Source organism: Uloborus diversus, chromosome 10 (genome assembly GCF_026930045.1).
Source record: "Uloborus diversus isolate 005 chromosome 10, Udiv.v.3.1, whole genome shotgun sequence".
Lineage (NCBI taxonomy): Eukaryota > Metazoa > Arthropoda > Arachnida > Araneae > Uloboridae > Uloborus > Uloborus diversus.
The window spans coordinates 88,873,337-89,095,368 of NC_072740.1; the positions used below are offsets into that span (position 1 = coordinate 88,873,337).

At 32.9% G+C, this 222,032-nt stretch overlaps 4 protein-coding genes across 4 annotated transcripts; 2 read left to right on the forward strand and 2 right to left on the reverse strand.

The window, feature by feature from the left end:
• Positions 1-6,151: 6,151 nt before the first annotated feature.
• LOC129231767 (nuclear pore membrane glycoprotein 210-like) lies at positions 6,152-30,802 on the reverse strand. Its single transcript, XM_054866131.1, has 4 exons — positions 30,604-30,802; positions 19,615-19,754; positions 16,556-16,687; positions 6,152-6,481 (listed from the first exon to the last, which is right to left on the reverse strand). Exons 1-4 carry the CDS (start codon positions 30,789-30,791, stop codon positions 6,360-6,362), a joined length of 582 nt encoding a protein of 193 aa, XP_054722106.1. The 5' UTR covers positions 30,792-30,802; the 3' UTR covers positions 6,152-6,359.
• Positions 30,803-34,400: 3,598 nt separating this feature from the next.
• LOC129231229 (uncharacterized) lies at positions 34,401-35,457 on the forward strand. The gene has a single exon (XM_054865493.1). It carries the CDS (start codon positions 34,531-34,533, stop codon positions 35,455-35,457), a length of 927 nt encoding a protein of 308 aa, XP_054721468.1. The 5' UTR covers positions 34,401-34,530.
• A 35,702-nt stretch (positions 35,458-71,159) lies between these two features.
• Positions 71,160-159,796, forward strand: LOC129231251 (CTTNBP2 N-terminal-like protein). Its single transcript, XM_054865529.1, has 7 exons — positions 71,160-71,255; positions 95,242-95,384; positions 98,114-98,215; positions 102,855-103,091; positions 107,679-107,963; positions 113,453-114,490; positions 158,284-159,796. Exons 2-7 carry the CDS (start codon positions 95,298-95,300, stop codon positions 158,299-158,301), a joined length of 1,767 nt encoding a protein of 588 aa, XP_054721504.1. The 5' UTR covers positions 71,160-71,255; positions 95,242-95,297; the 3' UTR covers positions 158,302-159,796.
• An 8,382-nt stretch (positions 159,797-168,178) lies between these two features.
• Positions 168,179-209,577, reverse strand: LOC129231085 (RNA-binding protein with serine-rich domain 1-B-like). Its single transcript, XM_054865332.1, has 7 exons — positions 209,525-209,577; positions 208,663-208,764; positions 200,292-200,330; positions 191,083-191,253; positions 181,604-181,851; positions 172,190-172,349; positions 168,179-168,813 (listed from the first exon to the last, which is right to left on the reverse strand). Exons 1-7 carry the CDS (start codon positions 209,575-209,577, stop codon positions 168,615-168,617), a joined length of 972 nt encoding a protein of 323 aa, XP_054721307.1. The 3' UTR covers positions 168,179-168,614.
• Positions 209,578-222,032: the final 12,455 nt, after the last annotated feature.

The window sequence follows — 222,032 nt, forward strand, 5'->3', positions numbered from 1 at the left end:
ATAATATATTTTCTTTTAGCACTTTTTACAGAAAACTAAGCCCAAAAAATCTCAAAAACCACTATTGATCGCTTAAGTAAGAAAATTTCGTGAGTGTACGGCGAAGACCAAGGGTATCACTAACTAAACCAGGGGTTCCCAACCTTTCAGGCTATGCAGCCTCCCCCCCCCCCCTCTGAACATTGATGAGCATTCACGCCCCCTCCCCCCACCCCACGTACACTGTCAAAATCAGAATTAGAAACTAAAGCTGATTATTATACATTATTATACGAACATGTGGATAAGTTTATGAACAGAATTTAATATTACAACAGCAAAATGCAGTGATCATAAGCTTTCACACTAAAACAGCGAAATAGAATCGTCGGATACTTCATGACGAAGGCGGAACAAAATGTCTCCAGGAAACAAAATGTTTTCCAGGAAAACAAACACTATTCTATTCGCCTTTTATTCCCCGTCTTTTCTACTTCTCCGAAAAATATTCTCTGTACAAATGAGCCTTTACAGCCAGATCATGAGTACAACTTACCCCCTCCAAGCGTACTTTTTACCCTCTATGCCAAGGATCTCCAACATTTTAAACTCAAGGACCACATTGTAACGTTTTGGAGGCGAGGAGGGCCAACAATCCAACAATATTTCAGCTAAGATGGTCTAAAGATGGGACAATCCTAACCTGACAGCATTGTAAAAGCTACGCACATTCTAATCACAACATTACGACCCCCAGGTTTTGTTCGCTCTAACTATAGTTCAGCAGTTATCAACGTGGAGGCGTAGTAGAATTTGAAGGGATGCGTAAATATTTAAAAAAGTAAAATTTTGCTCAGATTTGTGATTACCTGAAAATATTTTTGACACCATCAACTGTTTGAGATTTTTAGAACAGTTTTATTACACGCTAGGGGGCTCTACCCCTGCTCGTTTCGCTCGCCAGCTCCCGTTTGACACCTGTGGTGGTTCAATGACTCCTTTGGAGGGTGACATTTGATAATTTTAATACTTACAGTGTGTCAGGATATCCTGAGGATTATATATCCAGATTCTTAAGTTTTAGTGGGTTGAGACAGAGGGAAACCGTTTCCCCTCGATGTTCTGTATGGAACAGTACTGATATTGACCTGTCACACATTGCCAGTCCGGAGGAGATAGGGTTGCAAACACACACACTGACAGTTGCGCACAGGTTTATTACTATAGCATCCTTATGAATCTACATTTTCAGTGCTATCATACATTTAGTCAAAATATAGCGCAAGGCATTGAAAGTTACTCAGGTGTTACAATCTAATGCTCAAAAACTTTCCCAGGACAAGCAGTGGCAGCCCTCCCATTAATATTATGAAAGTCACTGTAATTATAAGCCAACCTCACCGGATCCTATATTACTTCAAATTAATTAGTTAAGTTTTTTTATTCTTTAATTGCTGCTGTAAGAGTAATATGCACAAAATATATGTTGTATTAAATTATGTGCACAAACTTAACCACGTGTTCGTTTAATAATCAGCGTTAGTTTCTAATCCCGATTATGGTAATGTACGTTGGGGGGGGGGGGGAATTCACATCATTGTTCACAGGGGGGAGCATAGCCTGAAAGGTTGGGAACCCCTGGTGAAGTTAGTGGTACCCCCTGCTCCTCGTCTTACATCCACGAAATTTTCTTATTTAAGCGATCAATAGTGATGGTTTTGAGATTTTTTTGGGCTCAGTTTTGTCTAAAAAATGCAAAAAGAAAATATATTATCAGCTAACGGCCGGTCATCGGGTTTGTAAGCTTCCCGCTGGTCGGACCAAATCCATTCACGGGACGAATGTGGCCCGCGGGCAGTAGGTTGGAGACCACTATTGTATGATATGCTAGCACGTGTTCTTCAATCTTTAGAAATAACGAAATTAGTTTAACATGTGTCACTTCCTCTCAGACGAAAATTTGTAAGCTAATTGTTAATATACTTCTATACTTCTCTTACTAATAAAAAAAACATCTGTTGGCAGTAAGTCGAGGGAAAACTCATCAACTGATGCATTCTAATAATCTTAGATGCTCCCGCTTAACTCCTGCGTCATAACTTTTAATGTATGAGCTGACGATCTGGGGTAAAAATAGCCGACTTATGTATTTATTCACAGTTGCATATAAGCTGTCATAAGGTTAATTTTTGGCTGAGAAGAAATCATTAAATTTTTATTTATTTTTAACGTGTTCGACCTACCAGCTGATGCATAATCCACCATGTTACGTCAACTGGTTTTTTTTTCCTTCGAGTTATTATGTTAACTATAATTTGACAAATTTTCAGTTGGGACGAAATAACTGAATTTTTATTTATTTATTTTTTTTTCCCTGCATTCGAGGGAGGAGGTGGAGGGAGCTGTTTTAATAATTTCAAATAAGTGGTTTTCTTTTTTTTTTTTTTTTAATCTTTCTACAAAATATACAGAGTTGCTCCGCAAAATTTCAGAACGCTCCTCAAAATCACCACAGATGCTCCTCAAATTGTTTCTCCAAGGTTGGCAGCCTTGCCCTTATGTAACCGGAAACGACCTCTTCTCAAACGATAAATATCGCCGCGAAACATTTCATTTAAATGTTTGGCATTGACATCACTCATCAACGCTTTAGGACAAAACCACGAGCAATAAATAAAAATTCATAAGGCCACTGTCTGATAGCATCTATTCTTAAAGAAACCTTTGTCAGACCCTATGAAAAGGAAAAGACAAAATAAAAAATCTTCGTCTGACTCATCAGAATATCAGCGGTTCATCCGAGAATTTTTTGCTTTGTCATCATGGTTTCCACACTCCTACATTCTCGCTTCTCAAACCACCGCCACAAGTGGAACTGAATCTTAGCCTCAATCACAAAGCAAAAAGTTTCATTTCGGAAGTCATTTTTCAACTTGACTGCTCAATCCGAAATTTTACAACTGAACTATATATTAAAAAGGATTTTTTTTTCTCAACAGAATCATTAGGCGAATGATTCGATGACATAAAAAGCCGATTTAATAAAAAAGGTGAAACATCGAAAAATTGCTTGAGTTAAATCCTCTTTATTGCAAAATAAATGAATGAGTCCCCTCAAGTTCATTTTCTGGACTACATATTTAAAAGAATTTCTTATACAGATTCCACTGATCCGTGGTGCCCCCCCCCCCCTTTTTTTCATCCGACAAACTTCGATGGACGAGACACAAATATTCTTTTTTTTTTCTAAATAAGGAGATAAAAGGAAAGAAATTTGCAAACCAAAAAATTTGCTGTCATTACTACATGCTTGCATAGGCATAGCCAGGATTCCTGTTCGGAAGCGGCAAGCAATAGCGCAACAAGACAGTGGTTTCCCCTCTCCCAGTCTCTAATAGGCGCGCTAAAATTTGAAACTGCCTACATTAAGTTTATTTATTTTTTCTTTTTTTTAAGGGTGAATTCATATGGCGTAAAACAAGTTCAATACAGAGAAATTCTGTTTTTGTCTTGAAGGAAAGATAGACACCAAAACAGTTTTAAGCTCATTGGTAACATTATAGGAAGGAGGGAGGTGGGGGGAGGGATGCGAACGTCCTTCCACCTTCCCAGAAAATTTAACCAAACTTAAAAATTTTACAAATTAAACAAAAACAGTTTTAGTCGACCTATGGTGATAGAGATGGCCGGGAAAGGGTTAAAGGGTCCATTCTTTTTAAAATTCAACTCAAAATATTTGAAGTTTTTTTGAAAATCATTAACTTTGAGACCGTGTCACTACTAAAGCCAAGAGTTACCCATGGTATTTATGTTTTTCTGTTCTTTTCTATAGTGAACAGTTAATCCTATACTTATTTCTGAGGGTTACTTTCGGCCTTAGCAGATATCCGATCACAAACAATGCAAAAAAAAATAAGGAAAGAAAATAGCATTTTCAATTGAATTTTTCCCTCAAAGTCATGAGTGACCGCCAAATTATTTTTGCTAGCATGTACCAAAAATCATGAGGCATTCACATTTTAAAAAATGGCAAAGGATCACTCATTGCTTTTGATGCAAAACGATAATTTACTTAGCACCATACATTCACGATCTTAAACTTTAACCTTCTCTCGGGGATAAACAGACTTTTGAAAGAAAGTAACTTTACTTTTTCTTATCATACTGCATCTAACACTTCCTGAAATGTTTACGAAAATGGAAGGCATCAACTACCACAAGTCGTCCAACTAAAAAAAAATTACTCTTAAGACCTGTTTATAATTCAATGCGTATCTTCTCTTGAAACGGCTGTTTCAACTATAAATTTAAAAGGGTTGAATCTTTTAATATGAATTAAAGTTTTCATCAGTCATTCTAAGTTCCTAATAACACGAAATCTCTCACTAATACTTGACTCATTGTCTTGCAAATATAATTGCCACTTCGAAAGGAAAGGAATGTGCTTTGAACTGACGATATTTAATATTAAAATTTAAAAATGGATATCAATAATTTGTGTGCGCATACTCTGCTTCTCTTTACTATATCAAGACTGCTTAGTAATAAATGAAAATAGATAGGTATTCAATGAGTTAAAACGTATTTTCCAAAAGCACATCTTTTATATAAATAAAACACGAACTCCAAATTTCTATGTTCGGTGTAAACTCGGAAACTACCGGACAAATTTCGTTGATTTTTTTCAGTTTGTCTAAGTTAGTGCTGGGAAGGATTATAGACCGTTTCGAAAAAATATCCATGAATAGTCCTCTGTTCAAAATTGAATATTTTGTCCCAAAAATAAATCTTTCTACTCGAAATAATTATTGTATCTCCCCTATTTTAGTTTCATTCGAAAGAGCGGAAAAATACATTTTTAGAACATTTTCTACCTTCGGAGAGAAAGAACGGATGCTCTTAATTAACGAGGAAAAAAGTTATAAGCATTTTAAGTAAGGGAAAATCAATTTTTAATCAGACATTTGAATCGTTGCCATTTTTGCTCAAATGTCGACAAATAAATTTCTTCAACTGTTCTTAGGTTTCTCCGATACTCATAGACTTACAATTTTCCCCTTTTGATTATTTTTTCATTATTTAACGTATATTTATTTATTTATGCAAACTAGAAACGTTTGCATTTTTTTCTTTTTTAATTTATAATTGAAATAAATTGACCAGGGAAAAAGTTATAAGCATGTTTAGTTTCAGTCGGCTGCTCCAGATATTCGTTTTTATTTTTCTATGAAGTGAATTTAACTGAATAAACGCCACGTTGTTGCTATTTTTGCTCAAGTGGGGACAAATGAAGCTCTTAACCTGTTTCTAGGCTTGTCCGATAATGAGGGATTTAAAAATATCCTTCTATACATATTTTCGTTACTTAAAGTCTCTTTTTTTTTTTAGTTCGTGCAGCCTAGAGACGATTGCCAAAAATATTATTTTAAATTTATATTTGAAATTTTCATTATTGTTGTATAGAATCCAATCGAAACCTAAAATTTTCTGTTTTAACGTTATTAAAGAACATTCTAAGCCTCTTAACTCATGTGGGTTTTGAGGAATATTGTCCTTTTTTAAATAAAGGATTTTTTTTTTTTTTTTTTTTTTTTTTGCTGTTTGCTCAACTCTAATATATTTTTCTCTTTTTTTTTAAGGCACACCGTTGAAATGCTATTTCGATTCTTCATTTTGCTCCATTTGTACAAAGCATTTCAAATGAATTCTTTATTCTTAGGGTAGGGAGATTTTCGCTTATCTCTTTTTTTTTTTTTTTTTTTTTTTTTTTTTTTTTTGCATGCTTAAAATAGTTTTTACGTTTATTGATTTTTTTTTTATTCATTGATATTTTTAGACGATAAATCTATTCTTAGTCATACTTGTTATTTCTTCGCTTTTTTTTTTATTTACAGTTTCTTTCGGATTGGGTAGCTGCAAGTTATTATCTTATAATTTAACTCTTAACGCTTAGATTCGGAGATTTTGAAGGATTTTAAAAAGTACTTAAATTAGATACTTTTTTCTTTGAAAGAGGGAGTTATGACAGGCAGTTTACGTCATTATAGTAGGATTTTTTTATTACTTCATGGAAAACGCTTGAAGCTTAGGTAAAATTATGTATGCACTTGCACAATTTACTAAGCGATACAGGATTCTTTTGTTTTTTTTTTCTATTTTGGAGTGGGAAGGGAACTTTATATGCGCTTAAAAAGCATTTTTTTATCCATGTAGCACGAGCACAGCAGTACGGGTACAGCTATTTTTACATAAAGAGAAAAAATAAATACTGACGAATAAGTAATTTCAGCTAAAACGTACCACAATAAAAATCATTACATATTGCTGTGTGAATTTACAACTTGCAAATGTCATTGCACAGTTGAGAAATTCGGATTTTCTTAGCTTAAAATGAAATCATAAAGAGAAAATAAATACTTGATAATTCCACTTTCATAAGTTTCTTCTGAGTTGGTAACTCGCCATGTAATTCGAAGTCCATTTATGCTAGTAAACACATTTCCTGGAAAGAGATGTAATAATTTCTCTAAATCAATTAAGATGGAAACTGCATTTAAAATTGAATGCATTAAATTCACAGTAACGTAAAGAGCGTGTATAGAATCAGCAATTTAGAGCCTATGTCACGAATTGACAACCCTTTTGGAGTCAATAGCCATTTTTTTTAGCAAAAATTAGATTTTACGAGCTAAACATCATAACAACAGTCCTCGATACTATCAAAAAATTAAATATAACTGTTTTGAAACATGTATTTACTGTGACACCAGATCATTTTATTTTTAGCAGAACATGCAGTTTGACCTATTAAAACAAAATTAATAAACTTTTAACAAATAATTAAAATAAACATAGTACAACCTTTTGCAAGTTAATTGAAACAAACTCGAAAAATTAGAAAACTAAGAAGAAATGGTATTTTATTTAAATTTATATAATATCAAAAGTTTTTACTACATAATATGATCACCATGACTCTTTATTAACAGTTGGACACAATTCAGCATGGAATCCACAAATTTTTTACAATCATTTGTGATATTTGTTTTCTTGAACCTGACATGAATTAGCCCAGCGATCAGCTTCTTCATAGTTGAACAGTCCTTTTGCAATAGGTAATTCTCGCGTTTAACCCAAGGATAATTGATTGGGTTAATATGAGGGCAGTTCCCAGGCCATTCCAATAATGTCCAATTTGGTTCTTAGAGACTAATTTCTTGACCGTTTTGAACGTATAGCAAGGGACTAAATCCTGCTGGAAAATCTCCGTTCCATCTTGGTGTCATCTTTTCAACTCTGGTAAAACCTTTTTTTCTTAGAATTAGTAATATAATTCTTATAACGCATCATACCCTCAACAGGCTACAAAGAATTAATTCCAACATCTTCAGAAGGGTGTTTTACAAATTGGTTAATGTGGCAATCACGATTTTTTTTTCGCCTGGAGACCTCCGCATCTGTTCAGTTTGTTGGTCATGGACAAAGAAATGACTTTCGTCGCTAAATACTAATTTCGTCTAATTTTCAACAGTCCAATTCTTATATTTCAACGGCTAAGAAGCGTTTTTTCTTCATTCGTTGGGTCGGTGCTATCTTGATTGGCTGCAACAAGACACCTTCGAACAGTAGATGAGCTCATATTTATTCCATGATCTTTAAAATATCTATTAAGTGTTGCAGTAGTCTTTCGAGGGTCTTTTTTACTTTGCATAAGTAGAAAAGAGTCATCTCTTAGTATTATTTTCAATTTTCGGCTACATTTTTCTCTCCGATTTGGAGTTATGGATGTTGTTTCTCTATTTTGTTTTATAATACGGCTCACAGTTGCAATACTAAAGCCTACTATCTTCGTTAACTCTTTATAAGTCTTTGACGTACATGTTCGGAAAGAGTAACAATCTTTGTGACGCTTTCGCGGTGTCACATCCATCGCTGACGACAGTGAACTCTCAACTCCGGGGGAGCCTCGAAACCCCTCTTTCGTTAGCATCATCCACGGTCGTTTAAAATTGCGTTTTTAAAAGTTTAGTATCGAGAGGCTGCCGAAAAAGTCCCAGAAGTCTTCTCTTACTTTACTAAAAAATTGCTCATAATCGCGTGATTGCTCATAATCACTTTGATGTCGAAAAATTTACGAGTAACTGTCAGGAACCGTTCCTCCTTCTAACATCACGGAAAAACGGTTCCAATTACTTTTTTGAAACTTCGATTTCGAAAATTCTAAAGTGGATTTTTGAACCTTCCTCTCACAGACTATAGTCATCAAAGGTGGACTACAATTGCGTTTTTAAGAGCAAAATATTTGTAATATTTCAGGAGCCCTAGAAACCCTTCTTTTATCATTATCAGAGATCTCCTAAAATTGCGTTTTCGAAATTCAATGGGCCCTTGAACTTTCCTTCTTCACATCGCCAAAGCAAGTCTAAAATTGCATTTTTAGAACTACAATTTTGGAATTTTCAGGGGGAAACCCCCTGACCACCCTTTTTCTGTACAAATGTTGAATTTACAATTAATTTCATGCTGTTAACTTTTTTCTCCTCATAATATGTAAGCAGACCCGTCATTTAGTGTGATCAGTGGGGTCATTTGTAACCCCTAGCTTTGAAAAGTAACAATGTTTTTACAGCTTTTGCAGAAACAGTGTGATGCTGTGACGTACGTCGATTCTTGAGAAAGTCTGCAGAATCTTTCGTAGATAGGGCAAAAAAAAAAAAGAAGTTTTTTTAATTAAAAGTAATCTAAAATTTCAGCCAGCGAAGATTTGTACGTTTTTTCTGGAATATAATGCACTGTTAGCATGTTCTAGTGGCTCTTGATTTTAACTTCTTATTTTTAAACAGTGTTCGGTGCTGAATTGAATTTTACAATAAATTGATCTAATGTCAGTTCATTTTGCAGACTATTTTTGGGTTTTTTAATCTACGTCGCAGATTTCTGAAAGAAGTTCTGCTGCCGGTTTTATTAATTCATTTCGGGGTAGCGATCTCCCCCACCTCTCCTTCTTTTAATCCGTGATTGCCCCCCATAGCTATTTTAGGAATTCCAAGACGACGCGACGCCAAGGAAACACGTCATCAACCTAGATTTTAGATTATAATTTTTTTTTTAATTCTTCTGTTATATCTCAAAAACTATTAACTTCCAAGCAAAATCAAAGAGTAAAAAATTGCTTTTTTGCTGCAGCTTCAATTTTTGCACAGGTGTTTACATTCAAAGTTGATGAGCTTCTGAATAACAATTTCCCTTCACCTCCTTTTATTTTTCGGATTCCTGGAAAAGTCATCGACACTTCTTTTTGGTAAAGAATAAAACAACGCCATTAGAATGATTTGATTTCTTGGAACTAGAGAACATTATAACGTAGGCGGAGAGTAACCAGAATAACCAGTAACGCTCTATTGTCATTGTTCTGCCGAAATTTCCCGAGAACAGAGTACTATCCCCCCCCCCTTTTTTTTTTCCTTTTGATCCGGGAACAGTAAAGATTTGAAATAAATTTCGTCGTCCAGAGACCGGTGAGTGGAACCCTGTAATTATGAGACGCCAAACGGTGGGTTTTATTTTTATCGTGTCTATCTACATGCGTATTTCATGTCCCCGCCGCTCCAGTGGAAATCAGAAAAATTTTAATCAATCGTAATTTCTTCTTTGTATTAACAACAAATATTCAGCATCGAGGGATATGTAAAACAAAAGAAGCTCTACCAAGCAATTTCACGTCTTGAAAAAGAAAGAAAATATAATACAAAAACTAGATCTACTCTTATCTTTACCTGCAGTTTTTGATAAAACTTTTGAATATTGCATTCAAGGCAAATGCCTTTTTTTTCTGCACATGAGCCCGTGTATTTTTCAAGTTTAGCAACTTATTTTTAAACATTGCTCAGTGCTCGTTTAGATTCAACGATTAAATTAATAGCCGTTTATCTTGAATATTTTAAATTTGCGTCGCTTTTAGCATTTTGGTTGACAAAAGTTTATTTTAGCTATTCCTTCAAGACTGTTTCGTAGAGAGGGTAAAATGTTCGAAATGCACACATTCATGGTTCTGCGGTCGGTATAAGGAGTAGTAATGCGTTTTTTACCACATTTGCTTACGCTTTTTGCTCTCAGTGACTTGTTTTGGTCAATTGAATTGTTTGATACGTGCAACTACTGCGTTAGAATTTTGTTAAATTTGCAATAGCTTTCTATAAATGTAAGGAAGGGAGTAGTAATTCTTTTATTTCCCTGCGTTGTCTATGGGACGCGTCTGAAGTCTTGCCCATTCTTGAAAAACGTTTTGACAACATAGAGCAAAAAAAAAAAAAATCAAATATTTAAATTTAATCGCAAACTGTAGCAAAATTGCTTCTCTAATGAGTGTCACTTAAGTATTAATTATAGCAGACACCAAAAATTTCGTAAAAATATTTCTAGAATGCTTAATATAACCCTACGATCACATATTTGTAAAATGACGCAGACTGGTAGTGTTGCCACTTCTAAAAAAAACAATGATAATGATACAGGCAGCAAAGCAGAATAAAAATAAAATTGTTGTTCATGATTTATTTTTTTCAAAAAGTGGGCCTAAACTAGAAAATACGAAAATTTGAAAAGTGTCCTTAATAATTTGGCCACCCACTGTAAATTTCGGTCGTCCTCAGGAAAATGCTTCCTTTCGGCAATCGACTTCGGCCATCGGCATTCTTTGAACCATCGGCATCGGCCCATCGGCCAAAAATTGCCATCGGTCGAACCCTAATGATGATGAAGTATGAAAATTTAACATCGGTAAAAATGCGTTTCAGGCATTTTATTTCAAACGATAAATATTTAAAAAAAATAATATGTATAACAAATCAGCAGCTATCTGAAAAAATTGTATTACGTAATTCAGAATTCATTTCTAAAAGTCAAATATTACCCATGTTCCAAAGAGAAAGTTGAGAGCAAACTAGAAATAGCAACACAATTCCATGCTTACTTTTCTTTCAAAACTTTCTTTCTGTTCCTTAATACTGATCACATGACCCAAACTCACAAAATCTTCTGTTGGGGTTTCAAATATGGGTAAGTACATCTTAAAGTCATCTAGCCTCGCTTTTTGAAGAAAAAATACACATTTTGACAACAAATCTTGGATCAAAAATTTTATTTCTCAGTTGGTTCATTTTCAATTGAAATATTCAAACCTGCATCGCTGCAACTTAATACGTTTTAGAACATCTCCGGGCCTATTCAGAGTTACGCATTATACGAAGAGTCAAACTCAAGCATAGGAAAGATAAATCTAAAATCAGAAGTAGCACACAAAATTTTATTTTACGGCCCGCTGGACAAAAACGTGATCTTCAAGCAATTCGTGTCATAGATGTTCTTCAAGTTGTTGCTTGGCAACCAATATTTTTGAAGTATGTTTCTCCCTGCTTTTCACGATACATTCTCTGGTATAGACGTGGTTATTACAACACGTAAGGCTTCAAATTTCTGTTTCATACTCTATGGATTCCACGAAATGGCTTGCACTGGTAAACGAAGAAATATACGCTTCATTGCAACATTAGGGGGGAAAACTTCATTATTGAAATATTTCCTCTAAAAATAATAATGTTGGAGCTTTTATAGCCTTTACAAAGTGACAAACATTATTTTCAATTAATGTGAAAGGGAGATAATAAGAGCCAAATTACGTAAAATGTAAATAACATAAAATCTCTATTTTCTGACTTAAATAGTGTGCATTAAATATTTTAAAAGGCCGGCAGATTTCTCCATTTGTTGTAATCATAGTGTTAACGTCCAACTACTAACCATGTGGAGTTCACAACTTTTTTCTATGAGGAATCTGGTTTTTTAAAGTGACCTTTAAGTTATTCTTCTAAAAAAAGTCAATCCATATAAAACAAATTTTGAAGCCAAACTTTTTTTTTCTTGAAGTTATGTAGATCATATCTGTACTACAAAAATATTTTTTTATTTCTTGAAAACAATTTGTTCCCGAGATGTAATCATTTGTTTGCTCCAAATGAGTGAAGCTTGTCATTTTTGGCCCCTTTTCTAAAAGCTTTATTCGTTTAATTTCTAGGAAAATCAAATGCAACTTATTCTAAAGCTAAAAAAATGAACTTTTATTTGTTTATAATAAGAAACGATTTAAGTTAAGTCTAACTAGAGATCAGGGGCCAAATCTTGGTTAAAAACCTGCTATTTTGATCAGTTTATGTACGGAAAAAGTCTTAAGAGAAACGTCTCTAGTGGCAATCTATTTTTTCCCTAATAAACTTATGTGTACAAACTAGAAGAACAAAAAAGAAAATCTGCTTTTAGTCCTTTATCAGGAAAAATATCTCTTCAACGGTATAAAAAATTAAATGTGCGCTTTCCCTACCCTCCGCCAAAAAAAAAAAAAAAAAACCTGTCGGACAAGTGTTAAAAATGTAAAAATGATAAAGTAAAAATTTATTCTAATGTCCATAAAAAAAAAAAAAAAGGCCTGTGAAAACTGAACATACGGGTAATATCTTTTTGCACAAGTTGGAGCAATATTAGTTACGAGCCTTAAATGAAGTTTTCTTTATGTTTTTCTCCCTCACTTTTGCTTTAATTTTGACTTTCAGCTGTTTATGAACAATAACTAGCTATCAAATTACCAACATTCGATTGGTTCAAACTTCCTATTTATTAAAGTATGCGTTATTTACGTGTCATATAACGCATGCATGATGTCTCCAAATTTATAAATCTCAACTAAAACTCGAAAAAATAGCTCATAGTTTCGTAATATGAAGTTGAATTACTCTAAGAACAAAAACAAGCCAAACAAATGTCAATATTACATTGACGTCCTTCAAAATTTTATAAAAATTCCAGAATTGATCGAGGATAAAGGAAGCAAAAATTTTCTCAGTGATGGAAATAAATTCCTTTCACTCAATTCTCAGAGGCCTGCGATATGGCGCTAGATATAGCAAAAAAATTTAACTCGGTGAGAAATTCCGCACTGGAGCAAATTCTCTCATAAATATTTATAAAACTATTAACTGCTGGATAAGTTTGGAAGTACAGAAGAAGATGTGAGAAAAAGAAGAATGCGTCTGCATCATAAATTGCAATTACTTCGATCTTATAGTGGATCTACGTTTTTGCTGCGGATTGCAAAAGATTTATTTTAGTGGACAAAAAATCATTCTCATTGATTAGCTCTTAAAAGCTTTTTTAAGAAAATAGGAATGAAAATGGAAGTGAAACACGAACAAGTGTATTGAGTAAGCGTTTTTGCGAATTCATCGATTTTTCCTTTCGTAAGATTTTCGGATGAATTTTCTTCCGTTTTGTAAACTATCGGAAAAAACTAGAGAAAAAACGGGACAAAAATAAGCTATGCAAAAAACAATCTTATTCTGATGAAATAAGTTTCTGTTTTCACGGATATCATATACAGGGTGTTCCGCTTTAACCTGCAAAAACTTCTATTTTCGCAACCGGTAGTCTTAGATGCATACTTCCTATTGCAAAAATGTTCAAAATTTAGATGCAGAGTTTAGGTATTGAAAGTTTAAAGCAAAAATAAAAATGGGTAAAAAAATACAAAATTTAACTTTTTATACGGGCCCTAGGTCCCTTAACTTATATTTAGGGAAAAAAAATCCATTGAAAAATTTTACTAACACAAAATACTCAAAATTTGTCTGACCAAAACTCAAGGAGATATTAGAGTTCGAAGTTTTGAGGGGCCATATAGAAGATGAGATTGGAACTTATCGTCCTTTCAGAAGAATGATAGGTTGTCGAAAAAAAAAGGATTTATATTTTTCATTGTTGTTCAAAAAAAAAAAAAATGCAAATGTTATCCCATGATACGCAAAAACACACTACAAAACCTCGAAAAATTTGAAAAATCACACTACATGCACACATATAGTTTCAAACCCTTGTTAACTGCTATATTTTCCCCCAAAAGGTGTTATTGATGGCGAGTGTAAAGTGGTGTAAGTCTCAAAACGCTGCGTTTCATAGCTCGGTGAATATTGGTCGCACTAATGTCAAATTTTCTTCTGTTGGAATAATTTTTCAATGGGGATTATTTCTCTAAATATAAGTTAACCTAATGCCTGTATAAAAAGTTAAATTTTGTATTTTTTGACTCATTTTTATTTTTGCTTCAAACTTTCAATATTTTAACTCTGCATCTGATTTTGAACATTTTTGCAATTGAAAGTATGCATCTAGGACAAACGGTTGCGAAAATAGAGGTTTTGCAGGTTAAACCGGAACACCCTGTATAGTTAGCAATGATAACTCAAACATCGCAGTTGTAACTTACAAGTAAACCTTCCCAAGTGTCATACGCTGATCGGAATAAAACTTCGCATATCGATAGAACATTGAAAATATTGAGTGCGTATTTTTTTAATCGAGATTTTTTTTTTTAAACACTTTCAACAGAGTAAAATTTACTCCTAAATATTGGATAATTGGGATGTTAGAGGATACAATATTTTCTTTTATTTTAAATTTCAATAACAAAAATTTAAATACTGATAGAAAATTCGAAAAAGCTAAACAAACTAAAGTTGATGTGTCCCAGGATTTTTCTCAAAATACTATTAATAGGGGTAAACCATTCTTCGCTATCCTACCCCGTCAAAGTGAATGACTAACAAACTTAAGTTTATTTCAGTTCTTCTATTATAAGAAGAAAAATTACAGTCATTTGTAAGAACACACTTTTACTTTTTTTCGCATATTTTGATTTTTTTTTACAGGTATAATTTTTGCAAATTTTTCAAAATAGAATTCTAAAAATTGGCATAATTAATTATCTTGTCATAAGCGTACTTCATGCCAAACTTTATTGAAATCAGAAATGGCGAGTTTTTTTTTTTTTTTTTTTTTTAAATTTCCAATCTTTTTTTTTTTTTTTTGAAATTTTCAATAATTACTTGACTTTTTGTAATTAAAATTTTAAATAAAAGAATATATTGTACCGACTAGTATCTCAATTATCCATTATTAAGGGGTAAAATTTACCCCGTTAAAATTTTTGATTTCCGATGAGAGAAAAGCACGTGTTCAATACTTTTAAGTGTTCACGTGCAAAGTTTTATTCCAAATCGGCGTGTGACACTTGGGTAGTTTTACTTGCTAGTTCATATTTTTTCTCTTTCCTGCCAGCGAATATTTAATCCAAGAAGTGCAACTAGACTAATTGTAAATGCAGAAGCAGTCATAATATAATTTTTACATAGACATAAATATACATAAAATTGGTTAGACGACGAAAAGCATCGTCCAAACAGAAGAGAAAAGAAAAACCTTTAAACTGAAGTTTAAACCGAAGAGAGAACTAATGAACAGTTTCATTACAGGAATTAATTTTATAGGCACTTATATTTTGTTGGAACTAATTTTGAGCTTCAAGCTAGTAGTTTGGACCTGAACACCATCCCTCTCTGAGGCTACTGATAAAATGAAATAAAAATGTCTTTTAATCCTACCAAATAATCTCAAAGACTTGCAATGATTGACTTTAATTATGTTAATATATCAACATTTAAACACTAAAAAAGCAAAAATAAAGAAATATGAAAAATATCCTAAACGGTACTAGTATTCATTATTATATATTAATAAATTGGGGTGGCATCTGGTTGGGTGGACGCACAGTCCTCTATGTCTTTCCGAGGGGAAGAACGCAAGACCACACAAGGCAAGTAGCATCGTAGATGATAATATTCAATAAGCAACAATTCTGCGCATGGAGTGGCCAGCTCGATCCACACACAATCGAGCGCGTTTGGGATAATTTAGGAAGGTGTCTAGCTCAATGAGAAGAGATAAAATGGAGGGAGTGAAGATTTTATTCGTGAAGCTATGACCCCAAGTCACGTGATAGATTTTAAAGCAAAGCATTGTGGAAGAATTCAGGTTTCTTCCGCTAGTTTCACGCTCAGGTGTCAACGATTCGTCGTTGCTGAGTCACGTGACTTGGAGTCTTTGGGTCACCTTTTGCTAAGCCAATGATTTGGATTTGCTCTCTCCATGAACTAATTCCTACTCTATGGTCTAGCTGCTCTGAATCTGCCCCTTCACACCCTTGCCACGCTTGTAACTGCTTTGCAAGAGCTATGGCTCTCGCTTCCTATGGAACTGATAGACCGCATAATTGACAGCATCGCAAATCGTTGTATGTGCTTTATTGCTTCTAGAGGGAATCATATTCCATATTGAAGGTACTTTTCCTGTAGCAAACTGACACCTTCAATTTGTTCATTTTATGCATGTGCTATTTTCTGTACTGCTATTATTATCTGGTAATTTATTTTTTATTTTATTTTGTACCTATGTACTGTATATTGTAGGTAAGTGTAATAAAACTATGCATGTAACTTTCTGAGCAATCGTCATTTTCGCGATTTTTCCTTAATTTAAAATAACCAGTTTATATACGGTTTTTTTTTTTTTTTTTTTTTTTTGTTGACCACTTTGTATTTTTGCTTTTGCAGACCTAATTCAGTCGCAGGATGCAACTGAAGGAGTTAAACTCAAAACAAATTTTTAATTATTTGATGCTACTATTCACACTCACCATCTTTGTTTCTTGCAGATATTTTCAACATAAGTGGAGGTCCGCCGACTGATAATTCATTACTAGTTGAATCAATTGAAATAGTTGATATGACATCTGTAATTACTTCACAAACAAGCTCATCCAAGTTTTCTGAAAAATAAATGAAGTTATTATAGAAAAATTGATATTTTACAGCTATCTAAATTGATACTACAGCTGAATTAATAAGCAGTTTCCTTTCCTTTGTCATATTGCACCAATAAAATGCCACAGCTGCTACTGTGTTTTTACTTGTGAATTTTGAATTTTACACTGCACGACTGAAATGTTGACAATGCAAAGAAGAATTTGTTAAAACTAAGTATTTATGAAACATAAATCAAGTTATCCACCATAGAAAATCTTGATTTACAGCTATCTAAATTGATACTACAACTGAGTTAATAAGCAGTTTCCTTTTATTTGTCATATTGCACCAATAAAATGCCCTATATTCTACTTTGTTTTTACTTGTGAATTTTACACTGCACGACTGAAATGTAGACCAATTTGTCAAATTTTTAAAAACGATCAAAACTCTTTGGGCGCAAATTTGTACCCAAGGAAACAAAATATATTATACAAAGAAGGATTTATTAAAACTAAGTACGGTCAATTGGGGAAATTATAAACATAGGGTAGATGGAAACAAACTATGTACTACCACAATAGTTGAGATGACTTTTGAACCTGAACTATTGGCGAGTTAAGACTGGGCCGACGAGAGGAAATGGGCCCTAGTCGGAAACTATGGGTCCGGCGCTCCCAGTACGAAATCAGAAATACGTTTTAGAAGTTTTATGGTTGATTTTTACAAACGGTCGAAACTCTTCGAACTCAAATTTGTAACTATAGCCACAGAACGTAACATACCATGAAGGATTTGTTATAACTAAGTATGGTCAATTGGGGTAAATGGAATCATGGGGTAGATGGAAAAAAAATCTCTTACCATCACACTTCCTTCTGTAATTTAGTTATTATTAGAAATATTAAATTTTCAAGTGAGTTTTATTTTTGAGTGTATATTACATAAAATTTAGCTCATTGTTTAATTTTGGAGTATTTTTTTTACATAATCATATTTTACATTTAGAAGATCCAGTGGGTGACCAGTGATTTATGGGCAGCATATTGAGTACTGTTGGTGTAGAACTTCTTAAGCTTCTAACAAGCCCGGCTCCCGGGATTAGGCGACCTCGGTGGCCGCCTAGGGCGGCAGATTTCAGGGGCGGCAAATTTCGAAATTAAAACATTTTTTTTCCTTAAGTATGAATATCTGTTTCAGCGCCATAAGAATCACTGCTTCAATGCTAAAAAAAAGAAAAAAATAAGAGTGTACCAGTGCTTGGACATGCAAAACCCATTTTGGAATTTAACTAGAAACCCACTTCAGTTTTAAGCACTTTACTATTTACTATTACTACTTTGTATTTTAAAAATATATTATCATTTTATATTATTATTAATATTATTCAATGGGGTCGGGGGCGGCACTTGTCAATATTGCCTAGGGCGGCAGAACTACTAGAGTCGGCCCTGGCTCCTAAACTGATTGTGTATACCTTCGTTTAGCTCGGAGACCAAATTGACATGGGACCCACTTAGGCTCTTGGCAGCCTTGGACTACACAACATAAAGACATTTTGAGGAGCTGTACCAGAATCAGACTTTTTATTTCGGCCACCAGATTCGGCCTCTTGTTCTAATACGCATGACTAAGATGTTGTTAACGTATCCTCAGTTCGAACAACCGGCCTACGTTTCTTAACATGTCGTCAGGGGCGTGCACAAAGGGGGAGAAGGGACACCTGTTGGCCCGCCATATTGTTGGACCTTGGCTTGCCTTTCTTTAACGTGAATGCTGGCGCCCCTACTACTGAGCGCTTATTCAAAGAAAAAAAAAGTTGTGGGTGTAGGGGGGAGGGGCACTGACAAAACCATTTGAACCAAATTGCTGGATTATTGGCGCGCCTCGCCTTCAAAAATTTACAATGCGGCCCTTGAGTAAAAAAGGTTGGAGACCCCTGAACTTGAGTATGCCACTGAGAATCTAAGTCAAACTCCAAGCTTGTAGCAACACTTCTCGCCAAACTCAAAATTTTAATTAAAATTGAGCATCGTGAAAAAAAAATAATTTAAAAATAATGTTTTGCTATTTTTTTTAAATACAAAAGGCCAAATGCTCCAAGTGGTAAAAATTAAACTGGAACGTCTTTCTTCTCTTCGTACCATCTTCCATTTTAATCTTGGTAAGCTAATTTTTTTATGGGATTGATCAATAATAAAGTCTTCACTAGTTTTGAATTTTTCGCTCCTCTAAAAGGAATTTCACGCCTCTAAATATGCCAAGGAGTATTTTAGCGCCATGGAAAACGTTTTAGCAATATCTCTGAGGGCGCAATTAGTATTGTTAAATTTTGCCTTAGGAAAAACATTTGCAACTCACATGCCCAATATTTTAAGCTTGAGTCTTACATTCGTGTTTTCCTTCTTTTGGCACTTCTACGGAAAACTGGAGATTTTGTCTCGCACGTAACAACTAATATATTGCATTAAAAATATTAATTTAAAATAGTGATGAACAAAATTTTGCTGCTTGAGAAATCACATGCCTATGTGTAATTTCTGAAGAAAAAATTATGTTCATTGCCTTTACATATTTTTAATGTTTAATCAAATATATTAGCTGTCATATACAAGACAAACTGGCATTTTTTCCGTGGATTGGACACTTATTGCTTCGGTACTATTTACTTATGGCCGCAAAAATTAGTGTGCATCAAATACCATTTTGAAACTTCCCTGTATATTTTCTAATATATTTTCTTCTTAATGATGTTTAACTTTTTAATTAGCTTTTAAAAAGCTGTAAAAATGCTCTCTATTCATTGTCAAAATTAGATTTCTCGTAATAAAAGTATTATTCTTAAAATAAATATAAGCATCGTCTAGCGCTACTTAAACCACGTACTGTTGTGAACTAATGCGTTTCTTTGATTAAATTTTGCAAGAAAAAATTCATTAAACGAACTTACTCTTATGAAAAGCAGAGACTCTTGTAACCTTCCTCCCGCCGGCTTCAAATATCGAGGAAATAATTGCTTTTTGGGAGCAATTTCCATCTGGACCATCGTAGAGAGGGCTGACTTTAATAAAGCTTTCATCTTCTGAGCGCCTGAAATAGAAAAATTTTCTAATAATATTTGAGATAAATCGATACATTATTTGAGTTCAAATATAAATGTTTTGCTCGAAGAAATTTATTTCTTCTTTTCCCTCCTTTTTATTCGTGCACAATTAGGCTATTCAGGCACATTTTTTGTTGTTTTTGTACCATTTTATAAGCTCTCTCGCCAATATTGATAAGCCGTTTTCAAAAATAGTTTTTTTTTCTTTGCCTTGTTATGTAAAGCACATGCTTTCTAATTTTCTTTATGTTTTCTTTGAACATATTTTTTTAACTAATTTTAATTAAACTAACTTCCAGATATCCCTATAAGTCGCTCCGCTAATGTTATTTTTCCTTTGATGCGTAGTTTACAAGAACAACGTAATTAACCATCTAAGGACCATACTGCAGTGAACAAGTTAAGGGCAGTAACTGCAACTTTTTCATTTTTATTTATTTATTTATTTTTGCATTTTTGTCATCTATTGTACATTAGCTTTATTGTACAAGCTTGCTTATTTGCTTTTCGCTGAAAAAAAAAGCACGAAAAAATGTCTAATTCCAACATTTTCCCATCTTTAGCATTGTATCTAAACAGCGTTCCTTCGAATATCTCGAGAACTCATTTCTGTAGATACTGCCGTTTACCTGCGCACGGCAGCTTATACTTTCCGATATGGGGTACGGAGTTTTTTGTGTTGGCACTACTCTATCGTGGGCAGGTAAATGACAGTATGTGCAGAAATGAGTTTTTGGGGATATTTAAAGAAACGCGTTTTAGATCCGATGCTAATAATAGGAAATGATGGAATTAGACATTTTTTCAGCGGAAACTAAATAAGCATGCTTGAAAAGTAAAGCCAACGTACAATAGATGACAAAAATGCAAAAAAAAAAAAAAAAAAGTTTGCAGTTACTGCTCTTTACCTGTCCCACGTAGTATTAAATGGCAACGTAAATAGTGTGTGAAGTTTTGTATAAATTGGTTTAATATATGTAGCGTATTTTATGTAAATTGATGTGATATAAGTATTTATTACACTCTATAATAGAAAGATCGACAGGTCGCCCCCCCCCCCCTCCCACCGGGAAAACCGCCAATTAGCATATGAATATTTTTACGCACCAAACAGAGAGCATTTAAGAAAATTGAATTTCTTCAATACAAAGGGAGAAAATAACTACACTATGGTTTAAATTAAAAAATAAGTTTTTAATGACTTAAAAGAAAATCACATTAAGTCCTTATGAATATGATTTTACTCTTAGCGAATGGTGGTTCTCCAATTTAAAGGAATGTTATGACTTACGACGAGAAACAAACAACAATTGTAAGTCATAGGCGACAGGTGCCTAAAAAAATTAAGCATCAGACAAATTATTTCTTCGAATTTATCGAAAAATTCAGTGTAACATGATACCTGAAAGACTTATTTTGAAAGAACTAGTCGACAAGGCGTTATTTTTAGTCGTCCTGGATTTGTCGGATCCAGCTGAAAGCAGGGTTCGACCAAGCCCGGACGCCAGATTACCCGGAGGACTAAAAAATACTTTGGTGACTATTTTTTTTTTAAAGAAAAATAATCGATCTAAGCCATGTTGATAATGTTAAGAAATCAATTTCAGAACGAAGCAAGCGCGTAGATTCAAACGGAGATAAACTCTTGTACCATGGTAAAACGGCACATTGAGCATTGTTTCGTACCATTTCCCATTTCTCATGCGCTGAAGAAATGGTGAAATGTTTGATGATCCTAGAAAGAGAGGAAAAGTTGAAAGAAAAAAAAACACAAATAAATGAATGGTTGTTCAAATTAAAATCTAAGGAGCTGTGTAAGATCACTGACCGTAAAAATAAACATAAATTAATATGCTTCATTAAACTGATTACGTTCATAAGAAAACGTTAAATTTTCGGGACATGTAGGTAAATTTGACTACAAGGAAGAAACTACAATGAAAACATTATGCTGAAATTCCAATTCATTAGTAAACAAAAAACTTTTTTTATCGCTGTATTTTCACAAAAATGTTCAGTATTCTTTAAGATAACTAAAACAAAAAAAAAAAAAAAGAAAGAAAGAAAGAAATAGGGGGAAAGAGCACATGTGAACAAAAGACATGTGTTTCTGCAGACACGTTTTTCGGGGTTTCAAGGAACCCCTTTTTCAATGCAAAATAATAATGTCTTTACATCCAAAAGCTCACTGACCGTAAACAAACAACCTGGATGTTAGCGATTTTCTATTCCTTGAAAATCTGCCGACTGGAACTCGGGACTTTGTGTTTATTACAGGTGCATCTCCCCCCCCCCCCCACCCCCCGCAAAAGAAAGCCAATATTAGCGCCCGAGTACAATAGTTATAATTTAATTACACATTTATTTTTAATTCGCACAGGTGAATGAGCAAATGTACTCCTTTAAATAAAATTTTATTTATAGGGCCATTTAACAGAATTTCGAGCAAATGTGAGTCCATAACATGACACTTTTTTGCCATAACTATTTAATTTACTATTTGATTAGCAAATTATTTTAATTTGAGTTAGTGTGTTGGTAGGACATACTCAAAATAAAATAATGTGCTAATCAAACTGTAAACTAAAAAGTTATGGCAAAAGAAGTCATGTTACGGACTCTTCCTTTGTCTGAAATACTGTGAAATGACCCTATAGTAATTTAAACACGTATATAGTAAAAGCCGTTGTTTAAAAAAGCATATAGTCGCAATAACAGACGCTTGAAAAGACGTTAGTAAACCTTGTGATTTATATCTCTGTTAGTAATGTACAACTATAATTTTGTTTGAAGAAACTATTCGCCTGTAAATACCTTTCATATACAGTAACTTACTATTAACTGATGGCTAGAGACGGATCAGTCAGCTTTAGTTCAAAACAACTCAGTTTTATGATTCTGAAAGTTGTTATTAACTCTCCCTCCCCTGAATTAAAACAAAATAAAATAATAGTGAATGTGGTGGGGAAAAAAAGAGCAAAAGCAAAAAGAGCACTGGTTTTTTACACATGGGGTTTTTATTTTACTGGGGAGCCATGAGAAACTAGCCCGCGTTGCGCAATCTGCAACAAAATTCTTGTCAACAGACCATTACTTCTTCACAAACTCTGAAACAAAACATCCGGCGCTCGCCAAGTTTTTTTAACGAAAAGTAGCAAATAATAAAAGGCAGGAGTGCGCACTGATGCGGAACACCCGAGCGCCGTTCTGGAATTGCTTTTCTTGTAAAATAAATTTCCCTTTAACATTATAGGTTTGATTAAATTTTTGCCTCATGTTTTTCATTTTGTCAAAGCGATTCCTAACCTGTTGGGCTAGAATTGCTTCTGTGTGGATTATCTTCATCACAGGTTGCTATAGATCTAAAAGCAGACACGATAAATCTCGAGAGGGAACGCACGAATCTGTGAAATCAAGCTCTTTGAACTAAAACATTACTATTTTCGAGAAAACTACGAAAAGTCCATAATTAATTTTGAGAAACGAAATTTAAGGGGCTGACCGTAAATGATGTCACACTTTATTCAACATTTTGACCCCCGCCCCCCCCCCCCCCCCGTTATAAAGTGTCACACTTACCCCCTTCTCATTTTCCCTCCATTTCACACGCCACGATATTTTTCAAACATATTCTTCCGAAAATTGCGTGATGTTCCACTTGCTTGTTATCCCCTCCCTCCCTCTTGTCACAAATTGTCAAAATTTAGCGAACCAACCTCCTTCCTCAAAACGTAACATCATTTGTGGACAGCCCCTAAATAATTTTCATGCAGATTTTTTTGTTAGGGTCACAGTGTAGCTTTACCGTGAAAATGCTCATGTTGTTATTTAATGAGAGGGGCGAGATGAAGATTAAGAGAAAAATTGGATCGCAAATGCTAAATGGTTGCGAAACGCTGTATTTAACATTCAGCAATTACTTAAATTTCTCAACTACACCCCCCCCCCCGCCACCCCCGTGAAAAGTATGGTTCAACCTCGATAACTCGAAGCTTAAGGGACCAGGTGAAATATTCGAGTCATGGGAAGTTCCTACAATCTTCTTAAGAATTTGGGACCGAATGAAAACTTCGAGGTAAAGGAATGTTCGAATTATAGCTTAGGGAAAAATTCCGATCAATGTCCATAAAAATGGACCATGTTTAAATAAGAATGGTTCTAAAAACGTCAGGTATCGTTTGATTTTGTAACTTTTAATGAAAATATTTGATCTAAAATGAACGATGGAAAAAAAAAGTTTCTCTGTACAAAACCAAGATAATGTGGGGCAAAGTGAAATGGTTAATACTGCTGAGCTTTTTCAAAATGAACAAATTGGAAATTCATTTTGAAAATTATGGTACATAAAGAAAGAACATTCTATTTTATGAAAAAACTTACATTAAAACAGTATTTTTAATTTTTGGCAGTAAATTTGCGCCTTCAAAAAAAAAAAAAAGTAGAAAATTTTCACTTTTTTTTCCCATGGGGCAAAGTGAAAAATGAAATGTTTTTCTAATGAAATATTTTCTATTCAATTGTATAAAATATTTTTGATCAAATGAAAGGCTTAATGAGTAATTGAAAACATATTGAAACAATAAACTAAAAATTAAATTAGTTAATTAATTAATGTATGAAGAAAAATAAATGAACAAGTAAAAGAGTGAATGAATAAGAAAATTAGTGAATGAATGAATAAATCAGTGAATTACTAAATGGAGGAATGTAAATGAATGAATTACTAAATGAATACGTAAGTGATTTAGTAAATGAATGAGCAAGTAAACAAAATAAACTATTTCACTTTGCCCCGCATGTACTTGACTTATTGTGGAAAATATTTGAAATAGAAACAAGCTTAATACAAACTAAATAAATATTTTACAGAGTATTAGAAAGTCTCAATTAATATTTAAAATGTTAAAACCAAGAACTTTATCATTTTATAGTAACAAAAATAATTTTTGACTTGCAACAAAATATTACAAAATGACTATCAATTTTTGAAAATTGCCTGTATTATCATATGCTTTAATCTTTGGTGGTATTTTTTGTACTGACTGGAATAAATTACAAAAAACATTATCAGATAAGTGGTGCTAAAATCAGAGTAAATATTTCACCATTTCACTTTGCCCCCATATTCCCCTACTATTTTTTGCCCCAAAGCAGAAGAGAGGTTCTCCTATCATTTGCACTGGTTATATCAAAATTTTTAATTTCGTCACTTACATCTCTTTGCTTCTCACTACCTCATATGTCTCTGCAATATGATTGGAAGCGTGTTTCTTAGCAAGATTTTTTTTTTTTTTTTTTTTTTTTTTCAAATAAAGAAACACAAAGTCGCCACTTTTGGCGACTGGGAATTTATTCTTCTTGGTAGCCATTTTCATTGAAATGGTCGCCTGTTGGTGATTGACGATTTGTTTTAATGAATGCATCCTAAAAGTTTCAGAGTAGGACTTTGAAGGGATCAGCAGTTGCAGCAAATAATATAGAACACATTTTACAAATGCTACTAAAAGTGTTTTTTAACTCCGGAACTTTTTAAAATCCTATTTGAGACATTTTTTTTTATAATGTAATCGAAGAAAATTATCATAAAAACTTGAGTGAACCCATAATAAAATTAGCAGCTGTCGCAAATAGTTGTATATAAATGTTGCAAAATTCAAAGAGATTCAACCAGTATAGTTTACTTAACCCGGATTAAAGAACATAAAAAGAATTTTATGATTCTAAAAAAAAATAACATAAAAATAGGTGGTTTTCGATATACTTTCTTTTTTTCAATTTTTATCATTATTTTTTTAATGCCCTTTATTTTTTCTGCTTTTTAAATGGATTATAGCAGTGCATATAAATATTTTTTCAGCACTTGCTTCAGCTTTTTCTCATCTTTGAACTTATTTTGAATAACTTAGTATAAAAGATCAGTTTAAATTGCAATATTAACTATTAATAAAATTTTTAAATTTTGCGAATAAACTATAAAAATTGATTACATTCCATTTGAATACAGAGAAAGATTTGCAAAACACACGGAAAATAATAATTGAAACATTTTTCGTATAAAAATTTTCGAAAAACCCACAATTTTAATACTCTGTGGTCACTTACGCTGGTTTTGCTATCTGAAAAGCTATACGAAAAATGAACAGAGCAGTGTTTAAAACTTGAGGTAGTAAACAATTATGTTTTGTTGTGATGTTGGAATATGTGAGGGAACTTGCTTATGAATGTTTATTCGTACTAACTTTTATTTTTATTAAGTTTTTAGTACATTTAATTGCTTATTTTAAAACTATTTTAACTCAAATATGAATTTTTCAGGCAAATGAGATTTTTTACCAAATTTTACAACTTGCAAAAATTAATACAGATAAAATGAAAAATTCCATCAATTTATATGCTAGTAGTTTGAAAATATTATTTTCTTTTCTTTTTTTTTTAATTGTTGATCCTATCATAACTTAGTTTTTCATTTATGCTATCTTAATTAAAACACATTAAAAGCATAAGTTATGTACAACAACTTCGGTTTTTTTTTTTTTTTTTTTTTGTTAAATTTCTTTGATTTCTTTAACAAAAATTGTAAAATACGTTCCTCTTTACATTATTTACTGATTTCACCAAGGTTCCACTTGAAAATTTTTCGAAATACATTTTAAAAAGTAAATTTTTTGCAAAATTTTCAAAAAATAATGTTGAAAAACTTTTTGAACTTTTAAATTTCAATTTTGTAAAACAATTTTTCTGCGTTATATAAAGTTACATATCATATTAAAGTACATGCTATTCTCTTTAAAATGAGCTGTTACGCAACTCTGTAACTTCCATAGAGTTTTAATTATAGCATTTTAAAATAACAGCCGGCAAGTTAAAAAAACAAAAAGTGTTTTTAAGGAAATTCCAAACTTAATTACTCATTTACTATAAACGATTTTTTTTTAACTATGCATTCTTAGTTAAAGAGTAAGATTTTTAAAAGTTTCATAAAAATTTGAGAAGTTCAAGTTAAGATTTTTTTTTCTGCTTGCTTTGTGTGTGAGAAACTTTAGAGACTCTAAAATGTGCACGACTCGTATTTTTCCCCCCAAAAGATGATACGCAGTTAAAAAATTATGTCATAGTGGTTTTTGAAAGTTTTTAAAACAAATATAATTTTTGATGCGAAATGAAAAATGTTTATGTGCTGGTAGTTTGACAGAGTAATTTTCTTTTCTAAAATTGCTGCTTCTATCATAACTTCGCACTTTATTTATGCTGCATTAATTAAAGCACATTAAACGATGAGTTATCTACAACAATTTCGATCTCTTTAAACATATTGTTTATTTTTCATTTCTAAATTTTTTTAGCGAAAATTGCAAAATGTGTTTCTGTTAAAATTAATCGCTGTGTAACTACTGATTTCATCATGGTCACGCTCCAAAACTTTTTGAATGCATTCTTCAAAATAAATTTTTAAAAAGTAAATTTGGTTGCAACATTTTCAAAAACAATGTTAAAAAACTTTTTGAATTTCATAGTTTTACAATTTTGTGAAGAAAATCATTTTGCGGAACGTATTCAAGCTACATATTACGTGAAAGTACATGCTTTTCTCTTTGAAATGAACTGTTACAAAACTCTAGTTTCCGCAGAATTTCAGTTACAGCATTTCAAAAGCACAGCCGGCAAATACAAAAAAGTGTTTTTAACGAAATTCAAAACTTAGTTACTCATCAATTATGAACAAAAGATTTCTTTAATCTGTGGATTCATTAAGGATGTCATAGAGGAATATTTCTGAAAGTTTCATTAAAATTTGAGAGAGTCAAGTTGAGATTTTTTTTTTTTTTTTTTTTTTTTTTTTTTTTGGTCGATGTGACATGGAAGGACGTTGAAAATCCCGTATACCTAGATTTCTTTTCTTTTTTTTTTTCAAAGTTTCGTGTTCAAGATTTTTGAGATATTGCTTTTTGAAAGATTTGAAAAAAAATCTTGTTTTTAAAATGTTTTTATGAATACATCCCTAAAATTTCCACTGTAAGAAAAAAGAACTTAAGGGGGTCAGCAGTTAGAGCAAATAATGTAGGACACTTTTTTTTTCAGTTTTTGATAATTTTTTCTTTAATTCTCGGACATTTTAAAATTATAATTGAGACATTTTTTTTGCAGGTAAATTATGTTCTTTAATGTGATCTAACAAATGCATTACGAAAATTTCAGTGAAGCCAAGAAAGAATTAGCAGTTATCGCAACTAGTGATATATAGGCAAAGCAGTTCAAAATTAGATGATATATTGATTAGAAGTCCGGTTGCTTCAACACGGAATGAAATTCACATAATTAATCAAACTGTAAATACAATCCTCAGAAATTTAGTTTAAAAATCTTTTCCATCATATATTATTTTCAGAGTTTTTGTCATCTGCGGTCGATTAACTCAGCTACAAATATTTTTTCTCGAATAGTAATTGAACTTGTACCTTCAAAAAAATGAAAAATTGGCTTTTTATTTATTTATTTATTTATTTATTTCATTTTATATATATATATATTTTTTTTTGTATGGGGTAAAGTGTAAAAAAAAATATTTTTCTAATAAGATACTTTTCATTGAATTGTTAAACATTTTTTTTAATACTTAAAATGTTGAAAACAAAAATTTCATAATTTCATAATAACAAACATTTTTTTTTTTTATAAACCACAAAATATGTGTATCAAATTTTGAAAATGACTTATATTATTTTTCTTAGAGTTCAGAATTATTTAATTTTCGACTGGAATGAACTATCGATACATGAAATAAGTTAAAATAGGTGGTGAGGCAAACTGAAAATATTTTACCATTTTACCATTTCATTCTTCCCCGCTTTTTCACTTATCCCCACATTCCCCTATATCATTTTGAATCTTCTAACCAGAAATTTCAAATGAGATGTCAAATAATATTCGACCTTTTTTATTGTAGATTTTAAATGAAAATTTGAGGAGTGGGTCACAGTAAAGTTTGATAAAATGAAAAACAATGCAAATTACACATTTTTGAAAATTGAATTTTTCGTATTCTACTTCATTACAGACTATGAAACATATACCAAACTATGACATATACAGAAAACGAAATATACTACGACCATACACCAAACTATGAAATATACAAAAATGAAATATACTACGATCACACACCAAACTATGAAATATACGAAATATACTACGAAAGTACACCAAGTTTATTACAAACTGAAATATCAATGACCCGGTTCATTTGATTTTGAATAAACCGCATAATATCTGTCTCTAACAGTAAGTTTTGTCAACCGCCTATCCCGATGCTTGTTGGTCACTTATTTTACTTTTACTCTGAAAACTAATTGTATATGCATTTTTAATTAAAATATCATAACCAAGATATCACTTTAGTTCAAAACATGTTTTTATTCGACATATTTTTAACTAAATATTTGATTTAAAACTGCGTTAAATTTTTATAAGCTATTTCACTTCCTATGTATAAGAAAAAATTGTATTACAATTTAAATTTATAGTACTCCTTTACGGATTTGCAACAACCTTATTTGTGAATTAATAATAATAGTTTGCATTAGTTTAAAAAAGTTATCGAATTTATTTATTTATTTATTTATTAGGAGCAATTCCACTTCTTAAAAAATAATAAAAATTGCACTAGACTCAAAATTTCCAGTATTTCGTTATACATTTTTGAGAAACAATTTTCTATACTAAGTAATAAAAAATAGCTCCACAATTTAAATTTATCGTACATCTTTAGTGAGAAAGATCTCATTTTCTGACCAATTGTCAAAGGTTACATTATGGCATAAAATGTGTAGTATTTTACTGGATTTAAAAACTTTAAATTAAATCTTGCTTATTCACTTAAAATAATTCGCTTTTTAATTGGTATCAAGATATATATATATATATATATATATATATATATATATATATATATATATATATATATATATTGCTCATGGCTATAATTGAACCTGACAACATTATTTTTTTTCAGAAAAATGAGATGTTATTATAAAACTGTAATAAATTCTTCAAAAGCGATTTTAACTTTTGTGACTTTTAGATAATTATTCAAGCCAAACAATATTATGAATACTAAATTAAGTAGCAGCTTTGAATTTCACAAAACAAATTCTTCATTTGAAATCATTTTTGAAAGCATTCGCCTGAATTCACGGGGGCTAATGCTTTTAAGGTCCTTTACCGACTAAAGAACAAATTATTTGAAAGAGAAATATAAAACACATAAATTAATAGTCTTACATTAAATTTGGATTACATGTAAAACTAAACTTAACGCTTTGGAAAATTGTTATGCCCACCTTTTCGCATGAAAAAATCTTCTCCAAAAAAGGGAGAAGGAGAGGATTAGCTCTAATTAACAATCGGAAATTCCAATACAGTGGCCGCCGCTTACATGAATCACATTTGTTCTAAACTGTTTGATTCCGTAAAGCGGCTGATTCAATAAAGCGGCTAATTCAATAAAGCTGGACTTTGTTCTGTTTTTGACCATTTGATTCATAAAAGCGGTTGATTCAATTAACCGGCTTCCACTGTTTAATCATACTGTCAAAATTTCAGTCTTTTATTCTAAAATTCTTTCCAATGCTATTGAAGCATCAAAAGTATTTTTAAATATACTTATTAATGAATTTTCATTTTACGTATATTATAAAACATATGTAAAAAAGTGCATTAAAGTATACTTATTAATGAATTAGCATGCTACGCATATCATAATGTTTTTTTTAAGTGCATCAAAATATATTTATCAATAAATTAGCATTTTAAACGTATTACATAAATTATGAGACTTACCAGTCAAAACAGTCTCCAGAATCCGCACCAGTAACTTTAATCGTAAAATTTGATGGCAGATCTCTGTTGTAGTCCAGCAGAATACTAGGAACATTAAGTTTGTAGCTCACAGAAACAGAAAACAAAACTAAAACTACACAAAGCTCCAATAAGTGTCCGGAAGCACGTGGACTCCTCCGTAATAACATGACTTAACGTCTATCAGACTTTATTCATTCCAATGACGTTGACTTTCCGAATAAAACTGAACCATCCCAAGTTTTCTAACTGTTTACGGTTTAGTTTCGGTGTGATCTGCGCAGACGCTGTCTTCGAAACCAGTTTTAAACGCGTTTACCTGCCCGACGCAAGGTCAAGGCCCGATATTTTATGCAGTTTGCTGGTCGGGAGAAGAATGATGATATTTTATCGTGACGTCATGTTCTGATTTCTGCTTTAAGTGATGTAATACCTGGAAGAGGGAATTGTACTGCACAAGGAAACGGTGCTTTTATTTGGCTCAGAGGCAGGCGTGGCTCCTGGGGTAGGCAACCTGGGCCAGGACCCGATTAAGATATCCGGAGGCCCTAGGCCAAACACTTTTTCAGGATCCCCCTTGCAGTTACTTACAATTTTCGCAATAGGCTCAAACAATTTTAGCCATTTCGGGGGGGGGGGACTAGGCTATGACCTAGTTGGTCTATTTCGTAATAAAGCCCTTGTCGCCGCCTAGGGCGGCCGATTTTAGGGGCGGCAAATTTCATCATGTCAAAATGAAAAAAAAAGTATTATCTAGTGCAGTGACATGCAATAATGGATTAACCGGGAGTCCAGGCGAGGACTCTGTACTTCGGGTGGCAAATTCAAAAGCAGATCTAAGAGAGTCATGATGGAACTCTTGGTGAGAACAAAGGGACCCTTAAATTGCGGTTTTCAGGACCAAACAGTCTAAAATGACCGTTTTTTGGACTTAAAATAAACTCCGGTGCAAAATCGCCCTCCTTCTCCGTAGCCCAAAGTTGCCAAAGGTAGGATTATAATGTAGGAGGGTACAACTTACAACCTGAATCTCACATCCTTTTCGGTAACATCAGCTTAAAATTGCGATTTTATAGCCTCAATTTCGATTGGAAGGGGTTTTGAACGCTCTCTCTTACCCTACCACATAGCCTAGCATTTCGTTTTTAAAACTTCAACATAGAATCAAATTCTAGGAACAAAGCCACCTCACCCTGTCCGTAATCCTAACGTCATCAGTGTTAGCCTAAAATGTGTTCATAGTTGTTTTTTATCGAAACATTTCCGGTGGTAGGTCCCAATACCTTCACCTAAAATTACTGCAGAAAATAGCCTAAAGTCCCGTCTTTACGATGTTGATTTCGAAACAAATCTGAAGAAAATACATATAATTTCCCCTCTTTTATCCTAACATACTCTTAAATTACGCTTTTAAAGCTGCAACTTCGAAAAAAAATTCTTGTGAGCAGACCATACCCCCATTTACCAAACGTCGCCGAATATGGTTTTAAGTCTCGTATTTAGAAACTTACGGCAGAATAGCCCAAGAACTCTTCCTTTCATTCTCATTTCTTAAAAATCATGTAAGTCAGATACAATCCAGTTATTTTTTCTCAGATCTTTTAACTTTTATTTGAGCGTAAAAAAAACTCATTTTTGAATTTTTAGTATACATTTGCTAAAAAATTTTGCTAGATAATTGCAGTTTTTGAAGAGAAATCATACGCTATTCTAAATATTGTACTACGAATAATAAAAAACGAATCTATTAGTAGTTAGTGATTTTATTTCAGTTATTTAATATGTACAAAACATTGTGATAGCAGAAAATTGAATATACGAAAAGGTTTTGACAGCATCTTCACTATTAGTTAAGGTGTTGTCATAATTCCAGTACTAATTCAGTCAAGAAAAAAATTTTCAAACAAATTACGTTTTTTTTTTTTTTTTGCCAAAATCTCGTCTACATGACCTGCATAATATTGTATTAGCAGTTTCATTCGAATCTGTCCAGTAGAGGTGGAGCTAAAAGTTTCTGAGTACTATCAGTTTAATTTTAACCATCCTCTAATAATAAATAAAAATATTTAAAAAAAAGTCAGACTTTAAGTAGAAATATTGAAGCAGTTAAAATCAAACAGAAATCAAATTTAAAAAAATTCGTTATACGCGGTGGAAGTCTAGTTTGCGGTTAGGGACCCTATTGTTTTTTTTTTTTTTTTTTTTTTTTTTTTTTTTTGCAGGGAGGCCTAAAATTTATAGATCCGGACCGTGGAGAAAGGAACTAAAACTAAGTTAATTATCTTACTTCGTTCCTTCTATTTTTTTTCCAGTATACGCCTGTGCTAATGTAAAAATAAGGGGCGCAAACAATAAACATTAATGCACAATGAAATTCAGCATATACATATACATTCCACTTATTATAAGTTTTACTTTGAGAAATTAGTAAAAAGAAATTTTCTGCATTGATAAAACTACATGCGACCTGCGGCCGCCTACTGCTTTGGCCGCTCGCGTGCGGTGCACACCTGCTAGCAGGGGTGCCTCGATGGGAAGTCACTGTGACATTCCAAAAATGTCCTTATTTGGCAAATTTTGTCGGATGATTTGGCAAAATTATCATCATTCGGTGAAATTTAGAGTTCCATTCTGCAAATTGAAGATTTTTGTCCTCCCGAAAATTTAAATTTGGGGCGTCTCTGCCTGCTAGAATCGGCACTGGCTACTATTACAGAAGAAGCTGAGCAGCTTTACTTGCAATAGAGAACTGCGATCAAAGCGCCTTCTCTCCGGACAAATACACAGGGTAGAGTTATAGGGGCCTTTACACAAGGAAGAGTAACATGACGAAGAGAAGGTGATACCACCCAGCACATCGGTGGGAATCGAACCTACGACCCCCTTATAAAATTTAATGCCACTCTAAAACTAAAACATCAACTTCGCATAACAAGACAATTGGGGTGCATTTGGAAACAAGGATCGGTCACCTCGGTGCCATCGCAGGCGTTCGGAAACGCTTGCGGTGGAACCGGTGACGCCACTCAGCCACGTTCGAAAACGCTGCGGTCGTTTTCTGGCGGTCGACTTGGTAGCAACCTGTCGCACCGCAGTCAGGAAGCGGTTAGCAAGATCACAAACGTCATAAAGTGTGTGTTGGCCAATCCGGTCGTGTTTCATGTTTTGATCGTAACGCACGTGACTTTCCAATCTCGTCGTTTGCTGCTGAACTAGAACTACCGCGGTGAAATCACGAGCATTCGGAAACATAACTGTTCTACCAGGCTTCCTAGAGAAATTCCAGATACGTCATAACTACACTGAACTAACCACACGGTGTAACCGGTGGATTATTTCCGAACGCAGCCTTGAAATCCAGTTAAAATTAAACAAAAGGGGAAAATGATGAAACCGTATTCAAACAACTGTAAACACAAAAAAAAAAGATTTCTTTTTGGAAGACTGCAGCTAACTCTAAGATGGACGTTTAACTTGCCTCTCTTGAATTATTTATGATATTTTCTGAAATGAAGTAATTATTGTAGAGTTTTATTTTATGTACAAAAATTAAATTCTAGAAATATTATCGCAAAAAGATTCAAAATTTTGTATTATTATTTATGTTTAATGAATCAAAATGAGCTTTACGAATAGAGAAAATTATGCAAATTAAGCTTGACATCCCATAATGCTCAAACCTGCATCATCAAGAAGTTATTTATTTCTGTCTGCTGCTGCAACTCTTGGTCGTTGGTGGGAGCTCTCGGTGCGCCGTAGGTTGAGGACAGTGTCTTTAAGCCTCTGTTTTTAATTTTGCAGTGCTCCTTGTCCTTCCTAAAACGCCCAGCTTTTTAACGTTTTCAAGTATTTGATTTTAAAGTTGTTCCTAACATTTTTTTTCGAAACCCTCGACCATTTCTGAAATTAATGGCACGTTTCTTGATTCGCAATCTCAGATATGGAGACATTCCTGAACTAATAAACCTACCTCGTTCTGAAGGCCGGGAAATGGGACTAGATCCGGAAATTCGAACATGGTTTGATGTCGACCCAAGAGGAATTTTCGTTGCTGAAAACACAGACGACGGACAAATTGCTGGCTGCTGCTGTGGTATAGCTCTTTCAGAGAATCATGGTTATATCGGAATGTACGTAGTCAAGCAGCAGCACAGAGGAATAGGGTTAGGTAGAATTTTATGGGACTCTGCAATTGCTCGTTTAGGAAACCGGAATATAAGTTTAAGCACTGCTGACAAAATGCTTCCGTTTTACAAAGAAAAAGCAGGGTTTGTACTGAACGCCGAATGGACTGTGGACTTATATTCGACGTTGACGCCAATTATGCCACATGATTCTGCAACATGTTCCGATCCCGCTCCATTAGCAGTTATGATAGATCCTGAAGGTCCATTAGTGCAATATATCATTCGTTATGACTCTTCGATTCATCAGTACGACCGTACCTCTATTGTACAATCAACCATTAAAGAGGAAGGGACTTTAACCTTGATGGCTCTTCGACGCTTCAGCGACGGACGTTTCGAAACAACAGGATACGCATGCATAAAACGAAGCATGCAAGGGCATTGGTTAATAGCCCCTGTGTATGCTGACGATTACGAAACTGCATATTCCTTAGTATATGGCTTAATGAACAGTTTAAGTGAAACCCAACGGCAAGAGGGAATAGTTACAAAGCTCATTAGCTCAAATTCCGAAGCATCCCAACTGTTTTCCAAATTTGGACTGCGGAGGTCTCAGTACCGGCTACATCGGCTCTTTACGAAGGAAGTCTTCAAAATCCCTGAAGGTAAAGTTTTTGCTCTTCAATCGTCAGTTTTCTGCACAGAGTAACTTTCTGAACTTTAAATTTTAAATTATGCACTTAACTTCCTCATTTTATGAATATTATTTTTAAAAGAAAAATGCATTAGAAGGAACTCTCAACTTTTTAAATTCATATGCACATCAGAAGCGTTATTATTGGTGTTATCTGGCCTTAAATGTTTTTATTGTACATGCACAATACCACTGTGTAAACTTCGCGTGATTCGTTAAACGGATGTTGACTTAAGGCCATGTTGACCGTAGATTTGAAGGATATTTTCTGAGGTTTTGAATTGTTTTAAACCATCTGATGTTAAAAGTTTAATTATATTTATAATATTCAATTTGTGCTTTAATATTCACTTTCTGTGTCTGTTATACTTCAATAAAGTTCTTTTAATGCACTTAATATCAGTTTAGTTTTCATATTGTATTTATTTACACTTATGCCACGAAAATAAAATCCTATTCTAAGAAAGTGCGAAAATTTCAAAGTAATCTGAATTGCAGATTGAAAAGAAAACATTATTTCTGAGTATTTCATAGTTTTGTTTAGTTATCTCGTGTTTTCTCCCGGAAATTTTTCTAGCCAGAAGTCGAAATTTTAAATGTTCTACTTAATTTCAATGGGTAAATAAATCATAAATACCAAGTTCTGTAATGTCTTGCCGTTGGCAAGCAATTAATTTGAAATTCCTTTTTACGGAAAGAACACAAATTTAACTTGCTGCTCAAAGTTCTAGATGCGTATAAAAATTAAATTTCTAGCATTGAACTGAAAGAATGTTTAATCGTGATATTTATTTTCCCTTAAGTATAAATTTTCAAGTTTTTCTTGAAATAGAAATATTAAGTGCAGTTTGTATAAAATCATAATTCAAAGAAATTTTTAAGTGGTTTTAAAGACTGATTTATGCTCTTTGGTCGATTTCGTTGAAATGAACCACTTCAAAAGTTTAACAACACTAGAACCGAGAGACTTCTGGTGTACCTAGAACCACGGAGTGGGTCATTTTGACCCCAGATTGTAAATCAATAACATATACATAAGCGCTAATTTTGTTAACTTAAATTTTTTCAAAAAGTAATAATCGAAATACTAGACATTTAAATTTGTATAACGCCAAGAGAAATATACTTAATCTTCAAGAAATTGTTTTAAATGTCAAACCCCTAAGTATAATAGTCTCAGGCAAAATATGGCGTGAATTCTCAAAGTTCAATGGGGAAAAAAATATCTTGTTCTATGTTTAGACTGAACATTTATTTTTTTATTTATTTTTCCAACAGTTGTTTTGCAAATTACGCAACTGAATTTACTGAATGAGTTTAAAACAGTACTAACAGGAAATAATCAACGTTTTAAAGCACAGAAATAGATTACCGAATGCACGTGCTTCGGAATATCCAGGAATCCAATTTTCAATTCGAAATTTTGAGCTTTTGGATGTAAAGACATCTGGTTGGCTTCCCCGGATGTCTTTACATCCAAAAGCTCACAACTTTGAATGAAAAAGGGCTCCCAATAACCCCGAAACATGTGTACACAGAAATCTGTATATTTGTGCTTGAAAATGTTGGTTTTATTTCCCGTTACTTCTCGGCACAAATGTACTTCTTGCACTGTTCTAAGTTTCATACATTTCGCAAATGAGGTATTCATATTTTGACAAATGGTACAGTTTCATTTTCACATCGAACTGTGGAATCAGATTCGTTTGCATTTAATCTGGTGTTTCCCTTTATTTCCCACGCTCTTTTGCCACTTTTGTCTCGTCGAGAGGGAAACCAATTGCGAATTTTCAAATAGTTTTTGAATGAACTGCATCTTACTAATTTTTCAGCAACACTTTTGCCTAAAACCTCGACATTGACAGCAAAGTACAAAGTATTAAAAACGTTAGGGTTGATCCTATTTTCATATTTTGATCATTGCACAACATTGGCGTTATAAATTCATCAAATACCTGTATAAGAGTAATAAAAAATTAAAACGCGAACCATTAATTAAAATGAAAGTAACATTTTTACTTAAATTTGGCAGCTGGGCAATTTCATGGTGTCGGACGTAAAATATGAAAAAAAATTTATCAGTTTTAATTCCATTTACCAAATACAAACTGATCAAAAATGATTAAATTTATTTATAAGATAATTAATTCATCCCAATGAATGAAAAATCATGTTAGTTTTCCAAAATAGTCCTAAAGTATAAATTTAAAAAAATTTAGAATTGGTGTCGGACGTAAGCACACAAATAGTAAAATTGATGGTTCACTTAAATTCTGTGAATTGGCTTACATTTTCATTTTAAAAACAGCTTAACTCTTAAGTATACGAATTATTATAAGATTGAAGCATATTTCAGTTGTCAAATGATATTATAAAGAAAAAAATTATTTAAAAATTATTAGCTTGGTATCGGACGTAAATTGCTAATGTTGGATGTAAACTATTGCTCTTAAATGTAAATGCAGAACAATGATTACAGTTGTAGGTATGTAAATTAAGTTTTTGCTGAAGCAAAATTTACCAAGTAAATTCAAAAGCACGGTCGGTTGGGGGAGGTGGGTCATCCCCCCCCCCCCTAAAACTGAAAAAAGCATTAGGTTTTATGCTTTTTACATTGATCATGTCATGGTTCATCGGTGATTGGTTTTGGAATTTTTTTTTTTTTGGGGGGGGGTCGTGGAATTTTTTTTCTAGGTCAGAATTTAGCCAAACTACGCAAAAAATAGTTTGTTTTTTTAAGCAACATTTTTTCAGTGTTTCCCGGTTAGCTTTTATTTTTTATAATCACGAAACCTTCATGTACAGTAACTAAAAGTGCATACTGCAACCAGAATTTTGAAATACTGTTTCAGTGGAGGGGTCCCACTTACCCCGTGAAATTTCGTTGTAAGAGTTCCATGCACTAAGGGGTAAGTGGTTCCCCCAGAACAGTGTAGATTTGAAAATCAATAGCAACTCTGTTGAAATATTTATTAGTGAAATATAAGAACTATGATTTAGTAGGGATTGATAGTTCAGCTACAAAACTGCTAAAGCTGGTGATTAGTTATTTGAGAAACTTATGTCAAAGAAAACCATTAAGATTTGTGGGACTAACGTGGATAATGATTCCTTTGCCAACTTTACATAGACGCAGTCATTTACTGTTTTCAATTTCTTTTTCAACTAAGTTTTGGCTAATTTGCCAAAATTGATCTTAATCAACTGTATTATATTCATTCAACACACCTTTATATACAAAATTTGTTCTCATAAAGGGTACTACTTACCCCATTCAACCCCATATGTATATACAGTAAGATCACCAAGTTGTTTTTTATGCATGTTTTGCTTTAACTTTGAAATTAAAGGCAAAAATAGGAGAAACAGTTGGAAACATGCTGTTTAAATGAATGTAACAGTATCGGAAGTAAATTTTTACGTCCGACACCTAGATTTTAATAAAAAATATTCACTTGCTATTGCTACAAAATGAAAATAGGTTAAATCAATGAGATTGAAAATCTTGCTTTGTACCCAAAAAAACATGTATGTAGCTTTAAAATTATCTCAGCATAATCAATCGCACATTTTGATGTCGGACGTAAAACACTTGATGTATCCCAGAGGAATTCTTTTACAAATCAAAATGAATTATATTTTGACACATTTTTTCAACATCACCAGCAACACTATCTTTAAATGGCTATTCATCTCAATTCATAATATTGGAATGTATTTTTGGAAAAAATATAACTTTGAGAGTCACCAAATATGGTTTGAAGATACTCAAGATGTTGATCTTAGTTTAACCTTCTGTAACTTATATATAACTGAAATCATCAAATTTCAAACAGGCATTTCAAAATATACAAATCTTTACCTTTAAAATACCTTATTTGTTTAGAAATTTTAATTTTGAAAACTTGGTAATCTGGTTAACATTATCATGGAATTGCCCAGCGACTAGGTTATAAGAGGGTCAAAATATCTTAACAAAATAATCAATATTACGTTGGAAGTAAAAATGGGCTTTCATAATTAGAAACGCAAAGCTTACAGAATTTGCTCAGAAAATATAATCTAATAAGAAAAATGTACTGAAGCGTAAATCTTGTGAAGCGAAAAGTATATAAATTCCCCCTCCCCCTTTTATATATATACAGTCGACGCTCGATATAACGACCATCTCCGCTCCAGAGAAAAAGGTCTTTATAACGAGTGGTCGTTATAAGAGGTATAATTTTAAAATATATACACAGTCATCATGCATGCCCCGTTGTTCCAAAAAAAAGGTACTTTTTCAAACATTCCAGTTAAATGTCCAAATTATTTTTATCATAGGAATTTTTAGAAAAATCTTGTGCAAAATACTATGACAGAATATTAAATTTTCAAGTAGAAAATATAGGGAGGAAAATGTTACACACTTACAAATCTGCTACTACTGCTACCATTACATTTTCTGAAGATATACCCAGAAACAGATCTTTGCCTTTTTAGCAGACGTGATTTTTGCAAAACATTATTTTCCGTTTCAGATATAGGTGATAAATTGCGTTATTCTTGCTTTTCAAAGAAACATTTAAAAGTCCCTTGAGAACCCCCAAATCTTAAAAACCACTAGATTCAAACACCAAACTAGCAACACATCTGTCAACTCTCTTTTCTTAGGAAGCTGGAAATTTCTCGAATTTTCCTCCCATTTTTTCTGTGCTAGCTGTGGTGAATGGTAATTTCCTCCCCCCAACCCCTTCTCAAAGTTGGATTTGACATTGAAAACTTCAGGCAGATGTCCGTAAATAAACAAAGTTAATTCAAGCTACAAATTTGTTTTATTGGAAAGAACACCAGAAATAGCGTCCGCTGCATTCGGTCGTTGTATTGTATTATACGATACAGAACGATCGTCATAACGAAGGCAAATTAACGTCGAGTTCATAGGAACAAAATGGGGAATTTTACCACTGGTCGTTATAATGGGATGATCTTTATAATGTGTGGTCGTTATAATGAGCGTCGACTGTATATATATATATATATATCGTATCAAGTAGTTGACAAAATCTGAAAGCCTTTTTTAGTACGAAAAATGCAGGCCAAATGTTGCAGTTCACTTTTGGCTTGTTCTTACGGGAGTACAGTTTCACCCGACTGCTATTAGTTTAAAAATAGTTACTTTGTTCTTGTTTAAAAAATCTACCGGTGATTGTGCGTTCTGGTTTGTTTCCGTCGATTTTGAACGCAAAGCAAACAGAACAGTTTTCTAATAGCATATTTTATAATTTATATGCAACAAGTAGTCAAATTATAACGCCATGCGTTCAAAAATCCATTCTATTTCAGATAAATAGGTTAAACGAAATTTCAAAGTTTTAACAAACTTCATAACGATGAAAAACGGAAAATTGCCAAAACAATATGCATTTGTCGCAAAGGGCGGAATTATTCCACACACCTTCAATTTTTAACAGGAATTAAGAGCCACCAATTTCTGTTCCACTCATCACAAAAATAGTATACTTTTTATTTTGTTAAAAACATCAATAAACAGAATTTGGTCGAAACTTCAAAGCATTTGTGGTAGATGTCTAAAATGGCCTTTTTATGCGCATTTTGCTCCACCAATGACACCTTTTACGCACTCCCATAATCGAAATTAGTTTTTCAGCCCACCCTTCTGCACAGTATAATTAGCTCAAGAAGGACTTGGTGTTGGTACGCCGCACCGTTCCTGTGCTGCTTTTCTGGATGAATTTCCTTTTCAAACTAAGTTGTTCACAACTCGGGATTCAATTGGCATTCCGATTCTGAATAGTTATCAATTCACCCCTGATATAGCTCTATATACAGTAGTGCAGCTGTTGATAACCCGTCGATCGCGATCGGTCGGTCGATCTCGAGCCTATTTTCAGTCGATCGGGTCAATATTTTTTCCTGGTTTCTATTGGAGTACCATTTTCTGAAACAAAATTAGGTTTAACGTCCGAATTATTTGAAAATTTTCTAAACTTTTTTGTTCAGCGGAACTTTTTACGGTCACTATTTTATCAATTTGAAACAAGCAATATACTTATGGGTGAAAATATTTCTATGCGAGTTAACAGTGTTCACATAACATTATTTTATGAAATTAAGGCAACTATTTAATAAGTAGTAAAGTCTATTTTGATAAGATTTTGCCTATAATTTGAAGTCAACATAATCTCAACCGCGAATGTAACACGGCCGTTTAACACCCCCCCCCCCCCCCCCACTGAAAATCGATCGTCGTATTCACCGAATTCGGAAAGTAGATCTTCAGTCAATTTAAGTAGCCGACCGCTGCGAGTAGTGTATCAAAAAAAAAAAAAAAAAATTGGAAATTCGAAATTTCAAGTTGATAAAAAAATACCACTAGACATATGAGCTCAAAACCCGAAAATATGTTCACGTATTAAAAATTAAAAGGAAAAAAAATCTTGGAAGCACTAACCGTTGAATACGCATCGCAAATCTTCAGTAAAGAAGCCTATGTTCACACACATGGTAATTAAGATTGGAAATGAAATTAAGTGTTAATAATATAGAATGTATGGGATTTTTGGTTTTGTCTTAAGTTTCGTGTTCAGTTCTTGTAATATACTGCTAATAAGGATTTTTTAAGTTAAAGTATTTCCAATAGAAAGTTTTTTTTTTCTTTTCTAAATGTTGATTTAAATTTTTTCTTCCAATGAAATATTTTTAATAAGGTTTACGTTCCTTTATGAATAAGTATTTGACTTCTTTTTTATTATACTGTAAGAAATTAATTTTAACTAGCAGCATATTATTAAAAGAATTGAATATGAAAACTCAACACGAAAACTAAATGTGTTAATGCTAGATTATAAACTCGTTTAATTTCATTTTCATACTTAACTACATCTGTGAATGTAAGTTTCTGTACTGAAAATCAGTTGTGCTATTTGTATGCAACGTGCGACGCTTCAAAGATTTTTCTTTTAGTTTAAGACGTGAGCATATTTTCTGATACGGGTATTAGTAATAGTAATATTCTTGTTTCTCATTGAAAAATAAGTGAAAAATTGAATAAAAATTTGATTTTTTAATATTTTAAATGCTATTCCCCCCCCCCCCCCACACACACCCATTCTTTCCTTTGTCACAAATATTTGTTTTTAAACATCTCTCTGTTGGCACTGAAGGGAAAGGTACGAGATGTGCTACTCCGCGATGAGAAGTAGTTCTAGTAAATTTGGAGGTTTAAACGGGTGTAAATTCATAAATGATGTGACAATAATGGAGAATGTATGTGATTGTGACAGATAGTTGAAGTTGTTGTGTGTTAAATATATTTAATTTGTAAGGATTTGATTATGAAAGGAAAATCAAAGCGCCGTAACTCGACTTCTGTCTTGGCGAAGACTTGAGTTTTCAAGGTTAACTTGGCGGGCTTCCTGTGGGCCGGTAAACCCCCAGAACTCGTTTCTCCCCACTTCGCATCGTCCAAGGAAAAACATCTGATTGTCATTATGACTCTTAAATGTACTCTCCACATTGTGGTCAAAGCATTTCTGTCTGTCTGTTTTCTCATTTATGCTTTCCATCGTTATTTCCAAGCAATTGAATACATTTTTAAAAACAGTTTTCGTGAGTAAGAAATAAAAAATGAAATGAAAATATTAGTTTTCAATTATTTACTTGCTGCAATTACAAATACACCGGGATATTTTTTTTTTTCCTTTGAATTTGAGATTTATTATTTGGTAGTTTTAAATAGCTTTGTTTTTTACATAATGAGCCCAAACTTCAAGAAAATTATTGTGAAAAAATGAAAGAAACCCGAAGTTTGAATGTAGCGAATACTTGTTGTGTGAAAGGGTACAACTTGCTACGGAAAAAGTCTTTTTTTTTTTTTTCTATCGTTTGAAGAGTTTATGGGAAAAAAAAATAATGCTCTCACGTATGTACAGATACACTATTACAAGTTTACAACGATGAACTGCTGGATGAAGAAGTTTTACTTTTTCATTTTCAATTTGAAACATACACATCTCCCTCGAAATACGAAATTAATTCCTCCCCCCCCTCCAGGTTTAGAACCCCTGCCTTAAATTATTTTTTTATAGGAAGTAAATTTACTCACTCCCAAAGTATACCTATAAAGTAGGCTACATTAACTACGCTAAGGTAAGTAAAATAATTTTTAATAAATTGAGATTCGGGGTTAATCATATACTTTCACAGTCACGCAAAATTGAGAGCAATAACTTTTCTATTTGCACAAACCTCAATGCATTTTCGTTTATTATTTTTAAATTTTTTCATAAATAAGTTAGCTTAAAATCGACCTTGTTTTGAAAATTCAAAATTAATGTCTTCTCTAAGCTCCGGAATGCAGTAATAGCTAATTGTTTCCATGAAGTTTCTAAGTTTTTTATTTGAATAGAATATTTTTAAAAGCGCAATCTTTTTTTCCCAAAACTGGAGATTTAATCTTTGATCTTTACCGTTATTACTAGAGTGTATAAAAGGAAAACGCCTATACAGGGTTGAAGTATATTATTTTAGATAATAAAACAACGTTGCGTTACACAAATTTGCCGAGAATTGCAAACACATGTTTCGGGGTTTCAAGGAACACCCAGTTTTAACGCAGAAAAGTGAGCACAATCTTTTTTTTTCCGATGAAAAAGGGGATCCTTGAAACCTCAAAACAGGTGTCTGTAGTTCTCTTTTGAACGATTTAACGCTGTTACATTTTCTTTTTCTTTTCTGCACAAAGGTACTTCTTTGATTTATACACATATGTATAAAAAGACATAATGGCAGCTTTTCCTAATTCCGAAGTAATGGTTGGCATTGGCGCACTTGGATTTTTAAATCAGCGGAATTATGGAAAATAATGTATAAATATTAAGGATTCCTTTTTTGTTGCAAAGATTTAAACGAACTTAGGACGCATTTCTCAACTCCAGAGAGCAAGTCGAGTGCATGTGAAAAATTCAAGAGAAGTTATTCAAAACAGATGTAAAGTATATGGGGGGTAACAAAGGTAGCAGATTATTCAAACATGCAATCAATTTTGTCCCGAAAGCTATTTTTAAATGGCAATTTCAGTTTAATTTAGTCATTTTTTCTGAAAGCAAAAGTTGTAAAGAAGCTATAGATTTATATATGTATAAGATATGGATAAGAGGAAGCACATATGGAATACCATTTCCATGTCAGAGGCAGGGTACAAGATCCACTTCTTAACAAACTAATAAAATTGCAGGCAAGGATTGAAAATTTACATTTATTTTTTCGCTAAAGGCTTGTTGATGAACTTTAATCTGCAGTAGAAAAACGAAGATGCGCTTTGGAGAACGTACCTGATAGTTTTTCATTTGTTATACTTCTGAAAAGAACGCGGTTCTTTTCGATGCCTTTGGCACCCATTATTACCATGGGCAAATGTTCACAGCTGTTGTACTAACGTCATCCTTACCTCTACCAACTTCGGTCGTCTTATCTTTTCCTTTGAAATAGATGATATATAAACTGGATGGTTAGTATTTTGACGAGAGGGCACATGCTTTTTATCAGCGAATGAAGAAATCACCCGAGTCGGAGCATGCGTCTTTCAAAGCATTTTCTCTTCTTTTAATTATTACTTTTTATTTGTTTTCCTGCTATTTTTTAATCATTCAGTATTATTTGTTAATTACTTTGCTGACCGATAGCTCTCCGCCGCTGCAAAATGAAATCCCACTCACAGCCTTGCATTTGTGATAAAAATATATTAGAGACAAATCTAATTTCTTTGAAAAATTCAAGGATAGTTGTTTCATTCTTGATATTTAAAAAAAAAATTTCCCTCGCCAAATTCGGCAAGTCGCGCCGCTGACTGGCACGCGCCTTACGCAGAGTAACCTCGTTCCCTTGACAACGGCTGCAATTCGGCTCGCATAGCTTTCCCTTCAGTGCCAACTTAGATTGAAACGAACTATAGTGTAATGCTCTGTTCCCCTCCAAATCAAAATAATGCCAATCAAATTGCCGAAACTGAAAAACATGAGGGGGGAAGGGGGGCCTTTCCAAAAACTGGTGGATGCTGGGGCAAACGGTAGTCGTATTTTAATTTAGGTCAGTTTTCATAAGAACCAGCAGAAGTATTGTCAAAGCATTTCTTCTTGTCTTCAATGAAATTTGTTCACAATGAAATTTTCACTATGCGGGAGGCCTAAATATTGCGTAAGTTCATTGTCAGTGGTCAACATGAAGCTTTAAAAAAATCCATAATGATTTTCAATTAGAAAAAAATATTGTAGAAAATTATAAATTGTACGCCTTGTCAGTGTGCCTAAATATTTTTTGATTCAATTAGGGTTTTGTGGCATATGTGGGTCTGTAGAGGCAACTTTTTATCCACTGGAAATTTTGAATTTCTAAAAGTTTTTTCGATACTCTAATATAAATACAGAATCGGAAAACATTTTTTTCTTTTTGTTTTATTGAAATGATGCACTTTACTGAAGTAATTTAAGCTTCCTCCGAATTTCTCTAATCTATTTACTCAATTTTTAAACATTGAACATTTTTCCACATTCATTTGTTGCAGCGATATTGCTAGACCTTTTACACTTAACAGTTTTTAAGTACGGAATTCTTTGAAGGATTGAAACATACAAAAACAACACTATAATAGTAATAGATTCTGACCCACGGTGGCCAGTCGGAATTTCTAGATGCAGAAAATCGTCAGTGGCCATGTCTTATGCTTATGCGTCATGTGAAAGATCCCTTGAACCTTCATTTGGCTCTGAATGACCTCGGCAAAATTAAATCTGTGATGTAGTTTTGCATCGAAGAGAGCTCAGGTGTCCTCATCGGGTGCGAAACAAGGCGTCAAAATGATCTGTGCCACTGACAATGGCACATGTAACTAACTTAATGGTAGCTCATGAAAGATTGGATGCCATATGGGGGATCCTACTAGGTCTGAGAATGGTTAGAAGCCAATACGCGCAGCCCCATTACAAAAAAATATTTACTCTAAACGCCATAACATTTGATGAAACAAAATATTTTCTGGAAAAAAATGAAGGAAAAAATTTTCAGGGTGTGAGTATTTTGTACCAGTTCTGGAGGGTTAAAGTCAAGCCACAGTCTAAAACTCAATCTTCCTGTAAAATATTTATTTCAGTCCGCAACCTTTGAAAAGTCAAAAGCGCCTCAGGTCAATGCCTTATCATTGTAAACAAAACAAATTAAATCAATAGAGGATTTCCTTCTATCCGCTAAGATACTGATGGTCTTCTCAAAACCAGTTTAAATCCCAATTTTAAATGCAAACTGGAAAGGAAGCGAGGAAAGTTTTTCTGAAGTTTGGATTTCGACCGAGACAAACGAGACCTGGACTTCTCTGAAAGGACTTTGACTTATTATTTGAATTTTTACTATTACTGTTACATATTTACTTTTTATGTATACTAACTGAGTGAGATATGGCGGGTTTAAAACGGTACATTAAAAATAAAAATTAGTTTCCTCATAATTTACTATATTTTTTAACAATTTTAGTAATCTGTGATTAATTGTACGTTGGTTCAATCCAAGATACAGTCGAGTCTGGACTTACGCGAGGGATGCGATCCACTACCCCTTGCGTAAGATAGTTTCGCACTGTGGAAAAGACTTCTCAAATTGTTTTTAACCATTCCTTAACTATACATTATCATTTCTTTCATATATAACTGAATTTTTACTGCAACTTTTTTTAAAGCTGTTTTACTCAACATGAAATACTGTTACGATGCCCAAAATCAATGAGAGGGAGGGACATACAATTAAACAGTACGGTACTTTTACAGTATGTAATGATAATAAAATTGGTAATTCTCGAACGCTGACGAAACGGTTACGAGTTATGAAAAAGACTTATTTTTGACAATGTATGGCGGATTTACTCTGCCGTGTGCAGGTAAAGGCAGTAACAGCAAATTTTTTTTTTTTGTCATCTTGTACGTGCTTTGTTGTAGAAACTTGCTAATTTGGCTTCTGCTGAAAAAAAAGAGCGAAAAATAAAACGTCAAATTCTAACATTTCCTTATCGTAAGTATTGAATAATGAAAAACAACCCCGTTGTAAAAATTTCCCCGCCAAGTACACCTTTAATATTTTTTCACAAAAAAGGTCCTCACACATCCTAAACCCAAAAACCCTCAGCCTTAAAAAGTTATATCTAGTTTTCCCGCCAAGTATCTGCTAAAATATCATCCTCCCCTCTCTTTCATCACACCTACTTCCATTAGAACCTCCTCCCACCTTCAACTCCTCAGAAATATGGATATATCCTTTAAATTGTTTATCTTGTTTGTCGGGAAGCTTTTTGCTCACCAAGAACCATTTCACTTTGAAAAGCTTCCCGCTAAACAGGATAAACAATTTGAAGGATCTATCCATATTTCTGAGAAGTTCAAGGTGGGAGGAGGTTCTAATTGGAAGTAGGTGTGATGAAAGAGAAGAGGGAGGATGATATTTTGGCAGATACTTGGCGGGCAAACTAGATATAATAACTTTTTAAGGCTGAGGGTTTTTGGGTTTAGAATGTGTGAAGGCCTTCTTTTTTGTGAGGAAAAGTTAAGGGTTTGCTTGGCGGGGAAATTTTTACAACAGGGTTGTTTTTGATGAGATATCACATCTTTTTGTATTGATATTATGTACACGTAACTATTTACAAAATATTACAGTTCGTAACTTTAAGCAGATGGGAAATAAAAGCAAAGGTTTCCTATTATACTGTTTGTATTAAGCACGTTTTGGGGGTGAGGAGGACGTGACCTTATAAATGTGTTAACCACATATGAGGGGGCGTGACCTTATGTCAGTCTTCAAAGGGGGAGGGGGTGCAGAGCCTGAAAGTTTGAGAACTCCTGTTCTACACCGCAAACTAAAATGATATCACATCTGCGAAAGTAGAAGTTTGATAAATGGAAAAGACCAGGGTTTAACCAGATTTTTCTTTCTTTTTTTTTTTTTTTTTTTTTGGAGGGGGGGGGGAGTTTTGAAAACTTTCAAAACATGAGAATTTGAACTCTCCCCCTTTCCCCCTTGGTTCAAAACGGTTTCTGTATCAACTGTTTTTGTTACCATGAACAAAACAGCTAATGAAATTCATGACCGATAAAGATAGCGACTTATTGATCGATATGATTGACACTTGACTGGTCTTATGTTCATTAGAATGAAACTTCAACATACGTACAAGATACGGAGCATAAAATTAAGATTGTAGTTTTGGAAGTAACTTCATCTCAAAACAATGCAAGTAAAAGTCCGTTTACGTAAAAGATTAGCAATCAAAGTCGCATCTAAAACAAAATTTGTCATAAAAAACTATGTACGTCTTTGTGAACGAACTAGAGTTAGATGAATTATGTAAGTTCGTCCGTATTTTCAAAGTTTTTCGGTGGAAGAAGGGCTTAGGATTTGAATTCTATGCATTTTATGTGAAAAAAGCATCAAAATATATAATTGCATTATTTTTTTAGAAAACCTGAGAGATCAATTGCCCCCCCCCCTCCCGTGATTGCCCAAATGACGGGTCTGGATCTAGGTATATTGTAATTGGGAAATGGGGGGGGGTGTCATGAAGATAATATTACAGCTTTCAAAGAGAATATTAGTAAACGATGAATAAACTGAAATGGAATTTGTAGCTACGTAATGCAATTTTGAAAAAAGTAAGTATCATTTTAAACAAGCAATAAGTATTGATTTCCTAGAATAGAAAACCCAAGAAGTTGAATTTTTCGTTATAGAAGCAGTAGAAAGAAGTGGTAGCAACATTTGAAATAATTAACCTTAATAAAATACAGGCTTCTTGAACCTTTGGTGAAGCAAATAGTTTAGCATATTGAGCAACAAAAAGAAAAAACACAGGTTTAACTTATTGAAATAACTTGAGCTAACGGAACTATTGTAGTATCGTATCTTAATACCTTACAATTAGAATGTTTACTGCCGAATGAATACGAATTGAAATCAAATCATTTGTTTTATCAATTTCATCAACGTATGATAGCTTGATAAGAAAAATGAGAAATCGCCATTTGGTAATGACACGTTGAGTATTAGAACTTATTTTTCTGAACGCAACGATAGACGAAATTTACAGCACCTGTTTTCGAGAATTCTAAATTAAAAGCAGCATTAGAAGCAATAAAATGACGAAATGACTATATTTGTCGAAAAAAAAAATAAGGCAGAAAATTTAAACATTTTTTTTAGAAAAAATAACTCATGTTCGAAAAGGAATTTTTACTCAACACTGCTAAGTTGTCGCTGTATTTCGATACTTTATTTGAATTACTATTTGATGAACTTAACTGTTATTGGATAATAATTGGGAGTGAGTAAATGAATGTGTGTGTGGGAATGCATCAAATCTGATTTTGAGTTATACATATACTATTTATAAGTAGTTTTATGTCCTTGTGGCCAACAACCTGAGACTGGCTGACTACTGGAGCACTTACTCTGCTTTAAATTCCCTATTTTAAATGTGTCAGAAGATCTATGCATGGCCACACTTGAGGATTTGACTTGTTTCGCTTACGCTTCAGCGTTAGCGGAAATTAGTGATTTTCAAACTTTATTTACTCCCGTTCATGATGTCCCTGGAGGTTGAAATTTTGTAGATGTCCTCAATGGACCCCCAAGAATATGTATACAAAAAATCATTATCACAGCCCACCGGGGGGCTGTTACAGGGGGGAAGGGGTATGTATGCAACTGCATTCAACGTCAAATCGTAGATATCATAAATTTGCCACATCGCCGGTATCACATATTTGCCACAGCGACTGCGCATGAACGCGAACTTAGCTTATTTCAAAAGTCATTTTTAAATTAATTGCAAAAATTTTGTTAACAAATTACTGCAAAACACGGATGTCCACACACATATTTCATATATTTTCAATTCATAGTGTGTTATGTTTGTAAACTGTTTTTCGCTTTCAATTATAAAGTTAAGATGTATCATATTCATATGCGTACAGTTTCATATAATATGTTACGCAAAATATTCTAATGTTTAACCCCAGTTTCACTGACATTTAAGAATTCTTTCCCTTGAAATATATCAAAACTGAAAAACAGGAAGGAAGGAAATTTCATATCAACGGAACTGAGTATGTAACTGAGTATGTTCCGTTAAACTGAGTATAACGGAACTTGTATTCTAATCTCATTCATTAATTTGTTTCTATGCTTAAATATAAACAAACAATATAGAATCTTAAAACAGAAAGTCCAATGAGCGCGCATGCGCAGTCGCTGTGGCAAATTTGTGATACCCGCGATTTAACGTCCAGTTGCAACTGTTTGGATCTGTTTTATTAGTCTTGATTGGGGGGGGGGGGATTTCATTTCCTAAGACAACTTTTGAATAACTGTTAGATCTTAGATCTGTTCTAACCTTGCAATTGAAGTCAGAGATTAGCAAACCCTATGAGTTGAGAATCAGTACATAAGAATTTAGGGGAAATTAGTGATTTTCAAACTTTAATTACTCCAGCCCATGATGTCCCTGTGGGTTGAATTTTCGTAAATGTACTCAATGACCCCCGAAGAATATGTATACAAAAAGTCATTACCATAGTACCCCGGGGGGCTGTGACATAACACCGGGAAGGTACAATTTGGAGGGTAAAAATGAGGGGAAGGGGAGTTAAATGTCACAAAAGGCACATCAGTAGGGCACAAGGAATGTGTGTGCGAAATTTCAGCTTGATTCGTCTTTTCGTCTGGGCTGTAGCTCTGTCAAAGAAAGCGAAAACTTTTTTGAACAGCGATTTTCAAACTTGAATTTCTCCTCTTCCTGATGGTCCTGGGGATTGTATTTCGGCTTATGCCATCAGGGGACCCTAGAGATTGAGTATACCAAAAATCAACTCCGGAATTCTTCATGGGGCTGAGATACACAGGGGTGAAAAACCCCCAACTTGTTCTGTCGTGTAAACTGTTCCTTAGTCGCGTTTTTTCTTTCGTCTTTCTTGGCGATGGATTTGCTTGTATTGGCTGCTGACGCTTAGTTTTCTTGGGGGCCGGGACGCTCCCGCGTCCCGTGATCCAAAACGCGTTTCTTCAAGTATCTCACTCATTCCTGCAGATACTGCCGTTTAGATTGTCCACGGCATTAGTCTTTGATATTGATATCATGAACTTATAAGCTCTGTTTACATCAAAGTTTCCTGTATTTTTAAGCAACTAACACAAAAGCATGAAACGTTTTCAGAAAGTTTTTTGAGGTGCATTGAACAAAAATACTCTTTTCTTATATCACTTGATTAGATGCCCTGAAGTACAGACAGAAAATACACTGATATTGATGATAAAGGTTGGATTTTTTCGCTTCATTTACTATTGTATTCCTAGCGATACGGGGCATGTTGACATACGTGTTGAATGATATTTCAGCTAAGAATGCAACTAGTGAGACAGATGGACAGATGGAATGGTAAATCAATTATAATACGTTACTATGCACAAACTGGGTTTGAACTCCATTGGGGCTTTCATCCCCCCCCCCCCGTATGTAAAGGCTCCTCCCTTCATAAAGGAGTTTTCCTGATAATATCCGCAGTTTTGGATCAGATCTTTGCCAACTTTGGCACAAAAGTTCTTTGATGCTCAGGAATCGTCTTAGACGGGACAGGGTTTTTCCTCCTTATGGGGTAGGGGGAGCGAAAAACTCTACCAGTAGTTCTTCGTAAACAAATCCAGTTTACGACGATTCATTTGCCAAACTTGGCAGAGAGTTCCTTTGATGTTCAGGAATTCATGTAGGGGTTTTTCATCCAATAAGCGGGGAGGGGTGATCGAACCCCCTTGGGGGGGGGGGGGGCTCTTGCCATATAATCCCTGGAACGGAATGTTGATGACTATTGATAACTAAATTTTTAGAAATTAAAAAAAAAAATCACGAGGTTTAAATTTAAATTTTGAGTAAATGGCTCTTTTCTACAAGTTGATGGGGAATTTTTCCATTATTTTTTTTTTCTTTTATTTAAACCTGATCGTTAAACATGTGTCGCTTGATACAACTTTATTTTCGAGGTGCAACTCGAGCAATGCAGCTCTGTGGCGTAACTACGTACCGCAAAACCCAGCAACGAGGGAGGCCTCGAGTCGGAAGAAGTTCTAAAATTTTGAGCTTTGTTTTTATTCCCTTGCATTTGATTTTTCCATGAACCAGATTTAGCTTGAAATGTTATGTCTGTTTCTTCAGTTCCAAAAGTTTACACTGCGTTTCAACGTAAGGGAGAGAATGTGACCTTAATTCCATGCACGAAAAACAAACTTTGTGTAAAAAGCATAATGCCTCCTCATGCCAAACACCTCATCGTCCTAGAGCCCCTATAGTGGATGTAAGGCCTCCACTATAGGGGCCTTACATCGTCCTACTCGACAAACTCCTTTGCGTTCCTTCTGTTACATTGCCTGGGGAAAAACCTGATAATGTTCAAAAACATTATGAAACTAGGGGGCATTGCTCGCTTCGCTCGCTGACCACCGTTCGCCATCTGCAGTGATTTAATGGCACCGGATGACAATTGATGATTTTAATGCTTTTACCCCTAGATCTCCGGCCCCTAATCTTCGGTACTTAAAGGTTTAGAGGGGTGAGACGGCGGAATAACTTCCGTTGGATGTCCTGTATCCAATGGTACTAGTATTGAGCTGGTACACATTGACAGTCCGGAGGAGCTTGGGTGACAGACGCGCACAGTAATTATAATACTAGTATTAATTTTAGAAAGACTTGGGGGCTCCGCTTTCGATGGGTGACAATTATTGACTTAAATGTTCTTCAGTGTGCCCTGACATCCTCAAGACTGAATGTCCGGCCCCTGAGACAAAGCAAAATCACTTCTTTTTGGTGTCCTGTATCCAACGATACCAGTATTGACCTAGTAGACATAGCCACTTCCAGTCCGGAGGTGGCATAAAGCTGGGTTACAGACATACAAACGCGCAACGGTTTTAATAGTATAGATTAAGGATTCCCAATCGATGGGGTCCGGCGGATCAGTACCGGTCTCTTGACAGGTCCTCAGAAATTTTGACTCATCCACGTTAAAAAAATTGAATTCGTCAAAAAACGAAAACACCGTAATAATATATAATATAGTAATATCTTGTACATCTTTTACGTGAATTTTGTGATTAATTTTAGTACTTTTCTATGATTTTTCAGGCGTGTTTATTACTTAGTATAACTTTTATAATAATTACTTGTCTTTAGCATTTAAATAGTTTTTGTTACAGTTCTTTAGCACCAAGTCAAGTTTCATTTATATATTTACTTATTTATTTATTATTTAATAAAAAAGGGGGGAAACCTTGGCAGTTGGCAAATTTTTTTTCTCGAGTATTTCAAGGTCTTTGTGTCGAAAGATTTTTTTTTAACAAAAAAAAAAGTGAGAAAGAGAGAAAATAAAGGTGGGGGAGGAAAAAAACCTTATCGGTCAGTTAAAAGAAAATGAAGTTTTTATCCATTCCACAAACGCAAGTTTTTTTTTTTTTTTTTTTTTTTTTTTTTTTTTTTTTAAGAAAGAAGCAAAACAGCATCAGTTTTAGCCTGTCGATTGGTCAAAAAAAGTTTGAAAAACGCTGGTATGGATGAAATAAAAAATCATGAAAGTGCCCTATAACGGACAAAACGGCCAAAAATGCAAAAAAAAAAAGGAGGGGAGATTTCATCAACGTCCTAGTTCTGTTCATTAATAACCTCTTATTTCTGGCTTAGATTTCATCTTCACAAAATTGCAAATTAAAAACTTGACTGATTTAATGGTAATTTTTTATTTTCTGTAAAGATTGATTGCAATTCTAAAGTAAAATGCCAATTGTAAGAAAATGAAACACTTAAAAACATAGTATGGCACAATACTGTAGGAGTTGAGTCTATTAAGCCCCCCTTCCCCCGCGCAGTCTCTCTCCCTCCCCACTAATAGGGAAAACAAATCTTGCGTCTTATATGACAAAAAATGGAAACAGTGCAGATGTACAAAAGGGTGTTTCTTTCCCGCGATGATTCTAAAGAGGGCGAAGCTTCTTGTGATTGGTTTCAGGTAATGAGCAACAGGAGGCACAGCATGAATACTGAATTTGTGCAACCGGAGAAAATATGGTTGAAAGGAGTTGTCAAAATGCCAAATCTGATTCTTCAAAAACAAGAGAGCAAATTCAAAGAAATTACGCAGCTCCGCATTTAGGAAGAGTTTTCGTCGTAAAAGCAGGATCTATTGCTTAAGGTAAGGTTTAACATTTTTCGTAGCAGAACAGCGACACATTCCAAGACCGTGTCTTTCGAAACTATTTCTAATAAACCAAAATATTGAAACACTTTTTCTGACGTTAGCATGCGAAGCTCTTTGACGGGCAGACAGGATATGATTATGAGACCTGAGAATAACCACTCATCACTGGACAACTAAGCGTCTTTGGCGACTTAATAAAATACTAAGTAAATAATTATTACCAGAAGTTTTTTTTTAATTTATTTTTTACTTTTTTTTTTTTCGAAACAAATCATTTTTATTTTTCCGCACTTATTCTTTTTACCTCGCAAGTTCTCAAGCAGTATTCCTTACAACCAATGAATCGAAAAGCCATTATTTGTTTCCCTCTTCTACCACTCCCTCAAGAACTAGTCCCTCTTGGATTTGAACATTATTATGGTCTAAGAATTTGAACGCTTGAGGTTGTGAAGGGAGATGAAGAAATGCAAATGAATGAATTGCATCTCGGTCGCAAATCCCAATACTTTCTTTCACTTACTTTTCAGTGAAGTGCCTTTTTGTTTCCGTAAAAAAAGGCATGGATAAAATGGTTAGTAATAATAGTGTTTACTAAGCTAAAATTACCTACCGGCCACTTGCGACTAACAATTTTCGTTTTCTTGCAGGTCACGAGAGGTCACTGATCTTCCAAAAAATTCTTCATTCGGTAAACTTTATCGGAGGATACGGCAAATTTAGAGACCACATTTTAAAAATTACACTTTTAAATGCTTTCGATTACAAAATCTTGCATTTTGATTTAAAAAAAAAATGATGCTTTAATCTCTTTTGTTAGATGTAGGTATCTATGTGTAAAAGTTCATATTTCATCAATCGGAAAAAATTCAAAGTTTTATTTGGCAAATTCTCACTTACAAAAATTGAAGTTCGGAGTGCCCCAGTTTTCAGGCCTAGTCCTAGTGAGAACTAAAATCAAATCGGCAGGGCTTAATTTCTGGCGGAAGAATTCGGATTGTTTTAGACAATTTCCTAGGTGAACAGTCTAAATTTTCGTCTAATGTTCAAAAATTCACATAAGATTGAAGAGAGGTTTAGGACAGTGGCGTAGCTAAGGAAAGGGTTCATGGGGTCGACCCTCCCCGAAAAGAGTAAAAAAAAAATCAAAAATGAAAACGTTCACTTTTCACACAAATTTCCTATTCGGAGGATAAATGAAGGCTCAAATTATAATTATGTACATATTTCCTAATCCTAGTGTAATAGAATTTTACAACATCCCATCCTCTCCCACAGGCCCGTCATTTGGGCAATCAGGGAGGTCAATTGACTCCCCCTGGGTTTTAAAAACATAATGTAATTATGCATTTTTGCTTGTATTTTGATACTTTTCTCCTATAAAAGGCATTGAATTCATACCCTTCTCCCTCCCCCTCCACTAGAAAATTCTCAAATGACGGGACCCCTCCCCTCCCCTTTGTCATTAAAATATTTTTTTTTTTTAAAAAATCACCATATATTATCATTTCACAAAAAATTGCTGTTACGACAAAATACACTTAATATGAAGTCACTCCAAAGCCAAGGCATGGTCTAAGCCCTTTTGTTAAAAGTTGGTTGAAGAAAAAACATTTTAAAAACCAGAACCATTAGTTTGTTAGATGGTTTTGAGAAAAATCAGGTTTGAAGATGTCTGTTATTGGGCTGGGGATTTTCTCTTTCTCTCTCTCTCTCTTTTTTTTTTTTTTTTTTTTTTTTTTTTTTGACTTTATATGTACAATTATATATGTGCAAAACCAATACTAAATATTATCAATTTGTATCATTTTTGTTCCTCTCCGAAGTAAAATCCTGACTACGTCGCGTCGTTGGTGCAGGAACTCGGCTCCCGTCTTCTCAAAAATATTTTCTTATGGCTTTTCAACAACCCGACTTCCAACAAAACTTCTACTGTGCATGACTTCAGTAAAACACAGAAACACAAAACCTATATAAGAGCATTTTTCCATTTTTTTTTTTTTTTTTTTTTTTCTTTTACTCTTTTAAATTCCGGATTCCCAACAAGAAACATGAAATAAAGGTGTCGAAAAAAGATTTTCGACTTGCTTTCTTCGGTTTGAAGCTCAGAGAAAGGATAAACAAATCGAGTCTCGAGAGCCTACTTCTAAATCTTAATTTTAAATTTGGTTTATTATTTTATGTTTCGTTTTGTGTATTTGATATGCTAGAGTGCTAGAGTAAAAAAAGCATATGAAGATACATCTTCGTGATTGTTTTGTTTTTTATATGTATGTATTTGTGTGTGTATGTTCCTTTGAGGAATTCACATAGGATTTTTTCGTCAACCCCCCCCCCCCCCAGGCGGTTTTCACCAAAAAAATCGGTGAAACGGATTGTTAAGACTATTAATAACAATTATTGAATTTTTGGAATTTTAAAAAAATTTAAAAAGGTACAAAATGAACATTTTTAGGCATGAAATTGCTATATTCTACACGTTGACGGGAAATTTTATACTTTTTTTTTCTTTTCTTTTATTTAACTCTGACTGTTGAACATGCGTCACTTGACGCAACTTTTATTTTCGAGGTAGATCGTGCAACGCTGGCAATGCAGCTAGTAATGAATATTTTTTAGGTTTCTTTTGGATGGAAAAAGAGGTGAAATTTATTTATAGAATTTAGATTAATTTATTTTATTGGAGTAATAACTCTAATATAGTAGAACCTCCCTTAAGGGACACCTCTATTTAAAGGAGATTTCTTCTGGTCCCAATCCCTTTGAATAGGGACCTAGGGACCTCCAGGTATTTGCCTATAAATAAGGGACACTCTATTTAAGGGACAGTCATAGAGAAAACAAAATTACAAAAAATTGTGTAAATGCATAAGAAAGAGTGAATTTACTTTAATTCAAGTTTCACTTTTCCTTTAAAAATTAATTAAGGAGAGTTGAACATTAACATATGAGGATGAAGAACAGTGGCGGCGTGAGAGCAAAAATAGACGTCGGCGATGCACAGTTGTGCGTGGCCCTTTTATTCATGAAATATTCTCAGACAAGTAATTGAATTCATGGAATTAAATTTTTGTACTAACTATTGGCACTTGAGTTCCTAATTCACTTAATTGCTAGGAAAAAAATATTTCATGACCAGTAGCGCAATCAAAAAGAAGTTTTTTTTGGTGGTGGGGGAGGCGGGAGGGGGCGGCACATTGAAGGGGGAAAATGACCTGATAGAAAGGGGGGTTCTCCCCCGGAAAAAAATTGAAATTTGTAGTTTAAAAACGCCGTTTTAAGCTTTCTTTGTTAATGTTAGGGGAAAATAGAGGTCTCGGTTTAAAATTCTAGAAATTGAAGCCATAAAAACGCAATTATAGGCTATATTTATTGACTTTAATGTCAGAGACTGTCCCAGATCGATTCTTTTTTTATAAAAAAAATAGGTCAAAGTTTGAAAATTATTGTCTTAAAAACTTATTTTATATTTAGGAGCCATTCCACTCAAACTTTTTGTTAATGTAGTTTAAAAAACCCAATTGCTTATGATATAAAAGAAAGGCGGAATGGGGACCCTTGCCCGAATATTTTCTGAAATTCAAGCCTTCAAAATGCGATTGTAAGGCCATCTTAATGTATAAAAATTTTCTGTGCGAACGTTTGTCACCATAAGGCTATTAAACGGCTGTACCGATTTTGATCAAATTTTTTGTGTGTAATTAAGTTGTGGCAAGCATGGTTTTGAAGCGCGATGGATCGAATCGGAAACGTTTTTGTTAGTCAATTAATTAATTTAAACTTTGGATGGTTATATCTCCCAAATGGTTAATATTTATTTTAACCTATTGTTGAGCGAGAACTGAAATAAATATTTAACCCAATGCCAAAGAACAATAAGAAAGCCAGCTCTGCTTCTTGTAATGAAATTTCGTACTGTGATATGTCAATTGAGAATAGATAAAACGTAGAAAGAGAGCGAGAGTGAAGCCTTCATTTCTTGAAAGCAACGATTTTAGATCCAGTGATATATTTTAAAGTAAAGTACTGGAAGAAATCGGATTTCTTTCACTTGGTTCTCACAAAACGCGTATTTTTAGTAGTAGTTAAACCATGTGACCGGATCGGTGCTTTAGGTTTTCCTAACCAAATGATCAGATAGCACCGTACATAACAACATTTGTTTCTCGTTTCAAATCCATCTGAGTTTTAGCACCAATGGCAAGAATACTTTAAGGATTATCAAATTAATCAGTACATTAATAAAGGAAAAGATGATGGAATTTAAAGACGAAACAAATTTTATTTTCGTCCAGATAAATTACAATAGGGTAGCTCCGTACACAAGATCAGTGCATTGGGAGATTTTTATCTTTGGTGGAAAGAATAAATTAGGAAAATATATGACTTTTTCGTTCAAAAGATGACCGCTAATCGGTCAGAGTTCGCTTCGCTCACTGATCGACTGGAATACAGGAACGTGGTGGCTTGGCGACATTGGTCATAACAATGCAGTTGCGTGATTATTTGTTTACTACTGTTAATGTTCTTTATTGTATTTTTTGTTCATTTGGTGAAATATTTTAAATTGCAAAGAATTGTTTTTGGTTCTTTAAAGAGTGTTTAGTCACTTTAGTTGAAGAACGTGTTTATTTTGCATCAGGAGGGGAGGAGGTGATTTTCGCTTATTCTGGGAACTGTTTTTGCGTTTATCATTTTTTTAAACGATATCCATTCGATTGTTGTATTCTTTTTCATATGGGGGACGTTGCAGCGGAATTTCCCGTTTTTTCTAGATGGGTAGTTATTTTTTATACTTAATATCTGAGATGATTTTTATCTTTTGAGTGTGGCTGAAGGAACAAACCATACAATATATGAAGATCATTCGCGAGAAAAAATAGTTGATAAAACAACTGCTCAGTGGGCACGAGATAAATCAAGCTGTAATAAATGTACGCAATCTGACACCAAGCAGCTTAAAACATTTTCAATTTACTTATTGATTTTTCTTCAACAAAACGGTTCAAACACTTTATAATTTATTGAAATGTTTTAACTTTTCAATTTACTAAGATTGAACAGAACAACGTCTCTCGGGTCCTCTAGTATTTTGTAAAATTAGGCTCGGTAATTTTTGAAATTCAAGCTACAAAAACTCAATTGTAAGCGATTTTCGATCTTGTTGAGTATTTGGGGGCTTTGAGCTGGAAATATCGCGAAATTAAAGACCTGGAAACGAAATTTCAGATGCTCCATAATGCTTTCGGTGTGTGTGTGTGTGTGTATATATTTTCTTATTTTTAAACGAACGTAGGAAACAAGAGAAAAAAGAAAAGAAATAGAACGGGGGGTGGGGGGAATAGAGTTGGCTGATCAATAAGCTGTAGCTATTGAATATTTTTAATTCAGGCCCTTACAGAATTGGGCCCCGCATTTGCTAAGGCTGGCTCTGTGCATTCTCCCCTGCACGCACTATTCTGATTACTTTTGTGACTGTTGTTTTTTATAAGAGCTTCAATTGAAAACATGGAAATTTCTTAAAACTTCTGAGAATTTACGTCTGAGAATTTTGCGAGGCCCTATCTGCGCGAGCCCGTCGGCAGTCGCCGACGTCGCCGTAGCCTAGCGCCGCCACTGATGAAGAAACAAGTATTATACATTGTAAAAATCTTGCTGAAATGTACATGCATGATTTGCCCACTCAGATATTTATTCAAGTAGGCTCAGGTCCAAAGGAGAGGGCACAGAAACTGACTAGGTTTTTATATAAAAATTGAAATGTGAACACTAATTGTAATTCACAATGACCTACATAGCTAAGTGGTCTTAGGGCTATGGTAGCTTGATCGGTAAGGCGTCGGACTCGTAACTGGAAGTTCCCGTGTTTGATGCCAGATGGTCGAAGATCTCCCGTGTTCGTTAATAGTGTCTGGGGCAAGTTAAAGCTTCGTGATCACAAAGTCTTCCAAGGTACCATTCCAAGTCAATCGTCTTCAAATACTGGATCAGGGGATAATCAGCTTCTGGTCTGGATCAAAAAGCAGACTTGTCTTCAGGGCCCCATCACTGTCAAAAATGAAACGCTCAATTTTGACGATTCGGCAATCCTCGAGCAGTATTTCGTTATTTTCGACGATCCTTTCGTCACCGAATCACGTGATATTTGACGAAACCAGAAATCTCAAATTTTTCACGAAATTATTTCGTCTCGATTTCGTCACATTGCAGTGCATTCTGGGAGTTTTCGTTTCAATCTTGTACTTGCTCGTTAAATTATCTTACCTCAATTTATTCTCAAGGATTCATAAAAAAGGTTAGTATTTATTGAAATTTGTATGTGCAATGTGCCTTCTTTTATGTATTGTTACATTTTTGTTTAGTGTTCTGTTTATAGTTGTATTTAAAACACATTAAAATTGAAAACGAACGGTTCGATTAGGTTTAGAATTCTGTGTGTGTTAACTTTGAGTCACCTCCACGTTAGGCTTAGCTAGCATTGTTTTTTTTATTTGTAAAAGAAAATGTTGGTTCTTTGACATTTGTTTCCAAAAGCGTACTTCCTTTATTTCGTTAAAAAAAATTACAAACACGACTAAAGAGTTTGTACGAATTTAAACTTACAAAAAAAAAAAAAACCCTCCACCGTAGTTTGACTAACACAGATGATAAATACAGTGCTTTTATAAAAGGCATAGAACTTTGCAGCTTTTAATTTCAATATGGAATACATTACATGGTTATGTGTTTTCATTCTTCTCCATGAATTTTACAAAAATAATTCTGTTAAACGAAGTGTATATTTAAGTTTAATAGTTCAGATTTGTTTCATTCTGCATTTTTATTTTCTTAAATAAATACTATATACCAATCCCCCAATATGCTTAGCAGCTTACCCCACGTTGTTTATATAATCTCTTTCCCTGCGGCAGATGTTTCTAGCAATAAGTGCTTATGTTCATTATTTGTGCAGCCTTTTTTTTTACTTGCATAAAACATGAATTAATGTAAATATCAATTTGATAAAATCATTTTAAGATAGAGAAAATATTAATTTCCATAAAGAACTCTGTCTTTGTGCTTGATATTTCAGCAGAATATTTTCAATATTTTTTCAATTTTTCCGCAAATTAAAATAAATTATTGAAGTGAAGTTTTAATGTTTAACCTCGATTTAAAAAGAAAAAAAGAAAAGATAGTATAGCATGTTTGAAAATTGTAATAACAATAATAAGCATTTTTAACCGACTTCAAAAAGGAGGCGGTTATCAGTTCATACCGTATGTATGTTTTTTTTTTTTTTCTGTCCACTCACAGCTTCTCACCTAGTGAACCGATTTTGATGATTATTTTTTTAATGGATAGGGGATGGCTCAACTTAGGTCCCATTACTTTGTGTGACCATATTTGTCCTTTAGAAAAAAAGTTATGGGCAAGAAACAATAAATTTCTTGCAATTTCCATATTAGATTAAATATGAAACCCATTGTTATGAAAGTTTGGTGCCATACAACAGTAACATTAATAGTAATTGTAATGATAATTTTGAATGAAGGCTTCTCTGAAGCAAGCATCAAATTTCTTCAAGGGATGTTTCGATAATGGGAAATCTGGCGCTGTCGTCTCATTTTTGGCGTAAATAATTTTATTTTAGTAACCCTGTTGATTTATAGTAACCCTATGGGAATTATCAAAATCTTCCTTTCTTCAGTGCTATTGCTCCATAGTAGGGGTAAACCTAACCTGGAAGCGAGGTGATGCAGTGATTAGGATCTGCTTAGCCTACCAATAGGTTTGCCTCAACTACTCTGTAGTATTTTTATCGTTATCATCTATGCCGATAACAGATGATCGGGGCTAAGTAAGAAAATACAGGATTGCATCATGAGCAACTTAGATGCTGTTAAATGTAAATTAGTTAGGAAAAACGCAATACTTAAATGGTTATAATTAAATTAACTACACATGATTTCCAGAGAGGAACAAAGATAAGTTTTTAGTGCCAATCGCTTAAAGTTTAACGCGTGTCAATAGTTTTTTTTTTTTTTTAGTATGGAGCATTTTTAAGAAAAAAATGTGAAGTTTCGTGATGGTAACTTCTTACTATTTCTGAAATACCTACATTTACACTAAAAAGAATGAAATAAAAAAATTTTGAAAAAAAAAATAGAACCGACTTCAAAATTGCTCTAAAAAGTGAAAAATAATTTTATTCTTTAAACACCATCAATAATGCTTTTAAACATAATTTTTGAAGTTGGCGCAAAAACGATAGATAAAATCATTCACAGTCATAACTAAAATACAACTATAAATTTAACCAGGCCCAGTTTCTTCACTATCACATACATTATGCATTGATGACAGCATATTTGAATAACGATATAAATGTTTCGTTCGTAACTTTGGATGATTTTCTGAAAAAAAAAATATGAACGAAGTATGGTTACATTGGATTTTACGTTTTGTTTTTGCGCCAACTTCAAAAATTATGTTTAAAAGCATTATCGATGGTGTTTAAAGAATAAAATTATTTTTCACTTTTTAGAGCAATTGTGAAGTCGGTTCTAATTTTTTTTTTCAAAAAAAATTTTTTTTTGTTTATTTTCCCACTTCATGCACTAAATTTATAAGTTTTTCTATGTCAATTTGTGTTACATGATTTGTCATAATTATGAATTTTTCCATTATACATAGTTTCTACAGCTAAAATAAATGCAGCATTAATTTTATTGCCATATTTGCCGCCTCAAGATATCGTCAACAAAAAGTGAGAAATCCAGGTCTACATTAAACCAGACTAAGAAGCATTTTATAGATGAACTTCCAATAAATCCAAATCTTTTAGTTGGAGTTGTGATTTTGCTGGATATAAAGTAAAATGTCTGAAAATTTAACCGAACTTCAATTGAAAAATTGAAAGGATAATGAAAATATATGAAAAATTAAAAGGATAATGAAAATATATGATAAGCTTTATATATGTAACAAGCTTTGCTCACCACACTAGTCCCTATTTTCATTATATACCTTTGAAAAAAAAAATCCATTGATATCAGTCAATTAGTTCTCAAGACACAAAAAAACAAGAAAATGCACTTTGTTATTGGGTTTCCCCTATCTTTGGCAGCTCTTCTCCCTTGGCGTTTTTTTATTTACTGCGTGAAAATTGCATATTTTAAAAATCAAATATGCTTAGTTAAAAGATGATACTCCCTTCGTCTCCGTCCCAAACTAGTAAGTAGAACTACGTTTGAATATTTTTGTACTAGTGATTGATTCTGATGATTTTATGATTTTGTTCGAATATTTTTTAAAGATTTCAAGATACTTATCAATCAACAACTTTACTCGGCAAGCATTCCCTCTTAAAATCATTACCAGCTGAGTTAAAAAAAAATCCGAAGTACACACGCCTTTAAGCTACGCCCCATTTTGTAAGTACTCTACCCCCAGTATAGCAGAAAAATCAGTTTTTTTTTTCTACTAAATCCCTATCCATCAACTAGAAGGTAGCTTTATGTAATTACTAGTTAACTTATGAAATGGAGGGTGGCTTCGAGTGTTGGAGCCCTGGGTTTTTGACTCTAATTTGATAGTGGTTTAAGGAGGTAAAGCTCGGTAAGTAAACGTTGTTTATTGATAACATAGCACAATAAAATCTCTGAAAAATGTGCAAATAAAATCATAATCACCAGTTTCAGAACTACTTAATTCATAAGTACTTTATTGGAACTAATTTGGGTAGGGGGGGGAGAGTACTTCAGAAAACATTCGTGAAGAAAACGGAACACGAAAATCTGAAAAAAAAAAAAAAAAAAAAACTGTGTATTTTGGTTATCGGTTAAAATAAAAAATAAATTGAAAAAAAAATCACAGATCAACAGTTTTCGCACTTTTGATTTTTTTATAGCTCAAAAAAGTGAAAATTCACGACTTGATGTGCAAAAGAATTAATTCGTTCAATGGCTAAATAATGCTGATTCTCGATAAATTGAAGAAACTCTAATTCTAGAATATTATTCAGAAATTAATTTCAGAAACTAACTGAGAGTCTAGCTGCCTAAATAAAAATTTTGTTCATCCGCTGTAAAAATAACTCATTCTTGCAATCTGCTTGAAAAAAAGCTGTCAGCATTGAAATAATCATATATTTTGAAAAATACAAAAATTAAATCAGATGCTTTTCAAAGTCACAAACGAATCGTAGCTTTTTAACTTAAGAAAAAAAAACTCAGATTTTGAAAGAAATCCTGAAAACATGTTTTATTTCAGAAATAAACTGCTGAATTTAATCGTAAAACTTTCCTCGAAATAGAAAAAAAATCAATGTGCATGATGGCATACACCCATGGACTTAAACCTTTACTTATTATGTATATATTCTCTTTTTAAAACTTTTTTAGGATGGATCCAACATCACGAAGATAATCGGAACAAGGACAGACGAAGACCTTTTCATAATTATAACAATATTCTTAATGTTCGTATATTATACATTGATTCATGTTACACATGTTTGGAAATAAAAATAAAAACTTAGGGGTAAAAAGCAAAGGTATATTTTTATAATTATTTAACAAACATTACACTAAATTAATTTTACCAAAAGATTTATTTCACATCTGCATTTTTTTAAGATTTATATTTTCAAATACCTTTTACAATTTTGGCAGAGAATTGTTTTCAAAGTATGAAGTATGAAATGCATGCAATAATAAAGTTCCTGTATTAAACATAAATTTGGCCAAATAAACGTTCTACATACATGCAAAATCAATAAAACAAATAATTAATTGGAAAAAGAAAAAGTTAAGCTTTTTCTTAAGATTATCTAATTTTATTTTCTGTATCTAATTTTAGAACAAATATGTATTAACTTAAAGTTGTCCATCTTATTGTACTTTTTCTTTGAAATTTGTGGTATAAGTTGGATAAAAATCTTTTTTTTTTTTTTTTTTCTGGAATTTTTTCATGCGATGCAATGAAGAAGAAACTTCTCAGCAATTTTCTCCCAAGCATATATCGATCTAACTGTGCATAAAAGTGGCACATGATTTATTTTTCCACAACCCAATGTCTGCTGAGGAAGTAGCACTTTTATATCCCCAGTAGGGACAGGGCGATGTAGGAATTTCTATATCGTGATGCATCGCCATCCTTACATCGCGATGAAGCGATGTAGGTCAAACAGTGAAATATTCTTTCCGCTTTAGGGGCACCCCCCTCCCCAATTAGGGGAGTTTTCCTTACAAAAATCCAGGATTTTGTCAGATCTTTTTCTAATTTGGCACATAGGTTCTTTAATCACATGGGGTAGTACCCCATAAGAATACTACCCCATGGGAAACTATCCTATGTGGATTTCCAGCATCAAAGGATATCTGGGCCGAATCTGGAAAAGATCCAACGAAAATTGGATTTTTATAAGGAAAACTCCTATGGGGTTTGCCACACATAGCGGGACGAAAACTACACTATGAGAATTCCGAAACATCAAAAGACAAATGTACCAAATTTGGAACAGATTAGACAAAAACTGGGTTCTTTTAAGACCCCCCCCCCCCCACACACACATACGTGGTTTCCCACTCCATAGCGGGACGAAAACGGGAATTCCCAGGCGTCAAAGGACATCTGTGACAATTTTGGAAAAGACATGATAAAACTGGTTTTTTTGTAAGAAAACCCTTCATTTGGTGGTTGTCCCCCATAGCGGGGCAAAAACTATCCTATGAGAATTCCTGAGCATCAATGAACGAGCCTCTATGCCAAATTTTGGAAAGATTCGACAAAAAATGAATTTTTTTCAAGGAAAACCCCCATTAGGGTTGCCCCCCACACCCATACATTGACAAAAGCTAACCTCCTTGAATTCTTGAGCATCAAAGAACCTCTATGGCAAATTTAGTAAAGATCGGACAAAAACTTTTTTTTATATAAGGAGAACCCCCAATGCGGGGTTGCTCCCCCCCCCCAATCATGGAGGGTTGAAAACTATCATGTGTGAATTCCCGAGCATCAGAGGACCTCTGTTCCAAATTTGGAAAATATATGATAAAAACTGTTTTTTCATAAGAACCCCTCCCGTATGGGGGTTGCCCCCCATAGCGGAAAGAAAACCATCCTATGAGAATTCCTGAGCATCAAATAACGAAACTCTGCCAAATTCGGAAAGATCCAACAAAAATTGGATTTTTTGTAGGAAAATTACCATAGGGGTTGCCCCCCCCCCCCCATAGAAGGCCAAAAAATACCCTGCGTGAATCCCCGTGCATCAAAGAGCCTATGTGTCAAATTTTGGAAAGATCCGACAAAAATTGGATTTTTTCAAGGAACCCCCCCCCCCTCCCCTTATAAAGTGATGAAACTACCCTGCGTGATTCTTGAGCATCTAAGAACCTCTGTGGCAAATTTAAAAAAGGTCGGACAAAAACTTTTTTTTAATACGGAGAACCCCCAATGCGGGGTTGTCTGTCCCCCCCCACCCCCCACATAGAGGGACATAAACGACCTTGTGTGAATTCCCGAGCCTCTAATAACGAACCTCTGTGCCAAATTTGGAAAATATCCGACAAAAATTAGGTTTTTTGAAGGAAAACCCCCATTATGGGGGGTTTAATTAGATACCGTGGAGAGTTTATTCTGCAATGATTTGTTTTACCTTTTTCAAGAAGTTGTTTGTTTTTTACATAAATAAAAATTTGCTTGACATATTTTATGTGCCTCTTTTTTTAACAAGTACTTGTCTTTTTTTGATGGGGGGGGGGGGGCTGCAGGCCCGTTGTTTCAATTTTTTCCCAAATATGACAAAGAGTCTGTACTCAATAAAAATTTTACAGAAAACGAACTAAAACAACGGCCAGTCATGTGTAAAAACATGAATGTTCAAAAATCAAGACGGGAGGGGGGGGGACAATTGACCCCCTGACCTCGTAAATGACGGGCCTGTGAAAGTGACTATACGCAATAAAGTGGGAAACTACGGTGGTAAGATTCTGAAGTTAGAATTTGATCACACGCACACAAATCTTATAAAATACAGTCGAACCTCGTTATAACGAACTTAAAGGGACCATTGAAATCGATTATTATAAAACGTGGTTCGCTTTATCCAAAAAACAATAAACAATAAGGCAAGGACTGCAAAAAAGTTCATTTCAGCAGTTATTTGTTTTAAGCGTGTTCGAATTAACGAGGTTCGACTGTATTCTCAAAAAAAAAAAAAACTAATGTTCTCAAAGAAAAAAAAAAAAATAAATTTTCTTAAAAATTTACGAAATTAACGTCCTCATATATGACGAAATTAATTTGACGAAACTAATGCTCTCAAAACTACGAAAATGATTGTTAATTTGACGAAACTAGAATGAAGAAATATTTCGTTACATTTGATGAAATTCGCATCCTCAAACCACTAACAAAAGCAGTTTCTTCAATTTGACGAAATGTTCGCTCGGAGCATATCCCTGGAAGTGGTTTTGTCAAAAACGAAGAAAATTTCGTCAAATTTGAAAGTCCATTTCTGAGAGTGATCCAAACGGTTGTGTAGCAGTTGGTACGGGAGACCCTGGAGTGTAAACTGTAAATCCAATAGGTCCTACCTGTCTGTGAGTGGCGTAGGAGGTCATGATTCGATTCCCGCCGGTGCCCTTGGTGCGATTTTCTTTCTTTGTGATGAAAAAGCTTTTGTGTTGTCTTGTGCGTTAATAAACTTTGAAAAACTTGTAATTACTACTGCTTTTATACAATTTGAAATTATAGATTTGGTGGAAGGAGGGGAAATATTATAATATAAAATTTCAGGGGGGGAGGCAATATCTTTGCCCAGAGCCTCTTTAAGTTAAAATCTGACACGGTCAAGACTAGACGCTTTAAGTCTTTTAAGTCTGGATGACACTGGTAAACATGGTTTCTGTTCCTCATTAAGTAAGTAGTGACTTTTATATTACAGGGGGTGTTGAAAAAGAATATGACAATAAAAATATTCCATCACCCACAGATTTTTCAAAAATCCAAATTTTAAAAATCTCAGTTTAATGACATTTATTTAACACATGTACAATAATTTTGTCATTTACCGTTTTATAGAAACAATTATAAAGCTGAAAAGTAATATAAAACACAAAAAATGTACAGTTTAAAAAGTCATAGAAGAATGGAAGAGATTTTTTATTAAAAAAAATACTCGTAAAACATTTACTAAATTTCATTCTTTATGTAGCTGTAAATGCCTTAACTGCGGAGTCTATTATTGACACTATCACAAACTTCTCTAATAAGATTCCAACAGTAATCCCGATCATATTAGTAAACCGTCCTTGATATCGCTCTTCAATTGCAAAAGTATTCTGGTGGAAGCGCTTCTCATGCTCGTCGCTCACAGTTCCCATACTTTCAGGGAAAAATTTTTAGTGAGATGCCAAAAAATAAATTTTCAATGACATTGAACGTCCCAACTTTTAAGCATGTTTTTAATAAATTTTTCATAGTTAGGAGATTTCCTAAGCATTGTGTCAAAACATTTTTAAAATCAATCCATGCTGTTTTTCCTAAATCACTTAAGCTAGCTTGTGTTCCTTCATAGGCTTTCTTATTTGTGGATCAATGAAAATTTTTGCATAAGTTATTGATGGTAACTGTTCCTGTAAATATTGAAAAATTCTCCCCTTTTTTATCCATTGCTTCAACGAAATTCTTCATCAATTCCAACTTTATGTGTAAAGGTGGGAGATTTTTTTTTTTTTAATCGATTAAAGGAACGTTTTGAATGTTTGTTTCTTCACTTGCAATATTTGTTTGCGCTCTTGCAATGTCTTTTGATATAATGTTCATGCCTTGCCCTGCTATCCCACTCGCACACATAATAGCAGTATTTTGTATGATCTAGTTGCAGACCAATGAAAATGGCAATCACTTTAAAAACTACCCACATGCTCCAACTCTGAGGTGAATAGTCAATTTCATGAAGCAATATCTGCATATTTTCGTAAGGTTCGCAAGATAATGTTCGGCCGCATACAGCTGTTGCTTAAGATTTCTTACGTCGTTTAGAGACTCGTCCATGGCCAGCTCGCTCCCCCGATTTGTCCCCTATAGAGCATGTATGGGATCAACCGAAACGCCAGATGCCGCCGAGCTACTCTGTGTAAGATTTATAAGTGGCTGTTCAACATTTGTGGGTCCATCTCGCTCGGGACAACATCAGACGTTTAATTGACTCAATGCCGGACCGTATTGCGACTTGTATAGCAGCAAAAAGGGGTCCAACGCGCTATTGAAGTAGCACTGTATTTATCTCATTTCTTAGTCTGTTTTTGTTTAATTGTCAAGATTTTAGGATCAAGTGTATATCTCTCACCTATATTATTCTGAACATTAATTTCACTTCAATTCAATGTTTCCTTCTTAGGACGCTATTTTCAATATTCCTGAGGGTATGTACATCGAACTTCACGGCTAATGAATTTTGGAATGAGTACGTCAAAAAGGCATTATTTATACATGTATTTTTTGTTGAAGAAGTTTAAATATTTTTTTCCTTCCATAAATAAAAAATTTCATGTTCTAAAAAAAAAAAAAACCTTCTGGAACCCCCCCCCCCCCCCATTTTGATGGCACAACTTGCGCCATAATCCCCTAGGCACTCCTGCCGGGAACATTGGGCGCCGAGCATTTTGGGCGCCGGGGACATTGGGCACGGAGCACTTTGGGCGTCGGACATTTTGGGTACCAAGCACGTGGGGCCCAATGTTCCCGGCACCATATATGCTCGGCGCCAATGTTTTCCCAACGCCCCACGTTCTTGGCGCCCAATGTTCCCAGCGAAGTTCCGAGGCGCCCAAAATTGCCCATATGAAATGATTAGGGTTTAACTGCTTAACTCCTTTGCATTATACAATATAACATACCTTCAAAAGAAAAATTTAAGTCTCATGAGTTTGCTTTGGATAAACTTCGTTCTTTGCGGGTCATAATTTGTTTCCGGAGAATAATTTCTTTAGCTTTCTCTGTAGCAAATGTCTTCATTCTTGTATCTGAAAAGCATTCCCATGATCTGAAAAGCTCAACTGCAACAAGAAACTAATGAATAATTTAATTTCAGAACAGAGCATTTTGATCTGTAACACTGGTTATATATATGTATGTAACAAAATCTAATTTTTGTCCAGATGCGTTTTCATAGGGACTCTAACCTACGCAGCCTGAAGCGTTGGAGTTACACCTTTGTTGCTGTAATTAGAGATAGAAAGCTTCATATTACTGAATTAATCAAATAAAATGAAAACGTGAATATTTTTCATTTTGTTTGTAATGAATGATTTTTTTTTTAAATTAAATAATTAAAAAGAAAACTTTTATAGGTAGTACGTCATTTTTATACAGCCTTTTAGGAGCGCCATCTTCGTTTTATCCAATCACTGATTGGACGCATATATTTATGTGAGAGGGGGGGATGCTTGTGTTAAAGAGAGAGAAAGCATCTCGTACTCCCAAGTAAAGATGCTGCTGAAAGAGAAAAGTTAAGCATTGCAATCATCTTGCCGTATTTAATACGAAAAAGTAAGTCTTAGCGTTTATATCTATCATATGTATTGCAAAAAAAAATCAAAATAACGTTTCTTTTCCTTGGAAGCCGCATGATCTGTGTTTTAGCTACACATAGAAATGTTGTTATTGATTGCTTTTATTGTTGTTTATAAACTGTTCTGTTTTTGTGTATAATTTTTTTTTTACTTAGCAGAAATGAAACTTTATTTGCCAATCTGAAAAGTATTCTAAAAAGCACCTTAGTGTGAAATGTTTTAGATTTTAAATTACCTAGGGAGTTCTTTCTCTTTGTTAAAGATTAGGAGCATGATCAAATTCAACCAACTACTTATTTGAAATTTAGTTATGATATTTTACATTGACAACCACGGATGACAAAAAGGTCTGTTATTATTTTTTTTCTTTTGAGAGTTTTGAATTTCTTTTTCTATTTTATCATCGATTATTTCATCGAATACTCCAATAGTGCTTCATACGTTCGCTTTAAAAGGTTCTCTTATTTATCTTTTTCCGCCGATTTCTCTAACTATTCTTTGTGTCTCTGATGTTTTATCTTTTCTAGAAGCACTATTTTGTGCTAGAATTGAAATTTGTCTTAAAATGGACTTCAATTAGTAAGAAATACTTTAAAATGGCATTATTGTTTTGAATGCAAAGCAGCTTCCCTTAAAGCACACATAGCCCTTGAATTTAAGGTTTCATTTTCTCAGGCTATAGCTAATCGGTATAAGTTTACTTCAAATTAAGTTTTTTTTTTTTTTCAATTTTTTTCATTATAACGTTGTCATTAAAAAAAAAACACTGAAATATTTTATCAGTTTTTAAAAGCAATCTTGACAGTATTCAAATCTCAAGATAGTTGTCTGTCACCTTAATGTTTATGATAATTTTTATATATTCTTCTGAAATATTTATTTTATTTAAGAATTATTCCTGCTCTTTTTTCTGTCCTTAGAAAAGTACAGTACATGAGTTTCTTCTTTGCTCTTTTGTGTTCTAGAGCAGTGTGCTGGTGGCAAGGACGTAGCCAAGGGGTGGGTCCATGGGGTCCGGACCCCCCCCCCCCCCCCCCTTCCCGAAAGACTCCTCTCCTTTTTTCTCAGTTGTTGCATCTTGCATCAACAAAAATTTTCCGAAAGACAATAATTTTATAAAAGGCAGCATTCACCCCTTAAATATTCCCAGTAATCGGCAATTTTCTCAGCGCTTGAGTCAATTCAGAACACGAGAACCTCGTGCAACAACTGCAGGTTCCCAATTTTCGTCCGTTTTTTGCTGTATCGCCTACTCCGTCCGAAACGGGGAAATGTCCCTTTCGACTTTCAAACCAGCTGGGTCCTGTGACCTTGAAATTCAGCCCCTCTCCTTGGTCCATCAAATTGCCGTTGGCAAAGTAAAAACAAGCATTTATTGCTACTTCCGCCGTATCCCACATTCTCATTGGCGTGGTTTTCTTTATTTCTTTCTCTTTTCTTTTTGGATTTTCGTGGATTTCGTAGACGCATGTTGTACGAAAGACAGTCAGAGTGAGGTGCGTTCCTGGTGAATCAGTAATTGAATTCCGATTCTTTTCTGTTTTAACACGCAGTTTTTATCTACGTCATACTTATAGGAAACATATCTTGAACAAAAAATTGTATGCAAAAGAAAATTAAGTTTACCCAAACTAGGTAAATCGTAGTGCTCCCTTTTAAAGTTTTCTTGATAATACGAGCAATTTTACGTGTTAATATGTTTTTCCAATTTAAAAACTAATTTTAGATTCTAAGCCAGCAGCGAAAAAAGAAATTCTACACATTTCGTGTGTTTGAGGATGAGAAAAATAATTATTGATTTTTTTTTTCATTTTAACTCTTATATTTTTGGCATGGTTCATTTCAGATTCATTTTATTTTTTGATAAAAATTTTATTTGAACTTTTAGATTACTTTTAACATCTCTCTCCTTTCTGAGTAACAAATTACGTAGATTTTTTACTGATGTTTTCCCCCCAATATTTAAGCATGATCATGGAACATATTAAATGCCCCCCCCCCAAAAAAAAAATCGTGTTTGAAGGTAAAATAAATAAAATAAATGAATAAATAAAACTTGAAGTTGATGTAGCAAACTTTTTACGGTATAAAAATTGTATAGAAAAATTAAATTGAAAATTACTTGAATATTTTACTGTGATCAGTTTATGAAATTACAAGTTCGGCCATATTAAGGCATTTAATAAGTAATTTATTAGAAATTATTACTTTTAAATCTTACTGAATTGTGATTCTATGATCCCAAAAGAAAAAGTTAGTTTTTAATTGACGAAAAAAAATCTTATTCGATGTTGTTCCATAAAACATATTTGTATTTGCATCATTGGAACACATTTTCTGATTGTTATTCACTGGCTTTGTACTAAGGAGTTATTTAATTATTAGCATCTATGCATCCATCTTTAGTAAATTGTGAAGGTAGCATTAAATGTAACAAAAAACAGGCATGTGCATATAACTATAAATTACTAGGTGAAAATTACCGCTATTTACTGTGTTACAAGCAAAGAAACTAAAAAGGTGAATACGAGGTAAATGTTTTTGAGCTTTTCTTTTATATATTGCCTTTTTTTTTAAACACTTATTTTCTTCAAGCTAAAGATATTTACTATTTTTTACAATAGAGTGTTTTGCTAACATTGTATTGAAGAAAAAAAATCATTACCTGCGTCGTAAAATATGATATGTACTGTTGTTAAAATTAACAACATGTTGTTAAAATTAACAACATGTTGTTAAAATAAAATTACACAGATGCTTAATTTAATTCATTAGGTATACATTCCATTAATCGTCATGTAAAAGATCCCTTAGGTCGTTTGACTGTGAATACTCTTGACAAAATTAAATTCCTTTTGCAGTTTCGCATCGAAGAGAGCTCAGGTGTTTCCATCTGGTGGAAACTGGGCATCAAATTTTCCTGTGACATTCACATCCGCGCCTTAAGGGTGGCATATGAATGACTGAATGCCATATCGTTGGTTCGCACTTGTTCCGCAAAAGGCTAAAGCCTCTAACACAGCCCCGTTAGAAAGAAAAAAATAATGATAAAATACGCCTTTTCCGATATTTAAATTTTTTTCGAACAGCTTTCACCCTTTTTAGGAATAGCGACTTCACTTGAGAACACCATTTATTTCTTGCTTCTCTTTTTTTTTCCAGCTAACTGAAATCACTGTGTCAGTTGGCTGAAGAAAGAAAATATATATATATATATATATATATAAAATGGTTGCAACAAAGGAAGCCTCCGTCCCTCAAAGAGTTAATAGTTTGTTCAAGCTTTTAATTGATGATTAGGAATGATAATTAGAAAACGGATAAGATTGGAAATATCATTCTATTTCGTGTTATCAAAAGAATATTATAAATGTAAATAAATAAAAACCAATTCAAGCTTTTTAAATGAAACCTTGTTAATATTTTCGTTGAGAGAGTTGTGGAATTTTGCCTGAAATGTTGTTCAAATCGTAAATAAATAAAAACCAATTCAAGCTTTTTAAATGAAACCTTGTTAATATTTTCGTTGAGAGAGTTGTGGGATTTTGCCTGAAATGTTGTTCAAATCGGACAGGGTTACGTTATGTAACATTCATATAGTTATACATTCGACTCCATAGATATAGATTTATTTATCCTCATACAAATAATGCCGATGATCGAGTAACCCGCGTGTTTCAACAATGAATTTGCACCACGGCATGATATGTAATTCGATAATATGTTTTGATAATGTTTAACATGCAAGGAAAGGCTTTATTGTGACAAGGCTGAACTCGATCCGGTAACTTGAACAGTTTTACTGGTAAGACTGTCATATCAGAGGAATGAAGAAACGAAAACAATGAACGCTATCTACTGGAGTTTAGGGTTAATGCACTGGTGTTAGAGTTAAAATTTCAACTATCAAAATATCACCAAACAGGCAATTACTTCGTTCAAATGAAGAAGAGTTGAAGCAATTTTCACCCGTCATGCCTTGACGGGTGACTTTCTAGTTTTCAAATAAAATGGCATAAGTACATATTTTGTTGAAATATATTACAAAGCTTTAATATTTTATTAAATTATCGCATGCATTTTCCAAGTAATTTCTAGAACAGTTTTCGTTTTCCGTTTTTCTTTTATTGTGCCCTTTTTATTAATAGAAAATATATCACTTATTTTCAGGAGGACAAAGGTTCACCCATATTTGGAAACTTTGTATGTGATAACCTTCAGTTTAATGTTAATTTACAAACTGACAATAATTAATTTACCACTTAACATAAACTTTTTGTTAACTAATTTTAACTAATGACTCTATTAATTTCAATTATTTAATTAATTTTAATTAATTATCATATTTTAATGATTAGTTTTAATTGGATTTATCTTAGTCTTGTGTAATTATCAGCTACTAATTCTGCTTTAGCATGCCTCCTCTTTTGAAGTTCGTGCAACTTTGGACCCCCCCCCCCCTTAACAAAGTTCTAGCTACGTGCCTGCTGGTGGGGTCAAAACCACTCTTTGTTTAACCTGTAACAAGGGATGTGTGGTCCCACAGACCACTAAAAAGTTCATCCCTCCACCCCTATTTCATATTTAGTCTTATTGAATGTTTTTTCCCAATAGCTCTTTGTTTTGTAACCTTGAACAACCCCCTTGCTTATCAGTATCTTTTGGCGAGTGCGTCTGGTTTAAATTTCATTGCAGTCTTTGGGAGCAGCCTGTAAAACCTCACCTCCCCTTCAGTGTTACAATTTTTGGTAGTACAGTTGCCGCCGCTTATATGAATCACGTTCATTCTAAACAGTTTTGATTCCATAAAGCGGCTAATTCAACAAATCTTGATGTCATTCTGTTTTTGACCATTTGATCTATCGAAGGGGTTGATTCAATTAACCGGCGTCCACTGTAGTAAAAAAATGGCTTTTAATGCTAGGACTGAAGAAATGGATGCATTCAGGGGCGGATTTACAGTCTATTCAAGGGGGTGGCGGATAGAAACCGTAAAAGCCATTCCTCTCCCTAAACCCGTCATGTACTGGGGCAGGGAATCAATTGCCTCCCCCCTTATCCTGACTTTTAAATACTAATCGCCCCCTATAGCCCCTCAAACTTATTACCCCCTTGAAGTGTCTAATCCCCCCCCCCTTTGGGGAAACCACTGTTCTAAATCATAGCTGTGTATTATCATGTACCAGTATAGTGTAGTCTATGGAAGAAAAAGGTTGGAAGACACATATAGAGATATAAAAATTATTATTTAAGTTCAGAAGTGGAGGCTAGCTTAGGTTCAAATTTAAAAGTGGGTAACACTGTCCATCCTCTAGTACACTAACTGTCTAAACTTAATTTAAAGCAAATTTGTTGAATGTACTTGATTTTAATTAGTAGTGATTGCTAGTAATTCCTTTATTTTCATATTATTAGTTTTAGAAAATGACTGTCACGGAGGGGGCGGTCGCCCCCACCGCCCCCCTAGTAAATCCCCCACTGGATGCATTTATCTGATCAGTATTATGCGGAAGAGATGTGAAATATTATAGATAAAGTTGATATTTGTTTGAAATGTTCCCAAAAGTTATGCAATGTTTGAATGTTCTAGGAGGCAATGTGGGCTGTGTGAATTATTTCTAGAAATACAAAGTTACTAATAGTAAAGGTGCAATCAACATTTTTCTGTAATGTGATAGATTCAATTTTTTGGTATTAAAATGTTCTGTATACATAACATACATAACAAAAATAAAATCATTAATAAGTAATAGATTTATTTTTATTACGAGAAAAAAATTAATTCCTGCAGCATATGAGATTTCTCGAAAAATTTTAAGGCTCAGAAATATTTCCTCTGCAAATATATATTTCAATTAAAACTTCAAAAAAAAAATTTTCTGTGCTAATAAAAGTTCAAAAAACATCTAATTGAACAATCAGGAATGATCTTAATTCTCTGAGACCTCATGTCCCTTGTTATGTCCTACTTTTTCATCTCCTCTGTTAGGGGTTAAACAAATCGATGCACAATACAGTAAAGGAGGTTTGCAATATTTGTCTGCCGGTAGAGATATTTTGACGTAAGCACACCCCAGTAGCAGAAACAGTGACGCTGTGATGTGGGTCCCAGAGTACTTGAGCGCATCACACTTGATAAAGTATGCTGACTAGGGGGGGGGGGGGGGACCTATAATTTTTAAAGGAAAATAATCCTAAATTTCTTTTGAGGAAGATTTATGCCTACTTTCTGGGGAAGGGTAGCTTGTACTTGTATCAGCTATCAATTATTTCTGGATGTTGATTGAGATTTTACAATTAATCTAATGTCTGTTGATTTTACAGACTGTTTTTTGATCTGTGTCACAGACTGTGGAGAAAAAATCTGCTACTGGGAAGCACATGTTCCCAAATGTTTTAAAATAAATGCGTTTCATTTTAATTTATAATTCTTTTGTTTTAAACCCTTGCTCAAAACCGCTTTTGATTCTAGTTTAGAAATACATGGCAATATTATGTACAAAATCTAATTGTATAAAATGACTTAAAATATAGTTTAAGATTTAAATACCATTAAAAGGAAACATAAAATTAGTTTTTAAAAAATGTTATGCAATGTCATGAGAAATAATTAAGCGCCTTTGAGCTCAAAAGTTAAATCATGTACAACAGCTTTTATAACTTGCAGAATTGCATAAAATTTGCAGACACATGTTTTGGGATTGCATGTTACCCTAGTTAGAAAGTGAATAGTTTTTTGCCAAAGTGTCAAAAATAGTATTTACTTTAACAATAGATGTACAGTCGAGTTCCGACTTACGCGAGGGATGCGTTCCAAGACCCCTTGCGTAAGTCGAAATTTCGCGTCGTACAAATGGATATGCATAAAAACTTTTATGAACTTACATAATTATTTTAGACACTTGTAAACATTCCCTCAACTGTTAAAAACCATTTCTTTTAACTATACATTATTGTTTCTTACATAAAGAACTGAATGTTTACTTATATTTTTTTAAAACACCATTTTATTCAACATAAAATATTGCTACAATGCACAAAATCAATGATCAATGGGAAAGAAAGACACAAAATAAACCAGTATACGGTAGTACAGTATATAGTAAGAAAAACAAATGCAATATAGTACTACACTGCACAGTAGATCCAGTAATGAAATTTGTAACTTAAAAAAAGTGAAGATGATAATGATTTATGCTGCATGATCAAACCGTTATTCTAATATATTTTTTAATGGAGCTGCTTCACTACAAGAGCAGTTTCCATTTTCCTAGATTTTTGCATTTTAAAAAGATATTACTCGGTGAACTTTCACTTATTTCCTATTCTTGACTTTTAATTGTATGTATGGAAGATTCACTCATACCTAATTGTCGTGCTATGTTCAACTCATTTTTTAGTTGAGATTCAGCTTTTAAAGAAGCTTCAGCTTTTCCAGAAGTTTAAGCTTTCCTTTAATTGTCAAATCTTTCTCTTTTTTCTTTCTATCTTCACGCACTTTAGATGAAACAGCAGCCTTATGTGTCATTATATTTCATCTACTTTCTCATTTAGATTGAAAAAAAATAAATGGAAAATAAGGAGTAGTTATTTGTATAAGCGATGTTCAGATTAGTACGATGTGGGAACTTACGCTCTCAGTAATGTGAAAGGTAAAGTAAAACTCACGAAAAAAAAATATACATATATAGTAGCCAATAACAAAGCCAATTTTTACACACCACGATTCCCCTCCAAAATTTCTCGCATTGCGGGCGAGGAATTTGCATTAGGCCTAAAATTCTTTACTGGTGAAAAAATCCCGTTATAGTCATTTCGCATAAGTCGAATCGCGTTGTAGTGGGAGTTGACTGTAGGCTTTTTTTTTCCTTATTCAAATTAATAATAAACGTTAGAAATAGATTGATAACATTTTAATTCCTTTTTTTTTCCTAGTTTGAAATGAGCACAACGTTTAATTTGGTTCAAGAGTCCAATCTTTGGAAAGTTTATATTTTTTTATTATTTTAAAAACAATAAAACAAAATTTACAGTTAGCACTATTTAAGACAGGAAAATAATTAACTTAGGAGGTAAAGGTGATTGTCTTGTTTATTATCGCATTTTTTACAGAGTAATCCATATTTTCATAAAGTTTAACCAGGTAAATCAATGCTAAAACTCTTAAGGTAAAAGAAGTAAAAGTAAAATGAAAAACAAAATAAATATTTCCCAAACTCTTTACCTCTTAAATATCATTGCCGTCTTACAATTTTCATCAAAACCTATATTTTGTTCTTTCTTCGCGATATGATTGGATCATTCTCGGAAAAAGCAGGAATTTTGCTGCTGATTTTTAAAAAAATAAAAGTTTTCCTAATACGATAAATACTTAAGATTAAGTTAGATCTATCCTGAAGTAATAATGCTATTATAATGGTTCAGATCAAGTAAGCAAATGATTACTTTGTTAGTGCCACATCCATGGACAAACTTAAATCCACAGATGTGATGTCTAAGAGGAAGTGATAAAAATCAGGGCTGCGGAGTTGGAAGAAAAATTACCGACTCCTGGATTTTGAAACGTGCGACTCCGACTCGGGCTTTTTTATTATTTATATTATTTTTACAAATCTCCCTTCCTCATGAAAAGGGGGGAAAACCCCTAAACAGAGATTGAAATATTAATTCCTTTTTATGAAATTTTCGCGTTGTATTTTATTGCAAACCTAAGATGTATACAATGTTAGAAATTCAATTTGAAAATCAAATTATCCAATAATTGAGGTTGCTAAAAAGTGAAATTACTTAAAAATCCCATTTTTGCAAAAAATTGAATAAGATTAATTTGCTCCCCTTTAATGTTTAACTAACAGATGTTGATCAAATCCTGTGCTTTCAGTTTTTGAAAGCTGTAACTTGAGGGATTTTTTCTTTTTTTGCTTAGTCAAAAAACTTTTCTTGACAGGAGGCGGTCTTCCCCCCTCCCTGGTGACACCCATCTGGTGGATACCACCTCAACTTAATCTCAGAATTTATAAAAATTGAAATACTTTAATTCTGAAAAATTTCCCCAATAATGTCCCGCTAAATCTTAAATTTCATCTTAAAAATTTTAACAAAAATATTGCACTATGTTGCGGGGCGAGGGCGGTTACATGAACGTCTGGAGTAAATTTTACTTAAAATGCCGCTGTATAAGGCTTTGTACAAATAGCTTTTATTATAGCTACATTTCTTGGCTCAATTTTTAATTTTAGTTTTATTGGCAGCTTTAGAATTAACCTTAATAAGAAGATTTTAGGATTAACTAAAATTACTGAGTGTTGTAACCAAGAAATCATGTACTGATTTTATTTTTAACTTTTTATTGATAACCAAGCTTTCTTAGATAGAGTCTTTAGATTAAAAAAAGAAAAAATTATATTTTATCGGATCTTTTGAATTTGCGCTTTCGGGCCAAGCCAATACTTCTTGGAATTTACCAAGCACCCTGGGAAGTTTCCCGACTTGCTCAAGTGATTCATACATTCCTTTTACTATTTTATAACTGAGATCGAGGTAAAAAACATATATTATTAATTTTATTTGAAAGTGATTACTTAGGAAATGTTAGGCAACAAAACTGTTTGCTGACAGTTGCTATCAATTAAATAAAGTTTAAAAATAAGCAAACTAGGAGACAGCGTAGGTAGCTGTTACAGAAAGCTCGATAAACAATCAAACCAGTTGGTTGCCACAATGACAAGCATTTTCTTATTAGTAGCATATAATCAAATTAATAGGTAGTCAGTTTTAAAAAAAATGCACTGAGAAAATTAAAGAAATGAAAAAACCTGGAGTCAACATGTTTTCGAATGACTCCGACTCCTTTACCCCAAAATCAGTCCGACTCCAACCCCACAGCCCTGATGAAAACAACCATTTTCTACAGTTAAGAACATGTGCTTTTGAAGTTTTGACTTGAATGTTGAGAAACAAATGTTTTACATTTACTATTTTCAATTTATTGAATTATTGTATTACCACACCTGGTTATTTTAAATATGTATGCGCCATAGATGTGATGAGTTGATCTTTACTTTTTATAAATCAAGAACAAAAACTTTAAATAAAGTCACAGAAATCACAAAGCAAGCTTCTGTTTCTGTCCCAAACAAAATGGCTTCTTGAGAGTTGATCCTTCAACCAATACAGTTTGGTGCCCAACCTGGAAGAATTTATTGGCACTTTCTTTTCTGTCCACAGATGTGACTATTTCTCTGGTTACAAGCATTAAACTTGCAAATTAAATAAATATGAAAATTAAGTTTCACTTCATTTTTTTGAGAAGTGTGTACTAAATGTGTACTTGATCCAAAATATAGCTTAAATAGCTAATTTATTGTTTGGTGCATGAATTATATAATAACGAAAAAAAAAAAAGTGGTTACAGTCCACAGATGTGATAAATCACATTATGTGGCCAAAACTTAATAAATATTTTTTTCTCATTTAGCAAGTTCAATATATTCCATTGGTTGTATTAAAGTGTAATTTTTGAAGTTGATTCTTAAAAAAACATATTTTTAAAAATTATGAAAATGAACTATGAGCCTCTTTTAAAATGCAAGAACTAGACGTTGATCAAATCTCCTGTTTTTAATTTTTAAAGGCTGAAACTGGAGAAAAAAAGTTTTTTCAAAGTTCCTTTGATAAAATTTCTATCATCATCTGTAACCGTAACTCAGGTTGTTTGCGGGGGGGGGGGGGGGCACAGACTACGTCAATGAAATTTTTGAGGGTTGTTTGTATTTCAGGTTTTTTGGTCTCACTTGGGTTAAGGTCATAATATTTGAGGAGTTGTGCCATCGTCCTTGTAGAAGGCACCCCGCCATCTATTGCACCCTATTGTCTATTCCCCCCTAACTTGGCAGCACTGGGAAAGGTACCAAATGTGCTACTCCAGGTTGAGAAGTAGCTCTCGTATTTGGAGGTTTAAAAGGGTGAGAATTGACAAATGATGTGAAAAAATGGAGAATGTGTGTGCTCAAGATGTATCGAGGTTATTATGTGTTTAATATATTTTATTTATAAGTAAGGTAGACCAGGGCACGTTTACGCAGTGCCATTTTTTCAAAACAATATAACAGAAGAGCCAACAGTCATAAACAGATTGATGCTACTCTCTAGCACGTATTCTCACAAGTTTTTCAGCATCCGTCGAGCTTCAGTCTAGCATGCAGAAATAATCTATTTTCTACCAAGTTGAGTAAGTTTTGTGTTGAACGTTTTGAAGTTTATTGTGAATAAATTATACTTAGTTAAGAAAGGACAAATATATAAAAATTAGCTGAATTTTATCATTTTTTGAGAACTGTACTTGTATGAACTAAAATGTTATTAATTATTTTTGCACATTGAAAATAAAACTTGGCAACGGGGCAAGTTTAGGTATTGACGTTGGAGCACCTTTACGCACATTCTTACGGTGTCTTACTTCTAAACGTGCCCTGACTCAAACCTTTTTAGTATTTTCAGGTTATTTAGTTTTGAAAATCACCATTTATTTTTTAATTGAGTTACAAATTTGTATCTTATTGGTTACAATCATGTAGTGCTGTCTTCATGCCCATTCAGCCTTAGCTTAATACACTATTCAGTCTGCAATAAATTTGCTTTGTTTTAACGATGGTAAGACATTATGTTCAAAACACTAACAGAACCACGTTAGGTATCAAAATAAATATGCGTAAACATGCAAGTTTACGCAACGGACTTGGGCTTTAAAATAATTTTTTTAACGATTAAAAACACAAACTGAGCAACAACTTAATATACCAATTTTGAATCCATTAACTGCTTCATAAAATCGTTATGTCTAAAATTTCCTAAGTTAAAACATAAAAATTAGAAAATTCATTGAAAAAAATCCGCATAAATGTGCCCCGTTCTACCCTATTTTGTTCAAAAAAATAATAATAAAACTGCCATAACTCAACTTCTGTCTTGGTGAAGACTTGAGTTGTCATGGTTAAGTTTAGCGTTCGCCCTGTCGACTGGCAAACCTCAGAATTCATTTCTTCCCACTTTGTATCGCCCGGGAAATACATCTGATTGTCATTATGACTCTAAAATGAACATCTCCTCATTGTGGTCAAAGCTCAAATCTCATGTTACTTGGAAATTAGGAAAAATTACTACTTTAGCAGGGTTGTGTGTGGGCACTTAGAACAGCTTACTCGAAGAGGCGGTTGTGAAGAAGGTGGCTTATTGCTTTAAGAGTGCCATTGATCTTCATTGAGGTTAATAAACTGACTAGGACCAGCCTAGCTAGGCCCAAAGCTTGTTGCTGGTCTTCACATTTGTATTTGTCATAGGTGTATTATAACTGTATTCACAACTCTGTAACAAAAGCCAATGGCCGCCAATAAATGCGCAAAACTTGAAATGGACAGGCAAAGGCATAGCCTACCCATGCAATGCTGTTTGCATCCCATCAGGCTGCGGCGAAAGTTGTTGCAAGAATGCGCTTTTCAGGCATTTGTCGGTCTATACTAGAAAAGCTTGTTGTCCATGGAAGCAGTTTCTCATTGTGTATCTAGTTAAAACTGCATCTTTGGTCACAGTATTTGCGTTTGATCAGTTGTTCAAACGCACCAGTCACTTTGAATAGTTATTTCTAAGCAGATGAATGCATTTTTAAAAAGTTTCCTGAGTAGAAAATAAAAAAAATAAATGAAAACATTAGTTTTCGCTCTCTGGGAGATGGTCACCCCTCAAGTATCAATAGATATTTACCATTCTACATTGTGTTAAATTATACTAGAAATGTTATACTATAGTATTTAAAATAATTGAAACAAAGAAATTCAGGCAGGGGTTCAGCATTTAACTTTTTGAACCAAGACATTGTTAAAGAGCACAGAATTTTGTTGAAAACCTATAAACTCCGTGATTTTTACAAAAATAAAAAAATACTATTGTATTTGTTCACCTCTTAAAAAAGCGTACTAAGAATTGAAAATTCGAAAAATCAGATTCCCATAGTGGATGCAAAGAGATCGCAATCCTCAAAGTGAAGGCATCAAAACAGGGGTGATTGTGAGTTCATCAAGAAATACCTGAAAGTTTCAAAGCGAGAACGTGGGGGGGGGGGTAATCTTTGGCGCCCCTATTACTTAAGTGCACCTTTGCCATAGTTTTAAATAGTTCTGAGTCAAAATATTGTGTGCACATTCAATTAAATTTTTAATGGATTACAAAGTTACTTTTGAGCTGGTGTTATACAAATTACAGTCGAACCTCCATATATCGAACTTCCATATATCGAAATTTTCTATACATCGAAATCCCAGCAAATTTCTAGGTTCATTACATAGAAAAAATGTTTCTATATATCGAAAAAATCTTTTTTTTTTGAGACATTCGTAGATTTTCTTTCCGCTTTAGATTGTTTTTCTCATGAAAAATGAAGGTTAGGGGAGAAAACTATGTCCACTAAAGGTTGCTACGAAATTCATAACAAATCTTGGTTGAGGGGTGTGTAGATAGGTCTTTGTTTCGTTCTGGAGTTCTTCAGTTCCCTCAAGTTTATTTTAAAGATGTAACAAGTAACACTGTAAAATCAGTTTCAAGCTATCCCTTTTGTCTCTTAATTATCATTCCTAGTCTTTTTAGCTTCAGTAAAAATCATTCAAGTTAAGTAAATTGATTTTTTACTTTTCTCTCGATTATATTGGGGCAATTCCATGAAAAGTGAAACCAGTAGGTCAAAATTTCATATTACAGGTATTTTGCTATATTATACATCATTGTAAAGCTTGAAATGTGTATTTTCAGAATATTGCATTGCTTTTTTAATAAAAATTAAATAATAAATTTTTTTCCTAGTTGGAAGTATGATAGTCGGGTCTTCAAAACAATCGGAAAAAAGTACCCCATTTTCAAACTCTTATTTCTAATAGCAAAATAAAAATAAACGAAATTAATTGCAGTACAGCTTAAACTATTAACATAATACTATAGTAACATGCATTTATTTTAATTTTTTTACAAAATAAAATTAGGCAATTTAAATTTAAAAAAAATGAAGTTCAATGTTACGTCCGTAACAAAAATTTAACAAAAGTTGTCGTTACTTCCTAAAAAATCAAAATTAAAAGAAATCCTTTTTTGTCCTTTTAGCAATCCATCAGAGTAATTGTTTACCATAGTTTAAAACATTAGAATTTCTTTAGTTATAAAAAAAATGGCGTTACAGACGTAACATTTTTTGTTACGGACGTAACAAAAAGCAGTACGTTACGTCCGTAACACCTGTATATTTCCAATTAAAACGAAAAACAGTACAGGATGGGCAATGAAAATATAGGGTATGACATGTAATATGATATAACAAAACTTCTAATACTGTGATTTTCAAAATTTTATTAACATTAGTGGATATTTAATTTCATTTTTTAAAATTATTGAAATACACATAGTCACCTCAGAGCAACATTAAGACATCTAATCCTAGGAATAACATTAAGATATCCCACTGTTGCTCTGAGGTGTTCCTCTCAAGGTAAGATTTTTTTGTCCTCCAAATCATGCAATAAATTCAATTGGTGTTAATAATTCTAGATTAGCAATTAATGCTTAATAACATGCATAAAAATATTCTAAAGGGTTTCTTAATTTCTCAAGCTTTGCTTCATCAATGCACTATGACACAAAAAAAGTAGTGTTCTCCAAGTAGATTTTTGTGAAAATTACTTGATCATTTAACGAGATGAAATCCAAAGCATTTTGTGCGTAATTTTCATTAATAAAGTTTTTTTTTTCAAAAAAATTGATATTACGGATATTAATTGCAGTTTTTCTCTTTAAACTTTTATCATTCTGAAAGCATAGCCAAATTGATATGACTTCTTATTTAAAAACTAACTTAGAGATAATAATTTGTTCTGTTTAATAGTTTAAACCAAAGTTACTGAGTTACTTTTTATTGTTATTTACTCTCAACAACAACAAAAAAAAAGATACGTAGATTACTGTTTCATTGAAACATTGAATATTTTATAGTTTTAAAACTTAAATTAAAAAGCATAGTTAGATTAGAGTTAAAAGTAATAAATATTAAACTAGCTACATCTGATTCTCATATAAAGCACATTTAGTTTTGAAGCAAGATTTAGATTACTTAGGCAAATGTTGGCCAAAATGCATTTTTCTGATGTCAGTTTCGACCGTTTTTTACCACCTTTGGCAAAAACGTGCCAATTCTATCAAAAAGCGATCGAAATCAAAGGCAACTGTTAAACTTTAAAAGAAATTTGGCAGTTAATATGTTTGTTGAGAGATAGAGAAAATCATTGAAAATTCTCAAAATGTAAAAGTACTCCCTTGTAGAAGCCCCCCCCCCCCCCTCCCCTCCATGTTCATGTTAATAATTTGAAAAAATTATTTGTAACTGAATAGTTCCACTTTTGTTTTGCTTAATTTCCCCTTGGATAATATTACTTTTTATGACACACCAATTTATATTTTATATTTATTTACATGGCGGCATATGCACGGGGGCGTGCTCCCTACCTCCCCAAATCTTTAAAAACTATTAAAGTGTAACTTAAAGGGTCAAAATAATGTGTTAATCTAGACCATTGCACTCTCTTAACAAAAATTATTAGTATACATAAGCTTTTATTTGCTTTGTGCTATTGGCATATCAGACATGTTACGTCCGTAACACTTTTTTGTTACGTCCGTAACAAATATATAAATTTCTATCATAAATTTTACAAACAATATCCATGAAAACTTTATGGTTTTAGAAAGCTTGAAATCTCTAGAACAAGTATTTCAAAGAAAATTTTAGAAATCTATGAATAATTCACAGGAATATTGGCAATTGTATGACAATGTATACATTTTGCTGTTTTCTGAGTTACGTCCGTAACAGGTAGTTTTTAATTTTTGTTACTTTTTGTAATAAAGCAATCTGCACCCAAATTTTTGATAGCATTGATAACACCAAGTTATACAACAGAAAAAAAAATTGTAGCTTTTTATGAAACCAAATTGAAATTATGCGTGTTTAAAGTCTGTGATTGTTACGTCCGTAACGGTGGAATTGCCCATTGTCAAAACGAAAATCCCTTAATGTTGCGGATCAAGCAGAATTGCCAAAGAGTGAATGTGATATAAGGCACAAAAATATAATTTCTGTTAATTTTTTAATTATTAACCTTCATTTAATCCGATGCTCATACAAAATAGAAATTGGGTTTCATGCACGAAAATTAGCTGTAATTTTAATGTTTTAGGAGATTTTTATGATAAAATAAGATCGTTTCTATACATCGAAATTTCTATATATCGAATTTTTTTCTTGCAATTTGCTACTTCGATATATGGAGGTCCGACTGTATCTTGACATTTGTCTATCTTAAGGGATAGTTGTCCATCTTAAGGCTCTTGCTGGTATATTTGATGAGTATTATATAATTTAAAATAATTTGCGGAGGTAGGGAGATAAAAGCATAACGGAAAAAGAACATAATTCCGGTATTTTCAGACATGAAATTATCGGAAATATGTCCGAAAATACCGGAATTCGGTAAAATACCGGACCACAATCACCCCTGATCAAAAGCATTAAAAAAAAATTGTAAAATAAATATTTGTTAGGCTTGTAAAATAAATGTTTTTAATAAAATTATTTTAGAATTTCATTTTATTGTTCTATGATAAACATATCATTAATATCTGGACACAGTTGAAGCAAAAAGTAAATAAAATGAAAAATAAACCATTGATTCAGCATTTTAATTTTTGACTCATAAAATGGAATTCCACTTTAAAAACTTGAAATAAGTGTTGTTACAAAAAAAAAAAAAGAGACTTTTCATTTATTTGCATCCCAATAAAGCAAAGTTGGCTTGAAAAAAGAATAAAATATGATTATCATCGGATGTAAAAAGATTGCGTTTTTCAAAATTTAGGCATTTAAAGATAAAAACGGTAAATAAAGGAGTTTATTTGAAATTAATTATCCTTTTTAGCATCAAAAACTCAAACCCATATAATTTTCTTGCAAAATAACTGTTAAACATCGCACCGCCAGACGCTAAGTGAGGATCAGTTTGGAAGTTGGTAACCCTATCTGAAGCGATCACATCGACAATTTTTAATATTCAATTATCTTTGCCCATTGAGCATCAGCAAAAGTAATCTTTCTGATTACAACACGATATTTAGTGCTTCAAATGAAATATATCGTAAATTTTATGGCAAACCTTCAGTGAACCCTGGCAGGGGTGGCTAAACTGTGCCGAAGAAAGTGAAAATGTGTGATGTTTGAGGCATCCTGGTTCCATGCACTGAGGTTCAACCAGTTTTTGTGAGCAATTTGTGTAGTGATATATAAATTATTAAATAAGCTCATTAAATGCATGGTTAATGCTCACTGCTGCGAAAGAATAGCAGTTTTTTCATTAAAATATGATAAAAAGTGGACTTTTTAGGGTCCTGTATCTCAGTGCACTGAGGGTCAGTATAGAACTTACTGCCTACATTTCAAACTAGAGTATATGTATTTTCACAATCAAGTGACAGAACTATAAGCAGATTCTTTTCAAGAACACAATACGTATTTCGAAACAGAAAAATGAACTGTTTAATTTTCAATTCAATCAAAATATCTGAGTTTAAACTTTCCTCCAGGGACTTCCAGATACTATTTAGAATACTAGTATGATCAAAAACTTACCATAAAAGAGTTATAGACTTGAAAATAGACTGATTATGCTTTCTCACATACTTTATAATATGATAATTGGAAGCAATGTGAAAAAAAAGGTTATTATTGCGGCAAAAACGTAAGTTATACTTTTTGAAAGTGATTTATGTACATTTTTAATTATTTTAATTAAGATAGCTTTTTTCGTTTGTACCGTGCATTATAGTTTGTTGACTTTCGTTTAATCTGTACATTATAGTGACAAAAATTATTTTCTCTGCACTAAACTACCATGATAGCAAACAATTACTCAGTCATATTTTATTACTTATGATAAAAGCAATACTATGACATTATAAAATAAGGGTATAGTTGCGTAACTGACTAGTGGAACAATAAAAAAAAAAAAAGACAAAGCATTGTAGCTTGAGTACAACTAACTGGATGCATTGTTAACTCTTATGCAATTTCCTCATCTTGACTTGTATTTTATAAGCCTACAGAACCATTGCCCACACTTATGTCACTTGTTTGTGTAAAGCTATACACTCTAATTTGAAATGTACTCGTCAAGTTCTATACTAACCTTCAGTGCACTGAGATACAGGCCTCTAAAAAGTACATTTTTTATCGTATTTTGATGTTTTTCTTTCACTTTGCTTCCAGTTATCATATTATAAAGTAGGTGAGTAAGCATAATCAGTCTATTTGCAAGTTTATAACTCTTTTATGGTAAGCTTTTGATCATACTAGTTTTTTAAATAGTATCTGGAAGTCCCTGGAGGAAAGTTTAAACTCGGAAATGTTGACTGAATTGAAAACTGAATAGTTCATTTTACTGTTTTCAAATATGTATTGTGTTCTTGAAAAGAATTTGCCCATAGTTCTATCACTTGTTTATGACTGAAATGCAGGCATCCAGTTCTTCACTGACCCTCAGTGCACTGGGATAAACGCTCATGAAAACTGCACTTTTTGGCATTTTTCAATACAAAAAACTGCCATTTTTTGACAGCGCAGAGGGTGAGCCATTCAACTAACGAAAGCATCGAGTAATTTTTATATATTCTTACACAAATTATGTACAATAACCATCATTGAGCCTAAATGCAGGGAACCAAAGGGCCTCAAACATGGCACTTTTTTATTTTTTTCGACAAAGTTTGGCGAACCCTGAAAGGCTGCACTGAAGGTCAGCCAGAAAATTGTCACCACAAGAATTTTTTTGGGTGATGCTTAATACACAAAAATTATCACATTTCAAAAAACGTTGATTTGAAAACACCTCTACTAAACTTTACGAATTTTTACAGGTCTCCAAAAAATTTTTTTAGGAAAAGAAAAAATACATGTCTTCTAAAATCTTTAAAAGAATCCACCATAAAAATTTGAGCAAAATCAAAAATGATGTATATCCGAACACCCTATTTCTGCCCGGTTCTTTTAAAAACTGGCTCTTAATTTTTTTCAAAGAAACCAACAACAAGCGTTATCTTTATTTGGCCATAGTAGTTACAGTGAAGGACCATTTATACGTTTCTCTTTTGTACGTTTTTATCAATTGTACGTTTTCAAATCGGTCCCTGCAGAGTCTAATACTCATTAACCTATACCAATTATAGGATTTTTCATTTGTACGCTTTTTGCATACAGTCCCCTCAAAAACGTATAAACGGTGCTTCACTGTATTTATCGCTTGCAGGAGCATCACAAGAGTGCCGCTTTTTTTTTTTTTTGCAAAATTAGCAGATTTTGTATAAGTTGATCCCTCTAATTTAACTTTAAAAAAGGTTCCAAACATTATCGTTTTTACACACGGAAATGTCCTGCGCTTTTTGATTTGAAATTTGCTCTTTCAATAAACAGTTTGTGTAAATCGCTTTTGTTAATCAGAATTTTGTGAAAGGTCCGTTTTGGTTGATCGAATTTTTGTGAAGGGTTCGTATTGTACTTATGGATTTGTTTGTTGATTGAGCTGTTTAATATTTGCATATAAGTAGGAGTGTTTGCAGGCTCTTCCCCAAAAATTGTTGTTAGGAATGCCTTTTTATACTATTTGGTGTTTAATAAGAGAAAGGGGAGGCTTGGAGGTCCCTCTCTGGAATTTTTTTGAAATTTAAGTATATATTTTCTGAAACACAATTGTTTGCTGTCTGTGGATTCTTGAAGAGAAAGGATGAGACTCGGGGATTCTCTCCGGTGCTTTTTTGATATGAAAGCTTCAAAAACGCAATTTTAAATATTTTTAGTGATGCTAAAAACCAGGGGATTCAGGGGGCTTCCCCCGGGAAAAATTTCGGAATTGAAGTCCTAAAAACGCAATTGTAGGCCACCTCTGATGACGTAGCAGAAGACATGAATTGCAGAACTTTTCCCCAGAAACTTTTTGATGTAGGAGTTCCAAACCTGTTGTTTTAGACGGTCTTTGAATGATGTTGAAAGATGAAGAAAGAAAGACATGGAGGCTCCTCTCTGGAAATTTTTCGAAATTGAAGTTCTGGAAACACAGTTGTAAGCCATCTTTTATGACGTAGGGGAAAGGAACGGGGTTCAGAACTTTCCATCGGAAATTGTTCAAAATTAACAGCCTTGAAATGCGACGGTTGGCCATCTTTGGTAGCGTTAAGGGAAGGGATGGGGTCAGGAGCTATCCCTCAACTTCTGAATATTGAAGCTTCAAACACGTAATGTTAGTGGATTTTCATTGATGATAGGGGAAGGGATCAGGGGATTGCCCTCAGATTGTTTTTGGAATTGAAGTTCTAGAAACGTAATTGAAGGCCCTCATTAACAACATTTTCGAAAAAGTTTTCGATTCCAGCAATTTTTTCTGAGTTAAAGTTCCTAAAATTCAAAATTTGTGACGATCTTCGATGACATTGGAAAGAGGGGGTTGAGGGACTCTCCCCTGGAAAATTTTTGGAATTGAAGTCATAAAAATACCATTGTGGGCGTCTTTATGTGATCTGTGTTGTGTAGGGTGGGGGGAGGGAGAGAAAGTTTGGCGACCTTTTCCCGAAAATTTTTCGAATTTGATAACCTTTTGGGAGGGGGCGATCGCCCCAATCGCCCCCCCCCCTGTGGATCCGCCACTGGGAACTGGTGCTTTGACACCAGTTCCCAGTTTCTCATCTCATTAGAAGTGGTATTTTCTCTCAAAATCAACGGTAAATAGTATGACCAAGAGATGCATACAAAGGATGTTAAACGGAAAATTTTTGCTTTATATAGACTGATTTTCATCTTGTTCTTCCAGCAGGGATGAGTGGTCAGAGATTGCAAAATAAAGGAAATCTAAAATTCACCGCAAAGACATTCAGAAAGGACGATGTCTAAAAATGCACCAAAAAAGCTTCCAAAAGGGAGGATGACCAAAAAAGTGTCTAATTAATCAGCTTTAAAGATGCAATAAAAATTTCCCATGCTAATTCGCTTTAAATATTGAGGAAAAACTGAAGATTGCACCTATAGTAGCCTAATTTTTCAAATTTCGGTTATAAACATGTCAGGCCGTAAAATCTTGCACACGGAGATCAAATAGACTAATTTAACAGGTAACCAAGTAATTTTTCATACGTTTAAGAAAAGAATTCCCATTAAACCCATAACAAAACTTATCACTCTGAAAATATTTAAAATTGTGGGGAGGGGGGGAGGGTTACATCACAGCCTTCAACCAAAAGATGAATTACAGATCACTGAAGTTGCAAGGTTAATTGATCATGAAAACTGAAAAATCCCAAAAACCTTAACAAGTTGTAAAACCTAAACCTAAACCAAATCCGATTGAGATTCCCCGAAAATATATGCTTTCCAAAATGCATAGAAAGAGCAAAGATACAAAATTCTTTAAAAATCCGAACCTGGGTGTCAAACCATGTTATTTTGGTTAATTTTACATGGCATGAACATACAACTCAAATAATGTTAATAAATATACAAAATGATAAATAAAATGAGTCGAGTTACAGCCAATATAGAATAAAACTTTCAAAATAATTGAATCATTTTCAAAATCTCAAACAAGACACGCAATTTTCAGCAACGGATGTTTCCGGAACTGGCGTTTATGGTGGAAGGGAATTTGCAACCTATTAAATATTCCTATTTTGACTATTGGATATTGTTAATTGACCCTCAAAACTCAAAAATTCACCATCGCCGAATTTTAAAACACCATGATTGATTTTTGATGAATTTTTAAAAAACCCACGCGCAAAAGTACACTCTTCTGAAACGTCACGAGCATACGTCACAGGGCTCTAGGGGGCAGTCTTCCGGGGAAGATCCCCTGTTGTCGCTATGGACATTTTGACGGTGCCGATATTTTTATTTTTTAGAAATTTAGTAACCATTTTTCAACACACTATGGAGACTGGATCCGTTAAGCACAGTCTAGTAATCTTCCTCAAGTAACATCAATGATGATGTTCGAATATTTCCGAGAGGATGAGAGATTTAATGTTCCAGAAACTTGATGCCAAGTGCATCTTAAACGAAGCCAACTGCACTTTCCTCGGTTTCTCCTTCTCCGCTGAGCTCATCGGAAGAGCGGAGGATGTCACTTCCTGAGCCATTTGACGCCAAATTCTCTTGAACTTTAAAAATTATTTTTAAAAAAACTACTTATCGTATCGCAAAAATTTTTTCACCGATGATGTTCATGCATGTTATTCTATCATATAAAACTAAAATTGAAAAATCGAAAACTTCCCTATTGCAGTGGCTGAAGAGTCCCCAAAAACGCTTTTCAGGGCATTTCTTACCAGTCATGGCAGAGACCATGGAAGAAGTGTGCAGAAGCCGAAGGACATTACTTTGAAAAATTTTAAGTGTTTGTGCAAATCTGTTCAATAAATTACTTTAAAAAAAATAATTGCATTACGTTTGGAATAGACTCTGTATATATACATAGTGGAAAACATACAGAAAAGTATTTTAGTTGAATATAAATTTTTGAAATGATTACCTGGGTAAATACCCATTTTGGGTAGTTTCCCGGGTATATTGTATTTACCTCTAAAAATAAATACCCAGGTATTTTACATCACTAGCACACACAGAGTTCTAACGCACTATCACTAATTTTAAAACAGTGTAAAGTATTTTATGAAATAAATGCAAATGAGTGATGATATTTCCCTACCTATGGCATCTGCATTACTTCCCAATTGAATTCATTGCTTACTGTTTAAAAAGCAAGATGTTGAAGGCCATTTACAAATAAAGTGAAGCACCATTTATGCATTTCTCTTTTATATGTTTTTATCAATGATATGTTTTTTAATTTGGTCCCTGTAGAGTTTAATACATAATAATGTATCCTGCTATGTGTATTTTTTTTTCATTTGTACGCTTTTTTCATACAGTCCCTTCAGAAACGAAACACTTACAAAAGCTATTTTAAAAAATGAAAATTTTAAGGGGGGAGGGGAATGAATGCAATAAGAGCGAAGCTGCAATATTCGAAGCTTGAAGTGGCGAGGGATGACTGCATTCTGCATCTCAAATGTAAAACACTCTTGCAAATGACATTTTGAAGCAGTTTTTCATCTTTCGATCTTCATTCAAAGTTTTCAAATGAAAAAATGTGTTCACAGTAAAAAAAAAATCAAACTGGATAGCAGTAGTGTTGTTTTAAAATTTTTTCTAAAAATGCAATCTCCTGCAGCTGCAAAATTGCTATGTAAGATTTTTCTCTCTACTCATGATTTAAGCAAAAAATAGAAATAATAGAGTATGAAGGAATTTAATTTAGAACTGCAAAGACCGATCTAGGGATGGGGAGAAAATGCGATTGCTTCAGATAAGGCTAACAGTTTTAAAATTTTTGACATTTAGTGTCTGACTTTAAAATTTTTAGCAACATGTTTCAGCCCCTTCCCCGACTTTTAAACTCATTTTTTGTACCAAATTTCATGACTTATATGGGAGTACATACAGCATTTTATTCAATTACCATATCCATAAGGAAATATTAGAACATTGATTCACACAACGTTGCAAAGAACATGCATTACAAGGTTACATGGAGCCCCTTTTTCAATGCAAATAACATGAGTGTATGGATGAAAAGACATTTGACAAAAGCTTTTATCAAATGTATTTTCATCTCATTTATTTTTTTGTGTGGTACAACATTAAAAATCTTATTTGCCCCTTCAAACTCAATTTTTTTTTCCATTTATTTATTTGTAATGTAACCTGAATGAATAGTGCTCAATATCTACTACACATTTTTTTATATTATCTATTCATTGTGCTTTCATTTTATTTTTAGTTTTGTAACCTGAAATTTTTAATAAATGACAAAGGCAAAGGACCAGTTTTTTCAGTATGGCCGCAAGAAATGTTGGAAAATCTCAGACTGCAACACTCGGTGGAACTTATGAGCAAACTGAAAAAACAAGTAGCACTTTAAAAGTAACTTTTAATGAATTGTTTGACACCATTGCTTTTCCATTTATTATTTTTTTCTTGGACATAAAATGTAATGTTGCATATTTTCAGTATTTTCCGTAAGTTAACTCCCTATAGCCAAGGCTAAGGCAGAAATACATGAAATAGACCGCCAGCTCAGTCATTCCAGCCGAGGACTGCAGTTTCGTGCTTATTAACACTCATCAGCCCGGCATAGGAAGTGACTGAGTTGGAGGTGGAAAACGTCTAAGGAAGCCAAGAGTGCCAAACAAACTGGTAGCTTATATAACTAGAATTAGTATAGAGTTAGTATTGTATAGTAGTAGGGTTGCCAACCTTGGAGAAACAATTTGAGGAGCATTTGTGGTAATTGTGAGGAGTAATTTGAAAATTTGCAGAGCAGTTCGAAATTTGTATAAAAATAATTAAAACCACTTAACTAAAATTGTTTTAGAGCTTTAGTAATCATTTTAAGCACTGGTATAGAAATAATTATTTTCAAATTAATAAATCAGCTTTAAACACTATTTCAAAGCATCTTTAATTTCCGATATTTACAGGTTTGACACGATAATAACAAAATATAAGCTTGAAAGCGTTCGGCTGGGAAATGCGGATTAAAATAACTTCTTTGGGGAGCCTTGGAGTTATGTCATTTTTGAGAAGCAACTCCGCAAAATGCGAAGCAGTTGGCAACCCTTTAGTAGTACCTCCGAATAAGGGACAGTCCTGGAACTGGAAGTTTTGTCCATTGTTGGTGGTGTCTGCTATTTTGGAAGGATTGCTTTGAGAATTTTGCTGTTTAATTTTTTAGCCATTGTTTTTACATAGAACTACAATGTTAATTAAAATCATTTTGATTATCATCATGCTCTAAATGACCTATCATAATTGCATATTATTTACTATATTTGATTTTCAAAATGAAACTAATAATTTTGTCTTGCATTTCATAAAGATAATGTACACATATATATTACCTAAAAAGTAAATTAAATTACAATGAAAATGTTTACTTTTTTACTAATTCATATTGATATACTGATTCTGTTCTGTGTATACATTTGCAGTGTTAATGAGAAACATAGCCAAAAATATTTTGCTATAGAGGGAAATTAAATTATCTTTCAGCTGCTCATATCAAAGTTGAGTGTTTTTATGTGGGATATGAGCATAAAATTTAAAAAAAAAACGTTTGAACAAAAAAGCTTTGCGTACAATAAATTCCTACTATAACATATTTTATAATTTCTACATATAATTTTTTACTAGAAATTTCAAGTTCCTCAATTTTCCGGAATGAAAATTGAGGAACTTGAAATTTCTGTTTTTTCCGCTTGGGGGAAAAAACACAAATAACTTAATGACCATTCCTATCTTAATTAGTACTCGTGGTTTTCCCCGTTAGAGTTTGCCTTGGAATTATAATTGAATCGTTTATTTCAGAAACCTGTCAACTGACATTTTTTTTTCAAAAATGACATTATTATAGATTATGAATAGCCAACTTTAGGCACACTCCCTGATGCAAAAACATATTGAATATCAAGCCTTTTAGGGGGCTTTTATGGGTTTTGTTTTGTCTTGAAATCTTTGTTTATTGCAGAAACCCATCAAATGAAATCTCATGTTGACTTTCTGCAGCAAATTTCGTGTTCGTCTTGTCTCATTTTTATAAAGATGAAACTTCTGGAAATGGAATTAGAAAGGAAAATAGGATTCCTTTTAAAGTATTCACTTGCATCGAGTTTCATTACAACAACACTGACCAACGAAAAGTGGTTACTGAGCAGTTTATTGACGGTTTAACCTCCTCAACATTCACACTGAAAGAATATTCTACAGTTCCGATGCTCCCAACAGTGATCGAACGTTCACCTGGAAAGATGGAGATTAACGCAGAAAAAATATCAATGATTTGAAGAAGTTGGCGAATTATACTCCAGGCTATGAATATATTTTTGATGAAATCCTCCAGTAGCCTACGACCCAAGCCGCCTGCAGCATCGGCATAGTGTATGAAGATGAGTAGATTAAAAACTCAAACATTAGGCTTGGTCTACTATATGCATAGATGATATATTTTATGTTGTCTCGTTTGTCTTTGATTATTTCTTCATTTTTCATTTCTCATTCAACTGATATTTCAACTTTTTCTTTGATGTTTAATAAATTTAAACAAAAGGATAATATGCTTTTTTATTTACAACCTAAAACAGCTTTTCAAAATCAATATTATAGTCAAAAACTTTTTTTCAAGTAAAAAGTTTTATTTTATGCAGAAACCCTTCAAGTACAAAAATTTAAAAAAAGTTTTCCCAAAAAAGTAAAATTCTTTGAGGTTACCCCAATCATTATTTGTTTTTGCAATACAAAAAGAAATGCCTAAAAAGTTTTCTAAGCCAAAACTTCTACTTATTTTAAAATTAGGAAGTTTTTTTTTTTAGTTTTCTGAAAATTTAAAAAAGTGCACTTGAGGGGTTTCTGAAATAAACGATTCAATTATCGTTTAAAAAAAAGACTGAAAATACTGCTGGTTTCTGAAAGAAAATATTTTCTCTGAACTTGTGTTTTTAGTGTGTATAGAAAATGCTATATTTTAACATTTCTTTTAGTATTTCTAAGCATCATGCATATTCTTAAAATGTATTACCTTTTGATTTAAGATTATTTTTCATCTAAAAGTTCAAAAACAATACATGTAATTTGTGGTTTAATCTGCTTTTAAATAGAGGCATCCTAAAATGGAACTTAGTAAGCCAGATCTACTTCAACTTCTTGGAGTGTTGGAAGGAGAACTGCAAGCAAGAGAAATTGTTATTGCAGTTCTTAAGGTAATACTTGTTTTTAAACCTCAGTGACTCGTAAATTTTTACATTTAAAAATATAGGTTAAAAAAATTATGAAAATTGTTATTGGGAAAACTTGATACAGTAGAGTCTTGAAAATCCGAATCTCGAAAGTTCAAGGTTCGGCTTAATTCGATGTGCTCACTTAATATATATTCAGTCACATTTTTTAGTTCTAAAAAAATATTTTGATTAAAATCTGAAACGAGAAATCTTTCAAGACTGTCTAACTCATTTAATTACACGGTAAATAATAAAAAATTATTCATCAACTAACAAATATGGATTAAGAGATGAGTTGGAAATAATAACTAGACATTGATCAACCACAAGGAATGTAACATGTCTTTTAGAATACCTGATTGTACTAAAAATAGAAGATTCACAACTTATTTATATTATACAAATCGTTTACACAATCTTTATGCAATTCTAAAATTTTTACAACTAACTGTTTTTGTGTTATACAACATACAAGCATATGACAAAACTTATCCAAATGGTTTTGGGCACTGTCAGAATGCACGCTTGGGTTGCAGACAAGTTTGCACACTTGAATACGTACACAGACATCAAGAAGAAAAAATTCTTAATTCGTTTAGGAGGTAATTAAAAGCGAAATTTATGCTGAAATTTCAATGATAATATTTTTTGTGAAGACAATACTTCCTCTTCTCTGTACAAGTAGGTAAAAGATGCTCCTCCTTACGCCATCTAAAAGTAAAATTTTACTCTTAAATGTTTTCTGGATAATTCGAGTTTTCAGTAATCAGAGGTGGTGTGAGTCCCAATTACCTCTGATTTTCAAGACTCTACTGTACTTGTTTATATTCTCAGTTAATCAAAAATTGAAGTTGAAAATGCAATGCTATCAATTCTTAATGTTAGCTGAAGTACTATTTATCTATTGTTATTCAGTGAAATTTGTTTTCTGAGTTCTTAACACTAGAATTACAGCGATCTTTGTATACCTAAAAGTACGGCAGGGGTCGCAATGACCCCTGCCGTACTTTCTTTACTTTACTGCCGTTTGGTATCTCGCCAAAAAAACGGGCATAGTTTCCCACATAATGTTTTTTTTAATGAAGTTAGAAGAAACTAATTTATAATAATTGCTCTTTATTTTTGAGGATAGAGAGGTTTTTAATTTGTATATTACAAGGACAGATCAAATATAAATCAAATTTGTCTCTAGCGCTGCTGTTAGTAATTAATCAGAGGTTTTGCTAGCGTGCGGAGAAAAGTATGTTGGTAGGTAGCAATGTCTCAAGAAGAGTTTTTGTGCTCCCACACACATTAGAGATCTGGGCTGAATTAGTATGCCACGTATGAGCAGGAGGTGCATATGTCTGTTGCACAAGATATCCTCATTAAATTTCATGGCACTGAATTCTGTAATTTTCAGACAGCTGTACGCACAACTTGTGAAAGAAACACTTCATGCACTCAAGTGTATGGGTAGACTAAAAAATACAACTCATGCACTCTATAACTGTTGCCTTTTGGATGAAACACAGGCTGCATATCGCAACACATAACGACGACAAGCTATAAGTCACATCATTCTTCTCCACGAAAGTGCAAGGACACATACTGCCGGTTTAAAGCAGGAAAAATTGGAGAAATTCCACAGGACACTTTTAGAAACCTACCTAGGACAACAACAATTTGAGGGTGATGCATGTGTAGAGGAGTTCGTTCACAACTGGCTGTGCTCAAGTCCCTCTTCTTTCCACCACCAAGGCATCAGAAATTTGTCAGTCTGGTAGAGAAAATATGTATCAAATGAAGGAACTTTAGAAAAGGGATTGCTTACGTATATTATTTTTTGGTTGACGCAAAATTTTTTTTTTTTAATTCCCATTTATATTTAACCTTCTCGTATTTTTTTAATGCCGGGGTTCATACGCCCTTGAAAAACCTTGAAAAGTGCTTGAAAAAAAGTTCATTTTCAAGTGCTTGAAAACCTTGAAAAAGTTTCTCAGTGCTTAAATTCTCTCAAAAATTAAGTATCTCGTAAAAGTTTTAAAGTATTTTACCAATTTTCTGAACATGCGTTCAATATGCATTATCTCGAAAAATTGCTTCCGTGTTTGGGATTTCAATCCTTTTGCATCTTGTATTTTGATGTTTTTTACAACTGAAAGATATTTTGACATATGGTACCTTAGATTAGTTTACTTTTTGTTTAATTTCATTAATTAACAAAAAAATTAATTTTTAAACCATGACAACATTGAACTTACTCGTATTTCACGGAAAATTGCTCTTGTGTTTGAAATTTCAATCTTTTTGCATCTTGCAAATATTTAAATATTTTGGCTTATCAAATGTTATTTTCGCATATGCTACCTTAGATTATTATATTTTTTGTTCAATTTTTATAAAAAATAAATAAATTTCTTTAATGGGAAACATGTGAACGTTGAACAAACTCAGACTTCGCGAAAAATTGCTTCTCGTGTTTGAAATTTCAATCTTTTTGCATCTTGCAAATATTTAAATATATTGACTAATCAAATGTTATTTTCATATATGCTATATATGCTACCTTAGATTAGCATATTTTATGTTTTAATTTTAGTAAAATATAAATTTATTTTACGGGAAACATGACATTACTAAACTTAATTCACAAAAATTTGCTTCCTTTGTTTAAGATTTCAATCCTTTTGCATCTTGTAAATATTTTTATATTTTTGGCAACTAGAAGTTATTTGCTACATCAGATTAGCTTATTTTCTGATGGGCAACAGGTGCAAGGAAGGGGATGGCAAGTGAAAAGTCATGCTGATAATCCCTAGGGTCTCTCTATCCCTTGCAGGGCCGTAACCAGAAAATAATTTCGCGAGGGTTTAAAAACTTTCATGCGGAGCTTTGCGCTATGTATGCTAATGTTCAAGTCATCCGGTTATCTATTATGAAAGCGTTTTATGGAATCAATATACATATAAAAGATGTTTGAGTTTTGAACAATATTTTTTGAAAATTTTTAAATATAAATAAATGTTAAGTGTGAAACCGAATTTTGGGGGGGGGGGCATAAGCCCCCCCCCCTGTTTACGGCCCTGATCCATTGGTAAGCACTTTTGGTGTGAACTTAAAGGGCATACAAGAAGAATGACAGTGCACTTCAGCGGAAATTCTTGTCTAAGCTAGTGCTTAAAACATGTCTAATAAACGAGTTGCTTTACTGTTGGAGCTAGGAAGCAACAAATAGAAGTAATTGAGTTTTATAAAAAAGGATATTCAGAAAGGAATTTAGCGGAGTTTTCGTTTGCAGGAAAACTCAAATTAGTAAAATTTTGGAGGATAAAATTAATATTCGTAAAGAATGGGAAACTTTCAAGCATCTACGTGCATAGAGATGTCAGATGGATCATTTTCTAGAACAAGAAGTATTGTCTCAAAAAGCAAAAAAAGGAAATTATCTGAAATTTCTTCATATTTGAAAAAAGTTTAAAAAATGCATACATAGTAGTGGTTATATGATGCAATATTTAATAAATAACAAAGACAATTAATTTCCATTTTTCTCTGTTTTATAAAATTGCAAATTTACAATACTATTTTGGGGAAAATTCTTTTGCCGATTTTAAGTTGACACTTCTTTGAGCTACCATCTCTCTTAATGAATGCTTTTTTTCCAGAACGGAGGGTGGTCGTTCTGGAGAAGTTTCACTGTGCTTTCTTTTGTAACTTCCCTGAACACAATTCAGGCATTTATAGCTGCTCAGTCCAAAATATTGCTGAAGATATGTACGGGCTAGTGGCTTGAGGGGATCTCATGGAGTATTTCCTTGCCGTTTGATCTAGAACGCCTAGTTCTTGCATTAATTTTATAACTTTCCCTTACAGTAGCCTCCTTTTACGAGCCATTAATATGTTTATAAAAAATCACATTAATAGGATAACCTATTTTAGCAAAAATTGCTATGAACAAAAAACAAATCCTCTAGCAAAACCTACAATCGTTTATGAGCAATATCATTTTACTGTTCTCTTTCCTTCAGAAAATACATTATGAATACTACTACAAATCATGTGACAGGCTGGTGGGATTTTATGTTGAGAAGCCCTTTTATGTTTTTGTTTTTTGCTTAGTTGGACACATAAGTATAGTTTACAGAACAAATATGTATTGAAATACATTAGAATTTCTTCTTTCTAAAGGAGTCAAAATAACACCTACTCGTAATTCTAGATATAGCCTTCCAATTTTAGTTTTAAAAAAAATTTTCTCTTCAAATCCATATATTATCACACAGGAGAATGGTTTAGGAAAAGTTGAAAGGATTAAGATATTTATGAAAATATAGAAGAGCAGTTATATAATATAAAAGTTTGCTTGCGGTAAAAAAGTTTGCTTGGCCCCTTCCGTAATTCCAGTGTTAATCTATTTAACGTAAGATTGACTAAGATAAATAAATACCTTTGTGCTGAACAGTAAAGTAAGACAAAACAACGTTAGACGAAGCACAAATTTGCAAATTACAGCAGACACGTGTTTCGGCGTTACAGGGAACGCTTTTTTCAATGCAGAAAATAATGAGCTTATGGATGAAAAGACATCCAACAAAAGTCAATCCAAAGATTGACTAATTCTTTCTTTTATGCTGTTTAGGCAGAACAAGTGAAACAGTTGTTATATCCCAAACGGAAATCTACATCTGCTAATGATCCTTGGGCATCACTTCAACGAGATTGCTTTGGTGCATTTGATGCAACATTTGATGAGGCAACTATTAAAACTTTGTACGGAATGCAGCTATCTAGCCTTGAAAACTTTTTAAAGCAACATAAAGCAGCTCAGACTAAATTAAAACTGCAGTTGCAAGAAGCGGAGCAGCGATGTGAGAAGGTATGATTTTTAATTTTTCAGTGTTTAAGTTCAGCACTAAGTATTGTTTACAATTTTTATTTATTTTAGTAATTGCAATTATTTTGTTTTCTGATACACTAGACCCTCGTTTTACGCGGGGCTATGTTCCACGGATATGATGCATAAGTTAAGACTTAATAGTAGTGTTAAAATAGGGGTTAGATTTGACAGATGAAAGAAAGAAAAAAACCTTATTCTAGTGATAAAAATATATACATAGCAAGTTTAATGTGAACTTATTCCTGTATATACGCACAATGTGCATTAGGAAATCATCAATTAACTTAGTGTTTATAAAACGCAGCTAGTTATGATATTCTTTTGTTAGTCATTAATTATTTTTTCTCTGTAGTTCTTTGTGGGATATTAATACTCCATGATCAGTCACGTCATTTCCATGACTGGATCTTCCTTCACTAACAAATCAGAAAGATCATTTACCATTGTCAGAGAATGGCTCAAAATTTTTAATGTAAAAGCTTTTGGTTATTTGTCATCAATATCGGTATCCTAGTTGGTTTTGTTCTCCTTCGTTACTTCTAAAAGCCCTTCTTCCAGTTAGCTATGAATTGTGTGAATTTGATAACTTTACTTCTGGAAAAAGCTTTGGAGCTAATCACAAAAAATGTCTCCAGTGACCCAAGCTCGCCAAAATGCAGTTTATTATGAGTTAGCTGCACTCGTTGGGGCTTGGATTTTGAAAGAATGGAAGAAACAATTGAGCATGTTCTTCGATTGTGCATTTTAAGGGGGCCCCACATGCTTGTTGTGCTTAAAGTCGTAAAGTTTCTATGCAAGTCCACAGACATGAAATTTTAACCAAACTAACTTTAAATTAAGGAACTTTATGTTATACTTATGTATTTCATCGGTGTATTATACCTTAAAGTGGATGAGGCTATATAGTTATGTTAATTAATACTCTAGTTTGCCTTGATACAATGTTAAACATATATAAACGGTTAATGACAGATATCTCAAAAACAGTGAGTGATAGAGACAAAGGGTTTGCATATTTTTAATCAGCATATCTAGATTGTCTTAAAATAAGTGTTTGATACCAAGATATCCGCCGAAACTTTTTTTTGTTTATCAGTGTAATAATTGAACTCATTCCCAGGATAGGAGAATGACATGAAAGTTGGAGACAAAATTTAAAATGATGTGCCTCAATTATTTAAATAATTAAATTTATTTACCGGATGTCATTTTACATCTTTAAGTATGCCTAATTTAGAACTACAAATTTAATTTCTGGAATGTTGACATAAAATTTTAAAATAATTTAAGTATATTTGAGAAACGAATGGGGCATGTCAAAAGAGTGACTTTCTGGTTATTTGAAATATTTCTGTAGAAAAAATAAGTGAAGTATTCTTTTAATAAAAATAGAATAACATCTGAAAAGTTATTTCCAACTATTAAAAAAAGAATTCTAGGTCAAACAATCCTGGGACATAATCTTGCTAAGATTTTGGAGAATCACCCATCTCTAGTTAGTATTTCACATCTTCATAAATAAATGTGTTAAATCTTTAAATCTGTTCATTTTGTATTGATTGCGAGATTTATATATTGCACGTAGTTAAATTCTTTTCAATATATTTTGTAACAACTGCAATTTTTATTACTTCAAAAAGTGTTTGTGAGGAACAACGTGAAAATCTGTGAGACTTTTGCTTTCATCTTTAAATACTTTTTTAGAGATAATTAGTATAATACCAGCTTAAACGTAACTTAACAACTCACTAATAATTTAAATAAACATATACACAAAATTTCAACTGAGGAAACTGACAATTAGAAATGTGCCTTGTATGTTTATCAAAAACAATTAATGTATATATGTATGAAATTATGAATATTTAAGAAATACAGTCGGCTCTCGATAACTCGAATGTTCTTTTATCTTTAAGTTTTCATTTGGTCCCAAAATTATTTTGTGCTTTCAATACAAATTTCTGTCTATCTCGAATGTACTTCTTTTAAGTTGGAAGTTTTTACAAAAGTTTGGTTTTCATTTTATGCATAAAAATGCTGCCAAAATAAGAAAAAAAAGCAACTTTTTTCACTTTAACACACTGCTTTCCTTATTTGCTTGTATGAGGGGCATTCCAAGGTATTTTTGACATTTATGTAGAGTCTGTAACATGACCTTTTTTGCCGTAACTTTTTAATTTACTGTTTGATTAGCATATTATTTTATTTTGATATTTTCCTACCAACACAGCAGCTCAAATTAAAATAATTTGCAAATCAAACAGTAAATTAAAAAGTTATGGCGAAAAAAGGTCACGTTACGGACTCTACATAATGTCAAAAATACCGTGGAATGCCCTATGAGAGAGATAATTTATTTAAAATAGTGCTCCTTAATGTGTAGTGTTGCAAGGTTGCGTAAAACATAGCTAGCTGATCAGGCTTCTTTTTGCCGTTACAGGGGACTTTAAAATTTCATTACTGGCTAATCTTTGAGAGACTTAAATTGTTGGCAAAAATTGAGAAAAGTAGCCTTTATTTTCTGGATGACTCAAATAATCGTGCTTTTAGGCCAAAAGATATTTAAACAGCAATTCGAACTGAAGTCAAAAAAAAAGAGATTAGGTCTGTAACAGAAACTAGTAAAAACTGCTTTGAGAGCAGTGGGTTCGTAAACAGCAATAATAATGAAGGTAAAGTGACCAACGAATGGGATCATTTTGAAATCTTTGTGGATGTGGACTGGGTGGAAATGAAAGATTACTTGCACAATGCGGAAAATGCAACTACGTGTAAATCCTTGTTCTATAAAGTGATTGTGCAACAGCTGCTTGTACAGCGTCCACTTGTGCAAATTCTGATGAAGATCTTTACAGTCACCTACTAATCAGCAAGTATCAGATTTTGTAAATATTTTACTTCAGTACCTTGGAAATTTGTGAAAACGTGGATAAGTCGAATTGTGTTTACGGATTTAATGACATTTTAAGAAGTGATGAAACGAATGTGAGCACTGAAAAATAACTTCCATTTTCAAAGTATCTTTGTAAAATTTACTCTGTGAAGATACTTTCTATGTGGTACAAATAATAAATTTTATCCCAACTGTAAGTCAGGGTTTCCCAAACTTGGGTCCGCGAGTCCGTGCCAATGGGTCCGCAGTGCTATCCAGCTAAAACGTTAAATATAATTGATATTAAAGGATGAGTAACAATATTCTAATTCAAAAAGAAAGCATGTTTATAAGGAATAAAAATGTTCTTGCATGAAGGATGCAGCCCCCCCCCCCCCCCCCCCGGAACTCTCGGAACTAAACACACTTCACATTAATTAATTTTCGCACACAACGAAGTTCATATTGTTACAAAACTATATTTTAAGTAAAATGCAAACATTAAGGCACGTTTTTACAGTTGGGATTAATTTTGATCAGCATCGATTGCGATGAATGAAACTGCTTGCAGTTTCCGGGTGGTGACCGATAGAGAGCAGAAAGCGGTGGCTCCCTATAATTGAGGCAAACTTAAGCAGGCAGCATTGTGGAGTTTACGCAGATCCAAAAATAAAGAACCCTGAAGTACTTATAATTTTACATTTAATGTTAATTATATTTTTGGTGAGGTAACAGATAAGTGACACAGTTTAGAAAATCTGTACTGAATTGACTCAAAATAAAAATTCATGAAACTGTGTAAATTATATTTCCTCTTGGGATTGGGGGGGGGTATATTTTGCACCCAGGTTACAATATACAGTCAACTCTCGATAGCTCGAAGTCCCACGGGACCAGCTAAAACGTTTGAGTTATGGGAAGTTTCCATAACAGTCACAAAAGCTTGGGACCCAATGAAAACTTTGAGATAAAAGGATTTTCGAATTATCGAGATCCGACTGTATCTGTAGGAAATTAAAGCTTGTTTCTGCCAAATCATGGACTAAAACTAAGGGTGAGAGGGTGGGATTCATTCAAAGTTTCTCAGATCCCCTGTTTGAAAATTGTCCGCCCTGGTGAGCCTCTTGGCCGCTGGCTACTTTATCGATGTTTGGAAAATCAGCAGAGTAGACTAGTTCTGAGTGAGAGATACCATGATAACTGAATAAATTAATTTTGAAATGGACTGAAAAAGAATTTTTTGATTTTTTTTTTTTTTTTTTTCTGTAGCATTTGTTGCTATTAATTAATGGATTTCTGAGCATGCCCTTTTAAACAGAGTCAGTACCCGTTCAGATATTATAATGTCCCCAAAAAATGAGTAAATTATGAGAAAAACCCTGAGTTTGCTATGAAGCCCCAGTTATGTATTTAACTTTTTTATTACAAAATTAAAATTTAACAAAAAGCGTTGCTGAATTGGGGGAAATCAATTTTTGGATTCAATGCGAAAAAGATGCAAAATTTTAGTACATAGCACAGCCTTAATTTTACAGCTAATCTGTTGATTTTAGTTTGTTTTTTATTGTTATTAGTATTCTTTAGGATTTAGTGAAACATTAAAATTTTAATGAAAAATGAATTTTACATTGGAATAGTAGAAATTTACTTGGTGTATAGTAATTTACTGAATTTCATTGTAATATCTTTTTCAGCTTCTGTCTGAACTTGAAGATGAAAAGCGGAAACATGCTCAAGATACTGCTCAAGGAGATGATGTGACTTATTTGTTAGAAAAAGAGCGTGAACGCTTACACCAGGAAAATGAATTTGAGCGTCAACAGAATAGATGCATGGAAAAAGATATTAAGTGTTTGACAGAGACATTAGAACAAGAAAGAATGCGCCAGAAGCAAATTGTACTACTGTTACTAGCTGAACGAAAGCGTCTTATCTATCGATATGCTGAAGAAAAGCAAAAATGTGACCGGTTATCTCAGGTTTGATCCATTTTTATTATTAACTTTATTTACACTCTTCATTTTATGGAAAGTATTTTAATGTTCTAAGACAGCGATCAGCAATCTAAATTCTGTGCCGATCTACTTTGAAAGATAGGTGAACACTAAGATTGAATTCTTGGGGCGGGGGTGTCTGATCTCTTCCCTCTCTGTGCAATTGGTTAAATGTTGTTCAAAACAGTGCTTTCCTACTTTAAAAAGTTGTACGACATTAAAACTGAGTTTGATCTATAAATCTGTAATTACCTTTTAGACAGTTTTCAAAAACAGAAGTCAAAAATATTTTTTTTGACCATTATGCTGGTTAAATGTTGTTCAAAACAGTGCTTTCCTACTTTAAAAATTTGTACAACATTAAAGTTGAATTTATTATTGCTGATAATGTAGAGCAAACTTTTGACATCTACATTTTATTTATTTTTCATGCCATTTCTCAAACAGTGGGCGAACAATTCATGGAAAGGGATGTATAAAACTATATTTTTCTTCTTCAAATAGTAAAAATGTATTAATTATAAGGTGATTGTAGTTATTGCTACCAATTCAGAGACACAGTGAAAGAAGGTCTTAGTATCTAACCCCTTCTGCCAAACCCATAGTTTTATTGCATTGCTAGTACTAATTAGGTATTTTATGTACGTTTAATACCATTCTGATCCCTCCTCCTCAGAAGGTAAACTCTTGCTGCATTGCTAAACCTATTGATTGGATATACTGTGCTACTTCTAATTTCATTTACTGGAACCTATATATTGAAATGCTGTCTTTTTGTATCTTTAACAGGATCTGGCATTTTCTTTTGAAATGTTTGGCAATTGCCACCTGAGTGCAAAAAATTGTTATTTTAAGTCATTTTTCTCATAATTTGGATTTTTTTTTTTTTTTTTGCAAGTTGCTAGAAAATTAACAAAATATTATAAAAAATATTTTTCTTTATGAATACTACCTAACTAAGAGTAGATTTTAAATGTAGTTACAACTTTTGACATTTGTTAAATTTTAAATTGTTTGATTTCAATGACCTGAAAGGGAAAAAAGCATGTTTAAAAATTGGTTTTAATTTAAAGCAACCATGAACAATTTTTTATTTCGTTTTTCCCACTAGTTGTTTCCTTTATGTGTAAAGAAATATTTTTATTCATAAAAATTACAATTAACCCAGTCAGTACAAATGACGCATATGTGAATTGCTCTTGATTCTTCTCAAGCCCTCTCCCTGTCCCGTGGGGAGAGGCAATACTAAGTGCATTAAAAATGAGCTTTGGATGTGCAAATTCAAGATACTAGTTCCTTTCAAATCCCAGCAAATTGTATTTGCTCAAATGCTCAAGTTAAATGTACAAGATAGGAAACCTGAGCTGAACAAAAACTCATTTCAGAAAATATATTGTCATATTCATTTTGTTCTTTGTTTTATTTACTTATTATTTTGTTTTTTGTATGGCAAATGTTATCTTCTGAAAAATCTGAAAGTTGTAAATCGGGACTCAATTAAAAATAGCATTTTTTAAAAACCCATTTATAACATCTTCAATCGAGTTAAAAGTATTATTTTCCACAGATATACATAATTTATTTTTGGAAAAAAAAAACTTAAAAACATCAAGGTTTCCTTATGGGTAAGCAAATGAAATTGACAAGCTTTGAAAATCTGCAAAATATAATATTTGTTTACTGTTGTTACTTTAAACCTTCGCAGGGACTTAAATTTTGAGTTGAAATTAATGAAGAAATGCTAAAAATGTTTCAAAGAAATAATATAAAATTTTAAAAGTAGATGAAAATTCATTCAGCAACAATAAAAGTGAGAATTTTAGTGATTAGTTTTTTTTTTTAAAGTCATTATTAAGTTCAAACTTTTGAAATCCAGCAATGAAATCTGGAAGTAAACCATTTAAAATTTATTTTAAAATTTGTGTTTCATTACTTTTGTAGTTGTTTAGGCAGTATGAAAGCTTATATATAATAACTATGATAATTTTTATCTTTGTCCCTTGGTGAATTGAAACTGAGATATTATTTATAGCGTATTTAAAGTGAATGTAAGTTTTTAATAGAGAAGGCTTGCATTGCCCTTTGATTAATTGTGATCTGTTGCTAATTACAATACCTGTTTCCTTAAAACATCATCAAAAATAAGTAATTACAAAATATTTTTGGAATTTTGTATATGCTTCATAATCTTAATTCATCATGCTCGACACTGAAGAGTGATGGACATAGCTTTTACAACATTTCAGTTTTCTGCTATGGCTGACGTAGTATATTCCATGGCTCCGTATATTTAGATGATGCTGTGTGGTCCCTGCTAGCACATAGTTCTCAGCTGCTGTATTTGGCTGAATGTAACAAAAATAGCATCCCTTTTGATTCTCACAGTTTAGTGAAGGAGAATAATATGGAAATAAATGACAAACACAAATAATACCAACTGTCTGATTTTTGAAATGTAAGGCTAAAAATCAAATTCATTTGATTTGGATGTGTTGATTGATTAGTGATTATTTGTAGACAGCGCTGTGCATGATAAAAGGACATGAAAATGAAAATACTCTACATAATGTATAACTCTGATTTTGTTGGTGTTTATATTCTTACTCTTTTAGAGCATATTTTGTAATTTTAGGTTCTCATTTAAGGGCACTGCTTTTACTTTTTATGTTTCAGAGCATTTTTTTTTTTTTTTTTTCAATTTTAATCTTTTTTATATATTTTCAAGTTTTTTTTTTTTTTTTTTTTTTTAAGAAATTTTTGGTGTAGGATCATGTTTTACATGAATTATTTTCTAATGTCATTACCATTAAACTTGAATATTTGAACTTTTATGAAAATTGTATCTTAATTTTTCTTAAACATATTTGAATAGAGTTTGTGTAATTTTAAAAAACTGACCATGTGTAGATGTAGTTTAATTTTAAGATATCTTTCTGGCTTTTTTTTAGTAAATATTTTAAAGCATTCTTAGCAGTGGGCTAATAATTTAGTTTTAATTACTGCTAATAAATTTTAATTTTTAATTATGAGCAGATAAATACCTGTATGTATGTATACAGTCGAATCTCAATAACTCGAATCTGGGTCATTCCATGACAAGTGATGCAAAGTTTTTTCCCTCACCTTTTTGTATTTCTGTGAAATTTGGCTAATCAATTTTACCCTTTAAGGTAATCAAAAGTCCATATTTTTAGATTTTTATCTCTTTAATTTTTTCATTTATGAGACTTTGATTTTTAGAGAAACCCTCTTTTTTGCATAGATGCTTGAACATAAAATGGATGATAACTCAGCACCAAATATAGATAGAAAGATTTGGTGAAAAGCATTTTAAAGTACATTAGTTGCTGTTTAATATGATATGCAACATGACTAATTTCATAAAAATGTTCATTTTTGAAAAATAAAATTAAAACTTAAAATTTAAATTTTGCAGAAAACATATGATTTTTTTTTTTTAATTCTAAAAACTTTTTGTGTGTTTATTTCTTTATTTGTGCAAAATTTCAAGTTAAGAGCTCAGTGGGATCATATTTTTTTTTTTTTTTTTTTTTTTTTGAATTTTTGAATAAAATTTGACTTAAGAAATAATGATATTTTTCAGATTCTATTTTGTAAAATATGGGATTTTGTTACTGGTGATGGTCTAGTAAGTAGTAATTAATCATGACTATGCTGCTGTGTGCAAGTAAAGGGCAATAACTGCAAATTTTTCATTTTTCATTTTTTTACATTTTTGTCATCTATTGTACATTATCTTTATTGTACAAGCTCGCTTATTTGGTTTCCGTTGAAAAAATGCGCGAAAAAGATGTCTAATTCCAACATTTCCCTACTGTTGGTATTGAACCCAAAACGCGTTTCTTCAAATATCTCGAAAACTCATTTCTGCAGATACTGCCATTTACCTGCACACGGCAGTATTCTTGATATGAGCTGACATGAATTTGTAGAATATTAGACCAATTTGGGATATTTTTCCTCATCTCACTCTCAAATGATTCAAAAAACGGAGAATTTTGGAATGCATACTGGATCAATTTTAAAATTTTTTAAAAATTCAAATCCCCTGTGAAGGAAAAAATTGTGTATTGGTCTCAAATGCTTTTAAAAAATCTAAATATATTTAGATCCCCCACCAGGCCTCTAAAGTTTTGCCAAATATGTAAAAGATGGGATTTTAGTTTAATTTTTAAAAATTTTCTGTAGGAGTTTTCTGAATCACCAGTAGTGAAAATATTTGCCTAGTTCATTTTAAAAATTTATTCCGTATAGTATTTAAGCAGGCTAGAGAAATTTGTATTACCGTATATACTCGCATGTAAGTCCAGAAATTTAGTACCAAAAATGAGGTCAAACGTTAGGATTCAACTAATACTCGAGTCGGATTTTCTGAACATTTTTTCCGATCAATTCTTACTATGCAACTATTTTTGCTACAGGTGATTAAAAAAAGTCATACTTATTTTTTTTAATAAAAACTAAATACTGTTTTTTACAAGTTTGGCTAAATTTGAGGACCTGCTGGAGGGCTTATATGCATTACTATATCAGAATATTTTGTTTTCATGAACAAAGAGTCTTAATCAGCCACTATTTTCAATGCTGGCAATTAAACTTCTTGCATAAAAATCTGAAAAATTAAAGCAAAAATGCCATTTTTTACGTATTTGAAATTTCAAGGACCTGGCAGTTAATCTAAATATATTTTGATTTTTTGATTTCAAAACAAATTTTTTACACGCATATCGTCGCCTCAGAGCAAGAGTAAGACATCTAATCCCAGGATCAACACTAAGATATCTTACTGTTTCTCTGAGGCGAGGATATGAGACCAATATGCAGCTTTTCCCACCACAGGCATTTTCAATTTTTAGAAAAAGTTAAAATCAACCCATCGTACTTGACAGTTCCCAATTTGTCAATATGATTAAAAAAAGCCGTGCCTATTGTCCAATCTTAAACCACCTCGCCCTCTTCAATAGTGGTGAGAGGAAGAACAAGAAGGAAATTTGCCTGCGACCATCCAAACTGACAAAGAAAATAAGTAAAATAACCTTTAAAGTTGCAATAATTTGCTAAACATAGTCAAAACAAAGGAGATGTTTGAGAAAGTTACTCTTGCTACATATTTTTACCCATATTTGATGACTGATATAATTTAATTAAATTTTAATTTAATCTCAAGAATTATACTTTTGTCTTCTTGTTGTGTGATTTTTTTTCTTTTCTTTTTTTTTCTATAATTTTTATTTATTTTTTCCTCAATTATATTTCTGTAACACATGGATTTAGCAGCATACAAATTTGATTTCATTGGAGTGCCATACTCTTCTGGAACGGAACTATATAATTTTTTCTCATTGAGTAAACTTTATTTGAGTTTTGAAAAAGTTTATTATAGTATTAACATTGTAAGATTTAATTATATAAAGTTCTGAAATATTTTGCATCAATTCTCCTTTATATTTTAGATTCTCTGTGATGAAAAGGGACGAATTGCAGATATGGTTGATGGTTTAGAAGAAGAAAGTAAAAAATCCTTACAGATGGAAGCTGATCTTGAACGACAGCTATGTGAATTTGAAATTGAAAGAGAACAGTTTAAAGCTGACTTATCTGAGTTAGAAGCCAAACATAATGAAATAATTCTTGAAAATCAAAAACTTCAAGAAGAAATTGAAATTCTTCAAAAGCAAGCTGCTTCTAGTCTTTCACAAGCACAACTAGGAGAAGGTGTAAGGAGCACCATTGTTACTATGGTTTCAACTCCTCCTATTCGTGCTGTACCTACAATATCCCCTACAGTTAGTCCGCCACGAAGTGTAGCTCGAGCTGTTAGCCCTAAAGTTGGACCTGCTCCAGCCACACCAGCTAAACCTGCTGGTCTCTTGCCTCAAGCACCGGCAAAAATTTGTCCATCAACTAATTCAAAACCTGTACCTTCTGTTATTTCTCCATTGTGTAGTCCTCCATTAGCACCTTCTGACTTGAAAAGTTCTCCTAAACCTGTTAAACCTTGTTCACCTGCAACTATTACATCACCTTCTATTCCAGAAAGTGCAGTGACTCTGTTGCAGGTTGCCCCTAGTGTGCCACAGTATGCAGAATGTGTTCTATCACCTCCAGAAGTAGAAAAATCTGTTGGTGACTTTAATTCACAGTCAAATACGAAAATTTATTCTAGTTTAAAAGTTTCGACACCTGTACCTGTTAATAAACCTGGAACTGCTACTGCACCAATAGCTGTAAATGCTAAAAAAATGTCTGTTGGAAGAGGGGCTCCACCTCCTATTCCACCAAATAAGCCAGTATTGCCCCCTCAAGCTCTTCATAGAAAAGATACAGGTACAAAACCACCAGTTCCACCTAGATCTGATGTAGCACCGGAAAATGCTTCCGATAAAAATCTCCAACGAACTGGTGTTCCTGCTCGTTATGTTGCTCCATCTAAAGCACCTTTGGATGAATCTTCTGGCAATGGCTTTTCCACTGAAAAAGATGATACTCAGGTGGGTGTCTCTAATGACTCTTCTAGCACCACCATCACCATTAATTCCGTAAATGCTGGTAATAATTTAGGATCTGAAGTTTTAGGTCAAGAGTTAGCTGATTTTCAGCAAATTCTTGTGTCAATGGCTTCCACTAAGCTATCTAATTCTATAAATAAACCAGAGTAGTTTTACTCAAATAAACGTTTTTATCTATATATTTATTAACCTCATTTGTTTGCATAGTCACTGTAAGTCCTTGGATTTAAATTTCATTCATTTTGTAGTCAGGTTTTAATTTAATATACAAGACATGGGAGAACAATGCTCAAATGTTAACAAAATTAAGTTTGTTTGAATATGTTGAGTTAAAAATGTTATAGTTTTTTAAAAACTTATGTAAGTTTTATAGAAGAAGAATGCTTTGGTTACTTGAAGGAAAGTCATTTTCAGTAGAAGTTATTATTAAAATGAGTCTCTGCAAAAAGACTAATAGGGTGTGCAATGAAAATTTTTAAATGACAGTTATGCTTTCTGTGTTATGAAAATATATTCATATTTATTTTGAACAAAAGTATTCTTCCTTCTTGTTGGTTCTTTTGTAGCAGTATACAAAAGTTTATTTGTTCATATTTTTGACTTAATCATGTAATGACTCCTTTTTCTTGCAAAATGCTATTTAGTAAAATTATTCTTATGCTGATTTTCAAAAAGCATTGTTAGGATTGGTTTCTTTAAAAAAGAAACTTTTGAAATTCGTTACAAAACTGAAAAGCATTTATTCACAAAAGCAGACATTACTTTTTGCACATTTACTACTATTTATGTGTCATACAATTGTATTTATGTGGATCGATTCCATAAAATTTTCTGTCAAAAGTAGTTAATTAAAATATGTCTGAAAAATATCATAAACTTTGTAAAACGATGCTTTTATAATGCATTGACTCTCATATGTCCAGAGAACCTTGTTTCTCAAGATTTTGATTCTATAAAGCTATTGCAGGATGTCTACAGGTCACAAAAGTCACAAATTTGGCCATTAAAGTCACAAAAATTTGTTAGATTGTGAAAAATTGCCTCTGATCCTTTGTAACTTTTTTAATCACTCTGAAGAAGCATTTTATTTTACCAACTCTCAAATTCAAGTACAGTGACCTCCCTCAAATGTCACTTTTATGTACCTCAATTGAATGTTGAAAGTCCCAATTAAAAGTTGAAAAATAATTATGTTATTTTACTATCATTTATGCATTTATTGCTCCAGAAGTATTTCTTAGTTATGCATCAATAAAGTTTTTCACCTCTTTTTCCCTTCATATTTGAAACATCTAGTTCCTCAAAAACGTCTGGGAACAAAGAGGGAAAATGATAATACCCTCTACTAGAAGGGAGTAAGCTTAAAAATGCATGAAACTCCCAACGTCACTACTTACCAGACATTGTTTTACGGGAACTGGAAAGTTGCTGCTGCATAGAGCTAAAGTGTTCATTTGTCACCATCTATTATGGTGAACTTCATTTTCAACCCCCACCCCCCAGGAGCTAACAATCATTAATACCACTACTTAGCACTGCACCACCTTAACAGCGGTTAAAGAATGTCAAAGTACAAACCCAATTTACTATAAAGTTTGCTGAACATTATAAAATCTTGAAAACAACATTGAAAAGAATTTTGAAGATCTAATATGCTTTTCATAAAGCTAATATTATTTTTTGCATTTTATCTTACTTTTAAAAAACCATTCCAATGTCTAATTCTCTTATTCACATTATCAGCAATAAACTTGACTACTAGACAACACCGTCACACTCTTTCTCTCGGGAGAATTTGGTGTTAATGACAATCTTTGTAAATGGCGTTATTGTGTCTTCATACCCCTTGCTGTCAAGTCATGAAGCTGTTCTTGCAGATTTTAGAGTATTCAAAGCTCTACAGAATGTCAACAGAAGTTGATTGTAGGGCCACCACAGCTTTGTTTCAAATGTGTTGATCCATTCACATCTTCACCTTCTAGCCCAACTTCTCTGATACATCTACACAGGTTTCAGTTGCTAATACAATTTCTGGACTAACCACCCAAATGTAAACCTATAATCCGACCTCAAGAAAATGTCTGTCTGCCAGAACTGCAATCAACATTGTCCTTGTGTGTCTTCTGAAACTTTAAACTTTCTAAAATACTGGGTTGCCTAAACAATTAAGAGATTGGCATGATTGCTATTTCTTTTCTTTTTATTTTGTAATATAATTATTGTGACTAATGTACATTTTAAATTATTTGAATATTATGTCCTTTTTTTGTTCTGTGAAATTAGCATATTTAAAAGGCTAAAACTTCGTAGTGAAGTGTTCAATTTTATTCAAGCATATTTTAATTTTCTATTTTTCTCTCTCTCTTGTTTAATGAAGTGCCTATAAGTACAGTAAAAGATCTATTAGACAATCAAGTAACCAGATAGCTCAAATGAAAGAGTTTTTTTGTGATTTTCTCAAAATAGAGAAAGTTTAAAGATATCAGACTGCACTTAAAACAAAGCTGGTTTTTCCCTTCATAAATATATTTTTGGTTTCAAACAAAAGAAAAGAAACAGAACAACCAAGAAAAGATATCAGCAAAGTGAGCTTGTAAGACCTATGCAAAATATTCCGGTGACATCTTTTGTGACCATGGTGATTTTTCTTTTTTTGTTTCAATCTGAGAACTAGTACCTGTTTGTTGAATATTGTATTAATCCCTTGAAATTGGTGTGATTCTTAAATGTAATACACATTACATTCTTGTTCTTGAGTTCAACTCTTTCATTTCTCAACACTTCAGCACTTTTCTTTGAAGTGAAAAATAAAGATTCTTCATTATAATGCCATTTTTATGTAGCCTTGTTTTAGAAGCTGTTTTATTTGGAATTCATGTATCTGTAATCAAACGTTTCCCATACTTTCCTGATAATCTAGCTATTGCTGTAGCTTAGAGAATTAAAAGTAACAAAATGGTTTGGGTAGTATTTATATAAAGATATACATAACTTATTTTAATTATGATTTGATTTAACTGAAAGTAAGATATTCTGCTTTTAAAACTAAATTTAAGTTATTTTTTACTGATGATTGATCTATGTTAGTTTTTACACTAGACTCATTTGCATAAAAAGAAAATTCAGAGTAATTGTTTAGAATGCGCATAAGTTTTGATCCTTAAAAATTATTTTCATATTCAGTTTGCAAGTTCTTTAACTGTACGAGTGTCTGAAAATTCTGATTTATTATACATGGGAAAATTTCATCAGTGCTCCCTTCAGGAAGATGGTTATAGTTTTCACTCTTATCATAGCGAAAGAATGTTGTGCTACCTTCTAGTAGTATGATTAATATTGCTTTTAAATATAATTTGCATGTTGAATGCTTTTATTTTGTCGATTAAGTGTTATTCCCTAGCATATAAACTACAATATAAGTTATGTAAGAATATGTACTTCAACTGTTGTTGGTTAAATAATTTAACTGTTAAGAATACAATTTAATTTGAAATTCATGAGCACATATAAAGTACAACCATGTAAATTTTCACAGCTATGCATGATGAATTTCAACTCTAAAAAAATTGGATTTGATTTTATTGATGAGCACATTTTTTTAATAATTTTATACATTTTTACTGGAAAATTTTAAATTATCCATTTCTCTTAAATTTTCCTTTGTTCGTTCTTTCTTTTTTTAAATATTGGAAAAGTAATGTTTTCTTTAGTGTTTTCATTGATTTGCTTTATGAATTTTTACTTTTAATGTATCAAGGCATAAAGTCAGGGTAAGAACTTGTGTAAGTTTTGCAAGTACTGTACTAAACAAAACTTTTTTCACAAACTTTCAAAGTGATTGTGAGATATCTGCAGCAGGTCCTTCTAAACTGTTCTATTAGCCTCATCATTGTCCGGGTGTCATTTTTCTGTTTAGTTTAAATGAGAAAGGTTCTGTTATTTTAGTTTGCTAAAAATGCATGTAACTCCTATAAAGTTTGCAAAGATAATCATACTTAACAGTCATGCCTCTATAACTGTAAAAAACAAAAAAAAAAAAAAATACTGCCATGGGAAGGTAAAGAGTTTTTTGAGGCATTGGAAGAAATTCTTTTTGGATTCCTTGTTAACAATAGAGAAATGCTGAAATTTGAATTTTTTTCATGCTTTTTTTTCATTGGCAACCAAATAAGCAAGTTTGTTCAATAAAACCAAAAGACAATGGATGACAAAAATGAAAAATATACAACTGCACTTTATGTTCCCACAGTAAAAAACTGCTTAAGCTGCATTCAGGCCACACCAGTTCCTCCATCAAGAAAGGGCATGTGTGAAATAAAAGTAGAAAAAATCTAAAATAGGGGTGATTCTTACTCTGAAATAGCTACAAGAACTAGTCAATACCTTATGAAACATTTATTGCCTCTTGGTACTTATATAATAGTTTGCAGCAGAGACTTCTCACTGTTGGGAAAAAGAAATGATGAAAAGAGTTTGATCTTCTAATATCAGACTAGAAAAATATGTTTTTATGGCTGTTGAGTATGCTTGTTAAGTAGTGTTGTCTTTGCTATTTTTCTAGGCTTAATATCCACTTTTAGTTCACTTAAATGATTGAATGTTAGTTACTCCTCTCACAGAAACTAACTGAAGAATTTTGGAATAATATCTCATCTAAACTATTTCTAAACAGTAGAAATTAAGATAAAGATGACATTAAGCCTAATAAAGCTGCTAAGTGTAACCCACTGGAACTAGTTGACAATCAGTTTGAAAGTCTGTGAGAAAATAACTTTGTCTTAATTAATCCAAATAATATAGTATTGTGCTCCTGGTAAAACATAGTCTGTATAGTTTCTAATGTCTTTGAAATGTCAGAAAAAAAAGTACTAAAATGTTATAAAATTACTTTTGATTTTCTGTAGACACCCTGTATTGCTGTAAGACTTTTTATTTAATTTTTCATTTTGATTAAACTACATGTTTTCTATCTGTTGTATTGTATCTGAATTTGTACATCTTATTCTCAAAAAACATTGCATGTTGCATGAAAAGCCCATTCTCTTTTATTTTTGTTTTTTGCTTTTGTTATCAATTTTATATCTTCCCTTTGTAGAAAAATGCCTTGCTCTTTCCATATATTTTTCAGAATTTTGTAAACCTATTTAACTTTAATAAAATTTGAAAGTATGAAATAGATCCAATTGTGTTCGTCTAATTTTATAATTGTAGGAAAAGTCTATCTTCATGGAGCTTTTTTTCTGGGTATACAATGATTTCATTTTACATCTCGGAAAGATTTTTTTTTTTTAAATATTTAAGACTAAACTTCAGTTATTTATTTGAAAACAATTTTAAATTTTATTTTTTTTCATAAAAGTCATTCCTCTAAAATTATTGGTTTTTCTTCATTGAAATGTAATTTATTATGCTTGTAATGGACGTTATTAAGAAATGCATTCAGAACCCAGTTTAGTGCTACAACTGTTGTTATTCTGAACTCATTAAACTGCTTTGCACTTTCATAAACAAACTTGCTGTACAGTGGTACATATAGCAACTGATGTTTTATCAAAACATCAACTCTTACAGCAAAGAAACTTACTAGGGAACATATAATGTTCTTTATTTTATTTATTTATTTATTTTTGTTTTGGCAACCTTAAACGATCTGAGTTTCTTTTTTTTGTCTTACCTAATAGTTTCAAATCGGATTTGAAACTACTTTTCTATGTTTTATACTATTTTTCATTGCTTCATAATAATCATATCTAATCATTGTCATTTGTGCCTGCTTTGAGTTGTGAAAATGATAGAAGAAAGTTATTTTCTCCTGTTAATCAAGATTTATTAATTTCACATTATATTTTTTGGGGATATAAAATGAAAATGTCTTCTGGAGCCTAGATCTAGTTTTGAAGCATGTTTTCATTCAAACAGTCCATAACTTTTTTTGAACAGTATTTAAATAACTATTTATATTAATTGTATCATGAAAACTATTTGTTGCAGTGTATTACATCAAAAACAACATTGGATTATACTGCATGTTTTTCTATATTCAAAGTGTCAACATAAAATCCAAAGGAAAGGGACCAAAGGAAACATGACCTAAAATTGGTTGAGTTCAAATAGGAAGTAAATATATAAGTTGTATGAATCTTCTATATTGCTAAAACATGTTTATTTGCTGTATCTCCAGGCTTACTAACGTTATGTTTTGTGTAAGCTTCTATCTTAATGATTACTAGTTTACTGCTGGAATGAACAAAATTTATATCTGAATCTCCTGAACAATTATTTTTCTGATGATTCTATCTAGGCAAACATATGATTAGATACAAGACAGAGACTTTCCATCAGTATTTTCAGTCTGCAGCTAGTGTAATTGAAGTGTCATTTTATCATAAGAATCCAGATTGTTTTATTATAACTTAACTTTTATTTAATAAATCACATAATTCTGAAATATTGTTTTAATTTTTGCTCCGTATAGTGAAAAACTCATTTTTTTACTACCTAGACCAATAATACTCAAGGGTTCCCCTCCCCCTTTCTCTCAGCTGCATACAAAATATATATATTATGGGCCTATAAAATTTAATTAAAATTATATGATACTACTAAATTTATCTAACACTTGCAAAAGTTTTTTGCTTTGTTTTTATCACGCTAACACACAGATTTAATATAGCCATTCTAAACCATCTGGTTTCAGTGAAGGTAAATGCATCCATAAGTGCCAAATATTTCTTTGATTGTAGGATTAGTTACATATAGTTACTTGCATGTAAGAAAATCTGAACAATAATTGTTTTGTATCTGCATAGTGTATTTAAACATCCATGTAGTGTAATGTAGATACTATTTGCAATGATTCTCCTCCCTCCCATGCACAAACTCCTGGTTTTAGTAAATATCCTAGCACAATTATGTCAAAAACCTACAGGTTTCTTTGTACTATTTGATGGGGTACAAGCTAATAAATCATTACTTTTTGTATAAATACTTTTTATGTTTAAACTTGGGAAGGATTTCTGCTTTGCTTTTTTTTGGGAATTTAATGATGCATGCCTTTTTTTTATGTACAAAACCTAACGCAGATAAAAATTGCTATTTTTTCAACTCAACAAAAAAGAACTTTTTGTCTGCATCCTGGTTTTAAATAGTCAATGCCTATTGGGTCGAGAAAAACGAATATGGTAGTGGGGTTTTTTTTATTAGCTCTTGCTTTCAAGATACATAAAAGCTCAATGGAGAAAGATGCACGGCAACCACACATTGATTTCAAGGTAATGTTAACAAGGAAAAGAAAGTTTCCCAAGCTTTATTATTTTCCTATCAAGTTGTTTTAACACATAGAAGTGGGGTTGTCAGTCCCGTCAATTTGGGAAATGTATGTATTAACGGTGAGAATTGTTTTTTGCCATTTTATGCTCTAATTTGCATCAAGTTTGTCTCCCTTTGCCCCCCTTTGTCCCACCCCGCCTGGAAAAATTCAAAATAACCAACTTGGGGGGGGGGGGGCATAAATGCATGACTTTTGGATCACTAATAATGATGCATTTTTAGAAAAGAGGCATCGTAATTTATTTTCGTGGTAGATGAAAAATTTACAATCTTTCTCATTATTCTCATTGCTTTAAACAAGCATTTTCTATAATGCAACTGTATTTAATTTATTGTTCCTTTGAAATTTATTACTGAATTTATCACATTGTAAGAAGATGACAACAGCTGTTTGAATTGTATTATTAATTTGATTATCTTATCAGATAATTTTCGTACGGATTGAATTAACTGGCTGAACACTCTTAATGTGATCATAAAGCATCATTAAATTAAAAAGTCTTTATTTGCATTTCTTTGGTTTTACTTGTTTTGAATGACTTTTTAAATATTTATTTTTATAACAGCTTTAATAATTTGGGAGAAGGATTGTTATACAGTCGAACCTCCATATATCGAACTTCCACATATCGAAGCTTTCTATGTATCAAAATCCCTGTAAACTTCAATGTCCATTTCATAGAAAATTGTTTCTATGTATCAAAAAAATCTCTATATATCGAAAAAATATTAGAGACATTCGTAGATTTTTTCTTTTTTCCACTTTAGACTTTTTTTTTTTAATAAAAAATGAAAGTTAGGGGAGAAAATCATGTTCGCTTAAGATTACTAAGAAACTTACAAGGAATCTGGGGTTGAGGGGTGTGTAGATAGGTTGTTACGTTCTTGATGTCTTAAATTCCCTCAAGTTTATTTCAAATCTTAGTTTCAAACAGTAATACAGTGAAATCAGTTTCAAGTTATCCCTTTTGTCTGTTGATTATCATTCCTAGTCTTTTTGGCTACAGGAAAAATCATTCAAGTTAAGTAGATTGTTTTTTTACGTTTTTCTCAATTATATTGTCAAAACGAAAATCCCCTAATGTTACGGATCAAGTTGAATTGCCGAAGAAAGTAGATGTATGAAGGCGCAAAAATGTTACTTCTGGTCAATATAGTATTTCCGCAAGCAGAATGCTTGCTATTATGAGAAATAGGCAAGCCGTAATAAAAGTATTGAAACTTACAGAAAACTTTCTCTCAAAACACGAAACGGTGCGGCGTAACAGTTGGTTTTTTAGAAACTGTGCAGTGATCAGTAAATGTTTCACATTTAATTTTTTAATTATTAACTTTCATTTAATCCAATGCTTGTATAAATTAGAAATTGAGTTTCATGCGCGAAAATTAGCTTTAATTTTAATGTTTCAGGAGATTTTTATGATAAACTAAGATTGTTTCTATACATCGAAATTTCTATATTTCGAATTTTCCCCCGGCAATTTGCTACTTCGATGCATGGAGGTCTGGCTGTATATGGTTTATCTGGAAATAATTTTCGGGAGATAATTTCTCTTTTCATCCCATTTTTCAAAATATGATTTGGCTAAATAAAATTAAAAGATGATCCTCTAGAACAAAACTTTGTGTTGAGGTACTTTTCTTTTCTTAAGTTAATGAAGACATTGCCAAACTTCAGCTCCAAAATGCTCCTTTTTCTGTACCGATGCTTTCTGAAATGTACTGAATCTTCTATATAATCACTTATGTCTTAAGTCCTTGATTGTAAAACAAGTTGGGTGCAGGCCCGTCATCTCGCATTTTCCCAGGGATCAAAAGGGGTAAACTCCATGTAAATTATGTTAAAAAACTACTCTTATATGAGTACATAAATTTCTCAAAGCCAAAAAATTGGGGGGGGGCAATTGCCCCCCCCCCTACCCCCCCCTAAATGACGGGCCTGGTTGGATGTAACTTGATGTACCATGTAAAATTAATTTAAGGCTTTAAAATTGAACCAAAATATTATTAACACATAATGTCAAATAAAGGGCACTTCAACAATGACTTTTTAAGTTTCCTTGTGCACCTGGGGGATAACTGCTTTTGAAAACAATTCTAACATGGGTACACTTTGTACCAGGATTAACATCTCAGTTAAGGATTTATTTTGGACTTAGTTATTTGCTTGTATTTGAAGACGTGTGAAATGGAAAATAATTTTTAGAATTTTGAAGCTAAAATGAATTGTTTTTTTAATTAAAGAGATGGTGATTTGAAAAAAAAAAAAAAAAACTTTGAATTATTTGTATTCCTATGCTTTCTATATCAAAGTTATATAACTGATTGCGTTAAGAACTCATTTACTTTATGTTTGGTACCTCAGTGTTAATCTTTGCTTCCAACGGGGGCAGTGAATGTGTTAAAAAAGAATGATTGCATTAGTGTTTTTAGGTTACTGAATTTTCTGTGTAAAAAAAAAAATCCTTTTGAACCTTTTTAAAGTTTTGCTCCTCTGCTATATCAATTTCAAGTGAAACGGATTATTTACCAAACTAAAACTGCTTACAGCTTTATTTCAAACATTGGTGACATTAATATTTTCCTAAAATAGCAAAAACATCATCCATATTTAAGTGTTTGTATATGTTTTCATTTGTTGGATGGCTTTTGAAAAATCTTTTTCCAGTTGATTATTTTGAAAGAGGTCAGAAACTTGGTTCTACAATATAATTTATACTTATTGTAGCTTTTATTTATAAGCTGTAGAAAATACATAAAAACTAAGACTTTCACAGGCTTTTAAGCTGTGGTCCATCCAGAATGTTTGTGACATTTTTCTCAATGTATAGCAATGCTTACGTACGAATTTCTAGATCATGTCCTGAACTATAAAATTCCATTCACTGATATGAGCAAATCAGTTGCTAGCTCTTTTAACTTTTACAGGCTCTTCCTGAATGGAGAGTCTTGAGAGTATTTCAACATCAATCAAGAGTTCAGAATATAGGGACATGCCTGCAGTGGCCTACCAAATACTAAATGAAGTGTACCCCATACTAAATGAAATGTAGTTTCTATTTGCTTAGGCTGTTACCAGAACAGTAAAATTGTTTAAGTTATTGTCTACTAATAGGTGTCTGCAAAGGTTTACAATATTTACTGTTTTTCAAGTGTAATATTTGAATATGTTAAAAAATGTTATGGATATTTTATACTTTTTATGAATTCCCTCCAAGTTAGTAAATAAATTTAAGTCAGCTCATGAATATCACAACTGTCTTGATCTTTTGCAGGGAAAAAATGATTGCAAATATGAATTCTGATCCATTTAAAATTAAAGCTATACTCATTTTAATTCCTATCTCAGGTAAAATAGCATGGATGAGTCACAAAACCTCAAAAAAATGGTTATATAATGGTTATAGAGACAAAAGTTAAAATGTGTATTTATTAAAACCTAGGAAAACAAAAGTGATGAGAGCAAATTTGAATGATACTTAGAATAAAATGAGCAAAGATTAATTCTGGTTGAAAGAAGTGTTTAACAGTCGAAAGTTTGATGTTAAAATTTATTTATTTTTTTTTCTATTTTCAGTTTTCACAAGAATATTTTTTACATCCTAAATAATTAGCTTGAGTGTTTCTTCATTTAAGGTTTATAATCCTGAGTTTATTAATATTTAATAAATATTTTGATCCATTCATTGTAATTCTAACTTAATGAGTGCAAGTTTGCCCTTGTACATGATTCAAAATAGTGGTACCATCCTTTTTTCTTTTTCTTTCTTTTTTTTAATTACTATTATTTTTCTTCATTTTCTATTGTTTTATCAGTATCATAATAAGACAAGGATTTCATTAAGTGCATCAGTATTTGTTATATCTATGTTAATTATGCAGTAAGCATAATTTTTAAAATGCTATCATACTAAAGACATTTAGAATTCCATATTGTGATTGACAGTTAATTACAAAAAATATGTAATCAAACTTCAAAAAAAAAAAAAAAAGTTTCATGTTTTGAATTTTGTATTGATTTCATTTATGCCTTTTAACATAGCAGTGTGCAGTAATAAATTATCAAATTGGATATAGAAAGGTTTGTTAGGCCGATGAATGAAACACCAAGTGAAGCTTCTTCATTAAAATCTGTCATCACTTTTAGCAAACAAAACATGATAGACTCTGTGACTTAGAGATTTGGTTTGTTTATTACTTTTAGTGATGGTTATAGCTTTAATTCTTAATTACTGCCAACAAGTTACATTCAGTTGTATCTTAAGCTATCTTCATTGTTTGGCTAAAATTCTATGTGGTTTTAGACATTAGCAGATTTTAGGTCAGTACCTAGCGTTCAGAGATGATTATAACTTGCAGAATAGAAATAATTGCTTCTCATGAACTTAATCTGTAATGAATTACAGTAAAAGAAAATTGCACTTAGTAATCCTTACTTTATGACTGGATCACTGGGTGTAGGCTTCACACATCAAACCAAGAAAGATCAATAGTTTCTTTAATAGTTGTGATAAGACAACACTAAAATTTTGAGCTTGAATAATGCACTAATTTCACTAATACTCGAAATCATCAAAACTGCACAAGGTATTAGAATAAACTATAACTTTTTCACATTGATGAATCTTACCTATATTCTAGAAGCAGTAAAGATAGCCAATTGATCTGGAAATGTCCAGTTTTGGTCTAAGATCCGACTTAGGTTGATATACCCTCATCGAGTTTTCTCATAAGTTGTATTTAAAAGTATTAAAATATATTGCAAGAATTGTTGACCTAAAAGTGAAAGTAACAGGTCCAATTGCCATTTGAATTTTCAATAATTGAGCAATTCTGTAGATTTTCTGCAGGTATCTTCAAACTTTATAAGAATCTGCAAATTTAACTAGTACTAGATCTTAATTTCCAGCAAATGACACTCATTTTGTTCAAAATGACTTTTGTAGGAAAATTATTATGTGAAGCCTTTACAAAATTCTGCAGAGATTGCAAATTTCTCCAAAATTTCCTCTTTAATTTAAAGATACCTGAAAATCTGCAGAATTACTCCATAATTTACATTTTAAATCGCCACATCCACTACCTTTGCTCGGACATCACTATTATCGTGTTTGTAATATTTTCATCTACATTTTTAACTCACTAGGAAACTTGATGGGGGTAGGTCAACCTATGATGGATCATGTACTGTTTGTTTTACACACCGTAATGCCCTCATGAATGACACATCAGCCACTTTCTTCTGGTTATAATATTTAATATTGATCATAATGTGCATTTAATTCATAGTTAATCCTCAAAAAATTCAAAAAAAGGTTCTCCTCCCAATAGAATTTTTAGATTGCATGTTAATTTTAATTATAAAATGAATGAATTTGATGCGTTGCAGGTACTTGACATTTTTACAGCTCATGCCACATACACTTGACACCCATTTCACACAAGCCACAACATAAAATTAATGGAAAATAATGCGCATCTTTCAGGATCAAATCAAACTGCAAATGTTTGGAAAAAGTAGGGGAAAATCCTTTTTGGAGTGTACCTTTTCCACAAAACAAGTTTTTTTCACAGTATGTTTGCTATTTAGTGGGATGTCAATGATTTTAAAAGAAAATCATTGATTTAAATCATTTTTTTTTTAAGTCAAACCCCCGAAATAGTCTGGAAATGGCTAAATTTCACTATTTCTGCCTTTTTCATTGTCGGTAAAACTTTTTTTTTAAATCTTTGTTCCTAGGGTTTATCTTTACTTGAACATAATTATGTATACCTTGCTCAACCTGAAAAGTCTTTTTTTTTTAGTTAGTAGCCTGTGATCAGTAGGAGCTTTTCAGATTGTCGCGACTTTTTTCATTTCTAGTTGCCCTTGATTCAGGACTTTTTTATTCTTCAAAGAAAATAATCAAGCAGCACAATGGTTTAAGGTGGGTGTGAGAAAAGTATTGGCAAATGGGATTATTTGTTGCTACATGCATATTTATACAAAATGCAGAAAATGTTATTTAAACATCAATATTGCTTCAACCATCAGTTCTGGTAAAAAAAATGATAATGGGAAGAAAAAAAAATTGGAGCACGCACATTAGGGTGCGTCTTATTTTTAAAGGTGTTATTTTTTCATGAGGCACCCTCTCATTTTGTTCCTTTGGACGAAAAAAAAATCTCATATCTGAAAAATAAAAATTGAATAATATTTAGAGGGTGCTACCACTGCTGCAAAATTTGTCAACTCTCTCTCTTTTTATTTTTTTTTAAATTTATTTATTTAGTCTACATAGTAAGTAGCAATCAGTGAAAAGTTTGTATTGTCACATGGAAGTAACCAAAGAGAAAAATTACAATATTCCTGAATGTAAAAGACCGAAAGTGTAAACCTATGATATGAATGGCATTACCGAACTTTCGGATGCTTTTCTGACATTATTACATAAAATGACAACCATGAAATGCTTATTGTTTTCTTGTATATATATATGAAATAGATATTTGTGTTATATTAAACCCAACCAATCTAATTTCATGTTGATTAAAAATGTGACAAGATATATTGGGGAGTTGATTTTTACACCATTTTTTCACAATGAATGTGCTTTTAATCACTGGTAGCACCCCCTAAATTATGTTCAAATTCTATGAAACTTTTATGTGTGTATTTTTTCATCAAAAGGAAGCAATTAAAGGGGTGCCCCATAAGAAATTCAAAACTTTTTTAAAAAGTGCATTATAAGACACACCCTAACGCACATATGAGGTAGTGAGAAGCAAAGGGATGCAAGTGGCAAAATGAAAAATTTGAAGATAACCAGTACACATGGTAGGTGAACCTCTCTTCTGTCTTGGACAGATGAAAAGATAGTACTAGTAGCTTTGGTGGGTGTTGCTGTATAACATTATTTAGAAAAAAAATTCAATGAAACCTCCCTAAGAAGTAATCTTTATACGCCTTTTACTCCAAACTTGAAAATGTCCACTTACATCCCCTTGCTTCTCACTTCCTCATATGACTTGATATTTAAAAGAAAATATTTATAATACTCAGCAGGAAGTTTTAAAAACAAATTGTAAAATGTATACTGTAATAATACACAATGAATTTTGCAGGATATGGACTGGATCATATTACAATATTAGCTCAAGAAATAAAAATAGTTAAGCTTAATTTCTGAAAAAAATCTGGTTATAATTTGTTTCAAAAATAAAGATTTTATTCGAAATTTTCTAATTTATTTGCCCCCCCCCACTCCCCCATTTAAATATCATTTTTGATCTTCATGTCATGTAATACAACTCAAATTGTTTATGTCCCTGTATTTTTTCTGCATTTAGAGTGTACTGCTATGCTATTACTATTATATTTGATTAAAATTGTGTGCATTTGAATCAAAATTGATTTTACATTTTCAGTATGAAAGTTTTGTACTAAAGTAATGCTTGAAATATGTTTTTTTTTTCTAATTTTTTAAATATCAGTTTTCAAGTTTATGTACATTAATTAATAACTAAAGTTTTTAAAGACTTTCAAAAAAGAAATAAACAAATAAAAAATCCGGTTTTTAAATAAAAACTCAATCCATTTTCTTTTAAAAACTTTTTCGAAAAAAAAAATAACGATTTTTTTTTTACTTTTCGAAAAAAAAAACCGCATTTTTTTTCTCCTTGCTCTTTATCATACTCACCAGGAGACCATGCAATGTTCTTTTATTTAAAAAAAAAAATAAGTAGCAATCAAAAGAGCATAGTAAAAGATGTTTGTGGACGCGTAAATTATTTGCCCTCGTGTCCTCGACATTGAAATATGTGGTCTTATTTGGCGCTTTTCTTAAAATTCGGGGAGACTTTAGTACTTATTATTTTGATAACGGAGGCACGAGGGCAAATACTTTTTGTCGAAACATGTCCCAATATGCTCTTTCAATTGCTACGTACTTCAACGTTTTTCATTATGGTGCTTTGGTGAGTACACAAAAACTATGAAGCTGCTATGAAGTTGATTTGATTTCAGTCTTGGATATCATAAAGCATCATTATTTGAGTTTTGTCAAAAGTAGTGACAACCTTGATAAATTATTTGCGTCAGCACTGGAGATATAGCAAAGAAAATTTCTTAAAATTATAGCATTGACAATTGTATTCAAGATGTGAAAAACAATATTTCATTATACAGCTTTATTTCTTGATTTACAAAAATTGATTGAATGTTCCTTCCATTTTGTGTGTGTGTGTGTGTGTGTGTCTTGTTTTTGTGAACTTGTGATTTTAGTATTAAGCGGTAAAACTCTTTTTCTTCATAAATAAAAAAAGAATTGATGCATTCATTTCACCACACACACATTTCCTTGCCTAAAGATTTATTTTCAACTTTTGGTGAAGTAAACATGATTAGTTTTTCTTCTGCCAGTGAAATGTATCTCCTCTGCTTCAGCCTTTTAAATATTGAGAGTTTTTCAGAATCAGTTGATCCACAATGATAATGTGGTATGTTAAATATAATTTTAAATGTGTCTCATATTTTTAAAATGTCGCGTTTTATATTTAAATGCTTTTGTGCTTTTTGTAAAAGTCTAAAATCTTCATGTTTTTTTTTTCTTCAAAGCATTAAATGTATCTTTGAAAAGATTAATGTTTTCAAACACACATGGCACTTAATATGCGGGCTATAAAGTGTTTCACTCCATTCTCTTTCTCTAGATGCAAATTTTGTCATTTTCTGAGTTTTCTCAAATATTTTATTGTTACTTTTCACTTTTGCTTCTTGTGTTGCTTTAACAATTAATAACAAAAGATTTGCTAAGTTTAAACTCTTTCATGTTGCTTAATGTCTCAATCATTGATGGTGGTGGTGGTGCTGCAATCTAAAGTGTTAACTTCCTCATATCTTTTGCTGTTAAGAATTATCATACTATTTTAATTATTTAATGTATATATCTTTGATTGCATGTATAGATGTATTATTAGTTCGTTACTAACTTAAAACAAGACTTATATTTATTTCAGAATAGAGTCTTATTCTTCTTAATTTTAAACCATACGTTTTGTAAGAAATCACTTAAAACTAAGTTTTTGTATGCTACTAATAGTAACTCTTTGCATTTCCTTGGCACAAGTACTTTTTGTTGTAAAACAAATCAGTTATAGAGATAAGAAACCTAAGCTTGTAAAATTTTACTATACTAGTTCTTGAAGGGTTTTTTTTTTTTTTCTTTTTTGTACTTTTACATATGACACAAAAAGGATTCTTCCCAGCCTATTGAATATGAGGTGGAGTCAAAAGGTTTTTACAATTTAGCCTTAAAATATGCAAAAGAGTTATACCATAGTCATATTTTATTAACATTAACTCTATCATGTAGCTTTGCCAATAATTCAACTACTTACTTTTTACACTTTCTTTTGTCAACTACATCAGGGATGCCCACCTAGGTGGGGGGGGGGGGGGGTAATGGCGCAGACTGCGCCATTGAAATTTTTAGGGTGTGTTTTGAGGAGTATTTTTCTCATTGGGGGGGTCTTCGCGATATTTAGGGGGGTGGGGCACCCCTGACTACACTCTACTTCAGAGAGGGCAAACCTGCTTCCCACAGTCACGTAGTGACCCGCGAAGCTGTGGACACTCTCATTTTAATAAAAATATCACTTACTGTGCAAATACACCGTGTAAAAACCCCAAATATATTTGAGGCAATGAGAAGCAAAGGGATGTAAGTGCCAAAATTTAAAAAATGGAGATAATCAGTACAAATGGTAGGAACAGGGTCCAATTTTCCAATAAGCAGAGTAGACAGCTGCCTAGTTTTTTTTTTTTTTTTTTTTTTTTGGGGGGGGGCGCAACATTTTACTTGAATTTCATTTTTTTACTGTTCTTGAAAATGAATTATTATTTTTTTGTCCTATAGCGATGTAATTTTCTTATTATCAAATAGATAAAATTGACTGTCATACTTCTTATGAAAATATGTTATTTTCCAAGCATGGTATGTAATAAATTAGTCAAAAACAACTGCTGGAAGATGCCAAACGGGTGCAGTAGCGTAACTTCAAATTTTCGGCCCCACCGCAAAATCTGATTTTGGGCCTCTTACTAAAAATTATATTAATGTATATTCGTAGTACAATTTTTCGATTTTGTCAGCCTCACGATTTTTTTTCTAACACACACACCTAAATAAATAAATATATATATATATATATATATATATATATATATATATATATATATATATATATATATATATATATATATATATATATACTAGCTGACCCAGCCACGCGTTGCTGTGGCGAAGTTGTTGGATTTAAAAAAAATTTTACTCAATATTTCGATAGAATCTACTTAATATTTTTAGTAAAGCTTAAAATAGTCTAGTCAATTTTAAAACAAATGAGATTGATAATGTACGTGTTAGGCTGAATTTAGTAATTATTAAATAGAGTAAGTACTAACTAAATTTTCAATGGTTAAAGCACTATACTTACGCTTAGTCAATTTTGCAAGTATGACTTCGGCCAAAAATAAAAGCAAAATAAGTTGAAAGTGATAGTGAATATCGAAACTGATTGTAATATATCAGAACGCAGAAATTAAACATAAACCAACATACACTTTTAGAATGTGCACTAAATTTTGTTCAACTCAGTATATTTATAGTTTGTAATCAATAACGTTTTCTGAAAATACATTAACTAAATTAAAACCATTTAAAAATTAAATTTTATAAATGAGATAGATAACATTGACTTCGATCTATTATTTCTATACTTTGAAAACTAAAAATTATCTAACACTAAGTTGTGCACGATATTCTTGCTTAACCTGTCTTTTACTAACACGAATAGGTATGATAGCTTTCCCACTCGTGGATAGGCAATAGATACAGGGTGTCCTGAAAAAGACTGACTGTTTTCAAAAATTTATAACAGGAAAATGGTTAATGATTAAAAACAAATTTCAGAAAATTCATGTGGTGGGCCGTAAGTTTCGTACCCCCAGAGCTCCAAAGTTCGGTTCAAAAGTTTTTCAATAGATGGCGCTGCAGATAGTAAGCCTATAAGTCAAAAAATAATTATTGGAATTCACCGATTTTTCCTCCAGTTGCGACATGTGGTTCCAGCCCGCGACAGGCACTTTGAAAATATTGTTGAGAAATTTTATTTATTAAAAACATTTTTCGAAAAACTATGATGTAATTTTCTGCTTTTCTTTGATTTACGGTCTTACATATGCTGCGCCATCTATTGGAAAATTCTTGAACTAAATTTTGGAACTTTGGGGGACGAAACTTACGGCCCACCACATGAATTTTCTGCAAAAATTAGTTTTGTTTTTTGCATCACCCATTTTATTGTTATGAATTTTTGAAAACAGTCAGTCTTTTTCAGGACACCCTGTAGTTGCCCATGAGAGAAACATGTATGTTTCAAGTCCAAACCAAAAGTAGACATTGTTTAATCTTGAGATCTATTTATGATCTTTTCAAAAGCTAAACAAATCGAAAATTGAAGCCTTTCAAATGTGTTTGAAAATTATGACGCTATTAATCGCTTACGTGGCAACACTAAAATTTCTCCTTTAAACTTTTCCGTCAAAATTGTTGAAATTTTGATGAAGAAACGTGTACCGTTGCATAATCTAGGTGGGTTTGAACTGAAAAAAAAAAAAAAATTAATTGGTGAACGAATTTTCAACCGAAAATCTTCAATCAACACTAAAGCTTCATTATACATTTTTGGTGTTTAATCTAGATTTGGATATCGGTGTATTTGTTTAACTCAGTGGAGTACATCCTCAAGCATAAAATTTATATAGTTTCCCCACAGAAATGATGATTGTGTTGGATATTATGTCGCGAAAATTATCTTAAACAGTTGACGAATACTGTTTCTCGTTATACAAAACCTTCATTAGAAAATGCAACTCTCAATGATTGTGTGCTACCAATAATTACAATTCGCGAAATGCATCGTGATATGTATTAAACACTCGACAAATAACGGTCCGCAAATATTCCTGTCTTTTCGGGAATGTTTAACGAAAGCAAATACAAAAACAACATTCACTTTATTTTGGATGCACAGTTTTGTTTTGGATGGAGTTTTTGTCCTAATGTCTTGGCTTTAATTTTTAATTATGCCTGAGATTGATGAATTTGGTGTTCTATGTTTGCTTGGCTTCTATGATTTTTTTGATTTTATTCAACGCAGTAAAAATAATTAAGAAACGTCCTGAAAAATGATGGGCAGCGAATACGCCCAATTTCTGCCAGTAACATATCTTAGAAATAAAAAAGAGTATATCACTAAAAGTAAGAGACCTTCCTAAAATTATCCTAAAGACTTGCTGAAGAAACATAGCCACTGCTAAGAAGGACTTTGAAGTACGCACAAAGAATTCTACTTGCTTGTTACTCCTGGAAAGTTACTGAATCCAGAAACTCCCTTCCTCCCATTGGGAGTTATGACAATCTGTACGGACCACGACGACAGTAATGAAGTCAGTTCATCACCAAAATTCATTAATCTTCCTGAAATTATCTTGAAATCTTTGAAGAATTCAGTACTATCACAGGCTAAAAGCCAAGACGTGTCGCTGGACCTTCAGAAAAAGATTATGTGAGTTGAATAGAAAGCTTGACACCTCTTTACTTTTCCAAGAAAGCTCCAACACTAATGATGCAATCATGGCGAAAGGAAGAAGCCACTCGCAAGCAAATATCATGGTCTAATTCGTCTGCGAATTCTGCAATGCTACGGAATCCAGAAGCTCATTCACTCTCACTGAGAGTTTAGTCAATGTAGACGGAACATTATCGAACTGTAGCCGATACACTTAATAAATACGCTCAGTTAATCTTTCAACTGGAAATTAAAAATATTTTTCACAACAGTGAGAAGTCCGCATTCATGAAATTTGTATCAATTCAGGAAACTTTTTGAAGCAGATACTTGATTTCCAAATAAAATTTCCAATAAGACTTTTGAAATCCAACATTTCCACGGAAATAATCAGTAACGTTTCGGTTCTGTTTACAATGCATGTAAAATAGCGTGGAACATGGTAAAAAATTTTATATCTGAGAATTGGGCCAAACACATTAGGTTTTAGACAATGTAAAAAAAAAATCAGAGTCGTTTTTGGTGTTTCAATTGCTCTTCGTAGAAAATATCTTTGGTAAAATATACTCATTCGTTGACTATATTCAAGATGTACAGCAAAATGCAGTACAGGAGGGTCTCTTTCAATATATGAGGAGGTCAGACAGCTTCGTTGCTGTTTTTATGTCCACTCATCGCCCATCGTATTTTTCCGGCAATTTTGTTTTTATCTCTTACTTCAAATGCTACCTAAGAGGATCTTTACTAATGTATTTGATGAAGTATTTAATGGATTTCACGGAACTGCAAAACTCGACATTTATATCTGAGTCTCATACGTTTTTGAAAGCAGTGGTGAGTATGGAACTACCGCTGCTTATCAATTTCAACTTGATTTGTAGAATTTGACATTTAGATTGAAAAGTGTGATCTCTATACTCCTCCTTTCTGCGGCGATATTGTTAATAACCATCAATATTCGTAACATAGTATCATTTGAATATTTTAATTAACTTAAGAATAAAATTTTTGACGATGAATCAACTTACAGCGCCATCTAGTAAGAATTTATCTAACCAAACAATCAATACCATTATTAAAGTATAATACACATTTTATTTGCAATTAAAAATTATAAAAACCATTCTATAAGTTGGACCAAATTACAGATACGTATGAAATCTGATAAAAATCGGTTCAGTACTTTCGGAGTTTACTCCGAACAAACATCGTGACACGAGATTTTTATATATATAGATTTATATTTATATATATAGAGAGAGAGAGAAAGAGAGGAGGGGGGGTCGAGCTTCTATTTTAGAAAGGGTTAATTAGCTACAGAGATCCGGAGAATCCGTCACAGCGAGGAGAAAAAGAATTAGCAATATGAGTTAAATTGTAAATATAATATTTTACAGAAATAGAAGATAGAAGTTTGGGTAGAGTTTCTAAATTTCTTCTGAAATTCTAGTTTAAAAAACAGAATTTCATACTATATGTGGAAGAAGGAAGGTTCAGGGCTTTTTGTCGAAAATTTTTCAAAACTCGAAGTTTTAAAAACGCGATTGCAAGGGTTTTTTTTTTTTTTTTTTTTTTTTTTTGTAACATAATGGAAAGGAGTCAGTGACTCTCTTCCACAAATACTTTGGCATTGGAAATGCGAAAAACCCAATTTTAAAAGACCTTCGATGATATTAAAACAACGGAGTTCTGGGGTTATCCCCAGAAATTTTTCGAGATTGAACTTCTAACAATGCAATACCTTTGATGACGTTTGGTGAAAGAATGAGGTTCAAAACTCTCTTCCGGAGTTTTTAAAATTTCCAAAATGGTGATTTTAAACGTTTGCAGTGATGTTAGGAGGATGGAATATTCAGAGGACTTATTCATAAATTTTTCGAAAGTTTTCACACACGTGATTGTAAGTCACCTTTGGGGGGAAGAAATCAGGGATTCTTGCGAAAATCTCCCGATATTAAAGTTCTAAAAACATAATTTTAGACAATCTTCGTTGATGTTGATGAAGGGGGGGGGGGGTCGGTGACTTTGCCCCGGAAAATTTCTGAAATGAGATTCCTAAAAACGCAATTGTAGGCCAACTTTGATGAGTTACATTAAGGGATTGAATTGTGGACTCTGCCTCAGAATTTTCGAAATAGAAGTTCCAAAAACGCCATTTCAGGCGAATTTAGATGATATCAAGAAGAAAACAAGTTTTGAGGACCTTCTTGGTAAATTTTTCGAAGTTGAAGTTTTAAAACTGCAATTGTGAGCCATCCTTGAAGTGCCTTTTTGGAATTTCGATTTCGAAAAATTAAGGGGCAAAGTTTCAAACCCCTCATTTCTTCCCCTAACTTTATCGAAAGTGGTCTACAAATGCGCTTTTAGGATGTTATGTTAGGGGAAACTGTTCTAAGATTATACTTCCGGGAAAAAAAAATTTTGTATTGAAATTTCCAAAATGCAAATTTAGATGATGTTCGTTAATTTTAAAAAGAACGAGGGTTCGGAGACTCTTCCCCGGAAACTTTTCAAAATTAAACTCCTGAAACGTAGTTCACCTTTGATGACATGACGAGAAGGGGTGAAGTTCCGATGTTCTCTGTGCATGTTTTGAAAATCAGAGTTTCAAAATCACAAATTTGAGAAGGGATGAGGTCCGAAGCTTTGTCCCGGAATTTTTCGAAATCGAAGTCTTAGGTGAAATAAAAGGAAATTATTTGGTCCTAGGATCCCTTCTTTCCCACCTTCTTAGCTAAGCCCCTATCTTTTATTCATTAAAAAAAAGTAAGAAAACTTAGTAGGTGATACATTAGCAATTGCCCAGCTATGATAAAAATTTTAACCACAAAACATTCAAGTTCTCTAGTGAACAAAAATCCAGCTTTATGCATGATGAAATGATAAATAACGAAACTTATTCAAAATAGTCATAATTAAATCTTTCAATGACTTACCGTGGACCATAGTAATTAGTCCTGATCATTTTTTCATAAGCTTAACGTTTGAAATTTTAGGAATACTATTTTAAATTTCTAGTTACTTTGATAGCGATTTCAAATTCAAGGTGTTTGCTTTTTATTATATGCACGGGAGGGGATGGGTAGATTTCAAGTCTGCCTAGGGGTGGCTTGGAGCTAAATTCGACTCTGGGAGAACCTCTCCCCTGTTTTGTCTTCCTCTGGTGGGTGCAGCGGTACAACGTGATTTAGAAAAAAATTTCAATAGAAGCCTACCTAAGATCTGAACTAATGTTCTTTATTGCATAAACTATGTGGAGAACATGGACTTTGCTTATCTTTGATGCAATTAAATTTTGGAGATTTCAAGAACCAATATTGTTTTTTTCCTTTTGGTTCAGTAAAGGACGTATCTTATGAGTAGTGATTGCAGTACTGGTATACCGAATACCGGTATTTCGAGCAATTTTGCAATTTCGTAATACTGGTATTTGATGAGGTAAAATACCGGTATTTTCGGTATTAGCTGAACTTAAGTAAATAGTTTCAATTAAAGAATTTTCTCTCTCAATTTAACTTATAAAATATCTACTTATATTTTAAATGTACATTTTTTTTTCCATGATACAGAACCAAAATCAATCCATCGATGCAAAAATTTGGCTGCAAAAGCACGAACCAGTAGAATATCAATAAACAAGAGTAGTGGAAAGATTGCAAAATGATATTGTCATTACTAGATGGTGAGATGAATCCCATTTTCGTGAGCTTTTGCGCACCATGTTTTTATTTTTTTCATTTCCCTGATCACTTTCCCATTTGTGAAAGTTACCTTCGAATGTAATTTCGAATGCTTTTGTCCTATGAACAACTTATTCCAACCATCAATTGCAGTAATACGTTACATTTTTTTTTTTAAATATTTGCTTCAAATGTACTAAATTTTGACAAAACATTTTTCTTGTTAGTATAACAAATGGTAATTTGTTGTCACCAATATTAATTTGATGTTCTGTCTCTCTATTTGACTTTTTACTTGGCAAGATAATATTTAGAAATTATATGTAGTACCTTTAAAATTTGCATGGAGGTGAAGCATAATCAATTGAAATACATTTTCAGATATTTACATAATTACAATTGTAAGGAATTTCGAAAAGAAAGCGAAAACGAATAAGAGAAACTAACAAGATGAAATTTAGTCAAGTTTATCGTAAATTTAAAACCAAAGGGTAATAAAAAGCAAACACAAACCTCTCCTGCTCAAGATAAAATGATGTTAATATTAGAAAAGTATAGTCTCTCGGAAGGGAACTACAACTAGCTAATTCAAGCCAATTCACTTAATAAAAGTCTTATTCAAAATAATAATAATAATAATAGTAAAAATAATATACACAATACAAAAGAAACACACTCACGAAAAGGATTTATCCAAAATAACACACAAGAGACCAAATTATTTAAAAATGAAGGACTCCTAAACAAATCAGAAAGAATATTTAAACTGTAGGAAAGTTGAGCACTAAAATGGGTTCCAGGATGAGAACCATTCAATAGACGCATTATGTTTTTTACTATTATTGATTTTTATTGCTCCTTCATTTTATATTTGTTCACAATACGTTTGCATAAATACAATTTTTGTAAAAAATTATGAAATGTAGCAACGAAACAATATGTTTTCAAGCAGTTTTTGAGAAATTTCAAATACCGAAATTAATACCGTATTCCGGTATCACGTTTTAAAAATACCGAATACCGGTATTGAATTTTTGGTCCGGTATTGCAATCCCTACTTATGAGATACACCCGTTACTGAGCGAAAAAATATATTTAAACATTGTTTCTGGAAATCTTCGATATTTAGTTCATACTACAGGCAGCTTGATAACGTTTATGCAATGAACAAGAAATTAACATAAAATTGGTTCTATGGTGTTTTACTTTGCACAACAATTGAACGGGTGGCGGGGAAAACGTTGTATGTAGGTTTTCAGGAACATTTTTTTAGTGGAGAAGCAATGAATATAGTTCAGAAAATGAATAATCTGTGTGTTTTTAGTTCGTTCACACGGTTAGAAAATGTGCTAGTTGGCACATTAGTCTTGTAAAAAAAAGCGTTCATTATTCATGGAAGAACGTTGTATGTTGCAAACCTGTTTCGGGGCTTCCTTGCAACTGAATAGGGTTTCCAATCCCGAATCTCGCATGATATTTAAAGCGATTGAGAGCAAAATCCCGCAAAAAAATTTCATTCAAATGTCCTCCTACTTTTGCCGCTCGTAAAACGAACATTTTCACAAGCATCATCTGAAGTTTGAATCACCTTCTTCGTTTTCTGCAAGAAGAGCAAGAAAACGTTGTCTCATGTGGTGTACGGTGGATTTACCATTTAGGAACATAATATTTTTCTGAAGATGAATTGGTATTCATATTCAAGGTTTCAGTTTTCATAAGTTCAACAATTCAGAAAATACGCACAAAATTACAAACGTTTTCTTTGATATGTCTCTTCATCATTAAAATTTGAAACCCAGAAAATTGCTCTTCAGAAAAAGTATCATTAAAATTTGAAGCCCAGAAAATTGCTCTTCAGAAAAAGTTTGGAAGGTGTATTGCAGATTGCATAACCCGCTGGAGTAGCCTGAATGCAATGTTGGAATGCTTCTGGAAGCTGAAGGAAGGCACTCAAAACCTTTAGCTTACTAAAAGTGCATAATATTGTTACAAATTCTGTAAATAGTAATTATTGTAGTAACGTAACCTGTAAATAGTTTCCCGTAATGAATATACAGCCCCTATACATTCGGCTGAAGTATACGCCCCCCCCCCTATTCTTTTTTTCTATTAATAAAATGAATGAAAAGAAATAAAGTGTGGAACGGTGTAGCATTTTCTGGAATAGTTGAGAGATCTCTTTTCGATGTTTATAAAAGCGTCCCCGTCCCGCGTGATAAAAAGTTTAGTTTCGATTGAGAATTTGTACTGAGAGTGTATTAGCTCTGTTTATTGCGAGGCATTTCCGCTGTGTTGTTTTCGTATTTGGAAGTAAATACGTGTGTAACCGTTGAGTTTACGGTGTTGAGCGATATTTGCTTAATTGCTGATGATTAATTTAGTAGTTGTTAACGATTTCTTCTGTACATAGTGTAAATAAAGCTCAACGCATAAGCTCAACTTGCCAACGTGAGTGAAAGGCCAAGGAATATCCGGAAAGGTGAAGTGTTAGCAACTTGTATTCCAGTAAACTGCATCATTAGAAGAATCAATTCCCCCGAGACTGTGTCTTCTGAGTCCTTGACATCGAAGTTAATTGGGAGTGCGCCATTATCGAAAGATCAAAGAACTGCTGCGGAAGAATTGGTGGACGACTTCAAGCATCTGTTTTCATCTACATCGGAGGATGTTGGCCGTACGAATTTAACGCAGCACAGGATTTACACTGGAGAACACCCCCCTATTAAACAGCATCCAAGACGACTACCGTTCGCCAAGAAGGAAGAGGTTGAGACCCTCCTGAAAGAGATGAAGGAGAATGATGTAATCGAACCGTCATCCAGTCCTTGGGCCTCTCCCATCGTCTTAGTCCGAAAGAAAGATGGCTCCACCAGATTTTGTATCAATTACCGACGGCTGAATGAAATCACCAAGAAAGACAGTTACCCTCTTCCACGGATAGACGACACCTTGGACACTCTTTCCGGATACAAGTGGTTTTCGACCCTGGACTTGAAAAGCGGCTACTGGCAGGTTGAGATACACCCTGATGACCGAGAGAAGACAGCGTTTACAACTGGACAAGGCTTATGGCAGTTTAAAGTGATGCCCTTCGGCCTCTGCAATGCACCAGCTACGTTCGAGCGTCTTATGGAGACAGTGTTAAGAGGACTTTCCTACGAATCCTGTCTGGTCTACTTAGACGATATCATCATCGTGGGACGCAGTTTCGAAGAACATCTGGCAAATCTTAGGAAGGTGCTGCAAAAGCTTAAGGAAGCCAATCTGAAGTTAAGCCCGTCCAAATGTAATTTGTTCCGCCGGGAAGTGAACTACCTTGGTCACATCATTTCTTCTGAGGATGTGCAAACCGATCCAGAAAAGGTATCTGTGGTCAAGAGTTGGAGTCATCCCGAAAACATCCATCAGCTGCGAAGTTTCCTGGGGCTCTGCACGTACTACAGGAAGTTTGTGAAGGGTTTTTCCAACATTGCACGACCTTTGCATAAGCTGACGGAGAGCAAGAAAAAGTTTGAATGGTCTAAAGAATGCGAAGATGCATTTCTACGACTGAAGGAGGCTTTAACATCAACGCATATTCTCTCATATCCTCAGCCTGGAAAATCCTTCATCCTCGACACTGATGCGAGCCACGAGGGCATCGGAGCTGTTTTGTCCCAAGAAATTGACGACAATGAACATGTCATTGCTTACTGGAGCAAATGCTTATCAAAGTCGGAGCGAAATTACTGCGTCACCAGAAAGGAGTTACTGGCCATTGTGAAAGCTGTAGAACACTTCCATCATTACCTCTACGGCCGAAAGTTTCTGCTTCGGACAGATCATGCCTCGTTAACATGGCTTTTGAACTTCAAGTGTCCAGAAGGCCAGATAGCCAGGTGGATACAGCGGCTCCAGGAATATGACATGGAGATCAAGCACCGAAAAGGGTTGTCTCACGGTAATGTAGACGCTTTATGAAGGAGACCCTGTCCTGAGAACTGCAATTATTGTTCCCGAATCGAGAAACAGTATGGAACGACTAGCCCTACTGCCTATCAGGTGACAGTGACTTCAACATCATCAGAACCTGATCCATGGAGTGACGACCAAGTTCGAAAATATCAACTTGAAGACCCCGACATAAAACCAATTTTGGAGTTCATGGAAAGTGACAGTCGGCGACCTAGCTGGCAGGACGTTTCCATCTCCAGTCCTGCAACAAAAAGATACTGGGCTTTATGGAACTCGCTCTATTTACGGAACGGCGTGCTACACCGAAAATGGGAATCTGACGACGGCAAAACATCTAGGTGGCAGTTACTACTTCCCCGATCAAGGATTCCAGATATTCTGAAAGAAATACATAGTAGTGCGACTGGAGGACATTTTGGTGTCTTGAAAACCCTCAATAAAGTTCGGGAGCGCTTCTTCTGGAGCAAGGCGAAGGATGACGTGGAGAAGTGGTGCCATTCTTGTGACGCCTGTGCTGCTCGTAAAGGACCGAAGAAAAGAAGCAGAGGGAAGCTACATCTGTACAACGTTGAAGCTCCTTTCGAACGAATTGGGATCGACATCCTGGGTCCTCTACCAAGAACTGCTGATGGGAACAAATACATTCTTGTTTCCATCGACTATTTCACCAAATGGCCTGAAGCGTATCCCATTCCAGATCAAGAAGCTACCACCGTAGCAGAGACTCTAGTCCAACATTGGATCTCGAGATATGGAACACCTTTGCAGATTCATTCCGATCAAGGGAGGAATTTCATCTCTGCTGTGTTTAAGGGCCTATGTCAAATTTTCGAAATTGAGAAAACTAGGACAACACCACTACACCAACAATCGGACGGCATGGTGGAGAGATTTAACTGCACAATCCTGAATAATCTCTCGCTTATGGTATACAGAAATCAACAGGATTGGGACAAGAAGTTCCTTTGTTCCTGCTGGCCTACCGCAGTGCTGTCCACGAGACTACCGGATATGCCCCATCTCAGATGCTCTTCGGACGAGAGCTTCGGCTACCTTGTGATCTCGTCTTCGGTCGTCCTCCGGATGCGCCTGCATCGCCTGAGGAGTACATCCAGGATCTCCAGGCCCAGTTGGAAGACGTTCATAACTTCGCACGAGAGCGAATCAACATCGCGGCGAAGAAGATGAAGACCCGATACGACACAAGGTCTACTGGACATGAATTCAACGAAGGCGACAAGGTTTGGTTATGGAATCCCATCCGACGGAAAGGTCTTTCACCCAAATTGCAGTCGCATTGGGATGGACCCTAGAAAGTCCTTAACCGACTGAATGACGTCGTAGTGAGGATCCAGAAGTTTGGCACCCTTTCTGGGGATTGTACTGCCCGGGACGTGCAGTCGTTGGGAAGGGGGCAATGTTACAAAGAAAAACAATGCAAAAGAATGCCAACTCACGTTGGCATTCTTTTTTTTATTGATAAAATGAATGAAAAGAAATAAGAAAGTGTGGAACGGTGTAGTATTTTCTGGAATAGTTGAGAGATCTCTTTTCGATGTTTAAAAAAGCGTCCCGCGAGATAAAAAGTTTAGTTTCGATTGAGAATTTGTACTGAGAGTGTATTAGCTCTGTTTATTGCGAGGCATTTCGCTGTGTTGTTTTCGTATTTGGAAGTAAATACGTGTGTAACCGTTGAGTTTACGGTGTTGAGCGATATTTGCTTAATTGCTGATGATTAATTTAGCAGTTGTTAACGATTTCTTCTGTACATAGTGTAAATAAAGCTCCTGTGTTTTTATCAAGAACTGTGTCATCCTTTCAAGAAAGTTGGAAGTCGCACCGGATCCGTTCCAATATTTTTCTCCGAAGAAAAAAAGCACTGAAAAGCCTAAAATTATGCTCCCTAACCTGTAGAGTGCCTGCCAATATCTTTGTCACCGCGAAACTGATAGTATAAATGTGATGGGTGGTATCTTAAAAATTACGTTGGATAAATTAGCCACGCTATCTGCAATACTCAACACGACTCTAAAAGAGGTGACAGAAAATTGAATGAAACACAGGATGACTCGAATGACAGTTAAAATACTGACATTTTTGATTGTCTCTTCAAAGTGAGCGGTAAAATTAGCGAAGTTATTCAAAAACTTTTACTTACTAACTAGCTTTTTTAAATGTTCAGGTAAATTAAGAATGCTGAACGCGCCTAAGTTTTCACCATGGGTGCAAGACCTTCCGTCTCAGGACGGATTTCCGTCTTGGACAAAATTTCCGAGACGGAGGTCGGGACGGAAAGAACTTCGATGACTTTCCATCAGTTTTTACTTAAAAAAGAAAAATTGAGTATTTGAAAAATATGCTTTAATTACTGTACCGTTCCATAACCACGAATTTACATCGACATTCTCCCGATTAATGAAAATGGGAATTTTGAAAAGAATCGGGGGGGGGGGGGAGAATTTCAAGCTGGTTTGAAACACCGATGGGCAACTGTTTCTGAATGTTTGACATGTTGCTGGTAAAATAGTCTAAGACTTGAGGAATTACTAAATTCCAATGTCTTTCAATTTAACACTCGCTAGAATGGAAATATGGAAGGAGGGGGTGGGGGTAGAGAAAAGGAAACGAGAAAAAATAACGCATCATGAATTTGTGAAAAAAAAACGCTGCTCTTGCAAAGAGGGAAAGTCCGCAAATTAACCCACGATACTGAGGTCCTAAAACGTTTGTATCTTGGATATTCTAAGAAGGGGGTGGGCTACTCAAGAGCTCCACAATAAAATATCGAAAAACTGAATTCAAAGTATTTTTTGAAGTTAGGAGTGGTTTGGGATTTTTCCTCTGCAAACTCTTTAAAATTCAAAAGTCAAAAATGTTTAGACTATCCTTAATGATGTAAAAGTGGGCAGGGGGAGGTTTTAAAAAAATCAGAAACTGGAGTCTTTAAAATACTAATTTAGGCAATATTTGGCGAATTGATGAGAGATAGTTTTGGCGGCTAACTTGATAATGGTCTGTAGCTGATGTATTAAAAACTATTTGAGGCTACACTTTTCTTTAGAGAAAGGGAATTTGGGATCCTCTCTCCCGAAAGGTGTTTGTCATTGAAGTCTTAAAACTTTCAGGCTGTCGTTGGCAATGTCGAGGGGGGGGGGGACTCTCTTTAGGCGAAATTCCGAAACTGGAGTTGTAAAAGCGAACCTTTAGACTGTAGACCATCTTGGTCTACAGTCTGTAGACCATCTTTAGACCGTAGACCATCTTGGGGTTCGGGGTCCCCTTCCCCGAAAAAAATTCAAAGCTGAAGCATTCAGAACTCAGCTTTGAGTAATCTTTGAGAGACTTAAGAAGATGGAATTCAAAGACTTTCTCTCAATAAAGTTAAGAAACTTAAATTCTTAAAATTTCGGTTATTAAAACCGTAAATTTAAGTCAAATTTAGTGAACTTAGGGGAAGGAGTTCGGGGAGGGGGGGAGGCTCTCTCCCCCGAAAATTTTTCCATGCTCAATTTTGAAATGCTGTTTTGGCTATTGTTGAGTGAGTTAAGAGTTAGGGAATTCGGGGGTCTTTCTCGGAACTTTTTCGAAGTTGAAGTCTTTCAGTAGAAAAATAAATCTTAAATACAAACTTACAGTACCTTTAATAAACACAAAGAGGAGGGGGGGGGGTATTCCGTCGCCCAGCCCGAAATATTTCCGTTTCTGAAATTTTAAGAGCTCTGTTTTGGGCTATCTTTGGATGACTTAAGGGGGAAGGAAGTAGGAAGCTTCTTTCAAAAGTTTCCGAAATTAAAATATTAAAAATTTTAGGCGGTCATAAGTCATGTATGTAGGTAAGGGGGTTATTGTTCCTAGAAAGAAATTTAGAAACTGAAGCATTAAAACTCAAATTTAGAATATTTGTGGTGAATTCAGAAGAAGGGTTCGGGAGTTCTCTTCCGATAAATTTTCGAAGCTGAAATATTTAAAAGGCCACTTTAGGCTATATTTGAGTGCCTTAAGAGGGATGTGATTCGGGGCGCTCCCTGGGGGTGAGCATTCAGCTCCCCTACTGCTTTTTTTTAAGTTAATGAATACTGTAAAGTGTACCTCGTTTAAAAGTGTATCTACTTCACTGAAGTGGTTTTTTATGGCTAATTTCACCACCTGCAATACAGTAAAAATAGGGGTCGGACCCAAACATCCAAAAAAAAAAAAAAAAAAAAAGCTAAACCTGGTGCAAATTGTTTATTACCCTCCCTCCCAATAAGAACAGGTAAAAAGTCCCACCCCATTGTGCGTCGGGTTTTGGAATGGGGAGCATCTAAAAATTGCTGTTTTGGGTATTTTTCCAGAATTTTTAGAGTAAATTTAAAGTGAGAATAATATGTTATACTAAATTTAAAAGCATGAAATTAAAGGTGTTTGGCCCACAAGAGGGATGACATAACCCACCAATGCTACAAAGCCCCCCTGTCCCCATAAAACGAAGCAGTACCGCCGAACCCCCCTATATACATTTCATACGGAAACATTATTTTATGCTAAGAAAATTCTTAGAAATCAAGTGTGTCTATCCTCCAAGAGCGATGGTGCACCTCCTCTCAAAGCTACAGCACCCCCCCCCCTCTCTGTCAAATAAATTAAATCCTCAACCTCCCCCGCCCCCCACCTTTTATTTCAAGTAGAAGTATTATTTCATGCAAATCTAAAATGCATTAAATCAGGACTGTCCACCCCATAAGAACAGTAGCTCACGTCCCAAAACGAAATTATATACTAAAATATTATCATTTTTTAGAAAAGTTGAAGTAAGTTAATCAAGAAGAAGTAGGGAAACTTTGGTCAGTTTGGACTTTTTTTATGCTGCACAGGAATTTTGTTTTCCAGCGCTCTAAACAGTTTAATAACTCCAGTCCAAATAATTTGGTTACTGAGCTCGCTTAGATCTTTTAGAATTATCAATCTAACATTACCATATCATTGTGAGGCATTTTGTACTTTGGAAAAGTTTAAGTCAGGGAAATTTTTTCGTGAACTTCACTGCAATAGTTGATTTTAGAATGTGAATTCAGGGTCCCCCCCCCCCTTCTCAAAGCGATGGCGCACCCCTTAAGTGTGACGGAGTACCCATCCAGAATAAAAGTCCTCAATAAAGAAAGAAATACCCCTTGAAAAAGCTGCCTTAAAAATTCCAATGACGCAAAGCTGCTCCATGGACCCCCCCCCCCCTCCCGCCTGTGCGCCCCTGTTAATTAATTTTTTTGTGAGAGTTTATTGTTTTACTATTATAGAGTGGTTTCTGCGAGGTTTGAGAATTTTTTTTAAGTGATAGAAATTATTTTTATTTAAATAAAGGATTATTTCGTCCACCTCTTCCCCTCAAAACCCGACGCGCAAAGTGCTGAAACTTTTTACCCCTTCTTGCTGGAAGGGTAAGAAGTAATTTGCAACAGGTTTCACCTTTTTTTTTTTTTTTTTTTTTGGATGTTTGGGTTTGGCCATTTTTTGGCCTAATTTTACTGTACTACTGCTATCTTATGAAGAATTATTTTTCAAATGAAGACTGTATGGGGGAATGGTGCCAGTAATCGCCCATACCTTTCTCCTATCCCTTTCTTTCTTTTCTGGTTTGTTGGCGCTACCTTGGGTAGGCTTTCCGATCATATCTGATTTATGTTGCAAAAGTGAAAATCTTATGTCAAAAGCGATTTTATTGCTGCAATAAATATGTTTACGATCGGCAATAGACTAATGGCGGGGAGCCCCGAATGCTTTTACAACTAACATTATCCAGTATCGTCTAAAATTGCGTTTTTGGAACTTCAGTTTCGAAATATTGCCGAAAGAGAGTTCCTGAACTTCATCCCTTCGATAATGCAGTCAAAAAGCACATAAACGTTATGGAAGCTGGAGTACAATGTCGTTATTAAAGGTTCAATTTCGGCGTGAGTTCAGAGCGCCCCCCCCCCCCCCACCTCTTTTTTAAATACTTTTGAAGGTCGCTCAATATTGTGATTTTGGGACTATCAGTTTGAAAAAATTGATCTAAGAAGAGTCCTTGAACCCCTCTTTTCCCTGAACTTTACCAAAATGGCCTATCATTGCGTTTTTTGGATTTCAATTTTTTTTTAAAAATCTGGGGGAGAGCCCCCAGACCCCCCGTTATTGGCGGTTTTTACGTTTTTGGAGTTACGATATCAGAAAGCGTAAATATTACAATTTAAACTAAGTTCATGTTGTTACAAAAGTCAAAAGCTTAATTTTTAAAGTCAAACAGATTCCAAAACTGGCATAGTTAAAATGTCCAACATTTATACACATAATTTTTTCCTTAAGCACACATGATGGGGGAGAAGGATATTTTCCGTCTTGAACACATCACCAAACTTGCACCCATGGTTTTCACTTCAAAAATTTTATCATAGGTGCAGGGAGGAACGGGGGAGGGGGGGGGGCTTCTTGCATCATTTAGAGACGGTTGGAGCCTTCAAACTAACAAAAGATTGAGAGCTCTCACTACCTTATAACTCCACTTGTCTTGTCACATGTGTGTCCGTTAGCCCATCAAGGCATCAGAGGCTTTGAAGTAACAATATCTTTAGTCACGTCAGAGAAAGCACGAAGGGGAGGAGGGGGGATCGCTGGATGCCTTCCAGAAATTTATCTTAGTTGAAGTATTAAAACCGCAATTTTAGTTATTCTTTCTTAGTGTTAGGAGGAAAAGCTCAGTTGTGTCGGAAAATTTTCAAAATGATCTAAAAACTACAATTTTTGGCAATGTTTGGTAATGTTATGAGAACGGATAATAGGGCTTTTCTCTTAGATTTTTTTTTTTTTTTTTTCAAAATTTAAGTCAATTAAGTTAAAAAAAATTAGATTATTTAAGGGAGTTAGGGATCCCTAAAACTTTCAGCTATTCAAGCCTAAAAAAAGCAAATTTAGGTTGTTTGATAACAATAGAGGAAAGAAGATGGGGTTCTTTACTGGAACTGTGTTAAAAACTGTAGCCAATTTAAGGCTATCTTTGGGAAGAAAGAGTTTGAGATATCGATCTAAAGTCTAGCTGAAAACAAAATTTCAAGCAATGTGGGAAGCTTAGAGAAAGGGATGAGAGGCTGAACTCTCCCAGAAAAATTTCTGACTTAAAGTTTCAAATCGCAATTTTAGATTATCACTGGAGACGTTATTCGGGGGGGGGGGGCTTACAGTTTAAAGCTCTCTTTGGCGATATTAGACAAAAAGAGGGGGAAAGGGTTACCATGCAGAAATTGCTTGAAAGTGGCTTTCTTCTTAAAGCTTTCGAAATTGGAGTCCTGAAAAGGTAATTATTAATCATCCTTAAACTCTATATTTGGTCTCTAAACTTCATGTCAATTTGTCATCCTCAAAAATTGCCGCCGGCGACACTGTAAGCAACAATGAGCAAAAACTTTTTTCTTTTGCAGCACCAAAGGTAGCCGAAAACTTTTTTTATTCAAACTCGAAATTCAGAAAAATTCAGGGAGAAAGTTGTTTAACATAATTGAGAAAGCCCGCTAAAACTGCTTTTTGGAACTTCGGTTTCGAAAAATGTCCATGGGGGAAATACCAAGCCCGATTCCTTCCTATAATGTCATCTAAAGATGACCTACAAGTGCGTATTTTGGACTATAATTTCAAAAAATTTATATGCGGGTGTACCTCTCACCCTCCAGCATTGTAAACGATGGTCTAAAATGCACTTTTAAGATTTCAACTTCAAAAAATTTTCGGGTTGCCTTGAAGAATGCCATGAACCCCAATCCATAGTAAAAGTAACTAGCGATGGCCTACAATCACGTTTTCAACACTTCTATTTCGAAAAAAATCCAGGGGATGGCTTTCGTGAACTCGACCCACCCCCACCCCAAAATCACCAAAGATCGTATAAAATTATCCTTTTTGAGTCTACAATTTCGAAAATGCTCTGCTCAAAGTTGTGTTTTTAAATTAATAATGAATAATAAATTCGAATTTTTCCAATGGGGGCCTCCTTGAACACCCCTCTCCCCACAACAACATTAAAGATAATACAGTTCTATTTAAGACTTCAGTTTTAAGAAAAAAAGTCTGGAGAGAGTCGCTGTGCACCTAAAATTTTCCCTTCAATTTTACCTAAGGTGGAATTTTTGACTTCAGTTTCAAAAAATCTCCGAATAAGGGCCTCCGACCCTTCTTTCTTCCTAATGTCCTAAGGGGTCGTTAGAAATGAGTTTTTAGAATTGAAATATCGGAAATTTTCCGGGGGTAAACCCCCACTCCCTCCCTTTAAATCGTTCAAAAATTACGTTTTTGGAATCAAAAGTTAAAAACGTGTAGTAACAGGAAAACGAGGGGCAATATAAGGGGGTCATAATCCTCGTAAAGCTTTGAAATTATATCCATATTTATGTATTCATGCATATTATATGTGCACTTCCCGTCTCCATGAAGAAGTGCACTATTGTTGTTCTCATGTATACTATATGCATTCATGTAAAAACGAGGGCCCCTTGAAAACATTTGCTACGAGCCCCGCGCTGGCTTAATCCGGCACTGGCTTCCTCTCTCTACGAAAAAAGTTTCTCTGAAAAAGATTTCTGCAGCGCCGGAAGTGCTGATGAGCATGATCCCCTTTTGTGCTGTATTAAAACCATTTTAACCCTCTTATAAAAGTAGGGGTACTTATAACGAAAAATTACTCGTATATTTAAGTATAGGAAAGTGATTTTGTGACTGTTTTCCGATCAAAAGGCAATAAAGTATTTTGTTTAAACCTACTTTGCTTAGAAAAGTTTAAATACTACTTTCCCCCTCCGTTTTTTGGGTTGTTGGAGGGGAGAAATGAATGTTTTGTAGTTCTGGGAGGGGTTTTAACCCCAAACCCCTCCCGCATAGCTGCGCCACTGTTTCCGAGAGAGTTTTGAACCTCATGCCTTAATGTCATTAAAGAACTCATTCAAGTACTTTTTAGGACTTCAATTTCTAAAAAATCCGGGAGAGAGCCCCCGAGCCCTTCCCCTAACGTTAATGAAAATCCACTAACATTGCGTTTTTTGAAGCTTCAATATCGAAAAATTGAGGGATAGCTCCTGACCCCATCCCTTCCCTTAACGCTACCAAATATGGCCAACCAACGCATTTTCAAGCCTCCTATTTCGAATAAATTTCTAATGGAAAGTTCCGAACTATGTATCTTCCCCCGGCGTCATAAAAGACAGCTTATAACCAGGGCCCGATCAAGACAAACTGGTGCCCAGGTCCTGAGAAGATGGTGCCCCCCCCCCCCATGAGAAAATCAGCACAATTTTAAAGTCAATGTTTTATACTATAAATCTAATATACTAGAAACCTACACATTACGACAGAAACCTAGGATTTGAATATCAAACACTTGATAGTCACCATACTAATCATAGTTAAAATTGCTTTACCTTAAGGTGAAAATGAGTTAAAAAACAATTTAACACTGCAAAAATAGCAAAAAAAAATCTAACTAATTCTGACAGCAAACTTTAAAAAGGCTCCTTTCTGGCGTAAACAGAGGCAAATGTGTCGATCAAATCATTGAAATCTAATTTTGATGTCACAGAATTTTCAATGGTCAATAAGGAAAACGCTTAAATTATCCTGAGAAATGCAGCTTCTCAAATGATTTTTGATTCTTTTAAAAGCTGAAAAGGAATGTTCACTGGAACAGAAAAAAAGGAAGGAAGTTAATTTAGGCTATTTTAGTGCCCCTAAATTTGTGGTGCCCAGGTCCGCGGACCCACTGGACCATGCGTTAATCAGGCCCTGCTTATAACTGCGTTTTAAGTCAGGGCCGTGTCCAAGGGGAGGGTTTTAGGGGTTAAACCCCTCCCATCAGTGCCGGATTAAGCCAGCACATGACCCGTAGCAAATGTTTCCAAGGACCCTCGCTTTTGTAAGATATAATAAACAATAGTTCACTTCTTCACGGAAGGTGCACTTATAATCAGGGTTCGTACGGGTCATGGAAATCCTGGAAATTCATGGAAAAAAAATAACAAAATTTCAGACCTGGAAAAGTCATGGAAAATTGAAATTTTCATTGAAAGTCATGGAAATTTATTTCAAGTCATGGAAAAATTTCCTGGACAAAGAGAAAGGAACAGTAGCTAAAGGAGCATTAGAAATTTTGAGTGATTTAACAGTATAGCACAAAAAAGCTATTAAAAGTGGAAAATTGAACGATCCAAAAATCAAATCTGAATTTTGAAATCTCATTGCATCTACTTCTGTCGCAGTCCCTTGCCATTTTTTGCGATGTGATTTTCCTGCCTGGACATCACTTATTTTGAATTTTCTGTTATTTTCAACACTTCTTATGTTTCATATTCTGTAGTAGCAAAATTTCATGTTCTTAGTTTTGCCACGCCCACTCAAAAAAAAAAAAAAGCAGTTCAATTGTATGCAAGTTCGATTCCATCACTCGTAAGGACTTTATTATTATATTTATTAGAGTTTATTTTAATTTGTTAAATGTTTTAGAAAATAAAGATCTTACGTCAGGCGATAGAATACAGAAAAAAAGGCATTCTAATGCTCTAAACCAGTAGTGCTCAATATACAGCACGCAAAACTAATCCATGCGACCCACTGCTATGTTCAATGTCGAGAATTAAACGTGTTCCTGAATTTCTGAACCTATTAATTTATATAGATTTGAAAGTATGCAAATTTGAAAACAAAACAAATATACTTTTGAATCAGAAGATTGATTCATTACTGAATGGGTTTTTTTTTTAAAAAAGATCTGGTTTAGAAACATAAAGAACTAAACTATGTGGCTTTACTTCAAAGAACCAAAATACTGTCAAGTTACGTGGATGATTAAAGGCACTGTTGATACCAAAAGGTAACTTTTGAAGGAAATTTATTGAAACTTAGTGATGACTCAATCAACCTTGTCCCATTCAATATCATTCTCTCTGTTTAAAAAAAATATCAGACATTTTAGTATCATCATATTCGCTTCACTGCATTTTTGATTTACTTAAATTTATATGATGAAGACAAATAAGAATAGTTTAGTTTTTTAAGTGTGCACTTATATTTTTTAAATTACTAGTAAGTGCTTCAATGAGGCTGTGGCATTCATATAGATGTTTTGCTAATGCTCATTTCCAAATATTGCCAAGTTTGAGATTAAATAGTGCTATTCTGTTCGTGTAACAAGGTCATGAAAATTTTCATTGAAGTCATGAAAAAGTCTTGGAAAAGTCATGGAATTTTTTCATCCAAATAGAGTATGAACCCTGTACATACAGGTATGAATACATTGCATATGGATATAATTTTAGAGCTTTACGAGATTTATATAACCCCCTTACATTTCATCCCCCAGTCAGTACACGTTTTTAGCCAAGTCCAAAAACGCAATTTATTGACGATATAAAAAGAGGGGGTCTGAGGGCTTGCCCCCCGAAAATTTTCGGTATTTCAAATCTAAAACCGCAATTCTAACGATCTCTGATGACATTAGGAATAGAGAAAGTTCGTGGAGGCCGAAACCGAAATAAAAAAAAACGCGATTGTACCTCATCTTTGTTCTTTGGCTGGGTTCACAACGACTTTCTCCAGGCAAAATTTTTCAAATTAAATGAAATTGTAGATAACATTTAATGATGCTGTTGAGAAAAGGAAAAAGGGTGTTCAAGGAGGTCCATTTGGAAAAATTTCGAGTTTATAATTCCAAAAAACACAATTTTAAGCAGAAAACTTTTGAAATTATAGACTCTAAAAAGGTAATTTTATACGATCTTTGGAGAGTTTGGGGCGAAGGGAGGAAGTTCATGAAAGTCATTCCCTGGAGATTTCTCGAAATTGGAGTGTTGAAAACGTGATTGTAGGTCATTGCTAGTAAAGTTTCGGTATGGGATGGGGTTCAGGGACTCTCCAAGGTAACCCGGAAAATTTTCGAAGTTGAAATCTTAAAAATACATTTTAGACCATCGTTAACAATGTTGGAGGGGGGAGAGATACACTCCCATGGAATTTTTCTCGAAATTGTAGTCTGAAATACGCAAGTATAGGCCACCTTAGATGACGATGTAGAGTTGGATCGGGCTCAGGATTTCACCCATTTAAATTTTTCGTTCCATAAAGCAGAAATAGCGGCTTTTCAATTACGTTAGGCTATTTTCTTCCTGAATGTTTCAAATTTCAATAAAAAAAGTTTTAGGCTACCTTTGGTGATGCACAAGAAATGGGTTAGATGGGCGGCAGCTTTTAGCCCCCTACTCCTCAGGGGAAAAATGAAAACAAGGTTTAAAGCCTTTCTTCTACACGTAATTTTTTTTGTTCGTCTAGAAATAATACTCTCCTAATTATTTATTTATTTAATTTGCTCATCACAAGTGTTAACAGTCTAAGAAGCTTTTTCTTCTCTTATGTCAAGTTCGGTTAATTTTGCTCGTTGCCGTTTACAGTGCCGGGTCTACGGGCTCGTGTCGCTGAATGCAGGTTTTGAGAGTGACAAATTTACATGAAGTTAATAGACCAAAGTTAGTTTAGGATGACTAATAATTACCTTTTCAAGACTCCAACTTCGAAAGCTTTAAGAAGAAAGCCACTTTCTCGTCTCTCTTCTACCATAACTTAACAAACAAAAACTGAAATAGCGGTTAGTCACTTTCAAAAAATTTCCGGATGGTAATTTTTTGAAAGGTCCGAAATTTCCAAAGGATCTTTTTTGAACCAATCCAAAAGGTGGGTTCTAAAGGACCTACGCACATCTATATAAGCTTCTCAACATTCGGAGGAAGGGTTCCAAATCATCATTAAAGTCAGTTCTAAAGATAGCCTGTGTCTTAAGATTTCAATTTCTGACAAGGTAAATACCCCCCCCCCCCCCATAACGTATCCAGTGGTAATCTATAACGAAGGTTTGAAACTTCAGTTTAGAAGTTTTTCTGGGGGAGTTTAGTCCAGCGTCCCTCTCTCCAAATTTCTCATAGTTAGAAATTTTATTTTCAGCTATATCATGGGTCAATCCCTTTCTTTCCAAAGATTGTCTGAAATTGACTTCAGTTTTGAACACAGTTTCAGGAAAGAACCCCTTCCCTTTTCCTCTATTGTTATCAAACTTAACTCTCTTAAATCTCCAGAGATACCTTAAAATTGACTTCAACATTGAAAGAAAAAAAAAGGTATGGAACCCTATCCTTCGTTCTCCTAACATTACCAAACGTTGCCTAAAACTGTAATCTTTAGGTCAGTTTTGAAAATTTTCTGACCTAACTGAGCTTTTTCTCCTAACACCAAGAAAGATAAACTAAAATTGCGTTTTTAAGACTTTAATTAAGTAAATTTCTAGAAAACATCCATCGATCCCCCTCATCACCTTCGTGCTTCCTCTGACGTGATTAAAGATGATATCGTTATTCTTCAAATTCTCTGATGCCAATGGGTTAACGGACACACATGTGGAGTTGTAAGGCAGTGAGTGTTCTCAATCTTTGTCAGTTTGAAGGATGAAGGCGCTTACCGTCCCCAAATGACGTAAGAATCAATCTCTCAGATCACCAACACCGATGGTACTGTCTGTTCTCGAACTCCGCCACTGCCAGATGCGAACGGTTCCAATTGAAAATGGGGTGATGGTTTAAAGGAAGCGCACTTCCCGATGCATTCTGTTTTTGCTTGATCGTTACTTCCTTCTTGCTATCACCCCTGTTTTGATAAAATCAGAAGAGACCTGACGCATGCGCAAATTCAAGTAAGGTTTCGCGTTAAAATATCGGTCAGGATGGTATTATTTCGTATACGTTACGAATCTCCGCTTTAAGGAAAAAAAAAGATTCCTAATTTCCCTGTTAACATTTTTCGATTTTAAACACTTTCATAAGACATTGACTACGGCATTTAAATTGACAGAAACGTAATTTAGTTCGTTTTTTCGTTTACAAAAAAAAAGGAAAAAAAAAACACGCAAAATTAACTGAGCGAGGCCGTGGTAGCCTGATCGGTAGGGCATTGGACTCGGGGCCGGAGGGGCTCGGGTTCGATCCCCGCTGGTCGAAGACCCACCGTCGTCATTAAAGGGGACTGGGCGACGTTAAATATGCTCGTGGTCTCAATGTCCTCCAAGTGAAACGATACCTCTGGGGGTGCTAGTACCAGGTAGCTATTAGCTCTTGGACTAGTTCTAAATTCTCATTAACTGTTCGATCCGGTGATGGTGCTGCCATCTATCGGTATATAAAATAATTGGAGGCAAGGCACTTAGTATGCAGTCCTCGACATAAATACAGTTGTAGTCAGTTGTGACTCTTGAATAGAATAGAATAGAATTAACTGAGCAATAAAAGCACCGTAATTTCAAAACCATTCGGTTCATTTACTTTTTTCTTTTAATATTCAAATGCATATATTAAAAACTATCAACTTGTGGTGTTTTAAAGCGTCATCTTTCGTAAACTATACAATACATATTAAAAATTAAAAAAATATATTTTGATTCGTTCTACAAATAAATGGACAAAACATTATTTAAGCTTTTCCGAAAGGAGTAGGTTTTAACTAACCTACTGAGCAGAAGTAATAATCCCAAATTACTTTCCAATTCTTCAAACATTCAAGTAATGTTTCATGATGAACATTGCTAAGGGTATAAAGAAACAAAATGCTCCTTTTAAACGCAAGAGATAATGGTCACTCAGCCCTTCCAGTGCTACATCGTCTTTTTAAGAGAAACCAGATTTTATGTCTGTTTTACCTGAGGCTCTCTTCTTGATGCGCTCCGGAAGGACCTTCTTTAAGTTAAGGAAAGAAATTCTTGGAAGATATAGATCAAAGTGCATGTTTTCTGTAGAATAGAAGATATACTCCGTCCCTGCCGCAAGCTAAAACTGTAACTGATTACCTATTACCAGAAATCTTTCACACCGCATTTTCTGTGGTTTCGACAAGTACGGTCAAGTTAGGATCAGTCGTTGTTTTGGGGGAAATTGAAAAAGAACTTATGTTTTATTTTCAAGAATAATAATTTAAAAAATCAGATTGAAGCGAAATTTGCCACTCCTAAAAAATTTGCCGCTCTAGGCAACTGCCTACTCTGCCTATTGGGAAATTGGGCTCGGACTCTTCTTATGTATACAAAATTTCGCGATTGTACCTTTCTTCTTTTTGGAGGGGCTATTTTCAATATTCCTGAGTGTATAAGCAATGCCAATTTTATCAGGAAAAAGTATAAACATCGCTCACTTTTATGTCAAAACATTTTTTGAAAGCCAGGTAGGAGGCAATTGACCCCCCCCCCCCCCCCCGACTCTCTAAATGATGATCCTGGTTACTAGAACCTTTGTGGAAGTCTAGTTTCCAAGATATTTTCTAGTAGTATGTACTGCATTTTTTTACGGTGTAGTTTCTCTTATCCGTAACACAGAAATAGCACAAAAGAAAAGGTGAATTTTAAAACTTTGTTTTTGAAACAGTTACACATATTAAAATAATTGGTACACTAAGTTAAAGAAAAATATACTGAATTTTCTCTACAGTTAAGAAGTATTCAATTTTCAATGCGCGAACTTTTAGCTACACAACTAACACTTAATCCATAGGGAAAAGTAGGGTAATGACACTCATTTAAAGGGAAAACATGAATAACACTAGTCAAATTTAAATAAAAATTAACAATTTTTTAACATAACAATCAATTTTGGACTACCTTCACGGGATTTGTCCTGGGGTAAAATGTTGACCACGATAAAATTCGTCATACTAGGTTTTTACAGGTACTGTAGATGGTGCTTTATCACTATATATTGAATTAAGTTCATTGAAGCACTCGTCTTGATAATCCCGTATCAAAAATCATGAAAAACAATCGTACAAAATGTTCCCGAGTCTATTCCCTTTCTTACCCTAATTGAATTTTCCAACTCTAATCACTGGATCACACAGAATTACTACCTTATATACACTATATACCCTTGGAAGTAACATACTCTTCTCTATACGTTTTTCACTATAGTATTTCGAAAGAATCTTACTCCAATAACTATTTTCAGTTACTTAAAAAGCCAGGATTAAACAAATTACGAGATTGAACAAATCAACTGCGAATGAGAATAAACCTAAATCAGTTTAGTTTAATAAGGTATTTAATATTAAATGAAATGCAACCTACTTGATTTTAGATGATCAACAATTGACCTATAGTTCCATATCGTAACTTTTTTTCCCTCATGTTTTTAGGAACTGGGAGCCACATGATTGATTGAGCATTTATCAAGATAACTTTCTATGCAAGAACTGTATACTTAAAGAAAAAGCTGCTGAAACTGATATGTAAATATGAGTACTACAGCCTTTTACTGTCATTCCTCAGCAAAGCTCAATATTCAAGAAACTACAAGACCAAGTGTAACCAACAATCTTCCATAAGTAAACTCTTTCCGAGATGACCAATCTAATTATAGAAGTACACAGTTACAACTTAGATCACAAGCACTATGAAACATCTGAATTGATAATAGAAAATCTTTGTATAGATTTGTGTCTTCAAATGTGGAACAGATTATTCAATTTTTTAGTATGCCATAGCATTTGTTGAAGAATGTTCAGTGCCCTTCTTTGTTAGTTTTGTCTGTGGCTAGCTTGTTTAAAGTTAGCTGAGGAATTTTAGGCTACAAACTATAACATGTGCATTGCAGTTTTACTTGATTCATGAAGTAAAACAAAACATTATTTATAAAACAGAAATGTGCATTTAGATTTAAAATTCTGTTTCAGATTATTTGAACTTATCTTGGAATTAATGCTCAAAAAAAAAAAAAAAAAAATGTCCCCCATTCTGAAATTGATAGCGAATTCCGCTCTCTTGCAATAAACTTTATTTTCCATTTAAAATAGCATTTCACAAGCTATTTTAATATTTAAAATCTTATAAAATCTTCTGTGTAAAAGTATATACATTTTTATATAAACATTTATGTGGATTTGTAAGTTGCTTATGTCATTTCATTAAGTTGTGCACTCTCACTGGTGACAAAAGTGGCACATCTCAAAAAAAAAAAAAAAAAAACCAGCGTTGGAGAAAATCAAGTTTTTAAGCAATACTACTTCTAACAGATTTATTCTCAAAATCTTCAACACCTGCAAAACATTTATTATAAGTTTTCTGGTTGAAGTTATGGCGTAAATTAACAATGTATTGTATAGTCAAAGTTGGAAAAATGTTCTTCTAAATTATGAAATTTTAATGATGTGTCAATACTGAATATATTGCTTACTCACCTACAAGCATCAGTTCTGTAAACTAACTTTGTGTGAGTTTTGTGGCAAGAAAAAGCATTAAATTTTTATTTTAAATCAATAATTAAAAAGTCTTTTTTAAATTTTTGAGATGTAACACGAATATCCTCGGTGAGCAATATGTAAGTCACATTTGAATTTGATAGCTGTTAAGATAAGTTTCTGGTTTTTAGTATTGTATATATGATTTAGATTAGTACAGTTGAAAATTTTCACAATTACTTGTAAAACTAAATTGGCAAACCAATTGTTTCCTTTTTAAAACTAAAACAATTTTTACTGATCTGATAGGAGTTTTCTTTTAATTAGGTGCTTGTTGTCCGGTGCATAATAAATCAGCAAATATAAATTTCAATTACAAAAAGGGATAATTATGTTACATGTAATCACCAAATTTGTAACTTTATATAAAAAATGAAATAAAAAAAGAATCAGAAAAATAAAATAATTTTCTATTGTGTTGGTCAGTTTTTTTTTTTTTTCTTTGTGTTTTGTTTAAATTTCAGTTAGGATCAGCTGGAGAGACTAGAAACATGATACTGATTGTTTAAAAAAAAAACGTTTTATAACCACTGTGGTGCTTTTTAAAATCATGTACTGGTGAGTAACAACGAGGCAAAATAGTCACAGCAATCATTCTCTGAATTTCGAAACTTCTGATATAAGGGTCACCATTGAAAATAGGGCACTGAAAAAGTTGTTTAGCAAAATTTAGTGGTTATATATTTTCTTCTCTATAAAAAAGCCAAATGTGAAAAAAGTAATTTCAACTTTAATTTATTATGTGGTGAATTCTAGGAATAGAAGACATGACACTTGAATTTAAAAAATTAATATTCTGCCTCCTTGCTATATACCCTTCTCTTCAGAAATAAATGAATTTCTTGAATCTTAACCTGTTTTTTCCATATAGTTAGATGACTTTCAGAAAATCAAGGGCAAAATCAAGTTCTCTCTCTGTGTGTTTACAGAGCAAAAAATCTCTTTTGTGTTACATACTGTAATTTCAATAAACTTATCAGAATATAATATTTAGGTTAACTTTTATCTTTTGAATGTCTAGTTAAATGTTTCGTTAAGTAATTTAAAATGTCTTTTTTTTCTAACCATGAAATAGGCTTATTTCTAAGGTGACAATTTGATGTCCTGATGTCCTTCTGGTACCAAAATACTACATCTCAGTTAGTTCACCAAAAACCTATTTGGTACAGAAACTTTTTTTATTAGCAAAGCAGAATTATGTCCCTTGTCAATGAGATATAGTTATAATTTGAATAAATGTTGAATTTGTATGGTTTTTAATGGTAACAGAAGGACAAAAAAAACATGGTAACGGAAGAACATTTATCAATAAGCTGATACAGGGTAAAATTTTAGAATGTTAGTGGAAATCAAACTACTGTTTAAAGTTAGTAGTCACATTTAAAACATATATAAGTAATATTTGTACAAAAATTATGTGTGCTTTCAGTTAAAAAATAAACGTTTCTTTAATCTTTTTTTAAAAATGTTACGTAATTTTATTTCTTCTGTTTTTTGTGATAAAAAACATGAAAACTACACTTAAAAATTCCTAAGCATGTGAAAATCAGTTTTGTATGACATGGTTGTGATTTGAAGAGCAAATTTAAGCATAAACAGTTGCTTATAAACTTGCTATTTATATTAGAAAAATACAATATTGAAACTGCTTTCAGATTTGTTACCGCAAGTCACAGGAAAGGATTGTTGAGAGCATTGGTTTAACCATTAAACTTATTGCAAAAATATCAGTCAATTTAAAGATCAACTTTCAAAAAGATCGAGTAATATCCATTCTTATCCTCGCACTCAAAATATGCACTATTTGAACCCTGTTACAAATTATGTTACTGAATATAGTGAGTGCGTGAGTGCTTCAACAAATCGATGGAGATTTCACTTCAAAGTCAACAGATTGAGTTATAAATAATGTTAAAAATCAAGATACAGCTGAATCAAAAACAGCAAATCATGAGAATATGCCAAAGGATTCATTAATGTTTGGGAAAATTTTATTAGTTGAATGGAAAGGAAAGAAATTAACAAAGAGCAATGTTGGACAGGTACTTCATATAGAAGATGAAGGCATAGAAATACCTCAATTGAGAATGCATAATAATGTCGGAATGATCATTGTGTTCCCTGAGAAAAAAGATAAATGTTCTGTGGATTTTGATAAAATTATTGAGTATTTTAAGAATTCAGAATTGTAACAGGTTGCTCAGGCATTAGATATTGTTTCAGGCTGCTGTATTAGCGGAAAAAATGTTTGTAAGTTGAATTTTACCAAGTTTAATTGTTTTGGACTTCTTGTCTTTCCCAGGAGTGATTGTGACTCCATGAAAAAATACCTGAACTTTTTTTCCCCAAGAAGAAAAAGTGTTTTGATGGGTGTATATATATATATATATATATATATATATATATATATATATATATATATATATATATATATATATATATATATATTACATCAGGGTGGCGACAGATCAGGGAGATATCAGGGAATTTTGAAAAAATAACAAAAAATCAGGGAAAATTGATTTTATGAAGAATTTTTTTTTTTTTTTGCTTTACAAAATTAAGTACTCTAATTCCCTATGCATTTTCCACCAATTATCTGTTCAAAAAAAGAGTAAAATTAATGAGGTGCGATTATACACTGCCGCATATTTGTGCATCTTTTTTCCTCAACGTCAAAGTATTGAATCTTACTTATTAACCACAGGATGAACTTCCTAAGATTGCTTCTGTGTCTGTTAAGTTATTTATTTTACCTAGCTTGAAATTTCTTTTTATGCTTTCAATGCTACGTAAAATAAACAACCATACAGGCAAAGAGGAAGCCTTCATTAATGCCTTAGCTCCTTTGCCTTTATTCCATTGTCTTGAAGTAATTAGCATACTGTAATCACGATTTCAAGAAGAAATCTTTGGTTTTTGAATTAATACTATACAAGCTTAAAAGTTATTACTTCTTCGCGTTTTTAATTTAATTGCTAAAATTGAACTTTCAGTAAGAAAACTTTTGTTTTTTTGCCGTTATACTACTTGTTGTCACCGCATATTATAAAGGTTTTCTTTTCTTCAGACTAAAGTGATTCTTTTATTTTATAAGCAGGTTGTATTGTTCTTTAATATATTTTGAATTTAACTAATTGCTTTTTTTTTCTTTTTCTTTTCTTGCATTTCAAAGTTGTTTGTTACAAAAGCAATCTAAGATTTTTTTTCTGTTACATACTGAAATCATTTGAAATAGAGTTAACTTGTGTACTTAAATAAATATCTTTATTTTTTTATTATTAAAATGCTGTATTCATTCATTAAAACCTATGTTATTGATTAGAGAAAAGCTCCCTATGAATGGATGTCAAATGGTTTCATTTGTTTTGAATAAATATGTCAATTAGTTATCTAAGAATAACGACATTACTTCTATTCTTTCACTATTGCTTGTTATTCTTGCAACAATTATTATACAGTTTGAAAATTTAGTTCAAAATAATTTCAATTACTTTTTAGTTCTATCATAAATACACATATGTTTTTAAGAGTGATTTTAATAGTTTCTTAAAATTCTTATGCTAAGTGGTTTCTGGAAGTAAAGTTTTTTTTTAAATTTTCTATAATCTTTCCATGTAAAAAAATTTAATATACTGTTTTGTACGGGCTTTTTCCCCCCAAAAAAAATTGACGATATGTTTTTTTTTTAAACCATTTTATTAAAAAAAGCAGCATCTTTTTAAAATACATCTTTAGTTCAACAACTTTACACAACTTAAAACGTTTAAAATACTGCATTTCATACAAACATACAATGGATTTCAAGTAGAGCAAAGCAAGAAAACCATTATCATTGGTAACGTAAATCAGGGAAATTTGGTGAACTTAATCAGGGAAAAGTCAGGGAACTTTTTTTCAGTTTGTGTCGCCACCCTGTACATGTATGTACACATTATATTATGTATACAAATAATTTATATACGTAATTATTTGTTGGGGCTATGACTCGAAGTTTTGATTGGACTTAATACGTCCTTGTGCACATGGTGGGAAATAAATTCTTTTAATTTTTCTCATTTCTTAAAAATTTTCAAAGAATGTTTTATTTTCCTCCTTTGTATCTGAATCTTTAACCATTAATTACATTCATTTACTAATACACTAAAGCCTAATACACCAGCATTTTTTAATGATTCCCGGTTTCTTTTATGAGTATTTGTAGAAGAATGTTGCATTGCAATAATGCCTTCACACCATCATTAGCATATGTAAAGGGCTTGTTGCAAGAAACACAAAACCAAAATCCAGCCCTATCAATTTTTTTACACTATATTTCCATCTTGTCATTGTAGGAATCCACTCTGTTTAGCCATTCCCAATTAAACTTGTTCTTCTTTCCTGCATCGATGGAGCCAATATCTTCAGATTTATCCAGATATCTCATTTTTTAAATGAGAACATGTAAAGTTCAAATGAATAAATGGAAAAATAATGGGTCATTCCATAGTGACTAATGTAACATTCGCAGCTGATTTTCAAACTCTTTTTACTTACACCGGGAGTAAAAATAAATGTGTTTTGGTTTAATATGCAGATTTAAAATGTACAAGGTCACTATTTTTCATTTCTACCAAGAATTTGAAGAAAATAAGCGCTGACAGGAGTTCTTTCACCAAAAAAGGCATCGTGACTAACGTAACATTTTTGCAACGCTGAGAAACAATGCTTATGTTACGAGGCAAATCTTTCTGAAACTTACGCAGGCATTTAAAACTGGCCGATATATTTGTAAGAGGTAAACAATCTATTTTTTAAAATGTACTACAGATTTGTTACAGATGAATCTTTTTTGGCCCTTAATGGTACTTTTACGAAAAACTGTGTGTGACTAACGTAACGTGACTAACGTAACCATCGAATAACAAGCAATGAATGCATATAAAAACACTTTTTATAATTAATATCTTGCTCTGATATTACTTTTACACTTCTTAGGAACCTTCTTTGTGTTGCATTATGGTTCTTTCTTTGCTTTTTGATCTATATTAGTGTAAGAAATTGAATGGAAGGATTCAGTTTAATTAACTCAATTTGAATGTGCGAAGAAAAAATAAACAAATAAAAAAAACTGCTTTACAAACTGAATGACATCATTCTTGTGGGTTATTAAATCCTAAATATCTCTCTTTTAAAAAATTAACTTTATGCAAGTTGATAGTTTCACCGAATTCTAGTATTCTACTGATATACTAGTTATCGTTATAAGAAACTCCGTAGTACTTTTCAATGGCATATTATTTTTTAAGGTTTACTGATTCATCGAATGAATAGTGTTGCGCATGCTTTTAAATTAAAATGTAATATTGAAAAAAAATATTCAAACATTTTTGGAGAATGCATTTTAATTCCAGATTTCACTGCAAATGTTTGAATTTCTAAATGATCATTCTTGCATTTTCTGAAATATATGGCAGCAGCGCTTATTGTCACTGTATCATGATGTAACATCTTCAGTTGTTTTCCAACGAGCAGCCATTACTTCATTTTAATAATTGGTGGAGATGTATTTTCTAAAAAATAGACGTTCTCCTTTGTTAAGACTGTATTTCTATTATCTTAATTCTTAAGCTCGGATTCTTGTGTTGAATGCACATTCAGCAGAGTACTCATTTTGCTTTACTCACCTTTTTTTCTTTTTTAATAATTCTTTAAATTGAAAGTATCTTTATAAAGACTTTAGAAAAGGATTTTTCTAAGTAAACAGAAAGTCTACAATGTAATATTACTGGTATTTTTCACCCTTTATATTTTTAATCAATACAGAATGCCTACATATTCAAAATTGTTCATGAAAATATACATTAAATTAAATAAGTTTTAAATATTAGCAGTCATTTTTAAAATGTTACGTTAGTCACATGCAAACTGTTACGTTAGCCACAGCTCAAATGTTACGTTAGTCACACTAATTATTTTATATCTACTGATACTAAAATAAATATTTTGCACTTTTTAATTAGATATGACACAGATATAAGAAAATAAAAAGTGCTCTTTGGTTCAATCATCTGGTTTAGTTTTTTAAGCAGAAAATAGTACATTTTCGTGACTAACGTAACGTAAATATTTTCAGTGAAATAACCAAATTAATTAAAATACTTATCTTATAATGTATGCAAAAAGAACAGTCAATTTTATTGGGCCAACATCTAATTATTTAGAATAAACATAGTTCTTTTAAAAATTTGCAAAATTTTTTACATTAGACAAGAAAACGTAGACGCATGTTTCTTGCACATACTAAGCCTTTTCTACAACCTGGCACGTTTAGAGTCAGAAGAAATACACCGAATGAAATTTTTGCAATCTGCTACTGGATTTATGTACTAGAAAGTATGCTGAATGAAATGACAGGTCACAATTAACGCTTTGTGGAAAAAAAAAAATCTGAGGATGAGGTTGACATTTCTCTGGAATGACCCTAATCTATCAAGTAAACCTCCTTCCTCTTCTTATTTAGCCTTTATTCCATCCCCCACCCCAGCTGTTCTTCGATAATTACCATAGAGTTTACAAAACATGATCGTAGCTTACGTTTTATACCAAACAAAACGTCTTCAATTTGGACTTTTGGCGTTTCATTAAACATCGCCCTGAATTTTGCAAAAGTGGGTTTTTCTGAAAATATAGAAGTTCCGGTATTTTCGAAGATGAAGATACCGAAATTCAAGATGAAAATACCGGAAATCCGGTAAAATACCGGAACACAATCACCCCTGCTTTCCATTACCCTTAACAAATACATAATTGATATGCTTAAAATAACTATTTTTTAAAACTAGAGCTGAAATTGTAATGATTGAACATTCCTGTACGTGCAGTAATTTTTATAGAATTTTTCCTTTTATAGTTTCGCTGAACTTTTGGGGAGAACATGATAGCGTAAAAATCATGTCTCAAAAATGTCCTTACATTAAAGTTCTTTAAATTTGATTTAAAAAAAAGTTACTAACAAAATATTCCTGGCTTTGGCTTTTTAAGCAACTTACTATGATGTGTATATAAGTCTATGCATCAGTTTTTGATAAATTATGTATTTTTATAGGCTCATAGATAGAAATACATCGATTTTTGTACACTCTCCTTCCGTTACCGCTGGAATTCACCACGTGGAATGTTACAAAGAATATTTGGTTGTGAATTTTGTCAGGTGTACTACCATTATAGGCTACCATTTGCCACAGGCATCAGGCTTGTCATTTAGGGGGTCAGGATGGGCAATTGACCCAGATGGCTATGAGAAACTAATATATTTGTATAGATGTGGGTATGGTTTCTGTTACTTTTTGATCTAATGTACATTATCTATATACCTTTTGCCCCCCACCCACATACGCACTGAAAAAATTTGAATGGATAGGCCTGCCTGCCATACATATTGCAACCTGAAGGAAATGAAAAAAATTAAGCTATTCATGTTTTTTATTTTTTGGAATACATGCTTTAAATTTTGGTATAAATTATGCTTTTGTTCATTTAACATAAATTTACTATTTGCAGGTTTCAGGTTGAATATTTCTCCAGAGCATCTTAAGCCTCTAAGATGAGTGTAAGAAGGTGGAGCAGAAAAAAAAAACCAACTTTTTATTTTCAGTCTGTGTAGTTTGCAAATTTGCAACACTTGCCAGGAATCATTCAGTGTGATCATGATAAAAAGCATGCATGAACAATTTCTTATGATTCGTCCCCGATCCAAAAGTAATCGAAATTAAGCTCATTAGGTTGCCATTATCTTTTAAGTTTTTATGACATTAAAAACTAGATTTTTTTAAAATAAGTTGCTAAATTTATTTGACTACGGAATTCTGAAAGTTATTTGGTATCTTTTGTACATGTGCCTGCTAAGAAATTGCTTTAAATTTTCATACTTCATCAAATTTTATTATAGGGATTTTCTTGCGTGCTGCCAAGTTTTCTAAAAGTTTGGTCCAGTTAGATGGAAAACTCTGGGTTATATTGGTATTTTTTAATGAAATGTTTATATATTTGAATTTAAGCGATACTTCCATGAAAATATAAAAAATAATTTTACTTAGTAAACAAACTAATTGCAGAAATTTGTAGCTTATTCCCAGCTATTTACGATAAAAGATAATCTAAAAATGTTTTTTAATTCTTCAGTTTGTTGCTTGTCCCCTAAATGGGTGACTTAATTTCATTGAAAAATGCCGGCTGAAGCATAACTTTTATGTGACAACAGTTAGGTTACAGAACAATTGGTCTCTTACTTCTCAAGAAATTCTTAGAAATGTGAATTTTTGAAAGTGCTGCTACTTTTGATCATATAGTGTAGTTATACATATCTATATACTTTCTCCCCCCCTCCTCCTTGAAAAATGCCTCCCCCCAGTACTAACTGGAGTCATTAACAGAACTACAACTTCAATTTTAAAGAAGAATGTAAAAAAAAAAGGCCAAGTCTAAGAAAGAACAACATAAAAATAAATTTAATATAGAAGAACCAAAAAAAAAAAAAAAAAAAAATCTGCATGATAATCATTTTTGAGATTACTTCAGAAAAGTGACAATTCTGGATGAAACTTACATTTCATATTCCAAAATCCTAACTTGATAGCAGCTAAATAGTTACTCTAAAATTATTTTTCACTTTAAAATAGGCAATATTTCATCAACCAAGAAATTTGATCCATGAAAATTCTATTTTTGAACAATTCTAACCATAAACTTAAAATTTTCAATGGTATAGCATTAAAAAGTGTAAATATTTTGAAAACAACAAAACATCTGCCAAATTATTGAATTACTTTATTTTTATAGTATTTTTAATACAATTCAAGAAGTTTTGAAGTAAAATTTTAGTAAAAGAATACAAAGATGATGCTGATGCATATACAGGATGTCCCAGAATGCCATGTACAAACTTGGTGGGGAGGTAGAGAATATAATGGAAAGCAAGAGTTATATCAGAACATATGATCGAAATGCAGTGCTGACGAACTACATTCACACAAAGCCAGAAATAAACAGATGTGAAACAGGTTACAAATTTATGTAACCTGTGTAGCTCGTATTGCAGCTCATCAGCACTTTTCCCATCATATGTTCCAATATAATTTTTGCCTTGCCACATTGTTCTCTACCTCTCCTTCAAGTTTGCACACAGCATTCTGGAACACCCTGTATAGTTCATGAATGCTTAACATTTAATGCTGCAGCTTTTTGTACAATCACCGAGATGAACTACTGCTTGATCGGTACTTTCTTTTATAACTTGACCTGGAACGAGGTGGTGATTTCCTTGGAGATTTCCTTGGTGATTTCCTTGGAGATTTCCTTGGTGATCTCCTTGGAGATTTCCTAGGTGATCTCCTTGGAGATTTCCTTGGTGATCTCCTTGGTGATTTCCTTCTGTAGTGAGGGATCGACCTGCAAAATTAAATCATGTGCTACATTTAAGATAAAGTAAAATATATGAAAGACAAAAATGACATTGTATGGGTAAATAAAGCAATGAGTTTTATCATAAACAAAATTAAACATGTAATAAATTACTGAATACAAAAATATTAAACTATTTAGATCAATTATACATTACATGAATCAAAAAATATAAATTACAGTAGTGCAACTTGAGATAATTACTGGTCCTAAGGAATGAACCAATTTAGTACAGACATCATAATAGGTACAAATAACTGCTGCATAGCCAGATGTAAGGCAGAATTGAAAGCAAATACAGAATAGTTTGTTACAACATCCAGGAAAATTAATTGTATTATTATACTTATAAAAGCTTATTTATGAATTATCATTAATAAGACACATTTATAATTTAATCACAAAGGTTAATTTTTTAATACTCATGGTTTGACTTTTTCACAATTTACTTTTTATGACATTCTGTCTTTTTCCCCAAGAAGCCACCTATGGTGGCTGTGTAAATAAATTTGGCAGTAGCATAAATATTATTTTAATCTGCAGAAACATCTTATTTTCTTTTAAGTATATAAATATGTATAGACACATAGCATAAGTGACAACAATGAATATTTATTTGGAATTTGAAATGAATTCTTCGGAAGATTTTATTGTTAGGTTTTCAACAGCTAAATTAATAGTAAAAATAAGTGAGTTTCACTATTTACAAGATACAGTAGAAGACCGTTATAACGCACACCTTGGGACCAGAGCTTTTGCGATATACAGGTTTTTGTGTTATATAGAGGGTGATTATAATTAAAGTTCCATTTTCAAAACGCTGTAAAAATAAAACCACTGGTCAGAATGACGTCAAACTTCAATGGAATATTATCGAAGAAGGGGGGAACTTGATGGCAGAAGATAGTTAAGATTTTTAACAACAGATGGCGCTGTAAGCATCATAATTTAATAGTGGTCGACTACAAATGACAAATAAATCATAAAATATTGCCTAAGGTGTAAACTATACATTAAAACACTGTACTACTTAGCGTGCACGAGGGTACAGGTGTGATACTTAGTTAAGTAAGCCCATCCAACACGGCAAGGTCATATCACATCGGATGGAAAAAATCGGTTTTTAATTGTCCTGAGGCCAAAAACCGCATAAAAAGCATCAGTAAAAATCAAATCGGTCTTTAATTTTCGTGAGACTGGCGTAAAAGATGTTCAGTATGATGTACCCCGTTTTCTGTAACAAGTTGAAATCGAGAAACAGCATGTTCCACGACTGATTGAAGTGTGTCACGGTAGCTGAAGATCAGAAAAAACAAGAAAGTGGGGACTGAAGACAAGAAAGATATCAGAAATACATTAGAATCTCTCAATTTGTCGCTTAAATAAAGGTGTCCCCTCTTAGGAGGTGTTTGAGGTGATGTATTGCGTGAATTAACTCAGTATAATCAGGGCTCATAGCAAATGGAAAAAAATATATAGGAGTTTAAAAAGAAAAATATGGGAGTTTTATAGCAAAATATATAGGAGTTTGTTATAAAAACATACAGCTCGTAAGAAATGAGTTTGTGGAAGAAATCCTAAAAGTTTATACTTGATTACTACTTATTGTTTATTATTACTATTTCTGGTTAATTTGCTTTGAACTGCCTGATTGTCCCTTTCTCGTGCTCAGAAGTATATTTTGAGAGTGATAACATTGGTATCAACAAATGTAGAATTTTCTAATACTTCTCTACTCCACAAATTAAAAAAAAAAAAAAAAACTCTAACTTTCATTTATCTTCAGAGCACTGAAGAAATTTTTCCAAGAAAGATTAAGCTGATACGGAGTCAATAGAAATTTATTGAAACACAAAATCATTGATCGCTTTAAGCGGGTTTGCTCATTAAAAGCGAGTTTTGCTCCCTTAGACTTAACATGGTACCAAAAAATCTTTCTGATTTCCTCACTAAATCCGGGTTCTCGTTAAATAAGGACTTGTTAAAAGCTAGTTTGACTGCAATTGGTGACATGAATTTCTTTGGTGTCATGTAATTTATGATGGAAATACAATGTAAAGTAAGTTACAATTAGTATACACATTTCAAGTTTTCAACATAAAGTTTGTTATGGGACGTCCACTATCCTTCCAAGCTGAGCCGAAGTGAATAAATTACTGTGATAGAAAAGCATGCATGTAAATTTTAGCAAGAATTTTACAATACATACTTGCTTCATTGCGCATGTTACATTTAAAAAAAAGTTAATTTTTAGGCAAAAAGAGAACCTTGAATTCCAAGTAATTCAAGACTTCTCACTCAATCATACATGACTTTTTGTAATTTTTCTCTGTCCTTTAATTGGAGTCAAATACATGGAGGTCCCTATGCAAAGGGACTAGGACAAGAAAAGAATATCCCGAAAATAGATGTGTCCCTTAAAGAGGTATTACTGCATAGTTTTATTTTTTTTTTTTTTTTATTTAAATGAAACATGGGAGTAATGCAAGCACTGAAAACTTCAAAAAAGGAGGAACATTTTACAAAGCAAACACAAAACGTCAAAAAGCCAGAAAATCCCTAAAAGAAGGACTTCGCAATCCAAGACATTAGTTTATGTTCTTAAAATGCATTCTTTGCCATTCATGGTCAATATTGAATATGAAAAAATACCACTGTGAAAATTAATTTTAAAAAAGAGCTCAATTGGTCAAAAACAAAAAAGATGAAATAAATAGCTTTAGCCTTTAAATTTTTTATAGTGCACACATCACATTGATTGACCAATCAAACTGTGGAGATTTCCCAGTTGTACATCTAATGCAAAAGTAACCATCCTTTCTTCCATTTCCAAAAATTATTTTATAAAATGTTACAATTGGGCACAACAGAACCACTAGCGGAACTTATGATGGAAAAAGAGAGAATAGCTTCAACAATTTTAGAAGAAAGAAATGTGACAACTGACAAAAAGTTCTCATTCTTGTTAGCATACAGAGGTGCCCACCTGAGGGGGGGGGGGGGGGTTCATGACACAGACTGCACCATCGAAATTTTTAGGGGGAGTTGTTGTGGTTTATTTTTGGGAGGCGAGGGGGTTTGTGATATCTAGGGTGAGCGCCCTAGCTCTCGGGGGGGGGGGGGGGGATCCTGTTGTATACCAGATGAAGACATGAAATGTAAACTCTTCTGCGCTATAGAGGGCTAAAAATCTTTGACACATAACTTGCTACATTTTTATGTAATTGAAATCAGCAAGTTTCACAGCACATGAAATAATTGAAATGATTATAAGTAGAAAACTTTCAAAACTAATGAATACTTTTATTTTTAACCAATCAAGAGTTGAGTAGCTTAAAATCTAATTGACTATAAAAAATATTACCTTCTACTACGTCCCCTATAATCTCTTGGGCGTCCTAGGGGAGAACGCCGCCATGGAGCTCTCCTGAACCTGTTTGGGGATGGTCTTGGTGCACGAAGCCTCTGTGGAGCAGGATGAAATTGGACAGCAGTTACCGCAACCTCTTGGCCATCTATTTGACCTAATTCAGGGATAGAAGTGACATTTGCCAACAAAAATATAGGAAAATAAAGGAATTTTCTGAAAAAAATATAGGAATTTGATGGAAAATATAGGAATTTTCTGACAACAATATAGGAATGTTTCGAAATAATATAGGAATGTTTTGAAAAAAAAAACATGATATACAGATACTAGCAAGTATGACATTTTTTTTCAAAATGCAATACTACTATTCGATAAAAAACATGTAATAACACTACTACCTGACATAAGTGCAATACATACGCATAAAAAAGTCTAAAAATACACACAAAATTAATTTTACAAAAAAAAAGAGTAAAACTGTAATTTGTACTAAATAGCAGATTAAGGCGTTCTTCTTTAAAAATAAAAAAATTAAGATGAATTTCTTTGTAGGTGAACACAAATCTTTCTTAAAATAACTGTATTACTGTCCATAATCAATCTCTAAACATAAGTTGCTCACTAAAGATTCTTTCTACTTTTACAAGTTCAAAATAATAATTTTTAAAAAATCCATAAATGATTTTTTTTTTTTTTTGAAAACAGCAGCAACACTAACAATACTTAGAATGTGCAATGAATTAAATTTCAACAAAAAGACTCATTCTACTTTGTTTCAAATGTCTATGTTAACAAATCGGTTAATTTGAATTCAAATTAAGAACCTTCACATAATCAATTTAAAACACATTTTCACAAGCGAAACACATGTTACAATGAAGTTACAGCTTTTGCGCAATTAAATTTTTGCATTGCATTTTGTACATGACTATTCCAGGGTTCCCACTCTCATTTAAGAAAAAAATTTAAATATTTATTCATGAATAAAAGTTCTGTTCTAATTATGTTATCACTTGATAATGCAGTAAAAGTAGAACTTAAAGTTTTATAAGTTGTTAAAACATGTGCATTATCTTTCCATGTGCCATGCTGAAATCAAAGTCACATGTCACACAGTAATATCAGGAGTCAATCCAGGTTTTATTTTTTGAGTCCCTATTTTGTGAAAAAGCAAAATATTTTTGTAAATTTTCTTTATTTTTGTGAAAATGTAATTATTGTGAATTTCCTTTTCTTTTCTGGAAAAAATTAAAATGTATGTAAGTTAAAAATTTAAATGTATACAATGTTTTTTTCTCAGAAAAATCTCTGATATGATACTTTTTGAACATTTGTTTCTGAAAATCCGGCCTTTTCAGTCCCAAATTCGATCATATTTGAAATCCACCATTTCTCATGACTTTCAAAGGCACCCAGTAAAATATATATTTGATTTAGAAGTATTTGGTCATTAAAGCAAAATAAACCAGCTGAAATATTAGTGACTAATTCCACCTTAGTTTAAAATAAACCAGACCTACAAAACTCAGTGGCCACCACTGTCACCAAGTTTTAAAGAACGAAAAATGAGGGGGGGGGGGCGGTAAGTTTTTACTACTTTCATAAAAAAATATAAATAGAACCTTGCACTTGTTTACAGAAACATGCTTTTTGGAAAATTTAAGTTAAAATAGGTTTTTGAATTATTTCAAAATAAATAGATGAAAAGTCGGCAAGAAACTACATTTTAGATGAAATAGTTTTTTTTTAAGTTCATAGCAAAGCCTCCAAAACAATGAGAATCAAATGCAATTGTGCAGATAAAATTTCACTTTTCAAGAAACTAATTAATTAAAAGAAAAAAAAAACATGATTTATGACACCACTTTGTTATTTTCAATAGTTTGCTTTGAGATAAGCATCTAATATTCTGTTTATGGAAATTTAGGCATTTAATAGTCTTGTCTACTTCGATCTTGAGAATGACCAAACATGGCAAAAACGCGAAAAATTTAAGATAATAGATTTTTGAATCGGATACATAAAATTTTTTGTAAATAATTGAAAATCCCCCAAAAATTGCAATTTAGATGAAATAGTCATTTTTCAGCACATTAGCGTCCAAAGCAATGAAGATAAAATAATATTCTGAAAATAAAATTTTAAAGATAAAAAATTGGATTTTTCAAGAAAATAAGTTCTCCAAGAAAAGAAAAAGAAATTCTGGTACATTTTGCGGTATTTTCAATAGTTTTCATAGCAATAAACTTCCAATTTCGATTTTGAAAACTTAGGCACTTAAGTCTTGTCTACTTCCATCTAGGGAATGACCAAAAACGGTGACTAAATCAATCTATATTTTAACTAGTAGCATAAAAAGAATTAAAAAAAAAAATCCTCATAAAACAACTATTTAGAGGAAAGATATAGTTTTTTAGCACATTAGGGACCAATGAGGATAAGATGAAATATTAAATATTACGTTTTTCATTTCTCTAGAAAACATTAAAATAATCGAAAAAAAAAAATATTTACAGCACATTTTGCATTATTTTCATTAGTTTGCAGTAAATAAATATCCAATTGTTCTTTGTCCTTATAAACTTAGGCACTTAAGCATCTTGTCTAATTAAATCATGTGAATGACCAAATATAGCGACTATGTTTCACATGCTCGTCCGGTAGCTTTCTGGTTTGAAAAAAAAAGATGGTTCCAGATTGACCCTATAACGTAGCTTCGTATATTTATTATATGATATGAAAGTTTGTGAATGGGGCCGCATTTACAATTCGGAATTTTTGAAGGGGCCACAAAGCAGACCCAATTTTGGTTTGGATTGACCCAAAAGTATGCATTCCTTTAAAATCGGGAACAGCGTTGCGTATTCTTTTTTGAAAACATACTTGTGCGATCTCTTCGGAGGCATTATTATTGCAAAGAACGTTTAGTTGATACGCAAACTGCAGCACCCACATTCCGCACAATTGAAACCAAAACAATCCGCCGTTGCCAAACACAAAGTTCCATTAAAAAATCGCGCTTGTGGAGACTTAGTCAGCGAGTCCTTCCTAGAATGACGTCGTCAAAACGCATGCGTCAAACGCACGTCACAGCGCATGCGCCCATCACGATCGCCCAAGTTAGCGAAATCAAGTTCGAAAGCAGAGTTTTGAGGACTTGCGCAGGAGCTTCATGTGTGCAGAATTGAACTGAGCAGAAGAGCTAAAGTTGAACATTGCTCCGCTCAGGAAGAAGCATGGAAGGAAAGATAAAATGTGTTGGATGGGAAGGTACGATTAAAACTAACTCTTACCCAAACAACGTAATAAATACATTTAGCAGAGTGTGAAATTCGAGTTCGTGAATCAGTATAATTGAAGACAAATAGCTCAGTAAACATCAATTAATTTATTAAGAGATAAAAACAAAGTATATGGCTTTAACAAAAAGCAAATAAGAATAAGTATACTATTATTGCAAATACCCCGTTGACCTAGACTAATAAGTAATTATCAATTGACCCGACTATCGTTCATGAGGAATGAAGTCTTCAATGGATAAACCTCATACTACTTCAATTAAACATAAAAGTCTAACAGCCTAAGCTTGCTGAACAAACAGCAAGTTGGCTTGCCTGACATGAGCCAACGCGTCTAGGCTGTGCAAGAAGTGAGAGCGAGATCAACTGATAACAGCTTCGCTTATATTCCGAATCTCATTAGCATATCTTCACTTCAATGCTACCAGATCGTGATCTTCAGTGGCCAAGTCCAAAGCGTGTGCACGTCACATGTTCTAGAAGGATCGACGTCAAAGCAGTCACGTCATGGGCAACGCCCACTACACGTGCCGTTCTCTATTCCAAGACTAGTTACGTCACGGATTCTAGCGTTTGTTAAGGAACAATGATATGCAACATGCAAATATCTAAAGGTTATCTAACATGAAAAATAATGATAATAAACCTTCGTTTAGATTGACATACTATGTCTATCAAAATGGCGTCTGCGCGGGGCTCGCGGAAAAGGCAGTAGCTAAAAGTCAAGGGAAAAGGAAAAAAAAAAGAAGCGGAAACTGAAAATATAGGAATATAGGAATGCTGCAATGCCTGCTAATTTCAGCAAACAAAACAGTAAGCATCAATAAATTTTATTTCTTGAAATATATGGGAGAAAAAGGATTGTTTTATATATAATTTAATTCAGAAAAAGTGCATGTTTCATTTTAATGCTAGTATTTAATTTGAATATAGTTCAATAGATTGTACCAGCAAATTGCAGAACTGTGTATCCTGCAGCCATGATGCAAAGTATGTTGTATATATTCAGATTTTGACTTTAAAAGTAAATTTTTGGTATCAGTCATTAACTTCATTAACTGACCGAACAAGTCCCACATACAGTAAAGACTAGTTATGGGCATGGCTCAGGGTTTTTTTTTTTTTTTTGATTGATGACAAACTGTGCTGTTTCAGTTCTAGTTCATAGAAAAAACTAATTCTTATGCTGTTGGAACTTATAGAAATGCAATAAAACTGTGAAATTTTTATTAATTTTTGACTATGAATACATATATAAAATTAAATAAACAGAATTTCAAATATTAAACAAATTATATATAATTAATGATGATAAAAAAGGAAAATTGCAAACAGCTATTAAATAGGAAAAGATAAAGTATGAATCCAGAGCTCATCAGCCGTGGAGGATTCATTAATTATGGTCAAAAGACCAAAAATTTAACTATGAACTAAAAGAGAATGTTTAAGCTCCAGTACATGCAATATAGAGTAACATTGTGCAAAAGCACCACTTGCTAAACTAAAAACAATAAACTAGAGCTCAAACTAGTGTGGTCTTTTCAATATTTTTCACTTTTATTATATATATATATATATATATATATATACACACACACACACACACACACACACACACACACACACATAGATACATATATACATATAAATATATATACTGGTTTGACCAGTTATGGTTACACTTGCTTATTATGGGCATACTAAAAATTAGTAATGGTCATGCTGGGTGAATTCAATTATTTTCAATAAATACCCCAAAAAAGTATTTAACCATATTAAAACACCTATTTTTCTAATCATATAATCAAATTTCAACTTATCAATTCAAGCAACATTAAAATTAAAAAAAATGGATAACTGACGAATCGATTTTGAAAAGTTCGGCTGAACAGCAACAAAAATTAATGACTAAATAAAACAAATAGAACTATTCTACTGCTGCATTTTTTATTTATCGTCTGCCAAATTTAGCTTATGTTTTATCATCAATTCTAAATAATAATTTGCAGTAAGAATGGCCAAAAAAAAAATTATGGTCATGTGTGCCCATAACTGAAATATTTTAATTTTACTTGACTAGTTATGAGCACATCAGCTTCAAAGGATCTTAAGTATCTTAATTAATGGCAAAAATTTATACTAACAATATAGAGCTGAAGAGTTGATTTGTTTGTTTGAACACACTAATCTCAGGAATTACTGGTTCGAATTGAAAAATTATTTTTGTGTTGAATAGTCCATTTATAGAGGAAAGCTACAGGCTATTTTTTTTAATCAGATTGACCAAAATATTTGTAATTGCAAATTATATGTTTTAATTGTTTAGTTCTATGAATTCCTACCAGATGGCAGGTACATTTAGTTCTACGAATTCTTAATAGAAGGCGGGGTAAGTTAATTCATGGAGAGGGCGCTGGCCGACAGTGTCAATACAGTCGACTCCCACTACAATGCGATTCGACTTATGCGAAATGGCTATAACGCGAATTTTTCACGAGTTACGAATTTTAGAGCTAACTTGAACTTTTCGTCCCTAACACAAATGTTTTAGAAGGAAGTATCGGCATTGTTATTGGCCACTAAATATTGATTTCGTGAATGTTATTACATCCCTTTAAGCATCACTGACAGGGAAAGTTTCCACATTAAACTAGTGTATCCATTGCATCGTTGGTGCACCAAATAACTACTCAGCATCTTTCACTTATTTATTTTTTTAATTCTAAATATTAAAGTTGATGAAATATAATGGTACCTTAATGGCACCTTCATCTTAACTTTGTGAAAATGAGAAAAAAAATAAAGTTTTTGATTTAAAAAAAAGGCTTAACATTCTCGAAATGCTTGAACAACTACAAAACGTCGACGGTAGCGTGACAATAAATATGAGTGATGCTTCCATGCGTACAGTTAAAAGTCAAAACAAAAAGATATCCCTAAAAGTTCAGAATTTAGTTTCAATATTTAAGCTTGAAAAACAGTCTAGCAAAGTAAATATTATGAAATTGGAAGCTGCTCTTGTATTGTGGATTAACCCGTTCGGGACGAACGACACACGTTTGTGTCAGCGGCGGCTGCTCGTCCCGTCCGAATCTCGCGTATTTGCGTTCAGGCGTATGATACTCAAGAATCCGAGCGACGCAAGTGTGCGGCTCGATTTCGGAATGAAATGTTTACTATCAGATGGCGTTACTTATCCATATTCCGACCAGATCATTGGTCTAGAACATTAGTATTTCTTTCTCTGATGTCAGAATAAAGACCGTCAAGTGTCTGTGATTTATTGGATTTCGTGAAAAAAAATATAAACATGTGCTAGCAAATGAAAAGGGAAACGCATACTCATTTTGAAATGGATGTTTCTAGTTTTGATTACATTTATAATGGGATTTCATGAGAGATATTCTAAAAAGGGGTTTTACTTTTAGATTCATTTGTGTATCCATGGTGAACACGTCATCTTTACGAGGAGGAAATATCTAAATTTATGACTGAACCATCTATGGATCTTTCGGACCACATTGAAACAACTATAAATTATTTTTATTTTAGTTCTTCATACAGTAGATATTTTCTAAAATTATACGCTGAAAAAGAAGGCAAAGAATTTAGACGGAGATGTGTCGTTTGCTCGAAGCAGAATAAAAGACTTAACACTACCTATGAGTGTAAAATGCTCAATGCACATTGCTCAGTGCTTTGAAATTTTTCATGCGGCTTTAAAATATGAATTGTTACAATATTCTTCAAGTATTTCACAAAAATTAAGCGCAAATATTTTTCCTGTTATGTGCAAAACATATTGTCTAATTTTAATAATCTTAGTTACAGTAAAAAACAATATATTTTGTATTTTTTTATAGTTCATTAAATTTTTTTGTTATGATTGAAATTATGACATACGCATTTTATCATATATTAAAAAATGGTTTCGTTACTAAGCAAAGTGCACATTTTATTCATTGTTATGTAATGCGTACTTTCCGAAACTGCGAATTAGGCTTAGCGGGAGAAATTGCCCCAGCCTGTACGCACAGTCCGCGTGTAACAGCTGCCGTCCAGAGGGAACGCTGGCTTCGGCGAGCTGCCGTCCCGAACGGGTTAAAGAGATCAGGAAGAGGGGCTGTTCCTACAAATTGAAATAGAAAAGGCGAAGCAACCATATTTAAAAATATGTATTAGATAAGAATAACTATCTGATCATAGAACATAAATCATTATCTTCATTTTTTAACTCATAAAAATGTTACTGTACCTACTGCACACTGTACAGTACTAATATACTGCAGCATTTTATTATTGCTACATACTGTGTGTACCGTGTTGTTTTATTTTATGTCTTCCCTCCCATTGATCATTCATTTTTTGCATCTTAGTATTTCATTTTGAATGAAAGTTTTTATTTTTTAAATACAGTAAAAGTTCAGTTCTTTATGTAAGAAACTGTAGTGCTTTAAAGCAGTTTGAGAGTGTTTATAAGTGTCTAAAAGAATTTGGTATGTATCTAAAAAAATTTGTATATGTATTTTTTCACAACGCGAAATTTCAACTTATATGAGGAGTCTTGGAACGCATCTCTCGCATAAGTCGGGACTCGACTGTAGCTACGAGGAACCATGCTGTGTGGTTGAAATATGTGGTCGGCTACACTGCTGTGGTCAGCAAACTGATTTTTTAATGCGATTTTTTTTTTCAATATTCACGTTCATAATTTGATTTTGTAAGATTTTTCTATTGGGTTTTGCTTTCCTTATTTCTTTAACTTGTTCTTATAATTGCAGATAGTTACTTATCTAAATAAATAATTTGATTTGTGGTATTATTCAATTGTGATTGTTCTTTATTACGTTTTTATTATGATATTGTTTATTTGGTGGAATATTTTTAATTGCAGAAAAAAAATTGCTTCACTCACTAAAAGGCAGGGTTACAGTAGCATGATTGCTTGGTGCGTTAAGCAATGAATTATATAACTGAAGGACTATTTTGAGTTTTAAAGCTACTTCAATCTTTTTATGTGTTTTTGGTCGTGCGGGTACTGCTAGTATATCTATATAATAAAATAAAGCTAAGGAATGAGTATGCACCAATAAAACAAGCTATTGTTATAGCTTTTACTCCCATCTACTCAATCAAGGAGTTATACAGGGAAATATATAAGGGTGTGTTTGTAATTAAGTTCCTTTTATTTTATATGTGAAATGAATTTTTGAGAAAAAAAATTTCTTGATTGAAATGAATTGAATTAAAAACTGTGATCTGATAAGAAACAGCAATGTCAGGTCTTTAAAAAAAGAAATCGTTCAAAAACTTAAATTGCATTTTCTTCGTTTAGAACATTTTTTTCCAAAAATAGATAGAATTTATGGTTTGAAAAAAATATGGTGGGGATGCTATTTCTAAAATATCCTATTTTGAAAATCTACTGATGGTGTTCCTGGAATATTGATTACTAACTTGATATTGACAATACAGCTTACAAATTTTACTAACAATCTAACCTTACAAATACACAATTTGGCAAGTTTTTACAACTGCCCAAAAATGCATAACATGTAAAAGCATAGACATAAACACTAATCTTTCATTTGTAATTTAATGTGTTTTCCTATGCTATATCATAAACATGTACTGGTGAAGATTAACAGAGAGTTCATTTGTTAAGGACAAAATGCTTCTTGTATGTGATTTTTGAGACAAGCCAACTAAAAGAATAATTTTGCAATCTCTTAAGATTCAAGCATTCATAAATAATATTGAAATATATTTTCTTTTTCAATCATATTCCATTAATATCACTAGCTGCAGCACTGCCCTGTAGGTGAGACAGATTGATACTAATCCCATTTTATTTAAATCAAAATTGCTTTGTAACAGTCATCTTATTTATTTATTTATTTTTTGGATTAGTATCACAATACTCTACAGTAATGCCTTGACAAAGCCAAAAATTAAAAATTCAATCAGTATTTTAACAATAAATAATTAAATTAACTTTCCTGCATTAATCTGCTCTATCTTCTCCCCACATAGTAAAATATTGCATCTGTTATTAAATTAAAACTTGAACAAGAATTAACCGAAGCAAAAGAAAAAAAAGATACTTTACCTCCATTCATGTACATCATCGCCTTTTCAGCATCCGCAGTGTTTTCATATTCAATATAAGCAAATCCACGAGATAAATAAGGCCTATCACGATCCACTAGCAGTTCAACACTTTTCAAAGCTCCATACGTGCTAAATATCTCACGCAAGTGTTCCCTTGTAACATTTCTGGTCAGATGATGGACTTGGATTTTTGTTAAGCGAGGTGATGGACTACGAGTTCGAGGTCTTCTCTTTGGAGTAGGTGACCTAAATAAAACGTTCCAAAATTATGCTCTCATTTTTTCAGCTAAAATGATAACTAACATATCCTGAGCAAAAAAAAAAAAACAAATAAACAGGCTGATTTTATTGTTGATAACTCATCAAAAATGGAACTACAAAATTTTTTGTTATGAAATGAATTTCTAAGAAAAAAGAAATAATTTTAACAGATTCACATTGGTAAACAAGGTATAAAACTTAAAATAGATTAAACCTTGGTCATTAAAGCTCTCTTAAATTCAAACAATATAAAAATTCTCAAACTATAATAGAAATGAATCAAGTGATTTCAAAATCCATTATGTCAAAAATTCTATTGTAACACAAGAACATTTATATTCTCTAAACTATATTACGTAAGGTCAATGTGGTGAAAATTCTAGTACTATAAAGTGAAAAGGTCATTTTAATTAAAATGAAAAAAAAGGGGAGACTTTTTCATCTCAATTTATCAAGGAAGGGGAGGGGGTGACGATAAGTATCAGTCAATCTTTAGAGGCGATGGGCTAAAAAAGGTTCGGAACCACTGATTTAGAATGTAATGAAAGCATTTCAGATCAAACTCGCAGATTCAGACTTGGGTAAGGGTTTCATTCTGTAATGCCCTCCTTGACCATGTGCAAGCTTATTTATGTCTGGGTTGAAAGCAAAAAAAAAAAAAATATTTTATTGGCACTATGCATAAGGGGTATTATCAAAGCAACTCAAGGTTTTCTTCACCTGTTTTAACAAATGAATTCATTTATTCCCTCTCACATCGGAAGTCATCTTATCAGAGATAGATTGTAAACAACTAGTGCAATCCTGCAGCAAGACTAAAAGTAAAAAACTCACTTTATACTAATATAGTGCTAGGGCACAAGTTGCTGCAAATAACTCTAAACATGTAGTTATGGACAAATGAGGCCTACTTCGAAGTGCAGTATTACACTGGTGTAGTGAGCTTACATTCTTCAAAACATGGTGTAAGCTAATACTTTTATTTGGAAAAAGAGTAAAATATAATACATAATTTCATCCATTAAAAATCTGTGAAATAATATGAAGCTATGTATGTTCTAATTACTCCTAGATAGTTTCTCAATTTTTTACCTATGGATTTCTAGTTGCTTGTTTAAGTTCTATAAAATGTATTTAAATATTTAAAGTTTATTGAAAGTTATTCCCCTGAGTCGAAATACTGTTGGTGCATATTTATGTTTTTTATCACAGAAAATTAAATTTTCTACAGACAGACGAACCAATTTCATTCCCCATTTCATTCGTGACAATAATACATTACAGAACTTTTCTGTATTTTAAGTGTATTTAACTTAACTTATTTAAGTGTTAATTCTTATTAATGAAATATGTTGTAAGCATTTCTTAATAATCTGGGAGAATCAATATGAATAAGTACAAAAATCAGACTAAGTTGAGCTCATATACAGATAATAAAACAAATGATCTTTGATGTTGCAATAAAATGGTATATGCAGGGGCGTAGCGTTGGTTTCTGCTGCCTGGGGCAAAAATCAAATTTACCGTCCCTCTTACATTCTCTTGCTACTCCTTGTATATGCCTCACCCCCACACAAGAATTGCACTAACCCTAGAAAACTTTGAACTTCTTGCACATTTTTTGGCTTAGGGGCACTAGCAATTGAACAAATTTTTTTGTCTGTTTTATACAAACCCTTGGAATCAATTTTATGACCCAAAAATTTTATCTCTCTTTCAAAGAATTTACTATTACTCAAATTAAACTTTAATCCCTGCTCTTTGCATTTTTGGAAAAAAAATTTTAGTGCTTCAAAATGTGCATCGTCAGTCGATCCTGTTATGCGAGCATCATCCATAAACACTTTTACCCCTCCTATTCCCTGGAAAAGACTGTCTATATAGCGCTGCCAAATAGCTGGAGCCACGTTTAGCATATACATGAGTCTTTTGCATTCAAACAACTTTTGTGGTGTTAATTGTCAGACGTTTTTGACTATCTTCATGCACCTTTAATTACAAGTAAACCTGCTTAAAATCTAATTTTGAAAAGTCTTTACCTCCATTTAAACATGAAAATATCTCCTCTAACCTTGGTAGAGGATGTTGTTGTACTATTAAGCTTGGGTTTACTGTTACAGAGTTGTCTGCACATAGACGTATTGACCCATCTGATTTGACAACTGGTACTACTGGTGTTGCCCATTCAGATGTCCCTACCTTTTCAATGATTCCTTCCCTTTCTAATCTGTCAATTTCTTGTTCGACACGATCTTTCAAAGCGAACGGAACATGTCTTGACCAAAAAAATTTCAGTGTAACATCTGACTTAAGTTCCAATTTGAACTCATAACTATTTATCTCCTCTAGTTTATCATCCAACAGTACTTTATAGTCATCTAACAATTTAGGAAGACTAACATTTGTTCAGGGCTCCCAACACATTTTAGCTTCAGAAAAGGGTAAAAAAGGACCATTTTCAATCAAAAAGGGGACTAAAGAGAACCAGTTAGGATCAAAAACAGGACCTTGGGAGGACCACTCATAGTTAAACCCAGGGAAGCACCAAAAGGCAAATTAGTTGCCAGCTGGGTTAAATTCGTGAAGATAATTCATTAATTAACTATAATAATGATACAATTCCTTTATCACCTGTGAAACTGATTTTTTTATCCATTGATTAATATTATTTACACAAATATTTGGATGAGGGGGGGGCACTTAGTTCAGCACTTAAGACAGTCTCTTTAGAACTAAATAGGCATAATGATACATTTTGACTTGAACCAGGGATGCTGGTAGTCTCACTGAAGGATAGATGAAGCAGCGCTTCATCTTGATTTAGTTTAAAATTATTTTTACGTTTTTCTGTCATGTAATGCTTCTTAATAGCGTCATCATACACCAAACAAAAAAAACATTAAAAACGTATTGTTTTCCCTAGTCTCTAATTTTGTTCCCATTTTCATCAGTTTCATCTAACTATTTGCTGAGAAATTTGCACTTCCCCATGACTCACACTGAAACCTAAAAAATATTGTTTTGATTTTCAACAAAGCTTCAACTGAGTTTATAATAAAATTATTTTATACTTGGATTTTAAACTTAATCTCTTATCACAGGGTTAATACTCTTTAGGGAGAAAAAAATTTAAGCACTTTTCAAGAATAAAAAAAATGTTTTTCAAGGTACTATCCTAAATTCGTACTATTAATATTGCATGCAAATTTCATTTAATGCTAACATATAAATAAAAGGAAGTAATATAAAAAGTAGAGGAAAACAAACTGCTTTTTTTACAAGAGATACTTTGATAGAAGATCTGCTGTATTGAAAGTTTTCCTATAAATGTCAGAAATGCTTAATGACAAAGAGAAGCAGATCATCAGAGGCTTAGTTTTGCAACTTCCATATTCAAAGTATATTTTCAAGAATCATAATGCTTAGATTTAAAAAAAAATCCCATGATTGCAAGGCCATGAGTGCTTTGAACTTTTATGGGAGGGGGACTAATTCCCCTCTTTAGCAGGCATCATGACAATGAAATGATGTACATAAATTCAACTTTATAAAATTTTATAATTCAAAATTTGTTTCAAATACAAACGGTTAAAATGTTATGCACTCAATTGTTTACATTTAACACCCCCCCCCCTATAAAAAAAGACAGTAATAACCGAAAATAGGCTAATAGTAATTAAAATTAAGTTTGCAAAACTAGAATTATTTATTTTTTAGTTATTTAAATAAAAATTAAAATGAGTTAATCTAATGTAGCATGTCAAAACAACTTCAAATTGCCAAAAATATAAAAATATTTATTAGATGCAAAACAATTGAAAGCTAATTTTCACGAACCAAGTTCAAATTTTGGCATATTTCCCATAAAATAAATTTATTTATTTTCTACTTAATTAAACATAAAACATGCTAATCTAAGGTAGCATTTGGGAAAATAACATTCGATTGGGTAAATAATTTTAATATTTTCATAATGCAAAAAGATTGAAATTTCAAACATAAAACTCATTTTCCGCAAAGTCTGAGTAAGTTCAATGTTGCCATAGTTTCCAAACTAATTCCCTCGTTAATTATTGAAATTAAACGAAAAATAAGCTAATCTAAAGTAGTATATGTCAAAATAGCTTCCTACTGTCAAAAACATCAAATTATTTACAAGATGCAAAAGGATTGAAATTTCAAACGCGAGAAGCAGTTTTCCGCGAAGTTCGCGTAAGTTCAATGTTGTCATGGTTCCAAACTAATTCCTTCGTTAATTATTGAAATTAAACGAAAAATAAGCTAATCTATGGTAGCACATGTCAAAATAACTTCCGATTGTAAAAAACATCAAAATATTTACAAGATGCAAAAGGATTTAAACCTCAAACACGAAAGCAATTTTTTGCGATACTGCATATCAACCATATGTTCAGAAAATTGCACTGATGAAATATTTTTAAAAGAATTACAAGCAAACTAAAGTATGCTTTAGATTGCTTGTAATGATTTTGAGAGAATTCAAGAATAAAGAAGCTTTTCATACTTTTCCAAGACTTTCAAGCACTTGGAAAATGAACTCCTTTTTTTTTTTTTCGGGAACTTTTCAAGGTTTTTCAAGGGCGTAAAATTTATGAACATATGCGCCTGTAAAAAAATGGCGCATGCGCCATGAGATTACTTCCGATTTCATTTGCAAAAGGTTACAGTCAACGCCTGACAACTCTAAGTCCCAATGGACCGGCTAAAACGTTCCGAGTTAAGGGAAGTTTCCACCCCCCCCCCACACAACAGTCTCAAGAGATAGGGATCTGATGAAAACTTTGAGATAAAGGAATATTTGAGTTATTGAGATCTGAGATCCGAAAGTTTATTGGTTATTAATTATAAACGTGAGGCTGAAATTCCGAGCAATATCGGTAGCACCCTACTCCGCGATTCGATATCATAACTCCTCAGGCACGAATCCACGGGAGGGGAACTGGGGGAACATTCCCCCTCCAAAATCTCAAGTGTACCTAAAAATTTTCAAAAGGGAGTACAGGAAAATAATTCCGTTTTCCAAAACTTTAACTTTAAGAAAGGTGCCAGGAAATTGAGGATAATTGCAAAAGAGGGTTCAAAGAAAGGAACTGGGAACGTCCTTCTCCGAAACAAAATCCCAAGTGATCCTAAAACTGTTTAGAAAACTAAGTACAGGAAAAATTTTCTGTTTTTAGAACTTGACAAAAGGCTCCAGGAAAAGCGATGTGACAATAGCAGGCCAAGGACTGCTGATGGCCTTTGAAAAAAGTGAGAAAGGTGACAAATTTGAAAACAAAGGTGACTAAAAGGTGACAAAAAAGTAACTAAAAGGCGACCAAAAGCAATTTGTTAAGAACTCAAAAAACAGAAAAGGACTATCCTTTTTTACTGACTTTTACCAAAATAGCCTATATATTTCTTGTAAAGATTTCTTAACAATTTTGGAAATGAATATTATAGGGCTAGAAGTAGTAAAATAAAAATTGTAAGACATTTTCAAAAAACTTTCAGTGTAAAGTAAGCTTATTAAATATATATATATAATTTATGTTATTCAATCACATTTTTAGTATTTTTTTTTTTCTCTTTTTTTTTTTAGTTTGTTGAAAAATTATCAGCATTCTTTCTTTTTTCTTAGTAAATACAAAGCATAAATATTAAATCGAAAGTCTTGACAGTAGAGAATAACTGAGAAAACCAATTTGAAAAATCAGACTTTAACAAAATGATAATTGTAATTACAATGCAAAAATAAAATGATGAAAATATCATTTCATATGACTGAAAATGTTCATGTTTTTTTCTTTCGTGTTTTATTTATTTTTTATTTTTTTAGCAAGCTCTGAAAATATTCCATGACATATCCATGGGAGGTAAAAAATGTAGTATTAAATCAAGTTATTAATAATTACAAATACAAAAGTGACGACCAGCAACAGGCTCTGGGCCCAGCTAGACTGGTCCTAGTCAATTTGCAATCCCCAACTTATCAGGCTTAGGAATGACAAATAAGCAGGAATGCTGTCATGGTCTCTTTTGATTTGATCAAAATAGGGGTGATAAAGATAACGATGTGAGGGTACTTTTGTTTGTTTTTTTTTCAATCAGGACTCTTTGGTTGGCTGTTTTTTTTTTTTTTAATTTCTTTTCTTTTTTTTTAACATAAATTTATTCCTTATTGAATCTATTAAAATAATATCGCATTTATCAAAAATACTGTCGTAGTGCATTTTGTTCCAAATAGGTTTACAGCAGTTTTTTTGTTCCGATTCAATAAATAAATAAACACTAACCGCCACTTATAAAATCTCTGGATTATAAAATCAGCAGCTTTTTGAAATGAATGTGGAAGAACCAAATCATTACATTACCAAACCATGTTAAAACCGTACTTTAATAAAATCAATCTCGCCGTTACATAAAATAAAGCTTTTGGCTAGCATTTGCTTTTAAAAGCTTTATTTTTACTGGAACTAGCCATATAAAGCATTGAAACCTAAAAAGAAAAAAAATTTGGAGATTCTCCGAGACGCACCAAAAAAGGAAATGTTAAGAAATGTTTACACAGACCAAGTTCACTTCGCACTTGCGCAGCAAAAATAAAACCCAAACTAACCATTTCTGTGCAAACACAAAGTGACACTATAAATACAAACCAAAACTTTTCACTATTCCGTGCTCAGAGAAGACAGCTCAAAGAAGACATCGAGGCACGCCTCCTTAAACCATCACCCCTTTTTCAAATCGAACCACTTGTGGCTGCTTAATCGCGACTTTTGAAGTCAGTAAAAGTAAAACAAGCAAGTAACGCGCCTGGCTAGAGATGAGCGTGAGATTCAGAGACTTCAGATGATGTCATTTGATAAACATGGAAGACAACTTGCATTCGATGACCACTCACTCAACAAAGTGTGTAGAAACAAATTGCACAGCTGAACTCTAGTCGAACAACACTCTATGGCCAGAAACACGATGAGAAACAAAATGGCGTTTAGACGAGACTTGGGGAAAATGCCTTTGACGATCGAAGGGGGATAGAAAGACTGGTTCTGCTCATAGGGTGCAATTGCAAGCAATAAAAAAAAAAAAAAAATCCCGGATTTTCCGGTAGCATAGCTATTTTTCTTAAACAACAACAAGGTGAAGGGGGGGGGGCATATTTAATGCTACTTTAATTAATTTCACTGTTAATATTCAGATACTTTTCAAGGATTTAAGTATTCAAAAAAAAAAAATCGTAAGACATTTCAAGAAAGGTGAGAAAGGTGACAAAAGTTGCAAAAGGTGACTAAAAGTAACCAAATTTTCAAAAGGTGACTAAAGGTGAGAAAGGTGACTGACTTCTCGGCCTGCAATAGCGGAAGTAGATCCACGGTGGGAATCTGGGGAAATGTTCCCCTCCCCCCCAAAAATCATAAGTGCACCTAAAGATTTTTAGAACAGAGTGCAGGAAAATTCTTGTTTTATAAAAATTGAACTTGAAGAAAGGCGCAGGGAAAAGCTAGGAGAGAATTGCAAAAGCGGACTCAAAGAAGGGAACTGGGTAATGTCCTTCTCCAAAAAAAAAAATCTTAAGTAAACCTGAAACTGTGCAGAAAACAGAGTAAGAAAAAACCACCTGTAGTTGACACTTAAAGGATTAATTTTTGGTGTTAGTTAACATAGCTTAGAGGGAACTCATCCTAGTGAAAAATTTTAATTAGCTATAACTGCACCAACTAGTCTCCTATTATAATGCAATTTGCTCCAGTTCTAAAAAATCGAAAATCCGACACTGCAGGAATTTAAAGATAGTTATATTTTAGAAAAATACAAAAATTAAATGCTTTCGTCACAGTTTATAAGCTATGCTAAATTATAAGACTACGCAAAGTTAACTGCATAAAAATTCGAGTTCGGGGACTGAGAGTAAATATTTTTCATCATACTAATTTTTTAAGACTCATCGATATGGTACAACACAGCTTTCGAGTCGTAGTTCAATTTATCCACTTTAGGGCCATTTTAAGTCTCCCAAAAATTTCTGTACTTGCTTTTTGTATCTGTTTTCAAGTAAACTTTCAAAATAAGCCTCTTTGAACACAAGCCTGTTTAAATTGTATTTTGCATTTATTTGGTAAAGGCTTGATCATTGTATTTAAAGCTTCTGCAATTCAGTGGCGCTATCAGAGGTGGAGGCGGGAGGGGGGGGGGGCACACAGGGCGGCACGACCCGTGATACCACAGAAGGCCGAGTAGAAGGTTTTTATAAAACATTTCTTACAATTAAAGAGAAAAATAGAACATAACTTGGGAACAGTCCCCCTTTTTTAGTCGGTTTAAAAATAAGAAAGCTCATAATGCTATGATTCGGAAGTCCACTTCCTCCGCCAATACCTTTAAAGAGCGTCTCAAATATTGTTTTCAGGACTTCAATTTTCAAAATTTTAAAGGGGATAACTACCTAACACCTTGCATTCTAATAACATCGAGAATCGTTTAAGATTGCTTTTTTGGAGCTTCAATTTTGAAACATTGCCGAACCCCTGACATTAACAAATATGGTTTACAGTCATGTTTTTAAGATGTCCATAACGAAAAATTTTCGGACAAAGGTCCGAATGCTCCTGTAAAAAATCTGAACATTAAAAAATTACAATTTTTGAAAAATTTAATGGGGAGAGCGTTTAAATCCTTTATCACCGAATATCGCTTAAAAACTTCATTTTGTAGGACTTCAATTTTGAAATATTTTTTGGGGAAAGCCCCAGAACCGTACTGCTCGAAGCATTGTCATAATTAGTCTGTAAATGCGTTTTTAGAAATTCAATTTCGAAAAATTTAGCGGAGGGATTTTATCGATTTAAATCTATTTTACAAAAATCACATGTCTGTTTTGTTTTGAAAAGATGCAGAAAGAAATCTTAAGCATGGATGCAAAAATTCTAATTTGGGAGTTTAAGATTAAAAATCCATCTGCCACTGGTTAAACTGCCACCCTCAACTTTCCGCTTATCAATGAGACTGGATGTTTAATGAGGTTCAAGTTAATGCCAATTTTTCAGAAAGTTTCAGCAATGAGTGTAATCAAATTGCCTACACTTTGTTTGTGAAATATTTTTTTAAATAAAATTGACCTCATCCTTACTACCTAGTCTCCCCCTCCTTAACACACACATACAACTGAAATTGAAAAAAAATAATGGGGGAATCATTCTTATATTTTTTTCTTACCTTTGTAAATTACGTTTACCGCGACCACTAACTCTACTACGAGAACGAGAAGATCTTGATGAAGATGAAGATGAAGATGATGAAGAGCTGGAACGTGTGCGTGTGCGACGACGTCGTCTTGCATCACTTGAACTACTAGATGATGAAGTTGAAGATGAAGATACTGAACGTCTGCAATGAAAATTCACCAAATTGAAACTTGGTCTTCTATGAATTACAATACAGATTAGGTTTTAGAATATTTCATTATTATCACAAGGTAGGTATCATAGCATTATTATTTTTTTATAAACATGAAATGTGTAAAACTGATTAACTCACACAGTAGTATGTCTAAAAACATTATTTAAGGACTGATTTGTTTTTCTGTTAGTATGAGCCCAGCTATTAATACATGCATCTGTGGTTACAAGAGATGGATAAATCATCACTGTGCACTGACTACAATAAACTTCAATGTGAGGATACATATATAATATTTTTAATATCCTTTTGTGTTTGATGTCCAACCAATAAAATAGTACACAACCTTTCCTTTTTTCTCGCTCGATCATATTTATAAAATGTTCTTTGAAAATCATCCATAAAATTCCAAAAGAGCCCCCCCCCCCCTATTTTCAAAACAAAACTTGTTAATTTTAGGAGTAGGGTTATAAGAGATTTTTTTTGAAAAATTAGCCAATAATTGTTTTTAGTGGTATTAATTTTAGAGTACAGAAAAGAAATAATAAGTTAATAAGAGTTAATATTAATTAAGAGTGAGAAATTAATTAAAACCTTTCATAATTTTCTTGTTATAATAAATTGCATGTGGGCGCCTTTTTTTTTTCGAAAGAAAGGATTTTGCACCTTAAGTTGGCAAAATCCCTATAATTTATCGCTTGAAAATTCATCATGTGCTGAATGTAATTAGGTTAAAGTAAAAGAAGAAAAATCTTAATGCTCTTGTTTCAAAAAAGCAAAAATCACAATCACGATTACAAATTCGTTACGAAAATCGTAATTTCGAAAACTGCGCTTTATAAAATTTGCGAACGTAAAAACAGACAAATCTCTTACTCGATTTAGTAAAATATACATTCCTGATGATCCTAAACTTGTTCAAGTATTTTATTTCTCCTTTACAAAAGGCTAATTTTTAAGTTTCAAGCTACTTTTTAAGCAACGCATTTCCAAAATGGCATTGTGTTGAAGATTTTTTATTTTCACAAGTGAAAACAAAAATGCTCCTTCCAAAATGAATAAAAAGCAGTAAAATTGTATAATTTTCTTTTGTAATACATATGAACATATGAACAAAAAAAAAAGGCGTCCTTGCATCAAAAGGAGTCTAAGACATTTTTGAAAGAAAACACTGTGGAGACCTTTTTTTTTTTTTAATCATTGAAGATGATCAGAAAATTTTCAGGTAAAAGGAGGGAGGATAAATTCGGGACTATAAAATGATTTTACTTTTCACAATGAAGTGTGTGTGTGGGGGGGTGAAATCAATAGGGGTTACTTTCGGGATTTAAGGGTATTCCACAAAAAATACTTGTACTTTAATCAGATTATTCATTTTCTCAACCAAAATAAGGTGTCAAGAAAATGTTCAACATCTATGATTTAGTCGTAATTGAATATGTACCCAAACAGTAGGACAGTGGTTCTTGAAGGGTGTAATTATTAACTCAGAAAAAGAAATTTATGTGTGACACAATTTACAATTAGTTATTATTAATTGATGTGCTATAATAATTATTATAATTTTTAATGAACATGTATAAGACAGATTTTACAAATAATTACGTGTCACAATAAGTTTAAAATAATGTAACTACTCGTCAATAAGTTTTAAGTCACTTAACCTGAAAATTAATGTAAGTGCTGGATACTAAGCCAAAAGCAGATATGTCTTCAAAAATAAAGATAATAAGACTTTTTCCCTAGCTAGATGGCCCCCTAAAAATTATGCTCTTATTTTTTTAAGGGGGACCACCTAGTTAGGATTTTTTTTTATTATCTTTCTTTTTCGATGACATACGCTTATGGTGTATATTCACTATAGGTGCACTTAGCTTACTTATTTTAGTTTTTAATGTGATATTAGGGTAAATGATTAGTTATAGTTAGTCACTCAGTATGGGTAGGTTTTTATTGTTTTATCAACGCTAAGTTTGCAATCAATATTTCAGGAAAAAAAATCAGTGGATACTACAAATATTCTTACAAGAGTATCACATTTCTTCTAAACATAAGTTTTTATCTACGGTGTGATTTATTATCAAGCCCAGTGGCTCAGTGGTAGCGCTTCGCGCTCCCACGCCACAGTCCCGGGTTCTATTCCTGGCTTGGGCATGGTTGACTCAGCCCTTCATCCCTTCAGTGGGTTGATAAAATGAGTACCAAGCATACTTGGGAACCAAACACTGGGGGTTCCCCGTTAGGCTGACCACCTAACCAGAATATCTGCCTTCGACCCCATAGCCCCTGGTCAGGAAATCTGAGTTAGGCACAACAGGCTTTGGCCCTAACGGGCTGTTGTGTCACAGGGTTTGGTTTTGTGAGTTATTGTTTTAATGCTTCTCTGTCACAATAATGAATTTTCTTTGCTTTTCAGTTTTTAAAAGTGTTTCTGTTTTAAGGAACTGATACTGAAGTTTTTTTATTACATGTTTTATTGGTACACATTCCTTAGCTCTTTCTCTATCATAGATATATTTTAACCATCAATTTAAATATTAAAGATCCTCATGAAACAATGTGCCCATAACTAGTCAGTTAAAAGTAAACATTTTAGTTGTGGGCACAGATGACAGTGATTAATTTTCCGGCAAATTTTTATTATTTTTCAATTAATAAACAGAAGTTTTTTTTTTTTTTGGTGAATCTGTAACTCTAACATTAAAACGTGACTTATAATACTAGTTTTGGTCATGGATTCCCACTTCTACGAAATGATGTTCACAACTAGATTTTTTTAAGTCATTATTTATATTATAAGTAGGGCCAATATGTAATGAAAAGTTTATACTCAAATATAAATGTTATGAATATTGTTGAGTAGTCCTTTTGTGTACTATGACCATTACCAGCTTTCAATATGTTCATAACTTACCCATGTGGGATGATAGCTAGTTAAGCCTCTGTATTCCAATTTATTTCAAAATATACTTTATAAAATTGAAAATTAATGAAAATACTAGATATACTTTATAGTAAAGGAAGTATTGTATTAATTTTTTCTTAATGGATAGCTAAATAATATTTTACAAGCAGTTTTCTTTCAGCCAAACAATGCAGAATAGCTTGAATAAATCAAAGTTAAAGAAGCCTCAACAAAAAGTTTTAATTATCCAAATAGAAAGAACTTTGATTTCATAGGAAGTTCATGGAACAGAAATAAATCTTCAAGAGAGCAAAAAGAAAGAAATTATAGCATGGGATAAAACCATGGTTCACTCGGTGAAACATAGCAGCCTTAACTAGTAAACAGCGCAGATTTTTTAGAAGAGAAACGGCTAAAAATGAGTGACAATTCTGACAAATTCATTTAAAAATGTTCAACACTGATCACAATTTTTCTTTTTTGTATGGGCTCAATTACACTAGGACTATGTTCTTTTATTTCAAAGTTTAATAAAAAGTATTTTATCAAAATTTTATTCTTTTTTTTATTCTGACTTCTGCACCTTCAAAGAACCCTAATGACCCATTAAGGTTAATTGACCTCCTATCAACCCTTAGAGCTTCATTGACCCCTTTAAAAACTTCATAGACACCCAGGGGTTATGTATTGACTACTTTGGGAAACCCTGGGACAGTGTGGGAAATGAGTATTTCATCTTGCGGAGCAGTACAGCTCCTCAAATCCTGATATTGATGAGCAGTTTTACGGCATCATCTGAATTACATTTTCAACAAGAAAACAGACAAGTTTTAAGAAATGTAATACTTAATGTGTGCATTTAAAGAGTTTTGAACAATGACTTCAGTTACACACTTTTATCACTTGTATCTGGTTCTACAAGTACAAGAATATTTAGGGTATGAAAATTTCAAAAAAAAAAAAAAAATATTTATATGTATATATATATATATATATATATATATATATATATATATATATATATATATATATATATATATATTGTTACAAATTCTGTAAATAGTAATTATTGTAGTAACGTAACCTGTAAATAGTTTCCCGTAATGAATATACAACCCCTTAACATATGGCTAAAGTATACAACCCCTTATTCTTTTTTTTTCTTATTTCATTCACTGATTTTATCAATGGAAGTGTAGTTGTAAAACGGTCTACGCATTTCTGGAAGCAGAAAGAATGTTGTGGAAAATTCTTCGATGTTTATAAAAGCCGTTAGCGATGGATAAAGGGAGGAGTTTCGATTGATATTTCGAACTGATAGCATTTTGCTCTGTTTATAGCGAGGCATTTCGCTGTGTTGTTTTCGTATTTGGAAGTAAATACGTGTGTAAACGTTGAGTTTACGGTGTTGTGTGATAATTGCTGATGAATAATTTAGCAGTTGTTAACGGTTTCTCCTGTACATAGTGTAAATAAATTTCCTGTGTTTTTATCAAGAACTGTGTCTTCATTTCAAGAAAGTGGAAGTCGCACCGAATCCGTTACAATATATATATATATATATATATATATATACACTCAAGAGCCAAAACATTATGACCATCCCTACATTTTGCAATGAACTCGCTTGGATGACGTGGAAGGCACGTGATCAGGTGGAAGTGGTATTTAACTGCTGCTGGAGAGTCTGAAGAATCATTCTTTCACTTAACTTCTGTGTGAGACGGGAAAGGCTGCGGATCTAAGCGACTTTGATAAAGGGCAGATTGCAATGGCTCGAAGGCTCGAAACAAGTATTTCAGAAACTGCACGAATCGAGGGTTGTTTGCGATCTACAGTTGTTAGTACTTATGCAAAATGGATGAATGACGGTGAAACCAACAGTAGACGACATGGTATTGGACGTCCACATGCTATCCAAGAAAAAGGACCTCAGAGGCTGTCTCGCATGGTGAAGCAAAACCGAAGTCAGACAGTGGTTCAGCTGACAGCCCAATACAATGCAGGGTCAAGTAGAATAGTATCGAAGCACAATGTTCAGCGGACACTGTTGGATATGGGGCTATGCAGCAAACATCCCACTCGTGTGCCTTTGCTGACCAAGCGTCACCGCCAACTGCGCCTGCGCTGGGCCCGTGAACATCGCAACTGCTCCATGGATCAGTGGGAGAATTTGCCTGGTCAGATGAATCATGTTTTGTCATGCATCACGGCGATGGCCGTGTCAGGATATGCCGTCTTCCGGGCGAACAGTTGCTCCCTCAATGTACAGTAGGTCATACACAAGCCGGTGGTGCGGTATTATGCTTTGGAGGACGTTCTCTTGGGCGTCTCTGGGACCCATGGATGTGGTACAGCAGACCCTGAATGCCACAGAGTATCTGAACATCATTGCGGACCAGTTGCACCCTTACATGGCCTCTGTTTTTCCAGCTGGAAATCGAATGTTCCAACAGGACAATGCTCCGTGTCACAAGGCTAAAATTGTGTTGGAGTGGTTCGAGGAACAGGATGCTGAATTTCAGCTAATATCCTGGCCGCCTAACTCACCGGATCTGAATCCGATAGAAAACATTTGGGACGTCATGGGACGGCAGCTCAGAGTTCAAAGACCACCAATTCGCAATATCTCGGATTTACGTGACAATTGCTTAAACATATGGTACAATCTGTCTCCGGCCATCTACCAAGGACTTGTGGCATCCATGCCAAGGTGGGTTAAACATGTGTTGCGCACGAAGGTGGGCCAACTCGTTATTAACAGGTGGTCATAATATTTTGGCTCTTGAGTGTATATATATACTATTAAAAAATTAAACCATTTGCTCTGTTTTTTCATAAAATGTCATCTAAAATCATTTAGTACACTGCATCAATATCTTGTTTTAACATTCACATTCTTTTTTTTTTTTTTTTTTTGTGAAGAAAAATGTTAGATGCAATTTGATATTGCATCATCTTTTATACTCTTTGAATTGCAAACTATGATGCGATGCTGCTTGTTTCCTACCTTGCTCTGGGACAGTTTACAGGTAGAAGACTTGGGGCCAGTTGAACAAAATTTTAATAAACAATTGTGCCTCTGTATTGCAGAAAAGGGCAGTCACTTTGAAACCAGGTAAATTTGTAATTGACTGCACTCTTATTATTTGTTATATTTTGTTAATTTATTTTTAATAAAGTTATAATGAAACTGTTCATCTGTGTTTTTTACCATACTGTATACATCAAGTATTTTAAGATCTACTTTCATGTATAAACTCACAAGGAGAACACAATCCTTTGATAATCCTTTTACTTCTTTGGAAAGCATTCCTGTCAAAACAATAACACTGTTTCTTCAAAAAATTCCATCTGTGTCGATAGAGACTGATTTATTACTCTTTAAAGAAATCTCCGTTAAAATTGAGGGGGAGTTGGAAGGAATGATCAGTGCTGCATTAATGCTTAATTAGAATGTGAAAAATTATTCCTATCTTGCTCGGTAGATGTAGGATACTAGAGCAAGAGTGTAAAGCTGTTACTGGATAGGCTAGAATTAATTTTTCGCATTTTATTTCAGCATAAATTTAGCGCTGATCCATTCCACCCAAGTTACTCCGACCGACGGAATAACAGAGACAGGAACATCTTTACAAACAGTAAATAGAGAATTTCGTCTGTTTTTTTTATTTATTTATTTATTTATTTTTTTTTTTTTTTTTTGAAGGATGCCGAGAAAAACCAAAATGAAGAATAACAAAAACCCCAAATCAATAATAAAAACTAATATTAAACTAAAAATTAAAAAAAAAAAAACATGTCTCAGATGACGGTTGGCTTCTGAAATTAAATAGGGAATAAAACCTAATTGAAACAGAATTTAAGAGTCTTTTATTCAAATATTTAAGAATTTTTAGAATAGAACAGATCCGTTTAATATCCGCCAAAAAAGTAACGGATACGGATGTGGATACGGATATCTGGAACATCACTACTTTTTATCAATTTATAACATACATTTTTGAATATACAGCACTAATTGCAGCAATACAAAAGAATATGTACGTGACGAATATATTGAAAATACTGAACCTCAAATCATGAATATAAGAATAATTTCGCAACTTCTTGGTATTATAATAGGACAAAAATTGGTAATAAGACAAGCATTGATTAATACAAACTAGTTATAGTAATTACAAAATATTGTCAAACTGAATGAAACAAAGTAAATTTACATCAAAAAAGAATCTAAAAAAAATGTATCATAGCACTTACCGTCAGCTGAATGATGAGAAAAAGTTGTGCTAATTATATTAAAAATACCAAGTTAATTTTAACAATTATTTTTAAGAGCAAGAAATATGTATTGTACTGTTAGTTTATAACTAAACACAAATTGTAAGTAATAGAGGGACGACTTGTTGGGGGAAATCGTCAAGTAACCCCGAATATTGGTGTTGTCAGTTTGGAGAAAAAGAAGTTTGTTTACTTTGTTTCCCCAGAAGCGCATTTCTCTTTTCGCAGACTATCCCACCACTCAGAGAAACATCTCTTTCCGATGGAACAGAAGTTTCCATCACTATCAAATACTTTAAAGCAACTTTTACCAGCTCTGAATTTTTAAAGTTATAATTTTCACCGTAGTAATGTATAGGATTTTCCTTTAGATTAAGAACTGGAGCCTTGAAATAGATTGCAAGTTCTGCCACCAGACTACCAATGCCAGGTTCTTCCAATAGCTTTAACCTCTTTCTCCCTCTGTAATTAATCTTCTACTATCCTTGTAGTGATCTTCCCAAAAATCATCCTCTACACAAAAAAATTAATCTTATAAAATGGGTTAAAAAATGATTTTTTTTTTTTGGCAATTCCATAAGTAAACTTAATTACCTAGCAAGAAAATTGGAGCACATTTTATGATAATTTTCCATTAAAATGCTAACCCATCAACATAAAAAAAAACATCAAAACCTAAACATTGATAGTCCAAAAACATCGATGTTTTAACAAAAGCATTGATGTTTCTAAAACATCGACATTGATGTCGCACCCCTACTCAAAATGATAGACTTAGCGCTACTATCACTCCTCTTACCATTTATTTAACTTTGTTTACATTCAGTTAAAACGCCGCTCTGTTCCATCACATGACATAGTCGGCAATGCCACATTTTTCGCTCGTTTAGAGGGTGACACCTGTGTTAGACGACTATGCAGATTTGTACACGTGCTTAGCCATGATTGGTTGCAGTGTTCTGCATGCATATGGGAAGCATCTGTCAACTTTCAAGTCCCATCATGCATCAATATGTTAATTTGGTTTTGAGATATAAGCGGATGTTTCCTTACTGAACGGCACTCTCTCTCGCTCACAAACCAGAGGTTACGAGTTGCTACTCTCTACCGGTTGGGCTGCTTAGAGCACTCAAATAAGGAGAATTACATTACATATGCAGAGGAAAAGAACTAGCAATACAAACACTTAGTTTGCCGTGAGAAGGTAAAGGGCAGTATCTGCAGAAATGAGTTTTTGAGATATGTGAATCAACGCATTTTGGATTCCAAACTAACAATAGGGAAAGATTAGAATGTGATATTTTTTCGTGCTTTATTTTTAGCAGAGATCAAATAACAAGCTTGTACAATAAAGCCTCCATCTCATAGATTAAATCTGATCACACTATTACAAAACTAGAATTTGAAGTTTTCTTTAACTTTTGTTAGGCAGTGTAGTGTAGCCATTTAACAGTCTATACGTGGAAATAGTAGTAGTCCAAATGGAAAACAATATTAAGATATATGTACAAATGGAATATAATGGGAAATCTAGCATTCTTCAAAACAATGTTGAGCTGCCTCTCAATACTGTTTATATTCCCTATTTTTTTTTCCATACAAAGGACCAAAACAAAAAAAGAAATCATTTAAATAATTAAAAAATAAGCACTATTCTACAGAATCATTTGGAATTCGTTTTCTCCCCCCTTCGAAATAAAATTTCATCTTTAAACAAATGCCAGCAAAAATTTCTTTTTTAAAAAAATAATATTTCGATTTGATATTGTAATAGGATTGATTTAAAATGTTTATTATGTTGAAAAGTCTAGAAACATAATATAGTAAAATTATATCTTACTTTTCTCTAGTTTTTCCATCAAATGATTTTCTTTTGTCACTAAAATGAAAAGGATAAGAAAATGTACATTAATTATATTTGGCTTTTATTTGTTAAAAGCATGCTGCTTAATTATAAACAGCATTTTGTAGCATGTGCATTACTGATATTCAAAAGAAAATTTAGTTAAAAAAATTACTTTTCAGTACATTATGTTTCTCAAATTCTGTTTCGCAAAAGTTATTTTAAAAAAAGTGTGGTTGAAAATGTCATCAATGTTTTTATGCACTTTTGTATGAACACATGCAAAAGTGTTTTTTTTTTTTTCAAATGGCAGGAAAAAAGACAGCAGATGTCAACAGGAACAAAACAGTATTCAGTGAGAAAAACATAACAGAAAGTAAATAAAAAAAAATTAATATCCCATCATCTTATAGCGTTTCCAATAATGTTTCCATAAAGAAACTGGACGCAGGGCAAAGCAAGAAGCAAGGTGTGTCTTTTCCATTTTCTATCGAGAGTTATGCAAGTGACAAAAATGATCAGGTTTCAATGTGAATCCGTGTAGGTGTTTCCAAAACTATCTTGCTCAGAAAAAAGTTGCAGTGTTGCTACAAAAACACTGGAACTTTTATAGCAACACTACAACACTTATCTCTGGGTTACAAAACTTAAAGATTTAAAAGATCTTTTAATTAAAAGACAGAAATCTGTCTGATCTCTTTTTTTTTTTTTTTTGGAAGACATACTTCCGTCTCCAGTACTGAAAAGTAGAACACATGCTGACAAGCACCATAAATATACAACAGAAGACCTTAATATTGCTCACCTTGGGACTAGGGGTTTTGCGTTATTTTGTTACCATTAAAGTAGGAAATACGTTATTTTATAGAATACCTAGTTATTTCATGAAATAACTGATCGTGTCCGTTAAAGAGTAAAACTCTCTTGTATTTCATGGTTTAACTAGTTATTTCATAGAATAACAATTTGCAGCCCGTTAAAGTGTAAAATAATCTATATCATACATCTTGCACGACAAATACATTTGAAAAATGTTTATATAAAACCCAGTGTGTCAACAAAAAATATTTTTGTTTTAGAAATAATGTTCTTTGTAAGTGTCATTTTAGCAATTCTTCTTGTAACAAATGATTTTATGGTACGTTTCCATAAATACTATTTATATGCTGCATAAAGTAGATGAATTGCTTCTTTTTCATTTTAATTGTCTATCATTAGTGTATTTGTAGAATACCTAGTTATTTCATAGAATAACTAGTTAAAGTGTCAAATTAATAACATACTACACACTTTAACGGACATGATCATTTATTTCGTGGAATAACTAGGTATCCTATAAAATAACTGCATTATATACTTTAACGGTAACACATAGATAAATTCACAAATTCAGAAAATAATATTCAAAACATATCAATACATTTGCATATTAGAATAACTGTTTACTACAATGAGTATTAAAGCTCAAGCTATGTAACTTAACACATATATTATCATTCACAAATATTTATGTTTCATATTCAAAAAAAAAAAAAAAAAAAAACTGCACTACCAAAAACAATCTGGTACTTGGTACACTGGTACTCTGGTTAAAATTTTAATTTGCCAAAGAATTGCTATGTTTGCAAGGCAAAATAGAATTCTTTTTTAACTGAAAAACTTACTGCTAACTTCTGAAAAGCAGGGCGTTTTATAGGTCGGCGTTATACTAAAAGTATTTCACTGTACTTAAAAGTTGGTGTGAGGCTTTTTATACTGTGGTAGAGGAGCATTTCTCCCAAGTCGGCTTTTTTTAAAGCTTTTGCTGTGAAAAGAAGTTTTTATTTAAATGTGTTTTCTTTTGAAATGTAATGTCTTTAGCGTAAAACAATAAGTAGAATAAATAGCATGTATTACATATAATCCTATCAAAGGCACTTAATCCCAGAACAAGGTTCCTTGTCATGAAAGGATAAAGTATCACTAAATATACTTTTCAAACAAATTTCAAAATCAGAGTAAAAGAAAATACAAATTAGTATTTACAATGCTTGTAACATCTTTCTGAACCTTTTGCCGTATCATAGAAACAATGCATGTATTCCTTAGCTTTCTCAAGATAGCTAGCAAACATTTTAAATCTACAATCCAAAAAAAAAATCACCTCTCAAAACTAACAATGACAAAGTATATGAAAATCGATCATATGACAATTGGGGATGTAAACCTACTGTGGCATCTCTGTAATGCTGGTTGGTAATATTTAAAATTGTGTATTATAGCAGTGGTTGGAAGTAGCGCGCTACAAGTAGCGACGCTACTGTAGTAGCTACATTTTTTAGTAGTTTGTAGTGTAGTGCACTACTTTTTAAAAAAAGTAGTGTTGCAAGTGGTTCGATACAAAAAATAAGTAGTTTGTAGCGATTTCAGGAAACTACTTTTAAATAAACTTCCGAAAAAAAAAAGAATCAAGTTTCAAACGAATTTGACTGGTGCAAGTTTTAAACAAGTGCATCAGCGGTACAATGAGAAATAAAGTTCATAAAAATACGAGCTAACCTCAGATATATCGTTGTGACGCCATACATTATATCTACTTGACTCCATTAGTTTGTTTGTCATCGTATTTTTCATATTTCGTCAATATTTATATTGAATAGAGCTTGACTTAAAAAGAAAGTATATGAATTAGAGATAACCGCCAATTTTGTAACTCCTTTGTTTTTCTGGCTGCTGAGGATGTCCCGTGGATGAACATTTTAGATTTCAAAGAGATTATTGTTCCAAGACCGTAAAAGCACTTATTTTTGCGAAAATTAAGGTACAGTAAAACCTGTAAAGTTGACCGCTTTTGTCAGGAACGGAATTAGTCCTATCTCATATAATAAAGGAAGACCTCTTTAACTTGACCACCTCTCTATCTTGACCACCTGTCTATCTTGACCACTAATGTACGCCAAATTTGGTTTGGAGTATTGTAAAAAACCCTTTGTAAGTTGACCACTTGGTTTATTTTTTAAAACTTTCTTCAGCAAATTATTTTATTTTATTATTTATTTATTAATTATTATTATTATTATTATTTCTTTTCTTTTTTTTGATAGCTTTCCAAAAATGTTTTTAATGCTTTGATGACAGACTAGCATTTTACTAACTAAACAGCAGCATAAAGCTTATGCTGCTCTTTATTCCCCAAACTTGTTTTTCATTTGTTGTTATATTTCAGATAGCTTTTTGTACTCTGTTCAATGAAAGTAAGTGTCAGTAGAAAAGTTCAAAGACTTTTCTTTCAGTTGCAATATGTTGTGGCTACACAGGAATTGTGCTAAAAAGAGTAGGCATGGCTCTATACATTTTAGCCCCCCCCCCTGCAATAAAATATGTAGGGCCTCTCCCTAATGGCAAGCAGTGTCTATTTGTAGTGAATAAGTCTTAATGCTAGTTTTTTTTTCTATTTTTTCTTCGATTTCTAGGGACATTATCCCCTTTAAGGACGTGGGCCCCTCGCACTGCGGGTACGCAGATCTGGACCTGCTAATGAGTAAAGTTACGTGTTTCTGGTGCAAGGGATTAAGATATAGGACATTTTAGTTTTGCATTTATGAACTGGAAGAGTCGCGCTTATTGCTCTTTGTGCTATAAGTTGAAAAAGAAAGTTAGTTGAACTTGAGATTAATAAAAAGTATGAAATATTATATTTAATTAATTGAAAATGGAGAAAGCCAGAGAAAATTAGCCAGCACATACGGAATTTCTAAAACAAGTGTCTAATATAGTTAAAAACAAAGAAAAAATAACAAAATTATTTGAATAGTATTTTTAATTATTGCTTCACTTTCAATACTATTATACAATGAAAGTGAGTTGAACAGAAAGAATAAGAGTGAATTACTCAAAAACTCATGGTGCAAGAAATGACAAAAAAAAAAAAAAAAACATTACCGCCCTTTATAAGTTGATCACCTGTCTAAGTTGACCACCAAAGTACTGCACCGCGAGTGTTCAACTTACACAGGTTTCACTGTATCGGTGATTTTACGAGTTGAAAATTTCGTGAATTTTATATGAACAGATCGAAAGTTGAAAAACAAAAGTATTTCAAGAGGCTTAAATTTTCGTGATTAGAAAGGGCACGGAAAAATCGTGAAAATTAAAGTTTCGTAAAAATAGTGCTTCTACTGTGTTTACCAAACAAAGAAGCTGTAAAGGTTATAGAAGATGTTACTAAACTGACCTGACCGGCTTACAATAAATACAAGCATTAGAGTGTTATATGGATGACTCAGTTGCCAAATCGATTACCTCTAATTTTTGAAAAAATCCTCATTTCTGCTTTAATAGTGCTTAATCAATGCTTAGAATGGGAATTTATATTAAACTTTTGGTTCAGTACATTTCTGATCCCGCGATGGCAGAAAATGTAACACGAGGGCCCATTCACTCCTATAGATAACACTATCTTCTTCATCACTTTTCTCGACTTTCTATTTTATGGAGTTAATCGATTTGGCAAGTGAAGCATCCATATGAAAGTATGATAACAAACATTTTTCGGGGGAAAAAAGGAAAAAAGAAATAATAGATAATTTTTAGTATTATTCCATGTTCAGATGAGCTAATTTATCAATCTAAACCTTTTCCCATTCAATCTTCGCACGGTGTGTGTGTGTATTAGGGTGCCCCCAAAAATCGAAAGTTTATTTTTCAAATCGCACACCCTCTGTATTTTTATTTTAAAGTCAAAACAATTGTAAAAAATGTATCATGTAATTTGAACAACGGCAACATGTGCTGGCTTTCTTCTGAGAGTAAAAACAGCTCTGTGTACTAAACCAAATGATATATATATATTTTTTTCGAAGTTCGAAACTTCACGTTGATAAAACGTTGGCCCTATAGCCCCACATGTACCACAAACATATTTATCCAAATTAAAAAAAAAAAAACTTTTAAGTATCATACACTTGGTCTAAAATTTATAATTTTCTTAACCTTTTTTTTTTTTTTGATACAAATTTTAAAAAAGCAAGGTAAATTTAACGAAATTATCAAGCTAAAAAATATGAGCAGTCAAGTAGATTATTAGCGTTAAATAGAAATTTTTGCTCTCCTGCAATACTTGAATCTCCTACATAGAACTCAAAAGATATGCATTTTTTCAAGGTTAAGTTAAAATTTTCATTTTAAATTTCTTTTTTTTTTTTAAATATTATTATTCATTTACAAATGTTGATCTGAAAATGTATAAAAATCGTAATGTAAATCGCTAATAATTTTTGAATTTGATATTTTGTTTCAATTAATATGTTTAGATAAATAGAGAAAAAAATCAGATTTTTGAAGAAAATTATAAATTTTAGGCCAAGTGTGGGATATCTATATATTTTTTTTAATTTGAATAATTGATTTTATGGTGCATGTGAAGTGTGGGATATAGAAGCAACGTTTTATTAACAAAAATTTCGAGTTACTAAAAAAAGTTTTCCAATTCTCCTGGCATACTCGTACCTACAAGTGCTGGCTTAACCTTTCAGACGCCGGTCGGCACGGGTTGCCGTTGTTCAAATTGCATGAAACTTTTTTTTTTACAATTGTTTTAACATAAGAAGAAAAATATAAGAGGGTATGCCACTAGAAAAATCGACTTTCATTTTTTGTGGGGCACCCTAGTCTGTATGCTTTTTATTTACTTATTTTATGGAAAGTAGCGAAGTAACGACTACATTTCAAAAGTAGTTTGTAGTTGCTACATTTTAAAAAAAAGTATGTGTAGTTGTAGTTAACTACATTTGTAACAAAATAGTTGTAGTTGTAGTTCGCTACAAAATAAATGTAGTTTTTCCAACCACTGGTATTATAGTAATTTTGAGATTTGCGAAGGGGAACTAGTCTTCTGACGGATCAAGTATACCACTCTCCCATAAAGTCTCTCTGAACACACACACAAAAAAAAAACATATTACTAATATAGATGATATTACATTTTAAAGAAGCATTTGGCAGAGCAATTGCAGCCTTGCACTGATCTAAAAACATTCATATTTAGTTAGTCATTCCAATTGCTCAAAAAGCATATAAGAAAGGAATCCAAACATGAGACGCCCATTGCCAAGAAGTCAACATTTGGGACAATTACAACTTAAATGGCAATGGGGAAAAAATAAAAACAGCAAAGAGGGAAAAAAGTTGAAACTGGGTTCCCACTGCAAAATGAAATTTAAAAACAAGCACTGAAAACGTTTTTTTTTTTTTCCCAACTAGGGTGTTTTCTTAGAGTACCAAGGTCAATCATAGGATTTTCATACTTTTTGTATTACCAGGATTTAAACCTGGTTCCTGGAGATCCCAGTAACAAATAAGCAAATACAAGAAACATAAATTTTAATAAAATGAAAAGATAAAATTAAAGCTACGGGGTACAAGCGTATAAACAGCAAAAATGTAAAATTTAAGCCTAATGCAGGATTGGTAACCTGAAACCAAATTTGAGAAATCATTAAAAAAACATCTCAGGTTTTTCTTTCTATTTTGATATGATCATTTAAAACACAAGCATAAAAGTAATTATTAGTATTTAATTAATAAACCATTCATAAACCTAGGTCATAATCTGAAAAAAAAAGAACTTCGATTTTCTTTATCCATACATATGCATGGGTGCCCACATACAAAATTTTTAGGGGGGGCGGGTGCTCAGATATTTTCCCCATAGAAACCGATTTCAGTACAAATTAGAGATATTAAAATTTGACATTTTTACTAACTTATTCATTAATGGCTGGAGAAGAAACGTTTTTACATTTTCGCAAAGAAAAAAAGTACTAAAAGCAAGAAAGCTAATTTCTGAGAGGGGGGGGGGGGGCTTGAGCCCCCACTTGCCCCCAACATATGAGTGTCCTTGTACATATGTAGTTATAATGTAAAAATAACACAGAATAAAAAATAGAAAAGACGGAATAATAAATCAAGTTTTGAAGTAAGTTAAAAAAAATAAGAATACTTTCATCCTCAAAAATTTCGACAGAAACATTAATGTCAGAAAAGGAGCATTGGTGCAATTGCTTGAAAATGCTTATTTAATGAATTTTGGCAAGAAATGGGAAGCAAACTAACTTCTTTGCAGAGTTTCTGTTATTATAGGGGAACTCTGCAAAAAATGTGGAGATGTGTTATTGCATGAAACTACTGCATAAAAGCTGATAAGAGAGTAATTATTGAAATAACTGTTCTTTCAAACTAAGATGAACAAAGACAGGTAGTTTTCTTGATCAATTAAAAATATACTATCAGTTCAGTGGCGCACACAAGGGGGACACAAGTCCGGGCGGTCCGAACCACTCCCATAGGTCTTGCTTTTTTTCCCCGATTGATTACGAGTATGTATTTTGAACGTAGAATAATTTCAAACAAAAGTAACTATAATTTCAGTTCTAATAAGTGAAAAAATAAAATCCTTCTGTTAAATGATTTTAAAAAATATTGTGCACTTTTCCTATAACAAATTGCCTATTAGAAGCAAAATGGTGGTCATAAATGAATACAACGTAACAAACATGTTTTTAGTTTTGTAATTATAGATTAAAATTAGATCCTATGAACTTGAATCCATTTTTTAACTATGGAAAAAGTAAAAGCATAAATTATTATGCTTTCTGGTTATTTATTTGAGTATATTTCTTTAATCAATGCTAATTGTTTATTCAGCAGTTTATTTTTTGTTCTTGGGAATCAATAAAATCAAGTCAGTCAGCTTAGTGGTGTATTGGTGTATGATATGAGAAGGAGGCTTTCCACCTTGGACCCTCCCCTTGCAATTCCTGTGTGTGCCACTGGATCAGTTTCATAAAGAAAACAAAGTAACAGAGAAAACAGGAGCAGATAATGTTTTTTTTTTTTAATATCTGATTAATATTAATTTTGTGGAGAAAAAAAAATAATATAAAATACAACAAATGTGAGTAGTTTTAGTAATTGATTGATCTTTTAAATTTCAGCAGAAGAAATAAACAATGAGCTTTGAAATAGAGAGAGAAAAAGAAAGAGAGATGATTGAGAAAAAAAGGGAGCAAACAATTCTTCATTTAGCAGTTAGTTATCACCCCTTGTCAAAATAACTAAGATTTGTGTTCAAAATTAAGCACGTCAAAGGGCCCATTGCAAAAAGTTACTGAAATAAAGCACCTTCAAGGACCCATAGGAACCGTGTGAAGAAGAACGTTTCTCCAAAAGGGGAAAAAAAGAGCAAAGGTGTGAGTCTTGAATCAGAGAACAGACTATAGATGTAATTAACTCACACTGATTTTGCTAATCAAAGGCAATTGGAAACAAAATCAACTGCTCATTTCTAGAAATTAAAGCAAATGTAAGGAAAAATGATTATTTTCTTTACTTGGAACTGCTACTAGATGAAGATGAAGAAGATAAGCTTCGTCTTGACTTAGCTGGTTTCACATCAGTTGATTCCTTCTTTGATTCCACTACATCAGTTACTCTGGAAAAAAAAAAACATAATGTATCATCATGTACTCTTAGCATGTAGTAATACTATACATAAATATTAGGATGGGCCGAAAAACAACTTTTTTTTATTTTGACGATGGGTAGTGCGGAAAAGATGCCATTGGTGGGGCAAAGTGCACATAAAAAATTTGAATTTTTTCTGTCAATTTCTTGATCTGCCTCAATTGGGTTCAAGTTTCGAAAAAATGCTGTATTTTCATGGTTTTAGCCAAAATAAGTAAAATTAGCATATTTTTATTTTTGATGATGAGTTGCATGGGAAAGGTGCCATTGGTGGTACTTAAATCCCATAAACATTTTGAGGTGTGTGGTACAGTTCTTTCCTTTGCCACAAATGAGTAGAAATTTTACTAATTTTCAGTTTTTTAACATTTTCAATAAATTTTCTCAATTAGTACAAATTTTGTTTTGGCCATTCTTCTCTGCCATTATTATGTAGTTTTATTACATATGTTGTATTTTTAGATGCGTGGTGTGTCATAAATGAACTACTTATTACATATAAAATTTTAAATTTGAAATGTGCTATTCGAAAACTGTGTGCAGCTGCGTTCAAAATTAAGTTAACCTTAATTTTACAGCACAGATCTCAACAAAGAACTAAAGATGGTGTGGGTGTACAGAAAATTTCTACTTGTACTTTCAACAGATAATTTTTATCACCACTGTTTTAGGTAATCAAGCTTATTTCGAGTTTAATTTCTGCCTTTTAGGGCTTTTACTTCTGTTACAGTATTGCTACCATGAAAGCATCTTTTCTTTTGTGGCCATCTACAAATTCCATGCTATTTTGGTAGTATTCAATCCCCCGTGGCAGAAAGCTGCTGACACGGCAACATTGTCGTGGCAGAAAGCTGCTGACACGGCAACATTGTCGCAGAATGAGAGATAGTTTGTGCAGAAAGATTTTGCACTAAGGGGGGAAAAAGGGAAAGGGGAAAAAAGTCGTCAATAAAGCCATTCTGCAGAACAATACCAAAAGACAGCTGTTTCACAGTAAAAAAATGTAACTCTACTACAAATTAAGGAAAAGGCCTGATTTTCTGTGAAAAATAAAATAATTGCGACATTTTACAACAAAAAAAATAAATTGGCGAGCGCCAAATCGAGCGCTCATCATTGATGACCAGGGTTGGCAAGTTTTTGCCGGGGGCGGAAAAAACCATGGAAAAAAACCACGGTTTTTGCCAGTTTTTGCCAAAGTGGCAAAATAGATTTTGTGTTAACAACTTACGGACAGTTTTTTTTCCTTTTATATAAAAGTAAAAGCATGAAAAGATTTTGATAAAGTTTTAATTTAATAATTTTTATAGTTTAAAAAAAATTTAAGGTTTAACTTACTTTTAAAGTTATGGAGCATTTTTACTTCTAAATTTTTAAACATTAACATAAAATTTCAGTTTGTAACATCTAAGACAAATAATTAATTTACAATGAAACTGTAATTAGCTTGTTTATCATAGCATTTTTTACAGAATACTAAATATCTATATAAAGTATACTTAATCAAGATACAACTATAAAATAAAAGAAATAAAAGTAATTAAAAAGTAAAATACACATTTCTTTACATTGAAATATCACTTAAATCATCATAGTCTATACCATCTTCATCAAAACCTATTTGTTGTTTAAGCACGGCATAGCAATAAACTAGTTTCGTGAGAGAAGCAACTGACAAACGGTTTCGTATTTTTGATTCTACAAAAGGAAAATTTGAGAAATATTCCTCTATTGCAGCAGAATTTGCAGGACACATTTGAAGAGTTGCGACTAGTGTGCAGAAATCTTTAGGTACTGTACTGCATGTAAATGCATTATTTCTTTAGCAAGGAAAAGTTAATATTTTTCTATATTCAAGTAAATATTCTGTTATTAATTAAATAGCTTAAAAATCTTAGTGGGATAAAAAAAAAGTGATTAATTAAATATATGCATATATTTATAATTAGAATTCAATCTTTTTATTAATTTACTAAGCTTAAGTAAACATTCTTTGTTTTAGCATTGAAGGAATTGGCTCATTCTGAAAAAAAATTTTAGCAAACATTTAAAATCTTAAGTTTTGCAATCCCAACATTTCTTTTTTATTTATTTTTCACCTTATAAATTAGAAGTAACATGGAGAGACATAATTAAAATATTAAAGTGCATTGTTTATATTATATTGTCACTATTTCTTGATTAACAATATAATGCTACTTTATTTGCAATTAGGTTTTTGTCGTTTTTTCCATTTTTGCCGTTTTTTTCCATTTTTGCCATGGTTTTTTCCACCGTCCCGGCAAAAAACCCAACCCTGTTGATGACTTTGGTAGTCTGATATGGCATGGATAAAAACCGGTTCTAACCAGAACTTCTCCCCAAGTGGAGCGATTTTAAAGCAACCTTATGTTGGTCAAAGAAGAATGGTTTTGCATTGGCTTTGCAATGCACATGTTTGTGTTTGTTTGTGTGAAAGACTTATTTCCGACTTTTTTTCACCTTTGTTGAAAAATTAATTTAAGCCCTTAAAAAATGGCTTATTTGCGGTATCGTAGGTTGCAGCAACAGAAAACAGATGGAATACTTGATAAATTGTGTGGTATTTTGGGCTGACCAATCGTTATTCAGATAGGGATGCTTATATGAACGAAAATCTTTTCTCTTTGGAAGAGTTATAGATTTTTTTATCAATACATATTCTAATTAAACTCTTTTTTCTTCGTATGGAAAGGGAACTTCTGTTTGCTCCAATACTTGCTTTAAATTCTTTTTTTCTCATGCGGGGGAGGACAGGGTGAAATCTCTTTTTTGCTTTAAATTTTGCATTAAATTTTGCTTTAGTATTTTAATAAATTCCTATTTTCTTCTGGGGGGGAGGTTGAATTTTTGACTTGTTCTGACTAAATTGTGTTTTTTAATTAATTTTATTTTTCTTTTGGGGGGAGGGGGATACTTTGTTTATAATATTATGTATTGCATATATTAATTGAGTTTTTTTTATGTGAGGGTGACCTTTATTTTTTCATTTTTTTCCTCAAATCATAGTTTTTTGTTTTTTTTTTAACTATAAAGCATATTTTAATCAAATTCATTTTCCTTTCAGGGGGAGGAGGATACTTCGTTATAATTGTGCAATTCATATTTTAATTAATTTTTTTTATGAGAGGAGGAGGGGGTGATCCTTATTTTTTTTTTTTTTCAAATCATATGCATGTTTTAATTTGTTTTTTTTTTTATCCTTGGGGTAGGGTTTTTCCCCCTGAACTGTAATACATATTTTATTTAAAAATTATTTTTTCTTTGGATCTTATTTCTTTGAATATTGAATAGATGCTGCATCAGTATTTTTCAGGTATTAAAAACTACAGGTAAGTGCTAAGAGATTAAGACTGAAAACTAAATATGAGAGTGGCATCTCTGTTTAAGAAATCACCCCCTGCTATAACATAACAATTTACATTGCTTTTTGGTCAGATTTGATATTTTTCTCCACTTACCAATTGCTGTTACCATGGTGTTAATATTTTTAACCATATAGATTTAGCTCAAGGTCCTTTTTTTTCTCTAGCAAAAACTGAAAATCTGTTGGAAGCCCTGATACTGAGCTTTAAAGCTTTTTGTTTTTGTATAAATGAATTTACTTAAACAAGAAGCTGTGCGAAATTTGTTAATAAATAAATAAATTTTTTACCTTTGAAATCAATTGCACTTAAGTTTGTGCATTAGTTCATTTTTCACTTCACAGAGCATTCTTGCAGAAAGAAATTAAGTCCAGAAATTAGCTTTTACTTTTTTGATGTGTTCATTCTCCGATTTTTTAAAATTCGAGAAAAAATTATTTTCTTTGAAAATGAGGCACTGTTGGACATTTCACTCGGTAAAAAATCTGCAAATCGTGCTATCAAAATTTTAAGATTGTCATGACACGCAAAATATTTTCAGCTCTCTTTTGAGACCTTGTTTGAAATAATACGACCATTTGGTTAAGAAATATCGGGGTTTCAACTATTGAAATTTTTTAAAAAATCGTTCACTTCTCGTTCAGAATGGGGGCATTCGCCCCGCCTCCCACAGTAACCTCCCTTTTTTGAGGGGTGAGCACTAATGGGGTGTAAGATTTATTACCCTCTCATTAGCTCCCCTCAATGACTTTCGCTGGATGTTAGTTTTTCTCTGTGCTTCTCTCCTCTTTTCTTAAGGCTTTCTTGGAGAATAAAGTGCTTTTGAAAGTGAATCCACGCAGATGCGTGTTATTAGCTGTTAAATTAGCAACATCTGCACCTTTAAATTTGTGTTTTGAAAAGAAATAATATTGAAAGGGATATTTCTGAGTCAAATTGTTTATTAACGACATGCTGTCGAATGCGAAAAGTTGACATTTAATTCCTCTCCATTAGAAAAATATTTTTATGTATCTAGATTAAATTGTATTCCAGATACTTATTAGGTATTTTGCATCGTTTTATATGTTTTATGTTACTACAAATGTACACACATAAAGTGCTTTCCACAGCTCAACAAACGTTTTTGGAAAATATATTTGTCTTTAAGAGCCAGACTCGTCAAATTTCTTAAGAAGGTAGATACACATTGAACATGTAATTCATAATATACAGTGAAAAACAGTTACATCGAACTTCAGAATTGGGACTAGAAAATTATTTGGTTGAAACTAGTATTTTGTTGCATTAGTATTTGTTGTGATATGATTTTACTGTATTTGTCTTTAGAAAACTTCCTAAGGAGAAAAATGATACATAATGTAACCCTAAATAGAATCGTGAAACGTTTCTTATGGGATCGCAACATTACTCCTACTTTTAAGACAAGTACGATATTACACAGTTTTAAAAACATTACATGAGAAACAAAATAGCATAATTTTTATTTTCCAGTGCAGCAATGCAAATTGTCGTTAATTTAATTTTTATTAAAGACTATTTCCTAGCTTACATTTTGTGTCATAATCCCTGCATTTTACCTCTATTTTTATTCATTGCCAGAAACAATGAAAAAGAAAGTAATTGTAAAGTTAAAATAATTGTTTTTAACTGGCTGTTTTAGAAATAGCTTAAATATGCCGATATTGTGATTAACTGCAGGTTTTGAGTGTTTTAATCAAGAAACCATGTACTTGTGTTATTTCATACTTATCAAAGAGAAATAAAGCTTGTACAAATAATCTTTAGAATTAAAAAACATGTTATATATTTTTTTGAAGTACGTTGCTTAAATATTTTTTCTCTAACAGCGCTATTATTTTTGGAAAACAACTAAAATTCAGGACAATATTTATTCTCCGGGAAAAAATAAAAGTTTTTTTTTTTTGAGCTATCGCGAATGCTTATTATCCTTGACCAAAGTTGAGGTTGCTCAGATTTTTCTGATAGTCATGATGACAGGAATAACTCTTCGTTTTAATATTTATTAAGAGGTCAAACTTTCGTCGCCATGGTTACTAATCGTTTGCTCATTCAAGGTTTAACAAGCATATTTTACTTTTAAAAGGGAGGGAGAGTGTAAAATTACATTTCAGAAAAACATCAATATGGATGAACTTAAAAAGCAAAATTTCATCCAAATACAAAATTTCCAGATTACTAATACCATTATTTAAGATTGATAAGGAAACAAAAATACAGAAGGCTTTCTGATGTCTCCAGAAAGTTTTTACAATAGAAATAGTACATTAAATATTTATTTATCTTTATAAGAATTTGGGAGCTCTATTTTTGAACACTAAAAATACTTTTCAAAAACATTTATTCAGTTGCATAAAATACATAAAAAATCATGAAAAATATATTAGTAATTTAATATGATTCAGTAAATATAAAAAACACACCGTACTAGAATTACTAAGTATTGTATGTATTAGTCAGCCTTGTGTTGCTGACAAAGCTAACTAAGGATGTGAACAATATAGTATGGGGGTTACAAATTTTCACTGCTTTCTAATTACTATCTCAGAAGCTAGATATATACACTATATGACCAAAAGTATTGGGACTTTCAAAAATTTACATTTTTACAGATTTCTCGAGAAATAAAAGACCAATTACTCTGTAATTTTCTTCACATAAAAAGTATACTTTAGTTCTCGTTTTCCAATAACAATTAAATCTGCTATTCACTTAGGGGACCAGCAACAAATTGAGGGAAAAAAAAGGTTTTTGATCATTTTTCATTGCAAATAGCTGGAAATAAGCTATTAATTTCAGAAATAAGTTAAAAATCTATCAAAAATTAATTTTTACATTTTCTTGAAAGTATCTTTTATACTCACGGAGATATAAGCATTTCTTTCAAAAATGCTAATTTTTAAGGTTTTCGTCAGACGTTACTAAACTTTTAGAATATTTGACAGCATATTAGAGAAACATAATAATAAAATTTAAAGTTAAAATAATGCAAATGTAATGATATATGAATGTTTAAAGTAATTAATTTTACACTGTGCATGCGCGAAAGATAGCAATTTATAACGTTTATAATCCAAAGCTCAGATATATCCTACAACGCATTAAAAAAAAATTCCACCTCAATTTCTTTAAAATTTAAAAAGTTATCAGCGATCTAATGAGCCAAATTTAAAATTCTTGGATAGGTGACGAATGGTCGTTCGAAAACTGGCAACAATTTCCTGCTATCGCTGCAGAGTGATTTACGGTAAGACTGGAATTTTTTGTTGCTGATCCCCTAACTGAATAGCAGACTTAACTGTTATTGGAAAATGACAGCTGGAGAGTACTTTTTATGTGAAAAAAAGTACAGAGCAGAGACCTCATGTATTTTGCTGAATTTAGTAACAGGGAATTTGTGATTCTAAAAGTGCTATGCTTAGCCTTATTCCAAAACTTCAACGCAAGATAGTTTACAAACATTGAGTGGGGGGAGGGGTGATTTGTGCCTTTGAGCTTAGAGCAGGTGGGCACCCCTGCATATAAACAAAGATCACAGAAAATGAATTTTTCAAATTCAGAAAATTATTCTCCGTAACCATCCGCGATTTTGCAGTTTTTTATGCTCAATTTGAAAGAACTTTCCCCATAAAAACCCCTTGAAAAATCCTATCGTAGCCTTCTCATCTGCATATAATAAATAGATAAATAAATAAATATTTTTTCAAAAAAAAAGGATTCAAAGATAAAGATGGGAAGAATTTTCTAATCACCAGTGGTGAGAAAAGGCAATTATAGTAGCCACATTTTTTCTAGTCGCCACTCCATTTGTAAAACAGGTAACTAACCAACAAAGTAGCATTTAAATTACCACTAATATATAAATATTATCGTTTCAAATAAAGGGTAATGTAACTAATTAGTGGCACTAACATTTATTGTACAATCAAGTATTAACTATGCAAAGAGGATCTAGTTTCATTTTTAAGAATAATGTTTTCTGGCAATTTCAAACGGTTGATAGAACGGATGGAGATAGGGAGAGTGGCAAACAGGCAGTGAAACACAATTTCACCATCCGATAACTAGACCCGGGGACTAAAAAGTCCCTGGGTCATTCCATGTCAAATGATTCGAAGTTTTTTCCCTCACCTTTTTGTATTTCTTTGAAATTCGGCTCATCGATTGTACCCTTTGAGGTAATCAAAAATCCAAATTTTTAGATTTTTATGTCTATTATTTTTTTATTTATGACACTTTGATTTTTCGAAAAACCCTCTCTTTTTCATGGATAATTGAACATAAAATAGACGATAACTCAGCACCAAATATAGATAGAAAGATTTAGTAAAAAGCATTTTAAAGTAAATTAGATGCTGTTTAATGGGATATGCAACATGACTAATTTCAGAAAAATTTTAATTTTAAAAAAATGAAATTTAAGTTTTGAATTTCTCAGAAAAGGTATAATGATTTTTTTTTAATTCTCAAAAATTTGTGTGTATTTTATCCTTAACTAGCTGTACCCGACGCGCGTTGTTACGCCAACAAAAAAATACATCATTATACTGATTTTCATGACAATCCGTTGAACGGAGCAGAAGTTGCTACTCTGCAGTGCCACCTGGTGGCGAGTGGCTTCAATGAGCATATTATGCACCTTCTCCGTGGAAAAATACATATATATAGCAATTTTCATAATAATAGGTCCAGGTATCAAGTGAAGCTGCGACTATACTCAAATTTTGTACTCACGCAGTTTGCAAGATCAATCAATCGCTAAAAATATCAAATAGAAAAAGTTTTAAATCCCCCCGTTGCATGAAAAGCCGTAAAACAATAAAGAAAGAATTTATTTGTTCAAACTCAAGAAAAATGGCAACAGCTAACTTCCCATCAATGAGATCTTTCACGCGAATTAATTTCTGCAGCCGATAATTTTGTTCGTATTTATCCAATGGATTGTGACTTGAATTGGAATAAAAAAGGAACTATCGATCGGATTTTTTTCGAACTGGTCTATAAACATTCCCAGTACCAAAAATAACTAACGGTGAAAGTTTCAGCTAAATCTGCCGGGTAGTTCTTGAGTTCATGGATGACATACAGACAAACATTCATTTTTATATATATAGATGTGCAAAGTTTCAAGTTTGGATCTCAATAAGATCATATTTTTACGAATTTTTAAATAAAATTTGACTATGAAATAATGACATTTTTCAGATTTTAACTAGTTAAATATTGGATTCTCTTACTGGGGAAGGTCTAGTAAGTGGTAATTGATCATGACTATGCTTGAAATGAGCTGACATGAATTTGTAGTTTATTCCCCCCCCCCCCCCTCCCTGCCACACAACCACTTTTTATCTTTTTTTTTTTTTTCATTCAGGGTTCATACTCTATTTGGATGAAAAAATTCCATGACTTTTCCAAGACTTTTTTATGACTTCATAAAAATTTTCATGACCTTATCACACGAAGAGAACAGTACTAGTTGCCAATTTTTTTCAATGGGTATTAGCAAAACTATTATGTGAATGCCATTACCTTATCAAAGCATTTATTTGTGACTGAAAAAACATCAGCGCACAGTACAGAAACTAATAAATATTCTTATTTATCTTTTCAATTTAAGTAAGGTAAAAATATAATGATCCAAATGAAGATCAATGACCCTCCTTAAACTATTTACCCCTTTGCTGATTACAGCCTCCCTTTCGGTAAGCAGTTCCAAGCACCAGGATTCACTCTATTTGGATGAAAAAATTCCATGATTTTCCAAGACTTTTTCATGACTTCATAAAAATTTTCATGACCCTGTTACACGAAGAGAATAGTACTATTGGCCAATTTTCTGCAATAGTATTGGCAAAACTATTATGTGAATGCCACTACCTGATCAAAACATTTACTTGTGACTAAAAACATCAGTGCATAGTACAGAAACTAATGACTATTCTTATTTATCTTTTTAATTTAAGTAAGGTAAAAATATAGTGAATGCAATATATAGATGTTTAAATTAATAAATATTTAATAAACAGAGCACAGTAGTAATAAATGGGGCAGAATAGTAATAAATCAGACAAAGGTTGAATGAGTCATAACAAAGTTTTCTAAAATAAATTTACTTCATAAAAATATTGCCCTTTGGTGTCAACAGTGTATCTAATAATCTATGTAACTTGACAGTATTTTTGTTCATTGAAGTAAAGCCTTGTTTTTCAGTAAATTCATGTTTTTTTTAAGCATTAGAGTTCCCTATTTCTTTGTTCTATCCCCTGACAAAAATATCGATTTTCTAAAACCTTCAACAAATTAAGATAAACTCCGACATGTTTCATAATGATTTTTTATGAGTGGTTGAAATGAACTCGGATGTAATTGAATTATACTTTTTGAGCCGGTGTGAAAAATCTAGAACATGCAAGTCCTGTTCTAAAAAATAGAAGATATAAGAGCTGAAAATAATTCTGAACTCCAAATAAGTGATGTCCCAGCAGTAAAACCACATTACAAAACAAGGCGAACACCTGTTACAGAAGCGGATGCAATAGGATTCTTAAACTCAGATTTGTTTTTAGGATCCTTCAGTTTTCCAGTGTAAATAGCTTTTACATCAATACTGTTAAATCACTGAAGTTTTCTAATGTTCTCTTAGCTTCTGTTACTTCCTTACTGCTCAAAACATTTTTCCACGACTTGAAATAAATTTCCATGACTTTTAATGAAATCTGTTTATTTTTTTCCATGACTTTCCAGGATTTCCAAAACCCGTATGAACCCTGAAGTACCCACAACCTTACTAAAGCAGTAATGTTTAACATTTGAGGTAAGGAGGAAAATTGGAGATATAGGGAGGTAAAAGCATAAAAACGAACACTACTGGATTTCCAGTGAATAATCATAATGCAACCACCTCTGTTACACACCTTAATTATTTAGCAGACAAAGGGTATAATTTTGGGAGATTCAATGGTGCGTGAGGTGGGAAACTCAATAGGCAGAGTTAGACGTAAGGTGGCTAGATGTTGTTTGTCAGGGGCTCGGGTGAGAGATGTAAATAGGGTTGCTGAAAAGAAGGGGGTATTTAATAAAGAGGATGTAGTTACTTTGTGGGTGGGAACTAACGATGTAGGCCATAGTAACAACGATGAGTTTACAAAGGAATGGACCCTGTTGGACAAAGCAACCAACTGTTCGGCAAAGTCCAAGTGGTTGGTTTGCTTCCCAGGTATGGAGTGCATAGGAGTTGGTTAAACCAATGGGCTAGGTGTATGAACCTGGCACTCAACGAAATTTGCGTTAAGCGTAGTATCAGGTTTATTGATGTGTGGAGTAAATGTAAACATGAATGGATTGCTAGGGATGGCCTGCATCTGAGCTCTACGGGGGTCGAAATGGTTAGTGGTTTGGTTTTAGATGCTACAGAATCAAAAAACTAAGTTGGAATGAGGGGCATGGTTTAAAGAGCAGAATTCGAAAGGGTACTAACTATTGGGATTTTGGTAGAAACGGAAATAGGGTGGCTAATAAGAGAAAAGATTTTAACAGTTAGGATTCAAATAATCGTGCAGCATTAAATAAAAGTAAGATGGGCTTACTTAAGGTTTTTTATACAAATGCTCGTAGTATTAGGAACAAGACGGAAGAATTGAAAAGCATAATTATAGACGAGAGGTTGGATATTATTGGAGTTACCGAGACATGGGCTACCGAAAGTGATGATGATGATATATTATCTATTGCTGGGTATAATTTGTTTAGACAAGATAGAGTAGGTAAAAGAGGTAATGGGGTTTTATTTTATGTCAGAGACACTTTAATTTACAATGAATTGGTAATTAATAATAAACCTAATGAGATTGATATGATTTGGCTAGAGTTGATGAGTAATAAAGGCAAAAAACTACATTTAGGGAACATTTATAGGCCACCCAACTTAAGCCAGGGTCAAGACGAACCGATGTTTAGTATTATTAGTGACATTTCTAGCAAGGGGTCAGTCATCATAATGGGAGATTTTAATTTTCCAGGAATTGATTGGAATAATTTTTACCATAGTAATAGCAGAGAAGAGGAATTTTTGAAAGTAATTGGTGACTGTTTCTTAGATCAAATTGTAACTCAGGGTACTCGACAGGACGCGATTTTGGATCTAGTTTTCTGCGACATGGAAGGCTCTGTTCAGGGGTTATGTGTAGGGGAGCACATTGGAGATAGTGACCACAACAGTATTAGGTTTGGGATTAAATTTGATATGCACAAAGTAGAAAATTTTAGGTTTGTGCCCAATTTCAGAAATACTGACTTTGTGGCACTTAGGCAGAGTTTGAAAGCAGTTTTTTTCTTCTGGATTGGACAATAGCGATGTGAATCTTCAGTGGGCAGAGTTTAAGGAAAATCTAGCAAATACGGTTGGGGATTATGTTCCTTTTAGGAAAAAGGGTGTCAACACAAAAATTTGGTTCTCCAATTTGGCCAATGTGGTTCTCCAAGGAAACTAAAGACGCTCTAAATTACAAGCAAGCTGCTTTTCATAGGTTTAGAGAAACAGGTCATAGTGCAGATAGGCTCCAATATTGTAAGGCAAGGCGTAAATTTAAGTATTTGGTACGGATTCAGAAAAGAGAGTTATGACAAAGACTGGCAGATAACATAAACAGGAATCCCAAGAGGTTTTTTGCATACGCTAATTCGGGGAAAGTTCGAAATAGTCATATTGGGCCACTGGTTAATGAGCACGGAATTTTAATTCAGGAGGATAGTGATATTGCTAATGTTCTTAATAACTTTTTTTCAAGTGTTTTTAACGATAACTGTATCTCAACAGTTGACACCAACAAGACACAAGCTATAGTACAGCTTGAGGACTTTGTATTTTCCAGGGATGACGTTTTATTTCATTTGAAAAAAATTAAAGAGACTAAGGCTTCGGGACCAGATAATATTTATCCAAAAATTTTAGTTGAATGTGCAGAGGAATTAGCAGATGTAATCGCAAACATTTTCAATGCTTCTTATAATTCGGGGACAGTGCCAGTGGACTGGAAGCTGGCTAACATTACACTGCTCTTCAAGAAAGGGTCTAAAGGGAGTGCAGGAAATTATAGACCTGTGAGTCTAACTTCGGTAGTTTGCAAAATTTTTGAAACATTGATAAAAATTAAGATTGTAAATTTTCTAGAGACTAATAATCTATTGACTAGTTTTCAGTATGGTTTCAGGAAAGGTAAATCTTGCGCAACTAATTTATTACATTTCTATGACAAAGTTACCATGGCTTTGGACAATAAGAAGCCTGTAGATGTTGTTTACATTGATTTTCAAAAGCTTTCGATAAGGTACCGCATGTTGCTCTTTTTAGCAAATTAGCTGATATAGGAATAGGAGGGAAAACTTTCATTTGGGTAAAAAACTGGCTGACCGGAAGGAAACAAAGAGTAGTTGTAAGGGGAAATTATTCTAATTGGAGTGAGGTCTTAAGCGGGGTTCCTCAAGGATCAGTGTTAGGGCCTGTTTTGTTCATTGTCTTTATGAACGATATTCACAAAAATATTTCTGGGAACATGAATTGTTTTGCTGATGATGTCAAAGTTATGGGGACTGTAGAAAATGAAGAGCAAGCAAATCAGCTGCAAGAGGATCTAGAGCATATTACGGAGTGGGCTGATAAATGGGGTATGGCTGTTAATGTTGGGAAATGTCAAGTGCTACATTTAGGGCACTGAAATAAGTGTACAAGTTATTATTTGCAAGGTTCAGTCATTAGTCAGGTAGACAAAGTTACTGATCTGGGGCTCTTAATGAGTCAGGATTTAAAGTTTAGCCAACAGTGCAACATTGCTAG

What these genes read in the sequence shown, in the direction of transcription:
- LOC129231767 (XM_054866131.1), bottom strand. Translation starts at nt 30,791, where the DNA reads ATGTTATTACGGAGGAGTCCACGTGCTTCCGGACACTTATTGGAGCTT. An exon ending in AGTCTCTGCTTTTCATAAGA is followed by an intron (nt 16,688 to 19,614) that starts GTAAGTTCGTTT and finishes TTTATTTTTCAG; the next exon opens with AAAACTTGGATGAGCTTGTT. An exon ending in ATCTGCAAGAAACAAAGATG is followed by an intron (nt 6,482 to 16,555) that starts GTGAGTGTGAAT and finishes ATCTCTTTCCAG; the next exon opens with GAAATGTGTTTACTAGCATA.
- LOC129231229 (XM_054865493.1), top strand. Translation starts at nt 34,531, where the DNA reads ATGGCACGTTTCTTGATTCGCAATCTCAGATATGGAGACATTCCTGAA.
- LOC129231251 (XM_054865529.1), top strand. Translation starts at nt 95,298, where the DNA reads ATGGCCGCAAGAAATGTTGGAAAATCTCAGACTGCAACACTCGGTGGA. An exon ending in AAACAAGTAGCACTTTAAAA is followed by an intron (nt 95,385 to 98,113) that starts GTAACTTTTAAT and finishes GCTTTTAAATAG; the next exon opens with AGGCATCCTAAAATGGAACT. An exon ending in CGGAGCAGCGATGTGAGAAG is followed by an intron (nt 103,092 to 107,678) that starts GTATGATTTTTA and finishes TATCTTTTTCAG; the next exon opens with CTTCTGTCTGAACTTGAAGA.
- LOC129231085 (XM_054865332.1), bottom strand. Translation starts at nt 209,577, where the DNA reads ATGGAATTTGTAGATGGCCACAAAAGAAAAGATGCTTTCATGGTAGCA. An exon ending in TCATCTAGTAGCAGTTCCAA is followed by an intron (nt 200,331 to 208,662) that starts GTAAAGAAAATA and finishes TTTTCATTTTAG; the next exon opens with TGACAAAAGAAAATCATTTG. An exon ending in GATGGAAAAACTAGAGAAAA is followed by an intron (nt 191,254 to 200,291) that starts GTAAGATATAAT and finishes TTTTCATTGCAG; the next exon opens with ACGTTCAGTATCTTCATCTT.